The following is a 288,358-nucleotide window of genomic DNA, read 5'->3' as shown; positions in this document are numbered from 1 at the left end:
AAAAACACAGCAGAAGCTATTGAGGCACTCAGAAAGCAACTAAACCTTTTAAGAGCCTAACTCTGCTGCAAAGGGTAGTGGAGAGAGTCTGAATTCTGCAGTTAATGACCTTTTTCATCCTGCAGAAAGCCAAACTGGGAAGCAATGAGAGGATTTAAATTACAACATCCTCCAAGTGCCCCTTTGACAATATTATTGTTTTGCTGTACTATTAAGTTGCTGTGCCATCATGTCATCAGACTCGAACTCATCCAAAGATGTCTTAAACCTGCATGGAGTTTATTTCTGCTATGCAGGTGATTGGAGAATGGTGATAATCTCCCAATGTCCATCTAGGCCTAGTCCCTAGTTCCTGGGGATAGCCATTTATTATGGTCCTTTCCTCACTTGTCTTCCATTTCTTACCTTTGGAATTCATCAGCTTTCATTGTCAACCTCGCTCTTCCTTTTCCAGGGGAGAACACTATTCTGCAAGGTGGAGATAGCAACTATGATGCTGCATCATCACTGCTGTCTAGGGAAAAGAGTTTCAGTAAGTGTTCTTAGGCAAGGTTTTTGTTCCCAGATCCCCACCTAACATCCTTGTTTATGGTCATATATATATATTTTTTTTTAACTGAAGAGCAAGTGTGAAGTCTTCCTGTTCTGCGTGTCATGCAATTAAGATGGGTATAAACTCTTTCAAACTATAGCATTTCTTTCTGTATTAAGGAGACTAGTATTTCATGGATTTTCTTCTAGCTGTTTTGTCATTTATGTTACTGTACTTGGATTTTTTTCCGATAAAAGAAGAAATTAGTTTTCTTCATCTACTGCAGAGAGCCTCAACTGTTAGTAATACTCTAGAACAAAACGAGATACAGCTCTGGCCTAACACTACTCAGCAATAAAGTAAGAGAGCAGCAATTTTGTACTCTTGCTCCACAGAAGTACAGCTGCTCCTGCAGCATACTCCTTTAAACAGGTGCATAAGTCAAATTGCTTTCAGACCCAAAAGAAACGACACTGCCCATAGAAGAATTTTAACATTCTGTTCAGTGGTACTAGCAAATATTGATCTTGAACAAGGCTTTTCCTGTAGAAAATTTGACAGAGTTGCAAAGCTGTGTACAGTTATATAAATCCACCCAGTGATAGCATGTAGAATCGAATATTTCATCAGTTTCAAGCAAAGTTTTCTAGCTGGTGCCAATGTAAACAACAGAAAGGAAACCATTATGCCCTTAGGCATCCAATCTGCACTCTCCTTTCACCGCTTCACATCCAGTGCAACCTGAATTTTGCTATACCCTTTCCATAGTCACAGGTCTGCTTTGTAGCTCAATACTATCAGTGTGCAGCTTGAATTCAGCCTATAAATAGAACAGCTAATTCCCTAGAGAACAATGTCTTGTTTAGAACAATCACTGAAGTGGACCAAGAACTGTGGCCTAAAAACTAAACTCAATTGGCACAATCTTATAGAGTGCAATCTGCAAGACTGATAGTGCTCACAAGCACTCAGCTCTCAGTGCCCATTGCCACGTGTGCCATACACAACAGTCACTGTTAGAGTACAGCCACGCCACTTCAGAAAAACAGACGAACCTTCTACTAGTCATTAAAGCACACAAACATACAAACACCATGCACAATTAAAAATCCCAGTACAGCAACAAATTATTGAAAATGACAAGGAAAAGATACAAAATAAGCATTGGCTAAGACTTCCACTAGGGTTTGGAGATAAACTGCCGAGTGAAATAAAGATAGGGGGATGAATAACTTGGCAACTTGTTTCTAAAAATTAATCATAATTTGGGAGAGGAGGTTGTAGGATACAACCCCTAAAATGAATTTTAGAGATAGCTGTAGTAAATATTAAGTATATCGTCAGTGACCTAACTGACAGTAGTTAGTTTACAATAGCTATAATACATGCAATATCTGGCCTTCATTTCTCTTCCCGTTTGTAGTTCAAACCCTTACGGGTCAACATCCTCTGCAAGATCAAACCAATAAAATCTACATAAGGAAAAAGTGAGAACAAAGCTAATTTCTGACACTAAACTATTGACATGGGATCTGGAGAATGACAAGTATCACAGAAGACAGTAGAAATTATTTTTAACTCATCTACCTCACAGCAGCATATTAATAGGCTACCAAGAGTGAGATGTTTACAGATATAGGTTTTAGGAGAGTACCAATAGCTCATCACTTAGTAAAACTGAGAGCCCTGTTTGCTGGGTAAAGCATTCTTAATATGCTCCTTACACACCTATCTCTGTGGCTGTTGCTATTTTCCTCCCGTTAATTCTTTCTAGAATATTTTACTGTGAGCCTGTGTTTTTATGGCTTTCTGAAGGTATGTTCTTCTAGTCCAGTGGAAGCTTGGCAAGATCTCTGAGCAGTACTTATCATACATATATGGATCAGCACCCACAACTAGCCCTTGGCTTCCACTGTCAGCAATCTCAGAACTCACCTCCTGAGATCAGGTGTGGTGCCCTGCCATCTGAACGTTTCTCCACTAACTGGACACATCTTAACGTTGATCTGAGAGAATCATGACTGAAATAATAATTTAAGTATTCAGAAAGTAGTGATGTGGATAAATAGTAAGAAAATAAAGGATAAGAACATTTTTCCTTAGGCATCAGAATAAAAATTTTAGACAAAAGAAAGATGCTTTGGTTGATGACTCAAGAATCATTTGGAGAAAGATTTGCAAAAAACCCAACTTTCTTCAGAGCTCATCCTTCAAAATCTCTCAACTAAAATATTGAGATAAAACAATCAAAATGCTTATTACGAGAACAGTTAGAAAGAATAATAAATGTACAACAGACAAGGACATGCCCTTAAGCTGCAGAGACACCCTAGTGCAAGCAGAGATCTGTCCATCCTTCAAGAGCTTATACCTCATCATCTATATTGCCATATTTCTGCTTTTCATATCTGAGAGCCAAAAATCCAGCATACCTTTATTAACTTGCATTTAGCCTCAGAAAGGAGAAATAAATGTCATAACAGCTCCAAAGGAACACCTTTATATATATGAAATTTTTCATTAAATTTTTTATGTGAAAGATTCCAGAACATCCAGCACTCCCTCACAATTAATTTATCTAAATTACAGAGACTATTATATAAAGTTATATTAAGTCTACACACAGAAATAATGCATCTGCACAGTAGTAGGTGAGCACAGACACATTTTGTCTTCCTACATACTGTACTAATTGTCATTAAAGTAACAACTTTTTCACTATGTACTTGCATGGTAAAAATAAACATCCATTATCATTTGCCATGGTTGGGAGGGGAGTACTTGTTTTAAGAATGTGAAAATCTTTTAGTTCTTAATTTAATTTAGATATAGACATGCAGATACATTTATGAAAAAAAAAGCATAATAAAACTGTACAATGAAACAAAAGTTCCACCTGAAAGTGCTGTTCATTACACCAGACTTACTTCTCTTCAGTCTTAAAAGTGAACTGTCTTTTGCCCACTCCAAGGCTAAGTGTCCCAGGGGATTTCTGCATCTCTGTTCCATTGCTTCGAGTACCTGTATCTCCACCACACCCCAGCCATGAAAGTTTCCAGACCAGAAACTCACAGACAGCTGAACTGTGAAGTTGATTTGTTTGCTAGTTTCATTTGTGCTAATAGCACAAAGCTAAATTTCACTAAGCAGCTGTGGGATTGCAGGATACATTTTGTCTTTGAAACAGTAAATCCTTGCATTTGCCAAATAAGACTTTGTCAGAATTTTCAGGTTATGTAAGTGGGTAGGTCAAAATGACTTATGAACCACTTTGGATTGAAACCAAGATTTCAATAAAATTAATTTTCCTATGAACTAGAAAAATACTTTTTCTTCATCTATCTTTATAAAGTAACAAAATTCAAAATGTAGGCCCTTTTCGTATATGTGGTACAATTCAGTCTTTACTGACACATGCACGCATCAGTCACATAAGGTCCAAGCTTAATTTCCATACAGAGACGAACAGCTTTAAAGTTCCTATACCTTTTTGTGGAATCGTGATGAAAAAAAAATCTGAGAGTGGATCTGGGCTTGGAAGAAATTGTTTTTCCTTAGGAATGAGCTGAAGAGTAATGCAGTCTTTACACCTATTCTGCGAGGTGTAAACGAGGCCAACTTCTACTCGCACTGACTTCATTAGAGCAGGGAACGTTCTGCTGCAGGATCAGAGCTTAAAGTGGCCAGTAGCCATAAGGGCAAGGCCTGTTATTCAGGGCTACTGAGAGATAGAAGAGCTGCAAGGAGTACGTGAGCGTTGTTTCAGCATGGTCCACCCTGTAAGAACATACACATAGACAGTCTTTCTTGCATATGAATCCTCATTAAGTTGAAAGTGTTAGCTCTGCGCAGTTCAACTCACAACACCAATCATTAATTGGCAGGCTCTGTCATCCTCACAGAGAGTGAAGAAGTCCCCAGGTGTTAACTGTCTTCATAGGTTAAAAGTGTGGTTATTTAAAGGGTAATTTTTGCACCTTATCAGCACTCCACAATAGACACTTAATAACATGCCTGATCAGGAATGTATTTTAACCTCAGAATTAGTGAGGCTCTAAAATACTTCAGTGAATAATTTACGATTTTCAATTCCCTTCTACAGTGTAACAGCTATTCATTAAAAAGTTGCATTTTTAGCAGATAGACATAGCATATAATGGGGTTAGGGACTCAGGGACAGAGCAAGAAAAGAATTTGAGAATCTAAACCTCACTGAACTCTCTCTTGAATCCAAAATTACAGACTTCCACTGTCTCAAATGCTTCCTAACCCTGGAAGCATCCCGTCTCCACAGGCATTTAGGAGTTCAGCCTGAAATTGCTGCCAGTACTAACAACCTTACTGGTGCCAAGTCCAGAGTCACCTCCGTCTGGGTAGCACTGAAGGGCTCGGCACTCAGCCGTCAGCTTAGTGCGCTCAGGAGCCCGGAACATGGGGAGCACACCACCTCCAAACCAGGGTTTTGTCTGCTAGGAGTTTCCCCTTCTAGAAACAGGTACTAAATGAAATATAAAGCAGTACAGTAGCCAAAACCCTCTTAAATCCAACAGCCTAATGATTATAGTACCTATAAAAGCAAACAGTCCTCTGCCCTACTGAAGTCAGCTCTACAGTCCAGACTATTGGAAAGTGTCTACCAAACTACAGAATCAGCATAGGAACAATTTTAACCCCTCTTGTCAAAGCAGTTCCTGCTTGTTAAAGCAGACAAAAGAATGTTGTCTACAGCCTTAGGCACTCATCTTGAAAGGGGAGAGGCCTGAACTCTTGTTCTTACATCAGAACAGTTGAATACAAAATAAATATGCTCAGACTAAAAAGTACACAGGATTTAAATCTCATTCTATTGGAAGAGAGTATTTCCACTTAACAAAAGATGATGCTTTAAGGACCCAAAATTTCTAAAAATTAAATAGGAAAAATTTCAAAGTTACATTCCATTCATGAAGAAGTGGCCTAATTTAACTTCACTAAATTACACGGTATTATCAACTCCATCATATAATTATGAAAATGCTTCTCAGGAAGTTCAAAGTGATGATCATACAAGGCAATTAGAGAATCATGGTTATTTTTGTTCTACATATTTTATCAACGTATTTCAGACACAAGCCTGATTGCAGCAGTTAAGAACATGCTTAATTTTTAGCCACAGAAATAATTTGTTTCAGTTGTTATTATAATAGCTCTTTCAGGCTTATTCGTATTTCAAAAACTATTATATTTGCCCTTACAAGAAGCTGTGTTCCGAGTCACATTAAAACAATGAAACTTTAAAAACAAGCAAGTAAACAGAAAAAAAAGAATAACCAGTCACATTGAATAAGTAATCAGTAGATTAGGATGCCATTTTTAGCTTCTCTGCAACTCCACCAAAATAGCACATCTTTCAGGGCAATGTAATGTGATCTTCGTAGCGTGCAGTTCTACGCAACATGTAAGGAGCAATAATACAATTTTCAAGTGGCTGGAGTGAGACGGAAGACTTTATTCTGGCGCTAGAACTTCTGAGTGATAGATAGTAAAGCATGTTTTTGTAGTGTTTACTGTCTGCTAGCAAGAGTAGCATTTGTAGAATATTGTTCACCAACACTGAAGCTAGTTTCTGACTGCCTCACATTGCAGTTATTCTATCTGTCTTTGGGATTTCCTATAGCATATCTAACTGTAGCACTTGAAGCTCTGAAGCCCTGAAGCCCACAAATATTAGGAAACCAATGTTCAGGCCCCAGAAAGATTCTAGACCTTAAACCAAAAAGCACAGTCCTTGAACCGCTATCAGGCTTGCTGACATGCAGATTTTTACCATTCGATTTCTACTTCAGTACAAGTCCACAACTGCTGCCACCCTGAAAAGCCAAACAACTTAGCTCCTGCCTTAGGCTCAGGACTAAAAGCTGGTATTCGCAGCTAGCCTACATCTCCTGAGCTGTCCAGTTTGAGGGGGACAGCAGCTAATCACACTGGGCAGAGTGAGCTCAGCCCAGGTTACAGCAACCTTTACCGGGGCTGGAGTTCAGCCCAAAGAGATTCAAAGCATCTTTGCCTACCTGTCACCATAGCACCCTAACCACCCTGGGAGGCTTGGGAGAGAGATACGCTTTACGTGCCCTGCACCACCCTGCAGCAGCACAGGGTATCAGCTGTGCTCGGTACCATGCTGCTCGCTGGGCTTGCACGCGGCTCCCGAGGCCCTCAGCAAGCAGGCACAGCAGCTCTTCTCTGCTGCAAAGTACTATGCCAACACACATGACAGTTTTAAGGATCCGTGTTTCTGATCTGTCACCAAAACCTAAACCATGCTTAATGTACAGACTAAACTTCTCAAGCACAGAACTAAGTTGTGTGTATTGTTATTGCTATTTCTTCCCAACTTAGTAAAATTTGTCATAAATGTTACTAACAAGATTAGTTCAATTAAAATGTTGATATTTTAGCTAGCACAAAAAAACTATAAAAAACTGCAAACATTAGTATTCAAAATTACCATTCAGCCACACGACTACCAAATAATTTAAGTATACTAGAGCAACTTTGCATTGTGTAAAACTTTGACACAATTGTTCCAGCACTTACAGTTCATAAAAATCCATAACTCCAGTTTACTATTAATTCCTCAGTTTCAATATCCATATTCTGAGACGATAGACAACAATATTTAACTCCAGTTGTGTGTTTTTGAATTCTACAGTGTTTTTTCCTATTTCTCTTTATTGACAATAGCAAAGGCCCACATGCTAAGTTGGTAGTTGTATCGTACTTTGAATAAGCCCTTACCTTTAGGTTTTAAAATCAGTTTTTTAATGACTGAGAATTCTTCTCTTGTAGTGATATAGCGCATGGAATACAGATAGGGGAGCTATTTGTAGCTTTATATATTGAAAGGGATTGTCAAAGTTATTTAGAGCTGTAAACCATTTTAGACAATTAATTAAAATATGCTCAAAGTAGTATAAAAAAATCTATTCTGTAATATGCACTCTAAGTTTCTCTGAGACGTAGCTGCATCTACATTTATCAAAGCAAATTTTGTTACGCTATCTCTAGCAAAGTCATTTGGTGATTGCCAGTATATTCAAGGTTACATTCAAAAACTATTCAAGGATAAAAGAAAAACAGAGTTGAACGGAAGTTTCTGTTGGTTTCTATAAGAAGCCTTTTACTGTGAATCATGTAATGCTGGGAGATTTTCAGCTTAAGAAATTCCTGAACTCCACTGAGTCCCAAAGTACTCGCTAGGCTAACAGCTATAACTGCTGCTCAAGTTTACAAATACTGTATGAAGATACACTATACTGAACGCTTCTCTTACAAGATCAGGTCAAAAACATGTGAATCATATTTCCACTTTAATTATTTCCTTGCAAACTGAAACATGCAAGAGAAACTTGCAATACTTGAAGCTGATGGACCACAAACAGAAGGTAAGAAATAATGGAAGCATATGACAATCAAAGCACCTAAATAAGAGAGAGATACGCTGCCTCTGAAAAGCCAGGACCAGAACAGGAGAGCAGTTTCCTAAATGTTTATGTTATGTATCACTGCAGCCATGCAATATGCCGTAAATAAGAGTAAATACAGCAGTCTTCCAGCTATATTTCCAGACAGTCATTTAATTCTGCAATAGATATTAGACAACCATATACATAGTCATCCTTAGCTTTCATTTCATGAAGCAAAGTGCCAAAAACAAGTTCAGATCTGTTGACTACCGAGAGATTTATTACAATCAAAACAAATACAGAAGAACAAACATTGTTAGTCCATGTGTTTTATACATAACAGTTCAGTCACAGAGGCATTACTATAATCATACAACAAAAATATTCAGCTGCTAATACATTAGTGATTAAATACAGAGTTTAACAAGGTAGAGTTTAATAAAATGAGTATAGCATGTATGACGAGGTTTCAGCCAGCAGGAGTACATCAGCATGCATACAGTGTCAAGTGAATTGATTTACCATAATTTAGCAGGTTTCATAATTAAAGCTGCAATATGAGCAAATATAATGTCAAAGGAAACAGTCTAACAAAATTTGTTTTGTTAGAAAGCGAAGATAGACAACATTCTCTGATCTCCCTCCATCCCCCATGCCAGCTATCTCATCATAGAAGATCTCCAGGTCAGTCAAGCACGACTTCTCCTTCACAAAGCCGTGCTGACCTCCCCTAACCACCTTCTTGTCCTTCACATGTTTGGAATTTATTTCCAGGAAGATTTGCTGCATCACCTTCCAAAGGATTGAGGAGAGGTTGACCTGCCTATGGTTTTTCCCAGATCCTTCTTGTTGTCCATCTTGATGATGGAAGTGGCGTTTGCTTTCTTCCCATCCCTGGGAGCCTCCCCCAGTAATCACAGCCTTTCAAAGGTAATCGAGAGTGGTCTCACGGTGACATCAGCCCGCTCCCGCAGCACCCGTGTGTGCGTCCAATCAGGTCTCATGAATTTGTTATATCCAGTTTGTTTAAATGCCCCCTAACCTCACTGAGGGTAAGCTTTCCTGGCTCTGGAGTTTACCACTGGTCTCTGGGCCCTGGGATTGCTGAAGGCAAGCCTTACAAGTAAAGACAGAGGTGAAGGTATAAAGTACCTTAGCCTTTTCTGTGTCTTTTGTCAACAGGTTCCCTATCCCATTCAGCAGCAGGCTCACATTTTTCCTAGTCTTCCTTTTGCTACTGCCCCTCTTGTTGCCCTTCACATCCCTCACCCCATTCAACTCCATAACAGGATCTGGCTTTCCTAACTCCATCACTACAAGCTCAGACACAGTCTCTATATTCTATCTATAGGTCATCTATCCCTGCTTCCAAATCTTGTATTCTTCTTTTTCACATTCTTGTTTTTAAAAGACTGTTATATATATATATATATGTACACACACACACATATATAGTATGTGTGCATGTGTATATATGTGTATATATATAAACACATAATGGAATTACACTGGAGGACTTTATTTACAGTCATATGTATAGCTTCAGTGCCACAAAAATCCTCAGCTCACTGATTAACCCAGAAATCATAACCTATGTATTAAAGGCATCCTCTTTTATGCTCCTGCAGATTTGTAACAGTATTCAAAGCACTAATATCAAATTAATCATGTTCTGTGGCAAAGCAGTTATGCAGCTCCCTGCTTAATCAATAATCAGTGCAATCATTTGCAGCTTTAAGTACTAAGGAATTTCTGATTCCCCAAGCAGAGAAATTTCAACATATAAACTAGCCTGACTCATGCACCGGGGCCCACCCTCATAGCTTTAGAATTGTGAGTCTTCTCACTAAAGCTTTATAACCATACACGTGTTTCCATATCTACAAAAAGAACACTAGAAAATCTAAAAGGTGCAGGTCTAATTGCTTCCAGAGAAGAGCCCCAGGCTATCAGCACTTGTGATAATTTTTCCTTACTCAGCTTAGGAAACATCTACTCAGCACTACTGAGAAACGTTTGAGTAAATTATCCCACTGCATGTCAATATAGCTATTTCATCTCTTTTTTACACAATAATTAATTAATCTGTTCACAAAAGCACAGATTAATGTAGGGTGGAAGGGACTTCTGGAGATCACCTACTCTAACACTTGGCTCAAAGCAGGTCCAGTTAGATCAGGTTCCTTATGGACTTACCCGGTTAAGTTTTGCATATCTCCAAGGAGGGAGAGTCCACAGACTTTCTGGGCAGCCTGTCGCAACATTTGATCATTCTCATGGTGCAGAAGTGTTTCATACCTAATTTCCATTGTTGAAACTTGTGTCTATTGCCTCTTATTCTATCACCGCACATCTCCAAGAAGAATCCACCTCCCTCTCTCTGTATCATCCTATTAGGTAGCTGAAGACATCAACAAGATCCCTCCTTAGCTTTTTGTTGAGTGAACACACCCAGCTCTCCCAGCTCCCCCTTGTAGACCATACACTCCACTCATCTTGAGACCATCAGGTAGACTCCCTCTAGTACTTTAATATCTTCCTTCCAGCTAGGGAACCCAAAACTGGACACAGTACTCCAGATGAGGCCTCACAACTGATGAACAGAGGGGATGTGATGAAGCACTTAACTGGCACATTAAGGTATGCCCTAATTACATTCCAGTTAGTTATAATTGCCTAAGCAGCACTGGACTGAATCTACTCACTTCATTCTTCCTTAAATGTGCTCCCTTCTCTATGCCATGGAAGAACAAAGAGGTGTAGAGCTAGCTCAGTAACCTCCATTCTTCTCCCCTGAGGTGAGGGTGACTATTCAGTGCAGGGGTTTTTAGCGTAGTTGTCTCATGCTAGTCTAAATTGCCTTGTCATGATACAACAAGCACAGAATTAAAAAAAATATGAACTACTTTCTGGTTGTAACCATTTATTAACTCTGTCTTAACTCATTTTTTTAACAGAATATTTTTCCCTATCAAAGAGCTGCAAGAAAGTTAAGCTGGCAATGATTGCCAGCACCGTGTAAAAAATAAAAATCATGCAGATGCCTCACCTGAGCAGAGGCAGCTGTGGTCAGAAGCCTCCATTTTGTGGAAAATTCATGTAGCAAAAGACATGAACTAGAATTACTGCACTCAGTTCTTCTGTATTTACCCTTATTGGAAATGAAGCAAGAAAGTGTGTGTCATGCAAATAGCCCAATATACTGTTGCTGAAGTAAAAGTTGAAGGATTCTTTGATTGGTTTAATGTTTTTTCCTTTTTTATTTATTTTTTAATTTTTATCAGTCTGCTACTGACTTTCTGAATGCTCTCCAGACATGTCTCCTGAGGTATCTCTCATTCAGTGGGAGAAGCTTTTGATCAGATGCAAGACGAGATAGGCCTCCTAGAAAGCCACTAAAACGTGCACTAAAGGTGCACTAAAAAAATTTTTATTCCATCACCTCACGCACCTGTTGCACTCAGCTTACTCTGTGGTCTATTCACAATTTCAGAGAAACTGAATGCAATTTAAACAGAAAAGCAGGACTAGCAGTTGAACTCAACAGGATCACAAGCACCGTTTCATGCTTCTGAAGTGCCCTACTTCAGTGAATGTATTGGTGAAAGAAAGTGGCAATATGCTCTATCAGTAAGTAGGAAAGGCTAGACTAGAATATATGACTTTCACACAGTAGCCACTTACATTATTTTACAGTGAAAAGGAACTAACCCCTAAACTATCTTTTACTCTGAGGAAATAAAAGCTTTCCAAGGAAGAGCTATTTTGGCCTAGGTCCAGCACTGCACTTGACAGAGTCAGTGAGGGGCACAGCATTATCTCTGCAAGCGAGCAGGGCAAAGGATCCAAGTCCAGAAATGCCATCATGAACACCCTCCCTGTTCCTGCCCCCCAATCAGGTACCACTCAATCAATCAAACTAGCTCAGGAAGTGCTATAACGTCCAAAAGGCACAAACAGCTGCAGTTATGGACCAAGACAGTTCTCCTCCAGTCAGGCATGACCACACGTTTATCATTCCCTGATACATTAGTACCTCCGGCACTCACAAACCTGCTCTTTCCACTGCTTGCGAGTCTAAAGGACCTGCACTTCCATGCTCTACTACTGTCCATTGGTGGCCACCACCTTCTCATAAAAGGTGGATATGAATAGTGAGTTCACCTTATTTTGTCCACAATTTATTGCTCTGGAAGTTGGTCCTTCCTTATCCCCACAGACTCTGAGGATTTAGCCTCTCCTTACTACCAGAAGGTCCAAACTGTAGGACTGTCTGTAGGAGGGTGGCGCTTCTCTCCTGTCAGGGTTGTTACTCTGCATTTGCAGGCAGCAAAACTCAAAATGGACAGTAGTTAGGGAACTCTGAGTTAGCATCACTGACTTAGGATCCATTTTATAACACATCCTGTACCATTTAGTGTAACATGCAATCCTGACATACTGGATGTAAAATGGCTCCTTCTTTACTCCCTCGATCACCTCTTTCAAACTGCTTTACGAAATAAAAAGCATGTATCCACACTAGTTTCTGGGGTGGGGACAGAAGGTAGGGAGAGAAGGATGTGCTCCTGCCTTCACAAAACTTTCCCAGTTTGCTTTTGGCAATGTTCATAAAAAGCCCATTCTCCAGCACAGTGACTGGCCAGGGACTGACTGACTGCTCCCTGCACTGATTTCGTCTCAGCTCCCTGGTTCAGTGGGGTGGTAATTTTGGATACCATTGCCCCTGACCTGTCACCTCTTAACTGAAATTGTATCAGGAGGTTAGCTGCTGTGCAGCTCCACATTTCAATGTGGAGGGCAGGGCCCAAAAGGCCAGTCATTCTGCAAGAGATATGCAAGAACTAAGTTTTCTGTCTCTGTTCTATATACTTAATGTAAACCACTTATATTTGACTAAATGTTTGCTTGCCATGGGACAGCACCCAGAAAAATATTTGTCCCTATTCAAATTTCAGTGAAAACCCATACGAAAGAATTCCTCATCTTTTCTTTTCCGGGTTCTAACATTAATTTTTAAAATTTTTTGTCAATGTGCTTATCAACAGCTATTTAGAAATCCTTGCAGCTCAGCATAAGATTATCAAAATTATGGACATATGGAAATTATTTCCAAAAATAGAAACAGTAATGGAAATATATTTTTCATTTCCAGCAGGGCTGTCAGAGAGTGGCTTCTAGTGCATATGACAAAGAATCCTAAAATATTTAACACAAAAATAACAATTCTTTTCTTTTACATTAATGAGATAAAATTTAAAATTACAATACAACCAGCATAAAAACTAGCTGAAATTAAGAGCAGGCAAAGTTATATATGAGACTGTCATTACCAAGAAGAATATCTTTCGGATGCTTCTGCATTTTGAACTGTCAGGACATTTCTGTTATTATACTATTTTTCTATGGTTTGTGAGAAAGGTCATGTAACTTTGTAACAGTTTATTTTGCATTGTACTGTTTTCTACAGTTTTTGTATTTGGTTATAGTTGGTGATTATGGCAATAGGCCATCTGTAGTAAAATGAGATTAAATTAGGTCATCCATAACAAAATGCATTTACAAAAACACAATTGTTTTCCAATTAGAAAGGAATATTTTAATCTTGAGAATTAGGCGACAGTGTCAGTGCCTTCATTACATGGGAGAAATGACTGCTGGCAGGCTGCAGTCATTCACAAAAATGGGCAAAGAGAATACTTTTTTTTTTTCTTCCCATCTTGACCCATCTGCAAGATAGCCTTGCTCTTTAAATGTTTTGCATGCAGACAAACCGTGTAGCAAGAATAACACTTTACAAGCTAGCAGTATCTGCTAGTAAGTATGCAATAGTATTAGGCACTTCAAAGAATAAGTATGAGAAGATTTGAGGAGTTGAAGAAGTCAGGTAACGGGGAATTTTTTTGATGTCAGTGGAATAAATTTTATGTTATATGTAATCTATGTCAATATCTCTCTGGAAAACTAGTGGTTTTAGAGTAGCAAATAGATAGGTTTTTACAGTCTGTCTACTTTTATTAAACCCTTGTTACTAGAAATTACCATTCTTGTCACAAAACGCATTAGTATTTTTTCTGAAGTCCTTTGTGAATCATTACATTTCTTATAGATGAGGCAAGCAATTTTCCAGCTCTGATAATCTCTGAATATTCTGTATGCCAAATCTTTCTCAAAATATGTGCACTGATATATGGCTTGCTTTTACTGCAAAAAAAAAAATAGAAAAAGGTTTTGCTGAATAAACAGTCAACATATATCAGTCATCTGATGTGACCTTCCACTACGCGCTTCAGTTTAACCTAGTGAATCTAACCTGACTGAGGGATTTGAAATGTTAACAACATCTTTAAAGTATCCAAAGCACAGATACGTAACCTAATTCTGTGAGATTCAGAAGAGAAGCAAATGTAGGTATGCTACAGATGTAGCAAACACTTTTTCTAACTGCGATGCTTTTTCTAAAAATTTAGAAAGGAAAACAAGATAAAAATTGTTATTGATACTCATGTAAGAATGTAGCATAAGGCCCCAGTTATTGAAATCAGAAAATCAGGTTTAGGTGTAAGGATCAATGTGCAGGAATCATATTCCTACAGAATTAGTTAGACATAGTTTAAATATTGCTTTTACTGGAGCTCCTACGAATTTAAGATTTACAAAATTCTTCCTACTAGCAGAAATCAGTTCTTAGTTTATCCCATAAACATACACACACTGGAAGTTCGTTTAGTACTTTCAGAAAAAATGTATATATTTTTTTCTCCCCAGAATTTCTGCACCAGCTCAAAAACATGAAATAGAATATTATTGTCCTCTATAAGGAAGGATACAGTATGGGTTAAGCCTAAGTCAAGAAAGCCTTTAAGCACACCCTAGAGTTCTGTTGATTACACAAGGGTAAGTTCTAGCTAGTTGCAAGAAAGCATTTGCAGTAGGAAAAGTATGCTGAGCATTTATCATTTACCAGCCAGAATGCAGCAGCAACTGGCATTTCTGAAAACACTTCGCATTTATAAGAACACGGACATTAAAGCAACTGCCTGCTCCTCCTAATCCTTGCTCACCAGATACACGCATACAATTTGAGTTATAGCAGCCATTTCCTAATTATTCCGTAAGTCGATGTTAAGAGCGCTCTGAGAGGCTTTACTATGACTCTGAAGAACTTTTTTTTTTCTTTTTTCCACTCAAATCAGCTCATTGCCATCAGGGAGAGCTACCGTTGCAAAAAACTAGCAGCGTAAATCTCTTTCTTGTACAGTCAAGAGCTGGCAGGATCTATGTTTTTAGGAGTCATGCGTATCACATTCTGTGGCAGATTATAGAAAAGAAAAAAGAGAAAATAGAACGGTAGGGAAAGATAAGACATCTCTGTTTTAAACAAAGTGAGTCAAGACAACAATGGCTAAACTAGTAACTACCAGGCAGAAAGTCTGTAGACGATTTCCTAAATCTGAGCACTTCAGACTGAAAAGGCTCTAAATAGTTAAGCATTTTCTGAGAGGATAGATGATTCAGTCCTTAAAGTGCCTTTTGCAGAGAGCAGGCTAAGGCCCCGAGGAATACATCTGGGGCAGCAAGACGGATTCAGCTTTTGGGAGACTGGAAGCGATGGACTCAGATGGATAGATCGAACGTTGTTTCCCTGCAGTATAGCACCTTTGAGCAAATAAACTGCATGCTTGTTTTGAATATGCTATTTTGAATCAATCATCAATCCTAGCATCATAGAGATAAGTTTCCTTCAGATACCCTATTCCAGGCTCCTGAAAATATCAGCATAAGAGCATGGCAGGGGCCCCCAAGAGTTCAAGCACACGGTAGTAAAGGATTTAAGTGTTTACTGATGTTAAAAGCTACTTATTTACATAGATTTTTTTGTGAGCAGATATAAAGATCATTTTCTGTGTTAAATACTTTGGTATTGTAAAGGTATGCCACAGCCAGGAGATAGAGGTTGCTGTAGCTTATCATTGCCAGACCAAGTAGTAGAAATGGGAAAATAAGCAAGGGAAATTCCAACAGATAAGTTTTCAGGAAGCACAAGAAATTATGGACACATGTACATAGTTGTGAGAAATAAGCTTGAAGTGAAAAAAGACAGATATAATCTAACAGGGGAGAAAGAGCAATGGAGGGAAAAAATGAAACAGATATAAAATCAGAAAGCCAGAGCAATGGAAAACTGAACTAAAGTCACACACACACACACACACACACAGTCAAGAAAAACCTACTAGAAATGAAAGGAATCTTGCACAGAAACTAAAGACTGCACCTGAAAGATTTGCAAATAGATGTCAAAGATGGAGACTGCATGGTAAAACCCTGGAATGTTTTTTCAGAGATTAAAGCCTGACCACAGCGCCAAAGTTAGCCCAAAGGAACACACCTAAGATTGTTTGGAAATGCTTGCCTTCAAAGATATCCAAGTAGTGCATCTCAGTTTCACAAAGATTTCAGCAATTTACCCTACTGGTCACAAGAGAAAAATTTCTACCAGATGTAACGTGCTGAATGCTTTTAAAATACATGGAAGAAAGAGCACTATGGGCCTTAAGGCATTTTTCCCTTCACTGGGATTATTGCAGATTTTCTTGCCCATCGTGGGTGGGATTTGTCTGGCCAGACGTACATATACATCCCTGAGCTAATCAACTTCTACTTCTTCTATAGGTACTGGAGTAAGAGGGTGCTTATAGTAACATACTAATCTCCTCTTAACGTCAACAACTGAGATAGAAGAATCACGGCCTTAAAAGCATTCCTCTCCGTAAAGTGTGACTGACGCAGCTGCAGAGACCTACACTGAAAACATCCAAATTCAAATGAAGATGGATATGTGCATGGCAGTTAAAATCCAGGTCCTTTGGAAGAAAGATCTGCACACTAACCTCCCATGTAAAGTGGTTTACATTAACTCGTTACTCTTGGTAGGGCTTGTATCACATGAAATATGACTACTGTCTAACTTATTTCACCTATCTCCAACCTGCCCTCTTACTCAAAATTAGTGGTCCTAAATTTTTCTCACTCTGTCTTCCAACAGCTTCCTAGTCCTCACTGAAATGCTTCACTTGTAATTTTAGAAAAAGACAGATAAAATCCATATTCCTAACAAGAATTTTCCTGTTCAAATAAAACAGCACAGAAATGAAAGCCAAAAAAAGTTACCCCACAAAGAGATTAGAAGCATTTGTATCCAGAAAAGGCAAGGAACACACGTTATGGAACTAATATCATTCTCAAACAAAATTTAGGTAATAAACCTGCAGTGGGGAGGGAAGAAGAATCAGTAGCAGAAATGTTTGCAGAGAACAAAAATTCTCTAGAGCAGTTTGCAACATAGGAAGACATCACTTAAAGATCTTCTGTTTCCAAATATTATAAATTCCCCCAACACTCTAGCAAGCTTGGATTACCTCTCTTATTATGTAAAACCTGTCATTGCCATCCTTCTCTCATATTTTAAGTTGTCATACAAAAAGACTCATTGAATAATCATGACTCACCCAAGAGCCTTTTGACTCATCCTTTCATTAATATTACTTTTTCACCTCACAAAGCACACAGAAAAGGCAATATAGAGATTACAGGAGTATTCTACTTCTATCTGAATTTAAATCTTTTTCTATCAACCTTGTTAGGAGTCATATTTTTCCAGGTCTTTATATAGGACATATATTTTTATTTATATATATAATATATATCCATGTATATTTGATCACCTTTTAATGACTGTTAAGTGATGTCCAGTTGAAAGTAAATTTTGAAGACTGCTTCCTTTTATTTTTTTGCCTCATTTTCAACACTTCCAAATGTTCAGAATCAAGTTTGGATGAGTATTTCCTACAGTCTTTTTCTTCTGGCCTGGAAGACAGTTTCCTGACACATGTGAGAATCCTTTGACCTTTTAGCTTTAGAATACTTCATGATGAACAATACAAATATTCTTTTCTGACCTTCCTTACACAAATACATCAAAGTCAGTGCTTGATGCTGAAAGTTCTTCCTACACTGAAAATAAGTCATTTATTCTACTTATTGCTGTTTTAAGCGTGCTACATTATTCCTTATGGAAAAAAGAAAAGATCAGCTATGACCTGGTTGCCAGTGGTTACCTATCCACAATAAACCTGTGCAAAAACTAGTCATTTGCGGCCAAGCAGGGTTTCTGAAAGTTTTTGGAAAAGGCAGCATGAAAAAATGAAAACACTTTAGGAAGCTAATCCTACTCTGTCTGACACCTGCAGCAGAGCTGCTATGACATAAAAAGGCAGAAGACGAGGACCTTATCTACACAGACCTATGACTCAAGACGACTTGGGTCACTTTTAGTAATTCTTAGGCACATTTAAAAGACTTCACATCAGGACCAGTTTGAAATTACTTGATAAGTCTACTGCAGTGGTTCTCCTGCTGTCCATTCCGCAGAGTTATGCTCTGCCCGGGGATCTCTGGTCTCCTTGGCTATGTTTAGGGCCTGCATTGGAATGGACTTTGCACAGTCTTGTCTACAGAAGCAACTAACTCAAGGCAGCATAAAGAGACAAGCTGAAAATAGGAAGGTCAACTTTGCTTTCCTTATTTTAGCACACTTCCTTAAAGGAAAGTATATATTAACCAGACTGCATTTTTCCCCCCTTAAGCCATAGCAGCGTTCCTTTAAAGTAGTCCAGAAGAGCATCACTTGTATCTACAAGCATCACTTGTATCTACATCACTTGTATCTACAGGTATCCCGTATTTTGCATCCTCACTTCCCAGAAGCATCATCCCATGGTCTATACGCAAGCTGTAGTATTGGAACAGAGAAAATGTTCATTTCACCTCTTCAGGGACTACTGGAAATATCTTTGATGCTTTACCAAGACTTAGAGAAACCAGCTCTGTCTTAACTCAATTTTTTGTGATAGTCCCTATGGGCCATTAAAGTGGGTTGTAAAATCTAAGTAGGGCATTACAGTGGAAGTACAAGGTCAGTAGGCAGATGTGGTTCTGCATCCATGAGCCACCATGGAGAAATCGCTAAGGTTCCCAAAGAGGTTGTCTTTCACTTTTCCTGCTTTGGTGAAGCATACAAGAAGTGGAAGGGGACCAAGAGAGGCACTGCAGTATAGTATATCATGTTAATCTCTCCTCCTGTATAATGCTGGGTTTTTTTTTCCCCACCCTCTCTCACCTGCTTCCTTTCTCCTCTTCCCCTAGCAAATACGCACTTGTAGTCTAAGATGGGAACAATTTTAGGCTACATTAGATTTGGCCATAGAGCAGAGAAGAACCAACATGAACAAATTAGCAGCTGTGACCTGTAATGATTCTCACTATATCCATTATAAGAATCATAACATTGGTTTCATAAGGTTTATGAGGAGGAAGATTTTACATGTTTCGCTTCTCTGAAAAATTGTGGCAGAAGCAGCTTTTCCTGGTTGCTGAACAACATTCACAGAGCAGATGCAAAAAAAAAAAGTTTCAAATCTCAGTATCAAATAAAAATGTTTAGTTAAAAATAATCTCTGGGGGGTCAACTTATTCAGCCTCTTGCTCAGAGTAGAGCTAACTTCAAAATAAAATCAGGTTGCTTAGAGCCTTGTCTACAGGTCCTTTGAAAAGGTATCTAACCTGTCAGTACAATCAAATTTGAAAGTCTTAAGGATGGAGATCCCCCAGACTCTCTGGGTGACCTGTTCCAGTGCTTAACCCACCCACAATGTAAAATATAGTCTTATTACATGTTGTGGTAGAGTTTTCCCTGCACTTTATATCCATTGTTACAGTAGCAAAGGAAGAAGAAAGATATCAGAACAAGTGACAGTAAGGAAAAATAAATTAATATTGCTAATGCTCAACTGTGTGCTTTAGGGGTTACTGTGTACGACCAAAACTGTTGCTTCAAGGTACTGTTATGCTTTCCTGATAATGGAATACATACATCATGCAAGTGCCAATAGCAGTGAGTAAGAGATACTAGCCACTTTGTGCTGAGAAAGCACTGAAGAGATAGCTTGAAGTCTTCCAAGGACAAAAAAGGCCTAAAAATTCTGGAAACATTATCAGCTGGTACCTCTATCCGGAAGACCATTTTTCCTCATCTACTTTTTGGGATCGAGGGGAAAAAAACTTCCTTATTCACATTCTTTCATCTTGTAAACAGAAGTTTCACTGAATAGCAATGAAAACAATGCTTTTTAAATCAGTTCCTCTGGTTCATTCCAGATTTCAGTAAACAGATTTGTCCGTCCAGTGTCTAGTACACTTCCTTTTGTAAGAAGCAAAGGAAAGCAATCAAATGATCTGGGAAAGCCAGTGAATAAATATGCAACAAAGCTTGCAAAGAATAAAATATATTTAGAAGAGTAAAATCTAAAGCTGACTAAAAAGAGCTGCAGCAGCATCTGGCAATCCTGAGTACTATGGGACTGATAAAGTATGCAAGAGGCTCCAGTCCCTTCTTCTGGCCACCCAGAGCAGACGGGTTGCAGCTTCACCCCAGCCTGTGCCTCTCCCCTCCTGCTTCATCAGCTCGCCTAAAAAGCTGTTAGAACATGGAAAGGAGATGCACACTGCAGTCTTCTCCTTGGTTGGAGAGCAAAATAGGACAAGCAGGCTGTAGATGACATTCTTGCCAATGAATTCAATTGTTAAACCATTGTGGTGTTTAGGCAAGAGAGCTTAACAAGCTAAACATCCACTTGGGCTTCTTGACCTTAAGAAATAAAATATATATACATATATATATATATATGTATATATATGAGAAATAGTGTTCCACAACTGTAAGTGGGAACTTACCCTTTCCATCTTCCTTTAAATTTCCATGCTCTTTTTAAATACTTCACATCCTAATTATGTCCATGCTGATGCCTTGTAACTGAATAAGAAACTAGAGAAATAAAGTAGAAATCCAGAATACTGGATAAGTGTGCCTTGAATTTAAAGCTAGTTAAACATGCCAACTCATGTCAGAACAAAAAAAGAAATAATTAGATTCCTGCATTTATGCTTTATAGTGGGAAGTGGCACCAAAACTTCAGCTGCATAAAGTTTATTAATAATTCTTTCACTGGTAATACTGAAAAAGAGTTAAACTTCAGCAACCTGTCGGAAACCGCCATTTTATGCCTAAGGTACTTCTAGTCTATTTTAAGTGTATTACATAAAAGGCAATGCAAGGGGCACTGCAAAATGCATCTGGAATTCAATTTGCATCCTTTGGTGTTATTTAAAAGTTAAAAATTTGAACCCCTGTGGCTTATATTTAGAATTAAAGCCCCTATATTGTAAAGCATTTGATTGCTGCTATCATTTCCTCTGTATTCAGTGGTTACTGTTTTTCTACAGCATAACCCATCAGTTAACAATACTAATCTTTTCCAGTGACTTTTCTGCTAGTTAGAGCTGTTGTGATATCTTTTTCTTGGTTTATAAATATTTCTTACATGCACAGTGCTCAGCTTTGTTTCAATGTACTGAAATACAAAAGTTAAGAAATTAAACAAGTAGAAAATATTTCTATTAGATCCTTTTATGTTCTGACTCTCAGCTGGTTTAAATCAATACAGCTCTGAGGCAGCTCACAGTTATAATGATTTAAATTAGTTGCTAGTTATGATAAAGATTTTTCTAAATATGAAAGGTTATTGAACAGAGAAACCTGAACAAATCAAGTAAAGAATATTGTTTCTTCCACCTTTCTCTAGTGATGCAAAAAATGAAGATATCAGGGACCGTTTTGTATTGCAATAATGAGAGAGTAACGGAGGGGGGAAAGAGAGGAATGGAAGGAAACTTGTTGACTGAATGTGTCCAAAAATCATTAAATTTAAGGATTTACAAAGTAACTATAGAATAAACTGATTAAGAAAGTTACCCACAGTGTTAATCTCTGCTTCATACATTTCAGATGTAGAAAGGTCTCTTACAGCAGTGTTCATTCTTAAACATGAGGTACATACATATTTGAAATGCATACTCCATAGGTTCAGAGAACATTTTTCTTATTAGTAAAACAGAAAAACATACTTCGGGTAAAACTTAAAGCTGTATTTGTTTCTTCCAAAATGAAAGGTTTGGGACTTGTCCATTTTAGCAAGTTTATTGAAACATAAGTACCCTTTAAAATAAAATCATTTCAAAATTAGAAATAGAAACATTCGCTCCAAAAAAAGTTGAAACGAAATGCGATTGCTTCTGTTACGAACAAGAGTTTAATTTAAGCTGAAGCTGTGCCATCTCTTTTTGTTAAATGAGATTCAAGATAAACCTTTTGCCAGCTCTACTTATTGTCAGGAAATTTGTTTCTAAATTGCAGGATTTCACATACCCAGGAAATAAATAGGAGCAATGATTCATAAAGTTCAGCAAAAATAACCTCCATAACATTTTATAACCTAAAAATAAAGGCTAAAATTCTAGTCTCCTTCCAGAATTACGCTTGTCAAGTCTCATCAGCCTCTTTCAGAAGCGCTCAGAGCACAGTTCCGACAAGCAGAGCGGGATATTTCTTATAGATGACGGACCATGTCGCACTTTTCAGGCAGTGTTCTGGTCTCTTCGCAAGTACAGCTCTTTGTTCAGCTAAGTCCCTGGTTAAATCATTATGAAGGTCACCTTCAAAACCTGGGTGCTAGAAGGCTGAAGGAGGGCCTTCCACAAAAGCATCCGGCACTTCAGAGACTTCCAAACATTATGTAGACAGGCTTGGTCTGACCACAATTTTTATTCCATGTCTATTTGGTGCAAGCATACAAGTGCCCAAGAAAAATAAACCATGGGCCAATAGCCAAATTTGTGGCAATAAAAATTAGTTTCAGATAACAGGTATTTAACTCCGGTAATCACATCAAATTAGGTGACTGTAGAAACACCTAATTTCTCAAATAAAGTTGTGGAAAAGAAGAGAAACAGATTATTATTTATAAATCTCAAAGTTCACTCTGATTTACAGAAGCAATTTTTCTTCTGAGCAGAAGTAATTTTTAAGGAAGAGCTATTAAGTAATTATTCAAAGGTATTTTAGGAAAATAAAATACAAAGTAACTTTTTTTTTTAAATGAAGTCGGAAATTCTAAAGGAAGCATAATCTAATGGCTCTAAATGTTATTTAAAAAGAAATCAACCACTTTGAATACTGTTCTTGTATCAACTTCCACAGAAGAAAATAATATTCATTACAATAATATTCATTTTTAAAATTTTAAATGCATATAAAAACAGCGAGGAAGGAGTTACAATCATTCATTAAGTATTTCTGTGCTCTGGAATCCCTAGTTTTAATTATAATCAGCAATGAAGATGAGTCTTCAAGTTTGATTCTTCAACAGGGAATATACAAGTCTTCTATCAGTGTATGGAGACAAGTGCAAAGTAAAACTAATGCTCTGTACAATACTGTAAGTAAAAAAAAGTTCTATAAACTTTGGGTTTCACCTTCTAGAGCTATGGTGCAAGGGGTCATTCTGTGCCCGCGTACAACTGATAATACTAACTGAAAGCTGAGTTTGATTAATAACAAAAGCTGCTCCCAGAGCAGTTCAGCATGCACTTTATACCCAAGACACTTTGTTAGTTCCTCTGTACCTACTCTGAGTATAAAGTTAGATTATACATCCTAGGTACAAAGTAATCTTATATTACAAAAGACCAGCAAATGATTCTGCTAATATATAACCAGCATAGCCAGGCGAAACTGAAGCAAATTGAGTAACAGTATAAAGTTATATTCAGAAATTGTAAAGAGCATTGACGTTTTCTACTTCTCGCTCTTGAGCTTTGAGGCCTATCAGGTGAGGTTTCTGCCTTTTATGTACAAACATACCCCTCTCCAAATAGATTATCCCCTTTTTTAACTTACTACTGCCTTGTGCTGGGACATCAACGCAGATAAGGCACAGTAACAGCTTTCTGTAGTGGAGTTGTAGGGATGGAAGCAGACTGCCCATTATGTGGAACATCTTTTTCTACTTCAGAGGGTGAAAACATGGAGCAATAGACGCTTAAGAGAGGTCAAAGGATGAAGCTGGTACACATAGCTGTGAATCTCCTGAAGACTCCTCTGCAAATGCAGTGGCTTCTGTAATTAGGGCAGGCCTATTATTTAACTCTGAGGTTCCCTGCTACATCACTAACTGAAATAAACAGAGAGCTCCAAGAACATGAAACTAAAGTGGTTTTTCAGAGGACAAGTCAGACCTATAACTACTGTGATGGGGACACCTTTACAAAGCCAAGAGTGCTCTTGGTGGACAACTGTCTCTCAAGGAGTCACACCTTACAACCCGTAGGAACACCCATTACTTACTTAAAAAGACTGTTCCTACTGACTACTCTATTGGTAGTACCTGAGATGCAGGTCCTTCTTCTGCCCTATTCAGCAGTTCACTCCTCAGATAGCATTCTTAGGATAAGGAGGCGTTTCCTCAGAGAGCTTGTTTAAATGTGCCACAAGTAACTGACATCTCTTGATGTCTCTCACATCCCTCTCTCTGTAAAATTTACAGAACTGGACCACCATATCTGATGTAGAGCTGTTGCTCATCAAGGCAGGCCCAACCTGCTTCTTGTAGGAAGGGGAGGAAACACAGAAAATGAGACTGAGACACTATCACTTCCCACCATCAGTCTTTTGTACAAGGCAAAAGGACCCTTTATATCTCTCTTAACAGATCGTCCTTTTCACATAATTTATTAAAGTGTGTTGCTGTTACTCTTCGTAGTGCTACAGTAAGCAGCCAATAACACTTTAAAATGTTTGTTTCCAATTTATATTAAAAGAAAACAAGTCTAGGAGCTGATGTCTAAGCTAAGGACTTGAATAATTCCTTCGCAAAACAGCATGGTGAGTATACTATTGTCCTTCATCTTTTATGCTCACCTAATACGTCCAAGCTTTGATATTCATGACCAAGTGAGTTGATGTGTTTTCATCAGGACAGAAAAGAACAGTTTACATGGACCACTGCCTATACCACCTGTGAGACACCCTTTCCCCCTCAACCAGTACAAGTATCTGCAGGAAACAGCAGTTGCCACAGCCTGCAAGAAAGGAAAGGAGACCAGAGGAAGTAAGGCTTATTTTGTCTTATGTGTACTGAAGGGGGTTCAATTCGCTTAGGGATGAGGTTCGAGACCTCTAAATATGATACGTTGATGATGTTTTTGTAACTTAAGCTCTTCCATTTCCACACTATAACAAGAAAATAGTTAAGAGAAGCTACGTAGTCTGACTCATAAAGCCATTAAGTTAGAGTTAATTTTTATTTTGCATTTCCTTATAAAGGAAAGAAAGAATTCCACAGAGGGGGTGGAAAGTACAATTTTGATGTCTCGATTTAGCCATCTAAAATAGAAGAAATACAGGCTCCAATATTAGAATGTAATAGCTTATGAAACATAACAACAAATAAAAAAGTTTATGAAAGCTTTTCAATTAATTCATGACACCAGCTTTTACTGTGCATAATTTGCTTTCTTCCAGCAAAGCAGATTCTCATGTGTGAGTTTCTATACCAGGTATGTCCCATTCTGTATAGTTAAGCTGGGGGTGGAGGGGAGCACAAGACCCAACAAGCAGAATCAACACCACTCAAAACTGAAAAGCTGAAGGAAGAATTTAACAAGGAGATCTATTTCAAGAGATAGGGGTTTGTCTTTGCAAACGTTAGATGAGAATGTCTGCATTTTCAGGCACATGAACAGCAAGTCTTTAACTGATCACACAATAACATGTTTTAGATATTACCTCCCGATGACGATAAGCTCTTTAAAAGAGTAGGGGGATCCAGCGCATGAACATAACCAAGCAAGGTGGTTAAATACTCTATTAGAATTGTTTCCAGATTTTTAAACCCAAATATGTTGTACAAACATATTTACTTTTTTCTAGTATCAACAATTTTCAGTTTCAGCACTCTTATTCCTTTCCATCCTTGCTTTAGATATTTTACCTCCTAATTCTGCTTGTTGTGCTTTATGATAGCCCCTTTGACGAGAAACATTTCGTTAAAAAGTAGCGGTTTTATGCTCAGCTGGAGTCCAAAGAGTGATAGCATTCATTACTCCTTTGAAAAATAGTAATAATAGTAAACACAAGAAAAACAGGAAATGAACTTAAAAGAGATGTTCTTCGCTCCCTCCTCCCCCCCCCCCCCCCCCAAAAGTAAAGACATGTCAGGCTGGCTCAGCAAATACCACAGCAATATACATAGCTCCCAGGCTGGCTCAGCAAATACCACAGCAATATACATAGCTCCAAACAGCTATAGTCAGTCACACACAAACACCAAGCAGCCAAAAAGTTTTTCCCCCAAAGACAAGAGCAAAAGAGATGTGAAAACAATTATGAAGCCTGACAGACTTATTCTACTTCAGTGGAAGGTATGGAACTTAGTATCTGTGCAGAGGTCAACTGTATTACGTGGCTAAAGAAAAATGCAGAAGCCTTGTTCAGGGCACACTGGCACTTGCCATGCTAAAAAGAACTATTGGCGGGTTTTTTTCCCGGGGGGTAGGGGGGGGGGGAAATCCTTGCAAAGGATGAGGAATATCTAAGGATAGATAAAACATTGTCCCAGAAGGACACACTTCAGAACTTCCCCTCAAATCTAACTTCAATAGAAGTGTACTGTGGAGTAAGTAAAGCAAATGCTACAAGTATTTAAAGCAAGTAAAGCAAATGCTATGAAATATACATATATTTTTTAAAATCTTTAATAAAGATAAATCTTTAATTTATCTCTTATTTAAAAATAAGAAATCTTTTTAAATCTTTAATAAAGCTGGGCTTTCCCAGCTCTAGGGCCGCATCAGTAAAGGGTTAACTCCAAAAGACTTGGGAAGAAATCAAACTACAAGCAACAAGCTCTTTAAGACATAATGACTCATGACACCAGCAAAAGAAATATCTCCAGAGCAGGGTGGCTATTAGAGTAATAACTTACTATGGAAGCTTCAGCAAGTCAACTTGTAAAGTATAAAATGGGGATGGTACTTCACTCCTCCAACCTGTGGAAAATTTTGAAGACTCTGTGCAGCATGGAATAGAGCACAACAGACTTATCCAAGATAGCTGAGCGTTCACAGAACACATCATGACATTAGATTTGAAGCTTAGTTCTGGGTGCAGTCTAATCATATTAATTCAGCTCTATAACTCACAGCTAATGAGTCCTAACTAATCAGGGCTTGTTAACTCAGGTGCAGGATCAGGTGACTGCGGGTGGACCACACATGGACCCAGACTGGCTTTTATCCAGCCACCTCAGGCAGCTCTACACCTGCTGCATGCAGGCTCTGGCAGAACAAACTCTGCTGCAACCACGCTCATCAGGGCATGTTATCTCTGTGTGCTCGTTAGAGCAACGGTTTCCTTGTTACATGACAGCCTGACACAGTGCGGGCTTCTAAACATTAATTTCATACAGATAAAATGCAATGATTTTCCTAAACACTATAACTGAGCTTACTGATGCCTTCCTCTTCAGTTCTTTGATGTATTTTTCTTGCGGGTCTTAATACTTGCATCTACCTCTGCAAACAAACTGCTGAGTAAAACCAGGTATATAAGATATCTATCTGAAGAGAGTAACAAAACAGAAGCATATACTTTCCTGGAACGCAAGGTTGTGTATTTGTGTACTGCAAAATAGAGAAGTTACACTAAACACTCTTTTTCTATCTGCTTGATTCCAAAGTGATATGGCTAGGTCTTTTGCAGGTGCAGGCACGCTCTTTCACAGGCCTAGAGCTGTAAATGCAGTTCAGCGGACAGTAGATTAAGCCTCTTCATCAGGCCTTGGCAGCAAAGCACAGGCACTGTCAACTGCAGATTTCACATCCTAGGGGAATAAGGGAAGGCTGATTGCTCTCCTGTACGAACAGCTCGGGTAGCTCATTAATGGAGCTGCACTGCCTGTTTTGTCACTCCGTTCACAACCCCTTAGGCATTAGTGACAAGAATAAAATCTAAGAAAAACAAATAATTCAAAGGAACTGCCAACAAACATTGCTGCACCTTGTGCAGGGCTGTATCCCATCACTATCAGCTGACAGAGCTTCCATGTGACAACGAAAAAAGGCCAGTAACATGCTGTTTATCTCAGCCTAACAAGCAATCGGGCCACCAAAATCTTTATGGCACCTCAAGAAGCAAGTAACACAGGAGAAAAAGGAAACTGGATAACTAACAGTAAAGGAAGAAATCTTAAAATATAAAAGTAAACAAAAATAGATGGAACACAGTGGTGAAAGTGGGTGGATATATCTTGGATCTCAGTTCTTATGTTTCTCACTCTGTCGCATTTATTATAGCTGAACTTTGGGAAAAATCCAGGAGACCAGACTGCTAGTAGCCACTGTTAAGCTGCTGCACCAAGTCTATAATCATAATCCATTAAGTAATATAAGGCAATTTATTGTACTCTCAGTGCTTAGTGTTTTTGCATTTTCTTCTGGAAATAGCTTTGGCTCATTCCATCAACACGTTCTGCTTTTGATTAAATTAACTGCTTGGGCCCTGACTGATGTGGGAGTTTCAAAAGGCAGAAATTGCCAACCCGGATTTCTCATCAAAAGCTGGTATTTACAGAAAGTTCATTCATTCTATGGGAAGATTTTTGCTCTGTGAAGGACTATATGGTACATAGCACTGTGACTAGCCATAGTCAGATGGCAAAGACACAAAGATAATGTGCTAAGGCTTAGGAATTGTAATCACCCTACACTTGACTGGAAGGTACCTACTTTTTATATTTTAAGCTAGGAGAGAAGGAAGGAACAAGCACTCTATACAATAACCAAACTCTTTTAATAACACTTTTAAAGAACTTTTAAGGCCAATATTTTGTAAATTATGGCTGCTCAGAAGCAAGCGACCTCCTTTATTGTTCACTGACACAACTAAATAGACCTTCTCATCAATCGGGTAATCAGGGAGATTAATTTCTTTCTTGCCCCATGAACTGCTTTTATGAAAATATTAATGGCTGCCAGTGGTGGCGGCCTTCTATTCATTAAAAACTCAGGCTGTAGGACAGCAGCTAAGGTAATCTTATACAGCTACATGTAATTTCATAATAATTATAGATAATTGCAGTACTATTATTGTACTGGTCCATAAATTGCCATAGAGCTAAATGTGACTGCAGATTACAGAGTTTCAGGTTTATGTAGGTATGCTTATGGAAGTAGTTTTATTCATTCAAATATTTTAATGTGAGTGGTTCAAAAAACTGCTCACCTCCCTGCAAACCTTTGCAGGACTGAGACACAAGAGCCTCATCCTAGAAAAGGATCTACTTCTGGAGTTTGGGAAATAACAATAGGTCTGCAGATAATAAACAAATTGTCATTTAAAAAAAAGTAAATACAACAATTATAAACTCAAAGATAAAATAATGAGGAAAATGACATTCAAAATGTCCTGTGGTCATGGTTACCCATTTTACCTCTACATATTCTAATCTGAAGGTGTTTGTGTTACGTGTACATAATTTAAGTGAGAATAAGACATTACTGCAAATATTTATTGTGACTAACTTAACACCTGTGAGAATTTCATTCAAATTCCATCATAATTTACAAAAAAACTACCTAGCATATCATCAGTGAGGTCATTCTGAGTTAGAATTGAGTACTGAATTCTAATTTTTACCTCTTCTGAGAAAGGTGATGAAATTGCTCAGTAGTCATTGTACAATACTCTGATTTCAGTTGCCTGTGTTAATCCCATGAAATGAAACCTAGTAATGTCACTGGTTAAGACTGGGTTTGAAAAGGTTTAAATCAGAAAGGAATAATGATTTCCATTTTTTCCACTAAAAATTTCAAGGAAAAATGTGTTACCTATGTTTATGAAAGAAATGGGCGGATCAAGACCTTATATGTCTGGAAGGAAACATATGCTCTCTTCTAAGAGGAATCTTTTTAAGAAGGAGCAACTGCAAATGACAATTTCCTTTGTGCACATTTTCAATATCATGTTGCTATCCTTACAATAGCTGCAAATATAGTTAACAGAAAGAGGCAGGGTTCAGCATTTGCTGTAAGATCTGTTAACAAAAGAGCTAGAAAAGTAACAAAAATGTAACCACTGCCTGGCTTATTGTCACCCATGACAGTGACTTTTAGAGAAACCAGCAGCTGTGAAAAAAGAATCCTACAGCCAATTCATGAAGAGGAAGAAACACAGGAGCACAGAATACATTTCAAAAGATTTGCTGGCCCAGCATCATGTTTTAATTAAAGAAAATAAGAGAGACCATAGCAACATAAAGCACTCCTAACATACGGTGCAGCTCACTGGAATTACTGAATGTGTAATCAATACCTGTCTGCCTTCATTGAACAATGCAGGTGGTTTGACATACAGTTAAAATGCCTTCCATAATGATCACAGTAGAGCCAATGACACTTTACTTGCTTTGAGAGTTAAGGTTATTTTTGAAGTTCCTAACAGAAACTTCTTTCCAGTGGTGAGGCAAAAAATTTCTTCATCACTCCATACAGGAAGGATAATGTGTAAACTTTTCATATCAGCCCCACAGCCCCCTCCGCTTCCCCAGCAAAAGCAGCTGTGAGCAGAGGCCATCCCAATCTGAAGACATGTTTTAGTTTCCCATAGTCATCTCTGGAAACCTAACATGTTTAAGGTGCACTGGATTACTCAGCTTGAGGAGAAACAGTTACTCCTATGCAGCAATCCCTGTAGATCTGTACTGTCCCACCACCTGCATGACCTGCACACCCACAATAGACCCAACACATACCAGACCAGTTGGATTCATTAAATAGTCACACTACTCGTGACTAGTGCTCTGTTGCAGAGATTTTTATGTACCCAGATAATCAGGTAAACATGCCATGCTGGGTGACATCATCTGGTACAGATGGGATGCAAAATCTGCCCATAAAAAGACAAGACAGACAGTAGTAGAAGGAGGGTAACTGAGCTTTTAACTCAGAGGTTATGAGTTAGCCCTTGACACTTTAGACTATATACCTGAATGAGTCTACCCTTAGGTATTTTAAATTGCTACTGAAAATAGAATGTACTCTCCTAAATCACATTGTTTAGGAAAGCAAGCAAGCCAGCAAAGCCCTGTCCTCCAAAAAGGAAATAATTCCAGTTCTCCCTAAGTGGTAATGGTAAGAACCGGGAGAGCATTGTTAGCTAAAAGATACAGATAAATGAAAAACATAATGGAGAGGCTAGCTTTTATTTCTTAAGTCATTGCATAAAATGTAAGTTATAATGCCAGAAAACGCTAATCCCTAAGATTTGGATTCAACATCTGTTGCCTCCCAAGTCTCTTCCTACAGCTTTAAGCAAACAAGGAAGTCTAGCACAAATCTAAGCTAGCTGCAGATTAATTAAATACACAGCTGGGACTGTTTAGGACTGAGGAAAATACGGGAAAGCAACTTTTGCCCCTGCCAGCCACACTGATTATTCAGTTATCCGAGCTATCTGTTGAATATTGCCAAGATTGCACCATTTATAAACCTCAGTGACGTTCAAATGAAACAGGCCACGTCCACAGGAAGAGATGCAGAAAGTCTTATATCCTTTCTGTCCAGTCCTTGACTACATCAGATTCAAGTCAGCTCTAACCAGAAGCTTCGTAACCATGCCAACACAGCATTAAGGTGAATATAGCATGCCCTACTTCTTCACAAGGTGCATTATTTTTACTTCAAGGCTTTCTTCTCATGTTAACATAGCCTTTGACTGCCTAGTTTGTCTTTTTTTCATTCCACAGATGGGGAAGGTACACTGCTGCTGCTCTCATATTGACATATAGCAAGATACTTCTTGTTCTTGAATAGTTTCTTCCGTAACTGGCCTAAATCCACACCTCCGGCAAACAACATTTGCTGTTTATGATGTCGGCAGATTTAATCAGCAGCAGCTCCAGAAACAAGTTTCAGTAACATTTTGAACATTGACCAGGTACAGCAAGCCAGCACTCTCTTGCTTAGATGTCCTTTCTTCAATGCATGCATACTTTAAGAACAGTTATGACAGATACTTTTGATAAAAACAGGATAGCTTTACTCTTAGAGTTCATCAAAAAATTTCCTGTAGATAATCAACAACCCTACGTGCAATGGTAATTTACAGCTTGTCATGTTTGTCCATGATTTTTCTTCCTGTTCTAGCTCCTCTGCTTTGATCTTTCCTTTTCTCTAATAATCCTCAGTAAACTAGTATGTGCCTTATGTGCTATGAAGGGCTGCAAGAAGTAATGCCTTCCCACTAAAGGCCAGGGGATTTTTGCACACCTGACTTCCAGGAATTAGAATTCTCCTATGGAGTTAACTCAGAAAAAGCTTTCAGTTTTACAGCTATGGGATGCCCTGAACTGGAGACATGTAGGTATTGAGCCATGAGTTAAGACTTACCTGATTTCGTCCCAAAACCTCAGGTGCAATGATAGATTAGTAAATCTCAAAACAGCTCCTTAAAGTTAAGATCACAAATTATTGTTTTGTTTTTTAAACAGGACATTAAGTATCCTATCTATTCAATCAAAAGTGGTTATGTAAATTAGAGATGGACACAGAGGGTAAGTTTTTGCTGGAAAAAGTTTGTGTTCTTTATATTGAATCATATAAATGTTTCTCAATATAAGTCCTTGAATATGCACACGCTTGCTGCTTGCACTTCAAGGTGCAAAAAGTTGTTTAGTTTCACATTCTACTGCATTTTAAAATTAGGATTGTGAAAGTACAGGTGCTTGTATATAAATAGAGGCTAGCAGATTTTTATAAAATTAAATTTGAAAAAACCCTTCAACCGTATTTTCACATATTATTCACATTCAAAGGTTAGGAACATCATGTGCAACTTTAAAAAGAAGAATTATTGTTTCTTAGCTACTTGAGCATTAAAATAGTGAAAGTTCATTTGAAACAGTGAAGTTAAATTTAACAACTTGAAACAGGAAGACAACTTTTATAGTTATTTCCACATCTGGAAGAACTATTTCAAGTAAAAGATATTTCTGAAAATAAGAATTTACAAATGTGAGAGAATTAACACTGATATAAAACATTCCTCCTTCTAGTATATAGAAATGTCACATGACATCATTAACAAAAATGCAAAATGAACAATTACTGAAAAATGGAAAATTAATACTTACAGTGCTGATACTAAAATCATAATATTTTTGCTGCAGATGAATTTCTCTTAAATTGGACCAAGTACTAGAGGCCAGACAAATTAAAGCAAAAGATAAGGATACAAAAGTAACCCCTCAAATGTTTGCCAGAGTAAAACCCGTTCACAGAGAAACAAAATTGTCCCTAAAACTGGAGAGGAGGAAAAGAGAGCTTAGGGAGAATGGGAAAGAGGAGAGGAAAACGCAACCACTGTCTTTGGAGCAAGCTTGTTCAGTTCCAGAACTTTTTACACCAAAGGACATAGTCAAAGGACTACTTTCCATGTCAAAGGAAAGATGCATTCCTTTGGGCTTAACCTTTAAGCCTAGTACACGTGGCCCAGCCAGTGTCAGCCAACATAAAATAAGTTTAAATAAAAACCTCATTTTTTTCCCACCTTGGGAAAGAAGAGCAGGCAAGACATTTCTGAAAGGTGCCTGCATCACTAGTTATCCAGGCAGTACACAACTTGATTAGGATTGGACACACACCCTTTCCTGTCAATATTTACAGTGATGCTTCAGATACTCCTCATGTTCTTAAACCAGAGAGGACACTGTTTGACAAAGTTATTGGCAAACATAGTTCCAAAAACTAGCGCATTTAAAATGCAGCAACACTTCCCTTCCTTGCTCCATGATTTATGACTTTGCCTGACTGGTGAAGAATACTACCCTCATAGGATGTTTTATTTACCTAATATAACCCGTGTTACAAGTCCTCGTTCTTGTCCATTACATTTAACCACATTAGCACCCCAAGCAGTGTATAAACCTCCAGGAGGCACCAGTGGACATACACTGGTGCTGTCACTGACCTGTGCCTTCTTTTGTGCTGCTGTTTTGCCTCTCGTTTTCTCTTGACCCTAACTTTATGCCCTTGAGATTTTTTAACCTTCCTTCCTGACCACCTGTGTATTGCTTGGATATGTCAAGGTTTGCAGGATTGCAGTACCCATCTTTGACATGAAGGCAGCATTCACGTTGGAAAATTCAGCTGCATAAAATAGCAATACCTAGCTTAAGCTAATCTTCTAGACTCCTTTGGTAGTATCTGAAGAGTGGTAGGGGAAATCAGTCAGCCTTTGAAGATTCTTATTTCCGGTTGTTGACAATTTAGAGAGCGCAACCAGCTAGATTAAACTGAGCACCTAGTTCCTAATGACAAAAGTTAGGAAAGAAACTCTACGTAAAGTACCAATGTATTATAACAGAATCTAGCACTACTGATGAGCATTAACAAGTTGCTACTACTCAAGAACTGGTACTTTAAATCTAATTAAGCTCATTAAAAATACAGAAAATGACACGCACCCTATATAGGTCTATGTTGCATTCCAACCTTGGCAGCTCCACTGATGAGAAAAGTACTCTCTACTAAGAAAATAAGGACAGCACTTACTGAAACAGTTGCTTTTATAAAATATGAATACCGCTGTTTTTCTCGTTTGCAGTTTTTAAAAACTGTTCAGAGGGATAGCAAGAGCCTGGGACAAATCACATTTGACTGTTTTTTGTAATTAGCAGACAGAAGCTGCTAGAGGATCATAAATCCTGATGCTTCTACTTCCACTAATTGTTTCAGCCTATTCAGTTAATGTCATTGCAGACTCACTCAATTAAAGTTGCAGTTTGCTGAGACAGAGAAATGTATGAGAAACTGTCCACCTCAGACTGAGTAGGGTCTGTCTCACACTGCTTACCTCATGGGGAATACTCTGCTCCCTTTAACGTTAATATGGATCTCAGCACACTTATCATTCTCCTCTGGTCATGTTTTGAGAGGCACAAGTGTGTGCTTTTCTCATTTGTGCTCAAGTGCAAATATTGCAGGAAACTGACCATTATGAATTCCCTTCCATAGACATCTACCTCTGCCCTGTTCAAAGTACCACAAACGTCACTGCCTGGATCATTATTGTACTTCTCACCCCTAGAACTGGGCTGTTATCTCTTATGCCATATAGTGCTGAGCATCATACTTCTGTTACTGCTTCTTGAACCAGGCTCCCAATGTGCAGTGTTTTGATCCTGAGAGGAGCAGAAGTTCAGACACATCCTTGGGCCTAGTCGTTCCTATAAACTAAGGGGATCCCTCGTCCTTGAACAAGAAGACTGGATCACTACAAAAAGATCCAGCAGAGCAGACAAGGAGAAATACAGACATCTTATTGGGCTCCTCTATCTCAGGCTAGACACCTGTCATGGTTGCCTGTGATGTGCATCTCAGCCTACACTGTGTGAAAAAAGGTATAGCACCAATACTACCTGATTGACAGCTGTCAGTTCCAACTAAAACATTTAGGAATATCAGTTTTGCTACAATTTACATAAACACCATAATTTCAATGTTAGGTTTGGTTTATCCAAGCCCTGACAAAACTTATCAACAGATAAGTATTACTAAAGCTAAGCATTAAAAAAGGAATTTTAAGGATGTTACAAAAGCCACTGCCTCTGGCAGACTTTGGGACCTGGGGATTCCTCCTTCCTGGCCACAGAAGCCCAAGCTGGTGTGCTCTCAGACCCCCTGGTCTCCCCATCCCAGTTCAACGGATGCAGCTGCTGCTCTTCTCTTTTGCAGGGTCAGTCAGCAGTAAGGCTGAGCACATATCCCAGCAACACACAAAGAGGGCACTAACGTAGCCAATCACAAATTGCCACAGACTGAGTGCTGCTTTTATCAGCACTCACATTTAACACTACCAGAATTCTCATAAGGCATAAGGACATAGTCAAGTTTTGTTCCTCCTCTCTGGCTGATCAGGATCAAGTTCGTTAGTGAAAACATGCCCCTCACTCTCTAGATTCACAAGCACACCCACACCCGTGAATCTCTTGACCATCAGCATGGCTTCTAAGTCTATATAACACCTGTGATCAGACCCTGGGCTCCCTTACCCAGCACATGGTTTCAGTCTCCTATTTTCCTACTAGTCTAATTTGACGTCCACTAGGAAACAGATGCATTCACTCACATGTTCATCTCGCAAGCACTCCTACAGCCACAGATCCCTTGAATATTAGCACAAGCTCTCGATCTACTCAATATTCACACCTGTGCCCCAGGGCCCCTTACCCAACACTGGCTCAGACACTGAATCTTCCTAGGTGCAGGTCTCCTCCTACTTGCCAGGTAGTCCAGCTTGAAGTTTGCTAGCACATTACATATATACTTATATGCAGCAAGGATTAAATTCATTGGAGAAAAACAAACACATCTAGGTCTTTCCAGTTGCTGGCACCTAGACCAACAGACCCCCTGTGACTCTCAACTTTTTTTTTGCAGTGCTGGCACTTAGACCTTGCAGCACACACCCCGTTACCACCAGTTGATAGTACTCAGACCTCTGAGCTGTACAGCTCACGCTCCCTTGTCTGGTTGCCGGCCCCCGGTCCTCTCCTGCACACTGGTCTCTCCAGTTACTAGCACCTAGACCTATACTGGCACTTATACGCACGATAGGGAGTGAGAGTACACAGAAAAAAAATAGTTAAGAAAAGGATTGAATAAGCAGATAGGACAGATTGCAGACATCAGGTGCAGCACTCAGTGAGACAGGTGGACTGCCTGCTTACATGTGACAGCCCCTTTTATCACCCCTCCCCATTTTCCCATGCTTGTTCCTTCCCAATCCACCTGGTCCTATCCCCCCCATCCTCTCCATGCCTTTGGCCCTTCCCCTAAACATCCACAAGAAATTTTCCACAGTCCCACAGGCCCCCTTCAGCTGTCCCATAATACTCATATTATTCTTGTTCCCGCCCTTTCTCATCACTTACAAAGTTCAGGTTGATCCTCTTCAAGTCTATGCTCAAATAGTTTCTTTAATGGTCCGTTAGTCGCTGAAGAGTTCCGATCTTCGTTATAGTCTCTGTTACTGCCTGCTTGTCAGATTTGTGTCTGTTGTGTTTAATTTATCACTTTCCTTGTTACTTATTTCTTTTATACTAAGTAGTCCTTACTAAATAACTTACTGAATGTGAGAGCACCTGCTTCCATATAACTCCACAAACTTCATCAAACATACCCAGCTTAGAAACAATTTCCCTAACTTTTCATGTGATGAACCCAAAAGAATCACAGCCAAATTAAAAAAATATATATATTTTTTTATATATATATATATATATATATATATAAAGTAAGCCAACTAAGATGACTGAAAATCATATAATAGGATACATTTCTGAACTGGCAAAAATGAGGGAAAGAAGAGTGAGATACCTGACACTTTATTGCTGCATTGTAGCTAAATTATGTTTATTTTGATGAATCAAGTGAAAAGTGGGAGACATTTCCAACACCAGGAAACAAATTTGTCAGAATATTCTAGTGCTGAATGGAATTCAATGTGATAAGTAATGAAAATAAACGCATCCATTTCTGCAAAGGTAAGAGATAGTATTTTAACATACGCCATACAACAACTTGAAAGGAATTTGGGTTACTAGGGAATTTAGTTGCCAGAGAGATTCAAAACAACCTTTCATTTTTCCCAAAGCAGATAGAAGAGTTTCCTGTAAATTTTATACATGACTGTTTAAGATAAGATCTTGAAAGTATACGATCCACTTAAGAGAAAATTATACCTTCATATCCATAAAATATACCCATTTCTATACACTGTTACTCTCATTAGCACCCTACTGTGAAACATTTTTCATATCAGACTGTAGGAGACAACAATTTTATGCCATCCTCTTTTATGCAGTCTAAGAACTCCTCTCCTGTTAACTACATGGAGCATTCCTCTCTATCTAGAGGAAACCAGCAATACTTTTACATGAACACTCTATCAATCACATGAATGAATTTGGGAGTGAAGTTGATTTATAGCCTCTCAAATGGTGGCTGAACTGGTAAAATGCCTATTGCAAATCTCTTGGTTTAATTCAGTTTTAGTAAAGATTCTTTGCCATTTGTATCTATTCCAGGATCGACAGGATTGGTGACCCAAGTTTTTCCCCAGTCATAGGTGATTTAAAGAGTAATTCTTTCTAATGTTTAAGACAAAAGGATTTATTGGCTAATTTGAAAGATAAATTAGGAAGGTTGATCTTAAGAAATTAAAAAAAATATGAGGTTAACAGAGGTGTGGGGTTCCAGGCACTTGGAGCTCTAATGTGCTAAGTCTCTCCTTTTACTTTCTGCCAAGTCATTTTTAAAGGATATGGCACTTAACTAAAAATGATCTTTGTAAAATTCAAGTGAAAAAAGCTTTAAACGATCCAGAGGCATCAGTCACCTGTTACTCTGCCTTACCTGAACAACCATTCTGAAAGTTAATTTGCATCCTAATAGTTTTCACTTGGCACCAAATGAGAACTAGGTTTACAAAAGCATTCTTTTATTATTCCCTCCTCTGTTGGTTTATATCCTTCCTTCAGTGGATAGCAGCTTCCCAGGTACAATCCTTTCACTGACCATGTTCCAATAGCCTTGGACAGCTAGCAGACCATAATGCACAAGCAAAGAAGAAGGAACAAGTTCACAAGATCTGCTCCAGCTAATATAATCCTTCTAGAGTCTAATTTACAGAAGACGATTTCAAATTAAATTCTTCCAGCTTCTCATAGCTTAAGTCAATTAATCACTCCTATGCTAGGAAACGAATGATTGTGATGGCCAGGAAGGCCTCATGCCAAAGAAAAGCTCTAATTCAGACATACAGAGAAAAATCACCGCTCTAAGATGTAATAACCAGCTACTGTGCCATGATAAAGCTCCTCCTTCCACTAATATCCAAAAAAGTCTGCACTTCCATCCCAGAAGTCTCACACAACTGCCTCTTCCAAGTAATCGGTATCAATTTGAACTGCTCTGAAATCAAACAGTTCCAGCCACCCTGCAGTTTAATCACATCATTAGGAGAAAATAGATCAAAATAGAAGAACATGACACTGGTAGAGAAAAAGGGGGGGGGGGGGGGGAAGTACCGTACATCCGGATTTCCCTCCTTTCCCCTCCACCCCAGCGTTCTCTGAAAGCTGACCTGTAAAAGTCCTTAACATAGCAAGCCTCTTCATAAGCTGGAAGGAGAGAGGGGCTGACAGGAGAGAGCTGTTCTTGAGCAAAACAGAACACAGTTAAAACTGGATTTTTCAGTGATTTATTAGTCACTTGCTCACTGGATTTGCATACAGCTTTTTTCTTCTCCCCCAAATGATTCAATTTTTTCACCACTAACATTAAAAATAAAGTTGCATTTCTTAGCTGGAAGAAAAATAGAGCCAAATTACATTGCTGTTTGTGGTTATGGTTCCTAATCTCATGTATAAATCACTAACCTTTTATTTTTATTGCAATTAGAAAAATCATTTTCCATTCTCGCTCTCTCTTCTAAAAGTCTTGATCTCTCTAGGTATTTCCTGACATCCTTGTCTTACTGACCTTCAGTGTGATTTTAAAATAATAAAGAACAAATCTGTAGTGGCAAAGCCCTTTTTTCCTCCTCCAGTGGGTAAATAATATTACAGGGTGAAAGAGCAACTTTTAAAAGAGCAAGCACAGGTTTGATGAGATCCTGAGATGGACCTACATTTATCATTCTTTAAAGTCATCTCTATATCCTCTATATATAATATAAACTCTCGGTCTTCAGATCTGCTGCTGCTCTTGTGAGTCTCTCTGCCCTTGCTGCAAGCTGTGCCTGCAGGCTGGCTGTCCCTGGACGTCTCTGTCCTCCTCACTCAGCACTCACGCCCATTTGCTCACAGTAAGGAGCAATCCTCTTTGAAGAGGTTCCACCAGGTGCAACACATGTGAATCAGGGCCAGGTAATTAAAGATATTAGTAAAACAAGTAGTATCCACTACAGCAGTCAAGCTGGCAAAAAATCAGCTTTTTTTTTTTTAAACAGGAATTATTTTATGCTTTATAACATTTCATACCAATACCAGTCTGACAAATGCAAATCAAAACCAATTCTCTGGCAAACTGCTTTTTACTTTAGTAGTTTTCTCCAAATTTAAAAAAAAAGCAAGACTCCTGCATTTGTTTTTAAAAACTAAAGCTTGAGAATTGCTAGCAAGATATTCCTGACTTATCATTCCATGTATGCTGAGAAATGCAGCAAAAAGGCAAGAAAATTGAAGATAACGTTCCTGAATGGAGCAGAAAGGGCGGGACAGGGCCAAAGGGATCTTAATGCAAAACTACCATTTCTGGGGTTCACTACTGCACGTGTGAAAGGGAAACGGGGTGTACAAGCTCCACACAGTCAACCGAACCCCATCTGCGTGAGCTCACGTTCCCTTTCCCGGTCCACGGACAAAGCGGGAAGAAGCTGGGCTGCACCCCACATGCAGCAGTGCATACAAGAGCTAAGTTCAAAGCAGCAAATGACCTGTAGTAGCAAAAACATTGAAACTAATCATTTGTTTCTTATTTCTGAAAAGAAACGAGGGTTAAAATTTTCATTTTTGGTCCAGCTTATGCCCTATTGTAAGGTCAGTGCAAGTACATGCTACCATTACCCTACCCAGTCTGAAATGTAAGGTTATAGTCTAATCAGGTTTACAAGTATCTGACCTTATTGATTATAAAATACTATTTTCCCACAGAATTACAATATTTCTCCTCTTCCAAAGGAGCTGTTGTTTCTTAAATATTTTTTCGTGCCTTTTCTAAGGTGGTAAGATTTGGCACTTGTGTTTTTCTTCATTATTTTAATCCTTATGCGGACTGATCTCGTTCTTCCTCTCAAGACAAAGTTTCCTTGAGGAAACTTTGAGTCATTATCTGGCATCCTGACTTGCCTGAAACATTAAGATACATTTAATTTTCAGTGAAGTGAGTTGTCTTTGCACATCACTGCTTCCCTCTAAGATTTTGCAGATTATGGTAACTGAAATCCCTATATATTATTTTAAATCTGTAACCCAGGAAAAACATATTGTAAAATCTAACACTACTTTTTGTGCAATATTGTGTAATATCTGTTGATCTGCAGTGTTTAGAAGCCCCTATCAGGGATGACAGCTGTGCACAAAGGCCAATCTGTCTTCCAAACAGCTGAAAATGCATATTTTGAATTTAATCAAATTCAATGTTTTAAACTCTTGGCACAGACCATAGACTTTCCCATAAGCCAGAAATAAAACACATCCCAGCAGGAAAAAAACAAACAAAAGAAAAGAAAAAAGGACACTGAAGGAGTATTCACTAGAAATTAAGAGACTGAGCTGTTAAAGAAAGGATAAGGGCAAGAAATCACATTAAGTGAGAGAAGCAAAAAAAAAAAAAAATAAAAATAAAGGACAGTGGCAACTTCCTTAACTTGAGGAAAAAAATTAAATTCTAGAAATCTGCTGTTATGTCATTAAACAAGAGTGGATGGATTAACATAGCTTGAAGGATGGAAAGTTTTTACACATACCATTATCCTCAGTCATTGTCCCCTACTCATGAGACCAGGGACATCTGTCACGGTATGCTGTGACGTACTTCCCCCCACCCCCACCCCACATCCCATTTGGGGAAAAGAGTGGATGGGAGCTAAAAATAAGACTTAAGAAGTAAGCACCTACATTTTCTTCCAAAATGAATCCGGCTCCTACACTCCCTAAAACACACCATGCTAAATTCAAATAGGGGCTTACCTTTAGGGATTTGAGCAGTCTCATCCAACTCGTGTGTGACACTTTATGCCCGTGCATATGTTTTTCCAGCATGAGCAGCTTGTAGAGTTATGAAGGCAGATCCAGTACTCAATTAACCTGCACAGCCTTCAGAGACTTTGGTCTTAAGGCGCAAGACTTAAGAAACACCTACCCACTCATCACCATATTCTAAGTACAGGGTCACAACACTATCTGAATAAGTGATCTTGTTCTCACTAGCTCACTGCAAACTGGATTCTGAGACACCCTGGCACGATGAACCGCCATTCCAAAAAAAAATGTCCTCAAGTGGTACTGCAAAGTTGTATTTTTCTTAAAAAGAACATGTCCCCTAGTTAGATGTTATTTTAGCTTTGTAACTTACAGCTTGACATTCATCTTCAAAGTAAAGTTACTTCCAAGGAATGACATATAACTGCATGTCAGGAGCAGAGATTTGGCACTGTACTAGCGGCAACACTAGACATGGTAATACGCCTGCTACAATAGCATGAATAATTGAAATTGCCCTATGACACATCAGCCGCCACTTGACTTCAGGCAACCAGTTCCTTGATTATCAATTCATGATAATCAGCACAAGGCCCATTCTGCTGCCTAGTGAAGCTTTACACCCTTTTAGATTCTTTCACTGTTGCATAAAAACATCAGAGCAATAAGGATGAAATACTCTTTTGAGACTTGGCCCCCGCTGGCTTCAGCGCTGCTGTATAACAAGCATAACTCATTTGGAAGGGATCGCCCATTAGGAAAGAATGATAGATGTACAGTATCTAAAAGAAAAACTCAATACAATCTCTATTTTTCTCTTTTTCATACACTTGCACAAAGTTTTTTTGAGATTTTAGAAAGAAAATATTACACAATTCTTTAAAGTGAAAATAAAAGAGTTTTAAGTCTAAATTCTCTCTCTACTACTTCCTGTGATTTGGAATGACATAATAATGTTCTCTCTTTCTCTCTCCCACCCCCCTCTTATTTTTCAAGCCACACATCTAGTGACCTGCCAGAATCTATATTCTCTTTCCTAGTACTTACCTTTACTTCATATATCAGCTTGAGAGGAAGAGAAAGTGAAGGAGCTACAAATGATGCTCAGATATCCCTCAGCTATTTGAAGCTTTCATAGGGTCAGCATAGCATGTGTTGGCTACTCTAGAAAAAGGTAAAGTTGCCACAGCGTATAAGATAGTTAAGGAAAGAAATGAAAAACAAAAAGAAACCCCAAAAAACACAAAACATATACACTTATCTTAAAAAAAAACCAAAAAGATCATAAATTTCAAACATTTTTCAGTCTATATCCAAAGGGATTACTGACAAACTTTCTTGATTTCAGTTCAGACACTGCAAAATAATACATAGATATGGGGGGGGGGGGGGGAGAAACCCTTTTTACACACGTCAGTGAAAGACAGAAAACCTTTAGAAAACACTAGTGGAATTACTTTTGAGTTACTAACAACAAAGGTTTCAAATTTGTCACCCTAGCTTTTGCATAGTTCATTACTGAATTGATTATTTGCTTATAATAGTCAGGCTGAATATTGTTGGCTTCCATGCTGTTCAAAACAGGATACGTTCTCAAAAATCTAAAGTTTGTGTTTAAGTACTATTCACCTATTTTTCTGGCTGGACACTAAACAGTAAGGACACACTCTCCTGCCAAAATGGCTTCTGTAACTGTTCAATTTGTCATAAGCACAAGTCTTCAAAGCTTTATACTTAAATAATATCCTCAAGCATTATGGTAAAATTACGGACTGTTTTATTTACTCATGAATTATTTATGGGAATAAGGCATGAGCTTTTGCTTAGGAAACATTTTCGTCCCCCTGAAGGCCGAAAGGTCAGAGCGCTTTGGAAGAGAACATATAGGGCATGGCTGCAAAAATATAGTGACACAGTAAAAACATAGCAAGCGTAAAACACTCTGCCCATATAGGCCTGCACTAAGGCATGCATCATCTTCCAGCCCTTTCTCTTCCTCAGCCTCAAAGGACACTGGAATTTAAACTCCCTTTACCCTCTCATCCAAATGAATATTTGCTTCCCTACTGTGCGAAAAGAATCTAGAAGTAGTCTTACCTCTTTCTTTGTGAGCCTTCAATATCACCTTAACACAGAACACCTGCCTAAGGTTTCCCTGTAGTAGTAAGAACTACAATGTGACAGATCAAAAGCTAGATTTTTAAGGTAACTGTTCCCTACTCGATGCATCTGCATTCATGTTATTTATGCAGGACCGTGCTGCATTTATTTTTTATTTGCCAGAGTAGCCCAAGTACTCTTGGGATCTGATCTAATCAGTCTTTATAATATATCTCTCAGCAAACTTCAGGCAACCTCCTTTCCCATACATGTATTTAAATTCCTAGCTTTACCAATTACATAGTCAATAGCTTCTCAGTTTTCTGAGGAGTTTGTGTTTTTGTAATGGTTTGAAAATAGTTTCTTCTTCTTTCCACTCTACTATTTTATTAAGGAATCCTTTCGTCTGCTTGAAGACCATATGAAAGGCCATCCCAGGACACCAAAAGTATGTTCCTTTACCAATATACCTTGTATACATCGTACACCAGTGTATGTCATTACCATTGTGCACTATACCATACCACTGTATACATTATATGCATATCTATACCACTATACATTGACTGCTCTACCAGATTAAGCACATTCAGCAAAAGAAATGAGATAGGAAAGATCATACATACTTTCAGAGTTTTTTGGTGTTTGTTTTTTTGACCTAGTGATAATAATCATTTTTTTCCTTATATATTTTGCATCTAAATAAGTTCTTTGAGGCCATTTTAAGGCCTTATAGCAATATAACAGTAGTCTTTGCAGAATCTTTTATATATAAAGGTACACACACGCACATATATATGCTTTAGTACATAAACTTTGACTAGGATGCACTTTGGCTATGCCCAGATGCAAAAACTGGTGCCTTCTAGGTCAACAGATCCCTAAGGATCTGAGGTAAATGGGCTGTGAGTTAGGATAGGATGAGAAAATAAGCAAAGACAAAGGGAACTGAATGACACGTTTCAACTTAGATTCTTCAGTCCCACCTAACTCCAGCTTAATCTAAGTTATAATTCACTAGAATTATATCTGAGAAGCACTTTTCACATTCTTGTGCTCTATTTCTTGCTGTTTACTTCTGTCACCAAAAATTTTAAATTAACTGCTGACGTAACTACATGACATAGGAACTGCCATTTTAAGGGTACATTTATTTTTTGCTAATTTGACTCTTCTCCTTAATTGCCTTCACCAGAATTTCTAGCTCTCGTTAGATTTTTGTTTCCCTCCCCATCAAAGGGTATATTAAAAAAACTTCCAAGAAGCAGAGAAGAACATAAGAATAACATATACATATATGAAATATTTTTAATATGTGTATACATATACACACATAAAATACGTATAAACTATTATGTAAACTTCCAGTTGTTTGATTACGGACATAAGACAGTTATAAGGAAACCTCAGTTTGCCAGAGTTGTGGAAGGAAGGGAGTGTCCATAGAATTAGCATGCACAGTAATTTTATCAAACCCAAGAGTCAATATTTTTCCTAGAGTATCCTTTGACACGTTCTTATTCCATATACATTGTTATCAGCAGGTAAAAGCTCCAAAATTCAAGTAAGAGCTTTAAATAGGAAAAAAAATGGCAGTTTGGCAGTTAATCATTTTTATTACTTAAGCAGAACAGACAAACACAGAAGGGTTCCAACTGTGATTCTGCAGTCTTTGCCACCAGATTCATGCATCATAGCATAAACTTGACCTAGGTCAGGCATAAACATACATTGCATTTCTAGTTCAGTCACTGCACACTGCAGGTGTTTGTTTTTGACCATCATCTGTGTCCATTGCAGAATAATAAGCAAATCCCCATCTGGCAAAAAAAGTATAAATACTACCAGTATAAAGTTAATTCATCAGTGTTTTTTGGAAAGGTTTGCAAGAGCAGAGTATGGTTATATTACATCAGGTTTTTATAGTCTTTTATTCTGTATAAGGAATCTTAAAGCTGTGGTGCTGTATAATTGACCCCAGTGTCAGTATTGCAACCTGTTTCACCCTGCCCAGAACCTGGGCTAAGCTAAACTTACTTGAACTGTCAAAAGCAGGTGATACGTAGGTTAAAAATGTAATATTAGTATTTTCCTCTCATGATTTTCCAGAGCCACAGGAAGCATGACTATTTTGAACAAGAACTCCTAGAAAGTAAGATATACTCAGGTATATTCTCTGCGAGTATCATAATGGTAAACAATATGTGTAATCATACAATTACATCAACAATGGGGACACTGCAGGATTTAATTCCAAAGAAAGCAGAAGCATAGCTTAACACTAGAAGCCATTGCTAAAAGTTTAAAAATGGGATCACAGAAATAGCTGAAACCTTGATGCCAACCAAAGTCTATCTGAATGGCATGCTATTTAGGTTTTTGCAGAAGTAAGGACTTTCCATTTTAGCTGAAGCCATGGCACTATTATGCGAACTCTGTGAGTGAACTGATTTGAGCTGCCTTCAGGAAAATCAGCAATTTAAAAAAATAGCTTATGTTCATGTAGGGTTACAAATTAGATCTATAAGGCAGCACTTTATCCACCACTGAAATGCAGCCATCTGTTTTATAGCAGGCAGCAGTTATACAGAACAGTTTGAAAAGTGAAGGAAAATATTATATTAAAATGTGAACAAAAATACAGAAGTCTCAAACAGAATGCAGAGAGTGGCTCTCCTCAAGCAGCCAAAAACTGCACTTCCCACAGCGCACATAGGCCAATAGCTCTAAACTTTGGTCCCTAGAAGCTGGGCACCTAAATCCATACTTGGATAGCTAAACATATTCCTTCATTTCTACAGCTTTTGAGCATCATTTCTTTAAAGTAAGACTATATCTATCAGCTCATAAATATGGACTTAATCAGTTAATTTTGTTTCCCCCAGTCTTTGAAGTTTGCAACCTTGGCCCACACTGACCATGAGCATATATATTCCCTACAGTACCATGCACATTGTTCTACCATTTCGTGACCCCCAAAACTGTGTTGCGTTTGGTGTACAACACTTTCAGGTGGCCTATCATGAATCTTACATGTGCTATCTTCAGTTAAGTCAGTAAATATAATGGAAATAAACTAACACTGTATGTTTTAAGAACCAAAGTATTTGGATATGCTTTTTTAGTGGTGGATGAGAAAAGAGGATTTTAAATTTTTTTTTTTCCATGAAACTTTTCATCTAAAAGGGATTTTGCTTTTCTTTCTTTAATATTAAAGAACTCTTCTATTTCTGAGCAGCTGGTCTCTGAAACAGATAGTTTGTGTAAAGCCTAATTGAAAATATTCCTAAATATACCAAATATTTTTATGATTAACTGGAATATATTGTTAATAGCATATTAACATCACACCCATGGTGGAAAGCAGTGGGAGCTTTATTATGGACTTATTACTCAGGAATTCAGTCTCAGCACTTTATTTCTCTATGATTTACATCTTCAGTCTTTTGGATATTACTGTGACATATCAAAATGCCTCAAGTCAGGCTAACATCTCCCAGCTTTGAGAGTAAGAATCAAATATCCCTCTGTCAAGAACTGAAGCTAATAGTTAACCAAGGTAATAGTTTGGATTCCCTCTGTTAGCAAGAGAGAGGGATAGACCTCTCCAAAGGACAAGTCATCCTATCAAATGATCTGATAGATAGGGAGGATCCTGGGAGATCACTGAGAGATTTTGCTAGTTTAGCCAAGATTTGCATACAGTACATATGGGAAGAAAAACATCCCAAAATTAAAGACCATGTATGATGCATCATATATTTGCTATTTATGAACTTTTAGAATATTACTTTTATAGCAGCATATGGATTGGGTCAACTGACTAAGTAATCATAAACTTGTGTATACGTCTCTAAGTCAGCTCCGGAAGATATTTTAGAAAGACAGTTTAGAGGTGTCACATTAACACTGAACCTATGACTAAATGTAAATGTCTCGACTGAAAGTCTCTAGGTTTTCTAGAAGTACATCAGCTTTATCATAAACACTAGAGCTCAGATGTAAATATACTGTACAAATATACATCAGATTGATACTTATAGAGTCTCATCTAGCTAATGAACTTGTCAAGTATAATGCCTGATCTAGGTGAAAAAGATTCAGCTAAGAAATCACTGAATATTTAAGCAAGCATATTCGAAGTTTGGATTTTTTTGTTGTTGTTTTTTATTTATTTATTTCTGTGTAGTGGGGAATCCCACATGTATTGAACTAAGCTGAATAATAGAGGTATTTTAATTGTCCCAAAGATGATAAATTATATTTCTCTCTCAAAACAGAGGACTGCCTAAGGAGTAGGAATACATGCATCATAATTTTGTTTTTAATATATATCCTTTAGATGTCTGTTTTCTGCTCAAGAGTAGGAGGAGTGTGTTCAGCTTTGATTGTAGGGACATCAAGGTCTTTCCTTTAGTGTACACTAATGAATAAGCATCATCTGAAGCTGCATATCATGACTGTAGCCTGATTCCCCAAGTCCAGGATTAGGGCTCATCTTGTATCTTAACACCTACTTTTAACATAGCTAAAGATTAAACAGATCATGTAGGTTCCACCCACGGTCATTGTAAAACATATTTCAAATACAAGGGCCAAATATTTACTTTAAATCATTATTAGTTTCAATACTTCCTGACCGAAGAAAAGGCATCTCCAGAAGTCAATCATTTCATCTAAATTTTCCAGTTCCTATAAAGCAGCTTAAATAGCTTTTATCCAACTTTCAGCTGAGATGAATCTACCCCCAAGATACCATATGAGAACCATATAGACAGGGCTTAATTTTATCAGTATCATAACTGACCCAGTTTCAGCTTGTGCTGGTCCATAATATCCTAGTGGTCTCCCTTGTCTAACTGCATAAAATTTCTAAGGGAAATTATAAAATATTGTATGTACAACATACATTGAAAGCTACCAATCAGCTACCTCGGGAACAAATCTGAGATTTTAATTGTAGACTTCAATTTCTTTTTTTAATTACCAAACTACAGAAATTGCTAGCATAGAAAACACTAGGCACTCCAGGTTCTTTTTCAGAATGAAGTCAGGTTTGTATACAAAGTCCATTCCAACTTAAGCATAGCAAAAGGTCTAGATAGAGTATCATCTTGATACAGGTGTGGTTGTAGTAATTTCCTTCAGCTATTTCCCTAAGCACTTCCTAGAAAGAAAGGTAACATTAGCTCTTGTGAAACTGGGCAATATGCTCTAGGTGACCCTGCTTGAGCAGGGAGGTTGGACTAGGTGATCTCCAGAGGTCCCTTCCAGCCTAAACGATTCTGTAATTCTGTGAAACAGCCAAAACAAAGCACTTCCATTCCAATTAGTAGTAGCAAGGAAAAATATAATGTTATACTCATTAAATCTACAGAACTCACACAAGAATTGGAGACTGCTTATTTTTTGTTTTTAACTGTTAGTTTGATCTGCTATTCATCTAGCTTTATGTGCTTTTCTTAGATCTTGTGTTTGCTACAAACAAATATATAAGAACAATCATCAGCCCTAATAGTCTCTCATATTAACATCTTGCTACATTAGTGCCACTGACGCTGGAGGGGTGCGGTTGATTTTCTCATTCTTTGGCAAGCTTACTTAGAGCAATCTTCTATTATTAGAATACTGGCTTAATTCAGAAGAACCTAATGTATCGCTTCTTATGCTTTGCTTCCTGCAGCTGCCTGAGATGAATAGAATTTAGTTAGTGCAGTGAGTCAAAGGACACTCATCCAGATATGTTATATTAGCTTTCAGTCTGATTAGGCTTATCTTTAAGACAGCTAGTGTATATTTACTGTTTATTTAGATGTATGTTCATCCTTATCACAAGTTCAAACATAAGGGAGGTAAGTGCATGAACTTGTAATAAAAGTACACTTTCAAAAAAAACTCACAAAAAAAACAAAAAAATTTTAAAATTCCTCCATGCCATAATGAAAACATCCATCATGAAAACCTCCACTCAACACAAAGCACCATGAAACATCAGGTAAGTCTTTTATGTCATTAACTCCCAAACCTGGAAATTTAAGCAAATTCCTGAATCAAAGGCCTATTACCAAGCATGACAAGTTACTAAACAATTTTCATTTATGCCAGCCTGACGGAGGAGGAAAAAAAAAAAACAAAAAAACAAGAACCCAACAAAAAATCCACCTAAACCCACTGACCCTCACCCTCAGCTCAGATATTCACAACTCCTGATGTAGGAGAACTATTTCAAGTGAACGGAATCTTCTGCTTGTTTTTCAGGACTCTAGGCTTTAGCTGGAGGTTAATGTATAGCTATAGTGAATTACAAAATTTAAAAACAATGGTTAAAGCAAAGGCTATTTACAGAGACTGGCGTTAGTCCAGAAAAGCTAGCCCTGCTTCTACCGTCACTGGAGAGAGGCTTCTACAAAGCAAAATTCAGAGCAGAGACTTCACACAAACCACTTCCTGTAGGAGCCCATTTCCTTAACTTTCTCTGTTGAGTGTAAAGGAAGCCTGTGAAGCCTAGCCTCACTGAACTTGCATTACCTTTTCTGAATCCCTATTCCTCAATGCCCCTTATTTGATTAAAATTTAAAAATTCAGAATTCAGTGCTAGCAACAATTTTGAATGAGCAGAAAGCATAACTTTATGGAGCTGTATTGTGATGATGCAACCTTCAGCAATTTAAACCTGAATGTTACAAAATGGAAACCTGACAGCCAGGTGTACTGATCAATAGTTAATAGATCTGAATCTACTGAGGTAACAACCTCAGACCAAGAACGACCTCCATTTGTAAGTCTTAAGTTGTCTTACAGTTTCGGCAGACAGACCCACACTCATCCTGGATGAAAACTGTGTTGTCATTGGCAACCATTTCCAGTATAGAAGTTGTGTAACCACATTATTGTGATATTTTGCTTGAGTGAATAAGCTCACTGTCAAAAGTGTTGATCAGCTCCACGAAAATATTACTGTAACATACCTATTACCCCTCACTACAAGTGAGGCTTGAGTTGAGATGACCCACCTGAGCTTGGCCAGCTCTGAATTTAAGTCCATCTGCACAAGTGGTATAGACCACCTTCAGAAAGAAATGCTAATTAATTCTGGATGTGTCTTTGTGCTATTTTGAAAATGATTCTGATCTAGAACTCTGCCTGTTCTCCAAACTGATCAAAAGTAATGTTGCCTCCACAATTAAAATTATGATGCTAGCTAATAAATAGTATTGAGAGTTATAATAGCTAAGAGATAGCAAAGTCCTTATTAAATAGTCCTGATGGACGGGAGACGATTAGCTCATGGAAAGAGCTTATGATTGGGTTTTTGGCATGCACATCAGTCCCTTCCTTTAGCAATACTCGAAAGTAAGGAAGCTACACAGATTTAAACCTGTAAAGAAAAATATTTCAAAATTTTAATTTCATGACCTTTTATTTAACCTAATTCAAACAGACAAAGAATGGAAATTGCAGCTTCCATGATTCCTTTGGGCTTTACGGCCTCGAAAATGCTTTCAGCACCATGGAGAGTTTGCACTTATGACTCAGCATGTCCGGGTTTGGTTCCCTCCACCAGCTCACGTTAATGATGGGCCCTTGGTCTTAGGAACTGATGCCATTGTAACTACATACAAAACGTGCCTTCACCTCACAAGTAATGCAACCTAAGTTAGACAAATAGGTTTCTAGCTATGCTTTATCTCTTACAAGACAAAACTCAGTTAACTCTGCTAACCAACACATATTCAATCTAAATGAAAGTAAAAATATTTTGGAAATTATTCAGATTTTAAGACAATTTTATTTTTGAATGCTTTTTTTTTTTTTAAAATAAAGGGGCTGTAAACTGAAGAGAGTGATTTAAAGCTTTTCTTAGAGTTGGTCCAAAACCAACCATCTATTTTTACGCACTTACAAAACATGGAATTCTCCATGAAGATTTACTTTGGGATAGAACAAACATGGAATAGAACACAATCCTTATCTCAAGATTCTCATATCTAATTCTTTTCACGACAAAAACCATTGTAAAGGGAAAATATAGTAGCAATCCAAAACAACAGCAGCTAGGGCATTTGCTTTCTTCTGAGTAGAAACTCAGATATCACATCTCCCTCCCCAAACTAGATTGATTTCTTAATTATGATAGAAAAACTTTGCAAATTCAGTGCTTTTCCATTTTAGCCTATAATCATCTTGCAGACTAAGTCCTGCTATAGTCTTATGTAAAGTATAAGAAATGATATTAAGGCACTAACATTTTCCTATTTAAAATGATTATTGGCAAGAGATACAACGACAACAACTAATAATATACAGGCCACAAAGTGTCACCTTCAAATAGTAGGAATTCCCTGCAGTGAAACTGGCAGAACTCAGCCTGGTCATGACTCATGCTAAAGATTCATTTAAATTATTGGAGGGCATCCAACCTATTTAAAAATCTGGCCACAGGGAGTAACATGTCACATTTCTGTCTCAGTCAGGCTGCAACTGAGCATAAACAGATCATCCCTTTGTTTCTTTTCCAATTTCTTTTGTTCCAAAGCACACAAATAGTATTCCACTTACCTATCAATTCCTCTCCCTGACTCACTGTTTTACCTCTCTTACACCCATTCAACATACAATCCACTGAAGAGGCTTCTGCTTGGAAGACTAATGGTCCTAACTGCTTCTTATCAGAGCTCTTTTGAACTATGCTTCAGATTTATGAAGATAAGTCTCTTTCAGGAGCATTCAATAGTTTCTGGGCATGGTTTGAAAGAAATCACAAAAAAAATCCATTATCTAGAAGGTTGTTATCACAACTCAGCAGTACAATAGGAATCTTTTAGACAAGACTGTCAGTAAAGAGATTATTTGCTGACTGCTATGTGATGTGAAAATGATAGTCCTAGATGAAAATAGAAAACATGCAGCAGTTTTGTTTGTTGTAGTTCATAACAGCTCATTATCTGTCTTTTTATGCTACTCGTTCTGATAGCTACACATATTTTAGCTTGATGACCTACTAACTTCCTGTAAATGTCTCAGTTCAGTGCTAAAAGCAGCATAACCTTATCTGTGTGCACTACCCCATGATGTTGTCTGCTAAAATGATGTAGCTTTTGAGTCAAGAAGAATAGGACCATCTCAAAGCTACCTACTCATTGGCCACAGTTTAACAACAGTTCTTCCCTATGCCTCAAAACACTCATCCCAGCAGCTACATTCTTCTCCTGAAAGAAAAACGTGGCAAAAACTGGAGAAAAAAGGAACACTCAATGCAATAGTGAGGGCAAGACAGAGACTCTCAAGGTTTGAAGTGGGAGCAAAACAACAGCAAAGGCAGAGTGAGACTAGCATGATTGGACATAACATCCCTAAAAGTAAAAAGGCATTCGCCCTAGAGTGGATGATGCATATTAAACTTCCATCATATTTTCCTTAAGGTAACTTGTCCATCCTCCCTGTCAGGATTTCTGACAAGGTGATAGACAAGCTTCATATTACAGCAGTAAGGCTAACTGGACAAAGAGCACAAAATAAGCAACTTCACTGTTAAATTAACAGTATAGAATTGTCACCAGCAATTCAGTTTCTGCAAATTGCCTCCCAGAATTAATAAGCTATTGTTCTTAAGGAATAAATAATTAAAAGAGCCCTCTCCACCCAAATTTAATCCTGTAGGAATTAGATGCCTAAAGCCTAGCGCTTAGCTTAAGCAGCCAGTGGAAAGCTATTGATACCTCAGTGATTTGTCTTCCCCCAGGTGAAATAATTTCTCTCTAGGCTAGCTACACTAGACACAATTTGCAGGCAGTTAAATTTGTGTAGGAGGAATCCTGAAGCTTCATCAAGTTTTAAAAACGTCAGACAGGAAAGCTGGCCCTTTATCCCTCACCTAGCTTTCTTGACAGTGTTGTTTTTCACAGATGTTGTTTAAACAATTAAGTTCAGAATATATTTGAAAATACTATAATCAGGCTAGACAAGTACCCTTTCATGGTTAGAGTGTCTGTGATTGTTTTTGTTCCAGCTCTCCATTCTTGGCTCTGACCTACACATCATGCTAAATGGAAAACAGTTTTCTTATAATACAACAACACGGGGCTGTATCCTGACTAGGCTTACATCATGATATACCCCATTCTGAACACTTTGGAAGAAAGTCACCAAGTCACATGCCAGACTAACAAAATCCTTATACACTTCCTTAATAGTCCCTTTTGTACTCTGCTGCACACTCTTACATTTAGTAGATTTATAATACTAATACTTGCAGCATTTTCTATCAATGAATTGAAATAATTCTGCAGCTCCAGCAAGTTGTACAGGTAAATCCCTCTTGTGGTGTACTATTTATAATGATCCGTACACTCTGACCTAAGCATATAAGCAGATTTTTTTTTTTTTTTTTTTTTTTTTTTAAAACAAGAGCACTCAAAAATCAGTGCTTTGCTTAGGAGCTCAGTGCCATAGATCTGAAACCCTGTTTCACACAGCGCCTTTGCACATATGTGAGGCTGAGAAATCACATACTTTACTTCAGAAAAAATGAGGTATACTCTAGAGTCAAACAGTGAGTCATTCGAGATATAAGTCACAGAATTCTCATTTACTTGCCTGCTCAGCATTTTATACTTACTCTAGTACAGACAGAAATAGTCATAAGTCCTAATAATCCCTCAAGACTTACTAATACAGACTTTTCACCCACGTGGACTCTCTCTCATATTCCTTCCACTTCCTGCATACTCAGAGACATACAAGAAATGATGTAATCTACATACATATCCTAAGAGAAAGGAAATTAAAAAAAAAAAACAAGCAAAGGGAAGAGAGCATGAAGAGAGCAAAGAATTAAGTAGATAGGAAAATAAATAGAGGACAACAGAATCTAAAGAAAAAGCCCATCTAAGTAGGCCACTTGCACTGTCAATGTGGATAAATGAACAATCTGAGGAGCATAAATGTTAGCACATTTGCCTTATAGACTGGTAAATGCTCTAGTTAGTGCTTCCCAAAATAGCAAGAAAGTGGCACATCTCTCCTCATGAGATCTGAGCATCACATTCTGAGCTATGAAGTAAACTAGGTTACAAAGGTTTATTGAAAAAATCTGCTTCCACTGGGAAAAGGGTATTTAATGAACTTGCCTAATAAAGCGGCTGTAATACTGAAGCAGGTCACATGAATACACATAAAATAGTATATCTCAGTCTTCAATATCATTAGAAAGGATACAAATTCTCAGATCTAATAGCTTCCCTAACGAGTTCCTCCCTGATAGCTCTCCCAAAATACTTACAGGGATGACCAGTCAAAAGTTGTAAGCAACTACAACTCAGAACAGAAGTCTTAGACATTGTATTATATTTGTAATAATGTACATTAAAAAATTCCAGTAGGCAACTTAAGGTACTGCACTCCTTAGTGTCTTTCTCAAGCAGAAAGGTTTTGCAATTTTACTACTGTAGAATAGAGTATACCTGTGCTTTAGGCGTTAAATAACCACTGTAAGCTCCAGTGGTAAGAAAGTAGGTGCTTCTGTTCAAGGTTCATTTGATAAATGTCAGTTTGTGTAGATGTTGTGAGGAGACCTAAAGCAAAACCAAGTAAGTTTTTGTTTTCGGTGTCCCTGCATAGTTACAACTATTGTCACAATCCTCACTTTTATCCACCTTAAGAAAAATATAATTCCAGTTGGCTGTTTTGGCACTTCACATTCCTTTACTGTGGTGTGAATGGCTAGGACTCTCCCTGACCAAGGTGGGGGGCTACCCTTAAAACCAGAAGGTCATGTGAAGGCTAACTGGAACCCCTCCAGAACCCCTGAGCCTTCTTCTGTTCAGTTGCGATTATTTGCTTCCTCTCATGATGTCATGCAGAGCTCAGCTCTTCCCCTTCCATTGAAAAAGGGATGAAAGATGTCAGTATTTAAAAGTCTTTCAGACAGCTCACATAAAACAGACAGGATTGCTAGGTGAACCTTCAGAGGGAGAAACCCTGAGTTCAGCTACTATGTTTATTTACAAGATAAGGGAGTGAAATTTGTCTCATCTATATTTTAGGTCATTTAAGTTCTACTGCTTTTGTCTTTTTGGCCTTCAAGAGTCTTTCTATCTAATATCTTATGAAGCATTACAAAACAAAATTTATCTGAGTATGTCCTAGGATATTTTCAGAGGAGACTCCTACCTCATTCAGACACTAAATTCCCCGACACTCTTCAGGGAATCAAAAATCATTAAAACAATACAAATATGCAAGAAATAAAGCATTCTTTTCTACCTTTTCCTTGCTACATTAACCTGATGAGGCTAACAAGCTGTAAAGAATGAAAACAGGTAGTTATGCCAGATTAATGTCACTGTTTGGAAGTATTGCAAGCCAATCAAGACTACTCAACATCTAAACCCAGTTTATAACCATTATGATAATCATTCTAGTAAGAGGTTGAACATTTTCCATTTCTTTCAGATTGAATGTCAGAATATTTCTGCTATTAAGTTGATTAAATCAATGTCATTATCTTCCAAGTGAAGTGTTTATAGCAGAAATGATTAGCTCAGCACAATTTAAGCATAATCCTAAAAACGTTCAAAGAAATGGATTTGCGAGCACAAAGCTTGTTTCCCCTCATTTATTTTATAGCACTGCTGCCATTCTGTTGACTTGAGATGACTTTCTTTGATGTAATTGAGAGGAAACCCAAGCTCTGTGGAAATTTGTTCTAAAAATGAGCTTGAGGTATCAGAGCAACTGCAAGTCAGTTCTTTTAGTAGGTGTCAAATCTTTTCAGGAAGGTGCTACCGAGCATTGCAGTATGAACAATTTGCCTGAAAACTCTGATAAAAGATATTTCTTTATTCTTAAGACAGAACCTGAACAGTCTTAGTTACAACTATAGTTAGGATGAAAATTTAGGTTTCACTAAAACTATTTCCATTAATTTGTTAAATAACGTTAAAGTCCAGAGGAGATTGTATACGTACCTGGAGCTTGTTTGCACTTGGGCTTTGCACCTGCGTGCATTGCCGGTTCGTGAAACAGCAAAGAATCAGATATTCAATGAATGCAGGTAAGTCTAATTTTATCGAGTTTTAGGTAGCAGTGGTGATATTTGTCAGGGTATAACTACCCAGCTCAGAAGCGCTCAGGTTTTTTTCACCCTGCTGCTGTGTGGGCTATAGCAGAACAGTCACTGTGGCATATGAATCTGCTTAGTTACTACAGTAGCTGCAGTATAATAAAAAAAACAAATTTAGTCATCTGTAGCCTCTGACTAAAAACAGGGAAATGGCATTTAGATAATACTAGTTTTAAACATTGTTCTGTTTTCTAGCATCACCTTTTGACATACAGTGGTATGAAGCTTTAAGAAGTGAGGATGGTTGATGTCATTGACTATTTTAAAACTTTTACCATATCTAAGTAGTCTTGAGCTCTAGAAAAAGTGTTTTGGAAATTAAAGTCCATGTCTTTCTCAAAAAAGAGTTTTTATGAACACTGTGCTGCATGTAAAGATTGAAGACCTTAGAATTAAGAAATTACCGTAATTAAAAGCACACAGGGCCATTCAAAAGAAGCTCAAAGACAACAGCCCATGTACCATCACATCATAATATGAGACAGTGGACAGGAAAGATGCAAATTGAGAGAAAAATATCTTTTTGCTGTGAGAAGACAGAAGAAATACAGTTCTTTTCTCTTGTTCAGTGAGGAAAGAGCTGAGTGATTTTCCTTTTTCCTTTTGTTTCCATCCGACTAAGTGAGGGAAAAGAGCAAAACAGACCCTCTGCTAACTTTAAAGCAAGGAGGAAAAAAATATTAGTAAGCCATTGTGGGGGAGGGGAATCACTCTCTTGTATTTCACTTGCAGCAATGAAGAAGTAGTGAAAAACACAACAGTGGTAGCAGATCACTTGCTTTCATCTTTATTTTCACAACCTGATATATACCCCAAAAAATAGGCATCTCCTATGTATCCTGGAGCAAAACTTCAGCCCATTTACCTCTGCTATTTCCAGAAGAATATACCAGCTCAGAGATAACAGGATAAACACTCTTACACATATTATATATTGTGCATAGGAGAAAAGACCACACTGAACCAAATACCACTATTATCCCAAATTGAAAAAGGTCAGTCTCTGCCTCATTCTATATATGGAAAGATTACCTGAAAATCCCAAACAGACCCGCAGGTAAACCCCTGTGAAAGGAAAATCCTAGATAGCCAATTGTTTCTAAGGAAGCAAGCAAGAACCTCCCCCAACACAATTTTGAAGCACTAATGAGACCTGCGGTATTTCTTGTTTTCTACCTGTTTCCCAACCCTAACTGAAAGTAGCAATTTAATAACAGGAAATACTGTATAACACAAGTCTACTGTAAGGAAGAGACAGGAAAACATTGCCTGCAAGAGTTTTAGCCAGAAAGTGACCTTTTTCCATGCCTGTGGTATTCTAGTCTGCAACTACAGAGGGAACCACAAAATTCTCACTACCACAGTTATTTTGCGAGCATTGTGTGGTATCAGCAGCAGCTGTACCTGATTACAGGAGATGTATTAACATAACAGAGCATGATGGAAGAAGTGAGTCACCATTGTCTTTTCCCATAACATACACAAGGCAATTTTAGGTAATAACATATTACTTAAGCAGGATCTGAAACAGCATAAAATATTTTCTGACACTAAGTGGAGAAAAAGCATACTCTGCAATCACAGATGGATGCATAGACATGTGGATAGGAGACTAATGAGTGTTTTTATTGGCTGCCTGTCATTTGTCAACTAGTCACTGAAAATCAACATCGGAAAGGTTAAAACTTCATACAAAGGTACGCTCTGGTGCTGTACAGGTCTTCAGCTGCTTCTGAAGAAAAGTCTTTGCTCCTTGTTTTGTGTATTTGCTTTCTGGTCTTTTTCACTCAGGAGCTGTCCAAAATATTTGCCAAGTAAGTTTTTACTTCTGCTGTATTTATTAGGTTGAGAAAATAGCCTTATACTTAGAAGTAGAAAAACCCTTGGTCATCTGAAAAGGGATTCAGTTATGCAAAGACTGCAAGCCCAGACCTGAGAAGACACACACTTTGCCATGTGTAAACTTAAGTCATCTGTATCAGGTGACTCATTTCCCCAAATGCAAAAGTCATCCCTGACAGAATACTAAAGGTGCAGCACAGAGGCAAATATCACTGACAGAGATGCTGCATAAAAAGCTGCCCTCATCACATAAATGGCATCTACAGGTATCTTCAGACTAAAGTAATTGTACATGCCCAGTCAAAAGCACATTTTTCAAAATACGGTACATAACAGAAATTGGGGAAAATCCAGGAAAAGCTAGATTTACCTATTCATGTTTCCTGTTTTTTCTACCTACTTCATAGAAGTTGTTTCAGATTGTGAAAATCCCCGGGATGATCAACCTAAAAATAAGTGCAAGTGCTATTATAGGCTCACTGGAGCCAAAGAAAACAGTTCTTGAGATGGAAGGACTTAATTTGATTCAATACTAATTTCATCTGGGCTGCTGCCAGTATTGATAGCCCTGTCATTAGCTCAGCCGTGGTGACACTAGCAATGGCATTCGCAGAGCATGGCAAGTCTGTTAAAATACCCTGCAAGCTGTGCATGTGGCTGCTGCTACGTGACACCCATCCAGTAGCCACCTCCTATTTTTTCATGGGATAGCTTTTACAAAGGTAATTTGAGAATCCGTTATTAATATATACACATTTTTTCACTTCAGAATAAATCCATTTTCTGTTTGAGGGACCTCCCTCAACATGATTAACCAGAAGTTTTCCTCAGCAGTGGGTCTTACAGAAAGTTGCCAGAAAAATGCTGTAGTTGACCACATTAGAGATGCTTCTTCAGACACCAGGAGAAGCCTCTCTAACTTCTGAGACTTTCAGGTTCATCATTTGCTACTGCTGATTTAAGAGTTTGGAAAGAGCAGGTTCTTCACTATTCTTAAATAGTGAAAGAGCAAGGTAAAAAACCTCCTTTGACCTCATGCACGGTGTTGGCAGCTGTTCAGATACTCCTACCACAACGTTGTTTTAATCCTAACCATACTTTAGCATTTCAAAAGAAAGCCTGACAGAGTGGCAAAAACATGAAGAAATGCTAGGAAAAAAGACCTAGATCTCAGATCCAAACCACAGAAGAAAAATAGGGCTCCAACGAAATAAAAAGGAGTTTCACCAGTGATTTCAATAAAGCAGGATTTTTATGATTAAAACATGACTTTTCTTGCCCTACTCGGAAATTTTTTTAGATTTCCCAATACATAAGACCTTAGGATCCAATTAACTTCTGGATAGACTTTTCTTGAAGCTCCAAGTTAGAATTTTCCCTTCATATTTTCAATTCTATTCTGAATGACATTTTAATGCTGTATCTAGCTTCTATAACCACAAAATAGAGTCAGACTGTCTTATTTGGAAGTGCATAGCTCCGGGTGCCTAGAAAAGTGAAAGGAAATATTAAACTTGTCAAAGAGGAGCATTTATATTTCCAATAAGAAAAAAATATCAATAGCATTAGACACTAGTAAAAGACATTGAGAGAATGGAGATACTTGAGAAATAAAAAACAAAGTCAGACACAGAAACTAATAAACTTTTTTTTTATTAGAAAGTCTAACTAGAAATGGTTTTGCCTGTAGATGCAGTCAAAGGTATTACCTTGTAAACTATATAAATTGCAGGTAAAAGCAGCTCTGATCTGCAGCATGCAACTTTATAGACCAAATTATAGGCAGGAAAAATGTGAAGAGAAGGTTTCTCCTACTAATATCTTTAATAAATTCCTAGATTTAGCTACTTAAGGTTTTATTTACAATATAAACCTTTTGGTCAATCTTTAATAACAGCATGTAAAAACAAGGTTCCCTTGTTACATAGTATTCTTCTATACTCCCTCTTGTCACTTCCTCCAAAGTATCTCATTCACGCTGAGACAAAAAGCTTGGCTAGCTGTCCTAGCAGAACCTTTCATTTTCCCCACCAAAAGCATATTTCATGTCCGTTCTGGTTTCACTACTATATTCCTGCTGTATTTTGCTGTCCTGCCATTCTAGCGACATCACATCTCTTGAGGCTCTCTGAGGACATTTCAGTTTGTGCTTACCTCTTGAGAAAAGTTTCAAGAGGTCTCAGTGCTTGTCCCACTCAGGAACTGTCAGAATTTCCACTCTATAAAAATTGAAAAGTTTCAGCCTCTTGGCGTGGGCTGGTTTGAGAACCAAGCATTGGAAAGTCAGAATTTCCTGCAAGTCAGACATCACAGATTTAATTTATCTATCCTACATGGGACACACTCACTAGTGTATTATCACCCACATGGGAAAAACCTTTTCCTCACACTGCTAATGCCTGTAAAGAAGGTCAAATGCTCCAGACAGGTGAACTTAATCTTATGTCTGCACTATGAGGTGTTCAGGCAGCTCTTGTGCTTTAATTTTTTTTTCATCTGCCAAATACAGCTACAGATAACTAGAGCTAATGAGAATTTTTAAATAGAAATGGAAAAAAAAGTATTGCAAAAGCAAGTGCTAGGTAATTATTTTCAGCTAACCTCATTCCAGTAGAAATAGTAATGCTTCAAAACGAAATAGTGAGAGAGTACAGTATTTGCTACAGCTAATAAGGAGTTGAAAAAAGACATTTCAATTATATATAGCAGATTTTTGAAAAATTTATTACATTTGTGGAAATTACATTTAGCTTTAGATGAACTTTTTTGAACTTTAAGGGCCGGGAGAAGCATAGAATTGTCACAGATTCAGAAAGTAACCTTACCTGCAGATAAGACTCCTAATTCTTAACCTGCTAGCTATATTGAACTGTATTTTTCCATGAATAAGAAACCCGCATGTTGTAATCACAATAAAAAACACACTAAATACCAGTAACTTCACAATACAGAAATTTGTTCTTCAGGCCACTGTAAGTATTTTCAACTTATTCCTTGCACTTTTCTGTTGAGCACTATGATCACAGAAACCCCTCTATCAGCAGTGTAACATTTGATTTGACATCTAGCTACAGTACACAGCCTTCCTGAACTCTTTAGGCACTTCACAATAATTTCTATTTCAAAAGCATTTTCAGTCATTTTTTAGCTGCATTGTCCACTCTTGCAGGTTTTAGATGAAAGACAAATAAGCCTAGGAATCTAGTAAGAGATAAGGGAAAAAAACAGAAGCCAATATATACCTCTATATGTATATGTACACACACAAAAATACATATACACGTGAGAGCACTCCTCACTTGCATTGGCTCAATATCTACAGTCAACATGAGATGTTCACTAAGTACATGAGCATTTGTATTCTTTTGAACAGCTCACACCATACTCAAGCTGAGATTTGGTGATGTAGGTGACAGGGGAGATTAGCACAGGGTCTTCTCACACGCAGACTAGACTACATAATCAATACGTTACAGACTTCCCCCTTCTGGCCCCTTTCTTTCTGAAGGTGCTTTTTTTGCTATAGGACAAGCTCACATACAATTGTTTCTAGGAACTAGATCATGCTACTTATACAACGTTGGACTATTGTCCAGTGACCTTTCTGCATCATCTGAGGCAACAGGATTCAAGATCCTCCAAAAATATTCCTTTTTACTGTTATTTTTAATGTCTGTATACAATTCAATTTGTTTGATAAAGGAAAAAAAATATCTTAAACAAAACATTTCTAGCTTCAAAAATGTAAGCCATATCCAGGCAGATTAACATAAAAGAAGGTGAAGAAGTCATTAGAAGCCTTCATTTTGGCTCCTGCTGATGGCAAAGCATGGTCAAAAGGTTCCCACCACTTTTGAAAATGAGTGTTATTCACGAGAATAACTCTTGCATGTAATATTGAAAATTCAGGATTGGATCCAGGCTAAGCAGGAAGTAGGGACTGGAAAGGAAAGGAAAAAAATCACTGCCCTTTCTGCCTCTGTGCAGAAAATACCAAATTTCCAGGCCATACTTAAAACTCTGAAAAGTGCTGGCATCATGCACACATCTTTGAGAACTGAAATGTCAGGTTCACTCTGGGTGAGAGAGAATCCTCAGGTGCTCATTACTACTAAAAAGTGTTCCCACGGAAACCAAACCCCAGGCTTTCTCTACATGATCAGTTTTTAAAGGTTAATTAACAACAGTGAGCAATAACAATTTATAACCTACTGCTTATAATTTTTTAATGATGTGATTTCCAATCTTTTGTCATAAGGCTGACGTTTGTAATCTAAGTCCCAGCTGCTCACAGCTTAAAACACACTAGGAGAAAAATATACATTTAATATTCTAAACCTTTTGCCCCATGCTGGAGATGCAGCACTTACTCATTTTAAAAACCCATGCCCTCAAGACAGATTCTAAGCTGCTTTGAAATAAACATCTTCAAAAGTGTTTAATCATTAGGGTGCTACAACAGGTTTACCAAGAAAATCTGGAAATAATACTTCAAAAGAACTTCTATTACTAATTCCTTTTAAACTTCAGAGGTAGGTTTTCAGTAGAACTTTTGCTCTACTATAAAAACCCTTCTAACTCACCTTTCTGTCATAAGGTGAAGATAAACTAAAACAAACACATACATGCGTATGTGTGTATATATATATATATTATAAACAAGAACTATGATTTTCATTCATATCATTTTCAAGGAACGTATACTTTCTCATTAGTTCTTCACTTAAAATTTCTTAGTGAAGTTTTCTAGTGCCTTACAAATTCCATAGTGTGGTGGCTCTATTACCATGTATTCTTAAATGAATATACATATACTTGCACCTTGGACACCCTGTTCACTCTGTGTAGAAGTGGTAGTTAGCCAAAATTCAGAAAAAGTTTCCAGTTAGTCAAGCTCAAGGAAGAGGTGCAATCTCCATTAAAAATATTTGTACACCTATCTGGAAACAAGAAGTCTTTATAGCACATCTCCACTACTCAGGTCTGCTGCAGAGAACTTTACAGAGGAAGGAAAGAAATCCTCCAGAAGATAAGGAGTGACAGGAAGGTCCACGACTTCCCTGAGTTTTCTCCATCATGTCCTTATTGCAACTTAGATGAGGTTACAATAACATAGGAAAGACTGTCAGTGAAACATATGGCAGAAACATTGAGAAAAAACGTTTCCCACTTTTCAGAGCCTAAAATTACTTGCAGTTAAACATTACTGTAAAGGATATATTTATCAGTGGTTGCTTGCTTATGGTTTTAAGGAAGTCAAGTTTGGTTTCCTCACAAAAGTTCTGAGGAATTAAAAGAAGTTTGCAATGCAATTGTAGGAAGCTAAGTAGGAACACAGGAAAAAAGGAATAGAAATGAGGTTAACCTCTCTACTTGGAAGATTAATGGTGGAGCCTGGAGACACAATACAATGCTAATACGGAGAAATTCAAGATTATCAAGGATCTTTAAAACCTCAGACTCTTCATTCAACCCAGGGCATGACCGAGTTCGAGAATGCTGCAGCATCTGCTTCCTATGAACTGACTGACTGGCAGCTTAGCATACCCCCACTGGTCATACAGGACACCAGACATTTGTCTTTCACATGGGTAGTTTCACAATATTAACAATTCAGCAAAATGTTAAAGGCTGAGCTACCCGCTAAGTAGTTATATACTGTATTAGACTTGCTGAGCTGGACAGTAAGTGCCATACCATTCAACAAAAGTTACTAATATACTGAGGAGATTGAGAGAAAAGTATCATTTGTTGTAGCAATCTACTAAAACTCAAGATAATAGAGATTATAACATACAAGTAATCATAACACTAAGTTCTTATGCTCACATCTTGAAAGTCTTACCACTTACTATTCTATCTACCTATCTCAATGTCTCTACTTTCAAAACTATCAGAGCAAGTAGTTACTGGGCACATAAGCACACTCAAACACATATATATATTTAAGTAATAAATATAAGGTAGTTGAATACTAACTTGAAACAATACAACCAGAACCACAGGCCAAGGTTTGCCTTTTTGGTCTCAGGGCCAATATCAGTGTTTTAACATGATTTCTTTGGACTCAATAGACAGAAAAGACTAGGAAAATGACCTACCTATTCACTCTATCCATTTCTAACTAGTAGGTTGTCAATTCAGAGTCAATTCAACGCAAGTGGTAACATGACCACTACTTTACAAGCTTCTGAGTACATTTCTCCTTTAGCTTTAATTCATTCACATAATCTTTAAATATCCAGGATTTTAGTCTGTCTTGTTATAACCAGCATATGCTTACTTCGCGAGAGAAAGATAGGGTAAATGGCTGTAGCAGTGATATCAGGAAAGAAAGTGTTGCATCATAAACCACATGCAGAACAACATATTTCAATACACCAATATGAAAGTTGCATATAACTAACTCGTGAACCCAGTATTTATTATAGTCTTCAAAAGATAAGTCTCTAAAATAAGCTAAGTAAGGTTTCTTCCAACCTCAATAGACAGATATATATTTTTATTATTTGAGAAATCTGCTTTGAATCAAACTGAAATAAAATGTTTTTTAGCTTATTTATATGCACACTTATTGAAGAAACTGGAAAACACATAAGAGACATCGCAAACATACATAAAATCTGTAATTCCTCTTAGTCTCCAGAGACTTGTTCCCTTCTTCTCATTATCTCATCTCCTTCTGGCTTGAAGCTGTTCATCTGTGTTATGTTTGGGTCCTTGTGCAAATCAAATATCATTTGCAAGTCTTTGCTCAAGCTAGAAGGGGTTTAAAGCCCACAACGCAGTCACAAATGCACAGGCAGTGTTTAAATATTCACCACAGGAGGGCAATACTGATATGAGAAGAGGAAGGCGGACGGGCGCAGGCTCTTCTGTGTCCACCCTCCCCACTTTCCAGTGGCAGGATGCGACACAGCTCTCATCTACAGGCTGAGTCCCTGCTTCCAATGTACCCATCACAGAAAAGAAGGCTTATTAACTAACGCTCACTGCTATAGCACACTTCCCTTTGGCTTCCAGACTACACAGGCTTGTTGTCTAGACAGTTCAGTGAATGGACAGAATAAGCACTTCAGGATATGTTAGCGTTGATACAGCAAGTATCAGTTTAACCTCTACAGATCTTTACTCAGACTTGGAAAGTCACCTATGTGGCTAAGTTAAAGTGGACATTTTCAACTATTCAGTGGCATGAAATTCTTGATATCAATCCAAAGTGTAATTAGGATATTACCGTAAGGTTAAAACAGGAAAAAAATCTAGAGTTTCTTTTTTCATAATTCTGCTAGAATTAGGAGACTACTTATGCTTTTATTTACCCATTTCCAAAATAGATACAAAAACCTCCTTGAAGTTTTCTGAATACTTATATAGTGCAAGTACCTTTTAACGTACTTTAGGATGCAAGTTCCTCTGTTAATGACTGTCCCGTTTTAATCTAGATGCTTCCATAATGGGTAGCAACTTATTCCAAGATTAGTGCTGCTAATTTCTTCAACTCATTTAGTTTACTTGATATCAGCAATGGAGATATTTGAATGGCCCTACCCATGTATGAAATATCTCTTTTCATAAACACAAGCAGAGAAATTTGTTCCTTCAGTGTAATTTGATGAGTTCGTGGACTTCATGGAGTAATATGAGCCCACTTACTTAAGCGGGTTCAACCAAATATATCTTGCATAAATGCTGCCCCTGAAAGATACCCTGCAGCAGAGCAGCCAGTATATTTTTCCCCCCTGAGGACACTAGAGTACACTAGTTTGAATGTATTGATATCTGTTAGATTTCTGCCACTCAAGTCACTGAGACAAAGATTTCTGCCAAGACGTTCCTAATCTCAAAATAACACAGCTCCATGCTACTAGCAGCAGAGTTCGGAACTTTTAAAATTATTATTAAACAAAAGACGCTCAAACTTGCATCTCTGAAAAACAAAAGCAGAAGATTATAGATCACAGACCAAGTCCATTTAAGAGTCCTGACCCAAGCTTCCTACCTTCTTCTGAAGCGGCAGCTTATGTTATCAAAACATAAGATGTAATACATAATACATAATCAAAATATAAGCAACACACGGCCTTATTCTACCTTAAAAGAGATTAATCATGTCACCAAAAGATTAGAGTAATAAGAGGAAATAGAGGAAACATGAGAAAGTTCATATTTTATTGCTTTTAATATTGTACTAGTTACAAGTGGGATTACTGTTTCTAATAACAGTACCCTAACACCAGGCAACCTCACAACCAGTAAAATCTCACTTTGTCACCCTTCAGTAGGGTTGCTGTTACTTCTTTTCCTTTGACCAGACAGTCCTATTTAAGGAAGACTTGGAAGTTTTTCCACTTTCACATTACTCACACAGTTACTTAGCAGAATATGTCTCGCAAATCTATTTTCCTTAAATAATTAAAATTCAAACAAACATACTTTGAAACTTTTGTTTTGGAGAGCATGCATGTATTTTCATATAAGTATACACACGCATGACATTTGCGCACAGAAGAAAGGCAGAGCAGGTGTACTTAATAGAAAAAGCTTTGCTCTCAGGCCAGACTTTCCTGACTTACAAATAGCACATTTAACACAAGTTCCGAGAAAAGGATTCTGCTGACAGGAGCTGCATAAGATCAGCAGCCACTGCATGTTACTTAGGCCCTAGGAATCCGTCAACAGGGGTAGATTAATTTCATGGAGTGTTTCAGACACTCCAGGTAAACTGGGGGATGTTTTAGTGCTCTGTGCCACACACTCTGCATGCATTTCTACTGGAAGGAAGTAGATAGCAGGTTGTAAAACAGTGGGGAATGGTGCAGAACAAAGTGGCATGTATTTATGTTGCCTGATAGATATATGTCCATTATCTTAATATGCATACTGAGTCCTCAGTTCGCTCCTGCATTAAACTGCCTGCAAATATGTTGACTTGTAATAGATTCCTAGCATAACAAGATAGTTTTCATGGTTTTTCTCATTTGACCCTGAAAAAGTTTCCAGCTTTACACTTTCCAGAGAGGCTAAATATTGGACTGAATGGATTATTGCTAGGTATGAGGTGTTACTACTAGGATGAGAAAGGCCAGAAGAAATGAAAAATAAAGACTTCTATGCAATGTTATTGGAGTAACTGAAACCTCCTTCATTATACGCTGATTAGGGGAGCAGGTGTTGCATCCTGAGAAATCCTTACTAAATATTTCTTTAGAACAGGACTACTAACCCTATGACTGCTTTTCAAGATGTTCAGCAATATAAACTTATCAGACAAAGTGCATGTTGCTGCATAATTGCTATTACTATTCTGATTATACTTCTGTCTTAAGAACCTGAAAATATTTTTCAGGATCATGAGCCATAAAATACAAGCTAATTTGACATGAAATACTTATCCTTTTAGCAGGTCTTATTCACAAAGATAAAAATCTAACTCAAGCAGCAAATAGAAAAAAAGTGCTATCTGAACATACTAAGACAACTGCATACACAATCATAAAGTCTGTCAAAATTAAGTTCTTCCATCACATAGAAACTTCAACACTTCAGCATGGATAAGTGAACTAATGTTTTTTTAATTTTACAGAGATTAAAAAATAAAAATAAAAGGAATTTACTGATCTCTAGACACAGACTGCTTAGCATCTGAGAAAGAACTGTAGAGTGCTTTAACTCTGGAAAACACAAGTCATATAAAGTGGGACTTGACCTGAAGTTTCCACCATTTCTGAATTTATATCTTTCTTTGTGCACTTTCTGCTGTTCAGACTGCTACAGGTGTAGTTGCACTAAGAGAACTAATAGTTGTGTTGGTTCTAGTTTCAATTTCATTGCTTTTTTCCTTCTAGACTCTAAGATCACAGAACAGCCAAGGTTGGAGATTATCTCTGGAGATTATCCTCCAGAGTAATCCCTCCTCTCTGGAGATTATTACCTCTGGAGATTATCTAGTCCAACCCCCCTGCTCAAGTAGGGTCATCTAAAGCACACTGCACAGGATCATGTCCAGGTGGGTTTTGAATATCTCTGGGGAAGGAGACTCCACCACCTCTCTGGGCAACCTGTTCCAGTGCTCTGTCACCCTCATAGGAAAGAGGTTTTTCCCTCAGGTTCTGATGGAACTGCCTGTGTTTCAGTTTGCGCCCGTTGCCTCTTGTCCTGTCACTGGGCACCACCAAGAAGAGCCTGGCCCTATCCTCTTGACATCACCTTCTACAATTTATAATAGCTACTTCTTAAGGTTTTCCTCACCTTTTTTCACTCCTATTCCTCCTTCAAAGCAGCACTAAGTCACCCAGAATGATTCTTCTGTACATTACAAAGTTTATGGTGCAGCAAACGTCTAAAGCTGGTGGAGTGAGCAGTTAAGTTACACATAACATTGAGAAGATCCCCACTGTATTCAGTTTGTAGTTTTTGCCCTATTTCAGCGCTTTGATCCCTCTTTGATTTAGCCTTTTCCCAACTTAAAGCACATAGCTGCTTATACCTCAGAACTCCAAGTGGACACATACTGATTTTACACATTGTCACAGGGATGATCCATCAGTAAAAGTAAGTCAATTTACACTAGCTGAGGTGCTAAAATTAAAAATTTGAGGAATCCAACTCTTCAGGGAGATAGCATTGACATTACAGTTTGTGCAAGCAAGTATTTGATAGAGCAGAAAGGTACATTCCCCATTCCTTTTATAAAGTACAATTAAAGAAATGAATATGAAGAGTTCCAAATATTAGAGTAGTTTGTAAATATGATTAGAGGCATAACAGTATGCTTTTTCTACACAGCAAATAGAGGCTGGGATGCATTGTAAATGGGGTTTTATAGGTCTTGGGTTTTGCTTCTCTTGCATGTGCATTAAAAATAGACAAGTCAGTTGTGTCTAAAATTATATTAAGTTACAACATTTTTTCCAATTTCTTTCTTAATTCACTTGAAGAAGTACATAATGACTTCTGACCTTCTACCTGAAGGTCATGTTTTTTCCTGGAGAGATGTACAAGAACAAGTTTTTTGAGCGGGAATATAATGAATACTAGTGCATATTAGTCAACCTTGTAGAAAGCAGTTCCTGATATGGTTTACAGTTGATGTAACAAATAGATATTCCTTTTTAGGAAAAAAAAATAGTACGTGTCTTCTGCAAATAACTGAAAAGGACATTCAGGTCCAAATTTAGGAAATCAGATTATGAGTAGAACAGTAGTAGAAATTGCTGCCACCAAGTTATTTATTTGTTGACTTAATGATTTGCCGGTCAGCAGCATTAAACACTTATTTTCTGTGCTTCATAAAGAACTTTTCATGGGTTTGGGCTTGTTTCTGTTTGGGTTCCCCCCGTTCCCCACCCTCCTTCTATTAAGAGGGACAAGTCCTCTTAATAGCATATGGAAATCATATATGCAGTTTGTTAAATCAATATCTGCCAAAGAGGGCCATTAGACTAAAAACCCTATGCAATAAATTTCTTTCTTCATAATCACAGCTCTTGTGTCTACAGGGAGCACTAAAGCAAGTGTTAGCTTTCATATGGATACAAGGAAGTAATATGCAGTTTCATTAGAGATGTTTTCTAGCAAGTGATATAAGCAGGACAAACTGGTTGCTCATTTAAGAGGGTCATTTAAAAAGGTCATTCATTCTAATTCTGTAAAATCTAGATGTAGCCCAAAAAACTGATAATAGTTCATTGATTCCAAACATCTTATGTTAGACTTAAGTCATACAGCAAAAAGTTTAAGAAAAAATAATTTTCTAGAAGTGTGGTACTGAATTTTCTTTTGCCATCTTTTGTCAGAGTATAATTATACTACCCGCATGATCTTTTAGACTTCATACTTATGCTTACTAGCAAATTTAGACATCAGTAGGTAATATCTGCCCAGGCATCTGTAAACATCTGGAGAGTTTAATTAAATGCAAATCAGAACCACTGTTCAGATTTCAGAAACCTGGATCACCAGTCCTTCCCTTTCAGCTCTTCCCCTAAGGACACAGATGTGTAGATGAATAATGTTATGCAGTAAACTGAAAATGCACACATGGACAAAACAGTCAACTGAATGAATTCTGATAGCTTTCCCTATATTGTTTACAGTAGTCATAGCGATGGGTTCAAGATCTCAGAAGAAGTTCCAGTTTATGCCGTGCCGGATATTTTGCCAACAGTTGCGCTGTTTCCTTTTGTCTGACAGGTTTCATTCATTTTCCTCTATGCTGGAGGTAGACTCAGTTACTATTAAAATTTAGACTCTTAAGAACTTCACTACACTGGAGAAGGTGAACTTTATCGACTTTGAAGCACACACGAGAGCTCATATTGTGCCTCCAATAAAGATACAGCAGAGAGGGTAACGTACCCACTGATACTTAAGACATCTCCACTACACAAAGACTTTCTTTGAGCTGGAAAACAAAGATAAATTACCCTGAAGAAAAAAAAGACAGCAGGTTTTTAAGTTACAGTAAAAAGAAAGCTATAATGATTTTCAATATTTCCACAGATCTCCTAAGGAGAGGTTTGTAAAACTGCAGACTTCATGCAGTTCACGTATCTCTAGTGAGCATTACAGTACCTAACCTCTACCTCTGTAATGACAACGTGGAAATAGCCAGGGGCTCTTTAGCAGTTCTCTATACAGAACAATAAATAGAAACTTGAATGTTATTTTCCCAGTGATCTAAGCTCATTAATACAAACATACAAAAAACTCAGAAAAGGAACCAAAAGGAATTGGATCTTCCTTTAAGTTTCATTTTCTTAAAGATATAAATGAGACAAGAGGACAATGACATACAAACAGCTTTGCTTATGTCCTATGTCTGATATTAGTAACTATCAAGTCACATGTGATATCCGCCAGCCTGAAACCTCCAGGGAGAGAGGAGCCAAAAGGGTAGTTAGAGAAGCCAAGAGAGTAAAGGCAACTAGTGCTTTGCATTATACAAATCTTGCTTATTCTCAAGAAATTGTCCTCTCCGAGGTAAACTAAGTTAATACGTAGTCTTCTCAAAGACAGAAGCACTAGATCAAGAGTTTTTGCACCTCAAGTACTAGCCTCTAGAGGGAAAACAAGCACACAGCTGTCCAAGACCCACCAGTGAGAGGTGACACGCTGGCCAGGTTGAAGCTACTTCTGTTGACACAGAATCACATTTGATAGCACCTGGGGAGACAGAGCTTTTATTTGATACCTGCCTGTTTGACCTGTCAGAATAGAAACACAGCAGTTGTAGCAGATGTGAGTCAGAGAGGAAAATATCACCAACAGCAACATCTTTGCCACAAAGGACAGCCTTCCCACTGAGAGTTATGCTAATTACCTGGAAATTTAGAGCTGTTGAATATCATATTCAGCTGCTTATGAGTAAAAGCTGACTTTTAGGAAAAAACCTTGCAGTACTTTCTACCAGTAAAACTGGTTTCAAAGCAAAAACCTCACTGGCTCTGCTTGAAACTCCCTAACTCCATCCAGACTCTTGTTCCCTTACAGTACAGCTGACACCACACAGCAACCAACATACTACCTACAAATTAAAAATTTCATCTTATTTGCAATTTAACAGATATTCATCTAAAGAAAATATATTTTTACTTTCAAGGAGATGTAAAAATAGGCTCATCTAGAAAAAGTTTGACACTTGGAAGACCAGAGTAAATTGAACACCAGTTATCTATCTTTATAGTGTTGAAACCAGCACTGGAACAAGATTCTGTACTTGTTCTCCTGATAGATAAGGAAACCAGGGGCTTAGGATTCTGTAAAGAGCTGGTGCCAAAATGAAGGGTTCCCAAAATAAGTGGTCTCTGAAAGAAGGGAAACAGGAAAAAAGAAAGTGAAGAATCTGGTGGAGATTAAGGGCATGGAGACAACGGCAGGGACAATCAGTACCTCGGCCAGGAAAGCCCCACACTGGTAATTGTGAGCAGCTGCACAGCAGACCCTGACAGCATCATGCCTGACCTTCCCAGACCAGCTGTGGCCTCCATGCTAGGAGCTACATTTTTGTAAACTGATTTAAGATAGAGGAGATCCCTGCCCCCCCACCACCACAATACCTTGTGTAAAGCATTGTACAGATACTTGCATTTTCTATTGTGTCATTGGTGATGTAGGAGCATAAGAGGATAGTATTACTTTTTTTAATTCCACCTCCCATAAGTTACAGATGTTCTTCAATAAAAGGATAAAGAAATGTCTGCAAGAGTCAAAATTCAAGCATCAGCAGCACTATTCGTACTGCAACCAAAGCCAACACTTCTCTGTCAGAGACCAAGCTCCTGATGTAAGATTCAGAAATTGGTCAAGTTCAGTAAATCAATGGGTTTTGTAAATGCAAGCTACAAGAGTTTATGATCACACATCTGAAGCCAAATTTGCATCAACACATGGGAAGTGAAAAATCACTGAACTGAAGTGAATACAATGTAAGTGTTTTTTTCCTAATTTTTCTGTCTAAAAAGTTAAAGTGTCAAGATAAGATTTGAATAATAACTATTAAAAAGCTTGTGGAGCTTTTTAGTAAAATGTACACTATTAACATAGCTGGTACATTTTCCACATGCAGTTTTTCCTCTACAGTAGATTTGCATTTTGTTTTTATCCAGATCAAGGGTATGTAATGAATGACTAATATACCCACATTGGTAAGATTAAAATATCTGCACAATCAGGCTACAGATATTTTTATAGTATTCTACTTATTCAAATGAGTGTCAGTGGGACATCCTAGAAAATACATAATATAATGATCCAGAGATTATCTGTTTCATTTTTAGAATAGCATCTCCCATTTTTGTATGGCATCCTTTTTCATCAGCAATTTCCTTTTGTGTATGGCCTCTCCAAGAGATCACCATTTTGATTAGATATAGCAGAATAAAGAATATATATTTACCATCCAAAATTACTTAATTATGTTTTCAGTATTCCTCACGCCAGCTATAGATAAAGCAAATGTTAAAGAGTTGGGATGAAATGTAACCATATTTTAAGAGCACCTGTTTTTTCTTTAGATAACATACAGCTCAAAGACATGGAGTGAGATAGCACTTCAGAAAAAGTAAGTAATTTTCAGAGGAAGATTTATATTCCCAAAGCTTTCTTTTTCAATAGTTCAAATAAAAATACATGATGAGAGGAGAGCTTTGAAAATATCAAGGCATAGCAGTTCAATCTCAGACAGGTGTGGTTATGATTTCAAAGTATTTTTATCATTATGCACAACTAGCTTTTTCTATCTCTCTCCAAAAAGCATTTTGGGGAAAAAAATAAATCCAATGAACCAGCTGCTCTCCATTAAGTGAACTATATTTGTTTTCATTATTCACTAAAAGTTGCAATACATTGTCATATACAGAACAACATACTTAATCATTCCTTCCCACTTTTGAAAACTGATTTTATCTACTACCAAAGCATTACGTTTCACTTATTGTATTCAATGATAAATAGAGAGTTTTCAGTACTTTTCACTGCTTTCTGTGCATCTACAGATGATGTATTTCCTGGAAAAGGATCAGGAAAAATAATTAAAGTATTAAGAAAGCATTATGTTATTCATCCCATCTCTTGGTTATAGCCTGTACCTGTAAATAGGTACACACATTATATTAATGCCTACCACCCTGTGAGAGACCAGCACCCCAGCTTAATTGTTATTTACAACTAATGAATTCACCATTAACTTCTTTCCTCATTTAATTGAATAATCTAGAACTTTTGTACTACCTAATTATGGCCTCTTTTTATTAAGTTAAACTTCATACGATTCTTCACATTCCCTTCTGTATTGAATATACCTTTCCATGTTTTCAAGTATATAGAAATATTTCTATGTGGTTTGCAAAAAAAAACTTTATTCTCTTCATTGATATTTACACTCATTTTCATTCACAACACCTTCTCCCTTCTTAGAGGTCACGGCATGGCATCACAGCGCATTCAAAGTCTCCAGCAGTATCTCTCCAACTGGCCTGTAATGCAAAGAGGTCTGGTGTCACGGACAGGGAAAAAATAAATAAAAATCTGCCTTTCCAAGTATGTCCTTCATTCCAGAATATCATTTTTAAGGAAGGAAACTTAAGTGTCTGCCTGGACATTCATGGTTCAACATTTCCAAAAAAATCCGAAGATCTAAGGAAATTAGGAACACTATATGCATCCTTTTGCACAAGAGAAAGGGTTGTGACCCCTTATTCTAGTGATTACAGAATCAAGTTTTATGCAATATATTGAGGAAAAAGGTTAACCTAGGGCCACTTATCATAGGTATCATCCTGCAAATGCCATTCGACCTGCAAACAAAGACTAACATTTGCGCCATACTTCGACCACTGTCTATGTGTATCTAGAAACAATAGTTAGAATTGACTGACAGCCTCTGGCTTTTAATCACACATTTCTGTACCAGTGTTTCATAGGATCAAGCCTCAAAAAGAAGAAAGTGAAACACACAGTATGTGTGATGAAAAAGGCATTTGCCCCCTGTTTCCAGCTATCCTGCAATACCCAAGTGTTATCTCCACAGTTTATTTAATACCCTTCTCAGATCTGATTTCTCAGATTTCTCATCGTGTTTCCACAATGCAATGATAGTAGACGACTAAGAGTGGAAAACACACACCTATCTTCCCAATCCTTTGTTTAAGATGAGCACTTAATGAAAAGTATTTAACTCACAGTGGCATTAGAGGGTTACAGTAAACAGTAAGAATGCAGAAAACGAGCTCAACTGAGGCATAACATCTCCAACAAGCAAAGCAGATAGAGGGAGAACATGTTGTCCAACTCTAAAAATGTGGGTATTTTGAATCTCCACAAAAGTGCCTCCACTTGGGGGGGGGGGGGGGGAGAGGGGGCAGGATTTGACTTAAGCTGAATGTTTAGAACACGACAACAAGCACAAAGAGAAAGTGCAAAAAAATGCACAAGAAACATTGCAACTAATTAGCTTATTCTGATCATAACCTAAGCAAACTTCAGAAATTATGCATGTTGGTCACCTCGGAGCCAACACAGGTTCTCCCCAGAAATGCAAACTGTGCTATTATGAAATGCAAATTCAGACTCAATAATTGACTTTTTTTTAAACCTCCAGGTCACTGATTCAAAGCCATCCCAGTTTGTTAAGGGACAGAAGATGTTTTAATTTACCATCTGTTGAGTCGCTTTTCTGAAGCATGCCAGTGATCTCTATTGAGTTTAAAGCTGATATGTCCCTGTTAGATGCCACTTAGTTGCCCTTCGATAAAGCATCTTCTGCAAGACTCTGACAGAATAGGTATTTCAAGCTTCTTTTCTGTCACAGAAACAGTTACAAATAAGAAAGGGTCTATGTGAGTGATGTATGTGCACACAGCTGGTACTGCGCATGTTCAATTTTCATTGGCTTCAGAGGATTACAAAAGCACATGGCAGGTGCAGCGTCCAGGAATTCAGCAGCCACAGGGACTGTTTTGCCCAGCATTGATAGGTCCACGGGGTGGCAGCAGCCCCTTCCTGCCCCTCAGCTGACTCCAAGAGCCCTCATGCTACAGGACTATTAATCAGGGTAGCCCACAAATGGTAGCCCCAGCTCTTTGCACAGCCATACAACCCTTTTGGCAATTTAAGTTCACTCTGAAAACTTAGATACACAAAACTCCAAATGAAATAGTCCAACAACATTAAATGGTTTCCACTATTTCCAAATGTTTCCTTCAGATAATATTAAAGGACATAATCTTATAAGAAGTATCTCTTAAGGCCTGCTAAAAGGCTTTGATAGGATATTGTTGTGTTCCCAGAAAAGGGAGATAAGTGCTTTCCAGGTTGGACTGCTTTCAGCTGCTTTCCATATAGACCATAAATAAACCTGATGCAGTTAAGAAATTTGTTAAGAAATTGAATCAGATATACAGCTGTTTGTGTTCAAATTTAAAACCATTCCCTTCTTTAAGGGTTAGAACAGTAGGCTGTTCTTAACTTACTTAACTACTAAAAAAATCTTTAAAAACAAGAGAACAGGAAAAAATCCACACAAGACAGATCTGAATTATAAAACATAATTAGATGTGATAAAAAGGAAACAATAACAAAGGTATCTAAATTACAAATTGCCTCAGTTGCAATGTGTTCAGGATGTTCCCTCTTAACCCATAGCATAGCATTTTTCCTCCAGGAAAACATCAATTTTTATTGATATTGAAGCTAGTCAGAGTCAAGATCTGCTTTAAACAGATACCACATAACCACTGATGTCATAAAGAGCTTTGTTATTTAACAGCTTCATGTCACCCTCTGCACGAGGGCTTTACATGTGCTTCTGAAACTTTAAGATCACAAGAGAAATCACTCGGCTGACATTTCTAACACAAGGCACTCTCCACATAGACAGCATCCTTCAAGTGCAGAAAGGGAAGGTCTGTGGCACATTTTCTTGTCCCTAGCTTGAGCTGCTGAAAGAGAAACCCATAGTTAAACATCAGCAAACACGAAGTGGGGGCCACTGAGCCTGTGCACATCCCACCCACAAAAAGCCAGGACAGCACAGTTCTAGTGACTTAGTAGAGACCTAGACCTCTAAATAGGAGGTATGTACAACTCTGATGAACCAAAGGCAGACTATACCTGCTTCTCTACATATAGAAAGTCCAAGCCTTGCAAAGGCTTGAGAAGTCGGAGTAGAATTTGCCATCACCTTATGACAAACTGAGGTCTCCAATCTCAGCATTACCTCCAGATTTTACTTATATACAGAAGTATAGTTTTCAGTCTTTAGCATTTCAACCACTGCAGGAATTTAGCTTTGAATTATAATTAAACTGCATTAAAAATACAGTGTTATTCCTAATACAAGACATGTTCACCTCTCCAATACACAAGAATGAGGGTTTCACTCATACTACATAAGGAGAGACAAGGAAAGAACAGTTTGAACTGAAGTGTTGAATGTATGTCACAATGGCCACTGGGAAGCAAAATATTTGAGATGCAACTTTTACTATAGCTCTGTACTAAGAGCACTAAAGCCTACTGTTTCTCACCTATCATGTTCTTGTTTGGGTCCTGTCTGCTTTATGCATTTTTGCTGCTCTCACATCTCCTAGCTCATCAGTCTCTCTCCTTTGTCAACTAGGATCTCAAATAAACGATAGCCAGCTAAAACTTAGCATGGCCAATTTGCATCTCTTGTGACCCACTGATTATCAGAACAGAGATACATCTCACATCCCTTCTTTGTATTTTCCATTCCTTTTGGCAAATCCTCTATTTTTCCCCTTTATTCATCCTGGCACTATTAGAGAGCCTTGCTCTTTCCCTCATATCTCACTCGATAAGCCCTTTCACCAACATAATGGATATCTAAGTCTTTCTCCTTACCCAGCCACTGTTAATCCTCACTCATACTCTAAGCATCATATCTCAAGTACTTATAACATTGCTTTCTGGTAACGCTAAAGCGGCGGCTGCCCAATTGGTCTTTGTTCAATCCACGTTCCTTCTTTCTTCAAGCCTCTACAGTGCTTTCCTCCACATAAGACCAGATCTGATCTAAAAGGCTTACCATCTTAAGTTATCCCTTGGACCTTGCCTCTTGTCACAACAACTTAGTCAGAAATGCCTGTTTAATCTCCTCCTCCTGCTACTTTTTCACACTTCCTCCATGCTGCCCACTCTGCAAAGAAAAACCTTCTCACTCCAATATGCCATCTCCCTCCCACATACTCTCATTCAAAATCTTTGAGACCTATTTTTGGTGAATCTTAAATATAAGTCACATTTCTTCAACCCCAATATTTGGCTGAGAGGATGCTGAAAACAGAGAGAAAATTTAGCTATAAGCATGCCACTCATTTTCATTTTGCCAGAGTTCCACTGTTGTCGGCTTCTCACAAAGTCACTGCTCCACCTTCATGCCCTCTGAACGAGCTAACGTTTCTCCTCTTCTGTGTAGCCACTACCAATATATAAATCCCTCTAAAAGCCATAATCTTGTCATGATGTTTATTCTGTCTCAAAATTGATTCATGAATTAGTTACAAATTGTTATAGCCCTTACTCCCATCTAGGTACCGATACTGAAATGGAAAGGTCACAAAGCAAAGACAATTCTCAACATCTGTTGGGATCAGAGATGCACACAACATGCATTTCCAAGCATTTTTTTTTTTAATGAAAATGACATGTTTTGCATGATTCAGTTATTATAGTGGGTTTTTTTTTTTTTTTTAAATAGCCAAACAGCCATTACATAGTAAGAAAAAAAATATGAGGCAGTCAAATGAAAGCCCACAGCTGAACACACAGATGCTCTTTAAAAATAAGACCAATGAACACTCCGAAATGATTAGAAGGAATGAACGTGAATCTCCAAGAAAAGTTGGTGCATTTAACTATATTTTTAATTTTGTACAGTAATAAAATATTTTAATAAGTGATAAGCTGACCAGTGAGATATGATAGAGCATTGACTACAATTAATAGACAGGACAGTGAGTTATATTTTTTCCAGTTTTTCAGTGTGAAAGCTACACATATCTACTAAGAGCAATGTGGAAGAAGTCCTTTCTCATTTGCATTGTAAATGCACACAGCCTACTCCCACAACCAGCAAACCTGGTATAGCAATTCAGAACAGATTTCTTTGCTGCAGTGAATTCAGAGCCTGCTGTCACTGCAGTATTTCAGAGAAGCAAGGCAGAAGTGTTACTCAAGTGACAACTTAGAATCCATTTTAAAGTAGTACAAGAACACTTTCTATTTAACTACTGGATTTTAATTGCAATAACAAGCCCATTGTTTCTGGAAGATTTCACAATCGCTTCTAATTAGTTTTAATTAAGAAATTCATAGAGAAAGTACTTTGCTGTTTAATCCCAGCAAGAATAATTACGGTGTCAATTAACTCAGTTTTCTCCTACTGGCTCACTGCAGAGGTACAGAAGGGGCTGTCCCATGAGCATGCACTACTTCTCCTTCCCAGATGGACAGCCCATTGGGAGGAATAAGAATATACAGAGCAAACAGTGAGCTCCAAAGAAAAGATTTCATGAATTTTTAAAATCTCAGATTGACTTCATAAAAATGATTTTATCTAAATTTTAAATTGATCTTGAATAAAAGTAAATGCTATTAACTCAGTACTTAGGGCTTTTAGCTCAGAAGAGCTGCTGTGACCTTATTTAAAGTCTCAGCAGGAGCTGTTCTCATGTATCACAAAAATTTTGGGATGGAAAAAGGTGTAACACAACATGACTGAAAATCAACAGCACTGCACATTACCTTTCTTCACAGAAGCACCTTTTGAATGTTTTCTTTCACTCTTAAAACTGGCATTTGAACAGTGCTACAATGCATAGAAAGATCTTGTTCACACTCAGAAGTCATCAGTATCTCATAGCAGCTACTAAATTGGTATTGCCTGTGCACAGAGTTAATACAAAAGACTATATTAGTTTTCTGCAAATGTTGGACCACTTTTCAGAGGTCTCCCTGAAAAATAAACAGGTTCAATACCCTATTCTAATCTTGTTTTCACAGATTGAACTCTGAAGTTAACCTAATTATTCTAAACTAAAACTAATATGAGATAGGAATCAGGCTTTGTTTCCAGCTATATAGTCCATTTAGATACACCCAAGCATCTAGCTGAGTAAGATATATTATTTTTCATGGAGATATGCAAGGCATGTTTTTTGGACCACTGTTCAAAATGCAGGTATCTGCCATATGTAAGCTGCCCACCTAACAACCTTCTCAGCAGCATGACGCAGCTGCAAGGAAGTTGCAAAAAAAAAAAAAAAACCCCACACATACATCAGGCAACAAACTGTCAGAACTATTGACCCTCTTTCCTCACCAGGTCCAGGAAACCCTCAGAAAGTCAAAGAAAAAAAGGCCACAATCTTGAAAGAATTTTCTAGAAAAACCTGGCTTACATTGAAGATCATCAAGCTGCAGAAAGAGACAGTACAGTACTATGAATGGAATTACTGCACTGACATAAATAGAAGACAGCACAAAGCCCAACAGTTCAGTGAAACAAATATATTCCTGCTCACATCAAATTATGAGGAATAGTTATTATTATGCATTTTTTAATTAAAGAAATACAAGCTGCTAACTGACACTTAAAGACTCACATGGAGCTTATTGTGAGACAACTAGTTCTTAACAGAACCAGATCCCAGCTTCACTATGATCAGCTGAATCCTTCCTAGGACTTGAGCTTTAAGCACCAGGTAATACAGGAGACAGGTTTCATCCCATGGCATTTTGGGGGCGGGGGCGGGGGGGGGGGGAAGGAGATGGGATGAGAACCTTGGGAGCTTCAGGGTATGACTATTTTTCTGCAAGAATGCACAAAAAATAAGTAAGTAAATAAAAGAAAACAGACTAGGGCCAATTTATCAACAAGGCATGACTGAGCCTAATTATTCACTAAAGGGCACTCTTCTCAGTGTATGTTGCTGGAGTCATTTCATATTTAAAATGCTTGTGTTTTGGAAGAAACCAACATTTAGTAAGAAAGCCAAGATTGTTACCATTTAGATTGCTCTGAAGTACTGCTGTCTTCTGCTAACAGCATTGCACTGTGCAGGAGAGAGAGTAAGGATTTCTAAAATCAGTCCAAGATCAAGAGGGAGTGTGATTCCCTCTGGTGATCACAAGTTAGGACATAGCAGGATCAGTGGTCTCTGTCTCTGCTGCAAGCACTGCTGCACCATTTACAAGAAACACATCATTCAATAGCATAACAATAGCATAACAAAACCTGCTGCAACACCTACCTGCCACAGCCTAACTGTCTTGGCTGTAAACACTGAACTGTTCAGCCCCATCAAAATGGGAGCAGCTCTGGACAAGTATAAAGATGCCATTCTACACCTCTCGAAGAACAGGAAACTTAAAAGCAAAGTTTCCATTAAAACTAGACATTTTCAGGGTTGGGTAGTGGAGGGTAGGGAAAAGCAGTCAGAATCAGTTTAGGATGTCAAGATGTAAACTTCTCAGAACTCTAGCTTGTTCTGGCTCTTCAATGAGCTAGGACATAGCACCCCTGAAGCTGAGAGGTGCTTGCCCCCATTTTTCACCTGTAAAGCTTCAGATGTTTTTCAGGATCTTCTAAAAACATCAGTCAGAATTACCATCCTCTTCAATCATATCTGTGGGATTTTTCTTCTGCTATAACTCATACTTCCTTTTGGCAAGCCCAGCTGTCCAAGCAGGTAGGAGGGCTCACCTAGGAGAAGGTTATTGCATATCCCTGTGGAGCAGTTAAATACTATACTGTATTGCTTCCAGAGTTTGTATTTTCAATAGGCATACGAGAGCACTTTATGTTCAGTCTTTGTCATTCATAAAGATGTCAAGTGGCAGCAACCACAGTGTCCCTGTGTTACACCTTTACCTAGCCATTGCAATACTGGCAAACAGGTCTGAACCTCTGAAAGTGCTTAGGTAGTTTAGGTATTGCATATATTTCAACTCAATAAACTCTTCAATTGCCAGGGGCTTTTTTTTTAAAATCATTTATTTTAACTTGTTTGAGATGTGTTAATGGTGAAAAACTTTTCTTTCCCTCTCACCTGAATTGAGAATTATTAACATACTTATCCTTCTTCTTCAGTACCATGGAAGTATTCATTGGGGATCTGACCAGTTGCTGTGGCTTTCTAAAAATACTTACCATCCAAACACCTCATTTTCAAAAGCTGAGTTGTTCATATGGTTGGTTTAGCTTTCCTTTTGTCTTAAAATTGAAGAATTGAGAGCAAACTTGCACGTTTTCTCATCATACTGCAATTTTTCTGGTCAAAACCTTTTAGATATTTTAGAACATTTAAATAATTTTAATATTTCAAAAACACTATATTGATTTCGCAGCCCATGTATTTCCAGGCAACTATATTTTCAGATTGCAGCTATTAGATGAAGAATCACCTTTCTATAGAAGGCTATCATCATAAATTTTTCCAGCATTTTACACTACTTTGACACATCTGACTACAAAGTAACTGGCAACTATTGTACGTTATTATGCTGATAATGCCAGGGTCTATTAATGTATTATTGATGTATGTTAGTTGTCTGGTAATCTAGATAATCAAGCTGTGAAACTGCCCTGTGTAGTTATCGGAGATAGGGACCGAAAATTTGCAGGTAAGTTAAAACACAGACAGTATGCCAACCAGCACTTCAGGTTGCCACAGGAGTACTTGTATTTAGAAGCTAATCTAATTAGTAGTATGTACTAACCTAAGGGTATTTGGGTTTTTTTTTTGTTTTTTACAGCTGTTCATACTAGTAATTAGCCAATAATATTATGTTGGCAATTTAGAAAGAGATGGTGTCAAGTACGAACAAAATGCAAGCTTGAGCGCCACTGAAGTCAAAGTTCCAACATATTAATTATTCATATAATTTGAAAAGAATTTTCTGTATCACATACGTTTAGCTTTCTTCATTTATAAGGACTTTTCCCAAGCAGTACATCATATTCATTTTGTATTTGTGAAGTAAATTACAGTGAAATGCTGCAGATCATTTATCTCCTAACATCTTCATTGCACATGCAATTCACAAGTCTTATTTCTACCTCTTAACTGATGTGGAATGGGTAGTACTTCAAACATGTCCTAACACCAAAAGCAGTAGTCTCAGAGTGGTACAGCCTCCCTCCCACACACACTATACAAGAACGTTAAATAGAAAAAACATTGTTCTTTTGAGCCCATAGCATTCAAACAACGTCTGTCACTGAGGCCAAAGCTAGACAACTTCCATTCAAACAGGGGAGGCTCTGCAGCCCCCCAGGTGCTTTGAGATCAGCAATAGCAGAGAGGTGAGTTGGGAAGCTGGAGCTACAGCCCCTTAGACTGAAGGCAGGGCTAACAGTCAACTGATCTTCAGAGCTTATACGTATTGCTACCAGGCATATAACCAATGGAGAAAGTAACACTAACTAGTGACAACTCCGATTTATCGGTGTCACTTTTTTAGGGCTAGAATTTGTGATGATTTACCATGGGCTACAAGATTATTGTGCAGCGCCTGAGCCATGCGAGATATGATTTGTCTTCCTCTGCTGGTTGGGGAGCCAAGAACATGACCATGGTCAGAGGTGATTGAACACCTCCCAAGTCAAGGCAGTTTATTCTTGAGGTGAGATCATTAATAAAAATGGACTGAGCTTCCACATCAATAGGTGCTTGAAATATTTAAATTTATTAAAAATCAATTATACTTTGTTTACAGTCTGAAGCATTGTAGAGAAGCATTAGCTATGCACGTGCTGCAGGACACCACTCACAGCAGTAATGCACCATGGTAACATTGCTGATGTTACAGATTGTAGAAATGTGCAAAGATGTTGTATAACATTGCTCTTGGCAACAAGAACAGTGAAATCTATATCACATGCCTACAAGTCACATCCTGTAACTGTTGGCATAAGAGGAAAAGCAGCAGAAAATAAGTTGTCAGACAACTACTGCCACAGTTCACATCACACAAACATAAGTGTTGCCCATACAAGAGATCTGCTGTGACATTGAGGATTGCCCCTACGGTGTAAGCTCAAACAGCTTTGATCTGTTAGAGCAATATATTGGGCTCAACTCAACAGCTACCGGGGGGAAGGAGAGAGGAGAAAAAAAAAAGTTGTTCCCTGAAGAGAGGAGGATAGCATCAGTAATTTGGATCAGGTCCATGATGTATGAGTTATAAATCAGACCATCATAAACCTTTTCACTGGCCTTTGACCAGCTGTAGCAGGGGCACCTGGCATTAACATTACCCATACAGCTGCTGTATTGCCTGGTCCATCACTTTAAAGACGTGTGCAAAGTATTAATTTTTCCTACTGGGAAAAATTTGTTCTCAGCTCCTGCTTGAATTTCATACTTATGCAACATAAGCAAAGTGCTAGCATGGGGATAAATCTGTGAAAAGAGTTTATGCAAGGCTTGCTCCCTGACTGGTGTAAATCCACGAGGGCCACATCCTAGGCAGGCAAGAATTAAGAACTGGAGAAACATGTACAAGGTAGACTGTGCACTGACTTCACAGAGAGCAGAAGTCTCTTGCCTGTTAGCATATGTTGGTAACTAGACTGTACTGATCATCTAAACAACAGATTTCCACAAATATCTTTATCTACACCGTTTGCAGTCTTACTAAATGCATGTCCTCTCCCCACCACCACCCATATTTTGCATTCAGCACTTGTTTTCTTGTTCTTTCCATAGCATTTCCTAGTTCAACAATGTTACGTTCCAAATATCTTAATCCCCTTCTCATCTTTTTTTCAGAATCCAGTTATCCCACTGCAGAAATTGGCAAAAGCAATATGATTACTGATATACTGATTACACTATATGTCAGCCTGACCTTTATGTCAGATGCTTCACAAACTCCTTAATTATCATTTATTCACAGTCATAGCTAAGAATGATACAGGAATTTTTTCCCCTCCCCTTTTTAACACTGCTCCACTCCTGTGAGCTGCTCTTCCTTTTTACTTCTCAATCTGTGATAACTCCACCTGAAAGTTTTAGGCTCAGAAGCCTTTAAAAAGGCCCTGACCTGCAAGGCCTAAAAGTCTGTTTGTGGGGTTCCCTAACCCCACAGGGAAAGGGCTCTGGGTTTTCCACACATAAACCATGCTTTCCAGAATCATCACTTCTTGCGTCAGCTCAAGTTTTGTATGACATCAGCATGACGTGTCAAGTACACGGGGACAAGGGTAGGAAGAATCTAGCCACTGCTCACACACAGTGAGGTCCGGGTGCTGGCCAGCAGCTTTGCAGCTCTAGTGCTGCTAGTTCCAGTGCTGATGACAACCACAGACTTGTTCAAAAAGTTTTACTTAAAAGAGTCAAGTATTTCAAAAGACTATTTATTCTTATTTTAAATATAAGATTGTTCACAGAAGCAGTATATTACACCAGAAATTTTTAGATGTCACACTCCAGAACCGAGGAGAAATACGCACAAGGCAAAACTGATGATCTAGATAACTCCTAAGGACATCTCAGCTCCTGGCAACCTTTTTTATTCACAGCATACAAAACTACTGTGAAGAACATCTCACTCCAGACAGTAGCTAAAGGAATCAGTCAGAAAAGCTAATACAAAGTATTTTACATAAAGAACACCAGTTTGTTCTGTGCTATATGTTACCAATCAATGGATGCATTTCAATAATAGGGACAAGTCAAGATATGAAAAAATTATCCACTTGTAAACAAAATAAATCTTGAAGTGAGTTTTGCTTTATAAAATTCTGTAAGAGGGATACTGTACGTAAAAGAAACCCAATTTAAGCAATTCAACCTGAAACAAATACGGAAGGAGTAATTGTAACAAAACTGAATTCAAGTAAATAAAAAAAACAGCAGGAAGATTAAGGGACCTGAAGTCAAAGTAGTCCTGAGGGCTCTAAGTTATGATAACATTTGACTTGACATACAGTATCTGCTCTGTGAGATGAGGTTATTGGAAGTACAAACCAGAACAGTAATAGAATAGAGTTCATAGCACTGACATTCAGTACACATTCATCACACTTCCTAACAGTTCAAACTATTCTTTGTTTCTTATACTCTGAGAGGCAACAAAACCTTGCTTTTTCAGAGAAAGTTGAAAACCTGCATTTCCCTGCCTTGAAAATTCCAACTAAATTTAAGTATTTAGAGCTTATAAAAAAAAAGCAGAAACTTAGAACTCTACCACAGTGCAACGGTTTTATATAACAGCATGTAGCAGATAAATCTCACTATTGCTGAAAAATTGGTCATTAAATACATAGTAACAATAAATCATTAAGTTTAGCTGGACCTTTACCAAAGGTTAAGGAATATTTGTACATTCTTCCACATATAAGACTTGAAGACTGTTCTACCCTACACAAACACGTTTAACTGACCAGGATAAATTAACAGATATCAGGCATTTTTGCCTACAAATAAACAAACTTTACAGCTAGATCAATACCCATCTTTGGTTGCCTAAAAATGCTATTGGCCTTTGTTCTATCTCATGTTAAATGTGCATGCTATACTTTATATGCTTTTCTCTATTATACTGCTTTCTGAAAAATTAGCATTCTTGAGTTTTAAGATATAGTTAAGTGTCAACTAGTGGGAAGGGCATAGAGAAGACAGATCAGGATTACTCTGAGAGCACACAGCAACAGGATAAAAGGCAACATACAAGTTGCAACAAGGGAAATCAGATTCAAAAACTTCCTCATGAAAATGGTTAAATATTGGAACAGGTTGCCCAGAGAGGCAGCAGAATCTCCATTCATGGAGATGCTCTAACTTCACCTGGACAAGCCCCAGATTGTAAAGTCCAGCCTGCTTCTTGGATGAGATTCAAAGGGACATCCACAGCTCATTTCCAACCTAAGTTATTCTGTGATTCTATAACTACCAGGTAAGTCATTTTGGTTAATAAAGAAATCAAGTGATTACAGTCTAAGCAAAGAACAGGCTACAACTTGTCAAAGTTCTTATTCTTAAGCTGGGCACTTCTGAAAGCATATGGCACCTTACTCAATTCTTTAAAGAATAGTAGCACATAAGACATTATTATACTGTGAAATCAGGCCACAGGGCTTTCTTCTTTAAAAGTTAGCTTTCATTTAAGCGTTTAGATATATCACCATTAACAAGCAATCTGAAAGCTGTGAGGCACTTGCAATATTCAAGTGCTGAAAATGCCTTTCAGATGATGCCAGTTATTTTAACTCATTTCTTCTCCAGGAGCTTATAACTCCTCAGAAGTTTGCAGTGATGATCACCTTCAAAGGTGAAGTCTAGTATAGCATCTACATACTCACTTCCAATACCATTGTTACGCAACTGTGAAGTAGTTTCTGTAATAAAGTATAAGTTCTTTTAAAAATGCTGTGGTAGAAGAATAAATAAATAAATTGTACTAGAATCTTCTCCAAAGTTGAGCAAAGCTGAATAAGTATGATCCCCAGAAGAGGTGGGATTGGAAGAAGTTCTCAAGCATGCAACTGGGAAAAGTGGGTGAGCCCCTGCACTCCAAAACTGCAGTAACTGCTACTCTCACTGGCAACCACAGGTCAGGGTGCCTGGACAAAACAGCTAAGAGAAATGCAGGTGCTAAAAAAATATCAGTTCATTGGCTTAGTCTCAGAGTTTTACAGTACTGCTACTGCAATTTAGCAATAACACTCAGTTCCCTTTAACTGAGCAAAGAAAAACTGCCCAGCTCAAAACTTTCTGCTTTATAAGAAAGCTTGAGTCACAGTTGGCAAGATAAAACTTGCTAAGGCACTGCCAGTAAATTCAAAGATATCTAATGATTTTAATGAGATGTTGCTGTTGTAGTTTAAAATACTAATCACTTTTCATGCTGAAGAGAATAGCCTATGTACTCCCAGAAGAGCAGCATGAGCCAAACATAACAAAAAGAAATAGTGAATTTAAATTTGGAATTTCAGGGTAATTCATTCATTGACCTGCCTTTCTCAAAAAAGCCTTCTGAGCAGCTGTCATAACTAAAGCCTGTGAAAACACAAATATTTTAAGAATGCTCACTTTTCTCTTATACAATGAATCAAACCATCTGTGCTATACTGGTCCTTAAATTGATATTGTTCTATTTACATAAAAGGTACAAAGAAATCTAGCCAGTTCAATCCTTTAAAGTAGATGCCTCCCTGCAGTGCACCTCTCAAGTTCTCCAGAAATGAGTAGATAGGCGTAAAAAAAAACAAGCAGCAATGTTTATCAGTACCCTGCTTCTAGGTGTTTCCTCCTACCTTTCCCCTTTCCAGGATAAGGAAAAAGGGAAAAAATAAGAATATTATGGATATATTTGGAATCAAGGTGTTCTTAGAGCATAGAAAGATGCTCATGACAGTAAACAGAACACTACATCTTTGAAGACCCTAGTTCTTAAGAATTTGTTCTAGGTCACAAACTTTCTAGATATATACGCTTAATGATTTGATTAAAAGACACACAAGACTGTTCGGTGACAGTATGATTGAAAGGTACAATCTTACCATTTAACTGTTTCTAGATGCATCTTTAAATTGGCATAGGTTAGACAATTCAGATACAGCACCCTATGGCTTTTATGTGCCTTTTTCAGCAACATATTTGTTATTGCTTTTTCCTCAATGCTGTGCAATTGTTTGTTTGGCTGGGATAGGGACACAATTACAATGCTATGAGGAGTTCCAGAGCATGAGGAGATTTAGCCCTTATTTTCTGTGCTTTGAAAATTTATAAAGATGAACATTTCACCATTTTGTTCATGCTTAGAATGAAAATTGACATAGCACACAAAAAAATATGATTGCTATTAGTAACATGTGACTATGTTCTCTGGGTTTGATTCAGCTAAAGTTCAAAAATCTCTATCCACTTAAATATTCCTAAGCAACTTCAATATAACAGTAGTTTCCCTCCCCCTCAACCCCCCAATAAGGGGTTTCACTTCTTTCCAACCTTGGATGAAGAAAAATTCTTAAAAATTAAAATGTTAGAAGAAAAAGAGAAGATTACAGAAACAATTGCTGGAAATTTTGTAAGAAATTTTAGAAGTTCATTAAATTTAAGAGGCTAGAACACAAAACCAGAAAGCGTTACTGAGTTACTCCACATACACACTTTTACCTCCAAGTCCCTTCTAATCTTTCTAAGCTGAAACAATAGCTGCGCAAAAAGCACTATTGGAGACAGTTTCTTTCAGATTATCACAGGAATAGAGCTTGAGAGCCAGTTCCTCCCTTCCTTTGGCTGAGCAATATTGCTAAGGCAGCCAGATGGCTCTAAACTAAAGCCAGATTGAGAGCCAATGTTCAGATAAACTCAGCATAACTTGGGTTAACAGCAAGCTCAAGTCAGCAGGATAAAGCAAGCGCAGCATTTGAACCTGTTCACCTCACTGACTTCAGCTCATTTTTCTGAGCATGGTTGTCCTGCTCTCTGGCACAGCAGAGCAAGTAGAGCCACAGCCTGACAAACAGACCACTTCTGTTCGATTTGCATCTCTTACCCCTCCAGAAGGGCTAGCAATAACATCCAGTCACCAAACAACTTGCTAAAGTAAAATGATAGCCAGAATCTAGGCAAACTTCTTAAAGCAAAATAATTTTAGGACAAAAAGAAAGAAAAAAAACACACACACACACACACCCCTCACATCATTATGGAGGAGATGGATTAAAAGTTTCCTTAGACAATAAAGTCATGCACACAACTACTTTTCCTGAAGTCTCATACTTAACGAGCAACTTCCTTAGATTCTCTTCAGGTCCTCTTTCTACCAATCTTTCCTCCTGGACCACTGCAGGTTGCATTTTTTTTTCTGAAGGGTTTCTTTTTTTAGAAAGCCATGCTGTCACTTTGGGCCAGAACACACACAGAGCAAGTATATGCCAAAACTCTGCTCCCTACTATGTTAGTTGGGAGATCTGTTTTTTGTTTAAGTGCTGTATTGCTACCTTCCCTCTCCCTCCCAGCGATTCTCCTATCAAGCAAAATCTAAGTTAATATCACAGAAAAATCTTATTATCCAACATACAATAATGCCCATGTAGGTAGAATTCAACTTGCCCAACTCTTTCAACTTAAGAGAGGCTGCTAATGTAAGCTAAACCCCCCCCCCCCTTGGACAATGAGGGGAAGTAATATGAACATTGTTCTTTTTGACACTAAGAGAAACCCAAGATAAATAAGTGACTCCTTCCTCCGACTTGAGAGGATTGCCCAATATTCAGTCCTTCAAAATCTGACATCAGAAGAGCTAGACCCCAAGGTATAGGTTTATATCTCTATAATCTTGAACGATGACATAAACCCACATCATTAGGACAGAAACATAATGAGGTGGGACCTGACCACTGTATATTCTCTCCAAAGCAACCAGACAAGAAGAAAGCATACCATTGGGGAAGATTAAGTGGAGAGGCATGACAGTGGGCTCCTGTCAGCTCCAGCAAGCTTCAAAAAGTAGCATAACACAGAAGACCTCCCCACCCTCCTTTTGCATCCTGGTTGCATCCAGTTTAAACAGTAGACTCACTGCTTAGACATTTATACTTTGCAGTCCCTGGGAAAACAGTATTTGACCATCTTCAGCCACCATTAAGACCTCCAGAAGGCAACCTGTCTCTTGGGAAGTGTTCTTTATTTCACAGGACTGAAGTGTGAAGTATATTTTGTTCCAATACACAAAGCAGACAACTTTATCAGTGACCTAAGCCATTACAGAAGTGGTAGTAATTAGCCAAATCTACACATGGCATTTCTTGCCATTATTTTTAACGTCATTGATGGTAAACAACTACAGAGACAAAAAAATACATGCACAAATATTCTGCATTTCCCTTTAGGATCACGATTAACAGCTCTACTTTTCATACATGGGACCCAAACTTCATTTTGGGAACATTAACAGAATATTTACATTGATTAAACATTCAAATAAAAAAATGAATTTACTACAACTGACTCATGCATGCTTTTCAGGAAGCTTTGGTAATATAACAACTCATTTCTCATGGTGAAGTGAGGGGGATTTTTTGCTTACAAAATAATCATTCTGTAAGTGAAAGTATAATCTTGATTATGCTAGGTCTAATCTTCGCGCAGGCATTTTGAACAACTCTAAGTCTGAGTATGTTCAACTCATCTTAATCCATCAAAAGGAGCTACTAAATTCATTCTGTATTCAGGTTCAGATTTGGAAGTTTTGCAAGTCCCTCACTTGCTAAAGGTCAAAGGGGCCTAGCATCCAGTGACATTTTTGTCCAGTTTTGATGGGAATTTTTTTAAAGTTATCTAAGCAGGCAAGTGTAACAACCTATCCAAAAGGGAAAATATATCCATCTCCTCACAACAGAAAATACTAGACATAGATCTGGTTTCATAAACCATTTTACAGATGTGGCCAGGCTCAAATGCTCCAAGTGAATTCAACTGTTTCATTAGGTTACCAGTTAAGCAGGTGCGCACCTGAACAAATTCATTCTAGCCAGTACTACTCCCATTGAGGTTATAGCAAATACGGCACTTCAGTACCTACCACAGACATATGGCAATATCCAAACACTGGTATACAAATAACACAGCCGTCTATTCAGCAAAATTGTCAAGATGTAGTAGTCTTGTATTAGAGCTACACATTGTATTTTATGCATCTAAAATACTTGCTGGCATTTTGAAAAGCAACAGTCTGGTCTAACTAAATGTTAAGCTATCTAGAGTTAGACATTTATATTTGGACTGTAAAACCAAAAACAATCTGTGCAGCTAATGAAAAGTAAGTGCATTTTGGCCTTAAGTCTAGAAAAACTGGCATCTCAGAGACTGCAGAAAAGCACTTCCTTTAATATCTTATTTAATGCTCTATCAAATAACTATCTCCTCCCCCATTTTCCTTGTCTTTCAGAGTCATTTCCTCTTCAAACCATTCATATGACTTCAAGTATAACTTCTTAGCATTAGACACAAACATGGAAGGAAAAGAGTCATGCCAGCTCCTTAGCTATTAAAATTTTATTTGCCTCAAACTCTAAGTCACTCATTTTGCTTTTCTATATTAAATTTTTTTATATTTCTAGTCAGATAATATGCTACTCACAGAACAACTGCCGTTAGATAGCTAAGAAGCACCTGAGTTGTGTTATTTGACAGCAGTTTCACTCAATAGTGAAATGTAACAGATTTGATATTATTAGAGATGGCAGCTGATTAAAGCACAAGCCCATTTTAGGATGGCTATTACAATGGGACAGCTCCCTAGATAACAGCCTAATGTTAATAGTATTAATCTTTGCTCGAGTGTAATTACTATTTATTCAGAGTTCCACTTTGTGGAGGTGAATTAAGCATCCAGCCAAATAACATTTAGTCACTTAGTATCAGCCAATTAATAGTTCTTAGTAATTAATAGTAACTAAAAGCGCAGTATGTAAGTAGTATTGGTTTATCTGGAAACATTCTCTTATCAGTAGTGCTTATTTTTAGGCTGCCTTTATTCACTCATGACCAGCTATCCATATTAAAGACATACGTTTCTACTGCTCAGGTTTCTTTAGCCAGAAGCAGCCATAGCAGCAGCACTTTCCACTAACTGTATACTGCACCGGACAAAGCTAGTCTCAGTATTGTCATATTCACAGGGCTTCAAAAAACCATCAGACTAGGGATTAGAACATTCTAGGTGTTAATAAATGTATCAAAGTCTGAGGTTCACAGAACAAAGACAAGTCTTGAACAAACACTCCCAGATTTTGCAAGTGAAACAGAAGATTTACTAGCTTTGCTCTGTGGCTACTAGCAAGTCTGAATAAGCCAAAACATCTGAGCTCACTTGTTGCAGGAAGAGCGTTAAATACAGAGTCTTCACCTCTTTACTGAGAGCAGCCAAGATTGTGTGCATGTGGTTTTTTTTGTCTGTTTTGTTTAAAAAAAAAAAAAAAAAAGAGTTGATGCTTTCCTACACAAGACTTGAGCTGAAGGCTTGCAACTTTTTCAAGGAAAATATTCATTTTATCTTTAATAAAGCTGAAATCAACTCAGGTTTTAAGAACATGTTGAACTGCTATATCCCCGTAAGAGCATATTATTGTTCGCAAATTTATAAGGCTATGGAGAGATAAGTAGAGTAGATTTGTGTTTCACCTTAACTAGAGTATACCTAAAATTTGATTTCTCAGTCTGCACTGTAGCAGCATGGAGCTTTGCGTGAAATAAAATATCTATATTAACAGCTAGCTCAAGTTATGGCAGAGCTTTAGCAATAAGGAATCCATTTACACGTTAAAAATTAAATCTCTTTACAAGAATATTTGCAGTCACATCAGAAACGTCCTTTTTTTTATTCTCATATTGCTACCAACACCATTTCTAGGACATTTTTAATGGAAAAAGTGATAATATCTTGAAGGTAGTAAGCTTATCTCCAGTAAACTAAACCTTATCAAAGTGTAAAAAAGTATTTTAAATACATACTCAGTGTCTGGGGGTGGGGTAGAGAAGGGATCTTAGTAAGCCACATTCTATGCAGAATTGATTCATTTATTTGCTATATTCACTGCTAGCAAAAACAAAGATTCATCATTGCGTCTTATAAGTTTTTTCCTCTCACGTATATCACTTATGTAAAATAAAAGAAAATGAAGAGTTGCTCATCAAGTTAAAAGAGATTCCCTAGTACATATATTCAACATTACCGTTCTTGAAAAGGGGCCAGAACAGCAATCTGCTCTAAAAGATTCAACCTTTTGTACTCTGTAGATTCATAGCTGAAAAAAAGTACACATTGGCCATATTTCTGGGTTTGGGTTGAGCAGGGGAGGTTGTTTTGTCCCTATCCCTCCCTCTCCCCCAAGAAAGGGGCACCCAAGAAGCTCTTAAGAGTTTGTAATCTTCTGGGCTCAACCCCCCTCATATGTGAGCATTCTTTGGTTGGATCAGATTTCCGACGAAAGATTCATGGAAACTGCTATAAAAGTGTTAGCTTCATTATGTTAGCTTCATTGTTGATAATTAAAAGAAATATCTTTTAAATATTGCTCAGGAGAAAAAAAAGTTTAGGCCGTTATCTGCAGTACAAGGAACCAAAATTAATACAGAAGCCTGACTGAATACCCGCTGGTTCTCAACAGGGTTATTTATCCCAAATATGCTACTCTGCTGCATCTGTACTGTTAATTTTCAGCATCTTCATTCAAAGCTCTGAGGCAATGCATCATGTTAGATAGAATCTACCCTCAGATATAACCTTTCAGCATCTGGAGGGAAAATAATGCATTATAAAGGCATGCAAGATGCCGAACAGAAGCTTCATCCACTGCATACCTTCACTTAAACCTACACAAGTTTCTTGCACTGGGTTTAGACTACAACCCGTTTCTTTTCAGGGATATCCCAAACACTAAGCATGGCTATCTTCTCTATTCTTAGCAATTTCCATGCTAATTAGCAATGTCTATTCTTATGCATAAGGCAGGTATGAAGGTGGTAGAATAGCCACTCAATTTTCACTAGTCATTAAATAGTAAAAGCACTATAAGGTCCTAGGAGATGAACCATTTAAAAGTAGAATAGTGGCTAAATTCCAGAAATCTTAAAGTACATATGTAGCATTCCATGAATACAAAGGCAATCTGAGTGTATTAAACTATAGTTTTGTATTCCAAAAGTAATGTCAAATTTACACTGCTTTGATGCTGTCAGCCAGCGCATTTAAGGCATCATTGTGACTGACAGTCATGCTACCTTACATTTCCTTACAGCTTCCTTTGGTTAGGGTGTGACAACTTACCTAACACCTCTGTCACCTTTTAAATTACTGCAAAGCCATTGAGCTAATATTGATAGCCAAGAGTCAAAAAAAAATTCAAGAAGTATCAGCACTGATACAGTCTGAGCTACCTGAGACAGAAAACTACTCACTTCCTTTGATTATTGCACTCTCAAGGAAGGGCAAGTTTTATACCACATATTGAGCGATCCCTAAAATGGGCATAACTGCTATAGGTCAGTTTTGGAATCCAGATCAATTCCCAGTTTGGAAGGTTCAAGCTGGACGTTAGAAAAAGCTTTTGGGTGGCAGTAGAGCAGCACTGGAACACATTGCCTGGGAAGATCATAGATCTTCCCACCCGGGAGATGGTCAGGATTTGGCTAAATAAAGCTGCAGCTGACCTGACCTAGCATTAGCAATAGTCCTACTTTGAGTAGGATATTGGACTAGATGATCTCCAGAGGCCTATCCAACACTTCCATGACCCTATAAATTCACAGGAAAAAAATTGATACAGTAACCTTTCATCTAAAATAAATGAAACAAGCTTTGCAAAAGGTCTTACTGTGGCTTTTAATTCCTGTCCAGACAGAGTCATCAGCAGAAGAGTTTCCCCCTTCCCCACCTAAACCTTAGTTTCTGAACTTCTCGGATGCACACAAACCCTTAAGGTTATATTTGACTATTGCAGCTGAGTTTTCTTCTAACAGTAATCAAGCTCCAAAGCAATGTTCACCACATTATTTATGGTACAAGTCTCAGTAGTTTCAAGAGCAGTGGAGATAATGTACATCTCTTAGGGGAGTCAGTTAAGTGTTTGCTCTCTGCCCAAAAGAAGCCAGCCTAGCATTTTCTTACGTGCAGCTGACTTTCATGACTTTCAAATGCCACTTTGAGTGGCAGAGAGCTTGAAAATAGCTTTCCAACCAACAGTCTTCAAAAATTCTTTGTCCTGAGGTCATGAATTCCTTTCATACCTCAGCTTTGAGCACTCTAACCTCCATAATTAGTGCAGCATGTTGTGGAAAACGTTTCTGTTTCCAAAACACAACTTGGAAACATACAGGCACTCAGTTTCTGAAGATGATGAAATTGTGACCCTCAAGGATTGCAGTGGAGTACCAGCTGGATCTCAAATCATGTAAGGTTCTAGGATCTCTGTAAATTAACCCTTAACTGGCTTACATTTAAAGCTTGGTCCTACTAAATTAGGACGCATCCAATCTGGAAGTCTTTAAGTCAATCCTATGACTCATGAAGGGACTCCTTGAGAAACAGAAGTCTGTCACCTCAGAATCTGCTCCAGCTTTCCTTGGTCAGACCTGTTCGTACCGCTCGCTACAAAGTAGTTTCATAACATCGGGGGGTGGGGGGAGGCAAGCACCTTCTGTGCCAAAATTCATGAAGTATTCCAGCATCCTAGCAGGAATAAACAGGAAAGGATGTAATTATAGATTCCAGAAACTTCAAAGTCTTTCCACAACTGTTTTTAAACACTAGACTGTCCTTGCAGCCAGTGGCAGCACAGAGGGGTTTTCAGTGATTCAAACCTTACTAAGGGAACAAAGAGTGACAGGAATGTGAAAGATTTAAGGAATGAGAATGACACTGCAGTTTTGTTTGTGTACCTGTCTCCTCTTATGATGAAGCCTGCTGACCTGGAGTCAGAAGTATGTGGGTCCAAGACCTGCTTAGAGAGGCCAGAGTAGCATTTATAGTTTCAGTTTTTCCTTGAAGTCTTTCCGTTTCTATCAGTTTAGGTATCTCAGATGATATGAGGAATACTAGGAGAGCCTTCTAGCCTCAGCCTGCAATCCTGGAAAGATAAATTAGCATTTCAGCATTCAGAAAATGCCATTGTAGACCAGGCCAATATCAGTTTCAGCATTCGAGGTTAGTTATGCAAATATCTTAACTTTTACCTTGGTGTCTTTCTAACCCAGGGCCTCTCCCTTTAATAGCAATTGCAAGAGTACTTATCAGACAAGCACATCCTGGAGCATTTACAAATTTGCAGATTAAAACCAAACAACTCCACCCCAAAGATTAGCTAGCACAAACAGCAGAAGACAACGAACTACAGGCCAGATCTGAAATAACAGGTGCTTGCTAAGCAAGCATAGACAAAAAAATTTCCTCTGTTACTGTAACTGGAAACACATTTGAAGCTTAACTGTAACCTCAGCTAAGAGCCCATATGTCCTCAATTAAGACCTATACATATTTACACTTGAACTGAAATCATTGGCGGTATCAGTTTTAGCCATTTCCCCAGGTTTCAGGTGATTTATTGTTTAGCAATCTAAAGAGAGTTGATAAAAAACACAGTACCATTACTCACTGCCTGATTTTGAATTACTGTGACAGGCAGGAAAGTAGTAAATGTCATCAGCAACCACGGAGTGCATTCACGCAGCAAAATAACATCACCTCTCCTAGCAGTAAATGCTTTGTTGTCTCTTTTCTGCATTAATTCAGCATCTATTTTGCTGAGATGTCTCCTTGTTTTGCAGTGCTGCCATTACCAACAATTTGCTCTGTATTTATTTGCTTTCAAAGTAATTTGAGTAAATCTGCTCTTTGGAGACAGTGGCATATTAAGAAGAGTGATTAAAAAAGGAGAAGAGTTAAAAATCTAGTGTATATACTTTAACTTACTGAAAAAATGAAATTATATACAGAACAGGAAATAAGTGAATCAAAGGCTGTTGGTTCAAGTGAACTTGAAACTTTAAGTTATTTCTAGGGTCAAATTTCTGTTCATTAATACAAGTTGCTCACTATACTTCTTCTGAGACACAACTTTCAAATTCAGTAGTTATGCTAAGAGAACCAGAGCACCTATAGCAGGTGTTTCAGGACTACAAAGCATCTCTGAGGTGAAAACACTAAAATTCATCCCACAGACACATGCAGCCTCTCCAATAGATTTGTGACCTATTTTATAGTTCATTCTGTGTCTGGAAAAGGATTTGTAAGAGGAAGTGCATGTTACTTCCTCAGTATCAGGACTGAAGTAACCATCAATTAAACTTCTAAATTGCCAACTTTCAGCAAGTTCATGTATTTGCATTAATCTCTCTGAAGAGTTACCAAAGCAGAAAAGAGTGTAGTAATCTTGAAACCTAATTCTAACCTCGCTAGAAAAAAAAAAGGTATTAAGGAGGAATAATATTTTTAAAGGCAATAGAGTTCAACTATTAGGAAAGAACCAAGGAGCAGTCAGAGAAAAGTATAAAGTGAATTCAAGTTTTTAAAATACTACTAGATACACACATATATATCTCTATACATATGAAAAGGAACAACTTGAACTGTGATGAGAAAAAAGCCAGATGTGGTAATATATTATATTTAAAATACGTGATATGATTGCTTTAAAAATATGACACCATGTAACACACACAAAGACAAAACAGACTGCTAACAGTTTCTGCTTTAGAGTCTAAGATCTTCAACTTTTGAAATACATCATGCTCTCTGGAGTTGTAACCTAGTCACACTTTGAAGGCTCAGATCCCAATTAGATCCTCACATGTGGGTGTCTCCTGTAAACATCTGTAGTCGAAACTGTTCTTTCATCTGCACTTCATGAATAGTCCGCAATATTTGTTTTGATAGTAACTTCACTACAATTATCAATGATTCCATCTCCTCACAGTCAGTCTAATGCAATGCAGTCAATGTGGGGTTACAATTCAAATATTTTAAAATATTCTACTGATGCCTTGTTTGATATTTCAGTTAAGCTAAAAGGTACATCTTTAACTTACTTTAAAATTTCTTTTTACCTCCAGGACAGAACACAGTTGTGGTAAGAAATTTAAGGTGACCAATAGCCTGCATGGTTCTCAGTCTACCAAAACATATTTTATTCCTAAAGTCCTAAATAGTTGGACCTTTTTCCAACCTTTGTGGATATTTATCCACTTTAAACATTAAGTTAACAACAAAGCATGAAGTTACATTCAAAAAACCATTCAATAGATGAAAAAAGCTTATGAACCTATATAGGGCAAGAGGCTCAGAGGCAAGAGTAGATAGCTCCAGGGTCCAGAAAGGGAACATCATATTGCAGTTTGACATGAGAAAACAGGTTTGTTGTTGTTACTTTTCCTCGCAGGTGTATAGCAATAACCCAGCTCCTTTGCTTTCCCCCTTCTAACTTTCATGAGCCTACAGGCAAAGGAGGCAGGGAGAAGAAGAGGCAGCAGGGACTATGGTTAGCATGTTCTCTGCCTCACGACTGATCAGTCACAGTAGCAGGCAGGGTGAAGTTACAGCTTTCAGAGAGTTCCAGGGGTTCTTAAGAGCAGCTCTCTTTCTCAAGGGTCTAAGGAGTGACAATTATAGCAAAAAATCTTTAATAAAATTTTCATCCAATGACACATCCCTTCCATTTCTCCCTGCCCCAACTCCAGTCATGCCATGGTGGGAAGTACTGACAGCACAAGATGAGCACAGTGCAGAAAGGAAAGCTTCCAAGTGGTGGTTTTTGTTTGTAAACCAATGTTATAAGGGTGATAGGCCCAAAATTTGGATTTGTCAAAGTCTGGAAGGAGTAGATTGGCATCACACTCTCCCCTCAGGCATTTGGGGGGGGGGGGGGGGGGGAGGAAGTTAACACAGCATATCCAAGAGACGACTGAAAACAGACAAATTCCTGTTGCTTGAGCCTCCTTTTACAATAATATCCCTTCACTAGACAGTTGAATCATATCAGCAATTCACATTCCTGACTCAAGCACAGCAGTGACACACTTTCTACAGTAAAAAGACTAATAGGAACTGGCATCCCTACTCCTTCTGGGTATTTCGATTTTTATTATCTCCAGGAAAAAAAAAAAAAAGAAAACTTAATCCATTTGCCTCCGACTCCACTTTCACACTGCTACAGTTTGTACCTTCACTCCCATCCACATCAAACAGTATTTGCAGCTAACCTCTGGGACAACCCAGACAGTATTATCAGAGAGAAGAAGGAAAAAAAAAAAAAATCTGCATGCACGCACACACACCCCTCAACACAGACTGTTTACACACTGAAAAACAAAACCTCATTTTGTTGACTTGATACAAATAAGAAGTTTCCATCACATCACTTTTGATATTGATCAGATGCATAAACACAGGTAAACACAAATTTTGCTATTTACATTTTCTGTACCACCTTCAGGCCTCCTGAATTCAAACTGCTCATAGGTACTAATTACACTGCTGTAAAAACTCCATTTTAAGACCTCAGAAATGCCAGAATGGTCCAGGACATACAGTGACTAATATTTTCTCAATCATTTACTCCAATTGTACTTTCATATTATTGGTCTTTTGTTGTCATTTGCTCCAGGGCTTTTACAGTACACTCCCACTAGCCTACTGAATACTCTTTTTTTTTTTTAAAAAAAAAAAAAAAAAGCCTTCAAGTCTGCTGTCTTTGAATTATTTAAAAAAAAAAAAACACACACATGACTTACTCTCAGAGCAAATGCTATAACTTAGAGCATCTTGAAGCACCTTGGAAAAAAAAAAACAAACTCTGTTGCTCTTCCTTACTTAAGGCTCAGACTTGTACGGTCTAACTCTTACAAATGCCACCGTGTCCCAGGAATGCAGTGTATCCAGTGGCTATGAGGCTTCCTCAAAAACTAGTCAGGTACATAAGTATTAGTATAACTGCAGCTTCTATTCTTAAAGTGACACAAGCTAGCCACATCTAGAATGAGCTAGTCACAGCCAAATCAGGAATAAGGTATCTTCACAGAAAAATATCACGTAATACCATAGGTGAAATACGAGCAAGAGAACCAACGCCTCACTTGGAAAGCCGCTATGGGTTGCCACTTAATTTTATTAACAGGCCTAGCCATGGATCAGGGCCCCATCATGTTGGGTCCTATACAAGCACAGAGTTAAATAAATGCACAACATCAGGAAACTTGCAGTGAAGGGAAATTTGAGCTATTTAAGAAAGGGGAACTTAGCAGTCAGTGAGGGGAGTAGGCTGTCAGTTTTGTTTAGAGAACTCCTGAACTGTCACGATAAAAACCCCAATAAGCTCCTTACCCCTTGCTCAAAGCACTTTACACCAATACACATGCCACTTACACCTATGCAGATATACTGCAAGGCAAAGCATTGTCAAATCAAGGTGACAGTGGCAAAAACTCACTTAACTTGTAAATAAACAATTACTAAGTGTAAACAAAGAACCAGGCTCAATACTTAGTTGTACATTTCGTTAGTACTATACAATTGGTTCTGCTTTTGTATGGCAAAAAAGGGTTAAAAAAAGTAAGGTTTAAATCTGTCAACTCTCTTCACGTTTCAGTTTGAAGATAGTCACAGCCCACAGATAATCTGGTCTGTGGAAAGAGACCTTCTCACATTACAGTCTTGTCAGCAAGTTCTTGAGAAATGATTGTCTTGGTCCAGTTTAATAGATGAAACAAGCATGAACATGCACAGCATCAACATCATCCTTCAGAGGCTAGTAAGAGTTTAGTTTTATTTGAAATTAATCTGAGAAGACAGTTTTCCACTACAGTGCACTGCAGATATGCAGTGCATTTGTAGAATTTACAGTTAAGTTATAGCCAGAAAAAGAAAGGAAGAGTACACATTCAAAGAATGCTACAGCCTCAAAGAGATAGGAGCAGGTACAAGGGCTATACTTCTTGCAAGTGAAGAAAGACCAGGAGTATAAACTCCTGATCCCATGCCCTTCCAATAAGTTTAGTGAATCTTTCCCATTATTGTTGGCCATATGACGTCACGATCAGCAGGGCAGTTAGCATTAAAGACAATCTTACAAGTCTGATGCAGATCTCTACCTTTGTCTTTAACTCCAGTTTTCGGCATCACTATTCCAAATAAAAATCAGCAGACATAAGCAAAGTAGTATTCTTCCAAAGATTCTAATGATATTTAGAAATTTCAACATAAGAAGAGTTTGTTTACCTGTTTTTTCTGTGTAATAATCTCAGCACTTGTTAAATACCTATTTTGAGGGCTGATTCAGTAGATACTGAAGTCTGGCCTCAAAAAGCTTTACTGGCTAGAATAAGATTATCACGGTTTTGAGTTATCTCCTATATCCTTTTAACAACTGCAGAAAGTATCAGGAAAAGATTAAGAGAATTGGAAGCCATTTTGAATACAGAATTGTAGTGCTGCCTCATTCAATCTGAGGATTAAACTTACAGGTTATTACAATGATACTATAATATCCAATGGAAAAAAGCATATCTTCTATTAAATTTACACAAGACTTTTACTGTAAGACAAAATAACATGGAAGTTATACTGTAGCTTCAGATATACATTGGCAAGAACAAAAGACTAGTCTGTCAACTGATGCCTCACGTGCTCAGAATCATATTACAAATTTAGTTGCGATATTAGTTACCTTTCAAATGGGTTTTTGATTCGCTCCCAAGCTACATCTCTCCATCAATTACTTTGGGATGTTCTGTTATTTTTAAATTAACTTTTTGACAGTGCTGGACCACACTTACATAGCAAACACCAGTTGGACAAGTTTGAGTGAAAACACACTTCATCGTAAATAAAACTAAATACTCCAATTATGATATACGTGAAGAGAATTTTAATTGCTTTTCATGAAGAGGAACTGAAATGCTAATGCTTTAAATAAGTGTTTGTTTTATGCAAGTGTTTACTACCAACAAAAGAAATTAACATCTCTTGCATACAGTTGTGTTAAGACTTACTACTCCGCTGTTTTTACATTGTATATGTAAGTTGGCTTGACTAAATTAGACTCTGACAGAACTGGGCTACTGTGGGTCTCTATCTTGTGACATGCTAAATAGATCTATCCTCACTGCTGTTTTAGTTGGCTAGTTCAGCTGAGGTGCTTACAGCATAACCACGCAAGGTCAAAGTGGATTCTGAGATTCTACCTCAGCTGCTGTTTAGGATAGCAAAATAAACTTCATTTAGCTCTCTAAAACCTCTCAAAGCAATATACATCACAGCAAGGGGAAGAGTATTTACATTTGAATGTGTTAGCAAAAGCTCAAAAACAGCACATAGGTGTCTCGTGCTTCCACGGAAGTTCTAAGGGTAAAGGCTACTTAAGAGTGCAGGTTACCTTCTTGCAAACCTGTCTAATGGTTCAGTGCAAAAACCTAAGTAGATCTTGAATATGAATTGAAGATTCTAGTTGTTTGAGCCCACTGTACCTAACATGTTAATCTCACTTCTAGTTTGAAAAAGAAAGTGCTTACATATGTAATAGGAATCCACTCAAACACCCAGAAGTGCTGCCTTACCAGTTAACAATCCCACCAAGAAAAAGCACAAAACTATTTAAAAGTTAGTAAATTTCTTCCTCTGAACTTGAGGCAACACCAGCTGCACTAAGTCAAGATTTTAACTGCAAAGTGTGAGCACACCTATCTAAATTTATTCCAGCTTCTCTTTGAAGATTAAGTAGCTGCACCCTTAGCTATTCACTGTTCAGCCAACCAGTATATTAGAGACAGCACAAGTATACCTATCAACAATACAGTTACTCCAGTTTTATTTGCGCATATATAATCAAGACTAACATGGGCCTTAAATGCCCATGACTAGCTGCTTGCAATGAGAACCTGCTTTTTCCTCAACAGTCTTATATTTCATAGGCTACCATCTGGCCCTGTAGTAGCAGCCTTATAGAGAAATAAAGCATTCTTTCATGACTTAGGCAATAGAAAGATTTAAAGTTAAAACTGCTTATTCTACTCCTGATGCTATTTTTAAAACTACTTATCTCAACATGCACATTAGTCATCATTTATATGATCCCCAACAGGCATTAGGCTGAAATGAGATTCTACTCTGTATTAAGCGATTGCTTCTTGTGCTAATACATTCTAGCTATCAAGAAGTGTTTGCTATTCCATTCTGAATAGCTAACTTGCTAACTGACACAGGGAGTATTTGTTTGACATAAATATGCAGATACGTGAAGCTCTATGTTTAAAATAAGACACAGTATGATAGAAGGTCAAGCTTGATGTGCTGGAAAAAAGCCTTAAGGCTCTTCTGAAAATCAAATTTGAGTTTTCTTCAAAGGTCAAGGTCACTATGACCTATTTCAATTTTCTTCATTAAAAGACCTCAGGAATACTTTGAAATAACATTGCTTTAGGCATTTGGCAAAATCCTTAAAGCTGATAAAACTTTATCATTTCACCACCAGCACAATGCAGCTTCCATAACACATCAGTCTGAGATTATAGGAAAAAAACTTTCTGTATCAGACATCTTTGGGAAAAAGAAAAGTTAGCAGAAGTTTGTCTTTTCGAACGTTCCCAAAAAAGCATCCTATCAACATACCTGCAGTTTCATTACTCCTCCAAATACAATACATGTATTTTTCACATAGCATTCCAGATAAACTGTTTTTCTTTAGTTTTAGGATAAGCCAATGATTTTTGTATTCCTATTGCATACCAGTAAATGGTCTTTAGAGTACTTACATCAGGGGTCAAGGAGGGAAATACTTCTTTGCAACTGCTGTTTCCCCCCCCCCCCCCCAAAAAAAAAAAAACAACCTCAAACATCAAAGAGATGACATATCCAGTCTCTTCAAGTCTAGCATATTGATTGTATCAGCAGGCATCACAGATGTGACCTGTTATTATCATGTAACAGTACTAAATCAGGTACTTTAATAACATGATATGTAGGTATGGAAGGCTTCACTTTTATTCAGCTTTGTCAACTTAGAAAGAACCACACAAACCAATTCCATATTATATTAGTCAGAAGGCTGGACTAGACAAATTAAATGCAGTCAGACTGGTACCTTACAGCAACAGCTTGACACAAAAGTCACTGTGACAAATAGTACTTACTGATAACTCACTTCTGTGCTGTTAGACACTTATTTCAAATACACAACACTAAAGCCAGACAGTAAACAATCACCGACACAAAGCCTTTACAAGCATTCTTTTCAGCCAGTGATCGGTAAAATGTTTTTGCCAAGTTGAGTACATGTCCAAGAACCCATAACCAGATCCATACACCGGATGCCCTCCAACACGATTGGAAGTTTGAAGATACTTCTGTAACAGACCAAGCACTCCCAAAATCCTCTTACATGACAGTGTCAGGCAATTCCATCAACTCACATGTGGCAATGTACTGAAGGATGGCAATATTGCTATTGGTAAATTGGGCTTGGGCAGGTTTTTCATGAGACAAGAAAGCAGCAACTGCCCCACACCACCAGCAGCAGGCTGGTCTTGCAGGAACTGGGAAGGTAGGGTAGGACCTGTCCTTGTCAGGCTTCACGTCTCAGCAGCGTTTGGGGATCCTTGACTGTGAAGCAGCAGGGGATGGGGAAAAGCATCATAACAAAGCACAACTCACCTCTAAAAACCTGACTTGGCACACATAGTGTTTCCTCTCTCCAGCCAAAGCAGAGACAGAGGATACCAAATGAGAAAACATGAGCAACTTACTTTTTCTCCTACCCAATGCTGACAAAAAGGATGCCATATGGAACTAGCAAGGAGAGTGTCAGAGCACAGCTGGGCAGGACATAACACAAGTATCGGAAGCTGACACTAGCTTGCATTGCTAATTACTTTCTACCACTGCAGTTACAGGGTGCAGCACATCAGTTCTCAGCAGAACAAAGAGGAGCAAGTCCAGAAATGACAGCAGGGTCACTTTGCTATGTTTGGTCCCAAGTACCTCTCCTTCAGCCTCAGCCACTTCTATTGATAAACCCAATAGAAGCCTTTAAGGATTCTGTAAGGCATCAGGAAGGACACAACTACTTCAGCAGTGTAAGGGACATAAGGCAAGACAGTCAGAAGGAAGTGTAGGCAGGTTAAAGTTAGGTTTCTACATAAGTCAGTAAATCTCCACATTTGAAAGTATAGAAACAATCTCCAAAGTTTTCATTGAAGGCTCACACATTAGCACAGGTCACAGGCTACCACCACTTTTTCTCCTCAGCCTGGAGGCACCTGCCTGGGTAGCAAAGTTTGTACTTCTACCTAGGAAAGGTGTAAAACACCAGCTGTCTCTACATCAGGCTTTAAATTACAGCCTCCCTTGTACATACTGCCTTTGACCTATGATATCTGTGAATCTTTCCCTCTAGAGTTTGAGCAGCTTTTCTAAAAAAAAAAATACAACACACACACATTTAAAAACTAAATTACTGTTTTAGTGATAAAATAAAGCAAAAGAGTATCTTAAAAAAAGGATATATCTTCAGACATTATGGTCCTACCTGATCCAGGGAGGCCTAGCTTCAAACATACCAGAAGAATCCAGCAGTTCAGCCTTACTCCCTTGACTAGTCAGTGTTCATTTTCTGGGTGGGAGGGAGCAAGCACACACTTGCACAGAACAGCTACTCCTCCAACCAGATCCAGTTCAGAGTCTTTTTTCCTCCATTGGAGCACAGAAAAATATAAATATATCAAATATTTATGAAGCAATTATAAAAAACATCCATTTCTGTATCAAGCTCATTTCTCTTTCATGTTGTTAATAACTGCAGAGCTCATTTTAGATCTTGGGAGCCTTCCTAATTAAAGTTAATTCTTCAAACTATTTTTATTCAATTAATCCACATTTCATTAAGAGCACATTTCTAAAGCCATCGATTCCCCTGGAATACCTTGCACTAAAGAAAAGCAGAAGTGAAAATACACAGCAAACATGCATGAAGTGACCAAATCCTTCCCAGAAAAACTGATTAAAAAAAAGTCTAACATTCTTCCCCTTGCACACTATTAGGAAGAAGTCTAGACCACATAGATTTCCTGTAGAGTTATACATCTCAGAAGCATAACAACTTACAGGACAGGCTACAGCAAGATACAACATAGAATGCTTTCACTTTGCCTACTTTAATAAGTAAATCTATATAAAATAGCTACACATGGTTGCCCATCTTGATCAAAAGAGAGGTAAACTTTTAAGGCACGTGTCTCCAGACATGCATAACATTTACTGCTTTTAGAATTCTAAAGTCATACAAGTAAGATTTCACGGAAAAAAGTCTTTGCAGAAAAGATATCAAAATGTAATTTTTTATTATTAACTACCTTCCAAAAGCATACCATTTTCCCAGAAATTTACAGAAAGGTCTTGAGCATTAATATACACCAAAATTAGATCTCTTAACATCAAATTTGTCCATGACCACTACGTCCTGATGTATGAATATGGTTCACCCCTTATTCTATAGAAGATGCTCATTATTTATACCACAATAAATTTTCTTAAATAGCACTTCAATGATTTCAAGTTTTACAGATAAAGTTGCATAATGGTTTATATCAATGCTTGCATTACTGGTAGACTTAGCAAAATACAATTTAATGCAAGGTCTAGATAATGACATCTCTCCCTCTCATTGGGAAGTGATTATTCTTCTGTCTTCCACCGAAGTACTTCTAGAGCATTTAGTGGAAGTGAATATTCAGGTGGTACCTGAACAATTTTGGTGCACTCATCACATCATTGCAGGGAGATGTTTTGCAAGTTGTTGATGTAACAGGATAAACGCAGGAAAGCTATAATAGCAAGAGAAAGCCAAGTATTCCTCAACTCAGCCATCTGCATGTCACACAAAGCCATCTTGCAGATATAGAAGAGATGTGGGAAAGGGATGGGCATTGATAACCCATAGTTGCTTATTTTGGCTAGGTAGCTAAGAGTTCTGCTTGCAACTCCTGAGGTTCATGATTGCTACCATGCACACTAGTGTCTGTTATATTTGCATGGATAACTTTTACACTTTGCCAGTCTCCAACTTCTCCTTCCTCCAGGGAAGGATTTAAATAGATTTATCCACACAGATTTTGAGCACATCCAACTATTTCATCCAAGCTCACAGTTACCTCACAGAGAAGAATTTTCCACAAAACAGAGGCTGCTCCTCAAAAAGCTGCTGCAATTCTCTGCTGTAAAACTTAAGTCATTAGCTCCATTCACCCACCCAGCATCTAAGCACTCCCTTGGAAAACAGTCAGATGTAAGACAGGCACAAAACATACACAACATAAGGATGACACTGACACTGGGGGGGGGGGGGGAGGAACTTGAAGATGGGGTAGAATAAAGCTTGCAGAATTAGCATTAAAAAAAAAAAAAAACCACCCACCCACTACCTGCTAGAAATGCACAAAGTATTCTTTCCTACAGTCAGGTGGGGACACTTAACTCATCAGCACAACTCAGTGTTCACTGACTGGCTTAAAAACCAGTCAAGGCTCTTCCTCTCCCTTGCCTTCATACCACACTTCTCCTGAAGGATTCAGTTTCTCTTCTGCTTTATGCAGAGAGGTCACTAGCATGTCACAGAGCCTTACTCACTTAAGCACAGGGAGGATTAGTGACATCCAAGGACTCCTCACCAATTTAATCAATAAACAAAAGCATGCAGGGGGAGGGAATACTGGAGAAGAGTACTTAAAAAAGCAACCACACACACCCACAACTTACAAAGGTTCCCAGTCATTAAGGGAGAGCATTATGTACATTAGCAGAAAGCATATCCACAAGGAAGACTATTTAAACACAACTACAAGATTAAGGCTCCAGTTGTTGTAAGACAAAAAAAACAGACATTTCTCAGACTGAATTATACATTTCTGCATAGACTCAGCTGCCTGAATTAGAGTAACACCTCAAGCATTGACACAACACGAAAAGTATCAAATATGCAGTTGGGCAACTCTCTTTACTGAGAGTAACTCCTTTACAAAGCCTACAACACAAAAAAAGCACTTCCCCAGCCTTTGCACGTTCCCTTTTTTCAGAATAGCCTTATTATTCCAATATAGCAGACAGGCATTAAGCAGTGGGCTCATCTCAAGCAGGAAACCTTCAAAACTTTATCTAGGAACTTCTTTATAAACATCCACTCTGGCCTCCTTCCTCTTTTATTTACATGCAAAGCTCCTCATCAAGGCCCAGTAGATCACACCTACTTTATCACAGATAAGCTACAGCTTCTTTTTTAGGTATCTGCACACTCTGTAACACACCTCCCTCACTTCTCTTTACAGAGTTGATTTTCCCTCTGGGTTTACCTAAAGGAGAGAGGTCACATGATATTTTGTTATCTGTGTGCTCTTTGCTCCTTCCTCATATTCTTCTCTGCCTCTAAAAAGGCAGGAACATTCAGGAGGTACCTATCCTACTTCCAGGATCAAGTATCAGATTCTTCTTATGTACCACAGGAACACAAACACACCTATACTGGTATCTTCAGGATACAATCCTACCCTTTAAATTATACTTTTCAGCCCTTTGTCTTAGGGCTTTTCTCAAAAAGGCACCAAGAGTCCTTACCTAGGAATTTCTGTGCAATAATATTTTTACTTTCTCTAGCTTATAGGAAGATCAATAATTAAGCTACTACTTACCCTTTTCTTCTTCAGCATGCAGGCAGCATTCAGACAGAATCTTCTGCCTCACTGCACCTTTCTTACTATCACACCAAAAAAGAGCCAGCAAACCAATCCTCTAGTTACTGTCATTCCTCCAAGGGAGTTAAAGATCACCAGGTAACCCCTCAGGAAGCCCTGCAAGCACTAACAAGTCTTTCCTCTCCTCATTTCTAGTCTCAGCTGCCACCTCACCCACCCACCTTGTCAAGGCCAGATGGGGAACACCTGCTCTACAGGAGCAGCAGAGAGGACTCACTCTAGTTTTCTTTATAGGCAGTGAGTCTATAGCAGCTTCTTGATTTTCATAGCTTAGAAGGAGCTACAGTTCTTCACCAATTCTAATGAAACCCTGCCAGGTTTCCATAGCTATTTCACTTACAATGGAGAAAGTTAATAGCATTGCTTTTTTAAAAACGCTTATATTGAGTAACTATCTTATACAAAGCAGAATCTTTTCTTTTCCTGTTCTTAAATGACCTATGAAAATTGCATTTCTATGCACTGCAAGCTGCACTTTCTTTAATAAAATAGTCTCTCACATTTTTACAGAATAAATGTTGTCCTAATTGTATCTTCTGGACCTGAAAAACAGGACAGTTGGTCTGACATTTCCACGTGCCAGGAATTGTTAAATAGTCTTCTTTTACTGATTTAGACTTTTCACAGATCCTGAAATTTCAAAGTTTTGCTTACAGTCTATGAATCCTGAGATATCAGAAAAGAATTGACAGAGTAAGTCTTAACTAGCAAAACATGATGTGCTAGAATTGGGCACGTTAATTCTAGCCAAGACTAATCTTCTAAAACAGATCACCTGAGCCAGATTTAACTCTGGTTAGACTAGTATATTGTTGTTTCAGCCGAATTATGATTTTGCAGAAATTACGATTTTTATGTTTTCTTTCTTCAGCTCATGCAAGGCATTAAAGGACCACATTTTATTTTGTGCCCCTCATACACAAAATAAGTTATAGAAAGCAAAAGAATAATAGCTCAAGTTTCAGAACAGACTTAACATTCCCGTGTACCTTTTTTTAGTGCTCCTCAATTGACAAATACACAGTCCTCATACAGGACTGGTCCATCTCACAGCCCTGGCTTGCTGCTTCTTCCCCAAAGGAGAAGAAAACAGCTTGTTCAGTGAACTCAGCCTGAACAGCTCTTCCTCTTGTTTTTCTGCCAGCCATAGCTTGACCCAGGGAAGCAAGCAGATGCTACTAGCAGGAGAAGCCCTCACCTCTCGCCACTAGGCACAAGCACTGCCCTAGCTAAGACCCAGCAGGGCAAACCAGAGCTCTGTGTCAGGCAACAGCTGCTCTCCCATTCCCACGAGTGAGAACAAAACAGCCCACAAGGGCTTCTACAACCCAAATCTGCCCCTTGCAGCCATCGGAGTGGAACCATCCTACAGAGAGGAAATAAACACATTCCCTATCGAAGTGTGGGATCTCTTTTCATTAGATAACATATATTTGGGATTGTTGAGTAATCTTGCTTTTTCACTTCCTTGCAAGAAGCCTTGTAACCATATGTGCATCTAAGCTATCTTATTGCCAGCAGCTGAAGGAGTGTGGGTGCCAGTGTGTGAATACCAAGTAATAAAGGAATCCCCAGGAGATGCCTCATTCAATTTCCTCTGTAGTACAAGGCAAACATGAAAATTCATTGTCTTGATTAGCTTTAGTGCAGGGAAACATGTTTCACAGCTGACTGTAAATCTTCTGAATAGTCTGATTTAGCTTTTAACCTTCCTCTCTTTTTCATCCCTGTGCAGACTATTCCAGCGCCAAAACATTTATTTAAATGGCCTAAGACATGTGTATGTTGATCCCAGAATGAGAAGCCACTGAAGTACACAAAGAGGACTAAAACATTGTAAACATCCTTTGGAAATTTTGTAGTACAAAGGCACACTCCTGCAGATCTCATTCTTAGAAATAAGAAACTGTAATGAGGAGTATTAAAACATATTTATTTTCCTTTACACTGCTAGTGTTAAAGCAGAGGAATAGTTTAAAAAATGGAAAATGAATCCTTTGTTTTAGATCACCTTTCTAGGGACCCCTACAATAAAATAAAAGCTTGTAATGTGCTATAAACAGTGCCAGTAGAGGTCACAGGAACAGGGGATGAGTGTAGTGATCTAATGAGACGCTTGCAGCATGCTCATGCATCTGCATTATTCTTACAGCTAGTGCATGGTTTATCTGTGCTGACTTCTCTGCCCTCCCATTGTTTTATCTGTGATTTTTCTATTACAGCTACCAAAGGAATAATTCAATTGTCAAGAATTGTTATGAACAAGAGAGAAATGTTTTTCCACAATTTTAATAATGCAAATGATCAGGGAAAATACTGATCTGGTTGGACATGTATTTCAAAATGCATATGGGAGATTAAATCACAAACAGAACACCGTATCTCAATCTAGCTTCTGTAAGTATTCCTCCCGATAGGTAGGAAAATCTAAAATCAAAGTATGGCATGCTTTACTAAGCAAAAGATAAGGAACTAAGATCTTGCAAGATATAGTCCTAACTCAGATGCTCTTTGGCCCTAATAATGTTTTAGAAACATCAGTTAGCTATAAAGTTTATAGAATCTTCATGAAATAGCTACACATTGGCATCTCAAAGCCCAGAAAATTGAGAAGGGTAAAAATGTGCAAAAGAAAATTGGGATGCGCTTTCCCCCACCACTTCCTTTTGACGTCAAGAGGACACAAATATCAGCAGGAAGGTTGTGTTTGTGTGTATTTCATTCACAAACATTTGCCCAAAATCTTAGAAGAATTATGAAAGTAGAAATTGAAGACACAATTGTTCAGGTCATCCCTCTTTAACACTTCAAATCCAGATTCAATCTCAACTAGCAACCTAGGTTTCCTCCACAGTCTGTGGAAAGAGAGGCCCATTTAACAAGCAGTTCCATTCTTGTGTCCAGGCTGGGACAAACAGTCTGTGGAGGTGTTTCCCCTCATTGCCTTGAATGAAGACAGCCCAAATTACTGGTTTAAATTATATCTCTGACTCTTAGAAAATTAATCTAGGTGAAAAACATCCTACTTAACTCTCTCTGGTTAGATTTTTCCATACTAACCTCTCTGCAAGAAGAAATAATTAACAAACAAAAAACAATCAGTATCACTAATATATTGCCAGTGTGTCATCAAAGAGGAGCACAATGTTTGGACAGTTTTGATTACTGGGTGACATGCAGAAAAAAATTCTGAAAGGAAATCACACATGATGTGTTTTCAGATAACCTTAATTGTATTAAACATAAAGAGAATGTATAACACAAGAGTATTTAAATCATTTTTTATTAATATTCTGTATTCATTTTCTCATGAACGAACTGAGAACTTATTGTCCAGAACTTCCACGCCAGTTAGAAGTAAAACTATATTTCTCCCCAAAACTGAGAGAGAAGAGAATAAACCTTATTCTGATTTCAGCAGGGGCTGGGAATGGCAGCAAAGGTGAGGTCGTGCTGAGTTTTCTGCAAAACTGGGCCTCTTTGAGCAATTTGGTCAATTCCTTTAATACATAACAAGATCATAACTTAATTTCATACGCATTTGGTATTTTTCCAGGTATTTTATTATCAGATCAAGAATATAGAATACCAGCAGTGCTGGCACAGCCTGCAGATACATCTCTACATCCAGCAGCCACTGTGCACGCCCATCGCAATGTCAGATACACCTCTGGTCACTCTGCTTCAGAATAGGACAAATCTGGAGGGAGTTGAGTGAAGGCTGCCACCTCTTGGTGAATCAAATAGCACAAACGTTGACTTATTGGTGGAAAATGACACGCCATATGTATTGAGACAACATTCATTCATTTGAAAGCACCCAGTTAGAAGCAGATCCCTTACGTCATGCCAGTGTATGTTTTATTTTAGGCAGGCGTCAGAAAAAAATACATCTAAAATTATTTAGAACCTTCTGCAAAGGCCAAGATTACAGAATTTCCAAAAGAAAGCATCTTTACCTGTAAAAGTGAAGCAGCTTTAGGAGCTTCCATTCAGGAATATATCTAGAACTGTCAAAAGGTAAAGCTTGTTAATGTGATGTCTTATATTCTACGAAGATGACACACACTGAATAACATTGAAAACAGCACCCTTATAAAGCATAACATGTCAAATAGACAAAGGGATTATTTCAGACAGAGCCAATCTCTAATGTGAAGACACTGGTAAACTCTCCTTTGATTTGCGCTTTATAATACTAACCTCTACTACATGATAAGTTAAAATGACTCTTATCTAGCATGTTTAGAACATCCTGATACATGTTAGCACTTTGCTCTTTCCCCATCTAAAATATGATTGCTTTGTAAATAGTTGCTAATATCCATTAAATTTTCTTTTTTTCAGTGCTGTTGATTTGAGTGCTTTGCTCCTCAGTTATCCAGCTTCCTCTCTTCCTTGGCAAAAGTTCTGGAGCTTTTACAAAATTTCTGTAATGTTAATAAAATCCCCAGAGCAGGAAGTGCAGCTCTGCAAGAGCAGCACTGCAAGCACTGCTGCTGCTGTTGCTTCTGTCCAAGATCTTTATACGGAATTAAACCTAATGATAAATCTTGTCCTGATGGGACAAAAAACATCCTAAGAAATATGAGAGAGGCCAGTTTTGCCTAACTTCACTATTACCCTTGATGGGATGGGGTGGAGAGAGTCGGTCTAGTTTTGAGAAGAGAAAGAGATGAGGTACTTTCAGAGTCTGAAGCAACGTTCACTGAAACTAATGAGAGCCTCTCAAAAGGTCAGCTCAGTCCTACATGTTCCCTTCAGATGAACTATGGCTAAGCTGAAGCCCAGGTCCTGGTTTATCTTTACTTTCCTTCTCAGGTACTCTTAAAAATCAGTCCCTGTAGTGATCAGTGCAGTTGAGGATTTAGGTCAAAATGGAAATGGTGGATAAATAGTGCTAGATAAGTGCCTGCACTACATAGCACTATATTCAGGATCCTGGTGGCATTAGCACTGCAAAAAGTTTCTGCAAAAAATTTTTTAAATTTACATCTGTCAAATCTTACATCTGTTAAATCCAGCTATAGAAAAGAAATACTTACATTGGGCCTCTGCGATGTTGGCAGGTCTTTTAACAGGCCTACAGAACATATTAAAGCAAGTCACAAGTTGTGTCAAAATAATTACTTGGAAAAAGGCACCTGACATTGCTCATTGACCCTGAGTTCACGACTCACTACGTCACGTTGGGCCATACAACCCACTCTGCAATTTAGACTAATTGCAATTTAGAGTGCCACCAGATATTTATGGAATAAAGAAAAATATTTTAGTATCAAAGAATTATTTAAGCGTTTAATGGAATGAATTACCAGCTCTATATCCAAGGAGGTGTACAGACATAGATTGTTAGTAAACTGACACTGAAGAACTGATTCCCACTATAGGCATGTCCTGCAGAATAGGAAATGAATTAATCTGCTCATAGTGCAAATAATTTTGCTTTTTACTACAGGCCTCATTTAAACAGCATAGTAAGTTCTGGAGCTAATTTTTCACAGAAGGTCTGTGCATTATGATTTAGCTTAACAATAGCTAGCTAGCCAAAACTTTTTTTTTTCTATCTTCTGAAGAGCTTTCTGACTTCTAAACAGGAATCTCACTGGAAATTGCTATTATAGAATCACAATAGAAACTTGACTGTCAACATTAAGGGTTTGATTTTATAACGGTAAAGATATTCCTAGGAGCATGAAACATTCTTGTAACCTCTTAAATTCTGCTTTCTGGACTATTGAGTATGAATTACTGCTACAGACTGAACATCTCCCTCAGCAGGCATTTTCATATTATTTATAGATGATTTGGTACGGCTTAATAGATGCAGAGCTTACAGCAGTGTAAGTTCAGGAAACACGCTTTCACAAGTCTCAGCATTATATGCTCTTCCCCATAATTAGCTGCTGAGCATTAAGTATACACAACTTCAAAATCACATATAGCTACCAAAGCAAACACTATTATCACATGCTAGACTTGGAGTCATCCCAGAACACACTGGGGAAATGTGACACACAGTATAAAAGCGAAGCTGAGATCAAAACAACCTGTTTTTCATCTAACATTTGGGCTCCATCAAATTTCTGACTTGCTGTCATGATACTAAATAAATCTCTCCTATCTTGTTCCATAACCTTGGAATCTCTTGATAGGCCTAGTATACTTCTAAATGGGCTAAATAATTTTTTCTCACACAGGTGGGCTATTCCTACCCAGTAGGTATCTTTTCTAAACAGACCAATATATTAAGGGCAATTTTAAAGAGTAGCAACCAAGGCAATGTATGTAGTTTTAGTCCAGTCACCTTCCTCAGAAACTTGTTTGTTCCTGTGCGTGGACTCATTCCATCTGGAACCAACTGATTTGAGTTTAGGAGAAATGGATTGCTTCTGACAGGCCAGCAGGGTCCTAGATGAAAATGAGGGTGTTTGAGGATTTTGTGGGAAGAACTACTTTTATCTTTGGAGCAAAATGAGTTTTCACTGTAGAGATACCAAAAGTAAATGTATCATTCATATCTGAACAGGTATTTAAAATCTTATCCTTCTATAACTAAGCAATACAGTAAAGTAGCTACGCTATTATGTCAGGCTATACTCCCACAGCAGACTCACATCTACAGAAGGTAATTCTGAAACATCGTTATCTCTGTTTTAAAATAGTCTAGCACAGAACCAGAGCGGGAGCTATGGATGTTGTCCCCAACAATCTGTGGTGTCTATGTGGGTGAAGCAAAGTTAATCCACACTGTGTGATAACACAATATGGACTTCAGCCTAATTCCTTAGAAAACCTGCAGCTATCTACAATGAAAGTATTAAAAAAGTGTAAAATGTGATGTTAGGTGCCTCAAAGGGGACATATGTTTGAGTTATTGGCTCCATCATTTACAATTAATTCAATAGCGAATCATCCTTGTCCATAAGCTCTATTCTGAATACTAGAACACAGTAATAATTTTTATTGGACATTTCAAGGTTACTTTTCTCATAAAAGTTGCCTTTAAATGTGACTAGATAAAGGCATCTAAATCATTCCACAGTCGTAGTGCAGTGGCTTTCATTACATATACAGAAGATATATATAACTTGAATAGGCGATAACAGTGCCTCCTCAAATAATCAAGATAATTACCTGACCTACTGCCAATTCACTGGCCATTTTAGCCACTGCTCAGTATTTTTTAATATTAGCTTTGCTTGTGCTTTGGTTAGCTATGAAATGCCTGAATTAACAATAGCAGAGAGGATATTAATTTAGCACTGAAGATGCATGCTGTAGTTTGACCCAAACATATCCTACTGTTGCAGGAATGCTTGGGAATTACATGGGAATTAAACAGGCTGGAAATGTTCTGATGAATGTTCATTGGAAAATGGCAATTTGTGGAACACAAACTGTTTTATCAAAAATATCTCAGGCTTTTGATAAATGCTGATTGAGGGCTCTAGGGCTTGGGATATAGTGGACTACTGCTTCAGGTATGCCTGTCCCTACAAGTTTCCCAAAGTTAGTAACACAGCATTCTCAAAGGCCACACTTCCAGGGTGGATCCTGTGATGAAAAAACCAAGGACTCTATCTCTGTAGCGGAGCTAGGAATCTAAAATCCCCACCTCTAGCCAAAAGTACAAACAGGGAGATTTTAGCAGCTCAATGAATAAAGCATTCTTTTTATTGACCAACATGAACTAGACAAGGGTTCCAGGTTCACAGAACACCTTCAAGGTACAGCAAGCATATTTAATTTTGAAAATACATTAATGTTTAAAAAAATTAATTTACTTGGAAAATTTCAAAACTGTAACAGACCCAGCATTCACCAGGGACCTTGTTTATTAACAACAAATCCACAATAGCACACCTACTTTTGAGCGCCTGATCTTTATAAAATACAACAGTTAGGCCCACTTCTTTCAGTCTAGAGACGAAAGCTTGAAAGAGAGATGCTTCCACTGAACAAGAGGATAAGATTGTCCTTTCAAGAAAAGTGCTTTGGAAGCACGTTTGCTCATGTTCTGCCTAGCAGACAGAACAAGACTGCCTTTAAGCTTTACAATATGGATACAGAATGGAAACATTGATGGAGTATATTGCCCTTGTGATTTCATTGACCTTTCTGTCTTTTTACATGGAGATTCTCTTCAGTAAATAAAGGTTGATCAAACTTCTTTGCAAGCCACATTGGAAAATGAAAGTAGAATGCACATGAAGCACAAGGGAATAGAATAAGTTAAGGATATCAGTGCACTGAAAATATTACTTTAGTAAGCTTCATCTGAGGAAGCCAGATTACTTTGATGACCCAGGCTATTAATGGCCTGTTTAAAAAATGGGTTTAAAATATTAGTCTGGGGCTTGTGATCTGGAGTCAGTACCTACCCCTAACACGGCCCTTCTCATCAGCTTAAGCAAGCTGGTTGGTACACCAGTTTCTCATGTGTCAGAATGAGAGCAGACTTCTGGGAGTTACAGGAGCTTGGGAAAATATCCATTGAGAACTACAGAATGCTCAGGAGATGTGATCTGACAGGACGCAGGTATCCAGATGAACACCTAAGCAATGAGGGGCCTTTCTCTGAGATCTAATATGTGTATGATTATATCCCTCTCTCTAAAAGTTACCTGTATCAGGTATTTATACCCTATAATTTAGTCTAGAATATCTTCATGGATGGCAAACTTATACCTTATAAAAGGTAATATATCAGCTTCTGAGTATTTTGTAATTATGGTGGGGCATTAATGAAAACTATCCTCATACAGTGCAATAACTAAGCAGCCTTCGAGTCAATTCTTGTAATTTTGATCATTTCTATGTTTAGAAATAATTTATCTAACAAACTCAATGATACTAAAATAGTGAAAAGAAGAAATAGGAGTAAAGGAGAAACGTGACAAATGAAGCAATCAAAACAGGTCTCACATAACAAAATGTTGACCTTTCTTTCCCAGTCTCATTCAGAACCACTACAGGCTTACAATGTGTTATATGACAAATAAAAATAAAGCCTCTGTTTCATAATTTAGCTCTATTAGCAGTAGCATTAGAACTGCTCTCACAGCTTAAATATACAAACTTTCTAAATAAATACTATTGCTCAAAAGAAATAATTATATTCCACTTGCTCTAAAAGATCAAAGTAAACACATGAGTTTTGCTTCAGAAAACCCAAAGCAACAAAAGTCTCTAGCCCATCCTTTAGCAGGCTAGATGTGCCCCCTCTTTAATACCCTGATGTCTCATACTGAGACTGGTCTCTCCTCCAGGCCACTCTTTTTGCCTGAGCCCTCTTCCTCCCTCACGTTCTCCTGTGACACTGTTTGTGCGCCTTCCTTTAGGCACTGGTCTGTTATCTGACTGCAGCCACCTTTGGCTGCAGGGATTGGTAAGCAAGGAAGGGAAAATCCTCTTAGCTTTACCAGATGTGAAATAATAGAGGAACCAGGCCGACCTCTGCCTTCCTCCACTCCAGCTGTCACTGTGGGAAGGTAGGTGCTACATCCCAAGACTCTGCAGGTAAAATGCCTCCAGGAAATACTACTACAGATGTTTCCCACTTACATAAGCAACAGAATATATACTTGACTTTCAAACATATGTAAGAGTTGTCCTGAATTCAGCTAAATGCTTCTGAGTCTGGATTATCGAGCACTTGTTCCTGTGCATTCAGCCACTTGACTTTTCTTGTCACTTCTTTTGGCATCTTTCCTTCTCCTCAACATCCAAGGAATCATTAGTATTCTCTGCTAAAATAAAGTCCCTTAACTCCAGTTTCTCTCTTCAACCTCCATTTCTAGTATTATTATCACTGGACTGAGCATGCCCTTTAGGAAACATACTCAAAAGCCATTTGTGTTTCCCCTTCATTTCAAAACTTCTTGAAAAGGCCATTAACCACTACTACCCTCTTTATGTTGCTTCAGTACCATTCTGAAATATTTCAAGAACACAGATGACTGGATCTAAGAGCCGCTTCATGTTACACAAAGTCACAAATGTCCCTTTTGACAAAATAGTGAATGTGTGTAAATAGTTGAATGTCAATGTAGAAGGAAATTGTGCAAGAACAGTTACATTCACAATTATATCTTCACCAGGATGGTAAGTACAAAGCTTCCTTTTGGCACTTTTTACATTTCAACAGTTTTTTTAAAAAAACTCTCAAGAGTTACTGCATGCAAAAGTATTTTTAAAAAATTCAATTCTTATTTGCCACCAAGCAGACACATCAGTATCCTAATAAAATGATTCAGGAAAAACACTCTTGAAAGGCGTTATCACATTGCCACCTCCAAGTGACAGATGCAATGGCAAATGTTAAAGGAAGAAGGGTTTTTTTTTTTTTTGGGGGGGGGGGTCCCTTGAATTATCATAAAGTATACGCATGCAACAAACTTGTTCTGACATCTTTCCAGTGTTCAACAGATCATCTTGATGACCAGAATGTTATGTAGTCACCTACCTGGTTAGCATAACTGAATCTAATTTAACTGATTTGGCTTAGATAAAGGTGTTCTGTAACAATTTCAGCCCATACAGAGTCAAGCTGGATATTGCAGCATTTCAGATCTAGTCTGTACATTCCTTCAAAATCAGAAAACCTTAGGAAGACTCTGAGCAATACCAGCCACCTCTTTAAAAAGTTATACAGAAGGCAGGCAATCAGTTAACACAAGCAGCATCCTGAAACTAGTATCAAGACTTTATCAGGAGGGCAGGACAGTAGCAGATAGACTCTGCAAGAAAACCTGCCACATTCTCAAGGATCCCAGATTTGCTTTGCTGAATGATTCTCCTTATATATGCTACCATGGCTTTCTCCCAGAGCACCACAGCTGACAAGAAAGCTCAGCTTTCTCATCATGGAGAGAGTTGTCAATATAACCCTTTCACTGCACAGGATGTGGCTACCACTCTAATCACTTCACAGCTTTGAATAACTTTATCCAGAAAGAGACGCTATCAAGGACTGGATGTAGCTACTGCTTCCATCTTTCCCTGCTTCCCAGTCAGTACTCACTGTTATTGAATATTTTGCCTACCAAGAGTCAAAAGCAGCCTAAAACAAAGGAAGGGTACAAAATTTCAATCCTATTTCCAAGCTGGTTTTTTCAGTTCTTCCTAGTCAACTCAGCTCAAATTCCAATTACGCTCCTACTCAGAATCTTATATTCTAGTATGGAAGCTTTTCTGGACCTGCCTAGCTGAGCAGGTCTACCTAGGGCAGTGGGGTACCATGTGGAAAGCCCTACAGTTAATGAAGACTGATTTACACTTCCAAATGGCCCAGCAAAGGTTCATGTGCTTCACTGTACCACCAGTGCTTCCAGTGCTGAGGCTGGGGTGAGCAGTATGAGTTTTGCTGTGTCTGTAGACATGTCTTGGCAGAATAGAATGGGCACTATATCTTTTTGCAGTCTTTTCTGTAAGTTTGAACAACCACATCTACCTAACAGTTTGGTTTTTGGTATTCTTCTTTCACCACCAACTCATTTTACATCAGTAGTTAAATCAAAACATTTAACAATTGCCTTATTGTTATTGTTCATGCAGGACCCATTAGCCTCTAGAAAACTTTTCTGTGAAAGACGACAGCCTGTGATATGTGCTTTGTCAAACACTGACTAGAAATTAAAGGAAATTACATGATGCAAAGTATTGGATGAAACAGTAGTCCACAGTTTTTTCAAAAATGGAGGAAAGGATCCTCATCTCTTGATAAGAATTTGAAACAATACCCTCCGGTTATCATCTTGACACAGAACTCCAGAATGGACAGTTCAGTAAACAAACTGAAGTCTACATTTTGGAAAGTTTTGGGGTTTGTTGCCCAGTTTGAGAAGACTGGAGCTAGTTTTCTGCTCAACATTTGCTGCACTGATATGAAAATTGATGGTTTCATTCTCGTAGAAATCAAATCCCAGTGACTCAAGCTCAGCTGTAAAAATTGTGTGACCTTTCTTGCAAGTATACTGCGTCTCCTCTGACCACCAGGATGTCCCTGTCTCTGTTCCACTGTGGAGAGTCACCCCCTGAAGGCATTGCCCAGCACTACATGATTCATGCTGCTATGGGGTGTTCATTTTCGTCTCTGGAATCCTGCCCAGTTGTTTCTGACAAGCTGTTTATGTTGCAAGCCTGCTAATGCGCAGTAACACAATTAAAGATGAGGGAGGTTTGCATCAATTTCTACCAATTTAGAAACACTGAGCCCTTTCTTTACTTTTGCCCCCAAGGGAAGTACACCATGAAGTCTACAGATTGCACTCCTCACATGGTAAATTTTCTCTGTTATTTGGGCAAATAGCCAGGCAATGAAGCCTCTCTTATCTGGTAGAACTAATGGCTGCTTCTGTCACCTTCTCCCTTCAATTATTTAGACTTCCCTCACACTTAGACTGGCTTCCTGCTGGCAGTACTGTGGACTGTGTCTATTAATCATTACTGTCATTGTGCTTAAAAAGAAGGAAAGTAAAATGATTGCTGCAGAACAAAAATAAAACTTCCTTTTTTTTTTCCTGATGCATAAGTGACAGCTATGCGCTACATTGCTTTACAGTGTCTTCAAATATGAGTTCCCCTTTTCCAATGCAACATAAAATTTCTTGACAAGCAGAGCAAATTGGCTGTTCTCAATAAGTCCATATTTTGGGGACCCTTTTTCCTATTATAGCAAGGTTTAGTAGTCTTTGTTAAATCTTAGCAGTCCTTCTGTACCACCACCTCCAGGGCAGTGCCAGAGGAACCAGATCATGTTCACCAGGTACCACTGGAGATGCTGGAGCCAGGCTCCTACATCAATGGGAAGCCATCTCTCCCAGTGGTAAGCCTGGTCTGCTCTACTATTTACTATTTCCCAAAGATCCAACCAGCAGCACTGTTCCCAGACCTTCTCTTTCACTGTTTCCCAGACAGACTTCTTCTCGAGCACAGTCAAGGTTCCTCTGAGCATCTAATTTTCTCTGCAAGTCTTCCCATGTGGAGGCCTTCTCTCTGAGGAGTTCATAAGGGGTTTCTAGACCCAGGCTGTCTACCTGGGCACTTGAACTTCCCACAGCTTTTTTTCCTAGCAGATCTTCCTCTTTCTCAGTCATGCACTCCTTCTCAGGAAACCACAGGCACAGGGGAGTGCTTAGACTTACTGAGACAAATACCTCATAATAAGAGTGTTTGCTAAGCCTTGCACTTTAAAGACACACATACCTCATAGCAACTCAGAAAACAGGAAAACACTTGAGCTTCCACTTCAGTATAGACTCTAAATTTTGGTTCTTAGAGACTGAAAAGTCATAATAAGTAGAAAATCATATCAAACTGCTTCTACTGACTGTACACTATTTTGTACTTGAAATTAACGGCTGCCATATGCCTGACCCAGCCATTGCAATAAATAATTCATGGTATCTCTCACCCTGATGTTTTCCTGAACACACCAAGAAAAGAGGATTTCAGAAAAAAGAACATGTCCTATGAAGAAATGGTCATCTGAGTGTGCATAATGAAAATTTTCCTTGAGTTTCAGTGCATCCTGACAGACACAAAAGCCAGCCCCAGGTGATGGAAATGAAGCAGACATAAGGAGCTGTATTTATATGGCCAAAGCTCTTTGAAGTCAATGAGAGGTTGGTTGGTTTTGCATCATGCTCACGTGAGGAACTTTGTTTCCCTTGTTTCATGAAGACAGGCTATGCATGCTCTACATTTATTCTATTATGGGCACTGTGTCACAGTGTGTAAGAACAGATAGTTTTTTAAAAAACTTTCCAGGAAAAACATTTGCTGTTAATAAGGCCAAACATTGACTTTATTCATTGCAGTATGAAAAAATGACCTGAGAAAAGTCTTAGCACTCATGACTTTAAATATATTCGCAACACTAGAATGGATGTAGCCAATCAGTTTGGACTGGTCCTGTGTGTATATCTGTGTGCCTATGTGTATGTCATACGTGCATGTGTGTATACACCTGCTGGTGTATGTGTGTTTCTGTGACATGGAGGCAGTAAACCTATGGATAAATATTACTAAATAGAGATATTATCTGTAGGCATATGTCTGTTTAACTGTGAACATTTACATAGTGCTCATCGCTTTGTATGCTTATCACAACTGTAAGCAGAGAGAATGAGAATAGAATAAAATGAGAATAGAATAAAATGAGAATTCCCACATACCTGGGTTGAATGGAAGTATCTTTACATAAGTCTTCATCACAAGTAACTTCATTCTCATGAACAGTGTAACGCGGAAAACTAACATTAAACAAGGCACTGACCATATGGGAGAAAATATAATGGTCACATTGTCCATCAAAAAATGATTACCTAGCAGTAGACAGAAACTGGAGCAGCAGATCCACCTATTTCCTGGCATCCTTATTTCTAATGTTTCAGTTACACGGAAATTCAAATGTTGCAATTTACATTTTGAGCAATAACTCAAAAGTATATTATTTCTTTTCTGACTACTGAAAATACAGGAATCTCGTGGTCTTTGTGTCTTTCTGCCGATGCAGGGTATTTTCTGGAAATTGGTGTTTTCTGGAAATTAAAACTTAAAAACATTATAGTAGCAGACTTTGTTCTGTGCTTTTAGTTAGGTCTACATTAGCAAGTAGTGAGGACCAAAAGGACTGTGTGGGTAGAGTAAAACTATTGATGCAGAGGACTTGATATCAACAGTACACACATTTTAGGATTTGGTATTTCACCTCAAATTATCTCCAATCTGGCCCCATGGACTGATTGCCACAGCTTGAGCACTCAGGTGTACTCCCAAAGCTTGTTTTTCTGTTTAGTATGCCCTAAAAGGAATCCAGTTCATGCACACCAAGACGACAGTATGATGCAAGCCAAAATGCAGTAAGTTGGGCCCACTGGGACAGTCTCCTCAAAAGTTCACTTCAGTCCAAACAAAAACACTAATATGGATGCACCCACTGTCACCTAGCGGTGGCCGCCTTGTCATTGCTGCCACTTCTGGGTTATAAAATCAATCTGCACCACAGAAGAAAAGGCAACTCTGTTCCTCAATATCCACTAACTGGTTAACTATAACATGACTGCTTGTTTGAACAGGAAAGCTGGGGAAATGGGACCAAAATATAATCATGTGAGTATCCATTAAGACATTAACTAAATTATAGCATAGATATGATGGCAAATTAATTCACACCTAAGAAAACTGCAGTTAATTAAACCTACACCTATTTATCTGGAATATATATACAATTAAATTTCTATGAGTAGGAAAAAAAAAAAATCTCTCCTTTAATCAGCCCAGTGCTTCCTGAAAACACAACAAGACCCTGAAAGGTAATAGCTGTAGTGTGCCACCTATTTCTTTACTGTTGCAAAATGCTGCCAAAGCTCTTAAGAGTACAGAAGTAAATAGCTTCATGCATTTGATGTGATACCTCATTAGGTTTCTGAGTAATATTTGAATTTTACCAAGGCCAGACATTTCCAGCAATGTTCCCTCTTAACAGTCATAGTATCATTACCTTGCAGCCTGAGCTAAGAAGGCACAGCCAGTTATTTGCTCAGTGGATCATTTGGCAGTGAGCTTTTATTTTCTGAACCCTCCTCTGGAGATCAACAAGTAACCTCTGTGACATCCTTAATATAAAGAATGAAACTTTAATTCATTCCTAAATTCAGGCCACCCACATGTCAAGGAGCCTCTTTGCTATTGGCTTCCCTAAAATACTGCCAAACTGTGATCACATGCCAAGTAGGTCCATAGAGGCGGATAAAATTAGCAATGCGAATAAGCTCAGCACATTCAGGCACATAATGTTTTAAAGCCTGAAGTTTGTGTCTTCAAAGAAAAACATGCAATCTGCAAAGTTCAGTTTAAGTTTCATACCAGAAAACAAAAAGTAGAAAAAAGAACACTGTTCATGCAAACACACCGTCCCAGGAAGCGATTTCGTGAAAAAATCAGTACTTGTAGAAGAGACTCTGCTCCTCAGGAGAACCATAAAGTGGAAATCGCCTAGGAGGTGCCATGGTAACTTGTAACGCCTATCTGCTCTCACTGATTCAATACCACAGGATGAATTTAGCACAGTATGTGGATCGAAATGCTATTTTCCAGGTGAAAAGCTAAATGATATCTTATGCACTTGTGTTACAAGAGTACCAAAAGCAATCACCTCAAGAGCAGATTTAAGTCCACTGCCCTGTCCAAACTCTAACTTGGGCGATTAGATTGTTTCAACTTCTTTAATTAAATTCTTCCTTCCTAAGGATCAGAGCCACTGAAATCTGTAAAGAGATATTGCACTACCTGGAGGTAACACAGTTCTGCCTATCCAGGGACTCATGCTCACATTTTCCTCATGGTCTCTAATATTTCCATTATCCCTGTGAGGTATGGAAGCACTACAGCTTGTCTGTTGACTCCCTTATAGCTTACAAATAAGGAAATGAGGTATAGGGACTTACTGCTAAAGCTACTCAGTTAAATCCTCAGTCACAGCTTTGACTCCCTGGCTCCTGAACATCCACAGGAGAACTATTTTCTCAGGCACGGGACTCCCAGAAGCCATAAGGCTGAGTAGTAAGTGACCTAAGTTAGCAAATATGAAATTAAGGATTAAGCAACAGCCAAAGAAGGATCACCTAGCCTTTTGCCCTTAAATATCTCCATCAATCTGGCACTAAATGACTTGCTTAGTCATTGCACAGGAAAACTGATAGGCCTGGAAATTAAGTGCATGTCTCCTTACACCCAACCACCCTTCATTCAGGAAATTATCTTCTCAGTGAGATGAAGAAAATATGTAATATTTAGTTGGGCCAAACTAAATTTTTAAAAAGAAATCCATTTTAATTAGTTACACATTCTTATACACCGTAACGCTTTTCAATATCCAGTAATAGACTGAAGCCTGAATAGTACAAAAGTACAAAGCCACAAAAATCACTGCAGGCATGAGAATCTGTGAGGTAACTATACTCAACGACTGCTCAGAGCAGACCAGGCCACAGTAGGCAGCAAAATATAGCCAATAGTCCTAGCCAACTTGACCTGCAGGGAAACTTCCTCCTGACCCAGAGTTAGCAATTTGTTTAACTCCTTGTGCACCAGCAAGATACAGTCAAGAAGGAAGCTGAGGGCTTTACCCCAGCTCTAGTGGTGCTCAGTCCCCTACTGAAATTAACAGGATTACTCAGGTCATCAGAGGAAGGCACATTTCCTAACCTTACATGACTTTTTATGCTTTATGTTGGGGGGAGTGGTAAAATGCTGTCAGTTTCTTTTGTTCTTTTTTTTTTAAATCAGAGAAAAAGTAAGAACTGAACTTGAGTTTCAGTCACTTCTAATAAGATTTAACAGTTTAGGGTTCAGTTCCCAAGTGTGCCCCAAACATGGCTGAACTATTAGCATCTCCAGGCTTCTCTTTTGTCAAGAGAAAAGTGCTGCAAAAAAGCCAATAAATAGCCAGTTCATGCACTCCTAGTGGCAGAACAGTTGTATTTCTGCAAAGAAGGAAATTTACTATTTTTGGTTTTTTGCAGGTGGTTGGATGCTTTAAAGCAAGGCTTTTATTTACAGAAACACCTTTATAAAAGATTTAAAGCTGTCCAACTGGTTCAAGTTGGCACCCAGACAAACAGAAGGAAACAGTGTCTCTTTGAAGACCACCTGCCAAACATCTTATGCAGGGAAAAGGAGTGACTGCACCCATCAGACAGCTCAGCCAATACAAAATCCTATTAATAAATCACAAAGCTGAGATTTTGCGTGCTTATCTGCTAGCAGAATACCTGAGAAAGAGAGTTAGAGACTGTGCGTAGAGTACGCAGCCAGTGAGTGTCAGTGCACGTGTCTCCCTGTCTGGTGTCTGCTACTGCTCCCATCTAGCCCAACCATTCCGATTTTCCTCACAAGAAAAACAGTGTGCAAGCAAGACTGGTACATGATGTCACTGTGGTAGGGCTTTTGATATGATAATGAGCACATATACATGGAAGCAAAAAATAACATATTTGGATCTGCTGGTTTAAACATATCCATATCGATAAAAGGCCAGATTCTAATGCCGTTCTTTACAATAAGTAACACTTAACTCGGCAAAGAGACTTACTGAATTATTTAAATGGCTTACCAAATATGATTGACTGCCAAGAATGAGTCCAAATTATTCTTGCTTCTGTAGAAAAAAATACTCATTCAACAAAAGCAATGACCCAAACGACAGATTTTATTTGGGGGCAGTAATTACTTCAAGTTAAAATTCACCCTCAGATGGTGACAGTTGTCTTCATGATTCTTCAGTGAATGCGCTTACATTCAGTCTGCCTAAGGGCCTTCATAACACTTCAGAGCACAGCACTATACAACTGTGGCACAGCAATGGTTGCAAAACATGTCTATGATGGCATTTGGCAATAGTGTACTGCATGCTCCATCAACTTACAGAAATCAGTATTAGATACAGCAGACTAGAGATGGAAATCCACTGCCATCATTTCTGAAGCAGAGCAACTGGATTCATACAGAGAAACTCCCTTTTGCTCTCAGCGCTTGTCTCCAAGATGAAGTACTTTTTCTGGATTTGGAACAGGTGGAGAGCTTTCATTTCCTTCAGCATAGCTACAGTATCAATTTAAGAGCAGCATGAAAAATAATGACACATACTAAATAAGACAAAAAAAAGAGATGAAGCTTTTTTAGAACACCTGCAGGTAAAACAAAGCTTAGCAAGTCTTTTTTTATCCCTTCCTTAGCACTGAATAGATAAATTAGTGCTGCTATTATAATCCCACTCCCCTGGGTCTCCTTATGTCTAAAATAAACTTGCTATGCCAATAAATCCTATAAAATCGCATTAACAGTGGAGTGTAAATGGGTCCATTTTCTATTAGCACAGACAAATCAGAGAGTGGTAATTTTAATTTTCATGTAATGTGCACAAATAAATATATATAGTTGCATATAATCAGATGGCTAGGCTTGATTCATCTGCAAACTTGCAGCGAGGATATTTTGACTTTTCTACTTAAAATTTAATTACCCCACGTGCAGCAGGCATGCTTCACGCAGAGGAGGAAAACACGCGAGCTTCTGCCCAGCAGAGGGCCCGCTCCCAGCTCTGCCGCAGACCTGCACCTACTCGTCCCCGGGTGCTGTTTCCAGCACGACTCCGGGATGACTTGCCGTAACGGTCTCCACAGCAGCAGTGGCACAGGGACTTGGGCAGACTCACAGAGAAGCGTCTCAGCCTTCTGTCTCTCCTCCTCTTTTCCCTTCTGGCTTGTCTCTGGATTTAATCTCCTCCGAGGGTGTAACGTGTGCCTTTGCTGCCAGAAGCGCCTTCTAGACACAGAAGCCATTGGGTACATCGCAAACGTTCTGACCATATGCGATTTTACAGTGCCTGTCACCACTACCAGGAGATATTTTTCAAGATCAAAGCTTGCTTTTACTGACCTACCAGAAGTATGTCGCATGGAGCAGCACGGGCAAGGCCGGGCCTCGCCGCCAGGGCCCGTCCCACCGCCCCGCCGGGGATCAGGGCAGCCGGGGGGACCGAGCCCCAGCCCCGGGCATCGGGCACCGCCGCAGGTCAGGCTGTCTCGGTGGGGCCAGGGCCAAGCCACGCACGGCTGTGGCACGGCAGGGCCAAGCGCTGACACCTCGGCAGGAAGCAGCTCCCAGGCAGGGCTCAGCCCCGGCCACGGCCTCCCTGCGGGGCGCCCAGGAGCCTCTGCACCCCAACAACCCAAGTGACTCGGGGCCCACAGACTCCTTTGACAAGGCAGTGAGAGGTATCGGCATGAAAACAGTGTTTCCCGTTCCAGAGCTAGCTCATCTGATGATGGCTCTGAGTGTCTTCACTACGTTATTCTCACTTTCTCCTGAATTATGAATATCCATTACAATGGGCTCCATGTTGGCTGGACACGGAAACTGCACAATTTGAATGAGAAGGGGCAGGAGCCAAGTGGAGAGCGGGCAATCGTAGTCATAAGGGGATGGGAAGAAGAGGCAAAGACGAAACTGAAATTTGAGGACAGGCATAGAAATTGGAACTGGGAGGAATAGGCGATATTGCACAAAAAGGTTCAGAGTGAAAGACAGAAAAGCAAAGAGGGCAGAAGAAGGAGTGCCATCAGGAGGGGAAGGGGTGAAGTCAGATGGAGAACTGGGGAGAACTGGGGAGAACTGGGGAGAAGGTGAGCTAGGCAGAACGATGACTGCTAGGAAGCTGTGGGACAGAAGAGCTACAAGGGACAGGTTGGCCAAAGTGATGAGGACAAGGTGGAAAAATCTGAGAAATATTGAGATAGGACAAAAAGCATGTAATAGGAGACCAGAACTAGCAGATAAAAGAGACTGGGTAAAAAAAAAAGGTGGTGGACAACCAGAAAATAGAGAGGAAGGGACAAACATATTGGATAAGAATCTGGGAAAGGGATAGGATAAGAATCTGGGAAACAGATAAAGGACTGGGTAAGACAAGCTGTATGGAATAAAGAAATGGAGAGTGGAGTAGGAAAGTCCCTAGGGAAGGAAAATACGTGGAAAGACTGTGATGGGTGCTGGGGAGGGAAGCTATAGCTTATTGAATAAGGTGTTAAAAATGCATGGGAGCCTACATGATGGACAGCCATGGGGAAGCACGAGTAAGTACCACAGCAGATTTAAAGGGAGGAAAAAAGAGATCTAAATTGGAAAGAATGTACAGAAAAGAAAGTGCTCAGCAAAGTGCAACACCAGGTTTCCTTACTGTCCATTTCTCTGAAATCAGAAAATATCTGTGAAACTACTCAGTACCATCTCACAACTTTTCACGCTCTCAATCAGCTAATGACTAGCTGCAGCTTACAACAATTAATGCACCAGCTTAAGTGGCAGAGATCGGTGTTGTGACTCTGCTGATAAACACAGTGGGATTCAGTTGACTTCATATGATGGCATTTCTGACTTCCCAGAACCAAGGAACTCACACTTCCTACCTACATTTATCAACTATTATCTATGTTGCTATGTGACATATTCAGAAGTTAGGATATGCCAGGATTAAGGATACCACTGGAGGCTAAATTTGACCCGCATGTGCATAAGCATAATGGTAAGGATTTAATAACATGATAATATGCTTCCTCGCCTTACTTCCTCAACAAGCTCTTGCCTATTGTGTTGTAACTATGGATAACCTTTCTGGATGATGCAGGACCGTAAAACAAAGCAGACGGCTGTCAGAGGACCCTGATTTATTCTTAGCTGAGGTTAGAAGGTGTAAGAATGAGGCAATGAATTACAGGAGAAAAACAGATCGTCTCATGGCTAGGAAAGTGCATGCTGCTAGGGGAAGGGGGAGGGAATAGGTTTCTATCCTTGCTTCCACTACAGATTTCCTAAGATGCTAATCAAGTCATTTAAATTTTTCACGGGTGGTCATTAATTGTAGGTTCTTCATTTTCTAGGCCCCTGACTTGGAAGTCTGGAGCTTAAAATGCAAATATACTGAACACTCTCAGCTGCAACTGAAGATGGTAAACATTGCTTCTTGTACTTGCTATACAGTACCAGTTACTTTGAAAAAAGTAGTCCTTGGTATCTCAGAGATGGCATCCAAAATTAATAGATACTCTTGGTTTTAATTTTCCTATGCTTCAGCAGAATGTGTGCTTCAGGAATGGAACTTTCTCTGGCCTGGTGTTACGAAAATAAATTCAGATTTTGGAAGTGCTTAGCGACTATCTCAGGAAATGATATATGGGCAAAGTCAAAAGACTGACTTTGTAATCTTAATATTAGGTATTCCCTGCGTGAAATTAGCAATCCATATGTCCTTGTGTGTGTGTGTGTGCATGTGTGTTTGTGCACATGTGCATGGGGAGCGTAAATCTATGTATTTCTTGTGCCAATGCCAGCTGGCAAACAAGACTGGGACTTGGAGGTAACAATAAGGCAACCCCATGCTTACATAGCCACCAAACTAACCACCTTGGAGGCATTATCCACCCTGTTTTACCTGAAATGTAAGTTAACCTGTATTGCTTGATGACTCCTGAAAACAATGACTGTTCTTATGCCTCTATATGTGGGAATCTTATTCCAAGTAAGAGTGCTTTCCTTAGCGCCCTTGAAAGTGACGTGGTTTGGAGGCTTGAGTATCTTACTGGTGGGAACACAGACAGATCCACTAAAGTCATAATGATGGCATCCAAGGAAATATAAAAGAAATTGTGTTAGAAAAAAATAAAAGGGGGATATCTGTCTCTTCAACTATGGGACACCCAACCTCCTCTGTGCAACAGGAAATACAATTTCATCTGAAGCTAGCAAAGAAAGAATATTTTGCATTATAGTGATCAAAAAGCCTCTTTCTGATTTCAAAGGCAAATGTCTTTCAAGTCCCACATGCAGAATTTAATCTGTTGCTGAAGTTCACAAGGATTTCCAATGGCAACCCCCACTTCTGGTGCAAATCCCACCTCCGTAATTGACTTTCTATTGGATTCAACTCCACACATATTTCTACTTCTGGAGCTGCCAGTCTCTGACCTGCTCCTAATTCCTTTTTAACACTCACTTTCATGTAGGAAACTTAAATCCACCATCTATAATGCTTTCAAAAATGGCTTCTTCTACTCCAAAAAAAGTAAGTCTGTTTTAAGAAAGATAGGAAGAAAACATCCACCCTGAAGTCTGCAGGTTTTAAGACTCTCTGTATTAATTCAGTCCAGTCAATGACAAAACTGCAGCTGCATTCAAAAAATCAGGAGCTTGCTCCTACTTTCTACTGAGGTTCAGGATAGTTACTTTTGCACCTAGATAAGTATGTATATATAGACTTTCACAATGAAATCAAAAGCTTCAGTATTACATATGCCATATGCTTATTTGAGTAGTCAGCACTGACATAAAGTTTTATATCCGTAGAGCTACAAACAGATGAACTTACAAGAACACTCCCAAAATCCAAATTTATTCACAGGAAAATAAGCCCAGAGGAAGTATCATTGGAGCTACATCACCTACAGAATCCATTTGCTTTTGAGCAGTAATTCATTTATAACACACAGTTTATAGTGTATATTTGAACGTAAAATATCAAAATAGAAAAAGAAACCATTATTATTATTATTATTATATTGTGCAGAAAACGTGGAGATGTTATCAGGATTTCATTACAGATTCACGTACAGGAAAAATTTATTGCTAGATTAAGAAACACAGAAACTCAAACTTGTCCTTATTTTATAAAACCCAAAGCCTACCTAGTTTAGCACCCTTTTTTGGCTGTAGTAAACCACATGTTTCAGAGAAAGTGTAAGAAGTGTAATTCCACTAGGCTAACTCCACATCTCCTCTTGGTCTGTGATTGAATGAAGTGGTAAAGTCTAGGAAAATTAAGTAGTAATATGAATTTGCAAGGCATACTCAGGATTATTCTGGATTTTTTTTTTAATCCATATACGTTCCCTATCCTGTTACTGAGGATCTTGATCAATGGTGATGACTGACCTACCAATGCTTTCAGTGTATGCTCATGGATGATGTGATAAACTTTCTAACTGTGAACCTAACGTGAACCAAGACAGTATTATCTCCCAAACCTTGCAGTCAGCTCACAAAATTCTGCTGCTCCCAGTATCTCTCCTAAAGAGCAACAGAGTAAAATTACCATCACCCCAGACATCTTCACTGTTGCTATTCATAACCCTACTGTTAGTGAGACTGACAAAGCTGGTGTCAATTCCTTTAATCAGCAACCTATTCACCAGCATGGAAGAGGTACACCCCAAAAGCCTAGAGGTCTCAGAGCACAAGAACTGAGAGAAGAAAGGGAAGGTAAAAATAATTTTTAGCATTCAAGACTGAGTGGAGAAGGGAAGTCTAAATCAGGTAGAAGTAACTCAGAGCCCTGAAATGGCTATAAAAGACACAGATCGTTATAGGACCCAAGGCCAGTACCTGTATAAGATGTGCAGCAACATATCTTATTTCTTGCAGTTGGTTTCTTGATATAAATATAAACCCAGTAAGACGAGGCAGCCTGTCATTCCTAATTTGCAAGGGTAATAATATAAGGGTTTTTTTTTAGTGAAGCATGAATTCTATGAGCTCTCCAGTCCCAGCACATCTGCCCCTGCTCTCCTGCCAGTGCAACCACCCTTGCAAAAATAATACAGCACTCAAGAAAAAGGAGCAGAGAAGGAACACAAAAAGTTTTTTCCCTCAGAGACAAGAACAAATCGATGGGATATTCAAACAACAGGACCATTTTCGTGGTTCCTGTGGTAAGGACCTTGCTCCCTCTCAGCAGCTCAGCAGCCTGGGGAGAGCGACGCCTGGGGCATGCACCTAGCCTTCATTAAACAGCCCAGTAACAGGCACAGAGTCACAGGGTCTCTCTCTTAAAACAAGATTTTAGTGCCTCTTTCAGTCTGTCACTCTAGGCAACTGCCTGCTTCACCTGCTCCTAAAACTGGGCCAGCCTGCTATGCAGCCACAAAAATCACACTACTTTAAGCTAGTATTCAATAAAGAGATGTAACTCCACACAGGAGACTTTTAGCTTCTGCATGAAAAGGGAAGTGCCAGCGAATTTGATCTTTGACTTGATCTTCAATTTTGCCTTCCCACCTGCTGCAAACAGCTAGCATTTTGGAAAAAAAGATAATAGGAAGGCTAAAGATGCAGCCCCTTACAGAATCAGGCCCTAAATACCTTAGGAGAACTGATGGGTATTTTAAGGAGCTTGGTTTTACCTCAGTGGCTGTATTTTAGTGTAGGGCAAAACACTTCACTTGAAAGATAACATAAAAAACTCAGTTATTAAGACTCTATTACATATATATATGGGATAGGATTTCCAAAAGTGTTAACTATAGGTCTGCCTTCACTTCAGCAAAAATCAGTGAACATGCCTCCACTGATTTCAGTGAGATTGAACTAGACCATTGCTGAGCACCTCTGAAAACCCCATAACATATCTCAGTATTAAAGTATTAAAGCACATGTGCACAAGAACAAAAGTTTAGCTTGCAGTCAGAATAAATGTTTCGCCTAGTTGAATTTGTATCATAACACTGCCTATAATGTATCACTCAGATACTCCCAAGATCTTCAGACTATTACAGCTGATCTATAATCTTCATTTTTATACAAAACTGAACTCAAAATGAATATCTCAGTAAGTTGTTTGTAAACTCTAAACCTTTATTCATGCTGGGCTTAAGCCAAACAACTTTGTGCATTTTTTATGGACCTCCATGGATTTGGTTGGATCAGGACTACCACGCTGTATGTTATACAGTGGTCTTACCATCTCCTTTGGGTCTGCTTAAGAAGTAAAGCACTACTCAATACAAATCACAGCAGCATCAAGCCATCAGGAAACAGAGTACCTTGATTATACTCAAGTGTTTTACCAAGGGATGCATTCTGTAGCTTTATTTAAATGTATTGGTACTTGAAGCAATTAAGGCCAGAATGATAACCAAGAAATGCTCAGGTGCGGGAGAGGAGAGGGAAGGTATACTGAATGCAAATGTTAATGACTCTGCTAACTTGCTGATTAGGTTTTTTCAGGATAAAGCTACTAGTCATAGATCTTTATATGAAATCTCTTGCAGAACTACAGATCTGACTTTATTTCTGACTTCAGCATGATGGTATATTTTCATTAACTTTAATGACAGACACAAAAAATGTGCTCCAAAATCCAGCAGTCAGTGTGAAAGTTTGGGGTCAGGCCTTTAGGCAATACTTCACAGTCATTTCTATCGGGTGGGAATCTGCACTCAGACAGACAGCTTCCACATAACTAGCTTGGGACTCAAACATGGAAACTAACTCTAAAACCTGCTTTGTAACCATGTACACTTTGCCATGTGACAAAATTTACAAAATCTGTTATTCATTCAATATGAAATTTAATACAGGAATTTTGATTTATGCTCCATAATGAACATAGTATCCTCTTTATAATTTGTATTTGAATTTACATGACATTCTTTGATATTCTTTTTCCTTTTGTTGAATTAACAAAAGAAAATTTGTATTATTTAAGGAAAGCTGCCAACTAATCTCCAAACTGAGTTAACCCAGAGTGCTTTCATACTGATAAAGTCTCAGGTAAAGCCATAAATTAGTTTCTCTACAATCATTTCTTCATCCTCTCCATTTCAGCCTCATTTCACTTCATTCCCTGTATTATATATTTACAGGAGCTGAAGCTAAAGATATTGACTCCCAAATGCAGGCAGATTGAAGCCTACCACTCCGTGGCATCCGTCCCCCTCAGTTTTCACAGAGGGGGCAGCTACCATGACAAGAAAGGCTGAGTCATGCATAAAGGCAATCCAGTTTACAGACCAAAATGGTAACATGGATCAGCACAGATTGTTCATTGCATAAGGGTAGCCTGTAAACTGCAAGGACTAGCTGCTTCCTATGCAATGCAACTATCCCTGCCACAAGAGCACTAACATCCAAGCAACAGACAGGATATACAGTTAGAAATGATAAGCCTGGCCCCATTTTATTCAGCCTGCATTCTTGAGACAATATATTCAGTTAAAAGCTGATGCTATTGTCAATGCTGTCTAAGACAAAATTCCAAAATAATTCAAATGCTGCAAATGCAGGTTTGAACCTAGTAAAAATGACTGCCAAAAAGAGTCATAAAGCACACGGCATTATGGCTGGAGTGGCAAAGGGGTAGACCCATGAGCCTAATTTTCCAAAGAAGCTGTCTGAGAAATTTGTTGATCAGACTTCTTAGGCAGCAGTAATATAAACTGAGAATCTCTGCATCCTCATCAGGAGCTGCTTCCACAACTTACTTCACATCTATGGACTGCCTAGTACTGTATGCTGCAGGAGAAAAGGAGACAGTCCAGCTGAGAGTTAGTCCCAGGAAAGTACATAAGATGCAGTCCAGCCTATACTATAAATCATTTCCTTCATGCATTCATTAGCTGTCTGCAACCTCAAGGAGCTGTTTTGCAGCTCTGTGAGAGAAATGACCTGTTAGTGACACAAGGCAGAAAAAGGAGCATCGGATCCACTGGTAAATATTGGATGTACGAAGGGTAAGCAAAGTCCACGAGACTGATGACTGCTGGAGTTTCTTACTGAATTAGAGCAAAGCTTCCAGACAAGCTTGCCTTATATAAGACATTGGAGAATCCACAGAGACGAGACATATGAATGCCTATCATGAAAGGTTTCAGGTGAGATCTTCCCCTTATTGGACACTAGAGAATCCTACAGGAAGAGAAGTTTTGATTGAAGGGGATATTTTCCAAGTTCTAGGCATTATGAAATTTTTCCCATGACAGTGGCACAACTTCTCTGTCCAGCGTTGGCATTTCAATATTAACGGTTGAATGTATGCTGCACACTTTTCCTCTTTGCAGATAAGCTCCCTCTCCCCTGCTAGCTATTTTCACAGAGCTTACAAGAATGTAGCATCTTTGAGAATTAATATTTTAAAATTCTGCCTAAATTTGGTTGAAATTGGCTCAAAACTTACAAGGTACACGACTGATAAAGCTACAGTAAGCAAATAGCAACAAAATTACTCTCTTCTACTCACATGCAAATACCCACGGGGTACAATTTTGCATATACCTTATTTCCCTAGGAAACTAGGGATTAAAAAAAAAAAAAAAAGATCCTGCTCAGCAGCACTTCAGCAACCCAACTGGCTGTCACCTTTATTTCTGAAACAGAGCTGAGCAGTCTGCTTTTGCCTATTCTGTTAGCTTAAGCACCTTGAGAGCCAGCTCAGCCTCCCCTCTCGCTGACCCTGCCTGCTACAGTGGGGAACTCTTCCAGCAGGGACCACACCAGAACAGGGTGCTGCAAGGATCGGGGGCAAGGAAAGCTTTTAAATACTCCCTAGCATTCACTCGTGTACACAATAGGCTTGTTTTATATACATTACATATGTACTAGATATTCGATATGTGGCTATAATTCACAAACTAGGTTTGTGTGACATTTAGCGCACGAAACAGCCTCTGTAAGCACCGCCCGCATCACCAAGCTTTTATCTCTAGCTTTTTAAAAACGCAGAAACACCTGCAAACGCCTCTGGCGAAGTCGGCAGCGTCGTTGCATTCCCAGCCAAGAGTCCCATCGGGCTAATTGACGCCCCGTGCCCCCCCACCCCGGGTCCCTCCCGCCGCTCTGCCGCCAGGTCCCCGCCTGGCCGCCCCCCCGCCGCCCCGGCGAGGTTTCCAAACTCCGCGGCTCGCCAAAGCCCGCTGGCGCCGGGGCCGGGGCGGCCGGCGGGGGGGCCGCCGGCGGGGGACCGGCCCGCCGCCCCCGCCCGCCCGCCCCGGCGCACGGCGGAGCCGCGGCCCGGCCCCGCCGCCCTCCTGAATATTTCATCGGCGCTGCCCGACGGGATGCCCGCCACTGACTGCTGCAAAGGGGCCGCTTCCCAACAGCTGCTCTTCCCGCTTCCTTCCTCTTTCATTCTTCAAACCGGAGCTTTGCATTTATTCCGATAAATAAATAACTGATGAAAAAAGAAAGGGGGGGAAAAAAGCAGCAAGAGCATCCCTCTTTTGTATCTGAGCAGGTGGGACTCCTGTGCAGGCGGTTACAGAACAAAACACGGGAAAGGTCTCTGAACTCTTTAGAGCCCAAAGGACGAGCCGGGAGCAGTTTTCCTATAAAAATCCTGTGACACGCTCGGAGGAGACAAGGCGCCGTCAGCGCTGCCGGAGACATCCCTGCTTTGGACATCGCACAGCTTCGTGCGCGGAGGGAGCGCGGCGCGGGGCGAGCCGAGCCGAGCCGAGCCGAGGGCCTCGCCAGCCCCGCCGGCAAGGGCTCCGCGGGCGCCCGGCCTCCCGCCGCCGCGGCCCGGGCCGGGGCCGCGCCGCCTCCGCGCCCGGCGCAGCCCCGCCGCAAACTTTGCTGCCGCGCCTCCCCCGCTCCCTGCCGGGGAGGGGCGCCGGGGCGGCCGGGCTCCTCGCTGCTCCCGGCGCCGGGCACGGGCACAGCCCCGGCCCCGCCGCGCCGCGCCGCCGCCCGCTCGCTGCCGCCGAGGAGGCAGGCGGCGGCGGCCCCGGGCAGCCAGGCGGAGGGTCCGCATGGCCGCTCCCTGCCAGCCGGGGGCCACCGCCGCGGCGGGCCGGGGGCTGCCCTGAGCCGGGGCCCGGCGGCCGCCTGCGAGGATCGCCCTGCGGCGCGGCGGCATGTGGCCGGCCGGGGCGGGCGGGCGGCTGCCCTGCCCGCGGGACGCGGCGCTGCGGCGGGCGGCTTTCTCCGGCAACCTCTCGGCGCTGCCGTCTCACCTGGTGCCGAGCGGCAGGAGCGTCCGCGTCTTCATCAGCGCCAACCCCGAAGGTAACCTGCCCCCTTCCCCTTCCCACCTACCCCGAGACCCTCCGGCCCCCGCAGCTCCCCCTGCCGCCGGGCAGCGGCCCCGCCGGGCGGCGCGGGGCTGCGCGGCCCCCGGCGGGCGCCGTCCGCTAAAGGTGAGGCGTTTACGCGGGCTGCTGCCGTGGCCTCCCGAGGCGGCTGCCTCGCACAGTTGCCTACTGCCTTCGCAGCGTGGTGAGAGCAGGTCTCCGCTCTGCTCGTTTGCCTGAGGTGTATTGGCAGGGAACGCTTTGGGGGCATATTGTAGGCTAAAACAAATGTGACCCCCCCACCTCCCCGGTCAGGCTGTACTTTCCAGGAAGCGTTCACTGAAGCCGGCAATTTTACTTCAGTAAAGTCGGGATCGTATACTCTGTGCTTGAAATAATTAAGCCACTGGCTACTTACAAACTATTTTTAAATTTGCCTTTCTATCCGAGGAATTTGCATGCGTTCAGGAGGTGTCGTTCCCGCCCATTAGATTTATTTAAGTCGTTTAAGTGTATTCCCACTTGAAGCAAGGAAATAATAAACTAAGCGTTCACGCCAATGTCATTTCTAGTCTGTAAAAATGAGCCCACTATATTCACGGTTCTCGTTCACACCACCACCCACCATCTTCCCCCCCAGCGCTTCTAATTCAACAATACTGTCACCTTTTTGTGCAAACATCAGAGATCTGAAAATCATGCTTAAAATGACAAAATAGGTTGAGTCTTAAAAAAAGAAAATTGTCTTTGCCCAGATACTTTCATGACTATGAGTAATAGCACTCACAAGCAAAAAGGCAGGCATAGCACTAGCTTGAAGAGCTCTCACATGGCCAGGTCTCCCTAGCTGCTCTGAACACAAGTTGACTTTCAGCTCTCAAATCTGCCACTTTACTTTTTAAAAAATATCATGTCCTATAGAAGCAGGCATTTAAAATGTTCACAATTTATTACTACAAGCTAAGCAAACACATAAATAGTGATAATCTGAAACACGTTTCTTTTGCCCTGAAAGCAAATTGATGTGAATTTTTAGAAGACAAAGTTATTCTTTGGAAATAGATTTCTGTCAGTATTGCCTTTTCTGTGGAGCTACTGATGCCTCCATATGAATGCCATCTATCATCAGGTAAATTTGGTATGTTAACAGATATTTGCTAAAATAATAACACTGAACTCATTCTAAAAGTTGGGTTTTAAAGCCATATATATCCATTTGCAGGCTTTCACGTTGCCTTTTTTAAGGCTGAAATTTTGAAAGAAAACAAACTACAATGAAGCAAATAATTTGGTCCTCTTAGAATTATTTACTTCAGTTTTTTTGTAAGATCAAAAGACCGCAATGATTAACAGTTGCTTCTCACTTCCAAAATTTTATTTGCAACATTTCTCCTACATTTAGTGTCAGACCAAAACTTCACATTGACTACAGATTTTGATTACCAAAGTGAGACACCTAAAATCATTAGTGGCTATTGAACATTTAGAGACTCTACAGTCATGGTAAGCAGCCATGACTGTACTTACCAGTGACATCATTGACATGGAAGTATTATTAACTGCATGTGACATTAAATACATATATCAAATATGTATCAATAAACAGCAAAAGGAGCCTGTAATGGGATTTAGATGTCATCTAGAAAGCTACTAAGAAACAAAAAATGGTGTGTGCAAAACATCTAGAAGAGTTAAAAGGGCAAGAATTCTGAAAAACATAGTTTATTAAGTAGGAAGAATATATTTAGCATGTTTGCAAGATCTGGGCCTGTCTTGTTAATTGCAGCATGTTAATACAAACGATACTGGATTTCGGTGCTGCATGGTGCTGGGCGTTACTGAAAGGGGCTGCGAGTCCTCTAGCTTCCCTTAGCACAACTGGGTACCAGTGAGCTGTATTCGGTACATTTCAGGACTATGCTGTCAAAGAAGTTCCGGGTTTTTAATTATGTCTGCAAAGTACACAGGGTCAAACATCTGCATGTTGCTGAAGCTGATCGGAGCTTTGGAAATATTAAAGTTGCTTTATTATTTGAATATAACTGTTTTCCAGTTTCAGTAGATATAAGCGATGAGGCATCTTTTACGTAATGTATTTTAGCCAAGAGAGATGGAAGATTTTGCTTTAGATAAATTATCAGTTTTCTCAAGATACTTTTGTTGCTTCAAAGTGATAAGGACAGTAAGTTATATTCTGCTAATTTTAATAAGTGCTTTTACTGCTTAAAGCAGAAATCTATGGAATATAATAGTATAAATAATGTCAGTTTCTCTAAACTTCTACTAATATATGTCGATCAGTAGCACCTATTTAGATTTCTTCCATTAACATACTCTTCATATTAAATATAACAGGTATAAACTGCCATTATACTGAGCTATGACATCAGTGTTTTATAGATGAAGAACATTCAGATGATTCTTGCACTGCTTTAAGCAGAAAATTGAATTGCAAAGCCTGCTGTTTCAAGAAACCATGTGGTGGAATAAGGTAGAATTACAAGTTCTCGTAGAAACTGATGCCTTATTAAAAGTTGGGAATTTGTCTTTTGAAAATGAAATCCTGTGAATTGGAACATATGTTCAAAATTCGGACAATTTAAAATTCTCTTGGCTCTTCTGAAAGCAGGGAAGTTACCCTTTGCTAGTTCTAGTTACAGCGATATTATTGTTTCTGTTACTTAAGACACCAATCATTTTTACAGATGCCTTTTGTCTGTGGAAAGGCTGTAATTTAGCAGAGCCAAATGAATGCATTGAAGAGGGATATCCATAAAACAAAGCCCTATGTACAGGTGGTTCCCCTGAAGACAGGATGATAATGCCTTCATGTAGCAGCTGAGTGGGTTCTGACATAGGTGGCTTGAGACAGTGTTACCTGAAAGTGTAAGTAGGGCTTAAATTGCAGCTAGCATTTCACTGAGCTTCTTCACAGGATAAAGATGTTCATTTTTCCATCCTTTGTATGAGCTAAATACTTCTTTCTTCTCAGTGCATCATTTCTGTATACTTCCTAAGTTCCAACACAGCATTTCTTTTTACTGAATCTTGATAGTTAATACTTACAAGGCAGCTTTTCGGCCAGTCAGAACACTTCTGTTGTACAAACAGTAACAATTATGATGAAATCATGAACAAACCTTGTTTTAAAAGCCCTTTTTAAAGCGGAAGGGCTGTCCTCTTCATGAGTGTTGTTCCTCTGATAGCGACTTAAAGTTTTATATATTAAAACTATTTGCAAAATTGCAAGGATAATCAGAGATTGCCATAGCTCTTTGGGATTCCCCAAATTAGCCCATAATCCAAAAAAGTACCCCACCCAAATCACTTGCTGACAAGCTTTGTCAGATAGATACCTACAGAACTTGGTTACTTTTCTAGAAAATAAATTCTCTACTAAAATGGGACAATAATAGTAAACTGCATACTTTTGTTATGATGGTTATTTGTTATAATCGCTAGCAAGGATATTGAAATCCAACTTCTTTTTAAAAAAAATCTATGTTATACTAGTTTTAGTGTGATTAATAATCTTAATTATGAAGCCCTGTGTATACATATGGGAATACAATATAAAATCCTCTTCTAATAGAAGATACTACTGATATTACCACCACTTTAGTGCCTCCATTGTACAAACACAATATAAATCTAAACTGTATGGTTTAAAATTTATCAATTTCACTTTAGGCTGCCCAAGTGAGATTTCCTTGTGTTATACTGTTGAATGGTTTTGGCTTTTCTTTAATTGTCATATAGTTTTTCAGCTTCTTATTTTTCATTGACATACATAATCCAGAATGTTGAATTTATTTGTAAAACATTCAAATCTAATACAGTACAAATGTTTGGTGCCCAGTTTACATATTTGCTGATCATGTATGAAGCAAAATTCACACCTGCATTTAGTTTTGTTGACTAGATAAGGATTATTCCTATAATTAATTATTGCAGAAATGGGTCTTAGTGTATGTGTTTGGAATTATTTTTATTGGCTGCTTTGCAGGAATTACATGTACATAAACAGGCATAAAAATAAATACATATGAAAGGAAAAAATAAAATGAGATATGCATTTGTATATACATTCATAGTTTATTGCTACTGAACATAAGGGTGGGTAACTCATAACAGATGAAGAATTATACTTGCTTTGATTACAGCATAATTGCCATATGTGATGAGAGAAAGGCATAACTTCTGTAACATATCCTGGCTGTACTGTATTTTACTTGAAAAGTTGTTTCTCTTGAGGAAAATAGCTTTGTAGCAGTGCTAATTTGGAAAAATAAATACTGAAAGGCCAGAATAATGCTTAGTTAACTATGGTCCGTTTTGTTCTGCCCCAAAATACCGTATGATGTCCCTACTTAGATGCATTGCATGAAGGTCTTTTTATAAAGACAATTTTATATAATCTGGGTGGAATTTTTTCCTGGGATAAAGGAAAACACAGATGTTCAAGTGTATGAAATTGCAAGGGAGGTGTTGCGGAGATGTGGAGACAAATAGCTCCAGGACTTTTTTTATGCTAAGTGTTAGTTCTGATTACCTAACTTTGTACCTATTTATGGTTTTACATGACACTCATCACTGTAGTGTTTAAAAGCTACAGAACAAGCTACACTTGAAAAAGAACAACTCAGTAGTTTCAGAGACAAAGTTGAGTATCTCAGCTGAGTTTGAGAGAACAACATGGTTCAAATATCTTTTTTTGGTGTATGATCCTCAATCTGAAATATTGCTATTTCAGTAAAGCCAAAGGTCAAAGATGCTTGCAGTTTACCAGGCTTTGGAAAGAAGCCTGACATTTTCAGTATTTTGGTGTGAAGGTTTCTTTCTTTCCCTTTGGGCCACAGCACCAATGCAGCTCTCCTGTTAGCGTGGATGAGCAGGAAGCAAGATTTGAATGATGATATGAAGCAAGATCTGAATGCTGTGCAGACCTCCTTGAGACTGTAGCACCAAGTCTCATGTAGACGTTACCTTTTCTGCAAGGCAGGGCAGGTAGATCCAAACCACAACCAGTACTAGAGATTTTCTTTGCTGAGCAAATCCTCAAGCGTTTGTTCCCTTTCGAAGAACTGATCACTTCCGACCAGGAAGGAGACTGAGTTGGACTGAAGTTTGTTCCACAGAACAGCAGTGAATCTACTGCATGAAAAGAGCTGCTCTTCATGGCCTGCTGTGCTCTTTCTGGGCCCTCAGCTCGTACAGCTTGGGACTAGGCTCCGGATCTGTGCTACGTGCACTGACTGTGCGAGTGGAATCATGAAGAAGCTTTTGTTTAATTCATACACAAAATGGCTCAGCAGATTTTTCATTCATGTGCTCACAAGGCAGGATGTGTGCTTGGAAAACAAGCAGTAAGATCAAGAGATTTTTTAAATAAAATACCAAGCTATTTAGTTTGTCATTTTTGTTCGTTCTTCTTCATTTTTAGAAATAAGCAAAATTACCTGAAAGTCAGTCACTTTCCTACTAAGAGCATTTACAATTATCAGCTCTAGAAGTTTCGATCAAGTATTTACCCTATCTAATTAAAAGTCTGTACTCAAATTTTATCCCCAAGACAGATAATTTCTTTTATTTACACACACACACACACACACACGCACGCACGCATTTTATATATGTATGTATAAAACTCAAGCCAGACTTCTATAGACAATTTTCACACCTGCTGTTAGGATGTCTTGTGAGAACTGAGTGTTTATATTCAGAGGGCATCATTCAAAGTTGTACTTCTAGCATTGCTGAAAACCAGCCTAGGCCCATAACACTGTAGTAGAGATTCAACCTTTTGCTAAAAATAGAGATGTTCAAGTTCTAGGCTTTGTTTAGCACTATTGTAAAGGTAAGCCCTTACGGAGGAGTTTAGATTTTTATCCAGCAGTAACTTGTAATTGTTCAGGGTTATATGGATCTGCAGCTTAGGTTCATATCCATTTTGATAGCATTGAAGAAATAGCAACACAATGGAGCAGAACCTCTGTTTTCTTTTCTTGGTTACCATTGTAACTTTGCACATATTGTTTTATTTCTTCAGGGGTATTTGCATACAAGGCTGATTCCATATTATTTTGATCTGCCTGTTTTTAACATATATGTGCATGCATTTGCTTATTATATAAGAAATACAGTGCAGTCAGGATGCACATAGGGCACTGGAGTCTGCCCTGTTCTTGTACGAAATGGTCACCCTTTAATGACACGTAAAGAAGAGTTTGAGGCTCCTGTTTGCTCGACACAATTTCCAAGTACAGTGAGGGAATATGCCAGTTCCATATGATACTAATACTTCAGATAATATGCTAGGTGATGGACAAAAGCAGTGTTGAATCAAGTTCTTATGGTGAATCATTCCTCCTTGAGGTATGAGACCTTGCTTGACACATGAAGCAGCCATGTACAGGGAGCATTACAGTGTCCTTCCCTGATCAGCACAGAGGAGCTTCTTTCCCTGCATGGTCAGGGACAGCCTCTCAGCTGAGCAACAGTTGCTGTGCAGCAAACTAACATGGAATTTCAAAGGCTGTGTTCCAAGGAGACTGCATGGATTCTGTGGTAGGGTAGCAGAGCCTACTGCTTGGGTCACTTAAACAAATTTCATTCATTGTGGTACTTGCATGAGATCAGTGAATTGCAAAGGGTACATAACTTGGTATCCCCTCTAAAGCTTATGCAATCAAATAACTCCTTTTAGTAACTTTATACATATGGCTACGTGGATGTATGTGTGTATTCACAGGTGTGTAAACATAGAAGACAAAATCCTATATTAGATTTCTGTTGCTAGATATGTAAGTAATACTGCAATGGCAATTTTTTTGGTGTGAAAAATTAAATTTCTTTGAATTTTTAGCTGCTGAAATAGTATTTTGTGTATATACTTTCAGGCTGCCTTAATACATTGGAAATATTTAGCTACTGCTAATTTAGGGTTTTGATAAATTGAAGGTGGTAGCTACAAATATACTGCAGTCGTAGGTAGTCATGTGAAAGGAATACAGTGAAATTTGACATTTTTTTAACATAAGCAGTGCTGTTCAAGACAACTGCTTTATCCCCTTGCTGCATTTTTAATTAAAGAAGAATAATAACAGAATTAGAGGACCCAGTTTAATCATAGTTATACCAGCGCAACTCTAGAATAACTCCATTGGCCTGATTCTACTTTCATTAATTTAGGTTTTATATCAGGCAGATGCCTTTACCACCAAAATCTTGAGTCAAATAGAGGGCAGGCCTAAACCCTGGTAGAAACCAGGGAGAGTAGCAAGATAGAGATGAAGCAGCTGGGAGCCAGTGCAGAGTGCCATGAGTGTGCCACTGCAGCATGCCAGGAGGAGATACACCACAGGCAACTCTTGTAAGCCACCCCATCACCCCTGTTATTATATGTCTGCCTCTGTACTGTTCTCAACCCCCTTCTATAAGCATCTGCGAAAGCCCATTACTGGAGACAGGATACTGTTCCGGATAGACCTTAGGTCTCACCAGCTACAGTCAGTCTTGTATAGAAGCTGCATCTGGAGAAGTCATCTCTAGGTTTATCAGGCCATTCCAAGTACATGCAGTGCCAGAAGCTGGATAGACTAGGCAATGGCAGGACTTCCACATTGGACTTAACGCAGAGCCATGCTGTTGCTAAGAGTCAGTCATTGAGACTGATCAAATAGGTAAACAGATCAGATTTCAAATTGTCAGAGGCTGAAAAATATTGTTCTACAAACTTCACATTTGTGCAAGCATTTGAGGTGGTACAACAGCTATCTTCAACTTGGTAACGTGTCTGTGATATGATTATACACTCTAAAATGTGAATAGAGTCCAGTTCACTGTACTAGCAATTGACTACTTTCACAGTCTCAGTTATGCTTTATGAATCTCCATCTTTGCCGTACAAACCTCTGTTATCTTTGCTGAATTAGGTATCCTTGCTATGGAGTTACTACGGTTATGGAGTTACTACTACTAACTACTACTATGAAGTTGCTACTACTAACATGGAGTTAGTAGAGTGTGTGAATGATACTTAGCAATACTATTTGTAAAATTATTATTTGGAATCTCTAACTAGTAGCATTTTACAAGACGTTAAGATCAAATGGGAATTAATGGCTAAGACTCCTATTTGGGCAACCTTAACTTCACATAACTCTCCAAACTGTAGTTTTGTATTAGCCAAATGATTCTGAAGCCTGGACCCTTTGATGTGGTCATATTATTAAAATGCATTTGCATTTATTAGAAGCTACAGCGTTTATTTTATAAAAGTACAGAAATAGGTATTCAGAAGCATACAAAAGTGCAAATTTAAACATTATCGCCAAAATAAATGGCTAGTGGGAACTGTAAACATACCCTACAAAACCCTTCTGAGTACAGTGTTTTAAATGTCTATTATGTGTTCATTTATATTGTTGTACAAGATTGCTTGGCCATGCCACATAGGGAGAAATGGTCAGCAATTTAGAGCGTCTATAACTGAAGCTCTGACATTGCTTCAGCTTACACTTAACATTCACTCACAAATGGTCTCGCTGGCTAGATTTTATTAGATTGAAGAGTACTTTTAAATGATTGAGAACCATCAAATAACCAGATAGGTTTAATACTTTTGGATGAGAGAGGTTATCCATATTTGTAAAGTTATGCACACCAGTTATTATAGATCAGGTAAATAAGAAGCAAACATGGTAAGACTGAACATAGTGAGTTGTGCAGAAGGAGCACTCAGCCCAGTATTCTTTCTCCAACACTAGCAGGTTCAGATGCATAAGGAAAGAATATGAGATCAGGACAAGCACAAAATGCTAATTTCCTGCAGCATATCTCCAAGCTTCCAACAGTTTGTGGGTTAGGGGCTTCCTTAGCTAAAGATTGTGTCTTTGTATTTAGTAATCTGTGAGGTACTTTTCTTCCATGAATTTGTCTAATTGCTTCACTCATCTGTCAATAGTCTGGGTATTTGTAACCACTTTTCAAATTTTGAAATAGACTATTGCTCAGTGAAGTGTCTAATTGTGTTCATTTATTCAAATTTAGATCCTACTAACTTCAGTGGGTATTTTGTATGAACAAGACCAAGCAGATTCAGCCAAAGAAGAGAGCTCAAAAAGGAAAAGTGGAAATATCTGTGGAGAAGGGGTACCTAAAAGCAAATTTCCCTAAGAGAATAATTATATCCAAAGAAAGTCAATGCAATGATTCAGTTTAGTCCATCTGTATATGGAAAGGGAGGTTAATTTGAAGGCCTAGTTATCCGAATGTTCTTATTTCCAGAGGATTATTAAAATGCAGCCATCATAAGAAATAAACAAGGAAATGAGAGTCTTCAGTAATCGGAGAAGGGGGGGGGGGGGGAAGGGGGTTGATTACTAAGAGTATTCCACAGCCACCTATGTCAGCATCGCATAGCTAGGGGATCTTGACAAACAGCAACTCTAAGCCTTACTGTCAAAATCAAATATGACATAAATCAGAAGTGTGATTGCATTATGAGTGCTTTTCTTAAAAGGAAGAACTTCACCCTTTTTTTTTTTTTCATACCTACTCTTACTTAACCAAGGTCCCATGAATTCTAGAAAAGGAGAGCAAAATAAAAACATCTTTTGATAGCAATCAAAATGGTGGCTAGATTATTATTCCCACAGAGAAAGAGTCTATACTGTTCTGGCAAGACTGTTATTTGTCCTCAAGAAAATATCAATTTCTCTTCTTCCTTTTCCACCACATAGTCTTTCTAGTATCCGAGATACCGAAGCCAGTGAGCAGTAAGTGTTGATTCACTTTTTAGTTCTCAGATGGATTTCTTTCCAGGATTAGTTACTGCTAAATATTAGGACAACAATAAAATAATAATACTGCTTGATAATGATCTTGATTTACTTACATATATATTGGATTATATTTAAATGAGATGAAGATCTATGGAATGCTGTTCAAGCAAGTTACTGAAGCATTCCTGTTTGTTATCCCTAATTTGGCCTATCAAGACACTAGCAAATTTCGTATGATGGTTTACTTTGAAATACATGTCATTTGGTACCATGGGAATATAGAGAATTAAGCAATCTGTGGTGAGCAAAATGAGTGCAAATTGAATTAAATAACATACAATTTAAACCAGGCATATCTGGCCAAAACAAAGGTCCAAGGGATATTTCACTAAGTTGTTACTTATCGGTTTGCAGGCAGCAGGCTAGAAGGGACCTCCTGAGGCCTTTTAATCCGTCCCCCTGCCTGAAACAGGATCAGATACACTTGTGCCATTCCTGACAGACGTTTCTCTAACTCTTAATCTTATTTAGACTCTCAGTTAATTTAAAAAAAAAAAAAAAGGAAAATAGGTTGTACAACAGACTGCCCTCAGTTGTCTTCCACAGCACTACTGCAGCTCACAGCAACCCATACAGATGCAAAATAAACTCACTGATCAATCAAAAACAAACAAAGAACATGAGCGGAAATTCCCTTGCTGAGAATGAGTTTCAGCAGCTTTCACTAGTTAACGTCATTATTCATAAATTTCTCAAAAACAGTTTCTGGCTCTTCATCATTCTACCATGTCCAGAAACTAGTCTGTGCAGCCAGACAAAACATGGATAATACAATAAACTCCCATAAAGATTATTTAACAAGAGATGTCATGTCCTGCAGTGGACTGCATGTTTCAGGTAAAGCTTTTCTGCAACTGGTACATTTATGAAATCTCTGGTTTCTTTAGCATCTGATAGCATAGGCTCATGTTACAGCTTTTCCCTTGATGCGTTCATTTCGGAAGGGGAAGAGACTCATTTGCAGGATTTCTTTCATTTACCCGGCAATCTAGTGTCATGTAGGATATTAATTACATTTGACATTAATATCATTCTGCCAGATTTGGTTAACATCAGTCAGTGAGTTCCAACGTATTTTTCAAAAGACAACAGAAAACGCATGTAGACTCACGCGCACAGATCACGATATATTCCTCCTTCATTTAGAAAACAACTAAAAATGCATCAGTATCCATAACAATCTCCTTATAGTCCACCTATTGTAATTATGAATTTTGTTTTTTATACTTTCTATAATCAACCATGTATAATACCGTGTAATTCTGTTGAGGTACTTTCTCCATTGCTGTTGTATTATTCTAGTGTTAATACCATTGTCAGCTCCTCATAGTCATTATGTAAATTTAAAATCATTTTCAATAAAGTGAGATCCCCAGTTATGGGCTCAATTCTGCTTAACCCTATGTAGGTATGGAAGGTACAAGATGACTTGCACATGTTTTTATCTATTTTGTGGTCAAGGGACAGAGGCAGTCACAGGCTTTGAGAAGGACTGATAGTGTCTGGCTATGCTAGAAATGGAAATTAAGTCCATCCTTTCAACCACCTTCTACACTGCTGTAGAGAGTATAGCATCATAAAAGATCTTTATCCTCATCTAAAGGTCATTGTAGCTCATTGGATAGCAACCATCAAAATTCCCCAGCCAGAGAAATTCAGTTTGAATAAGCCGGTGTGCTTCTGAAGACTAACTGCTGGGCTTCATTCAAAAATCATTGTATTTATAATGGTTTTCCTGTGTGCTTTAAAGGAGCTTTGGATTAGCACGCTCTTATTTTGTCTTTCTGCATGCTTCTATTGGGATCATTAGTTTATGGGATTGCTTTCTGCATGGAGAATAAAAATTTATGTTCAAATAATTTTGACACAAAGAGGCTTAATAGAGAACTTGAATTTGCTTTCTATGACATATAGAATGTACTGTATGACATTCGTATTACATTACTGTAAGAGTGTTTTACTGCGGGCACAAAGTGAGCATGGTAGTTAGACGTGACTGTCAATGTTCCTTTTTAATGTCTCAGTTACTTACTGTAAACAAGAATGTAGTGAAAAATCCACACTTTGGGTACTTTTAAATCCACTCTGTAAGAATAATAGTTAATATTTGTATTATTTTTATGAAAATAAAAAGAAAGAGCTAGGGAGAGTGGCTAAAGTCATTTGAAAGCAGTAGTTTGGAAGACATTCTGTAATTCAGTCACTGAATAATAATAATTGGCTTAGTATGCCAGTTCTGGAAAATCTTAAAATATTACTTGCTACATAGCTCTTGTGAAAGATATTTATTTGTGAAAAATACTTAGTTGTTTCAAATTCACCTGCTTCTCAGAAGGAGCAAGTGGTTAGTACATATATTGCCTTTTTTCAATTTCTAATTCCTGAAGAGGGATCAACTGCAAAGTTACTATTCCCTTCATATGTAGTATACTATATATCATCAACCACGTGTAGTTAGCAAGCTGAAGAAATTAATAAAGATCAGGAACAAGAAAAAACAAAAAAAAGCCTAGCAAAATCAAGTAATCGCAGAAACATTTGACTCCTAAAAACAGAAACATTAGAAAATTTATTTTAAAAAATAGCCTTTTCAGCTGAATCGTATTATCTTCACAAAAAATAATTGGTACATGAATGATTAGAATTAGATAGGGTTAGGGAGAAGGGAAGTAAGATAAATCATTCTTTTATATGTCAGTTGCTGTTTTCCTCTCAGACATTACATAATCCATCAAAGCAAGCCAGTTTTGTCAATTGTTTGGTGTTGCTTAATGCTTTTTAAGCTCAAACCCCATCCAGAATTCTCTTTTGTGTTTTAAAACCTGTTGTACTGCAGTACCTGCGTGTGGGTGGTTATAGCTAACTAGAATTTGACTGTAGGTGTATGCACTAATTGTATACATAATCAATTGAGATTCTCTTATTTAAAGAAGGTATGGTTGAATATCTGGCATCCCTCCCTCACACAGTCCTGCTGTCCTGGGCTTAATGCCCCGTTGCAGCTGCTCTCCATTGCAGGGAGCGTCATTCCATTTCTTCTTCTTTGCAAATTGTTTCTACAGCAGCCAAGTACTACTCTTAATGTGCAGTGATGTAATTTAATAGTCCTCTCAATTTAGTATTAAGAAAAAAAGAGTACGGCAAAGATGACTCCTGCGTTATTGATGCAGACTTACTCACCGATAAACACCCTTCACTTCTTTTTGGTGTGTCTCTGCACACCCGCAAGTGTCATCCCCTGTGGGAAAAGTCTTCAGGTCTCTCCCCTGACATCCATACACTAGGCTACAGTAACTCTGTTTATCAGTCAGACTTTTCCAGCAGGTCCCACTGACCTCAGCAATTTTGTAGTGTCCCAAAACATGGCCAGTTTCCTCAGAAACTGGGGAAAAATAAGAAATTTGTGACTGAGAACTTAAGCAGAAAGATCAGAGAACAGACGGGGGCAACTTTGCAATAGAGCAGCTCGTATTTGCAAAACTCCTGCATAGCTTTGCAGTACTGCCAGATTTAAAAACACACAGGCTTATTTATTGGAATTTCTTCGGAATTAGGTGTATTTAATGGACCTGTACTGACCTACAGTTCATTTGCAGTACTTTTTTCATGTGACTTAGTTATTTCAGCAACCCATATGTTGATAGATTTAATAATTACTTTTCTTTCATCATTAACTATGATGTGCGGCGAAATACATGCGCGGTTTTATGAGCCTTACTTGCTTTTCACTTATTTTTTATGGCTCTCCTCTCTTTTATGTCTTCTCAAAGCCTATAGCATACTGTTTCATTTGCTTCCAACACTTGAATCTGCAGCTTGGTTAGGAGACAAAATGTCTGTGACATCCTGTTGTTTTATTGATTGTCACTGACTCATTGCCTTAAGCGCTTTGGTAACATACCCTGATTGTTTTCTCTTTCTTCTCATAATATCAGCAAAATGGTAAAGCTGCCGCAGTACACACAACTTAATTGTTAAAAACCTTTTTCCTTTTTGTACAGCTATTTTTTCCTGTTTTCTAGGTAATTACATACCTTTTTTGAAATGCGAGTTGACACCTCTAAATGAATTATGATTTTTGCACATATCTTTGTTATTGCATTGGTATTTTTTATGTCTTACGTTAAGCATTTTTTCACAGCCTACCCATAATTCCTCTAATATATCTTACAAGAACTTTTTTTTCACATTAATTTTGATTATAGTTGCAAATTCTTATCCTTGCAGGCTTTGCTGTTTGCCAGTGCTTAGTTGTAATAAGCTTTGGTGCTCTGCAGAGGTAATTTTCAGACTTAATTGTGCTGTCTTTAAATGTGCTGTGTCTTCAGTTTCTCCTGTCACATCATTTAATTGTATGATAATAATTGTTTGTAAATTGTCATGTTTTCAAGAGCTTTCCCTAGTTTGCTTTATTAAATGAAAGAATTACATTTTAGTGAATTCTTCCACTTGCGCCATTTGGAGAATGCAAAATTCCCCCTCCTGCAGGGCTTCTGCCTTCAACCCATGAATCTGCTAAAACATCCACTCGATATTTGCATGACTACTGGCCACAGATCATAGCCAAGCGATGCAGGGGTGCTGAGGCTGCCAAGCTGCAATCTAGGGACCAGTTGCAGGACTGGGAAAGTATTTGAAGTCAACCTAGCTCTTTTTTTCCTTAAGAACACCTACAAATGAGGACAGCTATGTCCCTGAGGGGCACTGGGAGGTTATAGTTATAACAATGCTTTATGAGATAAAATTCTGCTTCAGAGTACTCACTAGTGTCAGAGCTGTTAGATTTGATGAGTATTTAGCGTTAAAGTGTTCATTCTTTATGGATTGAAGGATTTAATCCAAACCCTACAGAAGTCAGTAAGACCTCAGAAGGTACTGGGTTTCAATTCATGCCACAAATGTCAGACTGACGTTTGTCCGCTGAAGTTAACAGATCTTTCCATTAACTTCACTGAGCTTTGGATCAGACTCCAAATTTGTTCCATGTAAGCATATGACATGCATAAGAAAATTTAGACATTTGTTTTAAATGGGGAACACAATTCTGTGTACAAGAAAATCAATATATTTGTTGAAAGTCTGTTGATATTTGGATATAGGAATTACTTTTCCCTTCTGCCATTTTCTGCTATTTTTTAGTTGCCTCATTTTTTTATGTATGTAAATGGACAGTTAGGTGTTATTGTTAAGCCAATAGGTGGCACTAGTTAATCATATTAACAGCCACGATACAGAGCATTTTATAAATAAGCTGTCACTATGAAACGCACTCAGCTATTAAAAATGGTAATTAAAATTTTTTATAGGTACATATTCTATGTATATTCTTTTAAATTTGCCATCTTACAGAACTGAGAGTAGGGAACATTTCAAAGAAAGAAATATTTATGTTTTAAAAATTGTGCCTTATTTTAAATAGAGTATTGTTTGCTCTTAGGCAAAAAAGAGAAGCTAATTGCTGCAACTAAAAGTGTTAGGCTTATAATTATGCCCTACACTGTGAATCCTGCCTCGGGTAGTTATGATTTTTGTTTTGAAAATGTTTTGAATTGTTCTGAAGTGGCTTAGACATTTGTAGTCACATCCTATCATTTCTGCACAATTGAGAGACACGTTTCAGGGTTACTTGCTATTTTAATGATATTTCTCATTACTCTTACTGACCTTAATGCCAGACACCCATTCCTTTGGGCTCAGATGCTCAGCCGACAGGTTTCTTCTAAGAGCTGACAAGGTTGAGGAGGGGGAGATGCCACCAACGTTACTGTTATAAAAGCCCAGTGGCTGGCGCACTAGCCTAGGAGCCGAAAGCCCAGCGATCGCAGCCCTCCTTAGTGCAGCAACACACACACGCTCTGCACATCCCCGGGAGGCAACGCCGACCGGCAGGCTGGAACAGGATAAGCAGCTGTATGCAACATCACAGTAATGCTGCTGTGTTTTGCCAGTGAGGATTTATTTGAAGAGTCACAAATCAGTTGTGTTTTTTTAGTTTAATTAATGAATGGCCCCTAGGCTGTCTAGCTTCTCATTTGCCTTCTTGGAGGGTCAGTAGAGACCTGAAAGTTGGCAATGTTGTTTGGGAAAAGGACACTGGAAGAAATAACCTAGACCAATCTGTTCCCTTCCCAGTCTACCCAAGAAAGAATCATGGGGACCTTTTGCTGCTTTCCGAAGCTCTCTATTCACAGAAATCCCAAGAGAATAAAATGACAGCACAGCAGCCCTCTTTGGAGTTAATTTTCTGGGAACTCAAGGGTACTAGGTAGCACAAGTCATTTTTCCCTCTCTTATTAGTTACCTGATTCGAACTTGAGGTTTGCAGAGTGCTCTGAGATTTGCAGATGAAAGGCACTATAGAAATGCAAATAACTTATTATTACAGTATTATTTGCAGAGACAAGGTTTCCATAATATTTAAGGACATTAATTTCCTATTGATATTCAAAGCTCTTGGTAAGAGAAGTGATATACAATGCTATTGTGTAGTATAAGCTTAAAAAAGTGCAGCTCAAAAGGAATAATTTTGTTGCTGAATAGTCTTATGTGACAAGAACATATTTGCATTAAGAGGTTTGGCAGCCATTTCCTTACTTGGTATTGCTGCTAAGTAATTTTCAACCATATTTGCATCATATCCTTAGGTAATTCAAGTACAGAAACTCTCACTGCCATCAATAGACAATGGTTAAATACCCCTATTTTTTAATCTTGTACTGCTATTGAATCCGTCCTGCCCATCCAGTAGAGCTAAGCATTCAGAATACTTACTTAGAGGAAGCAAATAGATAGGTATCTCAATGCAGACGCATTTGGGACTGGATTACATGTTCTCTGCTCATCCAGGGCCACAGACCTCAGCGGCGGCACAGGAGGCTCCCACATTGTGCTATAAGGGACATAGTTACAGCTTAGGTGCATTTAAGGGGAGACTAAGCCAGCAAAGAAGGGCTAGGCTGCGAAAGAGGTGAAGCCAGGACTCCCAGCAAGCTTCTGAGCTCAGCCGCTGCAAAACAGTGGAAAACCAAGCACAATAGAGTGAGATACAAATTGTTGCTTCTGAATTTAGAAAGAGCAGCTCTTTCCTGGATGATTTGGTTAGAGTTCAAACCTGCAGGCTGCCCTGTGACCCTGTGCAAGGCTCGTTTCTGTGGTGGCTGGAGCAGCTCAGCTGCAAGGGCAGTTTGGGTTTTTTTGTTTTTTTGTTTTTCCCCTTCCTCTTCTTTTTCTGCCTTGATTCTCTCAGGGTCAGCTGCCTGCCTCATCCTGTTATGTCAGGCACCAGTTTTCCTGCTGCCTCCGGCAGGCTGAGTAATGCAAAATTCCCCTGTCATGGATCACGCCGGGGTGAGGTTACTCGCAGGAGTCACGCTTCCGTGAGGACGTAGTCCGGGGCGCACGCGGGGCTCCCCGTCCCCGCAGGTGGTAACGGGCCGGGGCGAGCAGCCGTGGCTGAACACCCACGAGCGGTGGGGTGTCTGTGGTGCACGCGCGGGAAGCAGCCGGTCCCAGCGCTGCTGCGGGCCTCGGACCGGTCTGACGGCCAGTGAGGGGAGAAAGTGTGTAGTCTGCCTTTGCAGGGCAGAAAAACTGGTGCCTGCAAACAGGTAACTCCCATAGGGTTTCCATATTAACTCTTTCTGTTCGTTTGCGTATGCCTTTGGAAATTTTCTTCAACTGGGCTATTTTCCACAACTTTTTTTTTATCCCAGAGATTAATGTTTTGGCAACTGTGAGTAAATACATCATCTGTTTACTAACACAGTAAAATCACTTTCCCTATTAAAAATAAAATAAAGACCTTTAATAACAAAACAGCTTGTGTTTGAAGGTCAGACTTTGGCATGGAAATAGTTCACGCTGAGAAGCAGTACCCTGGAGCGCTCTCATGAAAACTGGCAGTGATGTGACTGAGCTACAAGCCTTCAGAAATCACACCTCGCAGGAGCAGCGACGCTGAAACAGTGTTTGCCGGTTGTTTGGCGGGAAGACAGGCCCCATATGCAGACCTGGCTAATTCGGTTCTGCGCCCGGCTTTATCCTGGAGTTACACGGCAGGAGGGAGAGCTCGGGTGGTTCGGAGTCTGAATCAATTCAGGATGCCTTTCCAAAGAGAAGTATCTAGCCTGATCCACAGCCTACTGGTGTCAACTGTAGTTTTTCGTTGCCTGTAGGGGACTTTGGATCGGGCCTTGATCAAAGCCAGGCAGTTTTCAAGGCGGTACAGTGTTGTGTACGGCTTACGCTGATCTCAAACCCCACGCCCACCAAAGCGGATGGTGGTGCGCTTTCCTTCCCTCCGCCAAGCCCCGGATAATGCGCGTTCCCGCGGCCTTCCTTGTGTTGACACCGGGACCCTGTGGCTATGCAGCAAGTCAGATGACAGTCAGCCTTCTAGCCGAAACTAATCAAGAAAAAAAAGTTATCAGATCATCTCTGTAATCACTAGCACTGACACCAGTTGGAGGTAACAGTAGCTGAGGCAGAGGGTGGGCAGGGCAGGACCTGTTGCTGGTGATAAGGTGGTCGTGGATTGGCTTACGACACAACAGCCTGGAAGAGTTATCGCTTGTAAGAAAGGTGTGCATTCAGCAAGTCACTGTCTTACTGAAGACTGTCATTTTTTTGGTTTGACTTAAATATTGGTATTTTTTTTCTTTAAAGTCTTATCTTGTCTTCTGGTTATGCAGATACAGTTTCATTCCCACAGTTGATTGTGGGCTATCATTTGGATTTCAGAATATCAGAATTAACATTAGACCATGTATCAAACTTGTCTTGCTGCCCCTGTCTCATTTTGGCTGCTAGAAGAACGTCATTTAGTTAATCCCGTCCCCCGCAGCAGCAGCCTGCAAGGTGGAACGTGCCTGTGCGAGGTTCCTGTTGTTAGGAACGGCCAGCTTCACAGATTTGCTGTCAATGGAAATCAGGTTAGATTTTATTTAATTAAACCAGCTTATCTGCCATCCATGCCAATTACTGTTGCTCATCTTAACTGTGTGCCATTCTGTTTCCTTAAAGTTTCACAAATTATTATAAATACGGAAACTCTTAAACTTCATTAACGTAAGCAGCAGCCTCAAATTCCAGTTAACACATTCCATTAGATTTGTAGGTGGGAATAAAAATATGCGATGGCTGTGCTGACGGTCTTATCCTGAGCAGAATTCTAGCTGGAGGAATGTTTTATTTCTTTTTGATTTATAAGGAATTTAAAATGTAGCACTACTCTTGAAGTGTGTTTTTTTTCATTTTCTGGACAAGGCTCTACAAGTTATGCCACAGGGAACAGTGTCTTGTTCTAAAATTAGATCCAGTGGGGTTCTGCAGAGAGTCTTATGAGGAGAAAAGGAAAGCACTAGAATGCGCTTTTGTGTTTTATATACCTCAGACCACGTATTTACCCTTTATCATTTAATCATGTTTGCTCTAACTTCTGCACTTTTCCAGTAACTTATTTTTGTTGTTCCTGCAACATAGGTTGTTTTAGTGTGCTAGTAAGACTATTTCATCTGCTATCACATTGATGATTTAAGTAACAGCACGTAGCACCTGTCAGTTGTTGCTTGCTTAATAACAAAGCTACAGTCATGCTCCATTTCAGTTTACAGAGAGACAAGAATTGTTTTGTTTTAGCTCAGTAACTGCGTAGTAAGTTAGTTTTTAACAGTTCATCCTCCACAGTTGTGAAGATATGCTGCTCTGTGTTTTGGCAGACTTGCATGCCAAAATTAACCAGTATCAAGGCAGGGAATATGGAATATATAGTCCTGTATCAGTGACTGATCTAAGGGCCTAAGACTCGGGCTGTGAGGGCAGAAAGAACAAGCGTCAAGTATTTCAAATGAAGCAAAGTGCACAGGTATCTTTTATAAAAGGTACGGCAACACCGTGCAGTACAGTTACCCCGAGCTAGCACCAAGAGAATTTGCTTTGGAGCCAAAGTAGCGCTGCTGTGTCAGCACGGTGCAGCTGGCTCTCCGGCTAAGCAGCCTTGCTGGCTGTGTACGACGTTCTGTAAGGAAGGGTTGACTAAGGCGCTTCAGTATCAGAGAAAGCTGTGGATCCTGAGGAGGGAGCGGCTCGCCCATCGCTCTGGTCCGTAGAGTGCTAACTGGGGCAGCTCTGGGCTGCGAGCGTTGGGTTTTCCGTTCCATTCTTAAATGTTTAAAAGATGCTTCTGTCTTCGTCCAGATCTGGAGTACTTTGAGGTGAATCTCTTGATTATTACCACCAAAAATACTTTGAGTCACATCACAGAATGGTCTTGGTGTGCACGAGCTGGTTTCCTGCTGTGAGAATAACGCTGAAGATAGGCTCCAGGTTCTCCCCCCTCATGAACTCCAGGTGCTTGTGGGGGGTTGGCCCAGAATGAGTCCAGAGTAAAATACCCTGAAACACGTATGGCATGGGCATTGGGTCCTTGGCACCAGCTGTTTTGCCCTACAGTTTTGCTCTTACTGTAGTTTAAGCTGCACGTTCCACACAGCAGCAAAAGTCTCCCCAGAACTGTACAAGTCAAACCCGCGGGTCCTGCTGGGAGACAGGATTGATCTCTGCTGCTGGGGTGGGGGCTCCGGGGGTCGTCCAGGCTAACTACCCTCTTCAAGCATTGCCAACAGTAAGTGGGTCAACCACAGACTTGTTAGGTCTTGAAAATCTCCAAGGACAGACGTTCACAGCCTCTCTGGGCAGCCTGCTCCAGTGCTGCACCCCCTCCTGGTGAAAAAGCTTTTCCCAACATCCATCCCAAACCTCCCAAACTATAACGCATTGTCATAGCTTTCGTTTCACCACCTGTCACTGCCAAAAAGTTTGGCTCCATCATCTTGGTAACGTCCCTAGAAGTAGTCGTAGGCTGCAGTTGATCCTCCTTTAGACCAGAAACCTTGGCCGGATTAAACAAGCACAGCTCCCTCAACCTCCCCTTGCAGGCCATGAGCTCTTGGCCTCGGCCGTCTCGGTGGCTTCTCCAGTTTCCTCCACAGCCTCCTAATTTGGGCTGCCCAGGACTCTAGTGCCGAGGAGAAAAAGGCAAAACTTCCCAAGAGGGAGGTGATGAGAGAGGGAGCGAGGCCACATTCTCCTAATGCCGCCCAGGACAGGGTTTTCCTTAATTGCAAATAGAGCACCCTGATAAATATACATCTGGGATGTATAAGACTGTGTACTACAGTTTTAGGATCGTGTCTTGAGTGGCATGTCCACACTCAAATAGGAAGCTTGCAACAGAGCAAGTTGTTGACCAAAACTTCTGGACCATTCTTTATCGTAAGAACACCTTAACATATTTAGAACACCTTAACATATTTAGTATACTTCAAAATATCAAACAATAAATACCTAAAATTATTACCTTTATAGAGGATATTTTATGAAAATTACTGTGCTTCTGATTTTTTTTCCCCACCAAAGGTTTGTGAAGGAAGAGCTGTAGCAATTCAGATGAATGGGATTAAGGCAGTGGCTGTACTTTTCAGCTTTTGTGGTACAGCCTTTTTGTCTTGATGCAGCTTTCACACGAAATAACTTTTCTGGGGGTGTTCTAGGTTGTTTGTTTTTAATGGAAACATTGCATTAGAGTAAGGGGAGAATAGAGGAAGTCTGCCGCAGATACATCTACCCTCTTTTCAGTCGAATGACAATTGTTTGTCCAGGTGTCTCTAATCTAGGGCTCTTCAGCAGTATACTTTACCATTTGCCTCATGAGGCATTTTCATAGGAAAAAGTTGTTTATTATTTGTTAATTGTATTGCCATGAATTAATGTTTTCTGTTTGTAAAGAGAAATGGTAATTATACCACACATTTATGTAATATTTCAAAGCTATTGTAAAATAGGATGTTAAGAATATTAAGGATATTAAGAATTTAGTCTAAAGAATTAAATTACAGACTTCACACTCTTCTAGAATTGTCAGAATAAAAAAACATAAATCTGTGACCATGATTCTGTAAGCGAACCACTGACTCAGTTAAACACATCAACTGTGGCACAGGTAAACAAAACATTGTTAGATGTGCATGGACATCTCTGGCTTACAACAAGATGACTGTTAAAACAGTTTTAACCTACTCTTTCATTTCAACACAGTTCAACAAATACTGCTCTAACTGCAGTTGATGTTCTCTATCATTCATAAGTTAATACTGTTTATTTTTCATCACGTGGCACTTGATCTAGCAGTTTACAAGAGTTATATTTTGTTTTTGAAAATAACTTAGCAACAGTGTCATCCCTTCGTGTCTTAACTCAGTCAACGCTGACCACAAGGTAGACCTAGCAAAATTCATTTCATCTTAATTGTATTTGGAGATACAGTAAAATTTATTATCTATGTAAGATATTATTACTAAACAATCAAATTTACTTCAGATTTGTTAATGTTTCTTCAGTGATGGGTTTTACAAAAACCCAGATTCACCACCCAGATGGTGGTGTTCAGATTAACTTGGACATACAGAACTTAAAATAATGATTTTGGCACCTTGTTGCTATATTGTACTTTGTTATCAACACACATGTCTTTTTGCATAGTGAGAATAACATGAAGGTGTCTGAACTGTGTACATACATTTAGTATGTTAGTGGGAATCACCTGGACAAATAAATAAGATGCTAATATCAGCTACCTTCCTTTTAAGATACTATGAGATTAAAGATGGTGAGGAATGAGATAGCATTTGACACTTAGAAATAAATTAATCTTTTATTCCACTAAATGTAGTGATCAGTCTCATCTTTCGTATATCTCTTTGTCCTATGGTGTTTCTAATCAGCAAAATTCAGCTTCCTAAAAATTAAATAAAAGTCAAGCTGATAAAGAAATTCTGACTGAAGAATTATAAAATTAATTTGGCTGAGTTTTACTGCAATATATTACAATATTAAGATGTGTATTAAGCCTGATGTTGCACATATAGACATATTTATGTGAAATATGACAAAGTACAACATACACTTTGGAAATGTAAATTCCAGAACTAGGTTTTCCTGGGGGGGGGGGGGTGTTTTAAAGGTTATTTTTATGTGATAAATCTGTATCTCTGATTAACAGAAAATATGTTCATGTAAATATTGTTAGTGATATCTTTTTCCCGCACAGATACAATAGCAGAAAGGAGTGCCCTAAGAGAACATGTGTATCCTAAGCTGAGAGAATTCTGCAGGGAAAACTATGGGCTGGAATTTCAGGTAGGTTTTATTGCATTGAATCTTTTGTTGTGATAAATACTATTTCTTGAAATTAACTCTGTTTAGAACAGATAGTATTTTTAAATATTGTAATTGTCATATCATTGGTAAAATAGAAAATTTTTAAAATTTATGTTAATTGTACTGAATTGATGTACTTAAACTATCTCGCAGGAAGATTTGAGGTAAATTCTGAATAGATGAGAAAATTCTACACGCTTCCACCATACAATATTTCACTGGTAGTAAGAACAATTCAGCAACAAACTGACAACTTTCACTTTTGAAAGTTAATCAAACCACCTCTGTTTTAAATATTCAGAGTGTTTAAGAAGCAATAACGTTACATCTGAATTACTGTGCTCTACTTCTAGGAACCATACTCAGGTGAATGTCAGCCCTGCAACCTATTTTTCATTTAATGGACTCAGCATTTAAGGCACAACACCTCTATATTCATAGAATAGTTACTGCTCTACATATGGGTTTGTTTTCTACTGTAATGTGGAAATTAATTTAATCAAGAAACTACTGAAACTTTCATTATCAAAATTAATTGAATGTGGAACGTTTCATTAAAATTTCTGCTGTGATTATGTAGCGTGGAATTTGCTTCCTTCACTGTCAATAGTAAAACTCCCTATTGCATTCAGTGGATTCAGGTTTCCCCTTGTGTTACAGAAAACATTGACTCATCCACATCTTTGGTAAGAGCCAGTTAGGAACAAATAATTACATTTGACTTTAAATACATGAATTTGACATCACAGTTAAAGTCAGTGGTACTTTAAGTCAGGTATATCCTGATTCATAGTCCAATAAAGACAATTAAAATAGTCCTGCTTATGTCAGCAGGCCTGGTACTGGCTCTCTGATAAGAGGAACAAATGCATTATGAAGTGCTGTTAAAATGTTGTTCAGTTTTTCCAAAATTTCTAATTCTAAATCTCCAACCCTTCCTAGCATGCTAATATTACATGCCAGATCACTGCTCCCAAAAAACCTAACTCCTTAGAGTATAAAAACATTGTATTTACTTAAAAACAGCTAATGCCTATGAGACAACATCGTGTTCCTCCTAGTAGATTATTCTTGATGTACATGCAGCTGTTTTTTAATTTTTTAATCAAAATTGCCATTGCAAGTTCTTGGATATTTGGTCTTAATTCCCTGAGTCTCAGTGGAATTGCGGAATCTGCATGGTGATAAAATCCAGCATGATTTTAGATTATGGCTATATAGGAACTTCATCTGAAGGTCCTAGCTGATCAGCTGATTGGGGATTCTTAGCTGCAGTGCTACATGAAAGGAATATCAAAAGAGATATAAATGAAAAAACATTTTCCTCCTTTTACTATCATGTGATATTCGTGGGAAATGCTGATATAAGTTCTTTCAGTATCTTTATTTCTCAGCCGCCTTTGAGGAGACACCTCAGTGACAGGAGGGAAATGTTCCCTCTAAATAGCTCATAATCCATTGAATTCTTTGTGGGAGAAAATATGCCTATTTTCAAATGGACCATAATGTAGTCTCTAGGGGAGGAATAATTAAGTTTACCTTAGTTGATATTCATGGAAGCAAATTATTTTATTATATAGTTTCAACACCAGGAGAATCCTTATGTTGGATGAGGTCTGAGAGACAGCTCCACTGACACATTTCCAAGAATAACTGGGAAGTTATCACATCAACGCAGAAGCAAAGTAGGAAAAATTGTACAGAAAATTGTCAAGGAAAAGTAGTAAAGCATTTTGGAGAAGGCTTTGAGGTAGACTTCATCAAAACGCCTTTTTTTGCCTTTTCCATTCCTGATGTACTGTGTTTTTTATGTCAGCATGAAAAATCAAGGACATTATAATTTTAGTGCAATGGTGTCCAGAAAGTAGTATGTACTTTTCTAGATATGAAGGATGAATTTATATTTCCCTGGAAAGAGCAGAATACTTAACTTTTCATCCTGTTAAATAATCTCCTGCTAACCAAGCATGGACTACCTGACTACCTTTTGTCTGACTGCCACATGGGTATTATAATATAGGCTATCCTCAAGACTCCCTCTTTTCCATAAATCATGACCTAAATGAAATTCATTCTAATTCATTCAGTGCTCCAGTTTTCACTGAATCATCCTGCTCTGCTGGTATGTGTTTCCGTTGTTGCAAAGTGTGAGATCTGTCAGGCATCCTAAAGTTGGTGGGTGCAGTTATGGAACATAACTACTGTGTGTGTGGAAACAGAACTCGATGGATTCATTCCATCTATGGATTTGTTTCCTCAATGGACTTCATTTTCCATTCAATCAGAAAATATTTCTGAAAAGCAGGTATTAGTTAAGACAGAAACAGAGTAAGGTGGGAAAAATACTTCCAGGTATTAAAATGCCTTCAGGTATTTTATACCTGAAATACTGTATTTTTTAGGGGAAGACAGAGGCTAAAGAAAGTAGTACTAATGGAAAACTTTTGGAGGAGAACTAACAATAGTTAATTAATAGCATTTTTGACTATATAATATATGCTAGAAGGAAAATTGAATTTTCACATACAATGACATTGGTAGTGTTTTGTTTTTAAGCAGGTCAAAGAAATAATATAAAGAAAGATAAAATTCTTCCCTTTAGTAAGAAGAAAATGAACAACCTATGAAATTCCAAGATTGGTAGGACAAAAGCTTAAGTAAGCAAAAGAAAACATTGAATCATGAATGGAAAAGTCTGTTTTAAGTGGCCAGTGTGGAATTAAACTAGACTAGTGTCAGTCTACCTTGTGTAACTAGCTCTTGAGCAGAACGCACATCATCTCACTTTGACAACATTATTGAAAGTTAGGGTGCATGTCTGTCAAGCAGAGCTTCCATTTATAAATAAAAGTATACCTTAACATCAGACACAGTTGTCTCCTTGTTCCATTTCTATTTTTTGGAAGAAGTTTTTCAGCAGAGGCTGAACCCTCCCCTCCTCCCCATATCAGCTATTCCAGAGATTTTCGTCTTCACATTTATAGAGTTATCTGATCTTTGAGCAGCTAATCAAAATAGAAATTCTCACTGAGGAAAAAATTAAGCAGCACAATACATTCATTCAACTACTAATTCAAATGTCTGACTTTATGCTGAGATGCTCTAACTTTATGACTACAATACTTATGCTCTATCTGTCATTCAGATAATCAGACAGTTGAATACAATACAAAGTTCAGTAATAAGAGTCATAAACATAAGTAACAAAAGGGAGAGAGAGAAAAAAGGGAGGTTTATTTTCTAATGAGACTAAAAGGAGAAAAAAATCAGTGAAGGTAAGGGAGATGGGAAAGCTACTTGAGATGGAATTGTTACAAAGCAGAATCCTTGTGTTCATGCACAATTTTGGAACAGAAATTCTGTATAAAAATAAAGATTTCTTGGCAGTGTAATCTACAATACATTTCATACCATGGGCTATTTAACACATCATCAGTTGGATGGCACATTACCTGTCATGTTAGACAATTTTGTTTCTAATCCAACAAACACTGACAGGGGTCCTTAAACTTTTCTGCCAGAAATATCCCATGCAATTCTTGCTCATAGAATTAAACATAGGCATAAATACTTATAGGATTAGGTCTTCAACCTTGTCATTTATTGTTATGAGAAATTTCCACAGGAGATTAACCTGCTGTAAAATGGTGAATTTATCTTTTATATGAACCCCTTATTAGTTCTTATATTAGATCTTCAAATTGATTTTACGATCTGTTTAGACAACAACTAGTTTTGTGGTTCAGTTCCTCACTGCAACATCAAAGTGCTCCCACAGTACAAATAATACTATAATAAATAATATTGTAACATAGCCATGTCTCAGTACAGCTTGATTTTATTGTAAAACTATCCATTTGGACTTTTTTTGTACAAGTTACATATGTTATTAGCAATCACTAGTAACTTAAATTAGAGAGTATTAGCATGTACCGGAAGTTTTATTCCAAAATTAAGAAATGTATACATATGATATCTATTCTTTTAAATTCAGTTTCCTACAATAAGTATTCTTCAATCTTTGCAATTTAAATGTGTGGTGAAACCACACATCATCACTTAATTTCTTTAAATAAGTTTGACAGCCATATTCCAGTTTCTTCTAGGAATTTGTTTGCAGCTTACTACCATCACAAAACTGAGTCTGTAGCTACAAATGAAAGGCTGAACAGCAAGCTATCTGCCATTGCATATCTGTACAATCTGTGCTTCCAAAGTAACAAAAAGCAATGAACAAAGGAAAGACAATATTACAGGAGTGCACATATTCTTTCTTTTGGGCTATGTGCACAGGGTGATTTTATATCCTGTGGATACAAAGGACACGAGGTGCCAAGTCCCAGTCCTGACTGTGATCCTCACAGCAAAACTTCCATTAATTTCCATGAAGCCTGTATTTTATCCACGTGCTTGCCATTATTGTTACCTATCCATTATTTACAATTTAGTAGCACATAAAGACTACCTCAGATCAAGATCTTATAATGTTAATCTCTGTACAAAAATATAAATACAAAATGAGAGACTATCCCTATCCTAAAGTATTTATAGTCTAAACAGAAAAAAAATCTAGGAGGGAAAATAGTCTTGAATTGCCGTTCCCCCAGGACAGCCCTGCCAGGACACAGAACTCGCAGCCTTTTACAGGACAGCAGAACAGTGCTTAGCAATACACACAATGTTGGCAAAGTTAATCTGCAATTTGATAGGTAGAAAGTGCATAGGGTAAATTAACAATATTGCCTGTTGGTTTTCAGGTTATAGACTTGTACTGGGGAGTTGAAGCAGACGAATGGGACAGTCCTGAGCTGCAAAAGACTCGTATGAAGCTGTTAGAAGATTGCTTGAAAACTTCTGCAGGTCCATGTTTTGTTGTGGGTATAAAAATAATGTTTTACTTTAAAACAAAAATATGTTATTAGCTGTCCTAACATGAGTGACATGCTTTGTGTTTCTCTTTCTAAAATATTTGATATTCTTTGCTGCACAGTTATTATACCACTACTAAAGGTTTTCCTACACAGTGCTGCAGATTTTCAGTGCTTATTATTGCGTTAGTGGGGAGGAAGGAAGGGCCTTACATGGCTAGTCTCCAAAGTGAGAGGTGTTTAGAAACCACCACGTGTGACTGTACTGCCATCACAGCAGGGGAAGGATGGACTATTTGTTCAAGGATACCACCATTAATTAATTGTTGGCGTTTCTTGCAAATGCATTATGGGTTGGCCTAGAAGGGCTTGCTTATAAAAAGCACAGCAGCATGCCAGGGCTATCTGCTATGATCTACCCTTTGCTGTGGGGTGCGGTAAACCTGGGAGAAATTAGGATGGCATGTATTAGAGGGTCAAAAGACTGGAAGTCAATGGCATCCTGAGGACGCTGTGATTCCCCCCCCCACACTTTCTACCTTCTCTTGGCTGTTGCCCGAAAAAGTGTTGCTTTTAGGATTCTTCAAGAGTTAGAAAGCTGGCAAAAAAAGGGTTCATATTCACTGGCTTTTCCTATTAAGCCTAAAAGAGAGACTGAAACACCTTTACAGAAGTGGTTTATAAAGCTTTGTGTATTGCTTTGAGTAGTGGAGAGATATTTTTCTATGGACAAACTTGATGTTTTACATTAAGCTCAATAGACAGGCTCCAGCCTTTCCTCCTAGCTTTTTCAGCTGAAGTAATACGAGTTTATGAAGTCACACCAAACATTGTGTAGGGTTCAATAACGGAAAAGGAACTGGGATTAGACCGCATATATTAAATCCTGCGAAGTATGCTTTCGCTCTTTCCAATGAATCATATACAATAGATTTTGCTGTCACTAATTTTATGTTAGCTATATGATTCAGAATAGTACAAATTTTATTTCACTGTGGTGCTTAGAAAGATTTGTGCCATGTTTTAAGGTGTACGTAAGTAACTTGACAAAATATTTTAAGAGCAGTTTAGTGCATGGCATACTGACTGTATTAATTGTTGATGCATAGACAGAAATATACTGATTTTTCATAAATGGAATACGTTTCCAGCTTTTTAGAGAGGCATAACCTTTCTGTATACAAAGAGTAATGCTTTATTTTTTTAAACTTTGTGGGTAGATCTAGATCTAACTGTAATGAAACTGGCTGTTTAGTGTTATAAACTGCATATTTAACAGCTTCTGTTAAAGCACCAAAACAAAAGACCAAGTGATATGAGAAGAATTTCGATTTATTTTGCATATGAGAGGAACTATGTGAAAGGTGGACTTTAATGAAAGTACAAAAATGATCATAGTGAGTCAGATTTGCTATGATCAAGGATACTTCTCTTGAAGGTACATATTTCTGACTACTATTCGAAGATGTATTTAAATCTTTATTAGCTGTCTTGAGTCTCCACCATTTTAAGAAGTACATGGGGGATATATGACAATAATTTTTCTGTGCATAATTGTGGGACTGCAGAGATAGTAGGAAAAGTGTTCAGCTAAATAAACTTCTGTAAAAACTTTGAAGGACATCAGCAACTCTCCTTTGACAGCTTTAATTCCATAAATTAATCTTTCCCCTTATGCCCCAATCAGATACAAAACATATCCTATCTGTCAAGCATGAAAGACCATACTAAGGAACTGCTTTGCTAAGTTTAGTACAAAGTAGATGAAAGGCAGTTCTAAGAAGAGTACTTAGAATAATTTAAAAAACCGATAGCTCCACAAGTCACCGAGAACTACTAGGAAAAAGTTATTGAAGTGAGATAAAGTCAAACTAGAGCTACTGCAAGTTGCAAAAAAGTAGTAAATCCTAGGATTTGCAGCCTGAAAATAGAAAATGTGAGAATATTTGGAGATCTAAGACTTATTTTTTTTGAACTTAAATGTCACATTGCATATACCATCAGCGTAGTATTTATAGCATAAGTTATCTTAAGGATAAGTTTCTCAAATGGGCTCTAGCATAGATTACAGGGACACTAACGTCTTTCATCACACATAAGAATCCAACTTTTTGGCCTGAGTTTTTAGGAGTTTCATTTTAGTGGGAAGTATTAAGACCACTGTTTGCTGTTTCAAATTTTCGTTTCTTGTATTTGCAAAAAAATAATTTGGAAAAGGTAGCTATATTTAGAAAAAAGGGAAAACTAACTGAACTGTAATTCTTAAACTTGTCATAATGAGGAAAAGTTTTTAAAAAACTGCAAGTCCTAGTGAGTTTGTTTGTTTGTTTGTTTGTTTTCAGAGAACAAGTTTAAAGTTTTAAGTAAAAACCTGGAATTCTGTGGGTACAGAGAAGGTGCTGAAACAGTACAAAACACTCCATCTGCTGCAAAGGCTACAGATGGTTTCTCTCTGTGGCAAGGATTAGATAAAGAGTAAGCTGCAGTGTGTGTTGTTCTGTAAGAGCTGTTATTTTTATCGTGCCCTGACAACCGTCTCTCTCTCTCCCCCTGTTGCATTCACCTGCTTACAATAGTCTGTCATTTTGATTCAGAGCTGTCTAGCACAAAGACTGTCCTCACTCCAATACCAGTCAGATGTCAGAATGACAATGTAGGTTACAGTGTCATCCCAAGGTCAGTACTGATCATGGCCAGGATTCATCCATTATGGATCCAGTTTCAGTCTGGGCTACACACCCTTAACAACAAGTGGAGAGGCGCAGGTGCTGCCGCTGGTATCTCAGTTGTCTCCTGAAGCTGGTTTTTCCCTTGACAGCAAGGAAAAACTAACCAATTAGACTACTGATTTAGGAACCTAAGAACAGCACTTGATATTAATTAAGGCCTTTAGCTGTTTCAAGTACTGTTAATCTATAGTAGTTATTTGTAGAATTAGTTCACTGTCCTTTTATTGATATTGCCTAATACTCTGGTTTAAACAATTGAACATGCCCTAGGACGGATGCAAAAACTGGCATGCTTCTCTACACCTTCTTTTAGAACATACCTTGCCAATTATAACATGTGGATGCTCGCTGCCACCTGTACAACTCCACGCGGTCTCTACCTGAATGGATATCCTAGCCTGACTGGGTCCTGTAAAATTTTAATCTGAAAGGGAGAATTGGAAATAAAATGTTAGTTTGTCACATGTAGCAATTTCCTGTATTAAATATGTTTAGATTTATACTTAAATGTACAAATGCCAACACTTTCCAGTTGAATTATAGCTCATTGCTATAATTGCATATCAAATTCTAAAAGCCTTGCATTTCAAAATGCGTTGGAAAATGCAACACCGAATTATAGCACTGACAGAATAAAATACTAATAAGGTGCTTATTCTGTCTGTAAAATTTTAATGTAGTATAACTAGGCATAGCACTGGGGTTCATATTTCTCTCTATTTTTTAATGCATTTAGAAGGTCTTAGATGCATTTTTTGCAAGACCAAGATGTAGGTAACAAATTTTCTTTTTATGAAGTATAGTCAGATTAAGAAGTTCATCAGATGTTCCCTTTCTCTATCTGAAGAGAATATTTAATTAGCCTGTACTCTTTGCTTAGAATCTCTGTTTTGCATTACTAATGATAGACTCCTAAAACATGGCAAAAAGTTGAAGTTATTTTCTTATTCATACCAGGATATAAGAGCAAAGGAATATAGACTATCCTAGTGGAATTATTGTGAATACCAAATTTTAGCCACCCTCAACATGAACTTCGAAATTAGCCAAGTACATTTTGAATGTATAATTATAAGAGTGCAACCTTTGGCAGGTGTCTGTGCAAAAAAGTACTGGTTCTCTATCTCTGAGGGCAAAAGAATATATCACATTCAAAAAAAAAAAAAAAAAGGTTAAGAATGGGAGGCCAGCTCTTAGCAATTCAGCAAAATCATACAGGTAGAACAAAGTCCTGGCTAAATAAAAATAGCATATCACATTTATTTGTCCCCAAGATTTTTTTTTCCTCTTTTATCCTATTTTAATGCTGTATGTTCAACTTTTCTTACTATCTCTTATTAAGGTCAGTATAGTTTTAAGGAGGCAGCCTAGACAGATGCTAGGTTACATGCATGAAATTGTAATGAAAACCTGTCTGGAACTAGTGCATTCAGTTCAGACCTATTCATACCAGAAAAAAATTGGCGACTTTAATGCAATTTGGAGTTGACCAACAGAAAGGATGAGGGACTGATTTGTGAAGCAGAATTGACTGCTAATTCTGAGGCGAAGTAACTGAATCAACTAATAGAAATCACTGAGTAGATTTGGCAAATGCCTAGAAATTAAGCACATAAATACATCTATAAATCCAAACTGAGCTTCCATCTGTGATAGGTACAAGCCTAAGAGATTGTTGCCACCCATAATGGAAATCAGCTGATCCAAAGAATAGTAGAAGCTTTTTCTACCTCCTCTGCTCAGGCATTGCAGTTTACATTATCACTCTGAAATTATTGACAGCTTGTTGTTAATTTGAGCATTAATGAACTATTACACAAACCCAAGCATTATCCTAGTAGGAATTTAAGAATATGTTAGCAATTTGCAGTATTTGGCATGTCCTTAAATCACCCTGCAGTTAAAGATGAGATATGATAAAATCAAGGAGTGAAATATTTTGGCTTTTTTACATCTCCTGCTACTTTTTTCCCTACAATATAATGCATGCATTCTATGAAGTGCACTGCTACTTGGTTTTCTTCACATGGGGCAGTGGTTGATAACTCTGAGTGTGTACCAGCTCAGATAAAATCCCAAATTATATTACTGCAACTCTGCTGAATCTTCCCAACTCCTTGTTCAGTTCTGCTATTCCTTTAGGATTTATTATTATGTGAAAACCGAATATATGCAGGTTCTAGAACATATTTTGCTTTTGTTCTCCTTAGAAAGCAGCCTCACGTTTTCCAGTTAGGTTGGCTAAATGGGTCTATATTAAAACAGGCAATTTGGAGTGGGGGGAATGCAAGCACCCAGTGCTCTTTCGGAATTCAGGAGAAGGTACGAGTGCTGGGTATGTTTCAGAATTTAATTTTCTCGAGAAAGAAGATCTAGGTTATAGTTTTTAAGTGAGCAGAAGTAGGTGGAACCAGACTCAGAATGCATAACAACCCACCATTCCCAGTAAAAGATATTCCAAGAAACAAATACCATAAACTACCTAAGTCTGAAATGAAATTTTCTTCTAACTTAGCATCTGATTCAAAATCCATCCGGATAAGAACTCCCACTAACATAAGTGGGTTTAGGTTCATGCAGCATATCAGGAATGGCTCCATAGGACGTGTTGGCATTCTTCTGAAGTAAAGTAGATGCCTGAGGACACTAATCCTGTTTTGGAATGGACTAGGCCAACTGGAAAGACTTTTCTGTGAATGTTAAAGGAAAGCTTTGCATATTTTTAAAACCCTTCAAAACCAGGAAAAAAAAGTGGTTAAACCTTAAAGACATAGTAGGTAATTTTTTCCCTCAGCAAACTTGGTCTTTCTCTTCCACAGTCTCCAGACTAACAGGCAAAGGCTGTGTATTTTCCCTTTCTGTGTTGTCTCTGGGACAACACACACGCGCAGATGGAGTGGGATCAAAGCACAGGATGATATTTTACAGTTACGCTCTTATAAGCTTGTTCCTTGATCTGCCTTAAGGCTGGGAAGGTATTTTCTGTGGATGATCTTTGGATCTAAAAATGCTTACCCATTTTTAAAACATATCCATTGAAAATAACTAAAAGATTTACTAGGCAGTTTCTGCATGAACATAAAAACTGCATGTTTTTCAATTGTTTCTTGAATTAGTCTTAAAATATCTTGCATTTTCAACCTATGCAAGACTTTACGATTTTCTTATATGTCACTGCATTTCTTTTTCTTGACATAAATAGAGTTCTTGGTGCTGCCTTCTAAAAAGGTTAAGTATTATATTTATAACAAATGGCCGTGTTAGTGAGAACAAGATGTGTATAAACTCAAATTTGTATCATTCTATGTATAATATGTGGAGGAAGAAATAGGCTGCCTAAGATTTGAGATATATTTTCTCTTGACCCTCAGAATAGCTTTTCCAAACCATCTTCTGAGATAGCATTGTAAGCAACTAGATATAATGATCTGCTCTACAAATGAAGCAGTAAATCAGAAAATCGACGTCAGCTATACTGTGCATGTGAGGAAAAAATAATAATCCTAAAACTTACAGTTCTATATAAAGCAACACCATAACCTTACTGTATTTAGCAGGCAGTTGATACGTTCAAAGGGAGCTCTTAATGCTATTGCTTGCAGCTAGCATACAAACCTTCCCTTTTCCCAAATACGCAGTGTCACCCCTGGAATCCTTTGGTTCTCCAGAAACAGACCCAACACAAACACCTAGCCACAAAGTAACTAGTTCACTTTTCAGTCTGAATAATGGTAAATCAAGCTAACAGTAGCTGGGTCTTTTTTTAAAAAATGATCAGAGTGTATAGTTTTACAGGATCTTTTTTCTTCAGGAACAGATACTAACTTTCAAAGTAAAATACAAGAAAGCATGAGTGTTCTTTCTTGTGATGCTACTCTGCATCCAAAAGGTTAAAATGTTTCTCCTGTTAAAATATTTGCTTTCAGTGAAAGGTGTTTTTTTCAGAGTTGCTGCCCTATTAGTAGGCCATGGAGCAGCTTAATATGATATGCTACTCTCTTTCATAACTGGAAAACCTCACACAATAATATTTCATTCCATTCAACCTGGAAAAAATAATGCAGAGAACCCTTGCTTAGAACGCTATAGAGACTACTACTATTATGAATAAGCTCCTTGTTCTTTTCTTGTTCAAGTATTTTGCATAGTATAGAAACAGTTTTTAAAAGTACAGAATGCTGGTGCTGCTCATTAGCTGAAAGAACAGTGCATCACCTGGCGAAGTCCTGTTGCAGAGCATATACGCTGCCTCTCTGTCGTGGCAGTCATACCATCGCATGGCATATGCAAGAGTGCTTTTATTGAGATTAATGTCATGACCTGATGTACTTTGCTATCTTTCATTCATTTCCATAGGGACTTGCTACAGAATTTTCAAATATTTGGCTAATGACTTGACATATTACCTGCAGGCAGTATTCATAGATCTGCCTGTACAGTTACCATTAATTTTAGGTCTGATTACCTTTTAGTCAAAAATCAATGGTAGAAAAGACATGAAGATGCCTAATAAAAGGCTCTTACATCTAAAGTTTTATTTTTGACCTATTTCACTTTTGAAGAAGTATAGCAAATGAAAGGTAAGAGGGTTTGTAAAGATGATTTTTTTAAATCTATATGTTAAATTGAAAGCTAGTAACAGGTAGTATTGAAGAACAATAGTTTTGAAATATGGCAGTTGTGAACATGGCTTTGTGAAAGGGTGGATTTATATGTATGCTGATTAGGGTTAGCATTCTCAGTGCAATATTTGGTGATATATGTTGACTATAAGGCTGTTGATACTCTGAATAATTGAAATAATGTTTTTTCATATGCCACAACCTTTATCAAGTGTATAGAGGATGTGGTTTATGAAGCCAAGGAAAGCTTTAATCTCTGTTATCACAGTGCTTGCTTTAGTCTATCTCCTCTTGATAGACGTCACTAAATAAAGGAATAAGAATGGAAATAATATAACTAATATTTTAAGGGACCTGACTAGTTATGTCATGGATTTTTTTTTTAACTACAGATAAAATGCTTGCATTTCTGAGCATAATTCCACCCATTTGGAATGCTGGGAAAATAAATAATATTTTTAAAAAACAAACCGAAAACACAAAGAGTGTTGTAGTGAAGATGTTGATAAAGGAGCAATACAAAACCAGTTTACCTTTTTTGTTGGTTTATGAGCAAAATGTTCCAAGCCAACTGAATGGCTGCAAAGTCAAAATCTAAGTCAAGTACTTAGGTCACTTTTGAAAATAATACTTTAAATTCCAAGGAAATATTCGTATTTTGGAAGAAATAACCTAATTCAAATACAGCTGAAAGAAACGAGGATATTGATATCTTGAATTTTAATTTAGCAGATAGCCATCATTGTGAAGCCTACAATGCCGCTATAAACTTGCGTCCACTAGTTTTATTGTGTCAAGTGGTCTTAACTTTTGCCAATGTGTTATTTTTTTTCTTTATATAACATTTTTCAGTCCCACTACCATTTTGAGTTCTCTTAAATGCTGTTTGTGACTCTTCAAACTGGATAAAATGGTTTTATCAGCTGAAATTGCTAATTATGCCCTTCAGAAGTTGCCAAATTATAGCACCCGTCACAATTAAAGTTATAAAACGCTTTAACTTACAGTAATCTCTTTTTTCATTCACTGAATAATATTTAGTGAATGTTTTCTTCGTGTTTGGTCCATGACCAATGGCAACTTTACATTACTTAGAAAAGATTCACTGTCCCTCCTTTTAAAAAAAAAAGGAGACTTTAATCCAGGATTGGATTGCCAGTCATCCAGAACACACAAGTATCTGGAAAATCCAGATACCAGTCTCTTTTAGGGGGTTGTTCAGAGTCTAGCATGAATATGATTAGTTAGCGTGAGCAAAGTACGAGTATTTGAAGATCACATCGTGCCTGAGAACACATGCTAACTCTGTGCAGAGGTGGATGGGGTGTGTGTATACGGGGAAGCCTTTTCTAAGAGGAACAGTCTTTTATTGTTACTGGTCTAGACCTGAGTCCAGCCCTTCACCAGCCTATTGAGGGAATGGTAGTTGACTTCAGGTATCAGACCGTGAGCCAAAGCCCCTCTCTGAAATGCTAGTTCGCACAGTTCCCCAGTAGTTTTCCACTCATCCTATTTGCTGTCATCGCTCAGTTGTTTCTTCCTCCAGTCATGAACTGACAGAGCCGTTAGTCCTCTTGTTGCTTCAGGCCAGTCTCTTTGGAGCTCCTTTCCAAATGTTTTAGTTTCTCTCCTCAACCATTATTACAGTTTAGGTTATTAGTTCCTCTCATAGATCCTGCAACTATGCTACTGTTTCTAGCCTTCTCCAGACTGCTGGAATTTAATAACCCAGGAATCCTTCTGTCATGTGAAAGGTAAGAAACTTGCTTGCAAATCATTAATGAACGTACAGAAGTGCTTGACACTTACATCAGTCTGTGTTTTCTGAGCCATCACGCTGTTGCTGTTGTTTAGGAAGGAAAATTAGAGCCTTACTGTAAGCCTTACTTACTCTTTTTGCCCAAGGAGTTATCTGATCATTTCTTCTCAGCTTTGAAGGATTAGATATCAATTATTTGTTCAGAGAATACCAGCTATCAGTTTTCCCAAAGTCCTGAAACCAACACTAGCCAGCTTAAAAAGAATGTTTTGTTACAATTAGTATTTTTTTTCCTATTCACTTCATGTATTAACAACAGAGTACTGCTGTGAAATGGGCTGCACCTGCACCTTCACCTAGAAGGGAGGCTGACAGTTGTTCTTCTCCAATTACTTAGGCTCTAGCAAATCAGTGATAAAGCATACAATAAACATAATTGAAAGTCATCAAAATCCAGAAACAAACCAAAATGAATAATATAGGCCATTCCACAGGTACTAATGTTGATTTAATGTTACATCAGAAAAGGACATACAAATGAAAGTGCTCCCCCTCCGAGGATGTGTCATAGGCCTGACTGATAACCAGGCTAATTCTGGAGGAAAAATAATCAAACTCTGCTTATATGGCACCATCCTCTGCAGCTACAGCAGCCTGGCTAAGGCTTGCACTGTTTTGCCCATAGTAGAGCTCCTGGTTTGCACTGCCTTGTCTATTCTAGGATTCCCTTTATTTGCTGGAATAGAAAATAGCCAGTCTGTTTCTCTGCATGGACTAATATTCAGTCTTCCAAAAGAAATCCATCCCTTTGAGTCCTAGTCCTGTTTCTCTTCAGCTGACAATATATATCAGGAAGAAGCATAACCCCAAACCATTACTGAGCACAATTTGTCTGTAAGCGTTGGCAAAACCACCTAAAAAACAAAACAAAATAACCAACCAAACAAAAACTTATAGGTCAAATTAGCTTTAAGCAAGGTTGATAACATCACTCCTAATATCCATCATCCTTTTACTTCAAATATCAGTAATGTAATCACCAATGAAAAGTTTTTATTCAGCCATCATCTTCCTTCAGCTCTTCCTTTAGCAAAATCGTAAGGAGTCTGAGTTTCTAAAGCCAGCGTTCCTAGTACATTTAATTTTTTTCTAATGGTGAAAGCATCTATTGGAGTCTTATGTAGCTGACACTATAGCTGTAAAACATAACATTTGAAGTATTTTTTTTCCTATTCACTTCATGTATTAACAACAGAGTACTGCTGTGAAATGGGCTGCACCTGCACCTTCACCTAGAAGGGAGGCTGACAGTTGTTCTTCTCCAATTACTTAGGCTCTAGCAAATCAGTGATAAAACTTTTAGCTGCTCTTATTTGAGGGGGACTAGTGCTCCTTTTGAAAAAAGGCTCCAGGCTCTGTGACTTCCCAAGAGTTCTTTACATTAAATGCTTTCTTTGAAGTTATATTATCTCCCTAGCATATTAAAAAACAAGTTTTTTCTTTCTTCTTTTTGTGCATTCTAAATTCAAATTAGAAGATGATTTCCTGTGTCTGCCAAGTCACGTAAAATGTGCAGTGCATAGGATGGAGTAGATAAAAGTAACCATTTAGTCTTGCTACTTCGATTTAGTTTCCTTTTCTCAAATCCATGATTTATTGTTTAAACTGTGGTTCAGCCTCCTCAAGTCAATGGCAGATCTTTCTCTTCATGGTCCTGTTCCCGCATGAACGAACATCTAGACTTTTACCGCTGTTACCTGTTTCACTTCAAAAGGATGAGATTCCCCTCCTGACCCCCTCCCCAGTCCTATCCAGAAACAGTCTCACTCCTTGTCTTTGCTTCTCCTCACTGCTTTTGTTTTTGTGGGGATAAGCCTGACATACGTAAGGGACACAAAATGAGATAAAATAGAAACAAACTTTATTAAAACTATTTACTGAGCTACTATTCCTGGTATTGAAAGCTTTGCAACAGCACATCATTTGAACTGTTTGAAATTATGTGACAAAAGATGAATTACTAGAAGTTGGGAGTTCCAGTTACTAGAAATCCCTGCTTGGCTTTGGTCCTAGGGCATAATACACCTCCTTGCCTGTGACAAGAAGGCTGAAAGATACTAATGGAGTTGTATTTTTTAATGCATAATAATAATTGGTGGAGAAGAAAGATTTTTTTAAAGATTACCCTCACCATTTAACTATACTATCCTGTTCTGCATAGTGGGATAAACACTAAGTTTTGGGTGCTGTAGAAAAGTGGCATTATTGTCTACTAGAGCTAATGTCCCTTACAGTAAAAAAATTGCCTTTGAGCCTTCATTTATTTTACATCTCTGAGGAACAAGTTTATTAATGGTGTGTAGCTGCTTTAGTACATGCTGCACACCCCTGGGTCACATCAGGCTCATGGGGACTGTATTATTCCATGCAAGTGGTGACATTGTTTTCTTGACATTTAATTACAAAATTAGGTTTCCATTTACAGACTCAATGAAATCCAATCTGTTTAGCTCTAATAAGAAGGCAAAGAAAAACAGCAAAAAGAAATTTGCAGCAAAATGACGTATCATGTTACACCTAGCGTCAGGTTTCCCTAAGTTAGGCAATTTTGTTCGAAATTGCTTGGTTATAATGGCTTTTGTAAATGCATATCGCTCCATTATATCAGTGATCTCTGCCTCTGGTAATGCTCAGTTAATTAACACTTTCTAATACCTTTATAGTGGCGATATATGTTACTGAGAAGCACAACCTTAATTATGTTACTGAATAGTACAAAGATGTAGTCTAGTTTCACAAGTTTATGTGGGATTTGAATGGAATTAGCAGTCCTGAAAATCCCTCCTCCATTGCTGCAGTTACCTGTAGAGACAGGTAAAATCTTCTCTAACGCTTCCTCTATCCTACCTTTACGCACAGACCTCTTTCCTTATTTATTCTTTTTGACTGATCTTCTCACCTATCACCCCTGCTCAGGGAGATCAAAGACCCAACAATGACAAGCAGTGAGGGGAAAGGCAACAACAAAATTAACTAAACTGGTGTTCCATAATCATGTATAAAATGGGAGAAAGGGGGTGGGGAAAGAGACCATTTATATTTTCACATCCAGGCGAAAGGAGAGTTCTGATAAAGCAAAATATGTCAGGGAAGTAATCACAAATGTGTGTCATGAATTCCTTCTGAGGAAGTACGTTCATTCTGCGTGATGGGCTGCTAGCTCCTACCCGGTATGTCCTGAGAAATCATCTGTCATTATCTCAAGTCTCTCTACCATTGGAGACAAGCTTTGAGATTTAAAACTATTGCACTGTGGGTGGAGTTCAGAGATGAGGGAATTGGTTCACTTACAGCTGGGTTTGGCTGCTGTCTTTAATTTTCTGAAAGGCAGGTTAAAGGCCAAATAACTCCACCATCACTGGCTTCTTATACCTCACGTCAGGAACGTTACTCACTCACTTAGAGTAAAAATGTAGGTACTTGCACCTCATACTTCCAGTCCCCATTCCAGTCAGCTTTCTTACAAAGGGGCAGCGGCCCCTTTTTGCTTTTCATGAGACTCAGACCAATACCCCTTTGATAAGTCACCGACTCTGAGGTTTTTGAAATGCCTATAGCTTCCCCCAGCATACGTCCGCAGTGCCTCCAAGGAAAAAACACAGAAATTATGCATGCCTTTGTAGAATACTGTACAGTAACATTTCTCAAGCTAGGGAATGTAAATGCATATCCAGGCAGGGGATGAAAACAAATCTATTTCGCAGCACAAAAATGCCTTGACCATACTTTCAATTTTCTATTCACTTGAATAATTTCAATTTAAAAAAATGTTTCTTGTTTTATCTTCTGTGTAGTCAGCCAAAGTTCTAAAAGTTAAATCTATTGTTCTGTATGCTTTAACCAAAGGATTAGAAGTATGGGTATGCTATTATTATCACCTCAGGGCAGAGAGAATAGAATGAAGATGTTTGATACTGTTCCATGGTATCATTTTTCTCTTTAAACAAGACAAACAATCTAAAGTGGTAATCCCATCCCTGCTGATAAGCACACAAGATCCTTTACATATTAACAGTCAAAATAGTAAAGCTTATTTTGCAAGCTGTTATTAGCCTCATTTTATAGATGAGCAATCTGACACAGTGGCAAAAGCAGCAGTAAGTTAGCAGTTTCCACACTGAGATGAAGCAAAAGTGGAAAGGAGGAGCAAGTCCAGCAAAGGACTACCAAGATGATCAAGGGACTGGAGCATCTCTCCTACGAGGAAAGGCTGAGAGAGCTGGGCCTGTTCAGCGTAGAGAAGAGAAGACTGAGGGAGGATCTGATTAATGTGTCTAAGCATCTGAAAGGAGGGTGTCAAGAGGATGGGGCCAGACTCTTCTCAATGGATAGGACAAGAGGCAACAGGCACAAAATGAACCACAGACAGTTCCATCTGAACATGAGGAAAAACTTCTTGCCTATAAGGGTGACTGAACACTGGAAGAGGTTGCCCAGAGAGGTTGTGGAGTCTCCTTCCTTGGAGATACTCAAACGCCATCGGGACACAACCCTGGGCAACGTGCTCTAGGTGACCCTGCTTGAGCAGGGGGTAGGACTAGATGATCTCCAGAGGTCCCTTCCAACCTGAACCATTCTGTGATTCTGTGAAGGACTGCAATTTAAGAGATCTGCACCAACTCTAATGTTCTGTCTGCTAAGCTGCGCTGCTGCTCAGTTGTGGCATACTGTTCTGAATGCAGTGTGACCTGAACATACTAAAAAGCACAGGATGTAACTATTTAGGCGGGCCTTTTTTCCTTTTTTTTTTTTTTTTTTTGTGTGTGTGGTTTCCAGCGGAAGTATTTTTGGGAGAACTTAGTCCAACACAGCATAACTTTCATCCTTTGATCACTACCATGAGCAGGCAAAAAAAAGCAGTTAAATGTATTTAATTGAAGAATAGTCTCTCTGTGGATGTGTCAGGAGGCCATCCTGAATTACTGAATTACAGCTAGCAGGGACAAAATGAGTAGAGGAAGCAATTTTTCAGAATATTTCTTAGCCACCAGCTACTCCAGAATTCCAGTTTTCTAAAACATGATTTAGATTAAGTGGCTTAGTACAGCTTTCTGCATCTTGGTTTCATTTGTTCACTTGAGTTCAGTTCATTTTAGTTTAATTGCTTGCAGTTTACCCTGACAAGCAGTTAAAACATATACTCCACTGAGATTTTCAATGGATTCACATATTTGTTTTTCTTCTTATTGAAATCATTAGTGCATTGAAAAATCAATTTAAGTAAATATACTTTTTTGTTTCAATTCAAAGGATCCACTCTGTTTAGCCATTAGCATTTTTGTTTTGAGTTTGAGAGGAACTGGCTATTGTTCCCTCAAGGAATAAAAAGAAATAGGACATTCTGTTTGTTTCTGGTAATAAATTCTTAGTACAATTCACGTCAGATTTATTTCTCAGAAACAAGGTTCCAGCTAAGCCTGGCATATTTGGTTTTTTTTCTCTCTAGATATTCTTAGCTGCAGCTGAGTATGTCATATAGCATAAGTAATTTCTGTAGCATACATTTACAATAGAGTTACAGTATACTAGAAACAAACAAACAAAACTCTACAGGTATCTAACATCCTATTCAAAGAAATGTTGTACAAAACGTCCTTAAAAATTGGTATCCTGACCACTTCATTCCAGATTTTCAAGACATGATTTACCTGTGTATCTGTTTATGTCAGTTAAGCGCGTATTTCTGCAGACCAGAAGGGTAACTGCATCTCACATGTTAGAAATTTTGTGTTTCCTCCCTGACTTGAACACGCCATCTAGGCAGGTTTGCACATACAAATGCACTGTTCTAGCACATCCAAATTCAGTATGGAGGGCAAAGGACACAGAATTTACACAGTGCAAATATAAAAAGTAAGGTTTGAATACAATAGAACATTTCTTGCTATTTATGCTGAGGTGATTCTATCTTTAGTTCATGTACACAAATTTTAACAAGGTCTTTTAGAAGATCCCAAATTAATTCTATTTTTTTTTGTCTAAAAAACCTGGCCCAGGGACTCTCAGAAGGCAGCAGAGCGCAAGTGACCCCAGGAGAAAGAGTGAGTCAGAGGACTGACTTGATAGCCCTTGGTTAGGGCCCTCATGCAATGTGTGGAAGGATAAGGTTCATGTCTCTGCTCCAATTAACATTCAGTTACTAATACAAAGCTATTCAGTTTGTTATACAGATGGCAGCAGCTGTAGCAGGAGCCTTGACACCCTGTCATTACCCCATCATTCATGCCTACAGGCCTGATGATGAGGGTACATGCCTGGTGACCACAGACTTGTCCTTCTTCAGAAGGACAGTTGGGAGGGGATTTGGAAACAAGTCTCTTGCTCTACAAGTGAGCTACCTCAGCACCAGCCTTTCTCTAGACCTTGCTCCACTAGCTGCAGTCTGCTCCTCCTTGTTTTCTGCCTGAGGCCACCCAGTGCAAGCCACAGCTGCCTTGGGCACTGATGGAAGGATGTCTCCACGACATCCATGGGAGCAGCATTTCCAAACCTCTGGTGACTGGGGAGCAGTGTAAAATTCTAAGGCTTGTTAACAGCTGAAACTTAGATGCCTACAAGTGAGGCAGCAGCTGAAGAACCACTTAGTGCCTCTCAGTAGCACCTGGGTTAGGTGTCTGCAGGCAGTTTTCAGCCTGGAGCATGAAGCATTCACCATATCTTCAGTAAGGTGAGATATTCTCATTCTTCCTAATGGAGCTGTTCCACTTTGTGTAAGTGATTTCAGTTTTAGCTTACTTAACTTTAGCAGGCTGAAATCTGAGTCACTCGGGACCTAACTCGCAAGTTGGCAAGGCTTTCCTACTTCAGTAGCAAGCAGTTTCTGTAAGAACGATGAGGCTGACAGCTAACAACAGCTTCCACTGTCTAGTTATAACTAACTGCTGCATACTGGTCAGAGCTCCAAATCCCTGCCTAATACTTCTTAATCTTCCGTGGCTGTTGCAAAAACAAATACTTTAAGGGTTGCTCAGATAACCTAAGATACATAGAATTATCTTTAGGTTAAAAAGGTATTTGATTAGATAGAATTCCTTCAAATATGATTCTTTAATGTTTTTTCATCAAAAAGTTGACAATCAAGGATTTATCTTAAAAGAGAAATAGAGAACATATCAAAAAGAAAAGTTATATCCATTTCAGTGTTATAAGTGGAACTACAGAAAAAGTAAGATGTAAAAATAGCAAAAGATCACCAGCTCAGATCATTCACCAGATATACAAATTGATTTTCAATGAATCTGCAACTTTCTGCATTGGCAAAGTAGCAAAAAAATTGCTGCCCCTATAGTGACAAGTATCTGATCCCTTGACAAAGCACTGGAAATATGACTTAAATGACTTGGTTTTAGATGTTGTTGTGCAATTTCTTTAAAAAATACATGAATGGAACAACTTACGAGTGAGTATAACTTGCTGTAATTTGACAGTTTGTTTTTATTAAAAGCTACCACTAAATAGCTCAGAGGACTGCTTAGTTGGAACTAAAATATGTCTAAAACTTCAACTTGTACTGTATTAATAAAAGCTATCGTATTTAGGTTCGTGAACATTTTAGTGATGATGTCTGAAATAATTACGTGACATTCACTATGAATCCATCATATCTGAAGATAAATCCAAATCTGTTTAATCTCTTCCTTTTGGTCATTATTATGAGTATGCTTGTGATTTTAATGTCTTTCTACACCAAGAAGATGAGAAGGAAAAATATTTCCCATCTGAATCTAAACAGTAATTTTTTAATCTTCTTTAATAGTAACCGCAGATGTAGGCTCAATAACGCTAACAGCACTACTGCTGAGGTTGCTCTGTGTTAATTCTGCAAAACTTTGTTAGATAGAATTGGTTGCTGAGGGTTTTATACATTTTTGCCAGCCTAGTAGATTTAAACAGTTAATCACCTTCAACCTAATGAATCTTTAATTTGTTGTTTTACTATTAAGCGATAATGACTCATCAGGTGGGAGATTCCGATTCACGAGTCTGCATATAAAGCTGTCTCTTGGTACTAAACACAGAGTAAACATTGCTGTTCGCTTTAAAAATAATTTCATATAATAACCATCAAAACGCTGCAATGTTGCTATTGCAAATTGAAGTTTTAGGCTATTACTGTAGAGCACTGTGATATTGTTCATAAAGGTCTGAAATGGCAATATTCTTACTTGCAGACTTAGTATGAAGGAACATGAACATTGTGAGAAATTATGTCTTGTTTAAATTCTACGGCTTTGTTTTTCCTGCTTGCATATACAGGGGATATGGAGAGAGGGCAGATTTCCAGAGGCTGCTGCAAGCCTCTAGCAGAGATGCAATTCAAAGCTGAAGCCCCTGGAGGAAGGTGTGCCTTCAAATTTAAACCTCTAAAAGTTTGAGTGCTCTTGTGGTACCCTAATAGAGGACGCTTATACATCCAGATGTAAATCTAATCACAGCCGCAGGAAGTGAGCGAAGGGGGAAGGGGCAGCCAAGGGAGGTGACTCTTCCCTGGTAACTAGTTGATACAAAGGAGATACATCTAAGCCTTACCTTACCTCCCTGTCCAAAGGTGGAAAGATGTAGTTTTCACAAGACCAGTGTATGCAAATGCGCCCATCCTAAGGCTAGCGTGTAGCCTAACAAGCAAGTCTTCTGTGCAAGATTCCAGCAAACACATACAGGCTTAATCCTTTGTCTTTCTTTCCTCCTTTGTCTTTCTTTACCAGAGACCACTGTTGGTGATAAACATACAGTGGATCCAGAGGAAGGTGTGTTTATGTGAAGAACTGTTCCCCAGGAATTTGGATAACATTCCTAAGCTAGAATGTTTCTGTGATTTAATCCAGCCTTTGAGCATCTTTCTCTCAGTAGAAAACAACTGCCACTTACACAGTGTGCCACCTGCTTCCAGCCCTGGAACATTATACTGCTGTCTTCTAGAAAAGCAGTGACAGTTGCTTTTGTCCTCTCCAGAAAAATGAAAAGAATTTGTTTTCAATACTTTAGTTAGAGGGCCAGGGAAACTGGAATGTAGACTCAGGCTGGTCTGGGGTGATGAGAGAGCACAGGAATTGCTCCATGAAGAGTTTCCTACCACATAACAATTTTTACTGAGAACATTTTTCAAATAGCTACATGGAATAAGGTGCTAATACCAGAAGCTTAACTAACTTCTGGGGCATTAAGAAGAACATAGTGCCATGTATTGCCCCATTCTAAATGACAGACCTACTTAGCACAATATTTACAATTTGCTGGTTACACCTGTGTGTAGTCATTGATTCCCCTCTTCATTCCAGTTCTGTTCTTTCTTTTTTTTCCCCTTATCATGTTCCTATTTCTATTTTTCTTCATTTACATGGCAGCCAAAGCAAATTAATCTTCTAAAGCAGTACAGACAAGCAGCAATAATAGAAAAACAGCAAGATAGATATGAAGGAATGTGTCCAGATCCTCCAATATACTAATTCACTTAATTGCCTTTTTAGATGCATACATTCACCATGCGAGTGCCACAGATGTCCTCAGAATCTCTGTTCATCTGCTCCTTAACATTGCTTTAAGCACAGGAATGCCTAAGTTTTGGTTAAAAATGGAGTCCTTGCTCACACCAGCCACATAAAGCAGTATTCCTGAACTAAATATAGCAAACCTTCAAAGGTGTGCTCTAAGTCTGGCTAATTCATATAGCTTGTATAAAGGACTCCTGCCAAACCCCAAAACAACCAGGCGAGCCCAGTTTTCTGGCATGCAGTGGGCACAATTACAGGACTGGTCTGCACTGTACTGGCTCCTCTTCCCTGAGAAGTTATGTAGAAGAGGGGTGCTGGCATGGCCTCTGGAGCTTCCTTTTCACAGTGGTCCACTTGTTAAGTGACAGAACATTTCGTTCCCTACATGATGGTCATGTGATATGTTCCTTTCTTGGTATATCTGTTAGCTTCAAGTTCTCCTAAACAGCACGCCGTCAAACAATACCAGGCTAGACCGCAGATTCTCATCTTGCAGTGTAATGTATATTCGCTCAAACTTTTCTTTCCTCTACACTTCCTGTTTCCTTTTTCCTCCTAGCACTATGTCTGTGTGATTTCGTAAGATTAACCTTGAAACTCTTCCATAAACCACAGCCAAAGCAAGAAGAGGATAAATACTTCTTCAAAGCTTTGGCTTTAAGCAAAATGATGCAAGGCTTATTTTCTCATTTACTAACCTCTCTGGATGTTCACTGCCTCCATTCCAAATGGAGGACGTGCTTTTGTCTGTGCTTCTTCGTCCGTCTCTTCTTCTCTCAGCTAACATCATATTTCTAACTAGAGATAATAGCAATGTCATCTATAGCACCAAGACATACCATAGTAAATCTATGTCTTCTGTTCTTTAACATTTGATTTAAAAATGTAAAGGCTTTCAAATAATGTTTTTGCCTAGGCCTCAGTTTTATTAAATAGTTCATGACACAGTCATCTACAGTGATTCTAGTATACTGTTCATGTTAAAGTTTCTTTTTATTGTATTTTGCTCAGTTATTCAGAAAGATGATCCCTGATTCAGGGTTATTCACATAATGTCCATTGCAATGACAGATAAGATTCAAGAAAAAGAATCCTTCTCCTCATTGGGAAGTACTGCTTTTCTTTGATTTACTGTAGTACAGGGGAGAGAGAACAGCATGAACTGTACCAGAGAAGCAGAAAAGTACACAGAATAATTCTAAAACAAATTTAGTTGATTAAATGTAGTACATTAAAACAAAAAATTTAATGTTGACGTTTTAATATTGGTAACGAAGGGCTCAGCTATTAATCTTTGCTCAGGCAACACAGTTCATTGAGTTCACAGGACTGGATTCAGTAAAAGTGTAGCCTAATGAATTTCAAGTAACAGTTGCTATACAACATAATTGCAAAATCTGCATAGCAAAGCTCCACTGAGAGAAACTTGTGAGGTTTCTATATCAATCTAAGCGTGCAAAGGTTTGCAATTCAGCATGATAAGTTGTTAACCTCACTTGAAAAAAAAGAAGAAAAATATTACTATATTTTGTTTAACCTCTGCAGCTTCAGAATTCCAAAATTATAGGCCTCTATAAATAGACCAAAACAATAAAAACTTAGAAATTTTTCCTCTGTTATATCATCATGTGAAGCAATATAGCTCTCTCAAGAGAGGAGCTACTAATTATAAATGATTTTGTGGAAAGAATACAGAAATGTCCTACAACTCTAACTTGCAATTCTTACCTTATATAAAGCTATTCTCAATCCTTTTTTTATATAAAATTTTGATAGCAAACTGAAGAAGTTAATTAGAAAAAATATATTTATAGCCTCATAACCAATATTTTTATCCTTAATTTTGAAGGTGAAAAATCTGATGTGCCACAGTTTAAGGACTGACTTCCACAATCCTTTACCTTTATACTAAATATATGCACTTAAGTATTAAAGTAGGATTTGATCCATTCCTGTTTGGTATTTGTTCAGAAATGCTTTCCCTTGTCCCATTGTTTATTCATTGGGCAGCTACTGGGGCAAGAGATTCAACATTTTTTGCCAGCAAGTGAACATGAGACAGCCAAGTAGCTTGTGGTTCTGCAATATTGATCTGAGTATTGCTGGTGTAAGCCATAAAGCCACATTTTTAATAATCTTAATATAAGGCTGCACATAACATCATGTGAATCTTCAGTTCCGTTATTGTGGAAAATAAGAATAAAGCCAAGAAGTCAAGAATCCAGAGATGCACACTTAGGACCAAAACTCAACTTTTTTTTTTTTTTTTTTAATGGTTGGATGCCCCTGGAAGTTGTAATGACAAGGTGCTTGCTCACAGTGATACACTGTACACGTAAGTGTGGTATAGCACACCTAATGCTGGTGGTATGGGTCTTGTGGCCTAGAACCATTTGTGAAATACTGATTTTGACTAATGCTGTAGAAAATCTTGGTCTCTACTACCTTTAGCAGCCAGACTACTTGGACAGCAATGTGTTTAACAACAAGGAGGTTCTAGAAAAGATTGTAAGCTTGGTCATCTCCTTACTCTGTGTTCCAGAGAAGAGGAGTTCCACATTCACTTTTGCACCTGAGATTCATGCCAGCCTGTGATTGCTCTATATCAATAATACATGAATCATTACTGTGCTTGTAAAGTTAGTTGGGTTTCTTTAATTACACTTTTTGAATGCCTTTGTATTTTTGTTAACAGTTAAGATTGAGAAAGATAATGGATCTACTTGAAATTCTACCAAGTCATGGTAGTAGCATGCAGCTCAGTATACTACTGTCAATAACAATTCATCTTGTGCTGTACCTGTTTCCCTTCCTATCAATTTCAAAGTCATAAAACTGTTACCACACTAATCCTTATGAAAAGTAGATCGTGAGGAGAGTTTTAGCATCACTAGAAGGAGAAAATTAACCCCTACTTTCCTGCAATTACACAGGGTCTACTGGGAGAGAAATATGGGAACATCCGAATACCAGGAGAAGTTGAGTCATCAGAATTTGAAATGATCCTAGATGCTGCAGTAGAGGCTAAACTGGAGACAAGGCTTTTAGAAGATTGGTACTGCAGGGATGAGAATGCAGTGCCACCCGCATATTACCTCAGACCAAAATCTGAAATGCTGAAGAACTACCAGAATACAGTAAGTCATACTTGCCGCCTCTAAAAAATTCCTCTCCATCAGTTACAGCGGAGGGCAGTCACAAGAGCCAGGAACCTACTGAATTTGCTGTCGACAGAATTAACTTCCACAGCCCGGTCAAAACACAAGCAACTGGCTTTGTGATGTTCCCCTCTGATACGTGGTGACAGGAGAAGCTGTGAAATGCCAAAGAACGTGATGTGTCATAACTATTGTGTTGATGCACTGGCCATCAGCCTCATACAGCAGCTACAGCAAGGGCATTGTAGTCAGTGGCGCTTTATGAACTGTTGAGGCTGCAGGGGCATAATTACACAGATATCTCTTTTCTTCCTTCATGCTGGAATAGGGAGAGGTCAGTCGCTCCTGGCTGTTGCATTATGCTTTCACTAGAATTCAATGAACAGGATTTGCAGAGGAAATGCACATTTTCCCTCTCATCACCATGTTAGCAAAGCTGTTTGCAGTCAAGTGCTTAAGTGCTGTCCTGAGTCAGATCCCATGCTTTTTACTTATTAACTGTATTTTAATGGAAGATTTTTGAATACCATTTACTTTCATTTTTAAAACATGCATTTGCCTTTAGTGAATTGTAATAATAACTGTGTATTACCTGGTGCTCAGTTCTACCCTCCTATACATCCTGTACATCCAAGGATGGAATTCAGTGTACAAAAAATAAAGTATTTAATATAGGGACTAAACATTTCATTTGGAGTGCATGTTGTATTACACAAGAAAATTGAATTAAAGCATTATACTATATTATCATATACTATATTAATTAATTAATGATGTAGCAAAATACAGTATTTCCTCTGTTGCATGAAAAAAAATTGAAAACATGAAAAACATTGACACAGAGTTTTAATGATTTGAAGACAGTATAATGTGGCTGATCCCGAAATATTTCTCACAGGAACCGAGGAAAGTTTTGTAACTTCATGCATTGTTTTGCTAATGCCAATAGTATCCCTTTGAATAAAGCTTGACTTTTTTTTTTTACTAAGTCTTTGTACCCTTCCTCAAGCTACTGACACAAAGGAATAAGCAAAGAGATATTCATAACTAAAAACTAACAGAGTTATACCTACCTCATAATCTTGTAGAAAGTAATAAAGGTGCACAGCTCTGAACATATATCAAGAAAGAGTCAATAAGGAATTTATCCTTGTGGCTGTTGTTCTTTCTATTACGCTCTGCAACTGCCAGGAAAACAGGAGACCCCGTAAAACACTTTACCTGCAGTAAGTAATGCCGCAGTGACAAACAGCTGAAAGAAACCTCCATCACGGCATCTATGAGATGCCTTCTCACAGGATTTGTGAATTTATATTACAGTCCCTCACTGATGGATTTACTGCTGCCATAGCAATGGCCTAAGGTATTGACAGATAAAATCCCATATTTTTCAAATATTTAGCTAATATGAGGTGCTTAATTAGAAGTACTAGGATCCTCAATTTCAGTTTTGAGATCCAAGTTCAATTATTACTACTATTACTTCTCAGTAATAGAAGTGAAAATAATTTTTAGAAATATTGCTACTCTACTACCATTATTTCAGGCTTGGGTCTCAGAACCCTCTTTCTTTAAAGGTTTTCTCAGCCCTATTCTTGAACAATATTGCTTTAGCAGCCTGAAGTTAGGAATCCAGCAAATACTCAAAATAGGTAACTTTTATAACTCTAGAATAGAATACTAGAGTATAGTATAGCATTCTAGAATAGAATCATGATTATCTGCAACACAAATAGTGAACTCTCATTTCTTCATTTTTAATGTATATATTTCTCTGTCCTCTTGTTACTTATCACCTTGAATATTAGACCTGTACGTTCTGAAGTTGTAGATATGTGTATTACGGCTATTGTTTAACTATGAATATTTTTAAAAGATGGAATCTTCTTCAAGCCCTATGAATGAGAGCAAATGGCAAGATGTATCAGAAGAGATTAAGAAGATTTTTAAGACTGCTGTGAAATTGCTGTATGAGAAAGGAAAAATGAAACACAGTCAAGCAAAGAGATATCTTTCCTCAGGTAAAGTTTAGACTAACTATTTCAGTATATTCATTCATTATCTTTTCTAGCAACCTTTCCACAAACATAAGAATATATTTCTGTCAGCATCTTACAGATGCAATCATTTCAGAGTCTGCATGTTTGAGGGGGTGGGGGCAGTTCTTGAACCGATTTAATAAGTAAAGGTAATAGAATCTCAGTGTTCTCTTTTCATCCTCAGCAATTGAAGATGAACTTGATTTTGCCTTGGGAAAACAAACACCAGCTTTCCTGAAGAAATGTGTTTGCTATATTCGGAAAATTGCCAACATTGAGCGCTTCGTTAAAATCCCAGAGATGGGAAAATACATGGATGTAGTACATACAGCTGGGAAGTTTCTACGGGATCCTGAGGCGCATGAGAAGCTGATGAAGCTCAGGGATGAGTTCATTCCTACCATAGTTGCATCATCCAACCTGAGAGTGTACACGTCCATCACTCACTGTGACATGAAACTGGGGTACTCACAAGAAGTGGAGAATCATTACATTGAAGGACTCGGTAAACAATTCTACGAAGACATGATTGACATAATCCAAGCAACAGTGCAACAGAATTTTGACACTGAGACAGACTTGCTCTATGATGAAGTTCTTCAACACTCATCACTATGTAGAACATACTCCACTTTTTATGAATATAGATCTGAGGCATTAAACATAGTTCACAAGTACATTCTACCAAGCAAAACAGGGCACATTAACCCTCTTATCATATACGGAGGACCATGCACGGGGAAAACTCTTTTATTGGCCGAAGTGGCAAAGAAGGTAAATAAATACTTTACATAACATGGTGATCTCATGAGCATTAGTATGCAAAGGCCAACTTTTCCTTCTGCCTTTTGCCAATAAATTCTGATATCAACCTTCAATAAAATAAAAGTACTAAAACTAATGTTCTATCCAGAAAGAAGACTGTACCTTTTAATAACAGCATCTCTGTATCATATGTTTAATCAAAGCAAAAATAGTTTTAGCAGAGCTTTTAAAAACTGGTCTTACTCCACTAATAGGAATTAATATATTTTTGAATTAACAACCTATATTTTAGAATGATCTCTTACCCTTTTGTTCCACTGAGATCCTCTGAATGTGGAACCATTTAAACATCATATGCTGTTTTTAGTCTTATGCACAAATACAACATGTCTTTCCAAGTCATGCCAACTTGTTTTCTGTTCTCTGCAGAAATTATTCCAGAATTAGTCTGATTTACACTTATTACAAATCTATCTATCTCTAAAAATATCTATCTATCTATCTCTGAAAATACCTATACTTATTTATTTGCCATACACCATTATCTCTAAAAATACCTGTACTTATTTATTTGACATACACCGTTTCATTCATTGAGCTGAGTACTACACGAAGGTGAGAGAAACACTTTGTGCAACACAGGAGCAGATGCAGAAGACAACCCAGCTGGCATCTCTAAACCTAAGTCTGTAGCTGGAAGTCACAACTTTGAGTTCCCTGGAGGCTACTCAGAGAATTTGGCACAGCAGGCTGGGGAAATAGCCATATCAGCCAGAAGGAAATAGAAAGGGAACAATAATGTTTAAAATCTTGTCTCTTTACCAAATGTAAGTGACCTTCTATAGACTCAAGTTAGTTGACGCTGTGACACTGGGATGTGCAGTTTAAGATCTCATTTCAGATCTCTGTACATAAGTTAACCTAGAGGCTCCAGTTATGCTTTTCTTTTAAAGTATTCTGTAATAGCTTCAGGTGAGGTGAAAAGACTTGGCAAGTGAGCAAATGGAGTTTATGAGCCTCCACAGACCAAGAGGATTTAAAGCCCCATTTCTCCCTTGCCTAGAGAGTACTCCAACCAAAACAACAGACAAGAGAAAGTTTTTACCCCTTGCAGCAATGCTTAAGAGTGCAAGAGCCACAGGCATACAAAGATAAGAGCATACTTTGTGGTCCAAGTGGTAACCAGTTAGGAAAGGGCAATCCTGTAGTCCCATCCCTGTCCCCTAAAACCACTGCCTGACTATATTCAACTGGGAACAAGCTTAGGTGCCAAGCTGCTCTGCTGTGCCAAGGATGTCAAATTTCAGGCTTTTATAATAGCAGAATACTTGGTGTCTAAAGAAGTTTATTACTAAAAGCATCTACCTACTGGCTTTTGGAAATGAGGCATAGATTTTGCAGAGTACACTTGGATTTATGGACTAAATTCTACCCAAGCCCAAAGCTCTTTGTGGATCTGGGTCTTAGTGGTTCGGGATATTACTTGGGCTACACAAAGATGAAACATATACATTTTATTCAGTGCACATAAATTAAACCATCCTAGAGCTCTGCGAGTGAGAGCATTTCCATTCAATCAGTAACACTTAAAAAATAAGCTTAATTTCTATGTAGAGAATTGCTATTTACAAGCACTGTTATTGTACTACATTTGGATATTAACTAAATTATGCTCTTCCTTCTATAGGCCTATTGTTGGCTGCAAGAAGAGATGGGACCAGACTCTGACCCTGTGGTAGTTATAAGATTTTTGGGATCGACCGAAACGAGTATAGATCTGAAGAATATACTTCAAAGTATTTGTGAACAATTAGCAGTTAACTATCGTTGTCTCATACAGAGTTACCCAAAAAAGATTCATGATCTTCGGGACTTGTTCATAAATCTCCTGAATGAGTCTTCATTCCACCGGCCACTGGTCATAATATTTGATGCCCTAGAACAGCTAACGGACAGTGACGATGCTAGGAAGCTCTGGTGGCTTCCCATTCACCTTCCCCGTTCAGTACGCATAATTTTGTCAACACTGCCAAACAAATATGGGATCCTGCAAAAACTGAGGTGCCTTATTCATGAAGAAGACAACTACATTGAACTGACTGCAAGGGACAGAAAGATGTGTAGCCAAGTACTGAAACATCAGTTGCTGCGGGTTAAAAGAAAAGTAACATCAGGGCAACAAATTTATGTCAATGAAGCATTCTCCAAGTGCACGCTGCCTATGTTTGTGAACTTAACTTTCAAAGAGGTCAGGAACTGGAGATCTCACAGAGATGTCGATGAGTCCTCCCTCTGTGTCACTGTACATGACAGCATAGAGCAGTTGTTTTGGTCACTGGAAAGCAAGTGCGGATCAAGACTGTTGTCAAGAGCACTTGGCTACATCACTATGTCCAAATCGGGCCTCAGTGAAATGGAATTAGAAGATATTTTAGCCCTTGACAACAGTGTTCTATATGAACTAAGTGAGCATGTCAGAGAAAGTAACCCTTTGAGAATTCCATATATATACATTGCAAGGCTTAAGGAGGGCTTACAGGGATACTTAATAGAACGACAAGTGAAAAATGTAACACTTCTTCTTTGGGCAAATAGGCACTTACAACTGATTGCCCAGAAATTGTACCTGCACAATGAAGAAGATTTGCATGAAATGCACACAGTCATGGCAGAATATTTCCTTGGTGTTTGGTCAGGTGGGCGAAGAAAACCTTTTTGCAGCAGTGACCAATATTTGAATGGTTGTCCTGACCATGACAGTAGAGGCATGAATGAGGAAGAAAAGCACGGTATGGATCAGACTGCTTTTGACAGGCAGGCCCCCGATCAGCCGTGGGTCTTTCAGTGTAACCCGTTGGAGCCTGATATCTTTTTTATCAATCACAGAAAAATGACAGAGCTTATACATCACTTGACACGATGTGGAAGAACAGACGATCTTCTGTATGGAGTCATCATGAACTTCAGCTGGCTGTACACCATGATTAGAATAGGGCAGTTTGATAAAGCACTTTCTGACATAGAATTGGCTTACACCTACTCACAAGAAAAGGAGCTTAAATTTCTGGCTAGCACCCTCCGCAGTATAAAGTTCAAAGTAGTAAAATATCCAGGTTCGCTCTCTGCTGAACTGCAACAGAGGCTCCTCCCAGTAGTGAGTTCATTACCTAAACTGAGACACCTCCTTTTAGAGTGTGATAAAGATGGACCCAAATACTGCTCCATTGTTCCTTTACATTCTTCCATGGACGTTACTTACAGCCCCGAGCGCCTGCCTCTGTCCTCCAGCTGCATGCACGTCACTGAAATTTTGCCTACTTTCAATCCCAGCACAATTATTGCTGCTTTAGAAAATGGCTCCATCAGCACTTGGGATGTAGAGACTCGCCAGCTATTAAGGCAAATTACAACAGCTCCATCTGTTATCTTAGGGATGAAACTTACTACTGATGAAAAATATCTTGTAGTGGCTACAACAAAGAACACTCTTTTGATATATGATAACATAAATTCCTGTCTTTTGTCTGAGGTAGAAATTAAGGGGTCAAAACATTGTGGAATCGGAGGGAATTCAAATTTTATAAATGGATTTACATTATCAATCAACCATGCACTTGCTTGGCTGGAGGCCAGCAAAGATGTTACTGTAATAGATCTGCTTTATGGCTGGCCTCTCTATCACTTCCACTGCTGGTACGAAGTGACCTGTGTGCAGTGTTCTCCAGATGGAGTTTATGCATTCTGCGGACAGTATTTGAATACTACGACCATTTTTCACTTAGGCAGCGGAGAGAAGCTGGCCACTGTGACCTCTGAGTTTTCTAGTGGATTTGTGAAATTCCTTCTCATTCTGGACACAGCCCAAGAAATGGTGATGGTGGACAATGAGGGGAGCCTCTCGGTTTGGAATACGGAGGAAATCGCAAATCCCCAACTTACAGATGACTTTGACTGCAGGAGAGAAGACAGTGAAGTTGTCAGCATAGAGCTTTCTGAAGACCAAAGTGCAATTTTAATTTGTAAGGCTGTCAGCATCGAACTTCTTGACACTCGTGTGTGGAAGGTGGCTGAAAAGTTCAGAGCCAAACACAATGAGCGCTTTATATCTGCCGTGCTGTCCAAAAATGGCAACTGTATAATTGCTTCAATAGAAAATACCTCAGCCATTTTTGTTTGGAGAAGAGATACAGGACAGTGTATGGCAAGCTTACAGGAAATCTCAGGAACTATAGTCAGGCTAATTAAATCAAATCATCATAACATGCTGCTATCCTTATCCACCAGTGGTGTCCTTTCTATTTGGGATATAGATATCATAACAGCTATGTCCAATATTGACAAATCTGGCAAACCTATCCAAAGACTGGTGTTGCCAGCCAGAGGTGAATTAATATATACGTTGGATGGATCAGATTCTGTCCATAAGTGGAACTTCAGTACTGGATTTATTGAAGCTGTGTTCAAGCATGAAGGTATTGTTGAAAACTGTGTGCTAACCTCCTCTGGAGAAATAATGGTTACATCAGATGATAAATGCAGCCAGTACGTGTGGCACACTGCTAGTGGTGAAAATATCTTTCGCATTAATGGACAGAAAATCTCAGAGCTGATGATTACTCACAATGATCAATTTGTAGTCTCCCTCTGTGAGCAGAATGCATCCAGAGTTTGGCGGCTGGCTACAGGACACAGAGTTTGCAATATTCTAGTTGCCTTACAGAATGCATTTATAACTACTGCAAATACCTTTGTAGTTGGAATGGCAAAAAATAAGGTGTTGGCAGTGAGTCTCTGGACAGGCAGTATAACCAAGAAGTTTTCCTGTGATGATGGTGCAAGTATTGTGGATATTAAACTGATACCAGATTGCCCAGATATTGTTGTATTTATAACATCTACTGAAACCGTGAACATCTGGAGCCTAACAGAGGAAGTCATCTGCAGACGTGTACAATTGCCTAACAATTTCTTAAAAAATTTGGAGGACTTTGAAATATCCCCAAACGGGAAGCTAGGAATTATATCCCGTGGAGATGAGAACATCAACGTACTTGATTTGCACAATGGAAAACTTCGTGTGGTTCATGCTCCGGGTGTCATCTGGCGGCAAAGGCTGTCTCGTGATGGCCGCTATCTTGTGTACATCTGTTTTCGCAATGAAGACGATGATGACAATGGTGCAGTCTCTAGTTTAATAGTCATGAGGCTAGCAGATGGCAAAAATATAGGTGCCTGTTCTCTTTATAAAACTCCCACTTTTCTTGCACTCTCACAGAGGCATTTGAATATAATTATTGGATTTGATGACGGAAGTATAGGTACTTACACAGTAGTTGATCGAGTAGATGCCGCATTGAAAATCAAAATTGCTACTTCAAACAGCCGTCAAATTTTCAACAACACAACACAAGTGATTAGGCCAAAATGTCACAATTATAGCTTCAAAGTGACTGCAGACTGCATTTGGAGGGAATCAACTGAAGTATTTGCAAGGGATAGCCCCATTACAGTTGCAGAGCCTGAGGTAAGTGAAGCAACACCAACCAAAAAACACAACTATTGCTATGAGAAAGTGTGCTCAGCCATAGATTGCAGAGGACACAGTTTTGCTGCTGACAACTGAGCGTCCGTCCGGACTAGTTTACCTGAGTAACAGAATACATGCATAGATTTGTCTTCTGAATTTAAGTAAAAATCAGTGCGTTTCTTGGAAGACAGACAGAAACAGCAGAGGGCAGACCAGCTGTTTTTTCCTCGACAAATATTCCTACACTTATGTAAACAAGGAAAGCAAACATGAAGCAAATATTTAACCAATGGGCTGCAGGGTTTTTTAAATTTCGGAATACAAGGTTCAGTCCAAGATTCCATCCAGGGCCTTGATTGAAAATTTCTAGCAATACTATCAAAATTGTTATTCCATTACAGAAGTTAGGAGATCTTATTTGGGGTTGACAAACTGTTTTAACTAGAACTAAAGCTCCACATGACCTGTGAGAAGAGGCAGACCACTGTTTTCTAAAGCAAGTCGCCTAGATGTGGTCAGAGCTGGGTCTATTGCTAACAGCCAACTTTATACCCACTTGCAAAAATGTGTTTTTCTGCTTGATGGTGCAATGACAAGATGTCACCTGCCAACCTGGAACACTTGATACATTCCATCATCATATAAAAAATAGCTACTATTTTTTTTTAATTAGGATTAGTCTTTTGGGTTGAACAGAGTAGGCACCAGTCAGCTGCAAATATGTCAGCATTTGAGGTGATAAATTCTCATTTACCTCAATGAAGGGACTGAAAGATCTTTTTTTAATTGCATGCAGGGATTTCAGGTTTCTGTATTGTGATAAAAATGATAAAAATCTAGGTCGTAACAGGAATATAGGGTTTGGGTTTTTCTTTTGGTTTGGAGTTTTTTTTGTCTTCACAGTGTGTATTAGTACAGGGTGCAATGAAAACTTTTTCAAAAAGAAAGGGCATTACAGACACACAGTTAAACAGCTGTTAATTTCTTTTTGTTGTAGGTTACTATTCTTTTTGTTGTAGCAAAGTCTAAAGTAACTCCTATGTCTCCAAAGTAATCTTAATAGAAAGCTTTCAGACATGCCATGTATTAATCTCGATAACATTTGCCTTACTATCATTTCTATTCTTTCCCATGATAAATGCAGATCAGATGACCAAACACTCTGGGACTAACAGAATATGCTGTATATGTTCTGAAATATTCCACTAAATATAAAGGCTATCCAAAGGTTCTTTACTCTTCCAATTTGTAATGGGTTTTTTCTTACTTCCACACACTTACAAGTTTCACTTTCTGCTTTAGAACTGTTCTGAGCCTTTTGTACAGTTTTATCAGTTTTAAGGCAGAAATTGTGAAATATTAACAAATGCTTTAAAAAATTTCCATTTCACCCAGGCTGACAACATCTGAAAGGGTGAGAAGATTTTTCCCTCCTTCCTTATCTTTAAAGATGGCACGTCTGTGAAAACTTTTTCAAAGGATTTAATTGAAACAATTTTATTTTTAAAGTCAGAACTCCATGCCCAAATTTCCAAGAAATGAATGCTAAGCTAGGATTTAATGTAGTGTGTGAATGTTCTACGTACAAGCCAATATAGTATATTAAGTGACTTGAATGATTTTTCCTAACTGGTTTGCAACTAATAGATCATATTGAATGTTTTTATGTAAACTTTGTATTGTTGGGAAAACCTACCCAATCAGAGATTTATATTTTCATAAATGTTAAATTTAGTTAAATTTTGTTACAGAGTTGTTAAATTAGAAATCTATTGCAGTCTTCAAACAATATACAGTCTTGTGTATGCATTGTTTGTACTAATAAATTAAGGAAACAGGCTTGTGTGTGCATGTAGAGTTTTAACTTTAGAGAAAGTTCCAGCAGGAGACTAACATCCTCAGCTGATGCTACTTCTTGAGAAGTGAATGACGTGCAGGGTTTACACTGGCCATCTCCACAACAGCAAATTTCACTCTGTCACAGGGACACAAGGCATTTCCAGCTTCCATTAGCCTGTATTTAAATAATTTTTTTAAGGGCTATATTCATAAGGAAAATTCCAACATTTTTCCCACTTTAGGTACCTAAATAAAACATTCAGAAGCCACTGAAATTCACAGAAAAGGTGCTTAGATGCTGCGTCTAACTAGATTCAACGCTGCCAGTGTGCAAGTCAACACCCTGGGCAAAGACTTGTGTAACCTACCCACTAGAAAGCACGGGGGGGGGGGGGGGGGGGGGGCATCTGCAACCCCACTCCTCTTTAGAGCTATGGAGTTGCAAGGAAGTGGCTCTGGGATCTGCTCATCCCAGCATCCTGTCCTGAAAGTAAGCAACTTCAACGTCTTTCAAAAACTAAGCATGACTCACACATTTCAACCTAGACGGTTTGGTAACACAACCTCCTTCTGTATAACTGCATAAAGTTGGAGAGTTAGTTCCTTCCTGGAAGAGTGAAAAATACGTCTCCTATCTGCTAGGAGGGTGGCGAATATTGGACAGTAACTGGGTATGACACAGAAACAAAGTAAAACATAGAAACAGAGAAATACTCTTCCTTTCTGGGAAAAAGTACCAGAACCCAGCTGTTCCCACTTCCAGCTGAGGGTCTTATCAAGGGAGCACCCAGGCTTGCTCTTCTAGTTGTCTGGCTCAGTGAACTTTGTGGTCTTTTTGCAAAGCAGTACAGTGTCTTGAGGTGGGAGATGATCCCCAGCAAAACAGAGCATCAGCCTACCAGCCAGAGCCATCTTCCCTTGATCTCAGGCCAAAGCAGGAACCGATTCCAGGTCCTTCACTAGTTGGTCAAAGCAATAGACTAAAACATGAAAGCACTGATGCTGTACATGAAAAGGCATGGATGTTTTCCCTATGTTTTGAACCTTGGTGTCTCATGTTCTAGCCAAGGATAGCAAGAGTGAGGCAGCACAACTTTTCCTTCAGCCTATTGTTGGGCTTATAATTCTTGCTGAACAAAACTGTTTAGGTCCCATCCCTCTTCATAATTTACCTATATCTTAACATGTTTGTACTGCTTTCAGTTTTCCAGCTTCCTGAATCTATTTCTTAGGTGTCAAACTCGTCGTATGCACTGAGCCTCAGCGCTGAATGCCAGAAGGCTACTAAGTATCGAAATACTGCTGCAAAACTGAACACTGCACAGACCCCTCACAAATCTGTCCCCACATACCTCTAGTCTGTCACACAGAGGCAAAATAGAGCCAGCCACCAAAATGCCACATGCTATTCTATCTCTACATAGGAATAGAACAATTTGCTTTCTTTCAAGGAGCACTATTTGCATATTTAGCACAAAATGTTTATTTATTCCTTATCTAAAGCCTATCAGTAAAGATGCTCAGATGGAGTTCATGTTTTCTAACACAGAAGATGCTAGGAAAAGGCTAGAGCTGGAAGAAGCTTCAAAGTGGAATTAGCCGGAAATTCTTTGCTAGACAAAGGTAAGCTGGAGGTCAGCTAGAAAAAAATATTTTTATCAGTCATTTCCTTTGCACCACAGCTGGGGAATGCACAGCCCATGACTTCATTTTATACAGCCTGTGGCCATTTGACTTTTTGCACATTATTATCAGATAACATCAAAACGTGGGTTAACATGTAGCCTGGAAAAGGCATTCAGAAGGTCTATTCAGGTTTCAGTGGTTCCCCGGCCCTAATTGCTACTTAGTGCATGCTCCAGTCCTCTACAGGCACCTGTGGTAACAGAAGTTTTAGCCAACAAAGGTAGTTTGAAACAAAAAAACACCACTAAAACAGCTTTCATATACAGGGTGGACTATTTCAGTCCCAGATCAGCTTAAATCCTTTGAATTCACTCTCACTTTGTTAAAAACTACATTGAAAGCTCTTTAGGGCAGGTTGATACATCTTGCGTGTCTGCGTGATATGTCACAAAATGGGACTCAAGTCATTTGGGCAACTGCTATTACACCAGTAGCAACAATCTGCAATGCTTTATTTTGTTAAGTAGAAGTTTAAAAAATACATGATTTAACATAAATATGAAGGTCAGAATTTGAAATGTGTTTTTATTTCTTTTAGTTATAAGATTAAAGACAGTTTGTTTTTTCACACATTATTTTTATGCAATCATATCAAAATGTGGACTAGGGCCTTTGGATAGTTTTGATTACAAAGGAATTGTTATTAATAGTCATTATCAAACCTTTAGCTACAAACTGCAAAAAAGATACAAGCTACAATCGTGAGGCTAAATGTGACCCACTTTGAAGTTGTTATACCCTATTAAGGAAGCTACTCCATATGTCTTTTTTTCCTTTGGTTTACCTTTACAATCTGATCACTGAACACCATTCCTTGCATTTTGGAGGTAGTCTAGTGACGTATATGAAAAGAACTGACAGTCGCAGTCGAGGTCTAAATCATCGTCTCGATTCTCAGTTTCAACAGAGAGGTCAAAGGCTGGAAGCATATTCATGACCTTCCAAGGGCAGGATGAGGTGTTTTGCCATATGTTTATCTTGGAGGGGCAGTGTGCACGACTGCCACTGTGCGCAAAAGACACTTGGGAACCTCGGACCATCTGCGCAGCACTAAATTCACCTGAACACACGGGCCAATCATCCAGCAAAGCTGCTCCCTCCACCTGCCGCGCCTGCCCCTACCCTTCATCCCAGCTCATAGGTCCGTTGGTGGCACACCAGGCCTACCTCTACCCTCCCCAGGGAATATACAGAGGCAGATTTAAGGCACATTCACATGTTCCTACCATCACAGCTTTCACCACACAATACTGCCACAGCAGTCAGCACTGGTCTTACTTTTACAGCAGCATATAATGGAGATGATAAGTAAAAATCATTTCCCTGCTTTCATGCCACAGTTTGATTCTACATGTGCTTCAGCACATCCTTTGCTTTCAACATGTGAGAAAGTGTATAGACTAAGACAGATCTAGTCAACATATTTAAAGTGAAATATATATAAATATATATATATTTACATTTGCAAAGCTAGGGAAGAAACAAATATCCAGGCACACTGCAGCATAGATGAAAACAGAAGATCCCAAAAGCAATAGGCTAGTTTGCAGACTGTCATTAGCCTCCACTGTTTCAATGCCTGTGAGTCAACAGCCCAGCACTTCCCACTGTAAAGACCATGTTGACACTAGTATCTGAATTTACAAACTTAACATTTTGGGCTGTAATTTTTCAAGGCAGGCTTCTACCTAAGCAGGAAGGTTCTCCAAAAAACCTCAGTCAAAATAGTATAGTAAGGTACAAGAATGAGGCTAGAGGAAAAAGAGACTGAACTTGTACTTTGAAAAAATGTTGTCACACCTGTGTTTTAGAACAAGAACCTTGGATGGGTGAAACAAGTGGTCATTTCATCCAGGATGCATCTGTGAAAACCTGATCAAACTCTAAGCCTGAAAAGATCCCATCTGTTTGCACATGTTCATAAAAATGATAGATTGCAGGGACAGCATCATATAACTATCTCGGCCCATATATAATGGGCACAGCACACTTGGGACTGCAGGGGCTTATGCAGAACTTCTCCACTACTGCAGGAATGGGTTGGATGGAGGTAGGCAGCCGCTACCGGTGAGGGATGCGGGGACTTGGTGTCTCCTCCTGGGAGGAGACTGGGACTGAAGATCAAGGAGGAGAGCGGTACCACAAATTACGGAGAAATTAAGGAGCAAAACTGGGAACTAGGGCATGGAAAAGCTAGGAGAGCCTGGTCAGAGAGACAAGAATTGGGGAGTGGAATGGAAATACAAGGCACACCAATCTTTTCAGCTGTCAAAAGTTACTTTGGAGAGATGCAAGCAATTTACTGTATTTCTGCAGGTCCACAGAGTGTGAGACCCCTCTCATATGGAAAACTTGCTGTCCACGTAGATGGGGGCTGAGGAACGCATGCCCAATGCTTACAATAAGGAAAGCCTGGTGTTCTGCCAGAAATCCCAGACATGCCAAGAAGCATATGCAATAGGCCAGGTATGGTCCAAAAGGTGTCTATCACACACAACATCCACGATAGGGCAATACGGCAGCACAGTGACTGTATGCAGGTGCCTGTGCACAAGCTACAAAGACCCAAGGGACACATGTCTTGTTCCAAAAATCTCCCAAAAGGCAAAAACATGGTAGCCCTGGCAAGGGCGGGCCAGTCTGACAAGGAGGCCAGGTATCAGGAGAAATGGAGAGGTAGAGCCTGCCACCCTCCTTGCACTGAACGCCCCTGCACCGCTCAGGCAGCCTTCCCGAGGTCCAGCCGGCAGCCTCCCAGCCCAGAGCATAGTTTTTCAGTGGGGGAATTTCTCAGCTCACTAGTCCAGCTCATTTGCTTAACTGCCACCAAAGGTAATGGCAAAATAACACCAGAAGCAGACCTGGCCCCCTGGGCCTAACTGACTCTGTAGGACTGTACCAGGTATGCAGCTTAACTGAGATCTGAGCACAGCATCGCTCTCAGAAATTGCAGGGGTAACCCCGCTGGCTGGCTGTATCCCTTGCTGTCCCCGTGGCCTCCTACAACCTGGGGGCATATTAGCCTGATTATTGTTTACTTACTGATCAGAGCCTTTTGGAAAGTTTAATGTAGGCTTTTGTAATAAGATATTTCCTAGTTCTTGAAGTCCATTTTCAGCTAATGCTAAAAACTTAGTAGAAGGAAAAAAAAAACCCCTCTGCCAAACAGTAGTTGCAGAGTTTTGTCGGAGTGAGCTAAGTTAGACGAGTTAGCAGAAGAGAGTAGGCAGAGCTCTAACTCCTCTGGTTACTTAGAGAGCAGAGCTGTTGGGGTTAGCAGTTTTGCTGGAGTTAGTTCAGACTTTTAATGATATTTGGCCTTGTTAAATGACATACTTCTCTGTTTAAAATAAGCCTATCCAAAGCAGCTCTTACTAATTTGTTTACTGGCATCTGATGTTTCAACCCCAAATTTCTAGCTACACAAAGGGACATTGAGGCTAGGTGGCGCAGTTGTTTTTCCTGCTGTCCCGGCATGGGGACCCCCTTCCGCCCTGCTGAGCTCATAACTGAAATGAGTTTAACAGACTCAGATTTAGCTCGCTGCAGCACGTATTAAGGGAAGCACAAGGGGACCAGCCTACTCACTACCAAACATGACACCCAGAGGATGCTCTGCGTGAGAAAGGCAAGGAGGACTTGGGCATGCTTCTTCCCGGGGAAGGCAAGGACGGCAACACCTGCCAAGCAGGGCGACAACGTGCAGATGCACCTCATGGATGGCTACGATTACGTAGGGTGAGAACAGTACACCTTCTTGTACAGCAGCCAAACCTCAAATAATCACTTTCATAAGGCTTAATGACAAAAAGGATTTAACAGAACATTTCTAAAGTATTACTGAGTTAGCTAACTCTACTTCTTCAGCTTTGGACCCGCAGACTGTGACACATGCAGTTAGATGATGCAACATTAGTGTGAGTTGCATCACTAATGATGTGAGGGCAAGTTCTTTCCAGGACTTATTTTACAGTTTCCAGGTACATTGACACAAGATCACAAATGTAAAATACCTGACCCAGTTGCTTGCAGATACGGCCTAAACTAAACCTCTCCTCCTGCACAGCAAACACTCTCCTAAACATACTGGGGCAGCAGGATGTCTTCTTTCATATCACTTTTAGAAACACCACACCCAAAATAATATGATCCCAGAAAAGTCACAGGTACGTGATGTGATGCCTGCAAATACCTACCTGAGATGAGAGCTCCTCTATAGATCATCATCCAAAACAGTGGGGACTAAATTTCATTGCTAGGCAAAATTATCTAATATAACAGAGGAACTTTCTGTCAAATCCTTTCAACAAAATTTGTGACAGGGGCAGACTTAATTTCAAGAATATGCAAATGACAGGCTCGGACTTTGTTGTTATCCTAAGTGACTGTCCCAGAGGAAAGGAATGATTTAGCACATCTTCTTTCTTTTTTCCTTTTTTAACCCTTACCAGAAAACAGTGAGGTCTACCAGGTTTGTATCCAGCTTGCAGGTAAAGGGTTACAGATTCTAGGAAGTATTAAATGCAAACTTTAAAGGATTTTATTTTCATCTACAGTCACATGATGCCTTAATACCCAATGACACTAACTACAGTATCTCATTAAGAGGTCATGCAAACTCCCAAGCTAAACAAGGCATTCTTACATATTTAACATTCAAATGCAGAAGCCAAGCTAAGCCATGGAAGACTGTAATCAGAAAAGAGCTGCACTTCCTGATCAGCATAAAAGCTACAGGTAGGAAAAGTTCTTGTTCCTTGAAACTTGTAACATTGTGCTTTCAAGAGAAGCTGTTTACCAGACTTATTTTGTGCTCTCGTTATTTTTTAGCTTTCAGAACAATCTAATAGTTTTATCCTGAAAATACCTGATCTCATTTGTTTCACCTGCTGAAGAATCAGTACTATTTTTATACTCAGAAACACAATCAGCTCAGCAGAAATCCAAACAAAACAATTTTTTAAACAAAATCTGACTATTAAAAAGCTAAAAGTAATATTTTTTAAGATTTTTTAGTTATTGAACTGGATGTGTTTGTTAGAGTATGTGGGGTGAAGGGGAAGTTAATATGTCTTTGATGTCCGAAATGAAAGGATTTAGAGCTCTTCTGACCGTACTTATAACCTGAATTGCACATTGTTTCAGTCACTTGAATGAAAATGTATTTTAATGGATGTCGTTTCCCCAGTGATCTTATAGGAGTTCTGATAATTTGATGCACTTAAAAAAAATCTTACAAAGGCAAAACAAAGCAGATGGGGTGTGTATTTCGTACTACATAGCAGGAAAAAATTTTACAAAATAGGAGAGGGAAGTGACCTGGGCACTTCAGTTAAAACAAAGTTAATCAAGAATTGAAATTAAATTAAAGTACATTCATTGTCACATGGAGTGATATGTTTCGCTGACAGTTGCTGACAGTATTGCAAGAGTTCATTTTTTTCACTTGCGCTAAAGGACTTTTCCAGGGCACAATCTGTATCACAAAGATCTTTCTCTCATCACAGTCTGTCGGTGGTTTTTAGACAGTGTTCTAACCACTCACCATTTTAATCCCTTTGCAAGAAGGTAGTTACAGACAATGCTCTACAGCTGCAGATTTTACATTCTATTAAAAAATCTCTATTGCATCATGAGATTTCCACCCCCTGGGGATGCCCACCACATAAAAGAAGCAAGCAGGGTTTACTAATTTACTCCTACAATGATTGAGTGGTGACTGAAAGCAAAGTATTTTCTTCAGCTTATCCTATAAAACCCATCAGTTTTCCCTCTTCCTACGTAACACTAGTGTATGCTAAAAAGAAGTGGAGAAGAGCAATATATATATTACTTTAGTTCAGATAAGCTCTCAAAGTGCTTCACAAAAAAAGTACGCTGCCATTACTTGTATGTAATATAAATTCAAAAAGAACTGAGCCCCAACAAGCTTACTAATAGCGCTTAAAAAAAAAAAAATTAATATCATCATTCATTTCCAGGGCGCTCCACTTGAAACATACTAGGTCTAATTTTCAGAAGGGTGAAGATGAAATTAGGCCTAGTATGTCCAGCCTGAGACCTCAAAAATCTTACTATCAAACTAATTCTTCTTCTAACCTCCCAGCAGAGGAGCTCATAACTACACTGCTGGGAATGTAGAGAAGCCACTACACTTTAAAATAACTATTCTTTATTTACTCCTATATTCCTGATCTCTGAACCCATTCAGAAACCCTTGTAGATAAGGGGCTTATTTGCACAGCTACACTCAAAAATCATGGGGAAGAGAGAGGAATGCACCAGCTCCCAAATAAACAGCTATCCTATTGCATAGCTTTTCACTGAAAAGGAACACTGCATCTCAACGTGCTAAGAACAGCCTATTGTGGCCATTCTGTTTTAAGAAATGTTTGTACAAATTGGATCACAGAAAATCAGCGCTTAGTAGTTCAGCAGTTAAATCTGTTAAATGCTAAATATGTAAAATGCCCTGGTAAGCTGGGAGGTACATCGAAATTGAGCATACAATGAGCGGTATAGGTACTCTGAAACTAGAAAGACTAGACATTGAATGAGAGTGAAAAGTAACTCATTTCCTGAAGGAAATACAAATGAGGCATTTGTTTTCTAGCACTCTAGCAGTTCAGATGTCTTTATACTAACAATTTTACAATCATTACAGTAATTTGCACTACTTGAATTATTACTTTTTGCTGAAGAAATAATCCAACCTATTATCTTGCTTTGGCACATCAACATGGAGTTGACTGTAGCAATGTTTCATGGGGAGGACACAATTCAAATACTTTCATTCTTGTATACAAGGAGAGAGAGAGATCCTTGCAAACATATTATTGGAAACTCAAGAGAGAATTTTTCACTCGGATCTTGGGGGAAATCAAGTAAACATAACAATCAAAACACTTGCTGAAGTTTGGAATATTTTACGCTTCACCCCAAAACCAGAACTAAGCAAAGCTTTCGTCAAAAGCCAACGCAGATTTTCCGAAAGACTTGTAAACGTCAGGAAATTTGTACCAGATTTAAGGCTTATACTGCAAATTGTCAACCTGATGATTTCTGTGCAGCTCCAGGCAGGTGAGCAGAGAGAGCAAAGCCATCAGAGGAAGTGAAACTGTGCCTTCCTTGGGAAGCCCAGTAGAAAGTGGTCGCTGTGTGAGGCAAACACTTAGGAGTGACTCCTGGAAAGTGTCTGAGTGCCGATGCCCTTCTCTAACCACACAGTTGTGTATGTCTGATCTCAAGGAAATAAACTTACTTAAAACTAAGGATTTGCTCCAAGGCCTTACTAAATGAAAGCCGAGGTGCCACATTCACCCCAGGGCGCAATCCTCTCCTTTCCAAAACGAAGCAGCAAAGAGGGCTGGCAGAAATGCAGAGTCTGAGGCAGATAAAATGCCTGCACAGCCCTCTGTGCAGTGCCTTCACAAGGAGGGAAACAGGGGCAGAGGAGCAGAGCTGAGCGATTCGTGGCTCAGGAGGCTCCGGGCCCTAACGCCTGCAGGGCCCTGGCGGTCAGGGGCCACTGCGGGCTCTGACGCGGTCCTGCTAAATGGCCGTAGGAAAGTCTTTCTCTACATCTGTTTGGACAGCAAGCTCTTTCAGGAAGGCATAGTCTTTTTCTGTTTGTACAACACTTAATTATATATGGCCTCAATACTGTCTACATCATTCACTGCGATCGTTTCACAATTGACCTAGGCGGGGGGGGGGAGGGGAGGAAAATGAAGAAAAACTCGATGACACACACAGCCCACTAAGCACAAGAAAACTTAGCCACATAGTAAATATTCACTTCTGTATCTGAATTAATATTTCTCCTCCTAAAATTGTTTATCTGAGAAGTATGTATAGTCACCTGTCAGTAGAGTATGCCGGAAACTTCTACAAAAAAGTTGCAATAGTAAAATCTTTAGCATTATCTCTGGGTCTCCTTCCTTTCATGAGGAAAAAGCGCTGGTATTTTTAGCGCTGGCTGGTCGTTCTAGAAATCCCACGGGATTTCCATTTGAAACAAAACAGTGAGAATTTCTGTTTCTCAGCGGATGTGCGGTGCTGTGAAATGTCGTGGGCAGGGCGCCGGCTGAACATAGAGCAGCCAACCGAATCCCAGTCCCCGACTTGGGACCACCTCGCTCAGCGATGGCTCGCTCACCTCACGGTGCTCCAGCAAGAGCGTCAAAAATTTCATGTGTGGCTGCACACAATGATGCAAGTACAGTTGATTTTTGCTATAGAAGGAAAGTGCTGGCACACAGGATATACTGCTAATGAGGCTACATGGTCTCATACCATGTAGTTTTTAACTTATTGAAACTTTAATAGCAAAATGGACAAAATAAATGAGTTTTGGTGGAAAGGTCAGAAGGGATTATTGGAAAAAGAAGAGAGAGTTGCAATTTTCCTGTGAGCTCTCCTCTGAGTCACTTTCACTTGGACATACGGAGAAACTTTAAAATTTTATTAAGAACTGACTGCTGGAAACTAAACATTTAATCAGTAACAATAGGAAGCAGAACAACAAAAGGCATAATTTTCCTTTTTTGTGAGACCTTTTTCCGTCTGCAGTTTTTATACAGGAGTTTATTTAACTCCTAATTCTTCACTTAGCCACAAATGTCTTCTGCAAAGCCACAGATGCTTTCTGGTTAGAAAAGTATTTCTGGTTGAATATTTTATTATTAATTCATATAAGTTACTTTTTCACCGGGGAGAGTGAGGAGTAAGCCTCACTTGGCTTACTTTTGGCTTGGGGCTTACTCTTTTGGTGTTGTTAAATAGGCTTGGCTCCACTTTGAATCATGTCCCGATTATTTAGGAGAGAGCTGTACTTCTATTAAAGAGCAGCTGAACTGTCTCATTTTACATAAGCAGACCCAATTCCTTGTTGCAGCAGGCGAAGCTCTTGCTTCTCTGCAAGAGCTAAAGAACAAGGATAAGAGTATCCCATGTCCACAAAGAGAGACTGGAAACCCTTTCCAGCCGCAGTCCGTCCAGGAGCAGGTTATTCCACTGGTGCCCCCTCCCCTGCTCAGCACGGGTGCGAGCGGACGCTAAGGCACTTTGCCGAGGCAGGTTGGCATTAACGTCCTCTAGGGCCACGTGCTGATGCGGAGTCTCTGAGGCAGCCATGGGGCAGAGACCGTCCCAGATCAGCCGCGGCGCCGGGACGCGCGGGCTGCGGGCGCCTCCTTCCTCCCACGGCCTACCCTCCCGCCTCCACCGAGCTGCGGTCGTTGCCCTCGCTTCCTCCTACCACCACTTTGCAACCCGGTTTTATCAGCGGGACGTTTGGGAGCGCCCGGCTTTATCTGCCTCTGCGCAGCGGCCTCGGTGGCAGAGCGCGCCACCTCTGCCCAGGCGCGGCGGCCCAGCTGCCTCCTCCCTCTCCGGGGCCGCGCGCCCCCTTCGCCGGCCCCACCAGCCCCGGGGACCGACCGTCCCCAAGGCCGCGCCAGCACGGGGCTGGCAGCCACCAGGGCGACCGGCACTTTCTTTCCAAAAAAAAAAAAAATAAAAGGTGTTTTCAGCTCTTACTCCTTTGAAGGCATGCAAGCCTGGCAGTGATCTCACTTGCGGGATTTTAACGCTACCGATTTCCAAGGAGCTGCTGTCCTGATCTGCTCGTGGGAAGAGAAGAGCGGAGTAAGGCCTGGGCAATGTCCGGCTTTGGAAGTAAACTGACAGCCGTGTTCACTTACCGCTCAGTGGAAAAAGCTGCTTTCAGTAAACTGAATAAAGCTGTGTTAAGGTCCCTTCGGTCTTTATTTTTGGTTTGGGTGTGGCATGGAAAAAACAATATTTACCATCTCAGTAGCTGTGCCCCTTGTGTATTTGCTTTTGTGTTCTCTTTCCCCATGTGAATTTGGCAGATGTTGCAGGGCTTGCCATCAGCACTGCATTTTTGTTGTCGGCATATGTGTATGTCTCTGCTAAACAATAGCAGTGCATAGGCTGTGTCTGGGTGGCAAAGACACACATTCAACTGCCGGGCACTGTTTCACAGGCAAAGATGCATAGAGGACAAAAATACCGTAAGATTTCATTTGACATGTAAATGAAGCAGAAGCTACAGTCATCAACCCTAAACTGAAGGTCTCCAGGGGCCCGAGAAGCTACAGCCACGTACGAGGCCTGACTTCCGTCCTTAAAATCTCATTTTAAATTAAAATTCCTTGGGAATATTTTCCACTGCACTGGATGAATGCACTCAGATTGCAAAAAGGCTAGTCTATATTGACCAATATGCATTAAAAACTAATGCTCGGTGCAATTATCCAATTAATTAATTATCTCCTATAAAAATGTTTCTGTCCACATATATGTTTATTCAGAGTACAAACATACAAATTTGCTACTGCATAACTGATCAAAAAAAACACATAAAGAAAATTAAGTGCTTAACAAAATGCCTTTAAGTCTCAGACTTTGAGACTGCTGTCCCAGAGGCTTTTGACAAGACCATCTGGCAGGCCCATTGACTGCCCAGCCTGATGAACCAAATACCTATTAACAGGCAGGCTGAGCTTTCAACAGCAATAACTGGCAAGGCCTGCGCTCATATCTCTGGAGCTGGGCATAAATGTTTTCACTTTATGTCACCACGCCCCGGACACCCTCTCATCCAGGCATGAATGGAAATTCGAATAACAACAGTAGCAAGAGCTTAACTTGGCTCATAGTTCACAAGGCTACTACAGTACTGCACGCCTACCTGCCCAGGCTGCCATTTGAAGCGTGTGAAGCAGCAGGGGCAGGGCTGCCACCTCGCTCCCTCCCTCCAGCAGCTCCGTCCCCCTCTTGAGACAACAGGCTTGCTATTTCATGGCCAATCCCAGCACCAAGTGCTCATCAAACTACAGCCTTAGCTTGGCTTTGTTTCTCTGCAATACTTCCATAATAGAGCTTTGGCACCACTGAAATGGGTGTGGTTGGACTTCCCGCCTGGAGAGCGGGCGACTAACTCTGAATATATACTGCTATTTTGCATGTGGGGCAGACCAGATTTGTGAAGTAAGGAGCTAAACTGCCACTGTGCCCCATATGGGAGGCAACATTTGAATCTAAGTTTCCCGACACTCTATCCAACAGAGCAAACTGCCTCTAAGTACTAACACGCTTTTAAATTTCAACCCAGTGTTGATAACTATCTTGCTATGAGGAAGTATGTTAGATTGGCCAATAAATAAAGTTCTTACAGGCAGCAGATATTTGCTTTACCATAGAGCTACCTGAGACACATCCTTTACAGTCCCGGCATAACTCTTTGGAACAAGGAGCTCTGCTTGAAATGTCAATGTGATCCTAGTATATAGCATCATAAGCTACTCCACTACAAAAACAGATTTCCACGAGTCAGACTTAATTGTGCAATTTTAGGTAATACCTTTGGTGAATACAGCCCATTCTTTTGCACAGTATCACAAAAAAATTACTAAACTGGCTTAATTCCCGACAACACTAAGTCCTCAAAGGGAACAAATACTTTTTTATAGCTTTCAAGTAATGGTCTGGTGCAAGACTAGAAAAGGTTGCAAATACAATCAAGATAAGCATGTTACAATTCAATAATAGAATGGAGATGCAGCTGTATTTCACTGCTATCTCACCATTACCATATTTTAGCCACATTGGAACGTTTTTAATGCAGTGGTCAATACTTTGGATCTGTCTTGTGCTGAGAAATAGTTATTGTAATTACAAATAAAAACTCTTATTCACTAAATCATTGTGTCTAATCATTCTCTTAGCCACCCATCATCACTCAATGTCTGTTAAGGAAATTGGTTTAAAACAACCGAATGGAAAAGTTCACTGGCACTCTAAACAGCTCTAGATTAAATTGTCTCTGTGCTTTACACATCAATCTAAGTGCTGTATTTAAAAAAGAAGAGAGAAACCTTTTCAGTCCAAAAGAACTCAAGTGAAAGAAAAAGTACATCACATGAAAGGGTCTTGTTTAAGATATTGTATCAGAGTCTTTTCTTGAAGATTTTTGAATGTGACCTTAGGTAGCGTTAGTGTTTTCTTTATTTCTATGTTCAAAAAGGTTTTCTATACATTTTCACAGTACTTTGAAACTACAGTCTAAATAATCATCTACTTTTCTGCTGTGCTGACCATTCTTTATGTGAAACGTTCAGGAACAATGAGGGGAAAAAAATGTATCCAAAATGTATTCCTCACACTTACGCAGAAGGTGTGCCATGGAGGGGGAGCAATCTGAGCAATGAAACTGGGGAAAAAGGCAAAGGAAAGGGAAAAGGCAAAGGAAAGGGAAAAGGCAAAGGAAAGGGAAAAGGCAAAGGAAAGAAGCAGGCACAAATAATGTATTTCAGACTATGTCTGAGCTGAGAGCTGTCTGATATGGGTATTTCCCATTAAAGAAACTGATTCATATATCTTATACTGTTTTAGAAGGATTCATACTTTTATTCTTATATTTGATCATTCTCAAATGACTCCAGAGCTGAATGGGTCTAAGCAGTTCTACTTATAGGCTGCAAAACAATCTCAGAAATAACTCATTGAGCCACGATTATCGTAGCCTTACCATTCACTGAAATACCAGATTCTAAACATTTGGTGCTCCTACATGCTAGTGCTGGCATTTCTCTGAACAGCAACCAGTATCTGACATAAATAACAATATTACCATTTTGCTCACTAAACAAGCCAACTCTGAACCCACAGCATGTCAAATCCTTCCACTGAGGAAACAATCTTCTGTAGGTGTCTCAGTGCAAGCTGTATTCCTTAGTTGGAGTTCATCTTCTGATCCAATTCACAGTCAAGGTGCTTAAACCTATTTTACCATTGCTTCCATACAGGACAGCTGGGTAAGGAGAGTTCTGTTTAAGATAGGAAAAGTTATTTTTTTCTTCAAAACCCACTGAGTCATTTGAACCAAGCAGATTGCTCTTCAGCATTCACATTTATTTTTTCCACTCCGTTCTTCTATGCATGCCTCAGCCCAAACCTTGAGGCCTGTGCACAGCCTTCTGTTTCTCAGACCTGCTAGCAGACATGCATTTGGTCAGAAGGCTGAGCTGTTAACTCGTAGTGCCCTCCTTTCAGTCTTGCCAACAAAGATTACGTATATTCGGCTGAGCAGTGAATTTATAGCCCATGCTTTGGGGGCCATAGCTACTCCTCTGTGTAGGACTCGCTTTAGGCTAGCAGTAACAAACTAAGGATGTAACTCTTACAAACTCAAGGTATTTATAAACAGGTTTCAGTAACTTTTCTTGCTGTTTACATTCCAGTTTGAATATCCAGTTATAACTTGAAATCTTCCCAAAAGATTTTCCTGTCTACTGGCCATGTAACATGTGATTTTTTTTGCTACCTAAATTTCCTTTGAAACAATGAAACCTACATAAACTCTTTTCCCTGTAGGTTTTATTTGCCTTTCAAGAGGCTAAAGTTTCATATTTTTCCCTAAATCTGTTAAGTTGCCAAGCCTGTTTAGTCGCCTTTGTCTTACAATTTTGGAGTCTGTACATTGTTAATTCTTCAAATCTTACAAAATTCCCTTCTGTTCTCTGTATCATTCCAGCTTGATGCAAGAAAGACAAATTTGCCAAAAATTATGTTTCATAAGGCCAGTACCTGAGATGAGCCCCAGCAGCACGACTCATTTAAAAGTCTGTGGTTTGCACTTTTCCTAACAGCTGCATTAAATGAGTATTTATTAGGATAAAGTAAACTTGACTGAACTGCTCTAAAGTACATTTAGCACAGATAATCCAGTAGTGGTATGCTCTGCTACAGGGCCTGTATTGTTCAGTATCATGCCATGAAAGAGCCTGGATTTACATGTTCTACCCTTGACATGAAATAAAGTTAATCATAGACTGAGATTTCTTTGTTCAGTAAAACAGATTTTTCCTGGACTGTTCAATTCTGCTTTATCTGGCATTCTTCCAGCCTGCAATATTCCCCTGTCCACAGAGCTCACTGCGTAGTACAGCATTAACACAGTTGAACAGCTCACCTAGATACTGGCACAAAATCCCCGTGCCAAGGATTGAGTCCACCAAGAGCCACCTGTTTTCTAGGCTTGGCCTTCTGATTCTCAGTCTGTGCAAGACTGTATTGTTATTCTGCAGGATATATACTTTATTCATGTTGTTTTTGTTTTCCTCATCTCTGTAGCACACCCAGTAAGCAGCACAGTATCTAAAGATATCTCAGCAAGGTCCTTTGAGGTACAGGAGATATATAGGGTTTCTTGAACAAGGCTGCTGAAAACTTTGCAAAGCAATATGTATGAGTAAATATACTACTGCCCAGAAAAAGCAGAGCTCCCCTTCCCAAGCAGATGGAGAGATCAACTCCACCAAGCCCTGCAGTTTCAGGAGTTCTTCATCCTCAAAACATCCTCAAAACTTCCTCATTACAGAGCTCTTGCACCTCATTTGACTGAAGGAAAATTAAGCTTAAGCTGGCAAAGATCATATTCATTTATGCCAAGAAAATCCCACACAATTTGAAATTAATCAATAGCATAGAAATTCCCTCCCACCTACCACATGGAGCCCAGTTCCCAAAAATCGGCACTGTCTCTCTAGGGTGGTATTTGAAATAAGCTTGTTTGCAGAACTAGCTTCCCCCTCCTCCCATGACACCTTCCCACACAGAGAGATCTTTGTCTACCTTCTTGCTGTGGAAAAAATAACACACCTATATAGAAAATAAAGGGTAGACAGACCATCATAAAGCCTGAAAAGGTCTGATTTCAGAAAAAAATCACCAATGAGAGAATAGATTTTTCTCCCTAGATTCTCCTAGATTTTCTCTCTAGATATCTTCTTTTTCAGGTATGCCTGAAACAGAGTCTGGGCTTCTCCCTCCTTCTTTCACCACGTGCTTCTTTTATTTCCCAAGAGGATTGAAATCTCTTCATGGAAGCAAGGATTGCAGCTGATTGCAATAAAGCTTTCCATGAATGGCCTTTTTGAAGCATTCAGGGGAAATGCCTGGAACGATTCTGACATGTTTGCCGTTCACAGTGTGAAAATACCCTGCTCCCATTACACTTTCAGGCTTTTGCCCCCTCCCCTTCAGTAGGAAATGAAAACGTTTACCACCAAACTGGTATATAGGATTTCCCCTTATAAAGAGGTTGTAAGTCCTTTGCAGGTGAGCTTATCCGGAACAAGACAGTTGGCTTCAGGTTTTTTACAGCATTTCCTTGTTTCTGTTATGGCAGCATCTACAGGCACCAGATGAGATAAAGGCCTCATTGTTCTTTTAGCTTTCACAGAGACATGCAATAAGGCATAGCCTATTTAAACAGTAACAGATTAAATAGAGTAGTTCCAGAATCCAGAGTGGACCCAGACTCTTGGCACCCACTTACTTTAGGGAGAAAAAGCAATAATAAGCCAATCCCATCTTGCCTATCAGTAACAAAACCATCGTCCCAGGAAGTAAAAGCTCTGGGTCCCTTTAGCTTTAGGAGGGACTTAGTCACAAGTATCTCAAATTCCCAAGCAACGGGTGACAGCAGGTGGCTATTATGCAAGGTGGGTGCCACTGCCACACGCTGCTTTAACAGCAGTGGACTCAGAAGTCTACAACGTGCATTAAGCAGGCTCAGAGCTCACCCAACAGAAGGAACTCTTCAAGGTCAAGGGAACACCAAGTTTGTCAACCATAAATTGCCTTGGCAACCCAGCTGTCAAGCTACTTAGCTCTACCAAAAGTGTATCTGCCAGGGGCACATTATGTTAACAGGACTTTAGACAGCTACACACATTTCACGGCAACAGCTTACACATAATGGGCACTAAGGTACCCAAGCAGCTAGGTAGGGTTTTTGCAAACTGTTCCCCACAAGCGTGGCACTTGACTTCTGTCAGCCCTGGGACTGAGATGTGCATGGCTACTTCATAAGCCTGGACCACTCCTAGAAGCCACTTGCTACAGGAGTGGAGAATGCAGGTCCATAAGGACATAAGGTTGTAAGGAAGGCCACAAGCAGATTAGTTGGTCCTCTTAGCAAAGCCATCACCCCCTAGTCATTATTCCGCCCAATCCACACAAATAACTACCCTATTAATATTTTCATCTGTTTCCTCCATCTTAGAATTTGCCTATAGAGACATCTTTTCTTTCAGTCTTAATTCCCAAGTTTCCACACTTCTTCCATGTCTATAAAGCTTTCATATCTATAAAACTTTCTACTACCTGAAAACATAACAAATAGAAAAAAATACAGTATCAAGGATCTTTCAAAACAGTTTAAACTAACCAAGCTTTGTTCTAATTGGAAAACATTACACAATAGCATTCCTTTCCAGAGGCAATAAAGAATTTTCATTCCCCTTTACTACCGTCTGTAGCAAGGCTCTTGTTTTAAGATAATGTTACAACAGCGCAGGCATTACAAATTATGTAGTAGACTTGTTTTGCAAACTCCTTGTTGTTTTTGACTATTAATTACTATCTGAATAAGTAGACTTTTTTGTTAAGTGACAGAAGGAGGAAATCAGTGCAGTGCTGCCTCTGTATTCCGTCAACCTCTCAGGCAAAACACCTCCACCCCTCACCTGGCTCTGGGCAGTCAGGCTCTGAAATCAGAGCCAGCACCCACAGAGCCACCTCTGGGCTACGCTCACTCCAGCTGTCTTAGGATGGCACAAGTTTCAGCAGGTGTCAAGGTCTCTAGTTCACAGACTTTCACCTTATAAGTTCAGAGTAAACTCAGTCTGAGTCAGATTGGGTTTTTTAGGGGGTACTTTCCTCCATTACAAACCTTCAAATAAATATTTACTTTTTTCTTTTTAATAGATCCAGCACAGCACAAGGAAATTGGTGAGAGTAGGCCTGTCTCTTGGCAGCAGTTCAGCATTACAGAAATTTAGCTGTGAGAGCAAACCACACCTCAAGTCAGTCATATGACACTTTTGGGGGAAGAAAGTTCTGCTACAGAAAAAATATAAGTTTGATGCATGTAAAGCATCTGAAGAGATAATATGCCAGATAGTGTTAAAAGGCATTCTTTTTTGTAAAGGACAAAAATATCTTATTTCCTCAGACCCCTTCCTCACCACAGTAAAGAGTGTGAACTGAAACTTGACCAGGTAACAAAACTGTTCGGAAAGTGCTGCCTATATTTTTATGCAGATTTGCTAGCTCTTCTTAACTGAAATGAATGCTGGTGTCTTTTTTGACACGAACAAGGCAGGATTTGATAGAAGCTGGACTGCTATGTGGGTCTTCATCAGAAACTCAACCACTTCCCTGTCACCATCTCACCTCACTAGCTCTGTGATCCAAACCTGGAAAGAAGCTCAGTTCTCTGACAATCAACCCAGAAGCCTGACAAGGAGCAGAAAAGCTAAGCTCCGATGTTTTTCCTAGGGTACAGGGATCCCAATGCTCTCTAGAATAGGGAAAGACCACCACAAAAATCATCCTATAAAGTTAAGGGGAAAATGGTCATTTCAGAGAGAATTTAAAGGGGAAGCCACAAACAAAAATGTGTGTTTTGTTAACTGAAAAAAAAAAAAAAACTTTTTGTATCTTCTGTAAACCAGAATTCCTCACTCATCTTTATTACCACGTACCTTTTTAAAAAATATATACAATAAATGTGAATGTCTTTAGATGGCAGAATGTTGGGAAATGTATCCAGTAAATTACCACTTATTCAAGAGTGGTATTTAGTTACCATTATTCAAGAGACCCAGAACATTGCAGTGTCCCCCATCCATGTGGTCACAGATGTCCATACCAGTAGGACTTGCTGAAATAATTTAAGCAGTCGAGGGGAAAAAAAAAAACTTTTTATTGGATATTTTATTCATTTAGGTTCACACAGATCATTCAGTGCCTAAATTAAAGGTGATCTGTAAAAGGAAAACATGTCTTCAGTACTGGCTTTGTGATGTATAACAGAGGCCTAAGATTTTAATTTTTACTGTTTGATTTTAACATTGAAAATTTGGGTCCTGTCAAAGCTGGAGAACTATTATTTAGCTCTCCATTCATTGGTAAGAACCAAATCTCATGACCGAAGGACTGAATAACAAAACAAGGCAATTTTCATTCTCATGAGAATACCTTAACTTCAATAATTACTGTACATTGCAGAAAAAGAAAGTCTGTGCCAGAGCTTTAGCTGTTCTCTGTAACCTCCAAATTTAAGTAAAACTCATACAAGATGTGATACATAGCATTTGTTAGTGTAAAAACAAAAGGAATATTGATTTACAACAGCCATTGCATTGTCCACTTAAAATCATGGCAATACACATGACATCACACCAGTTAAGTTAAACCTACAATGGAAAAATGAACATCTAAATTTGAGGCCCTCTTTACAGATCGTGTAATCAAAGACAGCAAACAGGGAGGAAGTCTCTCACCACTTAAAACTATCCCATTGGTCTCAATCCTGCATATGAAAATTGCAGGTAAACACCAACATCTGGCAAAACCCAAGTCTTATGCCAAGACACTGAGCAGGTCTTGGTAGAGAAGATGTGAGAATCCAGCCTTTATTAAATGCTGCAATGGCACTGGTTTCGTTGCAAAACCATTGCTCAGAGCTGTTCATGGAAAGACGAATTTATACTACATAACTGTAATGAAAGTGCGGTGGTGCACTGGCACAATTAAATTAAAGCAATTTTGTATATAAGAATGATGCACTGATTTAAAATTGGTTTATGTTGATTCGTTTACTCTCGCTTCATAACAGTGCTATTTCTGTGGGCAAACAAGGCCATAGATGCTTGGAATGCTTCACCCTCAAAGGATTAACAATTTTAAATTAGGGAAAAGTAATTTAGTGATCCAACAAGAACTTTTATTTATTTCAAAGGCTTGGAACCTAGAACCATCACTCCATAATTTTATCCAAATGTTGATGTCGTCAATGCATTTTCAAACAGCTTTTAATTAAGTTAAATAAAGAAAACAGATGCTGCTGAAGACATGCCCAGTAAGAATTTCTATTTCTAAATAAAACTGTGTTAAATGCATAACCAGTTTTGCTGTGGGATGTGATACACGCGACTGAGTTGATAGGAGTACAGTGAGACTTCTGTGCCATTTAATATGTCACTGAGAGCAGTCAGCACAGAGATAATTATATAAATACAGAAGAATGGGTCTATGGCCTCTACTTCCTCTAATTTAAAAGAAGTATATAAGTTATATAAACCATATGCAGTAGCATTTACTTTGGGCTACAGCAGTATTTCCTTTTCTTTAAAAAAAAGTTTCATCTGCCCAAACCAAGAGAGTCTTTTTTCAGTTTTCTTAGCTCAGAGGAACATATAAACAAGATGCTCATTCAGGCAACATTTTCTATTTTAAGCTATGTTAGTCAGTGGTGCTGTAACCCAGGTCCCACCCAGGTGCAATAAAATCTTAAGAACATTAAATTGTATCAGTGTGGAAATCTGTAGCAGGGAGAGAAGGAATGAAAATTAGGTCAGTCTAATTGAATTGCAGTAGTTTGTCTGAAAAGCACCTTTACTGCCCACTTTGAAAGGGCTTTAGAGACCACATTAGTGAAACGTTCTCTTTTTCAAAAACTTCATCTTTGTTATTGCCTGCTTTGCTCAGAGGACTCACTGCTGATGCATCCTCCTGGCCTTTTATTTGGTTGGATGATAAAAATATTGCTAGCATTAAGGCTAGAAATTGCAAAGTGACCAGCAGAAGTTAGCTTCAGTGAGATTTTATGTGCCTATTAGGCCCTTATATATGCATTAAGTTTCATCAGAAAAGCCTTGTTTTTTCACCCAGAAAAGCTACCCTACTCCAAGCTGGTCTTGTTTTATGCAGAATACTGCCTACACAGGGAGTAGAAGGAAAAAAGGGTAGAGGAGCTGACACTTTGGCAATGGGGCTTACTGGCCTTTAGGAACAGCTTTACATCTGCCTCATGCTGCCTGAGCAACCTAAGGAAAAGCAATACGCCCCGTAGGAACCCTTGATGCCATCAAAGGCCAGCCTAGCCTCAGTGCCTTGCGTCGGTGCACGGGAGGGACACGCAGGCACATCCTTCAGCTCACAGCAGACCTCCCTCAGGCGCAGCCACCACCTCCTAGGATGGACCGTGGTGCTCAACGGTGGAGGCAAGTAGTTCAGAAGAAATTGCACAGCAATTACACATACCATTCTGAGCATATGTCAGTCGTATGATCTAAGATAATACACATAAATATACGGTAACAATAAAAAAGGGTCCTTCCATTTGTTCCACTCGATGTCGTACTTTTTAAGCGAGAGGAAAAACCTGGCTCCACCCTCTGAATGAAACCTCATTTTCAGAAGGATAATGCTACCGAAACCAGGAGGAATAGGAGGCAGCAGCCATTGTGACCTACTTTTCTATCTTAATGGAGAAATAAGCACTTTAAAAAAATTGATAAAAACTTAACTTCGATAACATAGGGATGTTCAGTGGAGCCATTTATATACATAATCCACAAACTAACCACAGCAACAAGGGACACACATACACATAGCAAAAGCAATCAGAGAATCCTGCTTCCAGCTCTGTATTTGATAACACTGAATATGCAAAATGTCAGCTGAAACACTTCTATTCCACATCATCTCATTGTTCAGCTGAGACAATGTAATAGCTACACAATTAGGAACTATAACAAACAAGTCCCAGAATGAAGTTGGGGCTTTAAAGGCTGAATACGTTATCCAAACATATGAATGAACACTGAGCACAGCAGGATGCTTTCAACCACAAGTCTATTTCAAATATTGGACTAGAAGAGTCATGTTCAAGTAACTGTAACTCAGAACATTTTGCTACCACAACCACTTGAAAACACAGAAAATAACATTTCCAAAGTTCTCCAATTTTCATAGCCTTCAGCATCATATACTTCATACCTTTATTAGCAAAATCTTCACTTTTAAGCCATTTCTATAAGTTAGTTTTTGACTGAATCGCTAATCTTCTGACTGAAAGGATCATAGACCTAATGTATTTCCTTAAGGGATTTTTCTGCTTACGGAATCAGTCTGCAATCTTCTCACTCTAAATTATGACACAGGATTTAATATCATCCACTTCTACACCCTCCAAAATGTGAATGGAGGGAAATTCCATTTCTGCAGGAGGCTCCCCATGGCTCTTTGCCCGTGGAAGAGCTTATGACAGTGGATTACACTCTTCAGAAACCTGCCTAATTTCTGTAGCTAAACTAGATGTTGCTTTGCCACCATTGACTGAAAATTGTCAGAGATTGGGAGGGGATTGAGTACCTGAGAATACTGCTTATGAAGAGCCAGGTCCTAAGCAGGGTAGCTACAAGCCCTGGTCAAAATCACAAAAGGAGAAAGAATTGGACACGTTTATATCAGGTAGTTTCAATGAAGGTGGCAGTGGAAAGAGAAAGAAAACATCCACAGTGCCCACATCTCCTCCTGCTCCCCTCCCCCCAATAAATCCATGATTTGTTGTAAGAATATAGAGAGCACAAGCTCCTAGGTAAGCGCGGACAAGGTTACGATCCCAAGCACCATACCCCTGCCACAGTGGAGCAGAGAGGGACCGCAGCAAGCTGTCTCTCCAGCCAAACATGAGGGAAACAACATGTGTTCAGACTTGCAGCATGTCTTTGGCTCTGCCCAAATACAATTCACCTCTTACTGTTACATAACACCAAGAAATTACAACCAGGAACTGAGCCCCAATGTTTCGCAGTAGAGCACTAAAGGGCTCAAAACAAGCCTTTCCCCAAACACATCCCTATTACGTTTCTGACGCAATGCAGAGAAGGGCGAGACAGTTAAAAGCAGGGCACGACTGCAGATAAGGCAGCAAACAAACTGCCTTTAATTTGTCAGATTCTTCAGCAATAAAGTGGTAAAGCAACGCATAGCTAAGTCTAAGACTTAAGTCCAAACGATTCACAGTCTAGCTTTTACCAAGCTTAAAGGCCACACATGTTTCTGCCCCTTGGAGAGCATCTGGATCTTGCCACGGAGAAGACAGCAGAACAGGCAGCAGTAAGTTTAAGCTCGGTTCACATTAATGTGCACTATGAACTTCGGTGACAAAAGAGTGGAAGAAAGGCAGCCCCTTTCACCTCCCCTACTCTGAAACTGGCCTTGCCCAATAATGAGATGGGGCCAACAGCTGGGGACGATGACTTCTGCAACGCGCAACACAGAGCCTTTACAGGAAGCTGCACTGGCGAAATTGGGCTAATGAGGATTTTTTCATATGATAAAGTGCATCCTGATATTGCTTTAATAATAACCTAATCATTTAATAAAAATTTTTTAAAAATGATTAAAAGCTCTTGATTTAAAGTTGTTGCATACAGAAGAGAAAGCTAAAATATTTATTCTGCAGTTTAATGAAAAAATGTTCTCTGATAACAAACACAGAGACCTCGCATACCAGTCACCCAGTGTTTGGCATTCTTTGAAAACATTTCTTGTTATATATGCTCTTGTTTTGGCATGAGGGTTTAAAAAACAAGGATCATGGATCTTTTCAAGCTATGAGCGTGTCACAGAAAAGAAGAGAGGACTGAGAATTTTGCCAGATTAAAATGCGCAGTGACTTGCGCTTTTAACACTCACTTTGAATCTTATGTTCCACATATCTATTCATAAATACACTCACCACAGGTCCCATAATATTGTTCTGAAGCTTAGAGGCTCCATTCTCCTGAATCCCCAGCTAGAGTCCTGCGCACAACACTCTTGCTAAGAAAATAAAACTCAGATTTTTATATAAGGCAGCAGTCAGCCATTAATGGCTACTTTTTTCAGTATTTGAATAAAGCACCACTGTTTTCCATGATTCTTTCCTTGGAGATTAAGCCCGCATCTCAGAAACATCCACACTAAGCAAAAATAACTCCATCCACATAGAAAAGTTAATATAATGCTCTGAATTGCTGTTTCTTCTAGTATAGCCAACATTTCTTAGTATACATTTTCCAAAGTTATCTAGGTGCCTAGAGGGACACAAGGAAACATATACTGTCATACAGACTATAGGGAAGGTATAACCATCTTGTTATATAATATATATGCCAGGGAACATTCAGTTAGGAATAGGAAAAAAATAGGAAATATAAGAATAGGAAAAAATTCAGAACGGAGCAAATGAAATTCTTCCTCCAGCACAACTAGCTTGGGTGATTGGTATCTATACATTTATCACCAAGGGAAAGAGTATAATGAGGTTTCCATGCACAACAACAAGCATTATCCAGTGTCACAACAGTGAATACAACAAAATTAAATACAGGTTTGAAAAAGCTAAAAGTTCTAGGAGATATAAGCCTTCATAATACAGAGATTTAAGCCACGTTTGATGGGAAGTAAAAGCTGCATAATATCAGCTCCCTGAGGGGAGTTTGTGCAGCTTCTTCAGAGGTATCTGATGCTGAACACGGGCCTGAAATTGGGTCTGATCCAGCTGGGCAGTTTCAGGATCGCTCTACATATAGTAAGATAGAATTAAAAATACAAGAAAAATCAAACAATAAAGTCAGAAGTACTCTTGATTACCCACTGTAGGGACAGTTTCAAAAAGAATAAGCTTTTTTTTTTTTTTTTTTTTAAACAGAGTGGCAGGATAAACCTATCTAATTTTTATATATATACTAAATATGTATATACACTATATATACTAAATTATATATATATAGTTTTTATATATATACACACATACACATAATTAAATTCTCAGTCAGATGAAAGACACCCTTTTTGTTTTCCCCTGCTGAATCGTATAGCACCCATTATTTACGCCCTTGTTGAGCACAACTCAGGTGGAACCAAGGAAGTGACACCAGCCGTCCAACACCTTCAAACCTGCTCCTGCTTTGTAGCTACGATCTGGGTGTTGAAAGAACAAGGATTTGTTGCAATCATTGGCTTGCCACCTGCTTGAGGCATTCAACTGTATCTAGCACAATGAGGCTGGCAAGCATTCATGAGTAAATACACAATAACATTTGTATGTTTACAGCATCTGTGAAAGGTGTGGGAAGGGCAACTTCTCTACAGCATGTTTCTAGAGCAAGTCAAACCCATTAATTAAATTCATTCTCCTGTCCTGCTTCAAAGGAAAAACAGAGGTGATTTATGGGCATTGACAGCTGCAGGAACCAGAAGCTGGTTTTGGCCTCTCTGTGTCTCTAATTAATTTTTATGCATCAGGGTAGGTTGATTTCTCGGTTTCAGATCATATGAAAGGCTGCATGTCCTCAGCTTCTACAAAGAAAGAAAAGGAAGGTGCTCCACACACAGAGTACTATCTGGCGAACTGCCATGATTTCTCAATGCTGGCTGAATAACATCTACCGAAACTGGGTACCTGAACACCTTTGTGCCCAAGTAACTGCAGGATGAGGCTTAAAAGTTCCTAGTCACAAGACATTTCTTATTTAGTCGTTATTTTGCTTATCCCGACAACAAAAGCTTTAAGATGAGAAACAAATGGTACCTGAGAAGCAGCACAGTCTACTACAACTAACAATTCTCTTGTTAACTACCCAGAGAAATTGCCTCAAATATCTTCTAGAAGGAAGATAAATGTCTCTGTTCTGCCAGGGCAAACAGTAACATGGGCAAATAGCAATATATAGCAATAGAGCATGGATTTCACGTTCTTTTCCTCTTCCAGGTTCTTTAAACAAGAGACAAACTGCTAGTATTTTGGCCTGATATCTGAAGGTAAGCAATCACAAAACATTTAACACCCAGGCTAAGAAGAGGAAATCGTTACAGAAGTAGAAAATCTAGGATGTAGAACTTTCACCGCAGACTTCTAGGAGATCTTTACCTATAAAGGACTATGCAGACATAGACAGAGTAAACTGACAATGCATCACCTGCCTAGCAGAGCCATACACTGTTGTCACAGACATTACCAAGAAAGATCAAAGTTTCCTATGCATAAATGAGCTGAGACCTGGCTGTTATATGATTTGTAACATGCTGTAGACTGATACCAACTTCTACTGAGTGGAAGGTTGGGCTGGATAAACTCCAGATTTCCCTTTCAACGCAGTATTTTATGATTCTATGTAACACTTCCTAAAATATAAGAGAAATTTATTTTTGTTGTGATTCATGCTTAAGACAGCAAAAAGCCTGCTACAAACAAGAATATCTAACATAGCTCATGATCACGACTTGCCGGAAAGAAATAGAAAGCAGCCAGCACAGTCTGTGAAACTGGTGGAACACAGAGAACGTAAAAATCTCTTTTAGTGCCAATGACCCAAACTTTAGAAGTGGTCTCTCTAACAGATAGTTATAGCTAATAACCTGTATCTAGACACAAATGGGCACATGATGATGTACTGCAAGATCAACTAAATGGTGAGCAGTATCATAAGCTGCCTTAGCTAACTGAAAGGTGCTAATAATTCTTCAGAAATCCCTTGTCTCTATTTTAATATAGCTCATTACAGACAAATACATCAGCATTTTATAACATTTTCAATTTATGGCAAGATAAGCAAAACAACTCTCACAACTGGGAGCTGGAAGTTCAGTCCATGCCACCTGGAAACTAGCAAGATCACAGGCTCTTCCAGAAGATTACTGCCTATTTTCACCTGCAGCATAAAGCTATCTCCTCTTATCAGCCTGTCTTTACCCCTTGGGAGATAACGTGTACCTTTTTGGTTACTGCTCAGGCTCACCACAAATCAAGGAGATTAGTCAGATCTAGAAGAATTGTTAAATAGTGTTGATTCAAATGTTAATTGATGAATGGTACCTCAGTTACCCACTTATGTACTTCATGATGTTAGTGACAAAGTTTATATTTATAGGGAGCATAATAGCATAATTCAAGAACTAGTATACTGATAAACATATAAAAATGTCTTGAAAAGTCTCTTAAAATTCAAGAAAGACTAATAAATAACTTCAAAATTTTTTTTTTTAAAGAAAACTTACTATTCATTTATCCTGCTCCTTAACAAGAGGATAGCTTTAGTTACCTACATTTTTAGTTTTCCTTATCCCTATAAAACAGAGAGGAGAAGTATACAGTTTTGCAATTGAAAGATTATTTCTTGACTCCAAGCATTAATAGAAGCAATTTAGGATTTTCAAATTCAGCTTTGATTTCCTGAAACTTCTCAATTTCATGACTTTGCAACAGAATATTAAAGACTTTGATTCCACTCGTAGAGAAGGTCAATCACAATTCTGTCAACAACATGCAACAGGCCTATGTATTATACAGTGACCCTCATATGAGGTCCGGCTCAACTTGTCTTGCACAAAGAGCATACTAACATAACCTTATGTAAACAATTATAGTGAAATGCATGGGCAGAAATGCCAAGAATGTATGTAAATCAGAGGTCAGTTCTGCTGAAATTTGAATTGAGATGAAGAGTTGAATTGACCAAAAAGATCCAAAAAAAAAAGCTATTGGACAACACAGTTTGCAGCACATTTGAACAATGCCACAAAACGTTTGAACAATGCCACAAAAGCACACATGGGGCAAGGCTATTAAAGAAGGGAAGGAAGAAGGAATATATGTCACAGGGCACAGATTAAAAATAATAGTGATAGCCAAACATTTTCTGAAACTGTCAGGGAGAGCACTGTGTTTTAATAATTTTGTCCTAAGCCAGAAAATAAGTAATGTCTACAATCAGCTTATCTCCAGAAAAGATTGGAGGACTGAGTTATGAATTTCTTAGAAGAAAAAGTTAAACCTCGGCTTTTTTTTTTCTTCTTCTTGAGTAAAACATGTTTGATCCTTAGGGTGAGGAAGGCTGTTTTCTTATGAAAAGTACTGGTGGGCCTCTCACAACACTGTACAACAACGAACCTCTGTATGGTTCCTGAAAACCGTATGGAGGGGGTCCTAACTGAGCAGTAAGATAGGTGGAACGGAGCAGCAACTTCCCAGTCTGCACAGGGAAAGAAGAACCTCATGTGCGCACTTCAATCAGAGGACAGATACACTTTAAAAACCAAAAACATAGAAAGGGATCCAACAGCACAATGAGAAGGTAAATATAGAAATAACTGTTCATGGTGTCTGAAAGGTTAATTCTGTGTAACACAAAGAGCACCCAGGGTTTATGGCAAAACAGGCTTGTCATACTGCATTCAGATTTTGACCATATGACTTTGAGATAGCAAAGTTTCCAGCAACTAAATGAAATGGAAAATGCAAATTGGAGCTTCTGCAGCATAAGAACGGAGAGCCTAATATATATATATATTTTTTAATTCCAGGTTATTTTAGAATGTGAAAACTACTTGCTGCTTGGATTCACGACAACCATGCAGATACTATTGACTTGCATAAACAACCTACACTGACATGGTAAGCATATTCCAAAGATCAGGTCTGAGTTCATTTGTAGTTATTGCTTGCAATAAACTGGAGCAACTCAGTGTGTAAGGCTTTACTTTTCTTTCTCAAAAAGAATAATATAAAAAGTATTAAACAACATAAATGAGCAGGATGTGGCAACATTCCTTGATTTACAAACATTGTTTTATGCACCAGACAGTTTCCAATAACATCTCAAAAAGGATGTCATTAAGGCAGGATAACAGTAAAAGAATATTTAGTTATGATTAGTTATGAATGCAATTTACAGGAATAACAGCCACGTTCCACACCATCACCAAGTAAAAGAGGAAAAAACTCCAAATGCAATGAAAAAAGAATATTTTTAACTCAAGTTTAAGTACAAACACAGAAATGGTTTATGCCTGATCCTTGCTAACATAGAGAAAATGAACTACTGGTTCACTTGAAAGTCAGCTTCCACATACATTCTTTTCTTAAGCATCAAGCATTTGACACTGAGTTTTCAGTACTCATTTTAACACTATACGCAGACAGTTTCACTAATTCATTGATTTTCCTTTAAAGAAAAGCCCCTATTTTGGGGTCAAAAGCCAGTCAAACACATTGTTATTTTCAAGCAGAAGTTCACAGTGAAATCACTTATCACTTGGCATGATATAATGGGTATGCCTACAGCTTACCAACAACTATGACTCCTATCAGCTATCCTTTCTGGCATTTTTCTTTTCCATTTCCAGAGAATTATAGAAACATATTCCCTAGTAGACTTAAAATAAACAAACAAAATCCAATTATAAACTGAAAAAAAACCCCTTTAGCTAATCTGCTACTTCAGAATTTCTTAAGGAGACAAAAGCAACTTACCAGAGATAAGAATGCACCACAGGGCTGAGTTAAACAGCATCTTTTACGTTTGTTTACAGTAGTTAAGCATCTTTTACCTTTGTTAAATAAAATCTGCATCCTTTCAACATGTGGCAAGAGGCCGTGGATTTTATTTTCATTTAAAGGCTCCATGATATGCATAAATGTGTAGGCCATGGTTTACACAAAACAAATGAGGACACGAAGACAAAATTAATTAATAACTAATTAACTAATATTAATTAATAACTAATATTAATTAGAGATTAGGACAGAAATTTAATGGAAGAATCTACTTTATAATGACAGCTATATCAAATAAGAATAGAATTAAGGTAAAAAGTGACACAAGAAGACTCCAGTAAAAGTTACTTTAAAAATAGATAGCAACAAACAACATATTCCTCATAAGCTTTATTAGTTACTCTACCTAAAGTACAAAAGGCACCTTTGACAGATGTATAGAAATAGTCTCAACTCTTTGCATCAGTATAAGATTGAATAGGGCTGTAAATCTCCAAAGTGCTGCACAAACATTAAGCTCCGGGAAGGATATGAGACTGTAATGTACAAGACGAGTTAAGTGACTTGCTGTAGGGCAACAGAGCAATGCAATGAATCAAGGGTTCCCAGGCTCTCCTTAACAACGAGTCACATCGCGCATCTGGGCCGCTTGAACTTGATCCTAAATCACAAGCTGCTGAATTACAAATTCAGCAGAATGCATTTATTTTTAAGTCATCTTTCAGGCTCTTTATAAAAAAGCTTCTAAATATCATCAATGGGTCAAACACTGCATTGTTGTCTTCTTGACGCTGTAGGCTTACAGCAGCTGTGGAACTACATGTACAGCTGAGGGTTCTTTCAAACCTGAAAGCTAGCAGTGACATATTAAGAGAACTTCTCAGAGTTTAACCACAAATCTGGTTCATATAATTGCAACTATGCAAATCCAGAATATACGTATGGAAAAATGGTGTAGCAAAAACAGTAGCAACTGCAACAACCATGAAATTGCCTTGCACTGTCATCCCCAGCCCTATTATCTACTGATGCTGAATTCATGAATAAATTACTATGGCTTAGATCCTAAACGAGTTCTGCTGATAGCGATTTTACAATCGCTAATACATAAGAACCTCACCATCTTACAAGAAACACCTTGCACGTTCAAAAATCATGCCAGCACATTCAGCTCTATTTAGAAAATAGGCTTGTAATACAAACTGCACTGAAATAACTCAAGTTATCGTTACTGAAGCAGAGAGATGCTGAGAATCAAAAAAGTACATGGCACAAATTCTAAAATCCACAGCAAAATACGTTGTCTGTATCACAAAAATGAGCTTGATTTTCTGATTAGTATTTACTACAGCTTTGCATGCACACATGTGTGCATATGCCCATATTCCATTTGCTATGAGAAATACAGAAAATATACTAATATTTTAAAGGTGCAAAAGCATCTGCTTTGTTTTATTCCAACTCTATCATTATGTTACAAATTTTTCTCTGTAAATTCTCAATAGAAAACATTTACCGAATTTTCTGTTTAGCCTGGAGCACACTTATCTGAAAGAACAATAGCTTTTCCAGATACCTAGAATATTATTGAAGTGCTAGAGGCATTTCTTAAGTTTCTAAGTTCATGAAATCTGAAGGAGAAAGTTCTTACCAGCATAAAGTAAAGGTAAAGTTTTAGCTGATACTATAAATGTCCTGACTGCTAGCAAAGACTCACATAGTACTGTGTATTCGAAGATTTTCTAGTTTTGTTGTTGTTTAGAGTGTAAACATTTCACATCAGTCCTAATCCACTGTAGCAGGCAAGCTCATGCTCACTTTAAGCAGGTTAGCATTCCGATTCAGCTCAAAGGGATGAGCATATTATTCAAGTGATTTGTTTGATCATCATCTAAATCAAGAATTTACAAGGGCACAAAGAGGAGGTTCTTACATTTCCACATGGTTTGCAGTAGTCAGCCTCCACCTCACAGTATCCTACTTCACTGTGTGGACACATGAAGAGACCACTCGCAAAGTGTTGTTTTATTATTGCAGGATCAAGACATTTAAAACAAACTTTTCAAGCAGTCAATGGAGTACAAACTGATTGGTAAGACTTTTTTTTTTATTCTCCTCCTGTGAGTTTAAGATTTACTAGCCATTCACCATTATACCTTTAGCATACCAGAATAGTGAACAACACTGCATTACTTTTCTCTCTGAAGTACTTCACTGTATTTTCTAATGACGATGCTTTGTGTTACAAGCACTGGTTGACAAAACTCGTTCTGAACTGTGTTTCTTTCCTAATGTTTCTGTAGTAACAAATAAAAGCTTACCTGTTTCCACTTTGAACTTTAGAAAAAGTTAAATACCATAAAGAAGAAACACAAGAATACAAAGTTGACCCATTCTAAGTCAATTACTAGAAGCAAAAAATGGAAGGAGAAAATGCTGAAAGGCTGGCAGAAGTTCATGAGAAGGACAAGCTTAAGATAACGGGGAAAAGAAAGAGGGGGATTTGGGAAAGGAGAACAAGTTCAAAAATATGAGAATTGGTTCACGTTCAAGCGGGAGAGAACACTGACCTCTATAACTGTTCTCTTACAAAGAGCTGCAGGTTATTCCATTAGATGGACAAATCCAATATCCTGACAATTTTAAGAAAGCTCCTGGGTCCATTTTTTTTTCAGGAGAGAATGAGTGAGTCATACTGTTTCCAGCTTTATCCAATTTTCTTTATATTAAAAGAGGCGAATGTTCCGAATGTTAGAACAACACTGCAGTATCTGCCACTAGCAATCTTCTGGATCATCTAAACAAATAAGAAGCATTTGAAATATTCAAGGCAAGATGATTTGGGGGACACAAAGCTCCAGTTGAATACCACAGCTGGGATCATACATCCTACCTGGCCTCAATCCTGCCTAAAGGCATTACGCAAAAACTCCAATATCTGTTTGAAGCAATCTCCACAGACATCCAAGTCTGCTTTCAGAATATTACTCCCTTAAGTAAAAAGGTATGATATACTTAAAGGATAAAGGCCTGCTAAATACCAGCAGTGTTTCTTCATACACATGTCCAAAAACCCAATGAGGCGTGGAAAAAAAGAAACAAATAGTGAGCCTATTCATAAAACTGGTATGCAAACAAAAGACGAGTTTTCAATAACCCAGGATGCCAAAACTGCTTATGAGTTACCTTGGACATACACATGTAGTGCACTTACATTTAATTGTTGCTTTAATATTAAAAGTTATTATTTTTTTAATTTAATCTACAAGTATTTTATAAGTTCTGAAGTGTGTGAGGTCCCCACCTCCTCTCCTTCCCTCTCTTCCTCAGTTCACAAAGTGCATCCCAGAAAACCTAAAAACTCAAAGTCTTACAACAGTATTTTTTAAAGGTTGTGCTATCTAGAGTCCCCACATTGCTGCAAAGTTGGGTTTCTGGTGCTGCACTGAAGTCACAAGCAACGTTTATACAAGAGGGAACAGCATTCAGGGCATGCAAGATCATCTCTAAGATCCAAGAGGAGCTTGATTTCATAGCAGCACACAGTATGCTGCTATGCTGCGAGCTAGTGGCAGTTACATAGTGTAATCACATAATATTGCTGGGAACCAGTCCGGCTTGTGCATTTTTCCTCACAGACTTTGTCCTGTGGCAGTAGAACATAGTCTTTGCACGGACTGCCGCATCTTTTCCGTTTTTCTAATATCTCAAAAAGAATTTCTGATTGACAACAGCTTCCATAAAATTGATACAATAAAAATGAAATTATTCCAGAAGGCCATAAAAGAGAGAAAAAATACATGTATTTAGTTGAGAAATAACCCAAGTCATGAAAATATTTCAATATTTAAACAAGCACACAGTCTTCAGCTACTCTGAACTCTGAAAATGGAAGTCTAAGGAAAAGTGACTTCTGAACCAGAAGAGAGCAAAAAGCAGCTTAACAGGCAGTTGTGCTGACATATGAAATTCAAGTAAAAAATTTGTTTCTTTTCCTGTCAGTGCTGCAAAGAAAATCGAGCTGTGCAGTTTCTGGTTCATTCAGCCCCTGGAGGAATAAATATTCTGAAAGTCAGATTCTGTCCTTATTTGCATTCCACTGATACTCTCTGGTGAGGGTGAGGAAACTAAGGCACACCGTGGTGGTTAGAAAAGAAACAGGTGAGGATCTACTTTATATTCACATTGCTATGTTGATCCTGCATTGCTACAGGATCTTAGGGACTGCTGCACTCATTTAAACCAGTGACCTGAGTGACCAGTGATATCCTGATTTTCTGCGGAGCACCTCATGTTAGTACTGTTTCACGTTTCAGTCACATGTAGAGACAGAGGTCCCCTGGCTATGCCTCACTATGCACTCCAGTTTATCAGAGTTTGCTCAGCACCATCTCACACAGGCAACGAGGGTCAGAGCCAAAAGTAAATCTGTCAAGGGCTGGACACAGAACTTCATACTCTTTCTGACCTCAGTATCTGCCTTTCTGAAATTCAGCTATAATTTCTAACATATCTTTTACCAGAGACAGCAGCATCTTTGAACTATTGCTATCTTTAACAGATGTCTTTGACCTCTCAGCAGTACCTGCTGAATTTTCTCAGCACTCACATACTTTACCAAAGCGTTTAATATATTGAGCACTCACATACTTTACCAAAGCGTTTAATATATTGATGGAACAAGCAGCATGATTGTTCCTCTCTCTGTGCTCTTTGTGACCTAAATTTACTGAGCCGTCTGAAGTTTTTAAGTCCTTCTTTTTTTACTTCGTCTTCAATAGAGGTTGAAATCTCACTTCTCCAGCTAACCCTGCACACAAAACTAAAAGCTTTCTATAAGAAAGCTACCATAAGACCTTTTATATTTGCCATTTCTTTAATACTTTAAAGATAACTCTTACAGACCAACTGGAGAAAATGCACCAGGTTTTGAACTGTATGTAGTTTTCATGCCAAAAGAAATGGTTCAGCTGTTAGGAGGGGGAAAAAAGTATAGAACAATAAGAGACAGACAAAATCCCCAGTGCTTCCAGTGAAACAGACAGCTAGTCATAATGTAGTCAATGGAGGGACTCATCGAGTTTCTTCTGAAGTAAACTGAAAGGTCTCCACTGATTTCAGTGAGAACTGGAAAAGGCCAAACCTAGAGCAGATGATTATTTCTCATGTAGGCACACAGAACGTGTATACACCCAGTGCAAAAGGGTTATGGTTTTCAGGATGCTCAGGGGTGGTCATTGAAGAGGAGGAAATCCCATTACAGAATATCACTGAAGCAAGATGCAACAGTTCAGATTGTTTGAGTCTCTGGTTGATACGATGGGGAAAATAGATAGAGCAGATCAGGAAGGGAGGAGGACAGGCATTAGCTAACAGAACTCAAAGTACACGTATTTCTAGCAAAAAACAAGAAGCAGTCTTCTGTGATGCTACAGAATGGGAACTATATAAGAAGGTAGGGAACAAAGTAGTACGTTGGAGTATTCAAATATTTTGCAAATGATTAGGAACAAATAAAAGTTTTTAAAAGATACACTGAAATGATGTGAACATGGAACAGAATTTCCAAATTACGGTTTTTTTATTTTTACTGCAACATCTTCATAAGCTACTTCATACTCTAAAAGAAACATGAAAGAAAACGGAACTCTGACATCTATGACATACAGCAATTGCCATGTGCTTCCCTTTCAGCAAACATGCAATCAAGTCAAACAAGTTCTCTGCATGATGCTTTTCTACTAATCCCTTAAAAAGTCCTTGAGGCATAAGAGCAATGAGCCTTTGAATTCCAAAATCAGGACTTCAGTAATTGCGTTTCCAAAAGTTGGGGAGCCCGTGATGACATCATTATGCCAACAGGAGGAAAAAACTTCTTCACAGATCTAGAATACAAAAATGTACAATCTCATGGACCTGTTCACTGTTTAAGCTCTCTTTACATTTTAATACCCTTATCTTTCCTTACAACCTAATCACTTCCCATGTCATTTCTTTTAACACAACAGTTATGGCACAAAAATAACAAGCTGCTTCTTCCAGCTGCATCTGAGCTGGCATGCAAGACTGTGCAAATGAGGCAAATGAGTAATGTTTCTCTCTTGAAAAGATTCACCATACCATATTAATGAAGCACAGGAGATCTCCCCTGTCCTCAGGGAGGAAAGTCACAGATCAGCTGCCAGTGCTCAGTCCCTAATGCAGCAGCCCACACTGCACCAGGCCCCAGATTCTCTGTGATGTCCCATCTAGCTATCAGATGTTATCCACATGAACAACTTGTCCTCAGTCCTTATTCAAACTTCCATTTCACCGAACGCAGGCCAATCTACTGCACTTTATACAGTGTTCCTCCGGTCTGGCCAGAGCCTTTTTAAGTTGTGTCAGTGGAAGAAAGTGAGTTTTAAAGGACTGCCTATCCTAGCTCCAGTATTGGTCGTGTCCACTCTAATACTTTGAGATTCCTGGTACACTTCTGTGAATTTTAAGTTCCCTAGTCCAAAACGGAGGTCCATGCCACTCTCTGGATGTCTATAGGCACTTCATTTCCACCTAGGTGTATAGCTGAGTAAAGTTACTTTGAAGGACATAGCCAAAGCTGCTACCATCTTGACAGGTCTCGGCAAAATATCTCCTGCCAAGCTTCAAGCTCTTCTGGGAACTGTAGAATAAGCCTAAGAACAAGCAGTCTTATTTATACTAGGAATCAAGAAAGGCTGTCCAGCGAAACATATGATAGGACAGGGAGCCCAAGTTAAGAGTAAGGAGCTATAATCAGATATCGATACGCATGTAAGGCAAGAAGGACAAGGTGATTCAGATCTCAGGTGCATACCCAGCTGAGTCTGCTGAGAGCTTATGAACCTCTTGCAGTAGGTAGGATACAGCTATATCAGAGTTCCTAGCAATTGAAACTGCATGGAGTTGCTGAGGATGCAAACCCTGGTGTAGACTAAGAGCACAAATTTCAGCCTAAAACACAGGAGCCAGAGCAACTCTGGGCCAAAACCACAGGAGGGGTGGTGATTATTTTAGATAGTATTCAAAAGGTGAGAAAATTCTCTCAGAAAGCACAGGTTCAGTTTGTCCTCAGCCTCAAATCCACGTGTCTCAGCTATCAAAGTGACATCCTCAACAACACATGGTGAAGTAGGCTGCTGAAGTTGTGCCCCTGCAAAGGGAATAAGTCCAGAGAACATAAGCAAAAGAGAAAGTGACTTATAGCCCTACAGCCCAGCGGCAGGGCCGTTCAGCTGGAAAGCAGGCAGGATGCCTCTCAGTCCCTGATTCTAGGGCTGTTTCTATGTTAAATATTTTTAAGACATGGGATACAAACAAGAATAGGCTTTTCAAACCAGGGGTTGGAACCCAAGATTCCATTCTCCAAAGGGCAAGTCACACAAGGCCACAAAGAGATACCTTAACCTCCTGAAAGAGATGAAGTTTCTGAGGCAATGCCTCTTCATTACAGAAAAATTGGCTAGAGCTATTTTGAGGCTCCAGCTGTGTCCCCAGACACAGATCCCCACATAGGCCTACCCTAACACAGTTACCAAATTTAAAATGGTTTCTGTGCTGATTGCTTTTTTCACACATACATGACCATCTGTTTACCAAAGCCATTTTTTTGCCTTGTCACCCATTTAGACCATGCAACCTTTGGGAAAGAAAGTACATTTCTATGTTTGTTTCTGCACAATATGGCCCTAAATGTGATTCCAGGTTTTAGGAACGCCTAGAGTACAAATCATTCTAATAAACAGGATTGACAATTTTAAAAGACAGGAAACACAAACTTCAGTAACTGAAACACCAGATAGTGATGTAAGTTTGGGAAGAATAGATGTAGGGAATAAGTTTGGCTGAAGAGGAAATTCATGTTTTTATGCTACAAACTATATTTGTTTTTCTCTTGTGCAAACCGGCTAATGATTGTGAGAGTTTTACCCTTTGCCCCACTCTTCCTTTTAATCGCCTAAAATAAACGTTTCGTATGGTAAATAGTGGGGGTAGGGAAATGCTCTGTGACCTACTGCTGTAAATGATGAGGAACAAGGCAGAGGGAATGCATTATTTCCTCTTAAACTTCTAATAAATATTTAAAATCAATTGCAAAGGGTTTAACAAAGAAAAAGGACATGTTCAGATCACCTCTAAGCAGCACTCCATGTGTACCACAGAGCATTCTACCACAGTGTTAAGGGCCTTACAAATAACCCCGTCTTCCCTATGTACTAGCCTTACTTTCTCAGAGATATTTAAAAAAAAAAAAAAAAAGCCTACAGCTACCACAGAGATTAGTCGGTGAATGAAATAGCACAGTAATGACTTTAAAGTGAAAACCGCTAGCAGGGAGCAGAAACGGGAATGGTCCAGTTGTATTTTAAAAGTATTCAGTGCCTTTCAGAGTTCAGGTATGTCAAAACACTGAGCTGGGCACTAGCAGTGCAGAGGCTGTCTGCAAACTTGCTAGTCACAGAGGGCACATGCTACAGGGTGCTGAGGGCACTCCCCAGCACAGAGCACCACTGCTCCCAGCCGTTCCTCCCGCACTCCACAGCATCCAACATCTCACATTCAGCACCCAGCAGAACCAGGCCCTAAACAACCTACACAAGCAGCCTTGGACATTAGAGTCTGTTTACTGAGGGAGGGAGCACAGACCAGGATAAAAGGCTGGAAAGCAGGGAAGTCCTAGAGATGGGCTGGTGTCTGAGAGCCCAGCACTATCAGGGATGGAGAACAGCTTATTCTGCTCATAAAGGCAACAGGATGCAGAAGATCCCAGGCTGGGAAGCACGTGTCTTCCTTTAACAGTGTGCAGGAGAGAGAGGAAAGCTGTCTGCTGTGAAGAGAAGGGGCAACAGCTATGACCAAAAGTCAACAAGGGACTTCATATGCAGAGTAATACCGTCAGGAAGCCACTAGGGGTAAGTGGAAGATCTGGCTGACCTTATTGGTTTGGAAAGCAGGACATTTTGAGGAGAAGCTAACAGGACTGAACATAACTATGAATATTACTGTGTTTTGCAGAAGATCAACTTAGGCAATAACCAACAGTTACAACCTAAAACAAAACGCCTTTTGCAAAACTGATAGCATCTGCTTTTCATTATGTTCCCCTTCTGCCAACACACCTGCAAATAACAAGTGCAGGTGTGCTTGAGCTGTGCAGGCAAGGCTCAGACTTCCTTGCACTGAGATCTACTTGCCACTGCATCTTCGTCTGGGGCAAAATAGCCACACGAGAAAAGAGAGAAAAGGTGCAACTTGGGGGCAGAAATACCATCGGGACCTGACAAAAAGTGTAGCTAGATGCCTTGGGGTAGGGGAGCAGCTGTGAAGAAAGGGAACAGTTTCTGATGCTTGCACTAAAGCAAATGCTTCCTATTCCAGCTAAGATTTGCACTGGCATGCAGTAGTATTTGATAGAGTTTCCTCATATTAGAACTACAAATATAAGCTAATAAGCACATATTTTTGTAATATCAACATAGTCAAGCCACATCTGACCTTTTTCATCTCTTTGGATGGGAACAGAAACGTAAGCAGATATATCCATTGCTCTGAGCAACCTGGCACTCAGAGCAGTTTGTCATCAGATCGGAGCTGGGCAGGATGCTTTTCCCCGGTGTTGAGAAATGCCACAGCACGCACTCACAATTAGAGCACATAATTGACTCCTGCACAGTAGACACACCTCTCAGCTAGGAGGCTGCACTCTCCCTTGGACGCAGTTATGAACAATCCAAGGATATAACCCTCAATTTGTGCTACTTCATGTATACTATAATTAATGTCTACTTACTGCTGATGTTGAGATCCTGGAATGAAGAGCACAGCTAGCACACATTTTTGTCAATTATTAGAGCAAATTTCCTGCACAAACAATACATCAAACATTTTCAGACGTCATCACACAAACAGATGTTAAAACCGTGACAACACAACTCCCATCGGCTATTTGATGAGCAGGCCATAGTTTGGCGATTAGCTGACGTTTTACTGATTGCTCATCAGGCAAGTGTAGTGTTTGTTAGTGCGTGTTTCTTAATATTAAATCACTTTGGTCTGTAATTTCTTGGAAAGTGTGAGGGTAAGCCAGTTGGAAACAATTCTGTGTAAGCGTCACTTGCTTTGTTTTTCCTTTCCTGTGACTGCTTGTACAGCTTTGTCACTTAAGGATTCCTGTCATTTATTACCTTACTGAAGTAAAAATATTTTGTGACACCAGAGCTACTTCCTTGAGAATAAAAGAACTACTATATGTCAGAATATTAAGCATCAAAATCTATGAAGCCATAGCTGAGCTAGTCCTATAAATTTTCAGATAACAAGCAAGGCACAATTCTCAGGCATGAGAATCTCCAGTTTTAATACCCGCCCTGGTTAAAGCTACTTTTCTCCCTTGAAAAAACTACCATGAATCTAAATCTGTTTCAAGACTTCACTTGGAATAATCATAAATAATACCCCTAAGCCCCTACACACAAAAACAACCTCAAACTTCATGCCTTGAATAGCAGACAAAATACATCAAATTCTTCCCTCACGGAAACAAACAGCCATTGTCTGTACACGGAGTATAACTAGCACTAGTTGTGTAATATCATCCACAAGCTTGCCATTTCAGTCACAGAAACACATAAAGAATCAGGCCACTGCCTTGACCAACGTATCATCTATTGGCTTGATTTAGCATGGCCAGGGAGAAAAAAGGGGAGAGGTAGGGAAAGATACATGATCGGATTGTGGAGGTTAGATTTGGGGATAACCGCAATGTTGCGGTTCCTTTTTCCTGTGATAAAGTGTCGTAATGAGGATGTGAGTATTTAAGAGAAATCCGAACAAATCCATGGGGGGCTTGTCAGAGATTTCAAAAGGTTCTCTAAGCACAGATGATTGGGATAACTTTGGATGACAGCAGGTCATACGTACAGTTAGTATATGCCATGTCATTTAACCGTACTCAGATTTTAATTTTTCTGAGTAAAACTTTCTTCGTAATATGAAATGGTTTTAAGAAATGTAATCAAATAATTTTCAGAAAAAGTTGGGATTTTGGCAGACATAAGCCATAAAGCATATTTTGTATTGTTAGAAAAAAATGGAAAAATATCAGAGCAAAGGAATTGTGAATATCTTCTTGCAAAAGAGAAAAATGGCATTTTTGATCATACTTTTTCAGAAAGCCCTCATCATAAATATAACTGTGCAGTCTCCTGCATTGCACAATTCCCTCCCTTTTAATTCTAACACAGAATCGTCTTCCGAAAATATATACAGATTGTTATCAACAGGTGAAGACAGTGTAAGAAGGGTTATTTGTATTCATGCAATGATGACATTTATCTGTGAAAAAACAGAGATCTGATTTGAAAATGAACAAGCAGACAGTGGCAACGGGAGTCAAACAGCTGAGGTTAAACTCTCGAAAGTCACCTCTGTAGTTCTACTGCGGCTGAAGGAGGTCGATATGATCTTGGACAGGTCCCCCTTCTGTGTCAACTTTTCTCATGTTTGCAGTTAGCTGTGCTGGAGAAGCAGGCAAACAGATCAGCTGGTAAATGAGGCCTCGGTGGAGAGTAACAATGGCTGGTAGACCTGAGCAGCTCCCCAGCTTTGTTTGTAAAGTAAATAAAAAGAGCACATTTGAGGGGGAGGAGTAACAAAGGGAAGGACAGGCAACTACAACCTTGGCAATAACCTTGTGTTAGGCAGGAGGATAGCATAAGGCTCCTTCTGGCAGACACTCTGACACCCCTTGTTCCCAAATATAGTGCATGCCTGCCTCAGAACAGGAGGAGAAAGCAAGCTGCACCAGGAAAAACACTTGCACATTTTCTCTCTCTTACAGAGTAGTGTAGACAGCAGGGACTGAACTGACTCGGAGCCAAACCACAGCTCACATTCTCGCACAGGGATTGCACAGCTAGGTAGTTTCACCAGGGCTGGACAGCAAGATGTTTAAAGCGTGAAAATGACACATAAGCGTTACACCCTAAGAAAGTGTGAACAAAAAGTCTGAAGTCAATTAAGCTACAGAAAAAATAGACAAAAAACCTTCAGGCTGGTTTTTATAGTTTCTCTAAATGAGTATATTATCATATTTCCTCAAGTTAGCTGATTTATTTTAGATTATATATGACAATCCAGTTGCTCCCTAAAGCCCTATTTTGACAATTTCCAGACTAAAAATCCATTAGAAAAAAGGAATTACATAGACTTCAGTCCAGCTTTAAAAGCATCAGTCTTATTGCAGAGTTAAACACAGACTTGTTATCAAATTGTTGCCTCCATAACAATTGCGCTAAGACAAGAGTTGCCAAAGAATTTAGAGACTCACTGAAAAAGATCTGACATTCTAGGTAGTAGAATTCTTCACAGTTTTGTGGCTGTCACCTATAGGCTAAATTTGACTGTTGCAGCAAAACTGGATTATAACTTTCAGACACAGGAGTACACATGATCTGGAAGCTTGTTAAAAAGTAATTTGTTTTCAGAAGACACTGAACCATCAGCTCCACAGCCTTTCATCAGCTGGTTTCAGACTCCATAATGGATTAGCAGGATGGATGCTGGGCCCAGGATTTTTTTTTTTTAGCTCTCTCCCTTTGCTGGTGGGGTGGGGGCGGGGGGGGAAATGATAGACTCATTACCTCTGGTCTCAGCATAGTTAGTGGGGTGCTTGCTTTGGATGCAGGAATACAAAAAACTCCTCAGAACCTGCTATTTTAGGCACAGTGAAACACTTTTTATGGATGATAGTCACCTAACAGTAGGATTAGTCAGTGTGTTGTATGGCTAACTAAACTAGATCCCTTTTCTTGTTTCCTTTACAATCTTTTCCCTGTTACTCTTCCTCTCCCCTCTCTGCCATAGGGTGGTGTTTTTCTACTGCATGTTTAATAGCTCCCTAAATTTCTAATTTTGGTTCTCCTCAGCTCTGCCATCTGTCCCACAGTCTTTCCATGTTTCTTTTATATCACCTGTCATCCAGATCAATTGTTGCTCTGCCACCACCCCTCAGTAATATACTGCACTTCCCTCCCCTTCATTTAGGCACACCCGATTCTTTCTCCGACCTTGGCAGATGCTGAGGACAGCCTTTGAAAGCTTTAGGAGAGGTGCGAGTGCCTACTCAGCACAGAAGGCACACCCCACCTCCCAGCAGGAGAAGTCTGCCAAGCGCAAGAGCTGTCTCAGGTTATTCCCACCCCAAATTCTTTATATTCCATCCTTATATATTTCTCTGCAGACACTTTACTCTTCCCACCTTTGCTTCTGTGAGTGTCTCCTAGCTGGTTAGCATTTGGCACCTGTATGAGACCTTGGTAGCAAGAAAACTTAAGAAAATTGTGTTTGCGTTAACAGTGAGGCAGATGGAATCCGTTCTGATGAGAGAGGGGTTTATGTCCATCGTGGGGGAGATGGACCCTCAGTCTGGTACCCTGCAGGCAGATACGCTTCACTCAGGAGGGCACAACGCAGCCGACTGACGGGGCACAGGCTGGCAGGGTCTGGTCTGACTGGAGCCTCTGCTTGAAAAAAAACGAGCAGAAAGAGCTGCCACAGGCCACTAGGAGATGCAGCATTCAGGCTTAGCAGCCCAGATAATACATACATAGAAAAAAACGCTTTACTTTGTAATCTAGAGGAGAGGAGGAGAGAGAGGAACCAAAGAAACAGCAAAAGCTCATGAAGCACCAATTCTGGATGAGAACGTGGGGGAGACAGAAATCAACCACCTTAAAAAAAGTGATTCACAGCAAAAGTCCCCCGCCAGGATTGAAAGGAATTTGAGACTTACTGCAAATACCATTTAAATATGTTGTGCCTTCACCTTTCTGCTTCTACACTGGGAGGACAGAGTGGGGCAGAAATCAAGACTGAAGGGAAACCAACACACCAAGAACAAGACCAAAAAGGAGATTGGCCTTTCTCTGTTTCCCTGTAAACTTACAAGAGTGTCGAGAAAGGTTGTCAAACCATTTTTGTTTCACTAATTTTGCCCTTCCCTATTCATAACGTTCGTCTTTTGTTTATCCATAATACAGCAACAGTTTAAATAGACAATACAAGCTACTGTATTATATAATTTAAAGTCAGATATGTTGTGTTTCTCAAATCTGATAAAGGACAGTAGACTTCTCTTAAAGCACATTATGGCTTTTAAAGCAAACTTACTTTTTGGAGCCAGACATTATACATTCCTGTTGTTCTTAGCAAGATCTCACACTTCTAGAAAAGTCCCATTCCATTCTCTTACTGGGTGCCAACATAAAATCATCTAACAAGAGACTTTACTCCTCAGCCTCCTCATTTTCAGCATTTGTTTTACTGAGTGGATTGTTGTTCTGCTCTCCTCAAATTAAATCCACTTACTACCTCCGTAATAACCATAGGGGCATTTTTTCCAACTGATTTTAAAATAGATGCTCTTCCATCTCTTTTTCTTTCAAAGGAAGAAAGAGAGTCACTCTTTTGTAATATCAGATTTTACTGATCTCTGTAAACACTTATTCTAATGTATTACAAGGAAATCATAACTAGATCGTCTTTCGCACTAGCAACTAAAGGATTACTGCAGTGGCTGAGGGAACCATACACAGAGTTGAGCCTCTTCATCTCTTTCATCAAAGCAAAATATTTTAACTGATGGAAGTACTGACATTGAATGTGCAAACCACAAAGGCTGTCCTACTTCTCTCTCATGCTCCAAGAATCTGATTATTTTATAGAAACTGGTACAAGCCCAGCCTCACAGACACACTCTAGAAGATTCAGTGGCTACTCAAAGCTGAAAAGTCAGAGCTCAAAATTAAGCATTTTAAACCTAGGCCTCCCATATTCCTCTTTCCTGATAGCTCCATTTCCTGCAAAAGCTCCAAGCGTTCCAGGATACGTCTAGAAAGACAAAAATCTATACCTTGAATTTTAGTAGAGCTTTAAGGCTAAGTGCTGTGTTGATGTCCAGAATTAAGTGACTGCACAATAACCAGTGACAGAAATTTACAGGCCTAGAGGAATTTCATGACTGAGAAAGAATAGTTTAACGGCCTAGGTTTAATGGCCGTTGACCGGAATTTGGAGGATCTAAATGTTAAGGTCAAGCATTTTACTGCTACTTTAGACAAGCAGACTCTATTTTGGAGCTAGCCTCCAGTGCTCTGCAAAGCAGCGCTTAAGTCCTGTCTTGTTAATATGAAAATATCTAGAAAATCTAGCAGCATAGCATATTTAACAGAATAAACAGCATATAAAAAAGGGAAAAAAAAAAGAAGTTAGAGCAACATAAAGGCTGCAACATCTTATTCTTCCTAACTTCAATCTCAGATAACATCATTATCTATTTTTTCAACCTTCAAACCCTCCCCCATGCCCTCTATTTAAATGAGTCTGCGTAGCATATGCTTGATTCAAACTCCGGATAGGAGCTTATTAATACTACTTATTTTTTAATGGAACCATGAAGATCACACAATACACAAGTCTTTAGAGCAAAGTACCTAAGACAAAATAAGTAGGAGTAAAGCATGCCTTTTCATGCTGTAAAAGTAACTTGTTCCCCAGGGTTATTTTCCAACCCTGGCTTGAAAGCGTGTTATAAACGTGGGAGAGAAGGACAAGGAACAACAGTCTCTAACAGTGACATCATAAAACTCTATTCCTACTTGAGGGATGTGAAATAATTTATAAGATAATATAGCATAAAATGCTTTCCATAAGTATTAGTTTATTCATGCCAGAGGACAAATCCAACTATAACTAATCAGCTGAAAAGCTTAATACAGTAGCCACAGAGACGATTCAAACAGTAAATACAAAAAAAAAAAACCCACACACAAACAGGAAAGTGCTCCTTATGAAAATAATAACAGTAATTTCCATTTATAATTGCTTTCTACAAAGATCACTAACCTCTTTACAAACAAACAGAGGAAAGCAAGCAATTAGCACTTCCCAATGGTTAAAACCTATAAGTAAGTTTTTTTTTTTTTAAATCGAAAAAGTGTTATGCAGCACAGATAGCAGCACTCAGTATGAAATTTGTCAGAGAAAAGATTAAACAGAAAAAGCCTGACCTGAAGTGACTGCACCCAGCTAGAAACAGCAACTGTTCTCAGAATTGATCTACATACAAACCTGGAGTGGTTTCACCAAAACTGTAACTTTTAAAGCTAAGCCAGAGGCTTTGTGGACATTTCAGTGGGCTCAGGAGGCAACTGACTGCAATTGAAGTTATCATTATTTAGCAGAGCTGAAATAATGTTTGCATACTCCTAGCCTATGGCAGGTAAGAATTACTGTAGCTTACCTAAGCCTTTAAAGAAGGAGACTGAACCTAAACCAAATGATGTTGCCTTTCCCATGAATTGAGATCCCAGATACAGTTATTGTAGCTTGCCTAACATACGGTAACTTGTTAACCACAGACACTTGAAGGCTGAATCAATTAACTCGCTGGTCAATTTTAAGTAGTTTTTAGTTTCTTCCAGTTTAGAAGAAGGTTTATGCTAAAACTAAATATGTCAGCTAAACCAAAACAACAGTGTCCACACAGGGCATAGCTCAACTGAATTTGCTTCAAATCAGTCTTAACTGAAGAAGGGCTATAGCTAATTCAGCCTTCAGAATGATCAAAACATGTTATATTAAGAATTCCTCTTTGTCTGGCAAGGATGACTGCATGAGTGATAGGCGCCACAATGAGCCAGCTCAAATAAGCCTCATATCTAGCCAAACATGTCCAAATTCCTTTATATTGCAGAGCAACTGCACATACGGTCGGTCAGCACACGTGGCCACTTCAACCAGTTATTCTTGCACAGTCTTCAAAAGAAAAACTCTGCATGAAAATTTCTGCTATCATATTTTCTAGTTTAAAAAAAAATAAAAGCAGCAGAGGCGTAGAAGAGAGAATGCATTGCAAGGAGGGAGAGAACCCCCAGACAGAGAGGAAGCAAAGCAGTTGGCATACAGGCCGTCCTGACAGGCACCAAGCTGCAACACCTGGCTCCTCTTTAGGGAAGTTTCTGCTCCAGAGCACTTCAGGTGCGGCCAAGGACAAAGAGCATAGCTATAAGCAGCTATATCCTAGCTAAAGCCAGCTGCTGAGTGGCTCCAAGCCCCTTAGAGGCTCTAGGACTGAAGGGACCTGCCATCATGCATTATGTTCACTGCTGACACCAGAGGAAGTCAGATTTAGAGGAAAAAAGTGGGATAATAAGCCTGTACTGTGTAGAGCTTTGATTGTAATTTCTGCACAACCAGTGGCACACAGTTCAGGCCACGCTTGGTAAGAATAAATCAATACTGTTTTCCTTTGGTGTATCGTGAATAAATCACTCTAGTAAATACCCTGACCTTGCATCATCAATTTCTGTCTTACTGGGAAGGGAGCTGCTGTCCCTAGGCAACGGCAAAAGCTCGTGAAGTTGCAGAACATATCGAGAAATAGAGAGGCCTGAATAACAACAGGTAAAAGAGATTTACGACTCATCCTGGCTCCATTAACATGAGCCAAGATAGCCCTAACCGATAAAATTAAGAAGAATGTTTTTTCAAGGATTTGGGAGGTTCAGATCTGTGTCTTCACTTTAGGTTCAGCAAATAAAAGTTCTCAAGGGCCAAATTAACAAGCTATTTCTGTTCATAATAAAAGACTTCAGTGTTACACAAACCACATAACAGGTGGTTCTTAGAAACTCACTAAATCAGGCAACAACACACATACACAGAAACCTCGCAACACACAGACACATAGTAAAACGCAGCAGTTTGATAGCTCTAGTCAAACTGTGAAGAATTTACTTTAGTAAAATTCAGGTGCAACACTTGCACTGTACATAATAAAGTACCAATCCCAGCAATATGTCTTTGTCTAACCAGAGGAATAAGAGATAGCCCTATGAGCAATGTCACCTCAGAGCCAACTGAACAGGGCCAGAAAGAATAAATCTGTGGTTCCACAAATCTTGAAAACTCTGCATTTGCAGTTCCCACCCCTCATTTAAGAAGGGCATAGAAACAGATAAGATCTGGAGAAGGATGACAAGGACCATCCAAAGGCATGAAACAGTGTCAGTACGAGAAACATTTAAAAAGGCTAGGATTCCTCAGGCTGAAAAACATAGCTGAAGGGGGAGTACAGGATCTGTAATAGAGTGACAACAGGAACAAATGCTCATCGTTTCTTCTAACGCAAAAACTAGAAGGCACCAAATACTGCCAGCAGGAAACAGGTTCATATCAAACAAAAGTGGGTAGTTATTCACACACGGCAAGGCTGAGCTGTGAAAATCCTCACTATAGGATGTTATGGATACTAATATTTTAACTGAGTTCAGAAAACAAGTGGACAAATTCATGGGAAAAAAGTCAATGGCTACCAAATACAGAAACACTACACCCTGACTTACGAAGCTCCAAGCCACCAAGTTGCGGGAGGCTAGGAAATTAGTATGGGAGAACACCATTACATGCTTAAGACCTTAACTTCTTCCCCAGATGTCATCCAAAGGCTATTGTTAACGCAAGATAGCAACCTAGAAAGACCGTGAATTGTACTTCACTGATCACTCGGGTAGAAATCTCTTTTTAACCAATAAAACCCTTCTAAACATGAACATCATTGTCAATGCAACTGGCCATGCATTAATTTCATATTGCTTCACTCATTTGCCCTCTCCCTTGCTTTCCCTCTCTCTCTTTTCAGATTAAAGAAAATCCAGATGGGGTGCAGGTGCTGCAAAATGATACAAAGGTACAACAGAACAAAAAAATGCTTAGCCTGAATAAAAGAAAAGCATTAAAAGATACGTCTGTGCTCCTCTGTATTTGTTGCTTAAATTAAGACTATTTACCAGCTTGGAATTATCTCAAAATTTACAATTTTTTCAAAGTCATGGCAGAGCACAGGTATTCTGATTTCCTATGAACATCCTTTTGATTTACTGTAATGACGGTTCATTTCTGTAATTCCTAACCCCCAGAAAAGCTGTGTGGCATTCAGAATTTGTCTTTACCAAAGTTTTTTCCCCACCTAGGTAGCATGAGCTTGCCTCAACTCAGTAGAGTAAGAAGAATAGACTTTGTCAGATCCTCCCTCTCCCCTAAACACTGAAAATGAGCTACAGATCCTTACTTCCATCATAGCTTTTAAATGTAGTTAGTTGTGAGAACAACTCCCACATTAAAAGTCTCTCTCAGTAGAAGTTTGCCAGCTCTAGAAAGACAACGCTTCAGCCCCACTTGATGATTGCTCCTGACCACATCTCTAAAGCAGGTAAGGAAACAGGAAAAAAAGCTGGTGATATGGAAGAGGAGAGAGAAAGAGAAGCAAGAGAGGCTTTGAAAGAAACATGTCAAGGAAAAATTAGCAGAGGGAGAAAAACAAGTTGAAAAAAAGGAAAGAGGAGAGGACAAAAATATAAAAAGAAAAGGACAAAGAGACAAGACTTGAGAGGAAGAGTACTAGATAAAAAAGGCAGACTTATTTTAGCAGTAACAGTAACATCAGGACACATTAAATAAACAATCTGTATGATGACTACTTATTGGCTAATCTAACCTCAAGAGGAAATAAAAAATAAAGCTGGAAACATACTGGAAACAACTAACACAAGGTGCTCTGACATCTCTCTGTGCTCCTGGTGAATCTTATGCTAGGGGTTAGTTACTGTCTCTCCTAGGAAACTGCAGGCTACAGCAGAGTTCATCATTGCATTCACATCATGGGACTCCAGGTAAAGCTTAGTGGCACAAGTTCCTCAAGAGCATCAGCTTAAAAGTTAAGCATAATCCTTTTCATTTTCCACTAGTTAACAGCATAATTAACTTCTTTTTTTAATAAATTTTCCCTACATCAGCTATATTTTTGATCCAGAAGAAGTACAACCATCTGGATACAATCACGAAGCGAACAGCTACAAACAAGACGAGCAAGACAGCAATAAATTCAAATTCAAACAGAACAGTGAAATTCAAGAGCACAACAATGAGCTCCCAAAGGATGAGTTAAAGAGAACAGAAAACAAAAATCAGGTAAACATCACAAAAGAAACTCTCTGGAACCACAGAGGAAACGCTTTTCAAGAGGATGGCCTTGCGAAGCGTGTTGCAAAGCTTGATGTTACAGTCAATGGTGGCAACTCCTGCGCTGGAGCACACCCCAGTCTCAATCCCAGCATAAGCCCAATGAAGGAAGCCAGCGAACAGGGAACCTCCAGCCTGTCGGCAGAGTCGTCTTCAGCCAGCACCAGAGACTTCCACACCAAACCAAATGAGTCTGGTCAAAAATTTGACCTAGAAGCAGACAGTCACAGTAAGTCAGCCTATAAAAAGCCAGATAATATTCAAGATGGGAACTTCCACTCGGCAGAAGAAAATCTCTCTCTCATAGGAAGCGCCATACTGCAGACACAAAATAACACCATACAATTGCCAGATGTAGATTATCCCCAAAACGGCAGCGAAACCAGGAACTACGTTGAGAAAGATAGCTTTTTAGTCAGCTATGTGCATTTAGATCAAAATACCAGGCCTTCAGCAAAACAGGACCAGGACCTTTATTTAACTCTGCCTTTGCATATGAAGGAAAGCAGTACTGAACCTTTTAAAACTTACTCTGCAAGTCTGGGCGAGGACATTCCCGATGGTATCACTGCCAAAGCCCTTACCAAAGAAGCACAGGCATCCACACACGCTGACCACAAAGATATTAACGGAGAAATTGAGGAGGAAGACGCAGAAGTAGCAGCAGCTCTGGCTGCACTGGAAGCTGCAACTGCAGGGGAAGATCTGGAAGATGATGAGGAGTACTAGATGAAGGTTTCTTTCTAATACACTGATAGTCTTATTCTGGATCTAAGTTAATGCATGTGCTGTACACACGGACCACTGTTATGAACAGCACAAATAAAAGGAACTGGGACTCTGTCCCTTCAGCTGTTAAAATATGGCCCTTTAATTTCTACTGCTGAAGGTACAGAAGAGCTCCCTTGGCTAACGGTAATAATAAGACTCTTCTGTGTGGGGCCAACCAGGAGGGCAAAGCATCATTCATTTGCACAAGATATTCTGCTGTATGCCCACCTACCTCACCTGGGCTCACGCAAATATTTCCTGAGGGTCTGAGCCTCAGGAGGGTCTGTGCACACTGTAGGTTCCAGGTTCAAAAAGCTTCCATGGAGTTAGAAACCACAGATTTTCATTATGTTAGCACAAAACTGACACAAAGTTCTACAGTCCAATAAACAAGGCAGGCAGCTTGGCTTACATTTCACTGTGGTTACAGTTCCATCCCAGTTTAAGCCTGAATCTGTGCAGGTGCAGCTGGGGGCAGGACAATAACCTCATCTCTCCCCTGGACCTTTTCTGAACCCCCAGTGACCTGCTTCAGTTGATTAAAAAAGCAGAAGCTAGTTCAAAAAAAGTTCAAAAGCATGAGCAATTTTCTGCTGCTCTAATGAGCTGAAGTAGCTCACAGAAAAATCACACATGCACTGTCAGAGGTGCTGAGAAGTAGGTTCAAACTCAGTCCTACTGGTTTAGGTAGACTAAGACGGTTGTGAAAATGCAGCCTGAGAACTTCTCAGTTCTAAGTTTTCCAGGCACACTTCACTTGCCTTAACACTGCAGTTTGCAAACAGGTTGTGTCTCAAAAGGTCCTCAGTGAGATACATTCTGTTTATACACAACCAGTGAGAGACAGTGTGGTCCCTCTCTGACTCCACTGCAGTCCCTAAACTTAAAGCAGGAAAGGAGCTTCCTAGTTGAGTTAAGCAAAAGACTTGAAAACATTAAGCTTGTATTTTGGAGTGTTTACCCCTTTCTCTGATCTTCAGACTAGTACGTTAAACTTGTTCTTGTCAGATTTCTTGTCAGAAGCAAAGGAGATGGACACCAACTTGCTGCTGTCATATCATCAGAAGTCGGATCTTAATAGCTAAAACAGAAGTGCTTGAAATTTTATTTTGAAATGTTGTGGTTTCCGAGTCAATTATAAACTCTTAATAAAACTATTTTAAAATATGAAAGATCACCTAGTGGCTTTTGTACTTCATGCATTTTCTGATTATTTAACAGTTGCATAAAAGAAATATTATAAAATGTATCCTTTGTTAAATATACGAAAAGCACCAGCTACATATTTGCCAACAGTACATGCCAAATCCCAGTAACACAACCTTATCTAAAGATAAGAATATTAAGAGGTAAGGTTCTTAAGGAACGTGTAGATATTTAAAATATTTCCGTTTAAATGTAGATTCCCCTTTTTCTTCCAAATACTGCAAGACCAAGCAAGATTTCCATTTCTCAAAACATTAATGATATTCCTAAAGTGATTTAAAAACTGAAGTTCCAGCTTCAAGATAACTAAACAAGCTAAAGATCAAAGTTACCATATTGTACCTGTAAAATAAAAAAGCTTTACGTGTTCTAAAAACATCATAGTAGTGTTTATTCTTTCTCTAGCACCTTCTTCCCTTTTGAGTGCAAGTTGTATGTGCAACTGTTTTGTGACTTGTAAAAATGCCTTAGCAGGAAACCATGATGCATTCTCCAAAGGGATCTGCAAAGCTGAGAAGCTGCTTTAAGTAGTAACATTCAGAAAGGCACTTCTAAGCTTTTTCATAGGTACATATACATTTTATACGCACATATGTGTGTATCAAACCTTAGTATAATATTGAACCACAGTGGGAGACTATTTGCACATTACATACTACCACTTACAGCTATGATGGGAAATAGCATATGTCTGCTTTTATATCGTGAAACTAAAGCTATATGTAAATACAGCATCCTCACCCTGCCCAGGGCCTGGCCCCGGTCCTCAGCCCCCGCCCCACCGCACCGCAGCGGTGCTGGCTCCAGCCCCGCCACCACTGTCCCCGCTGCCGTGGCCGTGCCCCATGCCCGGGCCACCGGCGGCCACCCTGCTCTGTGGTGGGGCTGTGGGATGGGCCCTGGCGACGAGCACAGTCAGCATGACAGATTATGAGAAAAGAGCTAAGTCAAAAATGCTGAAGAAAGAAGTGCCACAAACACAGCAGGAAATCCATCCAGCTTTTCAAGATCTTCTTGGTTAGATTAGTTTAACCTCCAACCTAAGCTCCTGTTGCAAATCAAAGCAAATTTTGGTCTTGCTTGCTGAGAATTAATACACACTCTACGACCGCCTCCTCTTTGCAGGGGATGTTAAAAACAAACACGTTCCCTGGACATCGCAAATCAGGCAGTTCTTGTATGGTCCCTAATCCCAGGGCCCTGGACTTAAATCCCGTGCAAGGGATCAACTGGGCCACAAACATCACATTTATTGCAAACCCAGTTCCTATCATAACAAAGGCAAAATACAATGTAAAATAAGTATATTCACTATGTAGAAAATAACTGGTCAATGCTTCTTTTCGCAGCAAAAAAAATAAGTCAGGCATGCGCATACCTCAGATCTGCAGGATACAGAGAGCTTCCATAAATCACATGAGGTATCCCCAACATTCAGACTTTTCTTATTCTCCTCGTGCAGCTTTCCACATAGCTTTATTTCTCTTCTGTCCCACCATTTCACATCTGAAAGAGAGTGTCAAGAATTCTTAGCCATTTCTTGGATTACAGTACAGAATCTGTTTTCACTTTTAACAATGCATGTACAAGAAAATCAATTATTTCAGAAATCATTTTCAAATATTCATGCAATTTCCTCCACAAAACTAGCTTTCAACAACAGCGTGAGAATCACATCTTATTCAGCCCTCTCAGAGGTTGATGCAAAGAAATGCAAATACTTTCGGCTTCAATAATCCATTTTGCTTTTGCTAAATTGTGAAAGTAAAATTTATTATCTTGGGAAAACAGAGAAAGTCACAGAAAAAACACATTTCTGAATCAAGTGTAACCTGATTGTTTTAAGACTTCTCTTAAAAATCACAGCTTACACAGCTTGTAAGACATCCCTTCCCTTTTGCAGAGTTCAAATCTATCCCAGACCCATGACTGGGTAGTAGCTCCGCAAATCAGGCGTAGAGTTAAACCCCATGTTATGTTCCCCATATTCAGAGCACTCACTTATGAAGTGAAGCCTAAAAATTTTGATACAAAAGGAATTGACATGAGTGAGCTGGTTGCCCAAAACATCTATTTTTAATGTTTCTATATTTAATGTTATTTCTATCCAGCTAAACGGAAAGAAACACATGTGGTAATAAAGAACAGATAACAGGATGGAAAACTATTATAAATGGCAGAAGTTCTAGGAAAGACTTTGTATCTTGGAAGCTCAAGTTTTACTTATTTATCCTCTGAAGCTCATGATAAAGCTTAAAAGGATATTGTTGTCTTTCAGTACATAAACAATGAAATATTGAGTAGGAGTAAAAATATTACTTTCTTATTTGACAGTGGATCACCATTGGATTATTATGAAAAAATTTTCAGACCACTGCAGAGATTGCAAATATGTCTACAGTAATGGAAAACAAACAAGTAGCCCAGTCCACAAGACTCAAGGAAGTTAACTGATTTAGTTTTAAAGAGAATGTTATTGGGCAATTTGTTTACAGAGCAATAGTAGAAAATGAAGTCTGATATTGCAGAATTGTTTAGTCTAGCAAATAAAAGCATAACAAGAAGCTGGAACTTGGAAATAGATAAAATCCACATAGTCTTTTTTCTTTAAAAAAAAAAAAAAAACAAAGGCAATCAGCCAGGCAAATGTTGCTATGGAGACTTGTCATTAAAAATACAATTTCAGTAAAGTCCATTAGTTTCTAAAAGATCCATCAGAGCTGATTGCTTCAAAGTAACCTAAAAATACCAACTTTTATCATCATTTAAATCATGAAACAAGAAATGCTGATTTTAACAACATTAATTTTGACCTTGTGTTGTATTTGTAGTTTTAATTTCCTAAATGCGATTTAGTTTTCCAAAAGATTAATCCTGGTGATTTACCACATTTTGCTAAATGAGAACAGAATATATCACCATTTATTAAGGCATGTGCATATGGTATTTTATATGTTTATTCAAATGCTTAAGTTGTGTATTTTAATTATGTTGAAATCATGAATCTTATTCGATTACTTATCTTGAATTGTGATGTCTCTCCTTGCATGTAGACGATACCGGAATCCATCGAAATTGTGCAAGATGGCACTTCAAAATTAAATGTATTAAAACTTATTTAACATGCTCAACACATAAGAAAGCAAATTTATCAAAGTCATAGTCTACATTAAAAAATAATCTATTTTTAGAGGAAGTATTACCAACAAAATTGTTTCAGATATTGTTTGCTTCTAGGTTTTAGAATGCCTTCATCTCAAAGTCTAAGAGTTTTTGCTGAAGTGGACTAAGAGCTTTTTTACTGGATTTGCCAAAAAGAATTGCCCTTAGCAAAGAATTTCTTTTCTACCATCATGAAATCAAAACTCCTCAGCTCTGTCCCTGGTCAAGCTTTCCAAATTTCACACTCTCCCATATGCAGACAAACAGCTCAGTCTGGGGACTCTTTCCACATTCGAAACTTCCCTTGGGAGTTCAGGGAGGTTTGTTTTCAAACTTTTCCTCATTTTGAGCCCTCACGTTCATTTTCTAAACTTTAAAGCAGGCAATTCTTGAACTGAACTGGCTGGATAAACTGAAAAAGTAATATTCATTCTGCAACCACAGATGAGACTACTCCCGATTCAGCACTTCAGCAAAATCTGTCCAAGGTGCTTAGTAACTTTTCCCAGTTCAAACAACGAGCTGCTGAAATTCTGAAAAGAGCTGAGCCTGCCTTCTGGTTTGCACAGAAATGTTGTGCCTTAATGTAAGCAGTCATTGTTTATAGACAATCATTGTAAGCAGTCAATACATTGTTAAATACAATTTTAATTTTGTTAACATGGTTTTATCCAACTTCATGACAGATCTCTATTATACAGCTTGTCCTCCACTTCTCTTGTGTAGTGACCGACTGTCTGAACCCCTTTCCTCACCCCTCCACCTCTTCTGCCTTCACCGTGAGGAGAGCAACGTTCCCCTACACCATTTAATTCAGCGAACTTGATTCTGTCAGTGAATCTGGAAAGATAATGGCTATCTTGATTTTGTTTTAAATCAGTTTGCTGAAATACAATTCACAACCATTACCACAAACAAAAATCTACACATTCCCTTTTCTGAATCTTGATTGCAATGACTACAGATTAAACTGCACCTAAGAGGTTTTTGCTGAACTTGGCAGCTCAAATCTATATGTTGCCAAATGGAAAATCTTTTATTCTATAGCAAAACAAAACAAGTCTTTCAGGAAATACGGCTGCCTGATATTAAACCAGGCTGCAGGCGACTTAAGAAAAACTGCTGAACCAATCCCACAATAAAACTGCGTCACATAAAGGCTGTGGTTTTATTTGTTTGCTCGCTGAGCTCGCTGCTGTTTACCCTGCGCAGGAGATTGGCTCAACTCTTAAAAGGGTGCAGAAGCGGTGCGGCAGCAATGCCCTCAGCTCAGCCACTCACCTCCAACTCAAGAAGGCCACAGATTTTCAGGAATGTGTGACCACATACGCTCTCCTCTGTTCTTAACGCTTGGAGCTGTACGAAGAGATAGCAGGTAAATTACCTGGGCTTACCCAAAAGGAGAGCAAGTTAAAGTGACAAAGGCAATACAGCTATGAGTGCATGGAGCAAAATGAACGTATGAATGAAGATTTAAAAACCGCGTAAGGATGTGAAGACACATGGTAGGTAGATTTGGCCAGGAATCTCCTGGAATGAATAACATAGGTTGTTTCCATCTCTTGTGTCTAAAGGTTACTTTCCAAATAAAGCTTTACTTTCTTCTAGCTCCCATTTCAGGACCTCTTTCTGCAACAAGATGATACTAAATTATCACAGGGACATTTATCAGATTATTTTCTCCATGCAATTTTCAGAAAAAAATAAGACTCATGCAAATGTCAGTATTTCCAATACAAGATATTGTAAGCTATATGAAAAGACCTGGCTGTGATCAAAGCCAGTACAAGTTTCACGCAGGATGCCCATGTCTCTCCTGAAAAAGCCATCTCCAAAACTGAGAGAACACTACAAATTTTCAAGCCAATAAATTTCAGTTTGGTAGATCAAATGAGACAGAGGTTAATCTAAAAGTATACTGTATACTTTGCCAGAACAATGCTGCTGTCTGATCTAGATTACTGTTAATTTTTAGTGATTAATCTCCTATTCATGCAGACTTGCATATGAAATACGTCTTGTTAGCACCTGCGGAAAAGAATCATACTAAAGGCCCAACAGTAATCACACAAATGATCAAATGCTGTGCAAAATAACACAATATCCCACCCTAACTTTGAATTACTTTTCCAGAGTCACACGTTCGTGTTCATTAGCAACTGCTGTACACAGCTATTGTTTTGACTTGAGCCACACAGATCCTGTTCATTCTCATCTCTTTGATTAAAGATTTGGCTTAAGGAGAAGTTTACGTTTGTTCCTTTTAATAATTACAGCAGGGACTTCCAGGGCCAACTCCAGGGCACCGGCAAAGTGCAAAGCTGCCCAAGAGAGCAGAGCGCCGAGGCAGCGGACTGGGAGCTGCTGGGCTCAGCCTGGGCCTCCGCTCTGCCACCAGCCCGGGAGGTGGCAACCGGGGCTGCAAGGGCTGCTGCTGCGGGCCGGGGCTGGCTGCTTCTTCTACGCTTCCTTTTCTGGGGCACAGGACGCTCGCCCGTAGGCGAGCAAAAGCCAGCTGCAGAGAAGCCTTGAGCTACCTCTCATTAGATTAGTGCTATAGTTACAGCCCCCCCCCCCCCCCCCCCGCTCCAGAAAGAAAAAGAAAAAAGCACTTTGTTGACTAATCAATAAAAGCTTCAATGGCTCCCTCTGCTGCCAGCAAACGCAGATTTCAGCTGAGTTGAGAGAAATCATCAGGTCCATTCATGTGTATGTGCACATGTATCTACATACAGCTATTGCTATATATAGTTACATATATGTAGCTATATATGTACGCACATATATACATACACATGTATATAGAATATTTGGAAAACAAGCATTGGAAAATACTAACTCTCCTAAATCTCCTGCTTTTAAAGGGTAATAATTTTGACTCTAAATCAAAATACTGAAGGTCACTAGTTAAGGTATTTACTATTTTTGTATGAGCCGTATCTTCTTTCCTATCTTCTACTTTGTCAAAATATTATCTGATTCCATGTAAAACCACACGATATGACCTGGGTGCCTAGCTGGATATATACTGATACACACTGAACACAGACGGAGAAAAAACAGGAAATGAGAATAGTACACTTCTTTTTTTTAAATCATAAATTTATACTAGTGGTCCCATATGCATTTAGAGTGAACCACAGATCTGAAGGTATTTAAAGTAAGAGCATTCAGATGGCTAATTTTTAGGACAGCATGACATAGTCTTTCCCTCAGGCTGCTGTCCTTACTATCACTAGCACTTCTTGCAGCACAATCCTCTTCCTCTCAAGTTTCTGCAAATCTTTCACGCTTCCACTGCTGCCTCCTCTCCCAACTTGCTATTCTGCCATCGGCACTAGCAAGTATCATATGGGTTTATTAGCTTGGACTGTGCAACGTACCTCAGCCACAAAAACAGTGCTCTAGGGTATGTATGCCGTAGAGTCACTGTCCTACTACACCTCTAAGGAGGCCGCAGTTCTAATTAAAAAAAATCCAGACACTATTCTTCATTTTACCTAGGATATCACTGCAATCTTACAAAAGCATCTAAAAATAAAAAAAAAAAAAAGCGTGTATCTTTATATCACTCTCAAGTAAGGTAGCCCTTATACCAGTATTTTGGAGCAGGTCTAGATGACAAAGCAGCAAAGACACCCTGAATCTATCTTCACTGCTGTGCCTACCTACAATAGCTGCTGCTAGAGAACCTGTGCTTCATTTATTACCAAACCTCTTTCCTGTCAGAAGTAATCAATAGGAGCAGCCAGCACAGAGCCACACAGTGCACATTGGCAGCTACAGAAAGTTTACCAAAACAGACGCTCTCTATTCCCTGCACCCTGACCACCGTTTCAGTACCCTCAATACAACTGGTACGAGTGCGAGTGCCACCTGTCCACCACTGCTGTGTGCTCGGGCACTCACCTGCCCAAAAGAAACACTAGACTAGAAAGACTGACTGAAAATAAGCAAGGAAAAGATGGCTAACAAGGGAAGCAGGTGGAAAAACAAAATCAGAAGCTTACATATATAAAGTAAGCACTTACACTGACAGAAAAAAGTATTTGCCAATATAACCCCCTTTGTGGAAGTCAGCTAAGCTCTAGCAAAACTTGATGCCATTACATCTCTATGGCGCTAGGGGTTGCACCGATACAATTTAAAGAAAAGCTACTCCAGCTAACATTAGTCCTCTGCAAAGACTATACACAAGAAGACTAAGAAAGCCAGACCGCTTTTCCAGAAAGAGATGGCTGAGCGCAACCCACATGACAGGCACCCCCCAAGGTCCGGAATAAGGTCCATCTGTTTACAGGCAGCTCAGTGTAAGAGGTCATTTCTAAACTCACCAGCAAAACATACCACCAACCCCCTCACATCCCCTCCCCACCAAATAATTCCAAACTCACCTTTACAGCACAGAGTTTTCAAACCTTGCTCATGTATCTTGCAATATCCTCAGCCTCCAGCTGTACATCAGCACTACTAGCTTGGGATTTCTCCTGTCTTCTCCAAGAGTTGGAAGTCTCCTATATTCCCACTGGAAGCAGCTCAGCTTTCTTTTCCCCATCTTGCTCCAGCCTTACATATCCTTTTATAACTTTGCCTCGTCAGATGATCTAAATCTGCCAGGTACACAGGCTGGCTATGTGCCTTCCAACCCTGTGGAGTGGTAGTTCAAAAAAATCAGCCAGCCCTACCACAGGTGCTTCTCCTCAGGCAGGGGGACCCGAAATGGTGCATCCAGGGCAACAGATTCTGTCCAAGAGAAACAGATCAGCAGCCCCTCATGGCAGGCCCCTGCAACTGAAAAATTAACAACGGGATAGAAAACAAGGAGAAATAGAAACTTCATTCAGCATTAGCGTACGACACCCAGTACTTTGAACCAACTTCAAAATTTCCTCAAAATTCCCATTGAAACAAATACAGGTCTTCACAAAACACTGGGGGGGGGGGGACCCTAAGTCCATCTTTATCTAGTTAAGTCTCCCATATTGTTTGTTTACACTAGATAGCCAAGGTTTAATCACTCTGCACCACGTTTTCCTGTTTATTCATGACTGATAGTATTATATGCTCAGCAAGCAGAAGGAGAGAACAGCAATAAAGGGCACAGAAACCATAGTTCAAACAGATGCAAGTTGATTTGCACTGCCATTTGCCATCCAGGGACACGGGTAGGAGTACTCAACAGCCATTAAACCTCCAGGAAATTCAACTCCTCAGAGGGAGAGTCTCATGCTTCAACACAGTAGGCATTTTCAGCATTACCAGTCCAGAATAAACCAGATCTCCGCCTCTCACCCCAAGAGAGGAACAGCTTCAGAAGAGATACTTTTTACTCCACATCCCTTTATATCAGTATGCAGCAAGCACAAGCTCAACTCATTTTCACAAAATTTTTCTGACACCCTATTTTCCTGCCTTTTGTACCACACTATTTGCACGCATCCCCACTTCCATGCATTTAGGTTTGACTCCACCCCCCAGCACGACAGCCCACCACCCCCCACTTGTTTCCAGTAACCTTTAAGGGAGCCCTGGCTCCCTTTGGGGCTGGGAGCACTGCAGAGAGATAGGGGTGCCCAGCTGGCTGCCCCAGGGAACGAGCAGAGGACACTGGACCTCTTCCTTGGAGGCCTTTCAAATCACTTCCCCCCATCAACCGCACAGGGAATTTGGGTACTTTAGGCATCCTAGTTTGCTGGGCATCTAGGCTACAGTACAGGATAAGTGCCTAGAACTGGTGAAGCAGCGTTCCACATCAGGACTCCAATTGTGGGAGTATCATGCAAAGAGAAGCATGACACCTCTTCCTCCTCTTGCCCTGTTTTGGAATAAAAGCAGCTATTACTAAAGATCTCTATCCTGCGCATGTGTATTTGGCATGTTCAGATCCCACTGAGAACGCCTGGCTTCACAGAGGAAGCCTTACACTGGAGGATGAAAATCTGTCTAATTAACACAGCCAGGACAACAGCAGTTCTGGACACGTACAGTAGCCAAGCTAGAACTTACTTGGGCCTTCCCCTTCCCCTCCCCCAAAAAAATCTTAACAGGATTTTCTAGTTAACTCTCTTGAACTGAGGTACTTCAACTGCCTGTTTCACATAAAAATCAAAACACAGGTTTATCTCAGCCCCCTCTTAATTTTCAGACTCAGAACGCCAGCATAGCTTTAGCTTTCTCTGCAGCAGTAACTTCACTGACCTTTCAGTGCAATATTTCTTTGAACACAATCTCTACCATTTCCTTGAGAGCTTTCTAATGAGTCTGGACTCTGCTGCATACACACTTATAGCTGTTAATGCATCAAAGAAAGCAAACTCAGCTCCTTCCTGTCTTCCAAGCCATTTCCCCCTCTTCCTTGCCTTGGAAATCTTGCAATTCTCAACTATGACATTGCTGAGATCTTATATTATGTTCCTAGCCCCAGAGCTCGAAACATAATTTAGATCTTTCTCATTTCCTCTCAAGTACTGCATCTCCCTACAGCTGCAAAAATCTACCCTCCCTGTAAGTTATTGGTGTATTATCTTCTCTCCTTCCTCTCTAACTCCATTTAATGCTTCCAGTAAGATATCTTTTGGGATCAAAACTAAGTTTTTTATTTTTGTTTTCAAGCCAGATCCACCCTTTTTCTATTCACATTTCTTTAGGCATGTCCTTTACCCTTCGTAGATAACCATTTTAGTGAATAAACCAAAAAAAGCACAGTTCATTAGCATTCAAGAGCTGTATCCAGAAAGTTTAGGAATGGCTTCCGTTCATTTCTCCTTAAAGTGCACAGAGACAACACCTAGCCCTAGACTTGGAACAAATTGAAAGGCACTTGTCCTTTTGGTGGGGGGGGGGGGGGGGGGGTCTTTTGTTTTTTGGGTTTTTTAAGTGAGACCAGCTGGCTGAAATAACACCATCTTTCCACAACTGACACATACAAAACACTTGTGAGTAGAGGAATCATATGAGGTATCATTTTGTCAGTTCTTTGTACCTGTGGAAAAAAGAGAAAGAGTTCAGAAAGAAAACAGAATGAACTACCAATGCTTGTCAACTGAGCATTGGTTACAGAGAGGCTTAGAAATATGAGCAAATAAAATGTGTGATTTGAACCATGATTTAAGAATACACTTACATCTGCTCTGTACTCTTTATAGGTAAAACAGGATTTTACTAAAGATAGTTAGCTCCCTCATCAGTTTTGCTAAATCATCCTGCAGTAGGATCCTCAATTTTTGCATAATCCTTTGGCAAAAAATAAAGCACATGCGTTGGTGGAAAAACAGAACAATGGCCCACGTAAGAACAACTTCCTCTGTAAAACAGTCTTTCCATTTCTTTTGGGGATTCATCTACGCTGGTCAAGTTGTAACAGTGTTTCACAGAAACTTTAATACAGTAAACCTTTCATATTTCAACACTGGCTTATATTGCCTAATAAAAGAATATGCATTACATAAAATGACAATGATCTGTCCTTACGTTTTCTGGTGTATAAGTTTGTTGACATGGTTATATTTGTATTCAACTTTGGCTTCAGTATAACCTGAGATAATCACTGACAGTAGTGGGGGGAAGGGTGACAGTGAACATGGCAAGGGAACACCACCACAAAGTTTAGCTTATTACTCTTTGGCTGTGCAGAAGAAAAAAAAGCAACAGAAGAAACCATGAGAATGGGAATTTAAAAGTGTCATCAACTTTTGAAACTTCCCTATCAGCAGTAATGTCTGAATTCATTTAGAAAATTGAGGCCTGAATAATTTTTTTAAAAAATTCTGAATATAACCCACAGCTGTAACTACTCAACAGAACCCAGGCCTCATTTGTGTGATGCAGCTAAACCCATCAAAATAAAGAACAAACATCTGCAAACAGGACAGTACACTGATAACTACACATGCGCTAGCCACAACAACTTGCTCTGAGCCTCCTTCAGACTATTCATACAGCAAAACTTTTTTAATGCCATTTACAGATTGCAGTCATCTGTGAGAACATAACGTGACAAATTAAGCATTGTAGTGTCACTGAGGGACAGGCTGAGAGGAAGTAACTGCAAAGAGCTTCCTGTAATTCGTAACTCTTCTTTCCATACCTTGTAAGAACAATTGAGAATAAATAGCGCTGTGTATTTTTAAAAGCTCCAAGTCAAATTCAATAAAATTAAGTTAAAAGTCTTCATGCTTTAAAGGTAAAAGGTCTTTAATCTGAGCAGACAGCAGCTTAGTTTTTCTTCTTTTCTAGAGGAAATACAGAACTAAAGTAATACTTGCAATAGGCTCTTCTCAAGAAAATAAAACTCCTCTAAGTTAGGTACATCACTCTAAAGCATAACCTTCTCACTATCTCCGTAAATAAAAACTTACAGTGCAATGAGATTGCACTATACATTCTTAAGAGCTAAGACTGCACAAAGGTTAAGTTTCACACAACAGACAGAGGTTTAAGGAAATCACAAGCAAGCTTAGGAATCAATGTTTTATTTACTGCTTGGTAGTACAAAAATTGTATACAAACTATTTTGTTAAAAATACATTTGATATGCAAATTTAAGAAAGATGACAACATCCATACCACTACAAAACTGCCGAGTGTAGTGTTAAAGACAATAAAACAGGCACAATTTCTAAATCCTCTTGCTGAAGTAGCAATGCACAAGTTACGCTCCTGTACAGACCAGGTCTTACGCCACTTTATGTAAGTATGTTAAATAGCCGAACAATGTTTTACATATCCAATACACTTGTATTTTTTTTTATTCTACATATTTCCAATGGAATTGAAATAAACTACTTTTAAATTAAGTAAAAAAATAGCATATTTGTATTTAAACTTTCTTCAATCTTTTTGGCATATTTACTTGCAGTCCTAACCCACCACATACTAAAACACAATACTATCAAAATAAAATCTTTGCTTGTTTTTTTTAAAGCTTCTGAGACAGTCTACAACTGTGTATCTCCTTTCTGAAAACTGTTCCAAACTGCTTGGTTTTGCAAAATACTCACTTTCTCCAGTGATATTTTACATTCGTATTTCTCTTCGCATCTTGCAAATTGAAAGCTAACTACTATACTAACACTCATTAAAGTCCTCTGCAAACGTTAGCTCTTTAGAGAAATAATCAAACAAAGTTTGGAGAGGAAAAGAACGAAAGGATTTAATAAATATATGCCTCTTAGCAGTTGTAAGATAGGTTTCATGGTTATGTTGAATTTAAAAATTGAAGAGATTTTATAAACCATCTCTTAAATTTATAGGTGCAAGGATGCTAAATACTCAGGTACCAGTCACGGCCAAACTTTTTTGGGGGACTCAAACATGGACAACAGTTACCTCTAAAAAATATCAATTTTAAAAGGAATAATAAACCACTGATTCTTTTTAGAAGGTTTGTTTTGCGAACAGGAAGTTAGTGTCAGTGAAAAGTATACATTAACAGGTCCAGTTTTTGTCTTGCAGATACAAGTCAGAAGACAACCATCAGCAGCACATACTTCCCAGCAATAGTCCAATAAGCCTGACCTTTCCTGACAAGCTGTGAGGATATCTAAAATTTTAAGTGGGAAGATTTATCTTTCTACATAACGATTGTTAGCATTGCATAGGTTGATGAAGAAACCTGACCCTCAGATGTGAAGGGGAAACACAGTTTAGAGAACTGGGACTAAAAAGATTGAGAGCATTAATTTAAAATATTAGTTTCAAAAATAGCACTGATTTTCAGTAAGTTCATAAAGTAGATTAAATTTCTTTATAGTTCTCAGAATATAGTGCAATCTCTACTAAAATGCAGTATACTACAGCTTATGTATTCTTAGGCACTCAGAGCAAATGTTACTTTTCAGTTTCTAATATACAGCAAAGTTTGCTGACGTATTGCATAGGTTCCCAAATAACAAAATAAAGTAGAGATCATGGTAAGTGGACACAGAGAGTTAGCATTACCAAACAGTCACTGGTATTTTTACCAGTGAGTCACACTTAAAATGTGACGATAACGATGCCACGGCTTAACGGTTTTGTGCCACTGAAAACTACTACCCTCAGTCCAATAAAGCTACTTTGAAGTACTTAAGTATACTACAAAATTTTTAATGCCACATATTCCATATGCTTATCTAACTGTCGAAATATGTTGTCTTAATTTAATAAGGAACCTGGAGGGATTTGGGGGGAGAGAGAAAAGAAAGGCAAGACTACGAGGCATTCCTGATATACAGGCAAGTAGTTACAAGAAAATGGAAAGACAAATGGCCTTGGGGAAAGTGACCTTCCCAAGAGCTCATCCAAGTGCATAGAAAAGATGCTCTTTAGCCTGATGTCAAGTAGGTATTGAGATATGGGCGAGAAAGACATCGACATCATTTACTCTCTGCACTTGACTGAACTAACTAGTCTGTACTGCAAAGAGGGCTTACGTACTAAAGGCACACATGCAGATTTTGGCTGATACAGCATTTGTTTCCTTGCACATTTTGCTTGTTAGATTAAAAGAATATTTTCATCTTCCACAACCCAGCTTATCTTTAGTAAATAACCAAACTCTGGAGGGGAAGAACAGAGGAGGAAAAAAAAAAAAAACACATGAACCAGAGGGGTAAACATAGTTTATCCATAGGGTAATTATTCATAATATTGAGCTCTTTAAAAATGCTTATCTGAAAACAAACAAAAAAAAAATCAAGGTTATTAAATAAGGCTTTTACTTTTCCTGCTGAAAAGCATTATATGTATTTTCTTTGCAGGACAAAGCCCAATATTTGGTATGAAGTCCACAGAGCTCAACACTATGTAAGCATCTCAATCTTAATGGCTTTTCACCAATAAAATCAGTAAGTGTTTAACCTTGCATGGGTGCCATCACAGAACTTATAAAATGCTATAGTGCCATAAATACATTTCTTTAAATAATATGCATCTTGAGTTTTCAGTTTTCTCCAAAGTGTTAGCAGTCAAGCTTCTTCTAAGAGTTCCACCTGCAAGAGAAGAAAACAATTCTAAAAAGAGGTATAAGTAGCAAAATTAGTTTTAGGATGAACAGGTCAACTAATAAGTCAGAAGATGCTCTGAAACAGAAAAATGTCTTTTTGTGTTCAAACTGGAAAGAAATTACACAAGCTCCTCTAGAATTCCAATTCAATTACACAATACGGTGCCCACGCATTACAAATTTCAGGATGCAAAGCCTGAAGGACAGAAACTACAGTTTCAACTGGCAATCGTGAAAAGGATGGGTAAACATATGGATGCAAACTGACAAATCACATCACAACGCAAAGGTCACAACTTTGAAAGAGATGCTAAGATTTGAAAGTGTTACACAAACTCAGTGCACAAGTACACTGTTTTTGTTTGTTTATTAGCTTACGATGGAAGTGCCAGAGTTCAAATTAAAATTTAGACTTCAAGTATTACCTGCATACCTACTTCTGCTTTTTAACATGCCACTAAACATATTTTAAATAAATTAAACTGATGAAATTGAGTCCACTGAGAACATGGACCTCAAACAGAGGGAAGACATGCTCCAACTTAAAAAGATGCAGTCAACATGGCACTAGGGTAAGCTGAAACACTGCAGAGCTCATTTCAAGAAAATGCTAAAAACATGTCACTTTGGGGAAGAAAGAAACCCTGAACTTAGGAGCAGCAGCAAGAAACTAGAAATATTACTTCATACAGGAACCACCCAACTCAGGAATTCCATACCACACAAGTATTCCCAGTAACAGGGCTTAAAGTCAGGACACAAAGCTTCACCTGGCACAAATCTACGGCCTCCAAAGGCCAGAACAATCCTTTTGTGGAAGGAGTTAACAATACATTTAGGCCTCCTTTCTTCCACTACATCTGACAATCTGATACAATAATTTAACAGACATCTGAAATAAGGAATTGAAGCAAGAGTCTAATATTTTTATCTCTTTATATATGAACAGCTTTTTCATGCCAGTATAGATAAAAACTGACTTTGAACCACAACAGGTTCACAATAGAGAACGCTATTTTAGCCTCTTAAGCAAGATTTGTTTGTTTTCTGTAGCACACAGCAAGCAGCCCCAGCTACTTTTCCAGATTTACAAAATAGTTGTGGCTGGACACGAGAGACCTTTATAAGAGATTTTACTGAGCTCATTCTTTGCTATTAGAAAATTTGTTTTCAGAAAGGGCAACATTTTAAATCCTAAGGGAGACTTCTACAATAAAAAGCTGCCATAGATAGACTTTTTTTTTTTTTATACCTATACTATTATATATCTCTAGAGAACAGATTATTTTTAGATTAAAAAAGTAACAGTTCAAGTTTAGAGATCAAATTTTAGACAATTACAGGGAACAGCTTTCTTTTATTTAGGAAATTAAAGAGTAAATTAGAAACAAAGCTAAAGTACAAAACATTATTTTAAAATATAAAATTTTCAAAATTAGATTTTTATCAAAGTGCACTAGAACTAACTATTCATATATGCCCTTTTCTCTTGTTTAAAGGGGAGACAATCAGACTGCCTTTAAGTCAGAGAACGTGTTACTAAGAGTCTGATCATGCCTACCATGGGAGATATAGAAAGGAGGAAAAAAAAAAAAAAAAACAGAAGTAACAATTCAGCTGTACAACAGGAATGACAAAGCAGCCAGCGCTGAAATAATTTATCTCCTATTTCATTTAGCTAACACTGATTTTTAAAGGGAAGAAAAAAGTAATTTCAAAAAAAAAGAAAAACTGAGCATCAGAACATAATTCTGAATCAGAAAACAAGAATAAGGTTTTTGTTTGCCTTTTACTGACACCTATAGATCCTTCACAGATTCCTGAGCAGTGCAATGCGATAGCAGCCTCTAGAAAGCTATGATTTGCCAAAACCTGCCACAGAATAAGCAAAAACAAAAAAATCTAAACACCATGTACCTTTCAAGTCTAACACCTATCTCCAAAGGCAGGGTCAACTGTAGTAACATCGGCTTTGCAAGCATTTGTCTGTTCCGGTCTTACAAACGTCCAGCACTAAAGATGACACAGCTTGTTCTTAGCTTCCTAAGTCTTCACATTTAAAGTCCATCCTCAGACAGTTTAACCTACTATTTACCTTCTCATCCAGTGAGCAAAGCATATAATTTACTACCTCTCCCCCTGCACCTTTTGCAACACGTGGAAACTGAGCACTCCACACAATGGTTCTCTATGGCAACGGTTCCAAAACACGAGGGTATCACTTAACGGTTAGGCACAGAGTCCAGACAAACGCACTCTTAGTAAACAGTCATCTCTGGGCTGCCAACAGAGGGTGAGGGGAAGCATCCCACGGCTTAGCAAAGTAGCTTGCTCCTTTGTCTTCCTTTTTAAATCGAGAGAATTTTAGAATGTTTTCTCAATGATTACCAAAGCATATAAGGAAAAAAAAAAAAAAAAAAAAAAAAGGCCTCATCTTCCATCTTGGCCTTTCAGAATTTAACTTCAAGACACTCAAAGGTTTTGGCTTTTTGTTTCTGTTTTTTTTTAATATCATATTTAATTTCCACTTGTGTGCTTCCTTATATTTGAGGTTACTGAGAGCTGAGAGGTTGAAACTGGGCTGACGCGATACAACACTTTAACCTCCTTCATTGGGAGACTTGTTACTGTGCACTTAGTACACTTTCTTAAAGTCTTCTTAAAGCCTTTATTTTGTTACTTCCAGAATTCCTTCCTTCCCCAAGGGTCAGGCTTTCTATTTTGTATCACATTCATGTAAAATTGCCTTTCCCCTTCAGATTAGCGGTCAGTTTCTTGTCTTGATTTAGAAACAAATCATATTACCTTATAGAGTTATTACTTGCATTCTTAATAAAATAATCAAACAAGGGGAAAAAAAAAAAAAGGTCAGGAGCACATCTCAAAAACAAGCTGTACAGTATGCCCTCCTGCATTCTTTTTCAACATATTTAATAGGGTACTTCAAGCAATTCACTAAAGTTTAATGAAAGAAAACCCCACTCTCCTCACCTTCCTGACTTAGGGACTAGAATAGATCATTGTCTTAGGAGCACTCGCGTCTTCCTCCCTACTTATTAGTCAAAGCTCCACTGACCTATCAGAGAAATCTCTAGCGAGCAGTCACCTGATGCAAGCACAAAGTACTGTGCAGCAAGCTAAGAAAGAAGCACTGTAGTTATGCCAGTAATCCAGCTGTCAGCAGTATTTGTTTCTTCTGGATAGCAAACACATATTGCTACTAACAGCTGAATTACAATTTACTGTGAAAAAATTAGTAAGTAGATGCTTTGTTTCTTGGACTGCCAAAGCCACCTCCAATAAGTAGTTTTTATTTCAACATCTATCCTTAATTATAAAGTCTAAATGAACGTTTAGATAAGAACTAGGAGGATATTTTTATCCCTTTACCAATTTATTATTAACAGAATGATCAAATATATATTTTGCAGACTTTTGTAGCAACTTCTGCAACTGAATGAATTTTCACACAGAACAGACGTTTTCAAGCTCTTTTCTCTTTGCCGACTACGTTAATCTCTTTCATCACATTCCACTTTCAATATTAGTTTTTAATATTTGTTACCTGCAGTTTACTCTGAGCTTCTTCTCTCTTGTATTCCCTGTTTCACAGGTGTAGCAGGTGCTTCTCTCGATTCCTGTTTTGCAGGCGTAACAGGCATATCACCATTGACACTCTCCACACCGGTAACAGACATCAAGCTTTTCCGCTCTTTGGAATTAGATTTGTGCTCCACTTTTGTGACTCTAAATCTGAGGAGAGCAAGAGAAAGATTCAGTTATATTTTCCTAGAGAGACTACCTAAAATCATTCTCAGTATCCAGCGCGTGGAGAGAAACAGACTTTTAGAGAGCAGCATCCCAAGGTCCAAACGTCAGAGCACATACCTATTGGGGCCCAGTTTCACTTAAAGAAATTGATAAAGAGCCACAGCTATCCTTATTGCCTTAGCTGGTAAGCAAGGGCACATGTAAGCTGCTAAACTATGACAGAAAAAAGAAAAAGAAAAAACAAAAAAGCGAGTTCTAGTTGATACCACGTAGGTCTTTGCCGGCCACTTTGTGACCCTAACTACATGTCTGTCTCAACTTGTCATTGTATTAGCAATAAATAAGGTATTCTCTGCACTAATAATTTGTACATAAAATTCTGCTTTTAAGTCTCTTCAACCAGTAAGAGTTACTTAAATAAAAATGACTTAAAAATGTGAGGTACAAACACACATTTCAGAAGGAGAAAAGGGAGAGTAAAAAGAAAAGCGCTGCTTCATTTCCAGGTTTTCACAATGCAAGACCCACTGTCCCCCTTCTCCTTCAGCAGTACCAGAACTTGGGAAAAGACCTCCAGTAACTGTGCAAGCAGCAGGAAGGCTGCTAGGCCAGAGGGAGCCAAGTCCTGCGACACAGAGAGGACACTTCTGAACAGTATTCCTTCGTATTACCTATGCATGCTTTTAATTCACAGTGCTGCTGAACCATACTCTCTCAGGGAACTATTTTTTTTAAATAGAATCCCCAGACCATACACTTGAAAATATTTTCTAGAAGAGTAATTCTCTAAGATAGAACTGACAATTAAAAATAAATGAAAAGAGAATGAAGTGGGCTCTACAGCTTATGCTTAATTGAGAAAATATCAAATTCAGAAATAGAGGAATTTATTCACCTGCAATCACTGTTTCTTTTCAAGACCGTGTCAATAAAGCAATAGCTTTGGATCCATAGCCACAGTTGACTCCAATACATCCAGTTTTCCAGTGACAATTATAAAAAACAATCACTGACTGTACGAACATGAACGTAAATAAATTTAGCTTTGACATTCAGTGTTCCACCTGTTCATTTCCAAACACTGAAAACAGCAGTTTAGTTCATGACGTATCTGGACTGATATGCAATCAAACGCTAAACTAATATCCATCAGGCATCCTCAGTAAAAACAAATGAAAAAAACCCTACAATTTGTTAACTAAGACAAGAACGCACCTTTTCTTTTCCATTCCTACAGCGCACTCCTGGATAGGCGTTCCTTGTTTTCTTTCCCAGTTATTGAAAGATTTCACTCTGCCCTCAGTTACTACAACCTTACCGTGATTGAGAAGACAATTTCTTTCTCTGCAATTTTGTCCATGTCATCTCTTCTTGAGATGATAGGGGAGTCAAAGGAAAGAAGAAACAGGGAGTTTAGAGGGATGCCAAATTAAAACTATTCACTTTGAATGCTCTTCAAAGCCCGTTGCTGTCCTACTTATCTCTCATTAACTCCCTAATATACAAGATCATTTTTCCAATCAACTTAAAACACTGGCTTCCACCATATACTAATTAAAAAAAAAAAAAAATGAAGTCTTTTGCACTTTCTCTAATGCTACTTTTCACACTCAAAATAAGTTACCAGTAAGGCATGCCTAACTCATTCAGCCTCCTAACCTCCTTCAGGCTCTTCATGAAACCTAAAAAAGATTTGACTTTTACTAGTTCACTAGTAAGCTGAGACTACTACTTCCTGAGCTGACAGAAGGAAATAGAGTATTTGCCATCTCTTGTCTCAAAGTCTTGCAGGCACAGGAAACCAGTTGTTTCTTGTTTTCATAGTGATTAGACTGAAATTGGGGCAGTTTGAGAAAGCAAGGCAGGCAACCAATTTTCACATCTTGAGAAGGAGTTTTCCATTCCAAAGATCCTCTTTTTATACTAGAGAAGTCCCACAATTCTTAAGGCTTTTTGTTTGGTTACAGGTTTGTTTGGAAGGTGGACAAGAGAAGAATCAGACGAAGCTTTATCTACTTCAGAATCATATGCGCTTCAAACCCCTGCCTCATACAACATCAACACTAGGGACTTCAGCTTTTTATGCCTTGGTTGAGTGCCTTGACCTCTAGTCAACAGCTATTTTACGGCAGCTCTCTCTCAATCTCTCTATGTGACATAATTACCTTTTCAAATTTAGTCTTCCTCAAATATCCCTCACCTTCCCTTTCTCCTAGATGGGACCCGAATATCTACATCTTACCTCTAAATCAACTGTATGCTTTTCTGAAATTACATAAAAAGCTGAACAGAACCCCTCAAACACCTTGTGAATGCTCAGCTTTTACAGTAATGCTACTTCAAAATTTCTGGCAACCTTGTCTAACCTCCTCAATTACAAATCAAGTGTTTTCTTGTTTCTTACCCAACCAGCATGAATGTACTAACTCTAGATGCCAATCACTGTCAAGAAATATGATTGTGAGGGAATGACAGCCTTTTATACGTATGTAATACAGAAGAGTCTTGACTGTGACGACCCATCCACTCTGATCTGTTCACAGGTATAGAAACACATACAGGAACAACGGATAGCTGATCCAACATGGGCCACTGTAGAGTCCATAAGAAAAGTAAACAATAAAATGGCATAAGTCTTACCTTCCCACAGAAAGTACTGTAACCTCTCCAAGACGGCTTCTTCTGTGCTCTTTAGATTTGTGAGCTGGCTTTATAAGGTGCCATCGCTTGTGACTACAACGAGTACAAATGTCCTTTTCTGCTACTCCTCCGACAGTATGGAAGTGATGGCCTTTGCAGCTGTGTTTAAATGGAATAGCACCAGGTGACAAAGGAGACCCCGGAGTTGTTGGACTCCCAGGAGTGGTAGGAGATAAAGGGCTATGAGAAAAGTATAAAAGAAATGTAAATGCTCACAATAAAATCCCATTTCTTAAAAGGGAAAAGGATAACATAATTTTTAGTTGTGTTTAATGAGCAACTCATTTATGGGAGACAGCTTACTTGTGAGGGTGTTTGTTTTAAGGTTCTCCCTGATATATATCATAACATGAATGTATTTTAAAATTTCTTCTGCAAATGAATTCAACTGCAGTAGTCAGGTTGTTTAACTAACACAAAGGGCAAGGAAATGGAAAAAAAAAATCAAGCTAAAATAGAGAAAAGAACAGGTTAAGAGGACTAATACGGATGAAAATCTATACTCCAGGACTAATACGGATGAAAATCTATACTCCAGGAGTAAACTTCATTAACTAATGAAGTTTACTCCTGGAGAACTAACAGAAGCATTTCAGAACTGTTACATTATCTTCAGGAACTCACAAAACAACACAGTCCCACAATATTGGGAAGAGGCAAAACTAATGTCTACCACGAAGAAAAAAAAGAATTAACAGATCATTCAGCTGAAGCCTCAGAAAAATGCTGGAACAGTTAACTTTAGAGGACCTAAAAGGTAAGAAAAAGCAGAGCAACCACTAGAATGCACCTATCGAGAACACAGCAAGTCATTCTGAAACAAAAACAAACAGACAGCATAGGCAGAAAGCAGCAAATGTAAAAAGAACGTTATGTATCAGTAGATTACTACAAAAATGGAAAGACATACTAAATGGAGTTATTCTGGTCCTGATGACATTCAGTGCTTTAGAAAGATTCTTGGACAATGGATTAGAAAACACACATACACACAAAACAACAGCTAAAGAACCCATGAACTTTGGGTCACCTACAGTAACTGTAGTGGATGAGACTAGAAGTTAAGATGATCAGAGGAGAGGGGAGGAGAAGCACACACCTATACACAAACATGAAGAAATTTCTGAAAAGGTATTGGATGCATTGCAGGAAAGACAACACAAATTCTAATACTTCAGCAGAAGTAATCAACTTTGCAAACCCAGATTAGAGAGCAACTAGCCAGATGCTTCAGAAAAGGAAGGCTGTTGCCAAAAAAGGACAAATTTCACAGTGGAAGTAACAGGAGTATAACTTGTGACATTACTGAAGTAATTCCTGTTACATTGCTCAGCATGAATCACGCCGTAGCCAGAGTGTTCCATCCAGCTCTGGGCACGTTATTTCAAGAAAAAAATACTGTCAGAGTGAGGAGAATCCAAAGGAGAACAGAAAGAACAAATTAAAGCAACAAAACTTGCCATGACAGACTGCAGTTACTTGGATGTTTACTTTCAAAACAAAAATATTGACAGGAGACATTTAATGGTCTTAGAACAAGTAAAAGAATATAAGGGAATTAAAATCTGTTCAACATGCAGCAAATACAACAAGTAATAACTAACCAGCACAAGTACGGATTTAGGTTATCCATTACTATTTCCACCATTAGAAAGCATTTCCCAAAGTACTGAATATATGATGAAATGCAATGGATTCCACTTGTACTACTAAAGCTTTAGGAATATCTGTCAGAAATGATGCGAGAGCAATCTTTTATATCTTGTAGTAACCTCTTAAGGCCCTATTCCCTTGACCCCAGTTTTAATGATACTTTAATTCACCACTAAAACAACAGTCTGAAACTCTCAGCATCACATACCCTCCGCATCAAAAGTCTGGGAGTTAAAATTCAACCAAATATTCCTGTTGTACCATACAAAGTATTTCAAATATCAAAATAACCCCCGTATGTGAGAAGAATAAGTTATTTTATTCAATAGCCAAGCCTTTTTTTTTTTTTTTTTTTTTTTTACAGTTAAAACAAGAGATTAACTGTTACATAGGCCTGTTCATATTGCCAAATCTAAACGCACTTCCTCCCTACCACCTTTTTTCAATTATCAAGACAGTACTACTGGAACCCTCATCTCTTCTGCTTTGAATACGAATACAGTATTATATATTAAGAGTACCTAGAGTAGTGTTGTTATAGGTACCTATGTACAGGTACAAGCACTTTTAAACAAACTATGCATGCAGTATAAAATATGCCAATGCATATTCTTATTACCACATTTATAAAAAGTAAAACAGAAGAGGCATAGAAAGAGATGTCTGTTTTAAGTTAATATCTGTACAAACGAAATAAGTGCTGTTTCTGTCTTTTCAAATCAGATAAGTTGGTTTAGTCCAAAACTACTAAGCCACATCACCATAAAGTAAACAACTATTTGCAGCTTCTGTAAATCTTTAGTGCAAAAAGCAATACTCATGCACTACACATTTAAAGCATACAACCAAAAGGGCAAGATACTAAAGAGAAGTATACCACAGGGCATATACTAAGATGTACTGACTCAGGAAGAACACCATAAGGAAATCAAAACATTATCCTCTTTGCTGATGACTCAAGAAGTGATGTAGTCTTAGAAGTCCACATGAAACAAAACCCTACCATAACCAGAAAACAGAAAAATCCCGCTTAAAGTCACTTAAGACACTTTTTTCCCTTGCTAACATGCTTTAGGTTTCATATAACCAAATTTATACTTCCAAGTTACAGAAAGTTAAAAACTATATATTACACATATGGTATTAGTATGTCAAGAATTTGCATTTTTAAAATAATTATTAGATATTTAATATGATGTCACTTGAACTAAATTTCCAGATTACTGACACTACATGTTGGTAGATTTAGGCAGTTAATAAACAGTTGCATTAAAGGGTGTCATTTCACCAGGCTTCTATTCACATAGGGTCATTGAAAAGGTATGTTCTTAGTTACCTCTGGAAACGCGTTAAGGAGAGTAATTACCTTTCAGGTTCAAAAACGCTGCTGTCTGCCACCATGGCCTTCAACACATCAGCATTTGCTGCAATAAGAATATACAGAATTTTTAAGAAGTGTACAGCTCTAACTTTAGAGAAGCAAACAGCAAAAATAAAGGTACTCAATGAAATTGCAGCGACAGTGGAGATGGCTGCATTATGCAAATCTCCAAAAAGGCATGAGATAAAATTATGCAAAGTCTTTAAGAAAATCCTGTAGAATTATATTATCTGAGATACTAAAAATTACAGTTCATATCACACTTGAAGCTCTACCTCACTACAAATCAAACAGCCTAGCCATCTGCACAACCCTCTCAAACAAGACTACTAGAAATTTTTAAACATCCTTTTGAGCACAGGAACGTAATTGCCTCACATGTAAAGAGCAACTTCAAAGATGAAGAACACCTATTCATAAATATGAGCCCTACAAAACAGCAAATTAGCTATCAGCCAAGAACTAAAAATTGATCATATATTTGAAAAAAAAAAAAAAAAATGGGGTACCTAATCCCAACTTGGAGGGAAACCACATAGGCTAAAAAGTATTAAGGCTTATTGAGGAAAAAAAACTTCTCCAGAGGACTAGTCTTCATTCAGGAGTAACTTAGAGGCAAGTCCAATGCTTAGGCAACTTTGATTTATACAAGTTAAAAAGACTAAATTTTCTTATACTGTAAAACCATGCAGTCTTCATTAGACCAGGCAAATGCATTCTGAACTAACCAAGCATTCCTTAGGCTGCTTAAGTTTGGTTTTATTTTTTCAATCGTATCTTCTTTCCCCTTTACTTTGTGCGCATACTACATGAAGATGTCATGTCTGAAACACAACATGAGAGACAATCTATCCTGTTTTCTCAGTTTTGCACAAAGCCTTCTTTGACAACAGCTGTAGGAATTATTTCAAGACAATCAGTTTGACGCGATCAAAATGTAAAATTTTACCTGCTATACATGTTGCCATTAAAAAACAAACTTGAGTTTTTACTTCAAAAATAAAACAAAACAGAACAAAAAATCAAGCAAATCAAACACCAAAATACTTCATAAAAGATCAAGAAAGGCACAAATCAAACTTACACATAATAGTTTTCAGGTAAACAAAAGCCTTCCAATTTTGTCAGAAGTTACTGCCTCCTGAAGGCAACCTCAAAAACTTATGCATGTGCAAAAAGATTCTCAAATGCAAATACATGAACATACCATACTTCAGGGTATCTCAAAAAATGTATTTGCTATCAGGCACGACCACAAAGGCTTATAACTTCAATATCACCATACTATACCTTCATTTTTCATTATGTAGTTAACAATTTGTCCCACAGTGTCACTATTCTCATGCATAGTTTCATTCATTTCTGTGGAAGAAAATAAACGTTGTCAATATTTTAGCCTTCCAAAATGAGAATACATTTTGTTTGAAAACAAAATAAGAAAAATCAGAAGAATAGTACATAAAAAATGACAAGACCTATTATTGTTTTGGAGAGGAACCTCAGATCAGACTTTTTAGTTCTTGTTCAGGAAGAACACACATTTGTGGAATCTACATACACCGGTCTAAGATATTTTCATGCATGAAGCTCAGTATTTTCATGAACATACATCAAAATTCCTTTTCTAACTAATAAGGAGACACAAACAACAGAGCAGCATTTCTAACCCCTACTACAGAGGGAAAAGCAAATCATTAAACTGTCCAAAGGCATTATTTTAAGAGACATTATTGTGCTTCTGCTATATGAAGGATTCAATCTAAACTTTTCACAACTACAAGGGCTCAAATTTTGATTAAAATATACATGTGTGCGCGCGCAGGTATGTGTGCATACGTACATATATCAAGGTTCTTGTACGACTATAGGAGCAAGGAATTTAGAAGAGAAACATCCTGACTATGCTTAATCCCCCCAGAGCGAACTGCACTCATTGAAACAATGCTGGGAGATTCCTCTGAATAATCTCAGAGCACAAAGAAGAGAGAGAGGAAGCAGAGAAAAATTAAAAGGCATCAGCTTTGCCCTTCCCAAATAATCATTATGACTAGCTTTAAAAAACGCAGGATAGAGACAAGTTTGACAGGTGAGGCCCTACATCTGTCGCTAAGCAGCAAGTCAGGTGCTTCCCTTCCTCTTTACTCACCTTTCATCTTCAGCCTCATGCCTATAGCTGTGTCTAGTTGGACTGTAAAGTTACTTTTTCAAAACTAAGACTTAAAAGTTGTCTGCCTTTTACTACCCCTCACCTTACTGTCTACCTCTCACCTTGCTTTCTACTACTACTCACATGAAATAGCAGATCAAATAGTACCAACCGCTAAGTACGTGCCCCAGGCAGTAATTGCTAAAGAACATGCTGACATATCATTGCTGCATCACCTGACTCTTCAGTTCCCATAGAGTCCCTGTAATTTGCATTTGTTATAAGCCTGCTGACATGTTATCAATGAACTGGGAGAAAGGAAAAGGCCAAAGCATTTACATGGACTTGGCCATTGTATTTACCTAGCTACATGCGACCCAGGGTTACTAATAGCTCTTCCCAAGTGATACATTTTTTTTTTTAAATTAAGACAAGACAGGAACAAGGAGCCATGAGAAGAGTACAAAGGAACAAGCATTAGAACAAAAGCAAAGATATCGTTAAGAAAAAAAAAAACGTATGCAGGACATGTCACGTAAAATGGAAAATAGTCAGTCTAAAGGCTCAGTTTTATGACGAGAAGGAAGATGAGAAAGACAGCACAAGTTTGCTTAACATTTTTAAAAGTACACCTAAGGCATGTTATGCTTTAAAGAGCAGCCTTATGTCACTCTTTATTAAACAGTTACGTATAGTACTCTGCTGTTACTAACAGCACGTGGAATGCAGAAAAGCAATCTGGTGACTCAGATGGCAATTTATAGCTAGAAACATTATAAATAAAATAAATTAGATGTTTTGATCCCTCTGTAAGCTCTTAAGCTGTTTTAGAGGACTTGCATGGGAAACTGGAAGACTCCTAGTTTTGACTGGCAGAGACCAAAACCATATAACGGTAATAAAAATCCACATCTTAAAAATATTGTGTTCAACAGAGAAAGGACAGAATTCTCACAATAAGTTATTCTGTATTAGTAGCAATGTAGAGAAATGTGTAAAAGGTGTTTACTAGACACACTGATTACCTATTTTTTCGCCAATTTTTTCTTCTTCCACTTGTTCAGCCTCTGTTGTACAACGATATCCTTTTTTCTTAAGGACATGACAGATGAGGATCCCAAAGAGACCCATGATGAAGAAAACAGGAACCAATGCAAAGGCAACATATTCTGGGTGGTCAGGCCCGTTATCGTGGCCAGTTCTAGTTGTCAAAGTAGTTGTTTGCAAACCATGGCCTGACAAAGCTTGGAGAAACTCTCCATTACCTATGTAAATTAACAAACAGAGTTATTATGATACACTGCACAGCACCTCAAAGCATTTACATTATGAGCCTGACCAAATTCCATTAATGTCAGTGAGAACTTCTGTGACAACTGGAATGGGCAACATGGATTCAACTGCCTCAAAACTCACCCCTTAACAGTAGATATGCTCTATGAGTGACATAATTATGAAGCAGAACACATACATAATTACGTTATATTTCTTCAACATAACAGACAATAGCAAGTGATATTGTAGCCCTACAGGCCTCAGCTCTCAACAAGGGGGCACGCATATTTCACAGAAGGATATTCACCACACTTCAAGACATCCAGCTGGACACTACTATTGCTCCTTCTTACCATCAGCGAGGAAAAGCCCATACCACTCCTCCAGTCCTAACTTTACGCAAAATAGCTAAAAAACAGATTCATCACTAATGTGAGAGTACATACAAAACTTAACAGTGACCCTTGCAAAGAAAAGGTATTAGATTTCAGAGAAATATCCATTCTTTTTTGCCTAATAGTGGGATTTCACAGCCCATGAAAGTTTATCTTCTCTCATTCTTCCTCCTCAATTTTCATCTTGTGCCAAATTAACAAAATTACAATTACTCTGTGAAAACAAACCTCAATAATTTTGAATATTCCTCCCTTAAATGACATAGTTTGGACAAAAATAACCTTTTTTCCATTAAAAAGATGCTATCTACAGTTTCTATATACAGGTTTATAATGTTTGACAAGCAGATGAAGCAAAGTATAAAATGTGTTAAATTACAAAGGAAAAAAGAATCACACTATTTACACACTAGGGTTAAAAATATATAAACTAACCATCAGCATAAAATGAGCTCCTATTCACTCCTTTGAGATTTGTACTTTTTAATTTGAACTTGAAATGGGAGGGTGAGAGGCTTTTATTGCAAAAAAGTTATAGAGTAGGCAAACACTAATTCTGTACACGTAAGTAAGCACTGTCCTCTCTTATACCTCTGGTACACTATGAAGTTGATAGGTGTATATCTCATATTGTAGATAAGCCTTTTGAAATACAGAATCATAGAACAATTTAGGTTGGAAGGGACCTCTGAAGGTCATTGGTCCAAACCCTGCTAAAAGCAGGGCTGATTAGCTCAGGTTGCTCAGATACCCACCTAATCAAGTTCTAAATCTCTCTCAAAGGACTCTCTAAGGACAGAGAGTCCCAAACATCTCTGGCCAGCTGTTCCAGTATTTAATCACCTTTATGGCAAACATCTCAGGATTTTCTCATATATCAAATATTGAAGCATATAACTGATTCCAGCTAAGTGCAACTGTTCAGCTAAACCCCAGATTACAAGTTTATGTTCCAAAAACACTTACTGAACTCCTGGAGGTTACACATGCCATATGAAGAGAAATAAGATTACTCTTGCATAACATGCAAGAATATTTGTATTTTTACTTTATTTTTTCTCCTTCGCTTCACCTGAAAACATGATGCTTGAGGCACGAAAGAATAACAAAAAAGAATGATCAAAAATCTAAACACTGTATTAAAGCATATTTTCCACCTGAATCCCATTAAAATGAACAAAGCAATTCATACTTTTCCCTATTAATTAGACAAACTGATTGAAGACTCTCACCAGAGAGCCATTTACATGACAGTGACATTTTCACAACAGTAATGATGAATACATCTAAAAGAAGCTTTCCTAAAGTAATTGTAGTACCACGGAGCCAGTCTCACATTACAAAAAGGGAAAATATGGGGAAAAAAATAATTATGTGCAAAAAGTATAACATCCTACATAACTATTTTTTAACTCAGATCGACTCGAAACTCCATCAACTCAAAAACTACAGAAAACGTACACACAATTTAAAATAAAAATATACAATCAACAAGAGAGTGCTTATACAAAGGAAAGAGAAAAACAGATAAAGTGCTACCAAGTGCTCGTGCCAAACAAGAAGAAATTCTATATATCCAAGATAGCCAATCTCAAGTTCACAAGCAACTCCAATGACAGAGCTACATCACATTCAGAAGGACAGATTACTGTTGAGAAACCACTAAATCCCACCCCCTGAAAAAAAGGAAACCTCAGGGACTACTCAGGCTGACATTCCCAGCCCCGTTCTTCGCAAAGGCACGAAACTCCCACAAATGGAAACTCCACCAGGGCCCCTTCCCTTGCCTTCCCCTTGCCGCTCTGCCTCTCCTGCCTGCACAATGGTTCTCGGCTCCTTCCGGATCTGAAAGGTCGACTATTCCAGTCATCGTTACCGTAACAGCCAAGTGCTCTCCTTGGTGTATTTAAAAAAAAAAAAAAAAGCCAATTGTTATGAGTTTCTTCTTCTTGTATATTCTCCCAGATAGAACTGTTTTTGTTTGGCAGTATTTTAGTACGCAGTTCATAAACTTGATTTTGTTTTGTAAAGAACCATTTGCCTGGTTAATTACAGTAATCTCAGAACTGAACCTTGCAAAGAATACTGCATGCTCACAAGCATTTATGCACGTGGCTACTGATGCCACTCTTCAAAAGCCTGAGGTAAATCAAGTGTAAGTGCTTGCACAGTAAGGATCATCATTTTGGGTTTTTTCATTTTCTGTTTCTTTTTTACCATAGACATTTTAACCAAATGTGCTGTGATTTAGTTTAGTACTTCTGTCTGGAGAAGAACTAGGCAAGACGACACATTTAAAAGTATTAAAAATGCATTAACAAACATATACACTCCAACATTTCAGCCTATGTAAACTAGCCTACATTATTTTTCTTCAGGTGTGCTCAGAGAGCTAAAAAAATCTAACTCTTTCCAGATAGCTAAAAAAATCTAACTCTTTCCAGATAGCTAAAAAAATCTAACTCTTTCATAAAAATTCAACAAGTTGCAAATTTGTTTGCAAGATATTTTGCTTATTAATAGTAAAAATTAAATCACTATTTCTATGTAAATATTCACCTTACACAAAGACCATAAACTGTACTTGATGTCATTCAGTTTATATTCAAGATGGATGTAAGAATCCACCAAAAGGAAAAAAAAAAAAAATCTAAGTTAATTAGCTAGATCAGATACTCAGTGCGGTATATGCTCACAAGGAGAGCAAAGCACTTGGCATTCAGTTAGCAGACACCTCAACTTCAATAGGCATGATATAATGCAAAAAATAAGGCTTGCCTAGTTACGAACAATATATTTTATGTCCCAAATCATAGCTACGTCATTCATTTTATGATTCTTCTTCCTCTTCCCCAGAGGTATATTATGCTTTTTAACAGACTGTTGACAGTCTACCTCATTCTTATGACGTACAACGCTGCTTCACACAGGTTTTTACTGAAAGTTCAGGCCATAACAGCCTTCTGTAATTTGAGTCTATTCTCGTAGGAATTCATCTGCTTCTGACATTTTATATACCTGCCATCGTGTATCAGTCTACGTATTACAATTACTTAAAGTTTTGACAAAGATGTGCTCTAAATGAAAACCTTCGGAAGCAACATTCACAGCATTTAAAGTGGCGTTCAAGCTACAGAGCTCAGATTGCATTCATATTATGTAGCCTTGCTTGCTTAAAAAAGTTGCATTAGGCATGAGCATTCTCTGCCCTTCATCCTCACCTAAAAAGCAAATCAAGCTAGCCAGCCTCAGCCAAGAGGTAGCCTTTCGCATTGTTCCTAATCATTACCACTCAGACACAAAGTCAGTGTTCTTCTCTCTCCCCATCTCAGCAACTGCTGAAGAGCATTTTAGAGCACCTCTAGAAAGCAGAGCTCAGGAGGAAAAAAATTAACACATTAATTTGAAACAAAATATTTCCTCCTTCATTAAACCACCATTTTACATGATCTCTACATACTAATTAGACCTATATATTGTAATTAAGCACTGCATTCCCTCCCTGTTAGTTAAGTTATATTTGACCACAGAAACAATTACAAAACTACAATATCTTGAAGGACCGTAATAAGAATGAGGCTGGAGAGGACAATGTAAACAAAGGCATTGCTCTAGTTAGTAACAAGCTACTTCCCTCTGAAGTTTGATTTTGATATATATAAATATATATGTCATCCCATTAGAGATGTCATCGTGCTTCATTACACTGTCCCAAAGCAGGATTAACTGTACCTAGACAACTATCTGTCATGTGCAGCTTAAGATCCTGCAAAGGTAACAGCTCATATCTATCGTTTTCTTTTTCACTGCAAATGGAGGGTCAGAACAATTCCTTCTTTATTATCTCCTACCACAATATCAGATTTTTCTTGCATTGAGTTACAGAACTAGTCTTTCCTTGCTTTTAGTAGCATGTACTTGAAATTTAGCATCGTCACAAGGATCTCCCCTGTACAAGGCAGTTATCTCAGTAAAGCTCTGCCTCTAGTGTTGATCTGAACAGACAACTCAAACTTTTCGTAAAACAGAGGAAACAAATCTCTAAAATACTTAAATATTGCTCAAAGAATGATTCATTCTTGAAAAAGAAATCTTTGTAACCAAGATCAAATCTATGTAGCTTTTTATACAAACTACATAAGACTAACCATTAAAATAATTCATTATTTTTATTTTTTTCTAAATCTCTCATACTTAACTTAAGCATAATCCACATCTAGCTGATTACTTTAGGCATATACCAGTTGTTTTTTGAATTTTTTTTTTTTTTTTTTTACAGAAAGTATTCCATAAATAACGATGCAATCTCCTCTACTGATAATGAATGCTATATTGTTACTTTACTGTTATTTTGCTCCATTAAGTCCATGCCATTTATTTCTTACGGCATGCCTTTTGGAGAACTTTGTTTATATTTTATAAATGTGACGTTAAAGCAATCTACACAATTAAACAGCTTAAGTACAGCTATAGTTACTATTTGCTTCTCTGTAAAATCTAAGGAGCTATACTTCCTGCTTTCAAGCATGGAAATGAAATGCAACTATCTCATAAGATACACAAACAAACTGTTCTGGCTTTCATGTTAACTAAATTATTAGAGCTATTTACTATGATCAATTTACAACCCGTTTATGTGCAGTACAAGATATATGAAACATTCAAATACAGCATATGCTCTGCTCAAACATCTTAGCTAAGCGTAGCTGGAAAACACGTCATCAGCTTATGCAGCTCTTGTATTCCTCATCACTGTGCCAGTCCTCCTCAAGGTTCAAAATACTTTAGACAAAAAAGTTTGCTTGGGTGGGTTTTGAATTTTGGGGGGGGGGGGGGGGGGGGGGGGGGGGGGGGGGAGGCAATGCCTGGATCACTCCTGGTTCAGTTCCCCATGTGAGTCTGCAAACTATTGCCCTAGGGTAATCCAAAGACTACTTAAGATGGCAATACCACCCAAGGGAAACAGTCAAGCAATTATGGCCTCAGCTAATTCTGCGAGGGAAGATGATGCTTGGTGATCATACCTGGTGTTTCATTCTCTCCTGGCTCTACGGTAAGTATACTTTGAACTGGATTAAACTTCATTGACACTTCTTACCTCCAGGGTGGACATCTATAAGGTGGATGGATGTATGCTTTAATTTCAAGCATCCATTTTAAGCATGATTTAAACAAGTAAAACATTAATCTTACATCTGAATTTAAAAGTGTTAAAAAAAAAAACACACACATTCAAACAGAAACAAAAAAGCTCTTTACTAGCTCAGTTTCCTCAATACACACTAAATACCTCACGCTATAAATTTAACAAAACTTACTTTATTCAGAAATTTTACTAAAACGGAGTTTCATGGTATAGTTAATTAGATATTAAAAACAGCCAACCTACCCACCGGCTGTGAAATGCAAAGGGACATGTGTTCTCATTTTAAATAAGTACACACTGGAAAAGAAACAAGCTAAGTCAGGTATTTACTTTCATTCCTAAGTTCTTTAGAATTCTGAGGGTAACTATGTATTGATTTACTATGAATAAAATAACTAAAAACCCATATTCAATTTATCCAGAACAGTCTGCCATGACTTCAAGTTAAATATACTTTTTAAAAGTTAGCTAATTTAAATAGGATTTTTCCACTCTGGTAGCAATAGTCAAATTCCCTTTACATAACTATGAAGGTTAAATAACAGGTAATTCCAATCACAGATCAGAACATCACTGCCCAAAACAGATGCACGTGAAGACATTCAGGAACCGTAAGGCTTCCTTGCCTTACCAGTAAGGGTTATAAAAGAGCGCAGACAAACTAGAAATGGCAGCAAGAAACAGGTTTAAAAAGTTTGTTTCGAGAGAAAAGCCTCTAAGTAAAGAAAATCCACTACTTACCAGTCACTCCATTTGTTGTTAAAGAAATCATTTGAAGAGATATTTACAAACTGAATTGCAAAGAAAAAACTATAATTTTAAGAGACAGCTTGTGAACTTTGCTTAACTTTTAGCTTCCTTGTAGTAACCAGAACCTATTAACACAAGTGAAATAAGCAGGAAGTCTGATGAGAGAAAGGAAGCGACATGATGAAAGAACACAATGACAAGTAGTAATAGTACTTCCAACTTAAAGGTGAAGCAAGGTTTTTTAAGGTCCTCTAATACGAACTCAAGAACAGACCAGAAAACTTTCATCAGAAGGTTTAGAAAGCAGTTAATTAGAAAGCAGAAAATCTAAAACAGTGAGCATAACAATCCACCAGGTTTCTTTAAAGCTAGTTCTAACTGCAGAACACTAACAGTGAAGCAGGTCACCCCTCAGACTTACTGTATCTATCTTCCTAAAATACCTAGCACCATCCCTACTACCCTACTGCCAAAGCTGTGAACCTTGCATAGTACCTGAAACTGGACTTTGCTGGTTCCAAGTTAGAGACTGAATATTCAGCCCACTGAAGTCATCACAAAATTTGTGCTGACCTCAACATGGGCAGATTTCACAGCAAGTCTGGAAAGAAAGTTTCCTCGTCTGAACTTCAAGAGGCTGTCTCTGCCCTGATGAACTCCTTCTCAGTCCTTACTTATTTCTGAATTACATTCTGTATCAACATTGTTACACCAAGTTGTCGGCAAAAAGTTTTAGGACAGGCTTTACTGAAAGCTATTTGGAGTGAGGAAAAAAAACAAGGAGGAGACACTCCTAAATAAGGATAGCTTCTATTAACAGCAAGCATGAATTACTGGCTAAAAGCATTATTGTATAACCCACACAATCCTCAACAAGTTTAAACCATTACAGTTTCTACATTCGCAGATGCAGCTTGTTATTAGCCAAGAAGGAAGATGAAACTTCATAACCATCTCATCAGTCAGCCAATCAGTCCAAACAATCACACCACAAAAGCAGCTGATGTTACTGAGAATTCAAAGCGAAAGCAACTAGGAGTAAAATATCTAGAGCAGCTATGCATTTTTTTTTCTTTCTCAAATGAGCAACACGAGCAACAGGAACAAAGATTCAGTGCTACCAGGCATGTGACACAAAATGCAATTGATAATACCGAGAACACGCATACACAGAGAGGAAAAGCTCATGGTTCACTATTTACCACTGTTAACACTGCAGTGCTTGTAGTATCATTGCTTTGATCACTACTTGAGCAGCAGTTTCTATTGCAAAAAATAGTTAAAATAGAGGTTTCGCATCTGCATTTCAGTTGCGATACTTTTCTCAAATTTCAGTGTCCAATAGAGTACGCACTACATGCAGATACCACACAAATTTAACAAAGTGCTCTAAATTGATTTGGCTGTGTCTAAAAAGAATCACTCCTGGACACACTTGAGATTTACAGCTATTCCATATTGCAGGTAAATTTACAGGTACAAGTTCATCTACCAAACAGCATTAAAGCAATGCTACCAAATACACTAAAACAATGATTTTGGAACAAACATCTCTACTAGTTTAAACTAGTCAAAAATCATTTTTATCCAAAATCAGTACATCTTCTGTGTGAAGATACGGCAAACAAACTGGCAGAAAGCATCTGACAAACCTAGAGGAAGCGGAAAAGAAAAGTCCCACGCTTTCATATCTTTGCATTTCCTGCCGTGTTTGTCAACTTTTAGCTTTCATAAGTAAGTCCTATTCATCTAAGTATACCAGACTAAATTACTGCTATAGCTACTAAATTCTACCAAAGCACACGGCACACTATCAGTTCCTCAGCCTAACCATCTCGAAGCTCAGTAAAACAAACTGGAGTATAGACAGCTGTAAAGAGTCCATTCAGGTGTATGAATACCCATCCTTCAGTTTACTCAAACATCTGTTTACATCCTCTCTTAAGATACCAGTAGTAGGTAAACTGCATAGCAACCTCAGCATGCAGAAGCACGTGCAGTAATTTGCCAAAGTAGCAACCTAATAAAGATATACTGATTTTTATCTGTTACAAATATTTCATGCTAAAAAGAGAGAAGCGCAAGGGGAAATATAAGCAGGGAAAAAAAAAAGTCACAGTCAAGAAGGGGATAAAGACGGAGGAAAAAAAATCCAACACGTCTTTCCTCCTTTCACCTCTGCACACAAAACCTCAAGAAATAAGTACTAGCGCCCGTGGGCGGAACAACCACCAGTTGGCACAAGTCCGATATTCAAGACGATTAGCCTCTTTAAGGACACTAGAAACGTTTAGTGCCTAATTCTACAGTAATAAGCATCTTTATATTTAACCTTTCCATTACAGTTTACTCTTAAACAAGCTGACACACCCTTATCAATGGCATACCATCCAGATGTAATTAAGCCAATCAATTGGAAAGTCATGCCATATAAAAATGAGCCTCAGCCTCGGCACACGTGTTTCAAGAGCACAGCCATCTGCGCAAAGCACTCTAGTCCAACACGTTTCCCTCTTGCCTCAGACAACACAGGCAACAAAATCAGTTTCACTTCGAGATTGCTAGTACCATAGCATTTTCACTAAAGAATACACCATTTAAAACTAATTTCCTCTGGAGCTTGTACATATGTGAGTGCTTTTCAGAGATCTTAGAAAATACAGTAAACTCAATTCCCAAAAAGTAAACTTTAAGCCAAGTTTAATTCTACAAGGGACACTGACACAGACGCAATCGTTTGACTCATTTCTGCTTAGTGAGTCAATTTATTCAAATTGAAAATGAAATTAAGTACGGAAAAGTTACCGAACTTTAATTTGTACAGCTCATTACTCTTCTTTTTGACCCAACACATACCGATAGCCATACCAAATTAAATGTACATACCGGCCGGGGGAGGGGGAGGGGGGGGACTGTGACCTTAAGACCCGTTTTAGCCTCGAAGTTATTCGCCCCAGGAAAACAGACGGCATTATTTCTCCAGCTTTCTCCTGGCCCGGGAGCCAGGGCGCCTCGCGCTACCTGTGCGCGCTCCCGCCAGGCTGCAGGCGCCCCCGGCCGCACCGCAGCGCCCCGGGCAGCGCCCGGCAGAGGCAGCGGCCCGGCGCTGCCCCGCGGCGGCGGCGGGGCGAGGCGGGGGCGAGGCGAGGCGAGGCTGCCGCCCCCGCCCGCCCGGGGGCTCGCGGGCCGGGCAGCAGCCGAGCGCCGTTCCGGCCGGGACGCAGGCAGGGAAACACCAGCCCCCCCCCCCCCCCCCAAAAACGGCCCGCTGCAGGCTCCGAGCCGTGAGGAGGAGCCGGGGGCGGAGGGGCCCGGGGGCAGCCCCGGCGGGGCGCAGGGCCCCCGGGGACAAGCGCTGAGGCACCGCGGCCCGGGAGAGGCCGGCGGGAGCGCGGGACCGCCCGGAGGTAACGCAACGCCCGGCGGCGGCGAAGCCCCAGGGCGGCGGGAGGGTCCCGCGGGGGGGGGGGGTGGTCCCGGCGGGAAGCTCCCTCTCGGACCGCGCTCTCCCCCCCCGGAAACAAGCACCGAGCCCGCCGCGACCCACCGAGAGCGGAGCCCAGCGAGGGGGCCGTCGGCGGCACCCCGCCCGTCGCCGGCGGAGCCATACCCCGCGCCTCGCCGCGCTGCCTCCGCGCTGGCAGCGCCGCGGTCCGGCCTGGCCGTGCCCGGCCCCGGCCCCGGCTCCGGCCCGGGCGCGCCCGCCCCGCCCCACCCCGCAGGGCGCGTGCGCGGCGGCGCCGGCCCGGCCCGGCCCCGGGCGGGGCTGCGCGGCGCTGTGGCGGCCCGGCCCGGCCCGCGGACCGCTGCTGAGGCCGCCGGCGGCGCTCGGGGCGGCGGGGCGCGGCCGCAGGGGCCCCGGGGCGCGGGCCTCGCGGCTCCCCGGCTCCTGCGTGCTGGGCGCCCTCGGGTTGGCTTCAAGGCGGGGATTGCTGGCGGACTTCAGTGAAGCGTGTCGGGGGGTGTCGTTTGCGCCTCCTCGGCATCGCACGCTGTAAAACGCTGTAGGTCCGAGGAAAGGAAAGGACGTTTTCCTGAGCGGCGGGTGGCTGCTGCGCTGCTCCTTGGCGGCAGCAGGCCCACCGCAGCCCCGGCAGCCCAACGCTGGGGAGCAGAAACAAGATGGAAACCGGGCTCGTTTCTGAGCGTGGCGTCGTTACCCCGGGACAGGCAAAGCTAATCC

The 288,358-nt window shown here is 38.9% G+C and overlaps 3 protein-coding genes across 11 annotated transcripts; 2 read left to right on the top strand and 1 right to left on the bottom strand.

Moving 5' to 3' along the window:
• Positions 1–138,772: 138,772 nt before the first annotated feature.
• NWD2 (NACHT and WD repeat domain containing 2) lies at positions 138,773–198,839 on the top strand. Of its 2 annotated transcripts, XM_068943216.1 has the most exons (7): positions 138,773–138,923; positions 161,879–161,967; positions 166,746–166,862; positions 188,451–188,654; positions 190,552–190,696; positions 190,899–191,488; positions 193,167–198,839. In XM_068943216.1, the coding sequence occupies exons 1-7, from the start codon at positions 138,773–138,775 to the stop codon at positions 197,100–197,102; spliced, it is 5,232 nt and encodes a 1,743-aa protein (XP_068799317.1). In that variant the 3' UTR covers positions 197,103–198,839. The 2 variants fall into 2 exon arrangements, with proteins under 2 accessions (XP_068799317.1, XP_068799318.1); XM_068943217.1 differs by lacking the exons at positions 138,773–138,923; positions 161,879–161,967 and having other exon boundaries at positions 166,760–166,848.
• A 6,306-nt stretch (positions 198,840–205,145) lies between these two features.
• Positions 205,146–251,058, top strand: C4H4orf19 (chromosome 4 C4orf19 homolog). Of its 6 annotated transcripts, XM_068943213.1 has the most exons (7): positions 205,146–205,268; positions 225,175–225,224; positions 227,766–227,856; positions 230,776–230,830; positions 232,741–232,899; positions 247,457–247,504; positions 248,610–251,058. In XM_068943213.1, exons 6-7 carry the CDS (start codon positions 247,473–247,475, stop codon positions 249,562–249,564), a joined length of 987 nt encoding a protein of 328 aa, XP_068799314.1. In that variant the 5' UTR covers positions 205,146–205,268; positions 225,175–225,224; positions 227,766–227,856; positions 230,776–230,830; positions 232,741–232,899; positions 247,457–247,472; the 3' UTR covers positions 249,565–251,058. The 6 variants fall into 6 exon arrangements, with proteins under 6 accessions (XP_068799314.1, XP_009671642.2, XP_068799316.1 ...); XM_009673347.2 differs by lacking the exon at positions 232,741–232,899; XM_068943215.1 differs by lacking the exons at positions 230,776–230,830; positions 232,741–232,899.
• Positions 251,059–262,429: 11,371 nt separating this feature from the next.
• Positions 262,430–287,854, bottom strand: RELL1 (RELT like 1). Of its 3 annotated transcripts, XM_009673350.2 has the most exons (8): positions 284,167–284,284; positions 283,304–283,392; positions 277,635–277,874; positions 275,754–275,825; positions 274,449–274,506; positions 271,370–271,609; positions 268,524–268,711; positions 262,430–264,944 (listed from the first exon to the last, which is right to left on the bottom strand). In XM_009673350.2, the coding sequence occupies exons 2-7, from the start codon at positions 283,362–283,364 to the stop codon at positions 268,531–268,533; spliced, it is 852 nt and encodes a 283-aa protein (XP_009671645.1). In that variant the 5' UTR covers positions 283,365–283,392; positions 284,167–284,284; the 3' UTR covers positions 262,430–264,944; positions 268,524–268,530. The 3 variants fall into 3 exon arrangements, with proteins under 3 accessions (XP_009671645.1, XP_068799313.1, XP_009671646.1); XM_068943212.1 differs by lacking the exons at positions 283,304–283,392; positions 284,167–284,284 and adding an exon at positions 287,723–287,854; XM_009673351.2 differs by lacking the exon at positions 283,304–283,392 and having other exon boundaries at positions 284,167–284,317.
• Between the last annotated feature and the right edge of the window lie 504 nt (positions 287,855–288,358).

Source organism: Struthio camelus, chromosome 4 (genome assembly GCF_040807025.1).
Source record: "Struthio camelus isolate bStrCam1 chromosome 4, bStrCam1.hap1, whole genome shotgun sequence".
NCBI lineage: Eukaryota > Metazoa > Chordata > Aves > Struthioniformes > Struthionidae > Struthio > Struthio camelus.
Note: the sequence above shows the minus strand (reverse complement) of the source record. Positions and strands in the feature narration are given on the sequence as shown.

Coding starts and splice junctions, on each gene's coding strand:
- RELL1 (XM_068943212.1), bottom strand. CDS start 287,783: ATGGCTCCGCCGGCGACGGGCGGGGTGCCGCCGACGGCCCCCTCGCTG. Junction 277,875..287,722: donor CTCGCTGGGCTCCGCTCTCG/GTGGGTCGCGGC, acceptor TAATTTACATAG/GTAATGGAGAGTTTCTCCAA. Junction 274,507..275,753: donor CTACATAATGAAAAATGAAG/GTATAGTATGGT, acceptor TTCTTATTGCAG/CAAATGCTGATGTGTTGAAG.
- C4H4orf19 (XM_009673346.2), top strand. CDS start 241,832: ATGCTGAGGACAGCCTTTGAAAGCTTTAGGAGAGGTGCGAGTGCCTAC. Junction 241,945..247,456: donor AAGCGCAAGAGCTGTCTCAG/GTTATTCCCACC, acceptor CTCTCTTTTCAG/ATTAAAGAAAATCCAGATGG. Junction 247,505..248,609: donor TGCTGCAAAATGATACAAAG/GTACAACAGAAC, acceptor TCCCTACATCAG/CTATATTTTTGATCCAGAAG.
- NWD2 (XM_068943216.1), top strand. CDS start 138,773: ATGTGGCCGGCCGGGGCGGGCGGGCGGCTGCCCTGCCCGCGGGACGCG. Junction 161,968..166,745: donor ACTATGGGCTGGAATTTCAG/GTAGGTTTTATT, acceptor GTTGGTTTTCAG/GTTATAGACTTGTACTGGGG. Junction 190,697..190,898: donor AAAGAGATATCTTTCCTCAG/GTAAAGTTTAGA, acceptor TTTCATCCTCAG/CAATTGAAGATGAACTTGAT.